This window comes from Eulemur rufifrons, chromosome 26 (assembly GCF_041146395.1).
Source record: "Eulemur rufifrons isolate Redbay chromosome 26, OSU_ERuf_1, whole genome shotgun sequence".
NCBI lineage: Eukaryota > Metazoa > Chordata > Mammalia > Primates > Lemuridae > Eulemur > Eulemur rufifrons.
Window position 1 is genome coordinate 1,970,437 of NC_091008.1, and position 270,930 is coordinate 2,241,366.

General features: G+C 37.3%; 1 protein-coding gene across 2 annotated transcripts; it reads left to right on the forward strand.

Moving 5' to 3' along the window:
* Nucleotides 1-26,839: 26,839 nt before the first annotated feature.
* NDST4 (N-deacetylase and N-sulfotransferase 4) lies at nucleotides 26,840-187,757 on the forward strand. 2 transcript variants are annotated; one of them, XM_069459071.1, is made up of 14 exons: nucleotides 26,840-27,024; nucleotides 56,530-57,754; nucleotides 96,161-96,248; nucleotides 103,159-103,313; nucleotides 126,769-126,954; nucleotides 128,780-128,908; nucleotides 162,140-162,322; nucleotides 172,270-172,366; nucleotides 174,082-174,205; nucleotides 176,111-176,285; nucleotides 180,259-180,429; nucleotides 181,854-181,963; nucleotides 185,402-185,504; nucleotides 187,596-187,757. In XM_069459071.1, exons 2-14 carry the CDS (start codon nucleotides 56,777-56,779, stop codon nucleotides 187,713-187,715), a joined length of 2,619 nt encoding a protein of 872 aa, XP_069315172.1. In that variant the 5' UTR covers nucleotides 26,840-27,024; nucleotides 56,530-56,776; the 3' UTR covers nucleotides 187,716-187,757. The 2 variants fall into 2 exon arrangements, with proteins under 2 accessions (XP_069315172.1, XP_069315174.1); XM_069459073.1 differs by lacking the exons at nucleotides 26,840-27,024; nucleotides 180,259-180,429 and having other exon boundaries at nucleotides 56,777-57,754; nucleotides 187,596-187,715.
* The last annotated feature ends 83,173 nt before the right edge of the window (nucleotides 187,758-270,930 follow it).

A 270,930-nucleotide genomic window follows, 5' to 3' on the forward strand; every position in this document is an offset into this window, starting at 1 on the left:
AGTTGAGGACCTTGTCAATAAAAAAAAATACAAATGAATCAAATACTGGTTTACAGATGCTAATTTAATTCTGAAATACAGCACTCCGATCGAGGTTTGGGGACTCTGATTTACTAGAAAGAAATGCTGAGATGCACAATAATTTGAGTCATTTTTAGTTCGATTCCACTTGCCCCTCTATCCCTTGTCTCATAACACTCCTCTCTGTAGCCAGAGTCCTTCACCTTCTCAGTCCTCTCTTTCCAGTATGTCTTCTTTGACACATTCAGTATGACTTTTGTCATCCGAATCCCTGAGAAGGTAATTAACTACTTCCACTCTGCCAGATCCAAATGGCAGTTTTTGAGTCTCCTTCTCTTTGATCCATCAGCAATTCTGAAGCCTTGTCTGCTTGGGTTCCAAACCCACATTGCTCTGCTCTTCTTCTTCCCTTCCCCACCTACCTGCACCTTTTCATTCTCTTTCAATGGTCTCCCTCATCTCCAACACTGGAATGCTCCAGCAGTCAGTCTTTAGCTTCTTGCCTTTTCCGTCTTTCTTCAATCCCTTGGTGACATCATCTAGTCTTATTTTAAATAGCATTTTATCCTAATGACGTCTACATTTATGCCCCCGCTCCAGAATTCTCTCCCGAACTCTAGATTCATGTTCAACTGCCTAATCAGTGTTTCTGCTTTCATCTCTTACAAACATTTCAAACTTAAATTTCTTAAAACTGGATTTTCAGTCGCTAAATATTTGCCCCTCTGCACACACCTCCCAAACCAAAACTGTTTCTTCCCATAATCTCGCCATTTCGTTCACAGCAATCACAACCTCTCACTTGCTCAAGCTAAGAGGTTGGGTGGCTCTTACTGTCTCTTTTTCTTTCCACCTCATTTTCAACATCCAGCAAACTCGTTCATGTGTTCTTCAAAATATAGTCCAAATTCTACCAATATTTACCACCTCCACTGCTATTTCCCGGGCCCAAACCACCAATATCTCTTCTATAGATTATTGTAAATGTTTTGTAACTAGTCTGTCTCTGCCCTGGCCACACTTTAAGCTGCTCTCCCACACTGGAGTAAGATAATCCTGTTTAAATTTAAGTTACAAAACATAAAACCCTTTAGAGGGTCTCTATTTCACTCAGAATAAATTTCAAAGACTTTAGAGTAGTTTATAAGAGAATACAAGATGACCACTTTACCTACCACGGTCAAGCAACACCCATCTGACTTAATCACCTGTTTTTATTTATTTATTTATTTATTTTGAGGCAGAGTCTCACTCTGTCGCCCGGGCTAGAGTGTCGTGGCATCAGCCTCGCTCACAGCAACCTCAAACGCCTGGGCTCAAGCGATCCTCCTGCCTCAGCCTCCCGAGTAGCTGGGACTACAGGCATGCGCCACCATGCCCGGCTAATTTTTCTATATATATATTTTTAGCTGTCCATATAATCTCTTTCTATTTTTAGTAGAGATGGGGTCTCACTCTTGCTCAGGCTGGTCTCAAACTCCTGACCTCAAACAATCCGCCCGCCTCGGCCTCCCAGAGTGCTAGGATTACAGGCGTGAGCCACCGCGCCCAGCCTTTAATATTCTGTTAAAAGGTACTTGGGCAAACTCATCTCCCTGTTTTTTTCAGGTTACACCAGGTATGCTTCTGACTCATTCTTCCTGTTTCTGGAATTCTCCTGCCCTGGGTACTATATGGCTTGACACTTAACCTTCTCCAGATCTTTACTCAAATGACATTTGAGTTCACGAATCCTTTCTTTGCTACCCTCTTTAAACAGCAGTTTGCTCTTTCCTTTGTTTTATTTTTTCTTCGTAGCACATAGCATCTGACACATGATTTCTTTTATTTAAATATTTTGTTTAAAATATTCTCCATATCATTCCACCAAACTATAAGCCCACAAAAAGACATCTATGTCTGCAAAATTGTGATTTTTAAACATTTCAAGTGCAGCTTTTTTTTTTTTGGTTGTTATTTCTACATTATTTGATTTCAGTAAGTAACAAAGCAAACTTCTTCACCTTGTTACTGGATAGTGATTAATTTTTTTCTTTTATACTTTTATACTTCTTAAAATTAAGAAAAATTAAAGTCTTCATATGGAAATGGAATATATTATTTTATAAATTTGAAACTACTAGGCTTCATAATTTCTTTTCTTAAAATACATAGAAAAGATATATTGGAAATGAAAATTATTTTGTCTGTAAAATACTTTGTTTATATAGTTTACATTTTTTCATAAAATCATAGAACCGTCCTTGCTCCTCAAGAACCTGTATGTACTATATCTTCTGCCACATACTGTTGACACAGTGTAAGGAAAAGAAAATAACTTCTAAGTTAGCCTGGATATATTTTTAAAGAAGCCTTTTCCAGATTCAAATTACTTATTCTAAATCAGCCCATTCCCTGCTCTTAAAAACTATTTCAATTAATGATTTGAAAGTACAACTATGACATAGTAGAAGCGAAAAGCACCTAACAGCATAATTATTTGTAAAAGGCACTGTGAGGATAATGTAGGTTAAATGACTTGCTGGTCTCGCTGTTCCTCCTGTCCAGCGTGTCACCGGCATGTCACCGGCATGTCACATTTCTCCTCGTTTGTGAAAGGTCAGACAGTTGGGCTTTCCATTGTATGGAACAGACTCTGATGTTGGAAGCTGCGTCCACTTTTGCACAGATGATGTGTTTAATGGTGCACAACATAACACGGTTGCTTGGAATCAGCATGGATAACACAGAAAATCACAACAGCAAAGCAATCGGAAACAAAGATTGAAGCATTAGAAATTTTAGTGCCTTAGTTGTTGACAAAGAACTGAAAGTATTATTGCCAGAATAATATGTGACTCAGGTGACACGCAAAAGCAGAGAAAGAACAATATCAAGGTATGAATGAAACCTGCCTAACATAAATGTAGAAGATATTTGAGTGAAAATCCCAAACATTTAAGCAAATGTGATATAGATGAAGAGGGAGTAAGACCTGAGACCTGTCCATTGTTACATTCTTTTACTCACTTGCATGCTTCCACAGGGAGAGAATACAATATTTTTAAATATTATAAGAATAAAATCAATTATAGGAAAAAAAGTATCATTTAGGGACATAAATAATGAATGTTGCTTTGGGGACATTTTTGTCTCCCTATAGGAAGTTAGAGGGTGATATTAATATTTATTTTTATATTAACATTTATTATATTAATATTCATTTCTCTCTATTCTTGTGTCTAATTAGATCTGATCAACTGTGCATGATTGATTGTCTTTGATTAAGAGTGTCTCAGTTTCCTTAACTATAAATACTTATAATAACCTTCTGCTATAAAGGAATATTATGCTATTGACTAACAGCCAAAAAGTATCCGAAGAAAATTGCTCTACCAAAGTAGAAGTCAAAATACTAGGTTAACATATGTATTTGAATAATTCTGTATGAATGTTGCTGATACAATATGATATGATACAATAAAAAAAAAAAACCTCCCTTGATAGGTTCAGTAAGAGAGTTGAGAAGACCGAGAATACAGTCACTGAACTCGTAGGACAGATGGATAGAATTTAGCCAATCTAAACAGATAGAAAACAGGTTGAGGAAATAAATCAGCAGATCTTTAGAAACCTGTGGGATAACAATAAAAGATCTGACTTTCCTATAATTAAAGTCCGAAAATGTATGGAGAAGAAGAGTGGGTCTAAAAGAGTGTTTAAAGAAATAATGGCTGAAAACTTCCCAAATTTGGCTACAAAGAAATAAACTTCTAGTCTTAAGAAGACGAGCAAACTCCAAATAGGAAACACTCAAATCCAGGAAAGGATGTAGTATAAGGAAACTTTCAAAAACGTAAAGAAAAAGAAAAAAAATCTTGAAAGCGGCCATCGAGAAATGTCACATTGCTATAGGAGAAAACAATTAAAATGACAGATTTCTCAAATGAAAACGTGAGGGCCAGAAAGAATTGGTCCGACATTTTTCAAATATTGAATTTAAAGAACTATCAACTGGAAATTCTATATTCAATGACACTTTCCTTCAGGAGAAAAGAAGAAATAAAGATATTCTCAGTTGCAAGAGTGATTTTAAAATTCTTTGCATTTTTATGATGGAAAAATTAAACTCTCTCCTTGTTTCTCTTCCAGATTCCAAACTATGACAAGGAAACTTTGTCTTTTACATAATGATCAAAAAAGATGTGTGAAGTTCTTTTCCTAAACAAAAGTTTTACCGATACATGAAATTTCTCATGCCTCATCCGCGCAATGAGTTTTTGGGTAATTTTTCTGCTATTTATGGTAACGGGCAACTCAGAATCTCGGTGGCTTAGAACAATAGCCACTTACGTCCCATTCGAGATAGATATTCATGGTTGTGGAGAGATGTCGGCATTGCTGAAAGGAATTCTCATTCCAGAATCCAGGCAGAGGGGCAGTAACTATCTAGGACATGTTGTTCTTCTGACAGCTGATGGCAGAACCATGCGATAATTCTTAAAGATTTTCTTCAGAAAATGCTATGACACGTGTTCGTATTCCATTGGTCGAAATAGAACACATGACCAAGCTCCATGTCAGTGAGACAAGGTACTGTGCTTCTCCCATGAGAGGCACCGAAAGTCTCAGCAGTGGGTAGGAACATGAAATCTTTATATTAGAAGGGGAAGTGAGCATGTTGGAACAATAATAAATTTACCATACTCTAGTAAAAATTTTGCAGGATTCTTTCTTCCTCGGTGATTATTAATTATTTTATATAATTGACATTCTTTGGACTCAATATGTAGTCACAGAGCTCCAAAGAGCAATCTTTCTGGCATGTATTAGAGGGAATTCAATTGAACAATGATCACATATATTCTTCAGAGAACGTTAACAGAATCAAATAAATCTGAGAGCTACCAGTCCAAAAATATTTGCTGTTACATTGGGAAATCTTTGATGTATATGTTTTGGAAGTAATATCTCAAATATCCCACTTTTATTTCTACATTGACCACTTAAAATCTCTGAGCATCTTAGTCATGAAGCCTCCGTCATGTATACCACAAAGGAATACACACACACACACACACACACACACACACACACATTTAGCATTTTACAGAGTATTGGCATGAGTTCCATCAACCATTAAGTTAAACAAATGTTATGGCAATCATATGATGTAAATCAATTGATCTAGAAAGAAATAAAAACATAAGAGGTTAAAAAAAAGATCAGAAACCATTTTGCAGTTACAGTCTATTAAAAACTGTGATGAGTCCATGTGTTGCCAGTGGGTAATACATCGGAAATCAACCAGCGTTGTTGACCATCACCAGGAATTCCCTTTGGATCAATGGGAATTCTATTCAGTCATTGCTGAGCTGGTGTAACATGAGCTCCTATCATTGGGATACTCTGTAAATAGGAAAAAACACAAGAAATGACCCCAGTGAAGTTAAATGACTTCCTAAGTCACTAAACGCAAGCTAGGTGGAGAACTGAAAATAGATTCCAGGTAGCCACGGGCTTAACTGCATCACTAAACCACACACTACTTTTGACAAGAGCCTTAGAATGATTAATAAGCTTATGGGTTTAAGTGTACAAGAGAAACTTCCTCTCTAGACCAACGATAATAGACGGATTCTCATTTTATCTTAACATCTGAGCAAACCACAGATAAATATATTAAAATCACATTATCCCGGATGAGAAAAAGCTTTCAAAAATAAAAGATTTGTTTCTGACTTTTCCTTCAACAGGTTGCAACAGAACACACTTCCAGAGTTCTTAGCTTCAATACTGATATTCCTGATAGCATTTCATTTGACTATAGACAAACAGATCTCTCTGCTCAGGTACTTTAATGTTACATGGCAGGGATGCTTTTGGCACTAATTGCTGTAGAACTCTTCATGGTAATATGCAAGAAGAAAGTGTCACCCTGGTCCCGTGTTCTCTGCCGTAAAGGTTCAATTCATGCTTTGTCATGCCAAAACGAAAATACTAAACTATCACTGATCTATGAAACTGTTTAGAAAATATATTGCACTGCAAATATTAGGACACTCTTCACATGTGGACAGTAAAACACATGGGTGGTGTGTCTGGCTTGCTTGTTTAGTCTTAATGGCTCTAACTTTTCTCACATGCTGTCTCTGCTCTATAGTGCAGTCGAACAGCAACTTCAAACACTGAACCGACAGCAACTCAGGGCTAAACGTCACCTCTGAAATATAAACGCTCACTCATAATTTTCAACAGAATAGTTGATAATAGTGAATTTTATGAATTTCCTTTCAAAGTTTTTTTTTTTTAATAGGCCACTATAATAATTTTGCTTTTAACTCCTCTTTGAGTAATTATTCCATTCCTCACTAACTGAATCATTAAAAATGCTTAAATAAATATGTAAACCAAAGTTTCTATTTTGAAATGTCAAAGTCTTTTTCCACTTACTGACTTAAAAAATGTATTTTTTAAATGATGGCTACTTCTGGGTAGATCTTAACGCATTTTTCAAGTGCATTATCTCCTGTTTGTGGCTATGTGCCCTTGTATTTTAATATTTCATTTCCTTAGGAAATATGCTTTGCTCGTGACCTTTGTATTATAAGATTCTGAAACCCCAAAAATATTTTTAGCTCTCTTTTAAAACTGGTATCTATTTTCGTTTATTACTTTTTTTTTTTTGTGAGAGTAACAAAGCAGGAAAAAAAGAACATGCTTCCCCAGCTGATTATAATTAAAGTGAGAAAAATGAGATTTGGTTCAGATGTTTGTATCGGGACACTGGATTTTATTTTGAGAGACTTTTCCCTGTTGAGTCTGGTGGCTCTGTGGAAGGGAGATGGTGGAGACTCTCATACTTAGATTCCATTAGTCTTCAGATTGTAAAACTAGCATCTCCCCATGCTGATTTGAAGTTTGCTGAGCAGAATTTCAATGATAAACTGGCTTCCCACACTAAGTATCTGTGAATTCATAAAACGACACGTTATTTCTCGTGAGCTCAATAATCTGTGACCACCTTGAAAGAGGAATTCTTTCTCTGGGTGATGATCAAATCAGAATTTTGTGTTTCTCTGACAAAATCATACTTCAAGGCAAATGCTACCATGTGCGAATATTCCGTATATTATCTGTGATGGCATGTTCTTCATTTAAAGCATCTATTGATGAAATTACTACCATGGCCAGTCTAGTGAAAAGAGCTGAATGACCACCTTGTATATTATTGTTCTGCACTACATAGAATATTCTTTAAAATAATATTTTGTTTTGCAGCACCAAAATCTGCCTATGTACCTGAGATTTCTCATAATTTATCTGACTTAATTATTATGAAAATACTTCAAAGTCTGTATTAATAAAGAAACTGGAGCTCAGCAGGGTTAAATACTATGTCAACATCACGCCATGAGTGTCAGAAGTCACCATGAGTCCAAGTACCAAACTGAATCCAAAATGCCTAGCAAATGTTTTGAGTAAAGGAGGCACTGGGGTGAAAGTTCACAAGCTCCCCAGAAAACAACTGTGGGGTACAACAATCAGGAACACGTAAGAGTATTCGAGAACATCCTATTCTAGTTCTTGCTTCTGACTCCTACATATGAACGTATGAACAAAGTGAGAATCATATGTACAGGTTTTTCGGTTCTTCTTGTCATCATCTCCAATTATAATAAAATTTTTATTGTCATTCTCTGCTGTTTATTTTACTGGAATATTATTTTGGTTAACATATTCTGAAGCAATTTTATTCAAACTAGAATTGTTGAACAAATTTAACACACCACATCCATCTCACCGTAGAAATTACTTAGTTATGTTGAGGGTCCAGATGAAAAGTGGACCCAGTGTTCAAACGTCTCCCGTTTTCGAGCTTTGATTGGAATTTCCAGCTAGAAGAGGAGAGGTGACATATGCAAATTAATAAGTGTGTGTGTACACGTGTGCGTGTATAGACGTGTGACTCGAGGGCAGTGATGAATGGCTTGCTTTCACCTGGTGGTATCTGATAAAAGGCAACAGGTGGGATGAGAGAATCTTAACATCAAAAGTCAAATGACATATTTAAATCCATGTTCTCAAACTATTTGGCTTAAAAACATATCATTTCCTCTTTGATCCTCACTTTTCTCTTATGATGTAAAATGAAAATATTGAAATAATTCTATAGGCTCAAATATTTGCAATAAATACAAACTAGAAATTATTTTTAAATGAAGGATTCCTAATGCCTATTTCAGTCATTTTGGTCACATTATGACTTAACAACATTGTTCAGCGATACTAACAAAACAATGTATTAAATGCCAGGGAAATAATAGATAATGATTTATCATCTTTTAAATTAAATTCCCCAAAAGAAAATTTGGGAAAGGGGAAGAAATATAAAATTGGAAAGCAACTGTAATTATGCATTGACAATAAATAACTAAAGCTTTCCAATAAATAATGAGGAAGCATGTGGAAGAAAACTCCCCAAGAGAAAAGCAAAGATAAGCCATTGCTTGTAGCAAAGGTAAAAAGAGAATATTTCAAAACTAAAACTACTGGATGAAATTCCTATTACGGTAATTGTATCAGGATAAAGTGGAGGGGGGTGTGTGTGTGTGTGTATTTTTTAATTGTGGTGGTAACAAAGGACTGAATTTCTGCTCTTTGGGATTAACTAGTTACATTTAATCTTATTAAAAGTTAACCAGACCACTGATCTGTATATAGCAGCTGTGGGCTTAATATTCTTCTGGGCTTCATTAAGACATGAGCTGATTTGTGTAGAGAGAATTGAAATAGAACTGCTCTCCAGAAAACAAAAAACAAACTCAAGAGTGCTAAAAATGGAGACCAGTGTATTATACATTAAAGAGAAGCAATAACAAGAAAGCCAGTGAGCTTCAGAGGCAAAGGATGTTTTCTACTGCAGGAGTTAAGCTGCATGACTAAAACCCACTGTATCCTTGCTTGCAAAAACAATATAATTTAGCATAAAATAATAACAATTTTTTTTCTGAAATATATGCCAGGTTTTTTTTTTTTCTAAAGGTAAATTTTGTTTTAGTGTTGAATGTTATAGTTTTTTGTAAGCAACAGATTATGAAGCATCATGATTTTCCACTACACTAGTTTAAAAACATCTATTCAGTTAGTGTCGAATACAGTATTGAGACCCAAATTGCCTGTCCAACACATACAGCTTGGAAACCTGACTTCTCTGGGCTTCTCCTGCTGCCTACTGCTGGCTAGAACTCAGGTTTCCCTCTCGGGCCTCTCTGATTCCTAAGTAACCATCCTCAAAGTACCACCAATGGCATGGCCCCCCGGCCACTCACCTCCGTAGAAGAATGAGTCTCTGTGATTCTGTGAATCACGGCCAGTACTAAAATTCACAATTTGATGTTCTGATTCTGCCAGTATTTTCTCCTTGAATGTTATTGCATTTTCTCTCCTTTTATTTTGCTGAAACTTCCAAATGCTTGGAGTCTGTTGTTTGTGTGATCTGTGTTTGGTTGTATTTAGTGTTTTTTGGTATCATTATTTTTCTCCTTGTTATTCCGTTTTAGGTTTACTTGATATGGTCAGAGATTGTGGTCTTTGTGACTGTAATATACACATATGTGTGTGAGTAAAAGCATACATTTATTGCAGGTTTCTTTGTTCTCTGATTTTTAAGTAAAATTTTTCCTACGTGCTATTTGCAGTGCTGTGAAAAGTCTTGTAATCTCTATTTGTCAAAAAATGTTTTAAAAATCAGTTTAACTTTCATTGTTGTTCTACAGTTTCTAGCATCAAGTTGTAATATTTCTGTACCACATATAGAATGCCATGTGCTAAATTCCCATTTTTCATCCATATTTGTCAATGCCTTCTAATATATAAAAATGTTTTGGTTTTAAGCCATATTTCTTCTTGTACCAGGATTTGTTGGTTTAACTTTTTCAATATAAAATTAGCCTATTCATCCCACCAACTAGTATTTCCTCAAATTAATTTTTTCTGATATTAATTTTATCATAATAGGTACAATTACTTCCTTGGTGTCATCTTCCTCTCTTAAAGGTAAAATTTATAGTTAGCTTTATCTTTAATAGAAAAATTTAAAACTGCGATACTTATTAAAATTTCAAACATTTCTGTCCCCATGTTTTCTTCCTTTTTCATACTTTCTCAATTTTTACTTCGCTTGTTTGTGCTTGTTATAAGCAATCTGTCTGCTTGCTTTTATATTTGTGGGGCAAGATTTCTCAACCAGGAGTGATATTTCTTCCCCAGGGGATATTTGGCAGTGTCTGAAGACACTACTGGTTACACAACTTGTGTGTGTGTGTGTGTGTGTATGTGTGTTTGGGGACGGTCACTACTGATGTGTAGTGGGTACAGACTACAAATGCCATCAAGCATCCTGTAATGCACAGGAAGTCCTCTTACCACAAAGAACTCTCCAGCCCAAATGTCAGGGGTGTTAACATTTGAAAGCAGTTGAAAATTCTTACCCTTAGTTTTATGGGTTGTTGTAAATCTTTGTCTTTTAATATTCTGTGCTTATTTTAGTATGTATCTGGGAGGGGTTGTATGCAAACTCGATGCTATCTCTTTCTCAGCATCTATTACCATTGTTTTTTCCAAATTGGTCCACGTGTCTTTTATGAGAAGGCCTTCAGGGTCATCTCTGTGTATAGACAGGCCCCGGTTCTGAGCTCTTCTGACTTGTCCATTCCTTACTCTTTTTATGCTGCCAAGATGAAATGACTTTCATTTATGTCCCTGGAAGGAAGGAAGAAGTCAGTAAGAGTTATTTCTAGGCACATATGTCCTTGATATCATGGATAGCCTTTGTGTTGCTGGTTTAGCAATATACTCTGCAAAAGTAGTTTAAGCTCAAGTTGTCATTCTAGCTAATCTTCAAGCCACGACAGCCTGTGGGGTGGATCCACTGAGTTTGCACAATTCCAGACATACCATTCGTATTATATTCTGTGTTGTACAAGTGTATAATGTGTTAGGAGGGGGAAGGATAGGAGTGGATGCAAGTAGGAGCTGAATTATCACCAGAATGCCCAGGGAAGTTCTAACAGAGAAGCTCACAGAGAAAAATTGGAAGGATACTGAGGAATGGGAGCTTTCATGGCAAGATGAAACAAATCTGAACTCACACAGTAAAAGCAGCTTATAATCTTAGCAGACTCAAAAGCCCTGTTATTCATTCTCAGGTGTTAAGTTACCGCTAAATGTTTTACCCAATTTCACCAAAGGGCAAATTTAGGCTCCGGGAGTGAGGGCGTCTTGGCTAAGCTCTCAGATGATTGATTTGGATGCTGGGACTGAATCTGGGGCTCGTGCTGTCCTGTAATCCACACATTTTCCACTCTGCGCAGACGCTTTATTTTCAATTGTCAGTAGACAACAAGCTAAACACTTAAAATGAAGCAGTGAATCAGTAACAAAATGTATATTTAAGAAATACACAAAATAAGTACTTTGAAATATTGGTGAATACAGACTTATCATTTGTATCTACAAAACAGCTATTCCCTTAATACTATTAATAGCTACATTAACATGAGGCTCACTTTCACATTCTCACTGTCTAAGCTTACAAAATTACTTTTTTTTTTTCTCTCTAAAATCAACAACTCAAATTCTTTACCAAATGTTGCTTGATTCTGCCCCTTAAATGAGTCCTGTCTGCCCCTGTGGTCATTCCCAGTAATTTCCTAAAGATTCCATCTACAGTCCATGGAACAACCAACAGTGGGAGGGTTGATTAGATGAACTGTCTCTAGAAGAAATTGCAAACTAATTATTATTTAGAGGTATTTGGCTCTCATGACATTTTTAAAATTTTCAGCTCTATTAACTACTTAGTCTCCCAGATCTCTTATTAAAAAGGTGAACTGTAGCCTTCCCCCAAGCTGTCTGAAAGGTTGGCCGGCCCTGGTTTAATCCAACTTCTGCCCGGGTAGTAGAACAATCTTCCTTTAATGGTATTTTATCAAGCCAGTCTCTCCAAAGCACATATCATAACTTCATGTTTAGCATATCATAGAAAAATAGTTTGGGCTCCAAATTTTTTAGTCACCTTCCTCCCCTCCCAGCTTCACTTCACAACACTTATTTCACTATTTCTTCACCTGTACGCTACGCGCTGATCAGGTTGTTCATTGTGTCCCGGAATGGGACACAGTGATGTTCACTGTTGATAAAATGAGGATTCCTCATCTTTATAAATTATGTTTGCAGATGAGGCCTTTTCTCGTCCCTCTGCCTCACCATGGTCGTGTTGTCTTGATTCATATTCTTTATGACGTCTTCTATGAGGACATCATGCTTGAGTGTCCTCTGCACGATTTCATTTCACATACCTATTGTTTTCTACCTGTAGACTTCCTTCCTGTGACTAAATATCTCTCACCAGGAAGAGCGATCCTAAATTTGGGGATATAGTAAAGTCCAGGGTACTATACATTTGTGGATAATATGTAACGCTAATGACTTGAGTGGCGAATTGTATCATACTCAAAAGAGTAATTTTGTAAAACATATTTCCCTGATAAAGATGTTTTGGGATCGATTGTTTTTTCTCCAGGCCCTACTGGGGAGCGGGCATTTTCAGAGCAGTCCAGCACAGGTTGGGTGGTCAACATAACGATGCAATATTCCAGAAGTTCAAATGTCTTCTATGAAGAAATAAACCTACACTTATGAAAATAACTCTAACAGCTATAGGAACAGAATGTCTATGTACCCTTTAAAATAAGCTCCAATGGATAGCAGCCCATTGAAATACTTATTAAATAAAAGCAGAGGCTTCCAAAGTTTTGACCTTTTAAATCTAATAGGTTTTGCCAGGGAAATAACTAGATTAGATAATAGAAACGATTCTTTGGCAGGAAATTGATATCTGATTGAAATTCAAGTTATCACACTTATTCAACAAAGATCTAGTATTTCCCCAAGGACTACTCTCACACAGTTTGTGAAACTGTGAAAATAGCTTCTTCAGATTTGTTGTCAGTTCCTTCTTGTAAGGTAGTAAGTGTTTGCAGAACTTCACACATAGATCTTTTTAGTGTACCACATAGTTTCTGAAAAATCGTACTAAACTTAGAAATTTAGTATTTCTTTTAAAAACTAGCAGGCCTTGGCTCTTAGAAAACCCTGTGTAGTTTATATTTGCATATATATGAGAGCAGAAAACTCGATGTCCATATAAATATACAAGTTTTTATCTTATGATTTTTTTAAAAGTTATATATATAGTCACTAAAATTTGAATTTCTAAGAAAATACTATTGATAGTCCCATTTTTAAAGTTATTCAGTGCCTATGGCTTAAGAATTTGTGTCTCAGTGGGCATTTGTCATTGTTTTCTCTGTCTTACATCTAATCTCTCTTCTATATTTGCCAGATGACCAAAAATAATAACTAAATGATAAATAAAAAATTAAATTGAATAAATAATTGATATAAGCCCATCCCACACATGCTTGCTAAACTGTAAACCCTACATTAGAGGCAATTTCTGTGACTTATGACCAAGAGCTTTGGCTGATATACCATCTGCTCAATTCCAAGCCATCCTTGGAGACCTGTACTTACCTATGAGATGCTTCATTCATTGTTCCAAACAGTATTTATAGGTTTCATCTAAATGATCTTAAGCAATATTTAATAACTCCGCTAGAGTACTTGTAATAGTATAACAGGTATATGGTCTCCGTTATACTTGTTTGTTTCTACCAGTGAATTTTGGCTAACTTGGACAGCGTTCATCTTTGTGTCCTTTGGTAGCACAAGACCCAGTCCCTAATGTAGGTTCTATTAACTGAACTCAAATAGGAGATTTGATCATACTTTATGGAGTTTTGAGCAGTGGTTCTGTTAATTTATGCATATCTGGTCATATTTTTGCCAGATTCCTTTTTAATACATGGACACACACTAACTGAGAAAGCTTGTGTGATACAATGAGAAGGGAAAGGAAGGAAAAAGGCAAGGACAAAAGAGATAAAAATCGTTTTTGTAGTGAGATTGAACACATAAAGTTAATTATGTTAACATCAGAATCTACCCTCCTAAGCTACTAATCCATGGAAAATTGCAGAAGTTTAAAAGCCAATAATGAAATAAAGTCCAAGCTATTGGGCCTGTACACATAGGTGTGCCAAATATAGGCCTGTTAAAACTATGCCTCTGAGTAAAAGGCAAAGAAGATTTAAAGTCCTGTCTGCATAGCTTTAGATGCTGGTATGTAAGAAACTAAAACAAATAACATATTTCAAATGCTTATGTGTACTTCAGACATTTGGCAATGTGTTCAAGGTGGAAACAGCTTGAGACACCTACGAATACATAGTTTGGCACTTCAAACATCATTGTACACAACAAACACAATTTGGGACTCCAGTGTATACGACCTGTATAGATCCTGGTGCCAGAATTTATAAAATATTCACAGTTCACATTTGCTTGCATCCAAAATATATACCAGAGCTTCCTGTACTTGGATAATCCAAACCAAAAGCTTTTGACTTGAAGAAATTGAGGTCAGAAGAGAATTTCATAAATAATATGCATACAGTGTGCATTAGTTTGTGTTGTTTCGAAAAACAGAACCAATAGGATACAAAGAGAGAGAGATTTATTATGAGGAATTTGCTTACGTAGTTATAGAGGCTGACAGGCCCATTATCCGTAGGGGACCCACGAAAGCCAGTGGGATAGTTTCAGTCTGAGTCCAAAGGCCTGAAACTCAGGAGATCGGGTGCTGAAAGTTCCAGTCTGAGTCTGAGCCCAGAGGCAGGAGAAAGCCATCACGTATTTCCATCATCAGCCCTCTTTAAAAGGTTTTAATACTGCCCATTTAAAATAAGTTATGCTGTATGCAAATTAAATGGATAATGCATTTTAAGCTGGATTTAATATAGCTTAGAATGTTCATCCATAATTCATGAACTTCCCAAAACTAAAAAAAAAAACAAAACAATGACAATCTAGTAGGGCCCTGAGAACATTGAGCGCTGTGATATTTCATTTGACCCCACTAACTTAAAGTTTTAAGATTGCTTTTTCATTAATAGCTTCTGGCCCATTTATAAAGAAAATTCTGCGAATACTCAAGAAAGCTAAGTGTCTTTTACACATGGCAAGAGAGAAATGGGTATAGAGCCATGGAGAAATAGACACCATCGTTGTCATGCTACGAATATTATGGAATATGGATAGACCACATGGATCAGTGTATCAGAAAGAGACTAGGTAGGAACAGAAGTCCATGCAGGCCGGGCGTGGTAGCTCATGCCTGTAATCCCAGCACTCTGGGAGGCCGAGGCGGGAGGATCGCTTGAGGTCAGGAGTTTGAGACCAGCCTGAGCAAGAGCGAGACCCCGTCTCTACTAAAAATACAAAGAAATTATCTGGCCAACTAAAAATATATATAGAAAAAAAAAATGAGCCGGGCATGGTGGCACATGCCTGTAGTCCCAGCTACTTGGGAGGCTGAGGCAGGAGGATGGCTTGAGCCCAGGAGTCTAAGGTTGCTGTGAGCGAGGCTGACACCACGGCACTCTAGCCCTGGCAACAGAGGAGACTCTGTCTCAGAAAAAAAAAAAAAAAAAAAAGAAGTCCATGAAGCTTTTACTTGAGAGGACAATAGTAATTTTCTTATATGTTGAAGAACTGTTTTACAGATTCATAAAAGGATATATATATAAATATATTGCACAAATAAGTATATATAAATATAGTATATTATGGTGTATATTTATATACATTGTGTGTGTGTGTGTGTGTGTGTGCGTGTGTATGTTCAGTACTGAAGACCATACAGAGATAAATGAAATCTTTTCACATTTAGCTGGTATTTATTACATAGTAAGCTTCAAATAATACGCTATTTTACAGATATAAAGAAGCTCTAAGTCAAAGACGTTTAATGAATTTCCAACTAGTAATTGCAGGAATTGACATTTGAACCTCGTCTTTCTAATCACAATGCCAGTGAGGAAATTCTCATGAAAAACAGTGAACTAAACTGCAAGACACAGTTAAATCAGTGTCACCAACGACAGTGGCAGCAAAGGGGGTAATTAATTACTTCTGACTGGAGAGATCATGAAAGGCTTAATATAAGTTATTACAGTTGAGTTTAATCTTAGTGGGTGGGGTGGAATTTATTAGAGAAAGGAGAAATGGGTAAAGGTTGGAAGCGCTTTGAAAAAAGTATGAAAAGATCACAGTATCTAAACCAATTGTCTATTCTACTTAAGTAACAAGTTTCTAAAAACCTCACTCAATCTCACGTAGACAAAAAGGAAATTTATTGGTTCAAGTAATTAAAAGTCCAGAAATAGAGCAGAATTCACAGTTGGTTTAATTCAGTGGCTCCAAGCTTGTGGATTCACTGGAATTTTCCTTGGCTGTGGTCTGCTTCATGCAGGCTTTCGTCTTCGGCTGCTTCTCTTACAGCGTCAAAATAGGTTTACCCACTTCTCTGTGCACCAAGATTGGCCAAGAAAGACAAAATATTCTCTCCTTGTATTGTAAAAAAGAGTCCTGAGGTTCTCATTTATTGCACACATATCTCCATATCTACACTTGACACAATGACTATCTGCTATAAATGAGAGTATAAATGTAAAGAATTTAGAACACTGCATGGCACACATTTAATGTTATATAGATACTAGGGTTTATTACTAGGTGCCCATTTTTGGTGACCCAGAGAACATTATGTCTACCTCTATCATTGCATCCAATATATTATATAGAGATTTTGTTATTTCAGTGAGTATTTCCCTTACAATTCTGAATTTCTTAATAGTGGGCTATCGTATCTTACTCATATTGTACCCGCAATGACTCTCATGTTGTTTGGCATGTGCTCAACTGTTGGTTAAATGAAAAAATGCTAAGCAAATGTAAAAACTTATTGGAAGAAAATGTACAATAGGACTAGACCTTTGTATAAGTATTGAGAAATAAAATAAATTCGCTCTTTCATTCACCTTTTTAATTGCATAAATGTTATTTGTTGCTATTAAATTGAAATAGAAAATTGATACAGGTAGATTGTTTTCAATAACTCATCAACTCCGTGGAACTCCAGGAACTCTTGGTAGTGGGGTGAAATTGAATTTCTCTCTTCTCAGAGCTTCAAAAGATTAATTTCAAGGTACCAGAGATTTTCAATTCAGTTCAACAAATGTTTATCAGTCATCAATTTTATAAGGTATCAATTATACTACATGACATAGGGGGAAAAGAATCGAATGAGTCATGGTCCTAAAGATATATATTGGTAAGAAGTACCATAATTAAATAGACACACTCTTCCCACAATTTCAAAAATTTTATTTCTGTCTGGACAGAAATTCTGTCTGGCTATTTGGGGTCCTTTTTTGGTTCCATATGAATTTTAGGATTCTTTCCTAAATTCTTTCCAGCCTTCCAGGGTAGCAGTGAGATAGCACTAAGGTAGCAGTGAAATCACTATGATAACATTTTTTTTCACAAATAATCATGGAAAAGTACAGACTGCTGCCTTCTATGATTTAATGACAACTCATTTCTACTGTTTAATTGGAAGTTTTGGATTACCAAGTGTTTGTTTTAAATTTATAACTGCAAATAATTGAAGTACTAAAAGAAATTAATATATTATTTTTTCTTGTGCTATCCACATGAAGAGTCCAGTGTTATTATTTTATAACCTAAAGCTCCATTTATTTCTAGGTTTGTTGGGTAGCCTGCTCTGTCTCTTTGACTCTATGTTCTCCAATGAATAGCACTGTCAGTGGTTGCTTTGTAAAATAATAATAACATTCTGTTGAGATTATAAAATAGCTAAATGGAAAAATTAGGGAAAAGTTATAATTATCATACAATGGAAATGATCTTTTTTGTATTCAGTACTGTATGGTTACCTAATGAATCTAGATTTGTATTTTTCAAAATGCAGTTCATGGCTCATTAATGTGCATTTTATATTAATAGATTTAGGTCATCATCTCAAAGTGTGTATAAAATGAAATGGAATGGAATGGCATGGCATGGAACAAAATAGAAAACCAAATGCACTGAACATAGTTATAGTAAGAATTTTTATATGAGACTCTCTTTTTAGGTGTGTGTATGTGTGTTGTGGGTCACAAAAACCAGTGATCCAGATTGTGATATCATAGAATGAGTCTGAAAAGTTCTCTGGGCCACCTTTCTTTTAGAAACCAGAAAAAAAAAATTGTATAATTTAAGTAAAGTAAATAGAAAATAAAATATCACATTTTCTTCATTCTATTTTCGTTATTAGTGTATTTCAATGACTATTATTCCCTCCGCTGCCTGGTATTTCTAAAGCCTAATTTAAATCCTTCCTGCTATCTTGGTCTGTGGAGCCCATCTTGGTTTAAATAAGCTTTTGTGTAGAACATATTTGTGGAGCAGATACCAAGATGTAGATGCTGCCCAATGATTAACCTGCCACATAGAAAGAAGTGGCTAACCCCAAATTCGTTACTTGTGTCTCCCTGTTCCAACCTGTGCAGTGTAGATGATGCTGCACTAACTAACGATAGGATCATTGTGAGACTCAAAATAATCTATGAGACTATTCCAATAAGACGATCTATGAGAACATCTTTTGTAAACTCTGAAGTTTTTTCAAAAATGATTTGGAGATAACATTATTATTTTAAAGATTATTATTTAAAGATATCATTTTAAAGATTACCATTAGTTAATTTTAGCTACACAATCTACTATACTTTGATCTAACCTTCATGTATAAATCAATATCTAATTAAAAGGTCTAATTTTCTATTCCTTGTAACTAAAAGACCTAAAATATGACTTGTAACTTTATTCATTTTTATTAATTTACGTTAGTTTTAAAATACTTTTTATAGGATATAATAATCATAATAATCTTGGCAAGGAAATCTCATGGCAATGGAAATTAAGGAAACTCATCTCTGCAGGTAGAATAGCAGCTGAAGCAGAGCAGATAGATCATTCTAGTGTGCCTTGTAATTCCATGTATTCCATATTCTCGTGTGTATTGAAATCTGTAGATAATTGGATATTTAAAATGATATGATGATTTAATTATATTACACAATGCACAATGACCCCCCTATACCTTCAGTATATATTAATGCAAATTAGCAGTTATTACAAAGGTCATCTGAGAGCAAATGTTTCTAGTTGTAATATACTTAGCATCTATGAGAAGAAGGGACTTACAATAAAACAATAATATTTCAAGTTATAAGAGAGGAAGGTAAAATAAATCCATTTAGCTAAGGAAGGCAAATGAGTGAATGATGATTTAGTGATAAAAATAACTTTGAGATCTCTAGATAAGTACATTTTCTATGGTCCACCCTGTATTATGGTTTTATCCCTAGAGTGGGAATTGAATTATAGACCAAGGCTCTCATTTCGTCTGTAATTTACGTCATTTTATCTGTTATCTGAAGTTTACCTTTCTTTTTCAGGCATTGAAGAAGGCACTATTTTATTAATATTCCCACTAGATTAATGGCTGCGAATGTGTGTGTATGTGTGTGTATATATAGGTGTGTGTATATATTAGTTTATGACAGAAGGCAATCTAGTTGCGATTCAACAATTAAGTCTAACAACAGGTGAAACTGGAGGCCATTCACACAAGACATTTACCAGTGCGTAGCATACCAAATTAATTTTCCTTGCCTTGGATGAGACTGCACTCTGTGTTTTTGTGTGCATCATTTTATATATTTGTCAGAGTTTGATGGGGAGGGCAGCACCAAATTCATGGTAACAGCAGTTTTCTTTAAAGCGTATCAACAGAGATGAATTGGCAGATTCCTGGTTCATCATCTTTTATACAATATTGCCCTCTATGGGAACCTAAAATGTTGAAGATTTTAGCAGAGTGATGAGTAGATTCTTTGACATACTTCTCTGATCATCACGTGCTTTTTCTTTCTTTCTAATTTAAGTACTTTCCTCTTCCCCACCCTCCAGCAGGTATAAAGAGCTGAGCTGGCAAACAAATTTATCGTTCTTTTATTATTTAGTATGTTTCCACTATCAGAATTCATTTTCCTTCATTATTTATTTATTTATTTATGTAATGTTATATTCAATTATTGCTTTTGTCTTCTTTTGGTAAAACATCCCTTGTCTTCAGAGTACTGCATTTATTTTCATTTATTTTATAATCGTTTCATTTATGATAATTCCTATACAGCAAATGGAAAAAAAACAAAGTCCTAAAATAAAATGATGCTTATTAAAATACAGAAGACCGAAAAATCATTTTATATAAAGGAGTATTTATACATTACAGTGCCATTCTTCTGATTCTGTAAATACAAACCAAAGTTATGTATAAAATATTTAAATTATTTAAATAAGAAAAGCAGACTTCTTACTAAAATCTTTTCATTCACAAATATTAAGGAGATTTAAATGGCATGGATTCTATAAAGGAAAACTAATCTGGGTTTTCTTGTCCATGGAGAAAAGTACCTTAGAAGGCATCTTTGTATCCTCTCTTTGAAATGAATTGTTACTTCTATCTGTGGAATACAGAACTGCAAGAGTTGCATTGAAAATATATTTGTATATTAACATACTCCTCGCCACATTTTCTAGCTATGAGCCTTATTCTATCCCATGGCTCTGCTCCAAGAATTGAGGATATAACTCTAAAAAAATGATACGACCTCTGTCCTCAAAGACTAAAGACTTCATTGCTGGGGCTATGTGTGTGTCTATAAACCAGGCAATGGTAGCAATATAGTGTTGTATGCTCAACTGCTACCTGGTTACAGGAGGCAGCCCTGGGCTTATGGGTCTTGGAGCACAGCCTGACTCCAGCCATTAGAACCCACAGGCTTACCTGTATCGCTCTCAAGCATAAGGAGACCTTCAGCCCCTGCAGACAGCTTTAAAACATCCCATGTTCTGATACCGCTGCTCACAGCTCACCAGTTCAATATGGCCCCCCCAACACTAATACGCACACAGACCCCACGGTGCTGAAACCAAATAGGAGAAGAGTGAGAGCATCCAGTGAATTACCCAGAGTGTGATCATTTACAGGGAGGCATTCGAGCTAACAGGACAGAAGCCGATTTACTAAGGCTTGGTGAAAAATTAAGATTTCCCATGCTGATCAGAGCATTAGCTGGAGTACCTCACAAATGAGACGCCTCTCCCTGAAGGACCGGAGCAGACAGAAAACAAATGATAATGGGATGCCTAAGATAAAAAGAATTTGCTAACAGATGAAACAAAACACCCTATACCGCAGAAAGGGTTTTATCAAATTTATCACTGTGTTGCTAGGATTCTGGTCTGCAAGTAGGTTTCTCACTTGGAGCATTTAGGACTTTATAAATCAGAGAATATAAAAATGACTTGACTTTTAAGCACTGACCCAAAAGAAAATTGCCATTAAACTATAATAAAAGTTTGGCAAATGCAAATTATAAGGAAAAGAAAGAGAAACAAAGAAAGAAGCAAAGGGAAATCCCCTATGGTAGATACATCATATGAGCGCTTTGCAATAAGGATTCTCCTTGGGTAAGAAACTCCCACTGGCGTTGGGGCCTCATTAATGTACTCTATGAACTCCCATCACCTTTGAATAGCCTCAAAAGAGAAAGTCACCAAAAATCCTCATAGCAAAGATCAGACCATGGAATAATCATCAATTTAATTTCTAACTGGCCTCTCTAACCTCACCCTAGGTCTAACTTTTGTGCTGCCCTTCCAGCACGTAACAAAATTTTTTGTGATTCCATGGTACTTTGGTCAACAGTTGCTATTTATTAAAAATCATATTGCTTTAGGCAGTTGTCAGCCAGACTGGACTTGGACTCTTTGGTCTGTTTGTTCCCTCACTTGGCCTTTCAAACTTTGCATCTTCAAAGGATTTGTCTGAGGCGTTAACATGCTGGTTTCTCTCTTGCTAAAACAATGCATTCGATGCTGGCAAGAAGATTCTTTCTTCCAACCTGTTCTTCCCATCTTTCCCCTCCCTCAGTAACTTGCAAACAACACATCCAGATGTGGAATAAGATAAAATTTAAGTCCGAGACCGGGATGCTTTTTATGCAAGTAATGCTATTTCACACTAATTTTCTTACCATGTGTTTATGACACCAATGGGGTAAAACTGAGTTTATGTTCCTCCTTTCTCACATGAGTTCTTATCTGAATAACTACTAACAGAGGTCTTTTTTTCTTTAAAAAAAAAAAAAAAACATTTTGTGTTAGTTACTCACCAGTTAGAGGTTTACCCCACTCCCTGAAGGCATATACTGAACATAGTAGTTTCTTTTATTCATGCTTTTTCTTTTATAAAAGAGGTAGTAAGAGCATTTTGTGATAGTTGAGAAACAGGAAAGTTGCTCACGTTAAAAAAATCATTGCAAATAAAGGGAACAGAGAAAAAATAGTACGATGGTGCTACTAGAATCCTGTATTCATAAGCTCTAGTAGTTTAAACTATAAATTATATTAGTTGCATTCATTCACATTTATGAGAACTATAAATTTAATTATTTGTATTCATTCAAAAGTGTTATTTGTGCAGTAGAATTAAAGAAGGGAGATTAAATTTGAAAAGAATAAAAATGTGTATTAGATGTAAATATCTTCTACTTATAATATGGACATGCATGTAAAGAGTTTTTTAAAAATAGAAATTATGAGGTACTTGGAAATATTTTTTGGCATTGTTTATGCAAATTTCTATTTATTTTAGGTGCAAGCATTTAAAACTTGCTATTAGTAGCAATTAGCAAAAAAAAAAAGGTTAATGGGAAACATAATCATGACTAGAAATTTTGAAATTGTTAAATTTACTGAATTTGTTTCTGAGCTCTTCTAATATTTCTATTAGTAGCTATAACCACACTCTCATTTTTCACTATAAAAAAGAACTGACATTAAAAACAAAAAATATGGGCTTTCTTTTTCAATAAACATGTGTTTAGTTTTGTTTTCTGTTTCTTCTATTGAATATACATATAAAGAGATGTATGTATTATAAAGTATAAAGAATTAAGTATAAAATATGTAATGTTTTAATACTTTTTATAGATTTTAAGTGTATAATATAAAATGTTTTCAACATTTTTCACTTTTGCAAATTTAAAACAATACATATTACACATACACATTTTTGGAACTTCAAAGGAAACTCCTCCACTGAAAGTTTAAAAGGTAATTTTTAAGATAAATGTAGGTTAAAAAAAAAGAGTTTTGTAATGGGCAAATGCTAATTTAACATCTGCTGAAGCAACAGAACAATTGAATGAAAATATGTGGAGCTCCAAAAGTTTACTAGTTCAACAAGTTCAACTCAGTTTTATAAAAATCCATTGTGGTCTTAGTATAAGTCTGAACTATGTCTTAATAGATAAAGGAAAAATTATACTACACTTTATGAGGTGTCAAAATAAAAATAAGAGCATTCACCTTCCGGTCTATAGAATTCAAATATAAGTGGTTGGACAAATGCTTTGCATAATGTGTGTTACTAAAAACTAACTGGATAGATGCTACATTTGACGTAAGTGCAAAGTCTATAAATGTGGAACAAAGGTTTAGTGATTTAAAAAAAAACAAAAACAAAAAACCACTTTGAGCAAATAGTTCTTCCCTGTCTTCTCTCTTGCATATCACATTCTGTCCCGGAAGTGCCCAAGGTCATTTACTTCATTTCCTCAACATGACATGACAAGTTAGAAAATGATAAAAGATGTTAATTTCACAGGTAAGTTTTCTTAGTCATTGAAGACTACAATACACAAAGGAAATTATAAGAAAAATATTCAAAATACTTTTGATATTTTTTTGTTTTTATTGTTTTAGTTTAGACGTTGTGAATTTGTCCAGCTTTCCCTAGGAATGGAAAAGAACTTTTTGGTTCGTTTCCATTCATTTATACCTATTTACATGATGGGACTGTCTATCTTCAATATTTAATTTATTTCTAAATGAATAATGAGAAAAAAAGAGTAAAGTGCACTTTTTTTTCCTTACAATGAATTTTAATTCCTTATCTCTGGATTTTCTTTTCTAATAGTTTAGGTTTAACAAATATTTAAAAATATTTTAGGTTTAGTAAGAACATCTTCTATTAATATTATATGTAACACTTTTACATTGTTAAAGTAGTTTCACTTTATTATTCATTTCACTCTAGGGAATAAAACTATGTCTCTTCAACTAAAAACATTGTTTATAGACTAATACTAGAGACAAAATTGATCAACTTTCACTTGTAATCAATTAACATCAACTGTGGTTATCTCCAGTGATGAGTATGTTAATTTTGCTCTATGTTTTATTTTTTTTTATTTTTTATTTTTTTTGAGACAGAGTCTCACTTTGTTGCCCAGGCTAGAGTGAGTGCCGTGGCGTCTGCCTAGCTCACAGCAACCTCAAACTCCTGAGCTCAAGGGATCCTCCTGTCTCAGCCTCCCGAGTAGTTGGGACTACAGGCATGCACCACCACGCCCGGCTAATTTTAATTTTTTCTCTCTATATATTTTTAGCTGTCCATATAATTTCTTTCTATTTTTGGTAGAGATGGGGTCTCGCTCTTGCTCAGGCTGGTCTCGAACTCCTGAGCTCAAACGATCCGCCCACCTCGGCCTCCCAGAGTGCTAGGATTACAGGCGTGAGCCACCGCGCCCGGCCTGCTCTATGTTTTAATGTGATGGTTTTGTAATCCTATCACTGTGTTGTAATTTACTTCCAATAACTAAAATCATTCTGACAAATTGTCATTCTTTATGAAGATCTGAAATGGAATGACATCAATAGGATAAAGACCTTGAGTATTTTATAGCAATGTTTCTTTTCATTAAATCATTTTTGTAAAGGTAAGACTTAAGACTAATCACTAAACTTGAATAAAGAAGAAGTCATTACTAGTGAGCCCAACTATATACGGTGGAAAATCTTCAATTAGCTTTTAAAGTGTATCCTATTTCATTTTATTTATCAGCAGTTAGTGTTTGGCATGATGTTATCCCACCAATAATTATTATATTACAACATTGTTGAAATGTTTAATTATAACTTATTTATCCATTTTGAATTTGGATGTGTATCACTAAGAAAATTCTGACTTGACCATCAAATGCATTTTTGCATTCCAAATGTTCTTAAAAGGTAGTAAGAAGTTCCTGGACTCTTTTTTGATGAATTGTAAAATATAATTTTTTCCTTTAATATATGTTTAGCCTGTGAACCTGAAAAAATAACTGGCACATGATCTATTATATACTAGATTATATTTGTTATTTATGAATAACTGGCAAATACTCTTTCTAATTTGCTAGATGTTTTTTCCTATCCTCTATCTAGCATGAGTCTACAGCTTGCTGACCCTCAAAACCTTGTGCAGTATAACAACAATAGTAATATTGTGTGCATTAAAATTACTCATCTAAAAGACCAAATCATCAATAACTGCTGAGTTTTGAGGGACGCCCTCCCACCCCCACCTGGAAGTCATACCTAGGGTTTCTCAGAAACTATCCCAGTATTTCAAGCAGATCTATTTATAACCAAAGATACCCATGTACCAGAGGAGTACTTGGAGTTGAGAAAAGTTTGTAGCTCTGTTCTCTAGCCTGTTAGGGGTCTTGGACCAAATTCTCATCAGCACATCTTTGTTCCCCTAAATTAAATGGCAGAGATCATGTAATAAAGCAAGAAAAGCCTCCTGTAATCATATAGTCTGGAGTGAAGAAATGCAATTGAAAGTGCTTTACTTTTATTTTGTATGTATTCTAATGCAGAAGTTTAAAGAACTTTACATAAAGTATATCAAAGTACTTTATAGTATCTTTATAAAGTTTACGTGAGTTTACGTGAGTTAGTAGAGAACAAAAAGCAAGTAATCATCCTATGTTCCCAATTAAAAAAGAACCAAAACATGGAGACAATTTTTGTCAGAGCTGGGAATAGAAAAGAACTTTTCTATTATAATCCAGTAATTTTTCTCAATTAATAAAACAATGCATAAAAATAAACACGCATACACACATATTCGTTCTTTACTTATAATATTTATTCTGGTCTAAAATATTATTATTAATTTCAGGAGTACGCAGTTCACTAACACTTGTCCAGATTTCCTATTCCTCATTGTTGGCTTTCTTCGAGTTTGTAAATTGTGTGTTTGACTGGCAGATATTTACAGCAGAAAACCCTGTCTTGAATTTTCCTTCTTTTACCCAACAGAATCTTGTGGTACAGTATCAGGGCTGCACAGTGGGATTTTATTCTCAAATTTCCTAGGAAATAGTCCAACGGTACAATGAAAGATTATGCAAATCCTCGAGGAGCATCTAATCAATCACCGTGGTGTGAGAGGAAGGCAGTGGGTCGCAGAATTGGCTTTCTGTTGGAATGTATTCATGTGTGACATCCCACTGGCTAGATGACATCACAACAGCTTCAGGTCCTTGAAAGTCTCGAGCATGATTAGCTGAAAGAATTGGCTGCTTCTGCCAATCATCACCCAGCAAAGCTGCCTTTCTAGTTCTGGAGACACGAGAGAGAGGAAGGAGGGAAGACCACAGCCACACCGGCGAAGCAGCAGCAGCAGCAAAAGCCGAGCAGGAGCAGCTGGTATTCCGATGATTAAATAGTTCTCATTGCCTTTTTGCTGCACTCGGTCTGCTCCCTGGTGTAATTCTCCTGTCCAAGAAGGATGCTGCATTTTACCGGTGTGCTGAACAGAGGTTTGAATCATCCCAGCTGGCTGCCTGTTTTGCAAAGGACAATGTGTGTATAAATAAAAAAGACTGTGCTGGAAGAGTTCAGATGCTAGGACTGGAGCTAGAGAGTGCTCTCGGAATACTGTTCAGGCAGACTGCAGGCACTGACAGCTCCTTCTAATTAACCTGGAGCCAAGTGAACCTGAATACCGGATATATCTCATTTTCTAACTCGGGATACATTCAAGTTAGGAAAAGAAAAAAAAAAAAAATTGAAATGCTTCTCTAGGTAAGTTGCTGCTTAATTTGCTGAAGCCGAGGCGTGTACAATAAATGGATTTGTGTTGCTTAGCTATGTAAACAAGTTGAACACACCAAAGTTTTATTTGTGAAAGATTTATGTGGAAGCAGATGATATTTTAAAACCAGATGCAATCTCCTTTTTCAGCATGTTTGCTTAACTGTCATTATGCTTTGTAGAAGTTATATTTGCAGGATAAATGGGAAATAGAGTCCTGCCTAGAAAAGAGATGCAACTTGATATATTTTAAACAGTTGCCAGAACATTTGCATAGAAAGCATCTTACTTGATGACAATTTCAGTCTTTCCAGAATCACCGGTGTTACAAATTCAATATCCAGAACGAACTGTAGGGTTATAAATATTTCCCCGAAAAGTGCTACTGAAAACATGGCATTCAAATTACCGAAGATGGGGACTCCTCTCCTTGGGACCTGGGATTTATAGGCATGTTCTGTTCTAATGGTCTGCTTTAGAGAAACAGCTGTCACAGACGTTGGAAATTGTATGATACAGTCATAAATTGCTTACAAAGAAATGGATGTTCTCCTCCTAGCTCCTATTAGGAAAGAAAAATAAATTCTTAGAACAATATATGTCATATTCCATATATATATATATATATATATATATATATATTTATTCCCAGGAAGACTGAAACAGCTTTATGTTATACCTATAAATACTTCCAAATTCCTCGTGCAAAGAATAAGTTGGAATGCAAGAAATGGTATTTAAATATGGTCTTACTCATTCTTTTCAGTATCTCTGTTAGAGGAAGCTAAATATAAAGGAAACAAACTTTCTTTTCCTCGTACTTCATCCTGACAAAATACTATATTCCTCAGAGTTATTATCTGAGCATTTTCAAGTGCTGAGATGTTTTGTTTGTTATGGTGGGTGATCCTGTGAGTTCTCATATAGCTCTGAAAAAGTTTCAACAGTCTATACTTTATCATTTCTCTTTTAAACACACCATTGCTTGCATGCACAATGCCTTTTACCAGAATATTTTTCATTAACTCAAGATCACAGATGTTTTAAATAAATTACATACCAAGGTATGGGTGTGCTTCTGTAACTCTTAAAATGATTTTAGGTACCCACTCTCACCAAGTTCATGATTAAAATCCTGTGAGTTTCTTGCCATAAGAGGAAATTGATTAAGATAAAAGTTACTGTAATTGGTTGAATTTCCAGAAAACTAGGAGACAATAAATTTTCTCCAAAAAGATTTAGAAGATTTTTTTATAGCCAAAAATAATTTTAATCTCTTCTATTAAAAGTATGCCAATTAGCTATATCCAGATGCCAACTAGTTGCTATGTGAGTCATTTTTTTAAGAAGCAAGTATACCTAGACAGTATAAATCCACTGGCTAGAACAGCCTAAGTCTTTAGCTGGAATTTGTAAAAAATAAGTGATTAATAAGCAAAATATACTTTCCATTTACACTTATCTCAGTATATAAATGTGAATTTATACTTGCTATGATTGTCGACATTTTTAAAAATAAGCAATTTTGTGCATGTATACCTTAGTATTACACAGAATTTATATTGTTAGACATAGTAAGATAATTGGGAAGATTTTTGGAATTTGAAGACCAAGAAGAATTGTCCTTTTTAATTCTATCTGAATGGCAATTGGTTGCCACAAAGACTGATGCATCAAAAACCTTTTGAAAAATTTATAATGTGTATGACTTATTAACATGAATATCAACCTTAAAGGGAGAATATAGATGCAATTCAGAAACTCAGGCATTATTCTTAAATAAAAGTAACATCTTGTGAGAATTTTAATATTCTTTTTCTTTTAATAAATAATTACAAAATGTACATAAATTGCATTTTGTTTTCTGCAAGATGGAGTTACTAAGACATGTTCCCTTTTAAACATTTTACCCCTAAATACCAAAAAGATGTCAATGGGGACTATTTGATATATAGCTATGTATAAAAATCATAATTTGGCATTTCTGTATTTGATAATCAAGATACAAATGCATATTTATGTATATGTTCACCTCAGGGAAAGAACAATCTTGCATATTTTATTAGAGTATTAAACCTGTCATACCTATTCTTTCTTCTCTCAATAAAACATTCTGTGATTGGATTTAAAATCAATTTAGTTTCTTAATTCCATCTCTATACTAACATTAGTTCTTAAAAATGCTAAATAAATAGTTGTCCTCAGTAGGTCTAATGTTTGTACGACCCCTGGCACTTTCTGTTTGAGTAGAAAAGGGGCCTTTGAAAATAACATGCAAAGATCAAACTTTCTGTGCATCATTTAGCAGCAGCTACTAAGGGAGAACAGAAGCATTTAGCATACTGTGTTCAAACTAGAAAATTCTGGCTGGTGCTGCCTCCCCAGATTTAGAAAGCAGCTGGGGAAACATAAAATAAAACTAGAATATCAGCCCTGGCTGGAAGCCAAGGCTGTGATGCCCTGCGCCCAGAAGGCTAATTCTTTCTGGGCTGAAATTCATTGATAATGCGTTATGTTTAAAGTCTAACCCAAACTGTTACTCTTTTCTCCAGTAAAAACTGTGGGATATTGAAAGACAAATATATTTTCTAAGTGGAGCAAAATGTTAAAGTAACAAAGGTTTTTTTTTTTTTTCTTTATTAAATGTTGCATTAATGAAATAATGGAAATAAGCCTAGCAGAAACTACTATAACATGCATTATATATTCAAGAGAAGAAAAAGAAATAAAGACGATATGTACCCTCTAACCATCATCTTGGTAGGGGCAGAAAGGTAAGAAATGCCACAGCCGGATACATGCCAAAAACAAAGGCATGTGAAGGTTTTATTAAAGTCACTGGCCTACTGAAATTTGCAGTAAAAGTACACATTCTAAACACCGTGGTAGTACATATTTCGTAAAGCTAGACAACAAAAGAGAAGGTAAACTGCCATTCATTATGGAGTCCAAATAACTAGGAAAAAGAGAAACTTGTTGTCTGTTGATTTATTTTAAGTTTCTGAAGTGAGAAAAACGAGTCAGGTGTCAGACACAATGCTATCACCTTCAGCCACCAGGATAAAACATTTAGCCAGCCTTTTCTTTAGCACTTCAGGAAAATTTCAGCTATGTTACTATACAGTGTTAAAATTCACTCTTTTTAAAGTTATTTGCAGCAAACTTAAGAAGTTAGAGGTGTCATTTGCAATACACAACTTGTATACATACATACAGTCATTTCTAATAGAGACAGCCCTAGTCCCAAGCTGTCTTTATCTCAGTTTTCTAAGGAATGCTAAGTCACATTCTAGAATTGACAAGTCTAAAATTTCTTTTGGAAATAATACTAAATTGAGAACAGATTTCCTCAAATCTCAAAATAGTCTGGAAATGAATTCCAAACCCATTAATGGCTTTTGACATCTCAAGACAAAGAGAATTTTGAAATGTTAAGGTAACTTAGTCTTAATTCCTACAGGTAAATAGTTGGCCCATATAATGTAACATGTTTGTTTCCTTTGCCTTGTTATTATTTGTTTGTATTCATGACTGTTCAGATAATTCAGACCATGAAATACGTTATAATGAAGTAACCTACATGTGACAAACTAAATAATGGCTTTCAAGTGACTCTTTAATTTACATAAATAGATTACCTTACATATATTTTTTAGGATCAATACACTTCATTAATAATACAACACTAAATGAATAATCCTGAGTAATTGGTTGAAATTTAGGAAGGTTCTGAGGAAAAAAATGAAGAGTTGAAGCCATGTTTGGATGCCCAAAAATATGATTTGGCATTGGCCTTTGGGTATTTGAGAAAACAAAAGCGATAATGCTATTAAGTTGTAGAACTGGGATTTCTCTACTAAACTGAATTTTGGCTCCTTTTAGAAACTATTATTTTACGTATTTGAAGAGTTCAAAGAAGCTTTTTAGCAAGCTAAAAATCACACGCATGCCCTGCCCATGCACACACTTCTTCATTTGCTCCCAGTTGAGGACAATTTCCCTATTTTGGACATCCCACAATAAATTGAACTTATGTTGAGATTTTTTTTTTTTTTTTTTTTTTTTTTTTTTTTGAGACAGAGTCTCACTCTGTTGCCCAGGCTAGAGTGAGTGCCGTGGCGTCAGCCTAGCTCACAGCAACCTCAAACTCCTGAGCTCAAGGGATCCTCCTGTCTCAGCCTCCCAAGTAGCTGGGACTACAGGCATGTGCCACCATGCCCGGCTAATTTTTTTTTCTATATATATTTTTAGCTATCCATATAATTTCTTTCTATTTTTAGTAGAGACGGGGTCTCGCTCTTGCTCAGGCTGGTCTCGAACTCCTGAGCTCAAACAATCTGCCCACCTCGGCCTCCCAGAGTGCTAGGATTACAGGTGTGAGCCACCACGCCCGGCCTATGTTGAGATTTATTTAACATATTTAGCCTCCTCAGTAAAAGTCTTTAAGGGAATGCACCTTCAACCATAACCACATGGAAGTTGAAAGTGAGCCGGGCCAAGTTTCGTATGTTCAAGCAAAAAGTAAATGTAGAAATGCTTTCTTAATTTCTCTTCATTGGCTCCTTTCTTTTTTCTTTCACTTGTTTTCCTTCTTTCCCTTCCTTTTCTATTTCTTCCCTTTCCTATGCCCCTTTTCTCCATTCTTTTCTCTCTCCCTCACTTCTTTTCTATTTTCCTTCCTTCTTTCCTCCCTCCCTCCCTCCCTTCCTCCCTCCATCCCTCCCTCCCTTCCTCCCTCCATCCCTATCTTCCTTCTTTCCTCCTTTCCTCCCTTCCCTCCCTCTATTTATTTTTGCTACTTAAGCCTAAATGCCCTCCTGCGTAGCTGGAGAGCAAATCTCTCATGTTTAGCATGGCGGCAATTATGACTCTAATGGCCAGGTTTGAACACAGAGTAAATAGGAAAAATACCAAGAAAAAGTGGGTTAAAGTGGGTTGAACAATATTAAGCAGTAAAAGAAAAGTAAGACAGGGTGGGAAATTTATGTCAGAGAAGTAGCGACGTCAACCTTAAAATATGGGCTGTTCTCTCACCTATGAATTCCCCTTTAATTTACTAACTTCTTTGAGTAGAGTCCTTTGCTCCCTTTCCATATACGCCCCGTCCATTGCCAGTAGGATCTTTTCCATTCAGCAAATGCAGCTCAGTGGTAAGAATACAAAATGAATAAATGTAAACAATCCTTGTATTAGTATTTTAAACCACCATAAATTACTTTCATATTTAGTAGTTTAAACATGATAGCATTCATATTCATCCCAAAGGCTGACTGCCATGTTAGTGGGGGGAAAAAAAACAGAAGGAAAAGCTATTTTGCCCATGTAGATACTTTGACTTGATTCCATTCCTGGATCAGAAATTCAATGGTAGCCTGCTGACCCAGAGAATTTGTCATATTTCATCAGATATCTGAAAAGAGTTCTTCTTCTTCTGGATGTACTGAGTAGTCTTTCAAGCCTACGTAAAAAATCATTTAAACCTCAGAAATAAATATAGCATCACTAAAGATTAATACCAGGAAAGGAAACATGCAGAGATGCATGTGCTTCTGCAAATGCAATAAAAGTCCTAATTCCAGTCATTACTCTAAAATGCAAGTTAGTGATTAGAATCCGAATTTAAATTTTGTTGGTTTCTCAACCAATCTTTCACTAATAGCAATGGCAACCCAATTAAGATTTCCCATATTGCAATAAGTAAAATAAAACACAGGCATTTGTTTATAAATTATACTTATGAATTCATTTGAAGTACTACGGTTTCTGATATCGCAGTTTGTGAAGCCACTTTGGAATAGTTCATTTTCTTAATAACCACAGAAATAATGTTAAAATTGATCAATTGAGGTTGAACTCAATGGTTTAAATTATTTACCTATTCATCTGTCTGGACATATTTTTCAGTTTCAATAGAGAAATAACATTTTAAAAGTTTTGTTCAATACTGTTCCTAATGCTAATGATAATAAGTATTATTTTCCATTATTTTTAATACGTGCCAGATACCACTCAAGGTACCATGGCGAACAAAACAGCTCTCAGGAGGCTTCTGGTGGGAGAAAACAGACAGTAAACAAATAAAGACCCAATGATAGTGTCTGTGAGTGTTCTGAAGATGTGTAAGTCCAGGTGACGGGTTAAAGGTGTAACTGAGAGGTATAGGGCTGGTCAGGAAATGCCTTTCTAATAAATTGTCATTCAGAAAATCTGTTTAAAAATCACATGTCAATTGGAGCAACCTTATTATTTTACCTTATAGAAAAATATGACAAAAGAGTAACTATTTCTCGTAATATGCATCTGACAAGCAGAATTTTGACACTGCCTGTTGATCATTGCCCTCAGTTCTGTGATGTTGTTTGGGAGAGTTTAGGGTATGGCACAGTGGCGCTCTGTTTAGTGTGACTTCCTCTGGAAAGTAGAAAAACTAATCAGTTTTAGAAAATGTAATTCTCAACTTCACTTCTATTCTTTGCAGTTCTTCTAAGTATTTAAAAAGTATTATGTCTGTAAATTATCTCAAATTATTGTATGTTTTATGGGGATTTTCGCTTGTTTCATATTAGAATATCACGGGGATACAAATGTTTTGGTTACAGAGATTGCTTTTGTACCTCTTGAGACAAATTTAAGTGTGCCCATCTCCCAGATGCTGTACATTGTATCCATTCAGTATGATTTCCCCCATCCCCTCCTCAGCCCCTCCTGCCTGTTTGATTTTGTTGAGTTTTACTTCCTATTGTGCACAAGTGCTATTCAGTTAGTTCCAGTGTAATAGTGAATGCAATGTGGTGTTTGTTTTTCCATTAGGAGAATGGTCTCCACTTTCAGCCAGATTGTTACAAAAGATACTAATTCATTTTTTTAAAGGCTGAGTAGTACTCCATAGTGTACATATACCACATTTTATTAATCTACTCAAGAATTCATGGGTACTTGTGTTGATTCCACATCTTTGTGATCGTGAATTGTGCTGCAATAATATTCTAGTACAAGAGTCTTTGATAAATTTTTTTCTTTCCTTTCTGTAAGTAGTCAGTAGTGGGATTGCTGGATCTAATGGTAGGTCTACTTTTTAGTTCTCTGAGGAATCTCCATACTATTTCCCATAGAGGTTGCACTAGTCTACAGTCCCAACAGTGTATGAATGTTCCTATCTCTCCACATCCACACCAGCGTCTATTATTTTGGGACTTTTTGATAAAAGCCATTATCACTGGGGTTAGGTGATATTTCATTGTGGTCTTCATTTACATTTCCCTGATGATTAGTGATGTTGAGCATTTTTTCAAATGTTTTTTGACCATTGGTCTATCTTCTTTTGAAAAGCTTCTCTTCATCTCTTTTGCTCACTTTTTAATGCTGTTGTTTGATTTTTTTTTTTTTCTTGCTGATTTGGTTGAGTTCCTTGTAGATTCTGACTATTTACCGTTTATCAGATGAATAACATGTAAATATTTTCTCCCATTCAGAAGGTTGCCAATTCACTCTGTTGATTGTTTCCTTGGCTGTGCAGAAGCTTTTTAATTTAATAAATTGCCACTTATTTATTCTCATTGTTGTGATTGCCATTGGGGTCTTCTTCATAAATTCTTTGCCTAGGCTGATACCTAGAAAAGTTTTTCCAACATTTTCTTCTAGAATTCTTACGATTTCATGTCTTAGGTTTAAGTCTGTTATCCATCTTTAATTACTTTGAGTGAGTGGTGAGAGATATGGATCCTGTTTCAATCTTCTGCATGTGGCTACCCAATGTTCCCAGCACCGTTTACTGAATAGGGATTCTCTCCCCCAGGGTGTGTTGTCTGCTTTGTCAAAGATGAGAGATACGTTCTTCCTGCAGCATGAAATTCAATGCTAATATTGAAACTTAAGCCCAAGTGGAGCTAGTCCCCATCTCATGGGCACACATGGGTCGGGGTAAGAACCAGTATTCCAAGAGATTACTGCGTTTGCTGGAAGAATGGACCTAACACAATGAAATTCAGAGGGATCAATGTAATTCTCAGTTTCTGTGAGTTCCACTCATCGATTCAACCAACTGCAGATGGAAAATAATTTTTAAAAAATTAGTGTTTGTGTCTGTACTAAACATGCACATTTTCTTTCTTATCATCATTCCCTAAATATTACAGTATAACAACTATTTACATGGTGTTTACATTGTGTTAGCTATAAGGAACCCAGAGATGATTTAAAGTACACAGGAGGATGTGAGCAGGTTATATGCAAATACCGAGCCTTTTCATATAAGGGTCTTGAGTATCTGTGGGTTTGGGTATATCCATGGGGGCCTGGAACCAGTGCTTCCTGTATAACAAGAAATGACTGTATATATAATTCCACCAATTACAAAAGTACTTCAAATTCAGCAATAAACAAAAGTCTGGCAAAGCGAATACTATGGTCATACAAACTTAGAGTGCATCAGTAGAATCATAGTGTCAATTTCAGGGAGATAAATAGTTCCCAGTGACGCCATGTAGCACAGCTCTGCCATGATGTGGCCTGATCATCAGTCTCAGGTTCCTGGTGTCTCATTTTAAGGAACAGTCTTTTCTGACCTTCTTCTGCCCCCAGGGCGGCCCAGGTGTCCTGCGCTACCTACACCCAGCTCCGTCGCCATGAAATTGCTGTGTGTGTGTCTGTGCCCCTCATTTAACCAAAACCTTTTGGTGGCAGAAATGCTTAGAGAGCGCTTAACCAGTAATCAGCAGTCAGCCAGAGTTTGATTAACATAAAATGCAAGGAGACATCTGGGAACCATACCATATGAGTAACAGTTGAAAAAAAAACAGTGATATTTAAAGGAAAAAGACTACAGAGAAGCAATATAGTTATCTTTATATATTGAAGAGGTTTTTTTTTTTTAATTTAAAAAGGAAAAGGAATTTGTTTTATGTTATGTGGCACCAACAGACTAAAATACGAAAGATCCTGGGAAGTGGTTTCTGTGCCAAGTCAGGAAAAAAAAAAATACTTTCTAAAAATCAGTAAGTTTCCACTCAATTAAAGCAACCAACACAGGGCGGACTATTACCTGTCCAGACGACTTCTGTGGAAGGATTTTCTGCCTTGAATAAGAGATAAATGGCGGCTACCAAGGTTTTTTGATGTGTTTCGTTGTGTCACTATAAGAGATATGGATAAAGGCTGTAGTGTAAATACTCTGCCCACCTGAAACCCAGCTCTAGCAGTTGGTTAGAAGACTGGTCAACGTAATTCATGTAAATACCAACAGGGTAAAATTACATAGTGTGTATTACTCAGGATCTACCCTAGAGTCAAAAAGCCATTTTTCATAAAAAGATTTACAAGGTGCACGATCTCTTAAGGAAAAACGCAATGATAAAATTTCTTGAGTAAGTGAAAGTCTATCTTTTTCATTTAAACATATTATTCCCTTATTCTTTTGAGCCAGTCCAAGAAAGAAAATATGTACAGATTTGAGGCAGGAATAATAAAAATATTTCTGGCTTCCATAAACTTGTGAATGTTAAGGAATGTAGAGATTGATTAGCTTAACTGTGGAGCATAAGCCCTGTGAGAGAAGAACTGATGAATTACAGTCGTGTAAACAAACGCGAATTGGTTTGACGATGACATGGTATCGTGACATAGTAGAAGGCAGATGGTAATGTTGGATTCCACTAAATCTAGATTCTGAATCTATTTTAGCCTTTATTCGTGATGAAACGGTAAAGCTAACCAACCCTCCTCTGCCTCAGATTCATGATCTGTGAATGAGGTAATGACCATCCACAGAACTGCTGAGAAAGCTGTGACAATAAATGCGGGATTTCCAGTGCAAAGTTGAAACCTTGAGAGATTTTAAATTAATGGAATTAAGTTTTAATTACATATATTGGTACTCTGACTTTGGCCTGCAGTGTAACATTTTGTACTGATTTAAAGTAACCCCTGAATGATTCAGTATCCTAATCCTCATTTGGAAATAATCATCTAAACCACCTTTTTGCACAACTTCTTCTATATTTTGATTATACATTTGAAGATTCATAACGTTAGATCTAACATAAAGGATCATATATCATCAATCAACATTTTAATCTAACTCATCATGGTCATCAAAATTAACTAACATTCAAACGGCTTGAGGAAAACAGACCATACACTAGAGGAAAAAAAAAAAAACTGTCAGAAAAAGGTGCCAAATAGTTTATCTTGATTTTCTGGCATGCTGGAGTAAAAAGAAACATAGAGTTAGAAGACAAGAAGGCAAAGATTGAGAAACTGAAACCAGATAGAACAAAAACAAATACAGATGTTTCCTAGATGGTTATCTAACCAGCTGGTAGAGCAGGCAGTTGGTGAACAAAGTCTTCATTCCAAAGTCTTTATCCACATCCCTTGTAGGGACACAACGAAAACACAAGAAACCTCCTAGCCACCATTTGTCTCATACCTAGTCAAGGCAGTAATTTTTTTTTTCCACAGACGCTTTTTGGACAATACAATGAACTTTTTAAAATTACTAATCACTAATGTTGACCTAGACTGAGAATAAAGTGATACCAGTTGTATTCTGTGTTTTGCCACAAATGTGTTGGTATATTTTAAATTGATCTCATGGTTTTTCAATATAAAAAACAAGACCACTTTTATTCCTCCTTTTCTTTTTTCCCAAACATATTTTGAAAATCAACACAATATTTCACATTTCATAATCTCCCGGTATTTTCTACCAAATAGGATTGCTAAGTGAATTATTTTGGTACAGGGCCTGGTATCCTTTTAAAGCATTCATAAGTAACTTTTGTAATAATTCTAGATTCCAGTCATCAAGTATTAAAATAGGAACATCTCAAGAAATGTTGCCTCTGACAAGTAGCAGAATGCTTGAAATCACTCTAAATCTCTTCTCATGAGTTTTTGTCATACGTTTCCAAACTTTGACAATTGTGTAACCTGGTTTAGTTTTGTATGGGATAATGAAATTCTATGTAGACTATATTTACATGTTACCATCCATGTTCTTTCCAGTTGATGGCCAAGCTGGTGTTTATTTGGTAGTATCTAAAAGCTAAAATAACATAAAATATGAGGCAATCAGATTAAAAATAGCAGGCATACCGAATGAAATTGAATGGAGCATGTCTCTTAATGATGAAAAGTAATTGTTTTGTATGTTGTATAAAATTTAGAATACTCTGAAGCAAAAGAAATAAGTAAAAGGTGGAAATAGGAACTATAAGATATGTACAATTTATAGCTAGAAAAGAAATAATCAAAAGAAATTTTCAGTATTTTCTATTTCATAAAGTTTTTTATTAGTCTTGTACATGGCAATGAAAATTCTACTTCTTGATATTTAGGGTACCAGTACAGAACAGGAGCAATAGAGGAAGAGATTTAGAATTAATAAAAAAAAAAATGAGTTCATATTAGCTGTGTAACATTGGACTTGTACCTTCATTTGTCTGGACTTTAAATTCTTTATTCATTCCTCGAGTTCTTTGAATAATATTTTTGATAATTGGAATGTATAGCTGTTTGTACACAGGATAAAAAGTGTCCATTTGGAAAGAGTTCAGTTTTCATTATCAGCAGATCAAAGTCAATAGTATAGAATGTCCCACAGATAATTTCCTAATAGTGAGATAATGTAATGAAAAAAAAAAAAAACCTTGCTAAAACTTTCTATAAAGTAAATAGACTCCAGTTATACTGCCCCCAAACAGTATTTTATTTATGTATTTACTTTAAACGTCTCTTGGTAAGAAAGTCCGTGGTAGAGAAGTGATTGTTGAAATTAATTTGAAGAGATAGTAATCTTTTGTTACTTCTGATGCAGACAAATTCCATTTATATTCATAAAGTGAAAGCTTACCTAAATTCAGAAAAAAAATGATTAAAATATTAAAAATATAGCTTCTAAGAGACTCCATATGTTAATGTAACTTGTGAATATAATTATACTATTAGTAACATACTAAATTCACATAACAAAAAGCCAATTAATATAAATTTTCATTAATATTATAATTGACATTTTAATAAATTCCTTAATAATTTCTTGAAATTAAACTTCAATGTTAAATATTAGGCAAAATTTTTTTTCTCTCTCTTTTATTCATTCATTCATAAGGCGAGAAGTGAATTTCTACATCCTGGCTTCATTGATTCATCTCTACATCTTATAGTTTCCTTGCCTATGAGAATACCAGGGCCAAGTGAGCATTTTATGTTTCATGGATAACTGCTTCCATGATTGTCTACTGAGCCAATTAACAAGGATGAAAATCAATACTAAATATAATAATGGTTTTAAAGAATGATTATTGACCTAAAGCAAAGCAATTATCAGTTGATGGCAATCATTTTATTGCTGCTGGCTATACATTGATTTAACTTAAGTGTATAGAGAAAAGCACAGAAAATGAATACGCCATTGTAATTCTAAGGACAAAATTGGTCATGTCATTCCCCTGCCTTGTCCTGGATCCTGCTTCTCTCTTCTGTTTCAAATCTGTCTTTCCTCTTTCTTCTTCAAAATCCAGATCCTCCCATTCTTCAATGATTAAAACAATCTATATCCCTAAGTCATCTCCTGATGACCAGTCCATGGGAATCTTTCTGAAATTTCATAGCACTGATCCTTAGAGTTCTCAAGTGCCCGATAGGCATATATTCCTCATGACGGCGAGTGTTAGTGTTGTATTGCTATTAACTCTTTCAGTTCCTACAGAGTGGGTGAAAATATTTCCATGCTATACATCCAGTAAAGGGCTAATAACCAGATTCTACAAAGAACTTAAACAAATCAGCAAGAAAAAAATGAACAATCCCATTAAAAGGTGGGCAAAAGACATGAATAGAAACGTAAAAGAAAATAGACTAATGGCCAACAAAGACATGAAAAAATGATCAGCATCTCTAATCATCAGGGAAATGCAAATCAAAACCACAGTGAGATATCACTTAACTCCAGTGAGAACGGTTTTTCTCAAAAACTTCCTTTTTCTTTTTGTTTGCAACTATTCTCAGTTTGTTCATCACCACTTTCTCCTCAATTCATTTTAATCTTTTGCTTGACTTAGCTAAACCACTGGACTGATTTCTGCCAAGGCTACCGGTATTCTCATGATTGATAAATTCAAGGTCAATTTTCAATTGTGTTTCTTAACTCACAAATAGCATTCAATACTTGATCAGAAATGTCAGTATTCCTCACTTGCAGCTTCCATGGCTTTCTTCCATGAGCCACAGTTTATGCTGTTTGTTTTCTAAATATTTAATGGTATACCTCTATCATCTTGCTATGCACACTGTTTCTTAGCGCTTTCACTCAATATCATGGCTCCTTTTACCTTTTAATGTAACAATGCCAGCACAGGCTACTTAATTCCATTCCTATATATTCAACATCCTAGTGGACATTTCTTTTTGAATATCTCACAGACTTTTCAAAAATAATATATTACAGTCTACTCATTTTCTCTTCCCTCATCTTCTCTGCTTCTATGTAACTTTGTATCTTCCATATTATTAAACTTATCATGCCTCACTGTAATTGCCTTTTCATTTGAATGTGTTACAGAATAGACTTTCATTGGTTTCAAAGAGTGGAGATGGTGTTTGTCAGGTGGGTCGTGCATCTGGCACTTAGTAACTTTCAATCAATACTGAATGAATGACTGTGAAAGCCTGAAGTCTTTGGACGATTCATTTTTTTCCCTCTCGACATCCAATCAATCACCAAGTCATGACACTTCTATTTCTTTTGTGACAGGACAAAAATAATTCACATGAGAGTGTTCACAGCCTTGTCTCTCCAAGAAACAGTGTGAAGCATTTACCCTTTCCATTTTCCCCTAAAAAGAAGGGATAATCTTGCATTCTGAATATGAGGTTAGTTGGTCAATACCACAGGGTCTTGTAGAGAAGAAGTGAGAGGAGAGGGAGGGAGGGAAAAAATAGTGCAACATTTGGCAGAAAGGAAGCATTATAAGTATTACTATTCCAGAGTAGCTTTGGAGTGCAGGGGAATTGAAGAGTAAAGGACATTTTAGAAGTGCCATTTTGTTTTATGAATTGGAACTATTTAATGTTGTTTGGGAAATATTAGTGAAGAACACAATTCATTTTAAATAAATTATTGTGGCTCTCAAACAGAGCTTCTTAAATGTATCCTACTCTATTACGTGTAGACGGCTACAGATTTATAAGAGCTAGAAAGTTATACATAAATATCTGAAACAGCTTGCTCTTTTTTTAATAATTTTTAGAGTGGTTCTAGGTTCCTAGCAAAATTGAGCAGCAGGTACAAAGAATTCCCATAAATCCCCTCCCACTCATGCACAACCTACCCCACCACCAACATCCCTTACAATCAGTGAACCAACATTGACACATCATTATCATCCAAACTCCATAGTTTGTATTAGGGTTCACTCTTAGTGTTGTATATTCTATGGGTTTTGCCAAATGTTGACCTGTAACTGTCGTCATAGTATCATATGCAATTGTCTCAGTGCCCTAAAAAACCCCTGTACTCCACCTATTCATCCTTCCCTTCCTCCCCCAAAACCCCTGATGACCACTGATTTTTTTCACTATCTCAATAATTTTACTTTTTTCATGATTTCATATAATTAGAATCATATAGTACATAACCTTTTCTGTTTAGCTTCTTTCACTTAGTAATATGCATTTTGTGTTCCTCCACACATTTTTATGGCTTGATAGATCATTTCTTTTTAGTACTGAATAATATTTCATTGTACAGATGCACCAAAGTTTATCCATTCATCTACTGAAGGACATTTTGGTAGCTTCCAAGCTTTGGCAACCATGAATAAAGCTGATATAAAACATCTGTGTATAAATTTTTGTGTGGATGTAAGTTTTTAACTCATTGGGTAAATAACAAGGATCATTGCTGGATAATATAATAAGACTATGTTGAGCTTTGTAAGAAACTGTCACACTGTCTTCCAAAGTAGCTGAATTATTTTGCTTTCCCACCAACAATGAATAAGACTTTCTGTTGCTCTATGTCCTCTCCAACATTTGGTGCTGTCAGTGTTTAGGATTTTAGTCCTTCTAATACGTGTGCCATGGTATCTCATTGCTATTTTAATTTGTAATTACTCATAGTGACATACAAAGTGAAGCATCTTCCATATGCTTATTAGGCATCTGTGTTCTCTGTTCTGTTCCATTGGTCTATGTGTCTATTTTTGTGCCCATACCATGCTGTTTTGGTGACTGTAGCCTTGTGGTATAGTTTGAAGTCTGGTAATGTGATGCTTCTAGATTTGTTCTTTTGCTTAAGATTGCTTTTTGTCTATTCAGGCTCTTTCTGATTCCAAATGAAGTGTAGAATTATGGATCTAGAAAAATAATTCAGTGCTTCATGCAAGCTTATTTTTGAACTCACTGTTCTGTTCTGTTGATCCAGTTGTCTTTTCTTTCACCAATACCACAAGGTCTTGATGACTATAGCTTTGTAAGTCTTGGAGTTTGTTAGTCTCAGTCCCCCAACTTTGTTCTCCTTCAATATTAAATCGGCTGTCGTGGGTCTTTTGGTCTCCATATAAATTTTGCTTGCTCTTTTTAATCCTCTGGACCATTGTAACTAGTTCTTAACTGATTTACCTCATGGCTCCAATCCATCCTCTCTGCCCCTCAGAAAATAACTTTCTAATGACAACGTTTACCATGTCAGTCTTCAATTAAACTATTTCAATAGCCATCGAATTTTTAAGGCAATTTAAACTCCCTAGAATTTTAAATCAGACCTTTGTTATCTTCTAGTACCCACCTACCTTTTCAATTCAATTTCCTACTACTCCTTTATATAAATAAATGAAAAAACAAGAAGGAAGGAGGAAGTGTTGGGAGAGAAATTGTAACGTTTCACTGGGAGGCTAGAAGTAGCTGTACTGAGGATATTACATTTATGTAAAAGACTAAAAGAAATGAAGATTATGGCATGTTTATACCTGGGGGCAATTAATCTAGGCAGAAGCAGCAGCAAGTGCAGAAGCCTAGAAGTATGTGTGTAAAGAACACAACATGTTCAGAGACTATTCAGAGGTCTGGTAGGGGGATGCGGAGAATTCAATGAAAGAGAAGTATTGGATATTAGGTAGATCTGTGTAGATCACTCTATGAATTTGGCTGCTACTCTGAGTAAGATGTGGGGAGTGGGGTGGGGGGGGGAGCAGTCATTATTATTTATTTATTTTGGGGTGAGGAGTTGAACAGAGGAGAGACATAACCTGATATATATTGTTAAATGAAACCTTTGGCAACATATTGAAAAACAACTCATGTGGACCAATGGCCGAAGCAGAGATCAATTGGGAATATATTTTAATAATTCAGTGGAGAAATGATTCTAACTGGGACTAGGTTGATAGCCCTGAGGGTGTTAATATATGTTCAGATTCTAGATATATTTTACAGATAGAGCCAATGGCTTAGATGTCTAGTGGGTTTGGTGGGGAAAAAAAAAAGAGAGGTGACAATAACCAGCCACAATGGGTGAGTAGGGGTGTGTGTGTGTGTGTGTGTGTGTGTATTTCTAATAATGTAGCACCCGTTACTTATATAAGAAGACAGTGAAAGGAATCAGTTTAGTGTCAAAGAAAATATCAGGCAATCAGATTTGATCTCGTTTAAATTTGAAACAGCCATTAGATTTCCAAAGTGGTTGAATACACAAATAGAAGCTGGTAAAAGATTTAGCTGGGGATGTGAACTTTGGAGTCATCTTATCCATCGCATTTAACACTAAGCTTATCGATAGTATTTAAAACCACGACCCTGTATGAGATCCCCCCAGAAGGGAAGGTAGAGTAGAGATCAGAAAATGTGACTAGAAAGTCATAAAAAAACATAAATGTGTGATTTCCTGGAAGCTGAGGAAAGATAGTTTTTGTGCGGATGAAAGGATGATCAGTGATACAAAATGCTGCTTATGGATAAAGTAAGATAAGGAGCAAGAATTGATAATTGGATTTTACACCATGAAGGTCACTGGTGACATTTGTAAGAAAAATGAAGTGGTGAGGGTGAGCCTGATTAGAGCAGGCTCCAGAGAAAATTAGACACAGCATTAAAAACAGTTTGGCTGTAAAGGGGAAAGTAGAATGACAGATTATAGGGTAAGTGAATTTTGACAGAAATAATAGAATGTTTGCATGCTGGCATAAATACTTTAGTAGAAAATGAAAACTTTATGGCTACATGGGACAGAGAAAAGTATTATTGAAGCAATATCTCCAATGAGTAGGTGATAATGCATTGGAAATTAGTGCAGAAGTAGAGGGCTGTCCTTAGCTAGAGTAGATAACGTACCCAAAAGCGAACATACACGCATATAAGCGAGTAAGTATGGTAGTGGGTGCTTATGGAAATTCTTTTCTGCTTGCCACTGTGTTCAACTGTGAAATAGGAAACAAGATCATCAGACGAGAAGAATGAAAAGGAAGTTAAAAGTTTGAAGATGGAAAGATATGAAACATTCATCTAGAAGAAGATAATGTCAATGGATTAAAAAACATAAAAAGATTACTGGCAAGAATTAAGGGCCCATGTGAGGCTATTGATCGAGAATTAGGTCAGATTGGTGATGCTTCTTCTGTCCTCAGAGTTGCAAGCACGGATCTGGTGGAATGTGCAATTTATTCAGTGTTGTTTAGACAACTGTATGAAATAAAAGAGAGTAAAAGGATTTTAGAGTATATTATATATAACAAATATAATGATTGATTACGTAATTTGTGCTGAGTAAGGAGTGTTTTGACACCACGAGAGAGAGAGAGAGACTGCAAAGTGAAAAGATGAATGGTTTAAAGATTCTAGGAGCTTGAAATATTGTTGAACTTTGGGTAAGAGGTAGAGTGAGCTAAAGAGATAGGAGATTGTGTTTGGAAAGCCAAATGTAAGAAATCAATATTACCAATCACTTATGGTTATTAGTTATAATGGAAAGACCTAGCATGTGACCATGGGACCTGGTGGCAGTGATAAGAAGAAACACAGCAGGAGCATTAAAGAGAGAACCTAAAATCTTGAGGTATAGTGTGGGAAGAATCATCGATATGGTTATTTTTATTATCACCAATTATTACACGAGGAGTTTGTTAAAACAATGAAAGGTTTCCAAAAGACAAGATTTTTAGAACTGAAGGGCTTTAACCAGGCATGAGCTGATGACTGCTGTAAGGAGAACAGGTGGGTGCTATGGTCTGATAGGATGAAAAATTAGAGGATTTTAGGGAGTGGGAAAGAAGAATAGTCTAGAAGTGACAGTAAGAAACAAGAAGGACATCTCACCAACCTCCTGACCCAGCGGTGGAGAACTGGGAGAGAAAATAGAGCAGCAGAGAGCTCTGAGGTCCTAAGGGGAGAACAAGGTCGGTCTTAGGGCCAGGAAGATGCAGAAAACTTTTAGAGAAGAATTTCACTGAATAGGGAAAGAATTGTTCTGATGACTGACCATGTGTTCTGGTGAGCGCAGTGAAATGTTTCAAGAAATGGAGAGAATAGGAAATGGGGTCACAAACCCACTGTGTAGGGGGCTAAGGAAAGCCCATGGGGTCCTAACTGTCTTTTGATGAGTCACATGGCTGGGGACAAAGGCACCATGAGAGAAGTTGTGGGGGTCCCTGTGTGAGGACTTGGGTCCCAAAGACCCCAAGCCTATAGCAAGGTTCATGTCCTAGGAGTTGGAAGAGCTGGCGGTTTACAAGGGGGGGCAGGAACTCTAGGTAGACAGTTGTCTCCGCCATAATGTTGGGAACGTTGGTGCATTGTCTGAAATTCAACTCATCTGGCAATCCACAGCTACTATATCAGTTTCCTAGGGCTATGGGAACACAGCACCAAAATCGGAGTGGGTTAAACAATAGACATTTATTGTCTCACAGTTCTGGAGGCTAAAGGTCCAAGATCAAAGTGCCAGCAGGCACAAGGGAAGGATCTGGTCTCCTGCCTTCTCTTACTGGTTTCACTAGAAATCCCACTGTGCACACTTAACGTCCCAATACCTGCAGTCTGTTAATATCATGACCTTCGTCCCAGAAAACACAGGGTTTTTAGGACATTTTTACGCCATTTACTCCCTTCTTTACTTTTATGCTATTGTTCTTATTTATTGCAATTAGACTTTGGTTTATCTGCAATGTCTCAAGGCTTTACTATTACCATTTTCTGTGCTCAAGTTCATGTAGATTAACTCACGTTTTGCCAGTTTATTCTATCTTCACTTCTGTCCGGAAACTTGAACACTCTTCTTATGTTTAAGAAATTCATGATCTTATGAATTTCCACCTCAATACACATGTAAAGTCATTCTGTCCTCAGCCACGTCACGGACATGCCGACTGAGGGTGTCTAATCCCATATGCTCTTATCAGACTTTGAATCAGAAGCTACTGAAGTGAAGAATGGGTCCAAAGAAAGTTCCATTTAGGTTGGGGTGTCTTCGTCTAGGTCCGTGTTCCAGGGGCATCAGTAGAAGTGTCACTTGAAGTACACCCCAGGTCTCAATATCAGCAGTGACAGCTGTATCGTATCTGGTCTGTGGCCAATTTTCAAAATGGACTTTATGATATCTGTGTGTTTGTGGGTGTGGCCGTAACCATAACTGGAGTAGAACGATGAGACTAAATCTAATTAAGAACAATTTTTTTGGATTGCATGTTTTAATCACCTTGATGTTTGCATTCCAATTATAGTTTGCATCTGTATCACGGTGTTATTCAGTCCTCCTTTATGACAAATTCTGTGATAGTTATTGAAAAAGATTTCTTAGTCTCTAAAAATACTTTTCTTTAAACAAATTTTTAATGACTAATTTAGGGAAAGCAACTTCAGAGAAGAACTCAAAGCATGAACAGAGATAACGTCTATTGTTATATTTGTACATTTTACTCAGAATGATTAATTTGAGTATTTCATTGTAAGCACAACCTCCTAATTATCCATTACCCTTCAAATCATCTGCAAAACAGCTGCACATGAACAAGTATTTTTACAGATTCTCAGGTAAATGATAAATTATAATGGATGCATACAATGTTACAACTGTAAGATATAACTGTGAGCAGTAGAAAGTGGTATCAAGAAAGCCTCTTTTGCAAATAAATCATAATGCCATTCTAAATGGAAATTGCAAGCACAATTTTAAATTATTTCAAATATAGTTCTTAGGTTTTATATTTCATCCTCATAACCAAGAAACAGAGTAAATTGAGAGACAACGTAAATCATGGTGTACATATTTCTCTTTTGTATATAAGCTATCATTAATTGTATGTTAATTCTCTACTCTTAAGATATTTTAAAAGGTTCATTATTTAAGCAGATTCAAATTTTTAGAATTGTGCCATTTTTGTAAATGAAATCATTGCACAAATGTGTTTGCACAATAGAGAAATGTGAAGCTGAAAGGTAAATCTCTTGCAAAAACCAATGCATGCTATTATATTTAGTGAAGAAATAAAATAAATATATCCTAAATCAGTGGTCATTTGGAAGCAAGATGTGGCAAAACTTTTTTTACATATTTGAATTATAGGTGTTTTACCTCTTTTTGCTTCAGAAAAAAAATGTAGTTCTTAAAATTCACAAACATTAGCAAGATATTAAAAAGATCTGTTGTTTGATTTATCTATCTCTTGTGCATAATAGAAACAAAAATATGAAGGTGCATATTTAAAAAGTAGAAATAGAATTAGAGAAGCAGGGAACCATACAAACAATATAAATTGGCTCTTCATTATAAATAAGAGGAAGAGAATTGATTAAAACGTATTTGGTGTGAAACTGTTGCAAAATTGGGATTTTAACATTAAGAGTCATTGATCTTTCCCTGGTGTCAACAGCATGATGTTCACTCCAAGAGCCGTGTCACCTTCACTCTCAGGACTCATCTAGTTAGCACTCTCTTTGTTTGGTAATCTGTCAACAGATGAACAGGTGCTGTTGGTCTACTTTTGCAATAAAAGCTAGAACATATTGCCCTCTAGTGTTAAAAAGGAGACCAAAAGAATATTTAGAAATAAAGAAATATGCATTATTGAAAAGCAAATGTCTTATGTTTCCCTGTCAAATCAATGTGCTATATCAATAGACAGGCTATTATTTCTCATCGTAGAAAAACAAAGGGAAAATATGACTGATAAACCTGTTTTTATAGGCTGTGTGATAAAAAATGTTTGCTGGATGGAGGACAAGTTGTTTTAAAATTTTACCTTTTCATAATTCTAGTCACATCGTTTTTTCATTACAGTTTTGGGTATTTTACAACTTTAGAAGAGATAACTTATTTATGCTACGTTATCTCCGATCATTACTTTGGCTTTTTAAAACAAAACAGCTGTAAATATAATTTTCTTGAATTGTTAAAAAAGAACATCACTGTAGAATAGGTCACTCAGCTGGCAGAGATAACTTTATGCAGCCAGGTTCTGCGCCCAGTGAAAAACATATTCCTTTCCCTAAAACACAAGATAAAAGATTGTGGCCGGGCGCGGTGGCTCACGCCTGTAATCCTAGCACTCTGGGAGGCCGAGGCGGGTGGATCGCTCGAGGTCAGGAGTTCGAGACCAGCCTGAGCAAGAGTGAGACCCCCGTCTCTACTAAAAATAGAAAGAAATTATATGGACAACTAAAATATATATATACAAAAAATTAGCCGGGCATGGTGGCGCATGCCTGTAGTCCCAGCTACTCGGGAGGCTGAGGCAGTAGGATCGCTTAAGCCCAGGAGTTTGAGGTTGCTGTGAGCTAGGCTGACGCCATGGCACTCACTCTAGCCCGGGTGACAGAGTGAGACTCTGTCTCAAAAAAAAAAAAAAAAAAAAAGATAAAAGATTGAGGGAAAACTTCATTAGACAACATGTTCTAGAAAGTGACATAAGTAGAAAATTAATGATCGAGGTAGAAAGAACACTGTATTTGTCACTTTATGTATAAAATGATGAGCGGGCCTTACCAAATAAATTCTGGAATAATCATGCTATCTTGTACACTTAAAATCACTGAAGAGGGTAGATCTTATTTTGTGTGCTTACCAAAACAAAACATAAAATAAAAATAAATAAATAAATTCTGGGGGGAAATATGCTGATATTAACATAATCCAGATTTCTGCAGACTCCCACGTCCTGTGGGTGCAAATGGGGTCTGGTTCAGAATTACAGCCCACATAGGATTGGCTCCTCCCTTCTCTTTTACTCAGTTGTTTTAGTGCCCTTCAAGGTCTCGCCTTCAGTTGCCCATTGGGAGGTCCTGGCTTTCCTGCCCACCGCTAATCCCACTGCCCAGAAGTCACTGAATGTGTCTCAGCAAGGCCACTGCTGCCCGTACCCACCGTGGAAACACTAGTATATGCGCAGGTCTGCAGTCTTCTGTATCCCCAATGCTCGGTGTGCACAAGGGTCGTGAGCACATGTTGCGAATCAACTCAGGCAAATGGATGGACGCCTGGTTGCCAATCCGTGGAGTCAAGCTGATCAGAGATGCCAGCCCCAGGCGGATAAACTAAGATTAGTGAGGGGACAGTGGTGGAGACTAAAGCCATGAAGATATAAAAACACTGTAATTACCAAACAAATGTTAATATGTAGCTACTGTTTATGGTCAGTCACTAAGAGAGCATTATACCCAGTTTTGAACAAAGTCCCCAGAAGGGAGAGGTTGAATTTCTAGAAAATACGCGAAGGCAAAAGGAAAAGGTTGACTTTAGAAACACATGCATTTTCCACAGCATCAGGACGCAAGGGAGAATTCCTTAGATTTGGGGAACCTCAGTGGGAGGGGTCCCTGGATAATTCTGAGCCAGTTCAACCTTCCCTTCCTTTTCTCATTGTAAAGTAGAAGGTTGGGGAGTTAGGGAGTGGGGCCGCCTGACTTGGAAATGTGTTGAAATCATCAAAATGTAACAAGTTGGAGGATAGAGAAGAAACAACAGTGATGGCTATAAGGCCTCTTAATCGTGTTTCCCTTTTATTATAACTAGACAGTGTCATAGTTTTAAGTGAAAAGATAAGATCAAAGTTACATTTTTAAGCTACAGAAAAAATTACATACAGAGAAAGTACTAGCCAGAGGTTTTTGTTAAGCAATGTTGATTTGATTTGATTTTTCTGGGTTTTCAAATATTTTATAATACTTTCCACTATAAAATACACATAAATTTTGTTTTTTAAAAAGGTAGCAGTATGAGTTTTCATAAACATTTTTTCAAATCATCCTTTGTAGATAAGACAATTTACAGAAAAAGAGCTTGCTTTTGAGAGAAAATTGTTCATATGATTTTTATCCAAACAGGGAAGAATACCGTGATATTATATTTCCTCGGTCACCTTTTGTAGCTTCTATATAAATTGTTTATATAGAAAGAGAAGAAAATAGAGACAGAAAATGGAAACATTGTTACATAGATTGGCCAGTTACTGCCCACACCCCTCCCATTAAATCCATTGCCACAAGCTTTACATCAGTGACTTTAAAACCACCCACTGTCAAATAAAAGAAAGGAAATTTTCCAGAGATGAAAGGGAAATAGTAAATAAAGAGAATAAATGAAGAACAGATTAAAACAGAGGAACTGAGACGTTTTCGAAGATAACATGAGAAACAGGTGAATTGCCCTTTGCTTCTTACATAGAGGAGTAAATAGGAGCTAATCTAAGACTGAACTAAATTTTATTTTATTTTTTTATTTCAGAATATTACAGGGGTACAGAAGTTTTAGCTACATGAATTGCTTTTGTATAATTTGAGTCTAAATTATATGTGTGTCCATCACCCAGATAGTGTGAACTGTACCTGTCAGGTGTGAATTGACCCATCCCCTCCTCCTCCACTGTCTGTCCCTGTGGTCCACCCCCAAACTGCAACTGCTCTTTGTTCTCCTCGGTCCAATATTATACCTTCCAGCCAGGACAGCCTGACAGGTGGTGTCTTTAGTCAGCCTTCTTGGCTCATCGCCCCCTCCCACCCCTGAGCTACATTTTAGGTAGCCTGTCTGGTTCTAGTTCAATTTTGAATGTCCCATTGTAAATATTACCCCCAAATTTCTACAAAATGAGACAGATTCATGGATTTATCCCAGGGATTTATCCCCAATGTCATTGCAAGTTCCTAAGGAATTGTCTGGAGTTCAGGAACCCATAGAACTGATACAGTTATTCGAACATTGTTAAATTCTATTTAATTCTGGCCGATACGTTCTAAAGATACAATTATTATTTTAGGAATATTAAGGATAAAATTCAATGATGAACTCTTAGCTGTAAAAATAAACACAGAGTTCCAAGCAATGATCACTAGACTTGTCAACTTGGACACAGATCACATTTCTATTACTGTATCTAAATCTTATACGGCAAAGCAGAACAAATGTCCATATGGTGGTTTCCTACTCTTGAAGACCTCATGTTTTTCTAATAAATGAGATGGAGACATAGATATTTACAGTTTGATTTTAATAAAAAATGGGCTCTTTGCTTTAAAAAATCATGTTATTCCTCTGCTTTAGCAAGCAAAACACAAGAAAATGGTAAATAGGCACTATATATATCTGCAGGAAATGGTGATAAAAGAAATCGCCTGACATTTACTCTTCTATTTACTGAGTTGCCTTCAGAATCTTTTGAAGTATGAAGATAGCTGATAGCTCAAAGCTATGTGCCTAGTATAATATTATGTTACAATATAATATCATGGTAGTAATGTTATCATTATGTTTGAAATGACACTTTTAGGAGTTTGCAGTGGTAAGAATGCATACTTTGGAGATTAAAATAAATTTATATTGTCACAGAAATCAAGAAAATATGAAGTAAATAAAAGGTAGGTAATAATCAAATGGTTATTTACAGGGGAAGAAAGGATCATTTTTGCAGAAACTCATAAAATAAGAATACTACTTTGATTTTGATTAAATATAACAATTACTCATTACTTAGCACCTTCATTTGGGGGGAAAAAGAGTTATTTATGTAGGTATGGTTGCTGCTGAAAATAATACCACAATATTTTGTGGCTGAAGCCGAAAGGAACTCCAAGGGACCAAACCATGTGGTATCAATCAATTCCTAGTCTCAACCTCATTGAATCAATATTGGATATTTTCAGAAAGCACTCAGAATCATAAGAGACTGAATTGATCTTTAGCTAAAACCTCTGTGATATTTATCATTCTCTTAGAACCAGCTTAAATAATTTGAATTAGCTGTGCCTTCTTGAGTAGTGTTTCAACTCAAACACTTTTGACCATGACCTGGAATAAGAAACACTGTTACATTGGGAACCAAACACGCACACACACGTGTTCATGTTCATTTATGTGGTGGTGACTTGTAATTTGAAAAATACTGCAACTTTCTTAAAAGATGGTTGTCAATTTTGGAATTCACCCCAGGGGTGTGCTGGTGCAGCTTATGTATATGAAAAAATGGTTAAATTTGGTTGTTTTAACCATTTTAATTTTTAATTAAAGGTATTAATGCTGCTACATTAATATGAAATATGAGCTAATTCTTTTTAAGTTTCTTAAGAGAAAACAAGAAACTCATGAAACATGTAGAAATAAGGTACTTAAAATGTTTTCTCCTAGGTATCATGAAAAATCAAAGCTGATTAAATTACTGTAAATTCTTAAGTCCTCCCAACTTAACACACCATCTTTAAGTTGGTTGGAGTCACCGGTACAGTTTTCTCCATATTGGGTAGATATTTCTGGTTTTGAGTATGCAAACTTTTAAAATTGAAGTTAAGTTTGCTAATATGGGGTGAAATAATGTAAATATGCTTCCCGCTAAGTGTTTGGCTTCACTCAGACTAATCTTTGGCTTTTCTCAACAATGCAGTTGGTGGAACATAAAACCCTAGCATTATAAATTAATGGTCATGTGAGCTTACTTTCTTTCTTAAACCCTCTAAATCGCAATTTCCCCATTTTAAAAATAGTCTAAGAATGAGTAAACAGGATGATGAATGCAAAGAATGTAGCATAATTACTAGCAAGTAGGAGCCACTCATTAAATGCTTGGAAATATTGTTATTTTTAAATTTCAGCTGAACTTTAATGAGCCTCTTTGGTGACCTGTATAGCTTATTAGACAGTATTCAAAAAAGAAGGAATCACACATACATTCAATGTGATGTCATTGCTAGCTTTCTTCTGAATTTCTGTCTTTCCAAAAAGTAGCCATAACTATGATAGCACCTGTAATTGCTCTGTTTACTAACTCCTCTGCTGCTAAAAAATTACAATAATTTAGAACATGTGGAAAATACACTTTACAAAGTATATTTTAGAGCATCTCTAGATACATTTTGAAAATGAACGGTTTGAAAACAGATATGCAAAACAATAATGTCTTCGTGTTATCTAATCTTAAAAGACAGTAATAGATTCTGGGCGATATTTATTCCACTACTACTGAGGGGATGACCCACATTTGAAAGCATTGAAGGAAAAGATAAGAAAAGTAGTGAGAACAAGGAAGGCAGCATGTACAAAGGTCTCTCTTTTTTCTTCCTAAAGTCTGTGCAGAGGTCATGCAGCCCACATTTTGAGACAGATTGTCGTGAAAAATAATGAGTTGATCTCCCTTTCCAAATTTTTAACAGTGGCTTTATTAGGACATGTAAAAGTCAGATTTAGAAGCATTGGGACTAACACTTATTTAATTTTCTTTGTGTGGTGGTGAAGGAAATATTAATTTTTCACAGATGCGATGCCCTCAGAAATCCATTTATTTGCTCATCCTATAAAGAAAGGCTAACATTACCATGTAAGGGGAAGGGGCGGTGGGGGGGTGGAAAGAAAGCTCTTGTATGTTTTTGTTGCTGACTGGTCTCAAATTCATTCTGCAGAGGGTGTGAGATTCAGGTAAAATAAAAATGTTAGCATGTTGCCTTGGAGTCCTTAAGAACACATGTACATGTTATCATACACTTTTGGTGCATTTTAGTGCCTTCACCATTATCCTGAAATGAATCCCCTTAATTTTATATGAGTTATTTACCATATGCTTCTTTTGGAACATTAATCTTGTTTTATTTTACTTATGTTGACAATGTAAGATTGTCACATTGGTTGGTCTCCCTACTCCCATCCCCTCCCTTGCCTTTTTTTTACCCCTTTTTAAGGGACACAACGCTAGGTAAACAATTCAAACAAATCATGTACCACGTCTCTTTGACATTCCAAACAATGGCCTCATAGCAACTCCTCTCTCAGGTGTAGAACGTAAGTAAACATTGACAGTCCATCATCTTTTATGGTCCAGGCTTCCTCATCTCCACTGGCCGATTTTTGTAGAGGAAGAAGAAATGTGAGGATTGAATGAGCAGGATAACTCTTTTAGTTAAAACAGCACATGGAAACACACATATCTACCATGTGGTAATATGTACCTATCATTCTTCCAACTCTGAACATATTAATGTTAAATAAATGTCACATTTCAATTTCATTTATTCTTTGGGTTGGCAGATTCTATCCCCATATGCTTTTTTATTTCTTTTTTATTATTGCATATTAGGATGAACTATTCTAATATGCAAAACTGACATCTCATCCTTTGTACGTTCAGAAATAAAAATCCCATTTCTTATGTCAGAAGAGATAAAGATTTGACAAAATATTAACTTGTCATACATTCAGTTTCTATTCAAATCTCTTGATTAAATTTAAATTTAATTTTACTATTAAAACACTAAACAACCCCTCCAAAGTATGTGGATTATTAGATTCCTGCTCTTGTTGGGCCATTTCGGGACGGGATAGGGGTGGGATGTGTCTGATTCCAAGGTTGCTTAAATTAATTTATAAATCAATTACATGAGCTTGAAGAAGTCTAGGAATGAATATAATATAAAACTGGAAAAGATCCTTTGAGAAATTCCAAATCTCTTTCAATTGCAATGCTTTATACATATATATACACATATACATATATATGAAATATACATTTTTTAAATTTTTTAAATTTGCTTTTTATTTAGGTAAAATATAAATATATAATTTGTGATCTTTACCATTTTTAAGTGTATATTTCAGAGGTAATAAATACATTTGTATTCTTTTTTCCCCTTCATCCCCTTCACATATCTTTTAATTTGATTTTTATTTTAAAAATTTATTCATGAACATTTTCAAACATACACAAAACTAGAAGGGATAGCATAATTGGTTTATATATTTTATACCAAACCAATGCCTTTTTATTGCTGTATTTCATTTCTTTTTAATAAAATGCACTTCAATTTGTTTAAAGGGAACTGACTTCTGAAACACTTGAAAGGCTTTTGGAAAGCAAATAGTTATTTTAAACGATTTTATTTGAAAACAGAGTATCAGTAAGTCTCTAATGTGAAATTAATTTCCTTTTTAAATGAATATGAAATCACGGGGGAGATTTTTCAAATTGGTACAATGTGTTTCATGGAGGAAAATTCAAGTCCATTGATATATTTGGAACTGAAGAATTAAAATATTTGAAATGTTTGGTAGAAATTTCAAAATTTCAGATTTTCAACTTTTGAAAATGTTTTTAAAATATTTGTTCAAAATCTAAGACAAAAACAAATATTATTTCAATGTAGCATAGACTGTTTCATTTAAATTAGTGAGAAAAAGTTTATTTTAAAACAGAAATACAAAATGAAAGCAGTGGTATACTATTGTAATGTTCAATCGTTTAACCTAATAATTTTGTTATAAATAACCATTAATCATTCAGATCCTCAAATTGAAAATATAAAATACAGAAACTCATAAAATGTCTACAGAGTGATAGAATATCACTCATTTTGTATTACTCATTACAAAACATGCTAATTTAATTCTCCATGATGTAATGAGTTAACAATACACATCTTAAGTATACATATCACAAATTGCAAGCATGAACTATTTTGGATGTTTTCCTATGGACACTAGTTTGGCAAACTGGGAAATGGAAATTTTTTTTTAAGTATTCTAACCTAGTTTTGAGGGGAATGAAAAAAAAAATTGTACAGAAAGTAATAAAAATTAGAAACATCTCTACAAAGAAAAAACCACCTAAGAATAATGAAAAATGATGTCTAATTGTGATGAAGCAGTTTGTCTAATTCTATGTATATATACGGTTTGCCAGTTCTGTCGAAGTTGTTTTTATGGTAATTAATGTTCTATACTAAAGGATACTTTTTTATGACTTTTCTTCCCTAGGTGACTAGTTGAGAAATGATCTCAATATGTGTTTCTGTATATATGGATGTTTGGGTAAAATCAAATAGGATTCTGTATTCTGGAGGTCCTCACAAAGTCTACCATACTCTAAGCAGTACAATCTAGATTGTCAACATCAGGCTACTAACATTTTGGCATATTAGCACAATAAAATTATCTTTCATATCTTTGATTTTTAGATAGCAGCATATATATATATAAATACACATAAATAGTTCTAGTTCTATTTTTGTCTTAGTTATTGGATTTCTCCTCTTTTTCAGATTATGCTTAGAGGATTCTGCAGCAATTCTTGGTATTGGACATACTCAAAATCTCTTCCGCTTGTGCCCTCCTGGTCCATTGCCTTCCAGCTTTAATTTATTTGTGATCCCTTCAAACATTTTACATGATTTGCAATGGTTACATGAACTTTTGGGAAGTTATGTTTACATCATCTCATACTTTATTCACTATGGCACTTTAGAAAAAGAAATTGGAAAAAAAACTTCCAAAGCATTATTTTAAAAAATGAATCTTATTGTGAAGCTCCGGAGAAGTTTTCGAACACTGATCGTCCTCTTGGCTACCTTTTGCTTGGTGAGCATGGTTATTTCTGCCTATTTTCTCTATTCTGGCTACAAACAGGAGATGACCCTCATTGAAACCACTGCAGAAGCAGAGTGTGCTGACGTCAAAATTCTCCCCTATCGGTCCATGGAGCTGAAAACAGTCAAACCTATTGATACATCCAAAACTGATCCTACTGTCCTACTCTTTGTGGAGAGCCAATACTCTCAACTTGGTCAAGACATCGTGGCTATTTTGGAGTCCAGCCGATTTCGGTACAACATGATCATCGCCCCCGGCAAGGGAGACATGCCTCCTCTTACAGATAATGGCAAAGGGAAGTACACTTTAGTTATTTATGAAAATATTCTGAAGTACGTCAGCATGGACTCATGGAATCGAGAGCTTTTGGAAAAATACTGTGTGGAATACAGTGTTAGTATCATCGGTTTTCATAAAGCCAATGAGAACAGCTTACCAAGTACACAATTAAAAGGATTTCCATTGCACCTTTTCAATAATCTAGCTCTAAAGGACTGTTTGGTCAACCCTCAGTCGCGTTTGCTGCATATCACCAAAGCCCCCAAGGTTGAGAAAGGCCCCCTGCCTGGGGAAGACTGGACTATTTTCCAATATAATCATTCGACCTACCAGCCTGTACTTTTAACTGAATTACAGACAGAAAAATCCTTTTCATCTTTGTCTAGCAAAACACTTTTGGCGACAGTGATTCAGGATCTGGGGCTTCATGATGGAATTCAGCGAGTTCTTTTTGGGAACAACTTGAACTTCTGGTTGCACAAGCTCATCTTCATAGATGCCATCTCCTTCTTGTCAGGGAAGAGGCTGACATTGTCCTTGGACAGGTACATCCTTGTGGACATTGATGACATATTTGTTGGAAAGGAAGGAACAAGGATGAATGTCAAAGACGTGAAGGTAAGAACACTTATAAATAACATCACAATTTGTGTTTCTTTATGTGGTATTGATAAAATATAATTTTGAATATTTTAGATTCCTAATCACTAAAATTTTAAGGTGCAGTAGGTTTGAAATCAAATAGTCATTGGAAAAAACAAAATCTTGAACTAAGCCTTAATCATTCCATGCACATACACTCACCCCCCCGCCCCCCGCAAAAGCTTCAGAATGGGATACAGCCAAAATATCCCAACAAGTAATTGAACTTAGTCTTTTTGCCTCTTTTTAAGCTTTGCCCACCCCAGCTAGAGCGCCTGAGAACAGCCTCCCTTGTTCTAACATATGCTGTAGTTTGAAGCAGTGAGACTTATGTAACACAAACTCTATTTCTGGACTGATCACCCTGCCAAACTTGGGTTTGAAAATTGTGTTTCAAATACAATTAAAACACAATTGTGGTTAAAATATAAGATGGACAAGCAGCCTGAGACCTTTCTATAATCTCAAACAAGCACAGTATTTACTTATATAAAATGTTCATACACTTGTAAATATAGGTGTTAGCAAAAAATAGTTTTATAGGGAATGTACAAGGTATTGGACTTGGCTTCAGGAGGATTGAATTGTTTATCTCTATTATTTTTGCACATTATTTTGGGTAACATGGCAGTGTTACTAGTAGGACTTCTAGGTTATGACCAATTGACTGTGTAACTGTTTCATAATGCAATGGCTATTAAATAAAGACAAAACCAATTATGGTACACTAGATTAGGTAGGCAATTCTGAGCATAATTCTTTTTTAAATCTCCATTCAGCATTCTCACATAATTTTTCACTTGTGCCTCTCTCATCCTATATATCACTAAATTCATTTTGTGCATAAATAAGTTTAGCAAACAGATGTACAAAAATAATAGGAGACAACTTAGAATTACAAAGGAACCGAAGATTGTTAAGACCTTGTCATCATTTTCGATCTTCCGTTATTGAGCTGTTTACCCTGCAAAGGTGAAACTTGGATACGACTTCAAAATCAAAGCTTTTTTCCCACCCACCCTAAGACCTTATGACCATGGTAATACATGATTGAAACCAGTAAAATAAATTCACTTTTTAAAAATCTTCAAAGTACACGTGGGCCAGTGAACTCTGTTTTTAATAAGCTACTGAGTGAAGCACCTCTTGACTGTGACCCAGATACTTCGTCTGGAGACTGTCACAAAGGAATTAAGTGACCACAGTTGTGTGCTATCTAATCTTTTCTTATTTTCTCCCTTATTTTTTAGTATGTACTATTCCTTTTAATTAATATAAATATTAGTATTATTTAAATTTTAAAACCCTAAACTTAAAAAAGAGGCCATGTGCTTCAAATGGTTCTCTGAGAGGTTAGTTCCTCTCCTGAAACCCTAAAAGGACAGTGTGTTCCTAATTTCAGGCCGAAGAACAATATGAATTTAAAAATTCCTCATAACGCTAAATGAAATTGACCAGCTCAAACCCAGCTATTTACTTATTCTCAGTAGAAAAACAAATTGCTACCCCGCACTGCTCATACAATAGTCAAAGGTCACTGATGTGCTCTTAAGTGGCATAACCTCAAACAGGATAATAGAATATTGAAATTTAACCAAGGCTTCAGTGACGTCACACGTGAAGAGAGAACCACAAAGGTTGTGTGGGTGTATAGGTATATATTAGTGTGTGCATCCATATGTGTATGTGTATAGAATTATATAATGTACATTAAGTAAGACATACTATTTATTAATATATGCACATGATAATTTAACTGTTATTTTGAAGAAAATACTCTTTTATTTTCTTTTTATTTCAAAAAATGTAGGGGGTGCAAGTGTTCTTTGTTACATGGATAAATTGCATCATGCTGAACTCAGAGTTTTCAGTGTACCTGTCACCAGAATAGTTGTGATTGTCCTCAATAGGTAGATTTTTCATCCCTTGTGCCCTCCCTCTCCCCCTTCTTAGTTTCCGATGTCCATCACTGTTCTTTCCGACCATGTATGTCTTCCCTTTAGCTCCCCTTCAGCTCCCATAAGAGAAAAGATGTGGTGTTTGTTTTTTTTCCATTCCTGAGATGCCTTACTTAGGATAATGGTCTCCAGTTCCATCCAAAGTGCCGCAAAAGACATTATTTCATTCCTTTTTATGGCTGAGTAGTACTCCATGGTATGTGTGTGTGTGTGTGTGTGTGTGTGTACATACATACATACACCCCACATTTTCTGGATTTCTTAGCAGAAATCTGACAGGCCAGAAAATAGAGGGGATGATATATTCAAAGTGCTAAAGAGTAGGGTTGGGGGTTGGGGGCCGGGGTGGGGGGGGGGGGGGGGTGGGCTGTCAACCAAGAATACTTTAACCAGCAAACATGTCCTTCAGAAATGGAGAGATGAAGTCTTTTCCAGACAAATAAAAGCTGAAATAAATCCACTACTAGCCTTATTAAAATTCTCTTACATGTAATATGCTTCTTTTCTCTTGCTGTTTTCGGGATCTTTTTTCTGTCTTTGGTTTTCGACCGTTGATTTTACATAATAGGTCTTGGTGTAGTCTTGTTTAGATTGAATTTCACTGGAGACTCTTAGCCTTCATCCACCTGGATATTTGTATATTTCTTTAGATTTGAAAAGTTTACTGGTATTATTTCTTTAAATAAGCTTTCTGTCTCTCTTTTTTCTTAAACTCCTGTAATTTGAATATTTCCCTTAGAACAATTAATCAAAGCATAGGAGAAACTCAATTAGAACTGAGGGCTGTTTACCTCTTAGGTGACTTGTATGTCCATAAAAAATATTGTTTTTTAAAGTTAAACATTCAATTCACAGTTTTGGCATCTGATTTTTGTTTGACTTTATTTTTGAATAAATATGGTTTTCTGGGAAAGAATTTTCAATGATGTTCAGAAAAGTTCTGATAGTTTCATGTTCTTCATCCTCATGTTACTCTCCTGGTGGAATAACCTTTAGTAACACACTAGTAGACAAGGAGAAACCCTTCCTCCCTCCCTCAAGCTCTACCCCAGTTTTCTAGAGCAACAATGTTGCATAGGTACTGACATTTTTCTATATTATTCTGAAATAGAGGTATTCTGTCCTCCAATAGAACAAATTGGGCAGAGGAAAAGGTGCTAGACAGATAAGGAGCTTGATTTAAGGTCTTATGATATTAATGGTTTAAGGTCTAATGATTTAACATGGAACAGCCATAGTTAGGCTTTTGAAAAATTAAATCTAACTCTAGCCTGGGCAACAAAGTGAGACTCTGTCTCAAAAAAAATAAAATAAAATAAAATAAATCTAGATTTTCTGGCACTATTGGGTTGACAGTGTAGACTTTAGAAATCATCAAGCTTAATACTTGCAGTCTTAGTGGTAATCAGTAAAAAGAAATGAATCAAAGAAGAAAAACAGATTTAATAAAGCATTTGAAGTCTCCTGTAATAAAACCATGACAGTTAGTTTCATATAGAGGAAAACTGTTTCATGCGCCAAGATAGTAGCCATCCTAACAACCACTGGTGTGCCTCGGACTGGTTCAAGGAAGAAAACTTAAAAGCTTAGTAAGTCCTGGTCATCCTCAAAGAAAGAAAATTAAAGACTGAAAACAACACAGTGTTTCAGAAACAGAGAAGGCACAACATTCATCTGGAATTTGGCATTTTGAACCCATGTTTTCCCCCCTATTCATAACCCCATGATGAACAAGAATTCCACCATGACTGCCTCCTAACAGCACTGTGGAATGTACCAACTGACCCTTTGTCAGAAATATGTCTGAAATTCGGAGTGTTGTGTAGCGGTTAAGGGTCACGAGAACAAGAAAGTTAAATCCTTACTTTTATTTTGCCCCAAAATTTTGGTCTACTGAATGAATTTCATTTAGTTTTTATGTATGTATTTTCTTAATGAGTGTGTTCATTGTAAACGAGTCTATTTTTTGTTAGAAACAAGTGTTTTATAGGCGTGCTTTTATTTAAGTCTATTTCCTGGGTATCAACCAATTATTATCACTTTTTAAAAAAGCATATATTAAAATGAGGCCTGTGACCAAGTGAGAGTTTTTTGCTCGACTATTTTAATGTCTTTTATATGCAAATTAGATTTTAATGTAAAGATCAGACATTCCTTGGATTCATTTGCGCTCAAGACAGGCTGGAATAGTATTGGATCTAGCACTAACTTAAGCGCTTACATTGGTTAGTTTGCAGTATTAGATAATTACTGAACAGAGTAATTGAAACACCAGGGGAAGAATACAATTAAAGTCCATGAACTTCATTTTGCTACTCAAGCTGTAGCAACTGTCTCCGTGAGAAGGAGAAAGTATTAGAAAGTATTTTAGTAAAAGCAACCAAGCTGGCAAAGTCTCAGCAAAGTGGAGAAACAACCGCTTATTAGAGACTTTAAATCTCATGGTTAATAACTTAAAAGCCCTACTGGAATCAGTGGCGATATTTTCGGATTGGTTTTCTCCATTTTGTCATTGTCTATGAAGACATAAATAGTGATTATTAACTGGCCATTTAATTGGCCTGAATTATAATGAGCTGTCTCAGCTAACGCCGCTGTCTTTCTCTTACGATATTCATCAAACTAGGAAATGTCCTACTACACTTCTGTTCAGTGCTTTGTGTAATGGAAAGAATATGGTTCTTGGCCTCGATAAGTCTAATGTTGAGATTTTGTGTGTGTGTGTGTGTGTGTGTGTGTGTGTGCAATTTCAGAACTCTTTCCACAGTTTCAGCTATTCATGTTCTGACTCTATAAAACCATTTAATGTTTTAAATAAAAAAGCACAATTAATTTTGACTACCTGCTAAGGTTAGATAATTTAATTCTGAGCCATTCTTACTGCTCTACTTTAAAAAAATAATAAAAGTTCAGAGCTCCTGTGGAGTACAATTTCACTTTTGTACCATTAATACTGAAAGGAAAGGAAATTGAAAAAGACCTTGAAATTGAAACGCGTTCTGAAAATGCTATATTCAAATGCCGTTGCCTTTTCCTCAAAGCAGGAGAAATCAGTTCAAAGCATTGTGTTCTCCTACAGAAAAGTACGTCTTGATTTCAAATGTCTTAAAATGAGAAGGAAAGAAAAGAAAGAAAAAGAAACAAAGAAAGATGAAAGAAAGAAAGAGAGAGAGAGAGAGAAAGAAAGAAAGAGGGAGGGAGGGAGGAAGGAAGGAAGGAAAGAGAGAGGGAAAAGAGAGAGACAGAGAAAGAAAAAGAGTGGAGGGGGCAAACTTAAACTGTGTTTTAAAAACTAAGTACAAAGTAAAGAAATATAACAGAAAGCAAAAAGAATTTTTTCTTATATTGGAAAGCAGTACATAGAAGACAAAATATCTTACTGGGATATTTAACTCACCCAGACTGAAAAGGCAGTCGTATAACGATTAGCTTGAAAGCCCTTGTTGCAGCAATAAACTCATCACAGAAATTGTCAAATACACTGTATTTCCATTGGCAGTGGTATTATTGAAGTTGCTTTGCCACCCAAATCCAAATAAAAGAATAAACAGTGAGATTAGGAACATGATTGAGTATGATTAACATTATTCAGGCAGGTAAGAAAAGTCACCTTCATCCCTGACAGTAATGGCTCAGGTGGGCGGATGTAACTATGAAAAGATAAAAGTATCATTTTCCTGTGCTTAGAAAGGAGACAACGTGGCCTTTGTGAGCTCTACGTTTGTTTCATTTGGAAACATCATCATAAGTACTCTCTGGATTTGCATATGTTAGCAACTGTGCATTAATGGAACATGAAATAGAGTCAGGGCCATTTTGCATTTTCTATGTTGACTTCCTGGTGGTCTTTCATGATTTTAAAACTTAGACATACATGTTATGTATATACAAATAAACATATACATTTGCCCGCTAGTTTCATTAACCATTAGTATTCTGCTTCTTTTTTATGAGCCTTGTAACAGTGGTGTAATCAGATCACCTAGGTACCTGTAAAAGACATCACGCAGGTAGATAAATAGGACTCTCATATATGAACATTGCCCTTTCTGATGTGTGTATATGTGAACATAGCTATGTGGAAAATTTCTCTCCACAAATAACCAAGCTGTATCTGTGTCTAAAATCACTCACTCCAGTAGTATGGTTGAACTGATGTGTTTATTCTCATAGTACTCAATTGAAATATTTAAAGTTTGTGTTAAATATAAACTGGAAACCTGCATTGAACTGTTTTTGGAAACCAAAATGAGCAAGTTTTAAATTTTAGAATTTTTGTGAGACATTTTTACGCTTTAACCCTGGTTTTAGTGTACTCACTGTGCTGAATTAATTTACCAGAAAGAGAAACGAAATGACAGGAAGTTATACTGATGATTGGAAATGACTACTAAAATGAAAATTTTAACAACAAAGCAATAGGTCAAAAAGCAAGAATATTAAGAACTTGTTTAGTACCTACTCTGTGCAAAGTATTATTCTTAGTGTCCTATAAATTTTAACTCGTTCAATCCTCTAAACAATCTAAGTAGTAGCTTCTAGTACCTTAATTTTGCAGAAGAGAAACACAGATGTGATGAGGTTGAATAACTTGTCCAAGATCATATGACCAAAAAGAAGCAAAGTTATTATTTGAATTCTGGCTCCAGAGCCTTAACTCCTACTAAATATTCCATAGAGCCTCTCAGTATTGACTTTTGAATTTGAATTTTTCCACTGATCGTTATGTTTGCAGATTGTTTTTTCTCTGTGCATGCTTTTACTCAAACACATATTTTGTAATTCACTGTCCTAATTAGCAAATGTGACCCTAGTCCATGGAAACTTAAGATAGAAATCATAAGTCATAGTTTCTTTGCTAAATTCATCTAACACGTTATTTTTTTACTTTTTTATTATTTTTTTATTTCAGCGTATTACAGAGGTAGAAATGTTTAGGTTACACATGTTGCCTTTGCCCCACCCGAGTCAGCTTCAAGCGTGTCCGTCCCCCAGATGGTGCACACCGCACCCATTAGGTGTGAATATACTCATCCCCATCCTCCCCCTCAAAATCACAAATTCTCAGTAGAAACTGAGGCATATATTTTAGCCTATCAACAAAAAATTTTCATCTATAAATTGGAATATTCCTTAGAAAAGAAACGTAAAACTATTTTAACTAATAAAGAACGTGTAAGAGATGTTTGCGTGTGCCTGTAGCCTTTCAGTTGGATAGCAGCTGGAAACTGCTTCACTTCTTTTCGAATATAGACAAGGCATGCTAGTAAAACATAGCTCCAAAAGGTACATTTCTGAATGTCTTTTAAAAAGATATTAGTAACTCATATCTCTTCATTCTTACTTTTAAATTTGGATCCAATTCCAAAAATACCAAAATGCAAAGTACTATAAACTAAGGTCCAGTTGTACATATGAGAAATACTACAGAAACATACTAAAATTTTCTGATGTCTGCCAGTAATGACTTTCTGGCTGTCATTTCCTGCTGGTCCCTCATGGATTGCTGCTTTGCAGGAACTCTTCCTTCTTTCTCTCCTCCTCCCCTCTCCTCTCTCTCCTTTCCTCTCTCTCCTTTCCCTCTCCTTCCCCTCTGCCTTCTCATCTCTCTCTTCCTCCCCTCTTTTTCTCCCCCTCCTCTCTCTCTAATTTGGTTCCTCCTTCCTCTTTTCAGTTGCTTAATGTTCGTCCCAAAATGCAAGTTTGATGTCATCTGTTATCTAGAAAAATCTAAACAACTCTTTGTTTAGCTGTCTCCTCTTTCCTTCCAATCTATGTCCTGAGATTGTTTGACCTTTGTACCTCCGTTAGTATATTTGCTAACCAAGGACCATTTACTCCAGAGAAAAACAATCTTTCTTACAAGCAGAATCAGCATCAGCCTCTGGGATTACTACTGCAAAATTACTTACTTATATTAGTCACTTTGTTGCAAGTAACTACAATGCAATATTCTAATACTCTTTCCATTTGGGAATATATTAGCATAAAATATGAACGGATACATTGACAACTTCCTCATTTGGCAATATATATTAACCTACACTGAATATTCTGATGCTTTTCCTAGTAGGCAGAATATCATTTCCCATAAGGGAGTGTTTGTTGATTTGTCTCAATGCTTCTGACTTCCTATTTTTCTTGAGCTTAGATGACCAGCATGCGATGGTGCATTGTTCCCCAAACCATTGACATGATAATGTTATTTGTCCTGATCCTTATTAATAATAGCGACTTTAAGAATGACAGCCTGCCATGTCTGAGTCTAGACATTAAGCCTAAACTTGCTGTGGTCATTTTTATGATATATTCCATTCCTAGTTATTTTTAATAAACATGCTTTAGAAGCAAGTGTGTGTTTTAGGGGGGAGACCAAATACAGATAGTAAACCAGGGGAATTAAGTTAAAACTATTTAAACTAGTTGTAACTACACACATATTTTAATAGTAATATGGAAATTTAAGACGAGTTTATTTTTATTTATGTTAAAAAAAAACCTTAGGGATATAAATACTGCCTGATCTATAAGAAGTCTGAATTCGAGTTAAATTGAAATATTAATTTCTGAAGATAATTTTACCATAAAAGTGTTTGTGTGTGTGTGTGTGTGTGTGTGAGTGTGAGTGCCTGTATATATAAGAAAATATGTGAGAGTAATCGATACAGAAAAAACATAAAAAATTAGAAAAATCGGCCGGGCGCGGTGGCTCACGCCTGTAATCCTAGCACTCTGGGAGGCCGAGGTGGGTGGATCGTTTGAGCTCAGGAGTTCGAGACCAGCCTGAGCAAGAGCGAGACCCCATCTCTACTAAAAATAGAAAGATATTATATGGACAGCTAAAAATATATATATAGAAAAAATTAGCCGGGCATGGTGGTGCATGCCTGTAGTCCCAGCTACTCGGGAGGCTGAGACAGGAGGATCGCTTGAGCTCAGGAGTTTGAGGTTGCTGTGAGCTAGGCTGATGCCACGGCACTCACTCTAGCCTGGGCAACAGAGTGAGACTCTGTCTCAAAAAAAAAAAAAAAAAATTAGAAAAATCATCCAAAATGATGCTGCTTTTTCTCACTGGATTTTGTTATTGCTACTGTCATTACTAGGACTTACCACTGCGTAGCTTTCTAAATTGAAATGTCTCACTGTAACCATTCAGTTATTTCCTATTTATAGAAAAAGGATTTATTTTTCTATAATTTCAATTTCTTAAAAGATCAATTTGTCTTCGGAAAGAAGGAAACGGTATTCATGTAAGGAGTCATGGTCTTGAAATGCCACGAACTATGCTTAAATCATAGTCTAAAGTAAATATTTTTTTTTCTCACCATGACCAGAAATATAGCGAAGAGTTTGGTTTTATGGTGATCCAATAATTTCTGATAAAATTTGGATGGCCTATTGTGAAAGTGACTCTCTGTAACACACTGGGGTGAGGGAATCTGATTCCGAGTTTATTTGCTATGGACAATGAAATGGCCTTTCAGAATGCTTTATGAAACCACAAATCATTTGAGCTGCTCCCTGGTTGAGAAACTTAAATTAAATTGGAAAAATCCTCCAAGGCAAATCAACAGTCTTTTGAAACTAAGTTAGTTCTATCAGCATGACCATCACTCTTACGTGATTACAACTAATTTTAAAACCTAGAAGGGTTGCTCTCCTCTTTTAAAAAGTGTAAGCTAATACTATTATTTTAATGCAATTTAATTGCATTACTAGTCATGCCCTCATCAGTGTTTTGAAGCTTTGAATATTTTATAGATCCCTTTCAAAGAATATTTAAAGAAAAAATATTATGAACCACAGTGATAATTTAAATCATTTAAAAATATTACAAAAATATATTTAAGTATAAAACCATACATAGACTCGTGTGTAATTTTTATTCAAACAATCCATAATTTAGATAGAAACAAAGTTACCTAATGGTCAGTACCAAAATTAACAGCATTAATGTAATGTGATGAATGATGTTGCTTAAATTAAGTGTTGTCCTCAATGTAACATGAGCAATGAATATGGTACCCTCTGCTTGCAGAGATTTACTGAAGTTCATCTTGCTTATACTTCCTCTTTCTCTCTCACTTGTACATACATCCTCTTGGCCTTTAGGTGCCATCCTGCCAGTTATTTATTATCCCTCTGTTGTTTCTCATTGTGAATTCCCAAAAGTACCACCAGATCTTTTAAATATTTGGAAAAACACAGAGACACAAGTCAGACACTAATATACTATTATTATGAAGTTTAGAGAATTAAATACACAATAATGAAACTCTAGGATATTTCTTTTGCTATACCATGAAATACATCAGTAAGACACTACAATGCAATGAATGAAAAAGTTTGGGAACTTCTGATGCAAAATCTGGAGCCAGGTTCTCTGAGTTCAAATAGCAGATCTCCCAGCTCTAAAGAGGCTCAGCATATTATGGGTAGGATAGTCCCTCCGGATCCAGTGGAAGCCCGAAACCTCAGATAGTACAAAACCCTGTATATACTGTTTTTTTTCCTATACATATGTACTTATGATAAAGTTTAAATTATAAATCAGGCACAGTAAGGGATTAACAACAATCACTAAGAATAAAATAGAACAATTAGAACAATATACTGTAATGAAAGTTATGTGAATGTGGTCTCTCTCTCTAAATATTGTTTATTGTACTGTACCCACCCTTCTTCTTGTGATGACACGAGCTGATACAATGCCCACGTGATCAGATGAAGCGAGGTGGGTGACAGGCTTTGTGACCTGGCATTAGGCTACCATCTGACCTTCTGATGAAAAGGAGGATCATTTGCTTTGGGTTATCTGGATCGTGGAGCCATGACACTGTTGATGACAACGCTTGGCCGTCAGAGGCAGACGATGTTGATGACAGATGGGTGGGTCGCCTACACGGCGTGGATCTGCTGAACAAAGGGGTGATTCACACCCCATCAAGACAGAGGAGGATGGCTCAAGATTTCATCATGCTGCTCAGAACAGCGTGCAATTTAAAACTTAGGAATCGTTTATTTCTAAAATTTTTCCTTTAATATTTTTGGACAGCATTGAAAGGTAACTTAAACTCTGCAAAGTGAAACCTCAGATAAGGGCAGAAACTACTATACTATAAAATTATTTGTTAAATAAATTTCATAAGTAAATCATTATACCTGCAGCATTTAGCTTAAAAGTTGACATAGAGTGAACATTTGATAAATGTTTGATGATTGAATCATTGACTGAAGAAGCCCTTTCATAAGAAGTGATTTCTTCCTAGGAATAAAAGTACCAGTTGTTTTTTTGATTTTTCGGGTGACCTTCACAAATATTGGAGGGATCTAGTCTTTCCTGAGTGCATATTGAGAAAATTCAAACCTACACATAGGCGCTCAGACACCTGCAAGTACGCAGTGTGATATGTCAGGAAGAAATAAATGGAACACGCCAAATTCTGTTTATAATGATCAGTAACATTCTTGGAATGAAAAAAAGAAAGATTTCAAAGCTCCGTGATTAAATTAACTGCAAAACAAGACATTTAATCTTTCCTTCTTTCCATTCATATCTCAGCAATACACTTTCATTCAGAGGTGATCCTTCTCGCAGAATCTCATTAGCCAGCCTGTCAGCGCACAGCTCAGCAGAGATCACCTGGCACTGATTTGCATCCTACCCATGTTTAATATGGAAAATATGTTTAAACCTACTGGAATCTTCCATCAATGGCCTAGGAAAATTCCTCTGAAAGGCTGAGGCACTTAATAGATAATTACCTCTTGTAAAAGATTTAGGTTTAGTTAACAATAATAAAAGAGAAAAAAATATTTTGTTAAATAAATTATCTAATAATCTGTCCTTTGACATGCTCTGTATTTTCTGTAAGTTGAGAGTTGGATGTGGAGATTAGATCAGATCCAGGTTCAATATTTGAGCAAGGCTGCTTCGCAGAGGGAGTTGTCTTCTTCCATAAGGAGACGTACGGTGTGTGGCTGCCTCCTTTTGTGTGATTTTAGCAGCGGTTAATGATCAATGCCTAGGTCTGTTCATTCATTCAGGGTTGTGAAATGGTGATATTGTAATTCCTTCATTCATTAGCTAGAATACGCTATAAAGAGAAACTTCACTATTTTATTACCCAGTGGCAGCGTTCATAAAGAAAAGGTGAATAAATGCTTAGTCCTCTTTACTAGTTTTCAAAACAGAGTGTTGGATGAATGTTACTCTCCAACCGTGGACAATTATTTGCTTTTTGCTTTGTTATCCTTATGAACTAATGGATTTAAATATATACAAATATATAATGGATGGTGATGGCTACCTAAGGCTCTCATTCTCTCTGCTTTGTCAAATTGTAACAGCCTTCCAACTATTTTACCTGATTCTACTTTACTTCTTTTTAAGTTCATCTTCCGTAAAACTACCAGAAGAATCTCTTGCAATACAAATCAATCACATCCTACGTAAAGACCTACGTAAAACCCTTCAGCAGCTGGGTTTTCTGTAAGTTCCTGTATACACAGCACCCTCCACGGTGCTATAACTATACTTATCTGTCTGGCAATACAGAAGATATTTAGGTATTTGGGGTGAAAATCTGAGTCAAGGAAATAGGAATACATGGAAAATGGTGAGCAAAAACTGAAAAATCTCTGATATCTGGAATTTAACGTGGCTGGCATAAAGGAACAGGAGAGTGACCAGAGAGATGGTGAGAGTCAGTATTACAACTTCCTTCCTTAAATTGTGATTTGTGTAAAAACCAAATTTTACACCCCCCCAACCCCCCCCCACCCCCCCCCCCCGGCCACGCACACACACAAACACATGGGCATTCTGGTGAACAAACATGCAGAACTATGGTTCAATATATGGTACCACAAAATGAACTTTCTCCATCATATTCTTTTATAGAGACAATTATTCTTCCTTTTTATGACACTTTTTTCTTTGAGAGCCCTTTATTGACCCAAACAAATTTGTTTCAATAGAGCCAATGAGACAAGATGTTTGTTATACTATAGAAAATTAACTTAAGGTTAACTTAGCTGCAATCAAACGGAAAATTGGCAGCCCAAAGAGTTGAAAGGAAGTACAGTTTTATTATTCCAGAGCTAGACTGAAGAATATTTGAAGGAAAGCACTCTAAATAACATTCAATAACATGAATGGAAAATCATAAATATTAATTTTTAAAACTATAATGCCAGTCCAATGGCAATATAAGTATTAGTTTACTAACCTAAATGACAACATAATAGAAAGGAACAAGCCCCACAGATATTATTTAAGAAAATAGTTCAATCTACGGAGATTTTTATAGAGTTTACACAATTCTTATCAGCAAAGTCACATTGTGAAAATATATACCTTGAAGGAACATATATTTGTATTTCTATCCAGGACTTGTAATTTTGAAAGTAAATAAAATTAAATTCAGGCATCACTTTAAGTTATGTCTTTGTATACTAAACTCGATTCATTTAAGTCTAAATATATACATACCACAGGACCTGTGAATTCTAGAAATATAGTGTGTGCTGTTCACTTGGTAGCAAGCTAACAAAATTTTTATGAAACAAGTTTTCTTTGATTATAGCAATTATGAAAAACAAATGACAGAGATGGAAATGTACTAATAGGCTTAAATTCCTTCAATTCTGTCAGGAACTCCTAATAATATTCCTCAGTCTGAAGTTTGTATTGGAGCAGACATCCTATTTCCTCATGTTCACAAGGATATATTATCCAGAAATAATATATCCTTGTCTCATCTAAGTCAGACATTCCCTGGGTCAGGAACAGACCTAACAAACAGGATCAAATTGTCAAATCAAACGACACGAATCTCACTCACGGAGGCTCTAACCCAGTATCACACTTTACTAACTAATTGTAAGGCTGCAGGCAATCGGGAGGCTCAGAGGAAGCAGAGAATGTTCTAGACTATCAAGGGTATCTCCCACGTTGAACTTATTTATTACTCTGGTCCAACAGAATGAGGTCCAGAAGGCAGACTTGTGGGGTCCCTAGCTGTCTGAGTTTGTTTTAGGTTGCTGTAACAGAACACCACAGACCAGGGAATTTATAAGGAACAGAAATGTATTTGGGTCCCGGTAGTGAAAAGTCCAGGGACACAAAGGCACAAGTGTCTGGTGAGGGCATTCGTGCCGTGTCACCCCAGGGCAGAAGGCAGAAAGGCAACGAGTGCCGGAGACAGGGAGGAAACGGGGCCAAACCTCACCTTCTTATCAGGAATCCACTGGAGGCGTCAGGGATCTCAGTCCTGCAGCTGCATGAGATAAGGGTGTCCCTCGGGGCAGACACAGAAGTTTTCAGGTCATCAGTGCGGTGCTTGACGTGAGAACGCAAACCCTTTAGCTCATGCTCTTTTTCCTTACTAATTGCCCAGGTACGTTGGGAGCAACCCACTGATCTCATTGTGTTTGTTAGTTTGTCAGGAATGTTCAAAAGTAGCATATACACAGTCACCTGACTCTTTGCTGCTTATAAATGGTTGATTAGCAGTTTCCAATGGTGATGTTTTACGTATCTCCATGACTGGATCATACCATGGACTATCAAGGCTCTCTTTACTACTGGACAGGGTAATTAGCATCTTCGAATCTAATCAGATTAGGGAGCCAATACCAGGAACCCCAATTCACAGAACTCATCCTCCAAACTCTCTTCCTCTAGGGCCACTTTCAGTACCAAAGTCTATACTGTCAGGTCCGGAGCCCAGAGAGAGACACACGAAGCCTCGTGTGTAGACAATGCTGTTTATTTGAGCATCTGGGTGCAGATGGGTGGAGGCCGGAAAAGGCGTCCACGCCAAGGGTGGGGAGAGCCTTGGGTTTTATAGAGGGTTTTCCGGGGGGAGTGAGCAACAGGGCCAGAACAGCCGCTTTAATAAATTCTTTTCAAACAACTGGGAGGAATAAGGAAAGTAAGTTCCCCTCTTGCTTTCCATTCCTTTATCTCCCTGGGGGTCGGGCAAAGGCTACATGCCTGATACACCCCTAGGAAGGGGAGAGGGGTGGGTTTCATAGGAGGTTTGGATGGAAGTTTGGGGAGGGTGAATTCTTTAAGCCTAACATATGTGAGTCAGGGTTCTCCAGAAAAATAGACCAGCACACTCTGTCTCGTGGGGGGTGGTAGGGGGGAGAGAGAGAAGGATAGAGACAAGGAGAGAGAGGCAGAGAGGAGAGAGATTTATTATAAGGCATTGGCTCATGTGATCATGGAGGCTGAGAAGTTTCCAGATTTGCAGTTGGCAAGCTGGAGACCCAGGAGATCTGTTGGTATAAGCTGGCAAGCTCAAAACCCGAGACAGGTTGATTTTTCCAGTGTGAGTCCAAAACCAGGAAATGCCCTATGTCCCGGCTCCAGCCTCAGGCAGGAGGAATTCCCTGTCACTCAACCTTTGCTCTGTGTGGGTCTTCAGTTGGTCGGATGAGGCCCACCCACCTTGGGAAGGGCGATCTACTTTCCTAAGTCAACTGATTCAAATGGTGATCGTATCCATTTGATACATTTGATACAAATTGAAACACCCTCCCAGAATGACATTTGATCAAATGTCTGGGAAACCTGTAATGGCCCAGAGAGGTGGACACAAAAAATTAACCATCATGATGAGTTTCAGTTAATTGAGTCATTCATTCAATGAACATTTAAAGCCTTACCCTAAGCGTGGTAGGTTGGTGGCAGATACAAATACTATGAGCTATACTTAAGTCCAGTTGGAAATATAATACATCGATAATATACCAGGGGCAGAATGTATTTAAGTGCTGTTAATAATACGCTCAAAGCAGGCTGCTTATAAGTGCAGTCCAGGTAAGTAAACTATTAGTTTAAACTCACGGGTCAGCAAGCTAGGAGTGGCATCACTCAGGCTTACAGGAGAAAACAATATTTGCTCTAAGGCTTGAATTGTAAGTTCAGCTTTAACACGTAGATATGAAGGACAGGCAGAATATCATTCTCCACGGAGAAGGCCACGAAAGGATGTAGGTAGAAAAATTTATTCATGTGAATTTCATTTACTATGTCCTGGACCTGGGATGAATAAAAGGAAACTCTGGAAGGCAGGTTTGGAAAATAACCTAGGAGGCAGATTATAAAGGATTTTACATGTCAGGTAATAGTATTTGTGCAATGCCTGGTAGAGAATGCTCAGCCATTAAAGAGTTTTGCGTTTTCATTGACAACAACCTGGGATTGTGTCGCTATGAATCTAAAAGAGTCAGAGGCAAGTGAAACCGTCAAGAAGTGGATCATGGGAAGAAAAGTGGAAGAAAGAGGCCACCAAGGAGATGCTGGGGGAGTCAAGAACAACCTTGACTTTGGAAGCCTTGAGTAAACCATGACAAGTCATTGTAGCACTAGAGGAAGCCAGAATACTGGGAGGGGTGCTGATTTGGACATGGAAATAAATTAAAGCTTGAAAATATTAAACTTGAGGTTGTAGAAGATGTTGGATTTGAGAGAGTCATTAAGCAATATCAAGTTTGAACAGTGACTCAGGAAGGAGGTCCAGGTCAGATGTGCATTTAATGGCCATACATGATATAGTGATAGTTAAAATAAAACTCTTAACAAGGTGGGCAACATTTATAGGTGGGAAACAAACAAGTAGGAGGCTTGGGAAATAGTCTACATTGAAAAATAAGGAAAGCCACTGCAGTGGAAATCATAGGAGTAATTGAAGGAATCAAAATCACACAAAGATGGAGACAGAATTTTTAAAATGTGAAGACACAAAATGAGGAATGATAAAAAAAGATATTCTGTGATTAATTTTTATTAATAACAATCGTGTTGAAGTTCTGTGAGTGCTAATAGTAGCTAGATTGTTGGAGGGAAAAGAGTCAGTGCAGATTATTTTTAAAAGAAGTCTGCCAGTGAAAGAAAAATGGAAAAACACTTGGAGGGAGCAGGTAAGTTTTATTGTCATTTTCTTTTAGGGGAAAAAAGTTTTTTGTGCATTTAAATATCAACAAAAAAAGACAAAAAGCAAAAATAATGTAGGGTAGGAAATGCAGTTACTTGATAGAGATACAGTATTATAATGAAGTGCTCGATAATTTAGCAAGGCAAATTTAGTTAGCAAAATTCATTGTGAAATTGAAACGATATCTGAATCAAATCTTTGTATGAAAATTCAATGGGTAAACAAATACTCCAGTATTAACAGATTATTTTACTTCATTTGAGTGAAGAAATTCCAGTAAGAAAAGAGAGCAAGTGAGGTCACCTGAGCTGTGGTGTTGGGATGATAGTTTTACTTTGTAACCATCAAGTAGTAAAACAGCTGATTTAGAGTGACATTGAGCCATAACATCAGGTAGTGAAAATTTAAGATGCTGGTTCAATTTCCCATCAGATAACCGAGCCATTTATAAGTGAAAGCTCCCATATATCGGTGATAAATGTGAAAACAAGAAGTTTTGCTGGTTGTAAAACATGGTCTCAGAAATACCTAGCTTTAATAGGCGTAATGTCTAGGTTGTAAAATTGACAAATTATCATTTGTTTTAGGATGATATCATTGATTCTTGGAATCAATTGTTGCTTGTTTATTGGTTTGTATTTTTTTTTATCGTCGTTTTATTTTGTTTTCTGAAATTATGGATCAGCTCTGAGACTCTAGTACCCGTTCTAGGTGGTCACTGAACCCTCTCTCACTTTGTCCATTTCACTACACACACACACAGACACACACACACACTCTTTTTCTCTCTTTTATTCTTCCATTCATGTGTCTTGTTTGTAAATTCTTTTATAAATTAGTACAATTTTTGTTAAATTAACAGTATTTTTTTTCAATTATAGACATAAAAAATTAACACTGCTTCATGAATCTACATTATTTATATAGGACAGTATAACTAGTATACATTAAATACGTTCTTGTTTCTGTTCTTAATGGTTGGGTTTCATGTGAAATTGAGTTCTTTTGTCTTAGGAAGATGTGTTGGAATATAAAATAAAGTAAGTCCTGTAATTCTTCAGGGAGATAAAATATTTTTAGTTTTTTAAGTAAACGGTATGTTGTTTATTATTCTGAGATGAGCAGACCTTAAAAATAGAGTATTATTGTTTATTCCTACCTGGAACTGCTATTTCTCTAACAAATTGAATCCTTCACTTAAAAACGAGGGTGTCTAAGTCGAAGGCACTGGGGCTTACAAGAAATGTCAGTTCATAAAGCTGTCAATCATTTGAGAGCAGTAAGTATTGCAGATCGCAGCAAAAGTACAGTGATGCTATAATGTTAATCTGAATCTCTGTTGTAAAAGTAGAAAGTTTGATGATGCATGAAGGATAATGAAAGGTTAAGAAATAGACTTCAATGGAGTATCTGAAAAGATAAGTGATAAGACCTTTCTCAGACTATAGAAATGTAGATAAGTACCAGGAGGGTCTGACAGCCATGAAGTGTGGTTAAGGTAATTGTTTAGCATATCAGTAGACACGTAGCACGGAGTTGAATAGAAACCATTCATGAGACAAGGGTACTCAACTTCTGAAGATGGACTGAATATAAATAGGATGGATGTTTCTATCGTTTTCTTTTTCTTTTCCATGTATCGATTGTTCAGTATCGTAGGGATTGTGGGAAAATAAAATGCCAATTCCAATTCCAACTGTAATTGCATAAGAAAATTAACTCATCATCAATGTCAAAAAATCTAGAACAGGCTTTTATTGACTATCATTTTGTGCCATGTTTAATTTTGAATTAGCGATAAACGTCATATTTAATCAAATGATCGTAGGGTGGTTGAGAATTTTCTTGAGCAAATGATTTATTTTTTTGTTGGTAAGTGATCAAAATGCCTCTCAGCTTCACTTTTTGAGAAGTAATTTGGAAAAAATTGGATTGTATTTGAAAGAAGGGAGAGTATACATGGTGATCATCTTTCACATCGTCTGTGATTCCAGGCCTCTATTAAGTCAACCGTTTAAGATACAAAGGTGACAAGGAGTCATCTGACAAAAGCAATATGTGTGTATTCCTCACATATTTATTGCTTAACATGTATGTGCTGGTAAGTATTAGGCACCCGGGACTTTATATATTACATTCATTTCAAAAGTAAAGAACTCTTTTTACCCTCAAGAATATAATCTATAAAATAAAAAATAACCAAATTATATTACTTTAGGTAAGAAAAAAAAATACAATGTGTCCTAGGATAGTGTGTCCCAAAAGAGTGAGTTGTCACCTTGCAGGGTGAAAGGAAGAAGATACAATAGCACTGCATCTTAAAACGTTAATACTAGTTTAATATCAATGCAACCACTTTAATAAATCATTTTGCAGATAACAGTGCAGCTACCAGTCTTCCCCTCGTGGAAATTTCTCTCTTGCTTAATTGTTCTCAATGAGATAATTCCTAAAATTTTAAAGTACAGCGTGTTAAAAACACTGTCCTATAGATCAATGACTCATTTATCCAGAATAAGTGTTTTAGTGGCAAGTAAGTGCTTAATTCAGTGAGTTTTATGAGGAGTTTTTCCCCCTAGGAATCCTTCCTGCAAGGTTACTCTAGTAAATTATTTAGTAAAGCCCGGAAAGATCAAGGAAATTACTGTGACCTCATCTCAAAACGTCTGAAGCTCCGAAGTTGCTACAAGAGCTAACAGGCGAATTCTATCAGCCTCAGAAAACACAGTATATCATCTGACAGCCATATGTGTGAACAGCAGTGTATGTGATTGCTTGAGGCATGATTAATGGAAATCTACTGTGTTAATGTATGTGTGGGAGATTCGTATTGGTCCAGTATTATAATGTAAGCTGTTCGTTAACGCTACAAAGCTGTGCCCCTTGTCTTTAAAAGACAATTATAATGTAACTGTCACTTACCATTTCTAAACAAATAGAGAAAGGTAAATTCCGTAGAGGCAAATGCAACAATGGTTAGCCAAGATTACCACTTAAAATTGTAGTTGAAATCTAGATGAATTCTTGAATAAATTATGATCTACATAATTTAGACTTGATCTATGATCTACATAATTAAGACTCTACATAAAAGAAGAGTCTCCTAAGATGTTCAATTGTGGATCTAGACTGAGACAGTCAATGAATTGACTCATCAAACGACCACAAAAGCATCTCATCACAAAGGGCTTTGAGCTTTGAAAGAAGTTATTGGTAACTGGATGAAAATACTGAAAAGATGAATGGCATATTCATGATAGAATAGTTGCTGTTATTCCTCTTTAACTTGATCACATTTGATATGTGTGTGATAGAACTTCTACATTTAGGAAAATTCCTTAAAAGGGCAGGGTTTTGATTGGTCCCATCTTGTCCATCCAGAAAGATCTATCAAAGGTTATCATATCTCTGAGGCTATTCTTGTGGTCTGCTCTTCTGGGTTGCTTCTGGAAATTGTCTTCTGGGTCAGAAACCTCAGAGAGACCCACTGAATTCTATGTCATTCCACAGGTTTCTAATGTAGTTGAAAAGATTATAAAGAGATGTGGTACTCATTCTGCAGCGAGTTAAAGGTGAATTTGAGTCTAGCGTTCCCTGAACTGCTTGGATTCCAATGTCAGCTCAGGACAAGAGCCAGCTCAGGTCATTACAGGCGCAGAACAACCCAGACAGGAGCCGCGCCAGATGGTCTTTGCCACGATCACATCCGTCTCCAGAGACACAAGACGAAATTCTTGGATTCACTGAACATACACCAGACGGTCTTCCTGCGGTCTCCACCGTCTGAGCAGAAGTAAGTCAAGGAGGTCTTTTGTTTTGTTTGCGTGTTTTTGTGCAGCAAATTGGTACCTATTCTTTATATCCCATTTCTCTAGGCCTCCTCCGAGAACTTCTTGTTCTGTCAATCCTTCTTTTTCTCATTATCGTCATTTTCTCTTTCTGTTGGAATTTTCCACTGACCTTGCTTTCCTTTTGAACAAACAAACAAAAACCAACCATAGAGAAAAGCTCTCTTTCTCAGTCCACATGTATCACTAGCTCCTGTTTCATCAATTTGTGACTGTTCCTTCTCGAAAGTTCTGTCGACATTTGCTTCTCACTGAGCTTTTCAGTGGAGCATGATCTGTGTTCTTGCCATCCTCGCGCCACTGAAATGGTTCTTTTGATGGCCCAGCGACACCCGTGTTGGGAAAGGGAAAGCCCATGTTTCTGTCACTGCTTCACAAATCAAGGTCAGCGTGAAGCATTGCCCGACAGCCCACACGTTTACCGGTTCTGTAACCTGTGCCTCAATTTACCGTGTAAGTAAAATGGGCTGATAATAACAGTCTCCTCAGTGGGGTGGTGACAACTGAATTGAGTCCACGTGTAGTGCTGACAGTGTGTCGGGCTCAACAAGTTTAAGTTCACGGTCAGTTCTTCCATTTCCTGAGATATAGAATGAAAGGTTGTAATCCTTCATCCCATACAGGAATTAAGCTGTGAGGCTAAATGCCTTCACCAGTGTAAATTGTATATAGGAAATATTCAATCAAACCCAGCTATTTTCCAACTCTCACCATAGTAAGTCTTGATCATACTCAGTATTGTTAAAATTACCATTGTTCTCACCTCTTGATTTTTCAGGCTGTCTCTTGGCAATTGCCTCTGCTGCCTCTTTCCCGCTTTCCTGCCATAGCTATATGTCCCCAGGGTGCTGTCATTGTCCCTTTACTAATTCTACACATCCTCTCCATACACCTAATCCAAAGCCATGATTTCAACTTCGCCAGACAGATGGCGACTCCAGAATTCCCTACTTAGGCACCATTTATATGTGCAGACTTCAGGGCGTCTCAGCTTGAATGTCCTCAAGTCCTTCAGATTCAGAGTGTCTCAAGATAATACCATCGTCTTTCTCTACAAGCTTATTTTCCTCTGCCTGTGAGTGACATTCCTCTGCCTCCACATGTTCAAAAGAAAAACTTAGGGGTTCAAAATTACAGCCTCTTTCTGACTTCCTCGTCTATCCAGTCTCTGCCCAATACCTGTGTGTTGCACTCTGTGGATAGCCCCTGGATTGATTCTCACTCTTGCTTTCCCAGTTCATGATCTCCTGGGATTATAACCGTGGGATTCAAACGCCTGCAGGCTGGTGTAGCTTCAGTCCCTCTGCGCCAGATGCCGTCTGAACGCTCTTCTCATTCCCCCGATGAAAGACACTCAATGACACCCTAGTACTTTGAGGATGAAATCTGAAACTTTTCGTTTGTTACCCAAAAGCCATCATGATTTTTGACTCCTTTTCTAATTATCTTGTCCTCGGTCCTGTAGGACTTCCTTGCTGTTTTCTGAGTGTGTCTTGCGTCATCGCGCCGGGTCTTCCCTATGCTGATTTTCACCTCTTCCCGGACTTCCGCACACTCTCGTTTACCTAAACCGTCCTCCACCTTCAGGTCTCACTCCGCTCCTCGTCCCTCTGGGACATCCCGGTCTTATTCAAAAGTCCCATTCCTACCTAAGATGACTTGGAGTACAGAAAATCCTGTTCTGTAATTTAAATATCAGTATTATCTTTTCCCACTGGACTGTGAACAAAAGAAAGACAAAGACCTACCTCCCGCTCTCTTTACCTGCCTACCCCAGCCATCCGGGCCTCCTCGCTGCTGTTTCTTAATCACCTCAGATACGCTCTTCCCCTGGGATATTGCAATGTACAGATATTTAGTAAACAATGAGTGGAAGGAGTGATGAGTTATTCTTTGCAGGCAATACAGTGGTAAACACATAATAGGTAACCAATAAATGTTGTGTGTAGAGTTAATGATAAATTAAAAATTTTAAGCAATTCAATTTTAACAATGAAATTCAATGTAATCACTTGAAAATGAAAGAATTGAGTCCTTGTTAAAATGAGAGGGAAAATTCCCCCATTATGGCAAAGCTGAAAAACAGGCAGCCTTGTGAATTCGACTGTGTTCCAGTTTGATCACCTGAAAATTAAGCTGTAACCAGCTTAATTTCGTGATGAAAAAGGCTAAGCTATTTTCCACTTTTCCTGCTATCAAGAATTTAAGGACAACCCTAAGGGACGTTTTTGCTCAATTAGCCCCAAAAAGGATGAAATATTAAGTACTGAGAAACACCATACATATCTCATACGACTCACTGAACCAATACATCTGTTATAGTAGAATAACTTTCTATTATATGTTCAAATCACACTGTGATGTGGGGTTGATTGAGAAGGGTGGTTAGCGAGACGAGCAGGAAGATGAAGATCTATTTATACCGACCCATGCTCAGGGCCAGCTTTACGCGCAGAATGACAAATAGACGTGCTTTGTATCACCTGCAGCTCAGAAATCCTGCTGTTGCAACACTGTCCACGGCGCACCCACAGCTTAGCGGTTGGGGAATAGAGTGTAAAGCAGTCTGCAAAACCCCCTCACCCCTCCCCAGGATGGAAACCGGATTATGCTGTTTGGAACACTGTACCTTTCCTAGATCTCCACCGAAGATTCTTGCACATCTGTTGCACCTGCTTTGAGAAAGTGCACGCAGTGGATACGAAAGCAGATTAAGTTCATGTTATGAAAAGTGAGTTGGAAGCTGAAAGTCATCATTGAAAACCAGGCAGGCACTATTTTAACAGTTATGTGTTAAGCAACTAATACCGGCCAGGGCTCTTTGTTACCAAACCCACAGGGGGTTCTGGCCTAGGTCCGACCATTTCCCAGACAGCGAATTACTGAGACAACGAGGATTGTTAAGGAAGAATGGGAATTTATTATAGATGACATCGCCTGGGAGAAACTGAGGGTTTTAATAAGCAGTTCAGGAAGGTGGCTGCAGGGACCGGGGCGGGTTGTGTTGAGAGCAACACGGGCAGGAGGTTTTATCGAGAAGTCAGAGGTTGCTGATGGAGAGTGAGTCTTGGCGTTGTTATCCTAGGAAGAGTCCGCCATTTCCGGGTGACAACTCAAAAGGTAAAAAAGGTTAGTTAAACGGAAAGATGATCATGTTCTGGCCGTTGAGTCCTACTGCCCTGGGAGCCCAAAGCCTGAGAAAGATACAGGGAAATCATATATGAGGGCGGGGGGTGTTGTCATTTTGTGTTTGTTCATAGAGCTGGTTATACTTGGTTGAGGGATGCTGTAATTATAAATAAAGTACACTACTTGGTCCCAGCCCTGAAGGAGCTTAGAATATTATTATAGACACAGTATGTAATAATTATCCTGGAGCATATAATCGTTATACAGTAAAAATGACCTAATGTAGGGAGCCACTGTTCTTTGGCAATCACACAATCTTTGGGCTGTGGTTATCGGAAGCTAAATCAATTTATTGGAAGGCATTTGACAGCTTGCTTAGAGGTAGAATAACAGATGGCAGAGGAGGGAGCAGGCGAGCGCTGGCAGTCCAGGTGGGGGTGACCAATGGCTCTGTCCTCTAGAGCATCACGCTGGGGCCACCAGCTCTAAACATTCCACCTCTGGGTCACTCCATTGAATAATTAAATTCCGGGGGGAGAGTCTGGTCAGCCTCGTGTGAGGGCATGCTGCCCCGTGGGCTAAGGCAGGGCAGGCCATAAAAGTCCCCCTAAGACCCCACGCAATGAAGGAAAATCAGGGTGCTGTTCCCATTCAAAAGGGAAATCAATGATTGGCCAGAAAAAATAAAAATGATCACTCTAAGAACAAAATCAATGCTATGGTCTGAATCGTTTGTGTCTCACCAAAATGCCTATGTTAAAATCCTAAACCCCAAGGGGATGATACTAGGAAATGAAGTCTTGGGACAGATGATTAGGTCATGAGGGTGGAGCCCTCAGGAGTGGGACATATATCCTTATACAATTTTATAGGCACATTTACAAAAATCAGCAGGTGATTAAACATCTTCATGAAGCAAAAAATAAAAAAGAGACACATTAATCTACCCATTCATTAACACATAGGCGTAAAGTATAATACTTAGTACAAACCAAAAACTGTGCTCAGCATGGGTGCTAGAACAGTAAACAAAACAAACATTGAGCCTGCCTTCATGAAGCTTACTTCCTCAATCTTTCGTGATTATGATAGGAAGTAAACAAGATATATTCCCAGCTTGACCCAAAGCTTAGGCGGCACAATGGAGGGTTTAGCAAATTATGCCTGATGGGAAGCTTGGTGGATGAAGTGACTTCTCTGAGAAGGGCAAGTGGAAGTTAAATCCGAGGCCCAAAAGAGATTTCTTTTCCAGTAAGAGTCCCTCAACCAAAGCACAACACAAAATATGCCATGAGCCAATTTCCTAGGTAAATAGAGGCAAGAACACAAAATGATTGATTGATGAAGTTTGGGGTTCAGTTAAAAAAGGAAGCTCTCTGAATGCAAAACTGTAGTCAGACCACGAAAGTCCCCCTATCAGCAATGTCACTTTGATGATGTATCTGAGAGCAATGAGGCTTAAAAGCTTGAATTCTAGCACTTACGGGATGGGACTGCTTTTAATTCTTGCCCAAGGTCCACTTGCTTTTAGAAACAATGTTTCCCCAAGGCTTCCATCAAGGAGGTGAGGTATGTGCTACTCCAGAGCGTGGGCTGCCCAGGGAATAGGTAATGGGGCTGCACAGAACGGGCCGTGACCTCCACGTCTCTGCACTTTGGGGAATCCATTTTCAACTCGGATTCTAAGCTGCCGTTACTCTTTCCATTAAAACAGATTTTTAAAAGCCTCTATCATCCGCACAGCATGCAAGGAACAGCTGATCTCCAGAAGAGGCTGTAGAGAGAGAATGTTCACTTTGGGGATAGACAAAGTTACACTGTGAAGCATCCGTTCTTGCATTTAGCAAAGCAAACGCTAAGTTTGTGGACAGTTGCAAGAATTCTGAGACTAGAGGACCTGAGAGGAAAGCAGGCAAGGGATAAAAGCCACTGGAGGAAATGATTAATCCGCAGTTCCTGCAGGTACAGAAATCCAGTCCAAAGCAGCACGATTCCATTAGCCACATACGTAAAAGTTATCACCAGTGGAAGAAAACCAGAGATGACAACCGCAGCATATCATATATGTCTATGTGTCATGGACTACATACAATTTCCAATACAGTGTGTCGCTTCCAACAAATCCTTTAATCCTCTTCAAAAAGATGCAAGTTTAAAACTCCTAGAACCAGGGGGAATTATTTGTCTATTAGTACGAGGACTTTGATGGTTGGAGTGAGTGGAAAAGAACATCAGTTACATAACTCTTTTATAAAGAGTCCTATTTCTCTCTGCGTGTATTAAGCAAACTAATGGAGTGTTCACTTCAATGCATTATCCTCTGGGTCTCTCCTGTAGAGAGGGCGTCGTGCATGTTTACATAAGAAATATGAAAAGAAATTATCTGGCCAGCTAAAAATATATATAGAAAAAATTAGCTGGGCATGGTGGCACATGCCTGTAGTCCCAGCTACTCGGGAGGCTGAGGCAGGAGGATCGCTTGAGCTCAGGAGTTTGAGGTTGCTGTGAGCGAGGCTGATGCCACGGCACTCTAGCCCGGGTGACAGAGTGAGACTCTGCCTCAAAAAAAAAAAAAAGAAAGAAAGAAAGAAATATGAAGATAAGTAAAACTCAGTTCCTTCTCTTCATGGCATTGCTAGCTTGTAGGAAGTTGGGAAAAGTTTCACAAAAACCACTATACAAGACTGAATTCCTTGGCATAGCTTTACTTGGATGTAATATTTATGCTTACACATTCGGATTACTTAGACATCAACATTGTAGGTTGCTTTCTACTGTACTGAAAAAACCTGTCACAGAACAATTAAAACAGTGACATGTTTCACACTCTGCGGAGCTGGCTTTATACATTTTTGACAATATTACCACCTACTTGACAGATATATTTTTCCTTTAGGAACTTGGGGAGCATATCTGCATTTTTTTCCTTGTTCTACCTCCTTGATCTCTTCTGATGACTAAATATAGTAGAAGTGGAACAAAGAAAATAAGATGAAAAAAAAAATAAATTCTTTTCCAATGAAGAATCAGGAAAACCATCATGGAAGATTTGGGTTTGTAAGTGGATTAGGAGGAAGAATAGTGTTTTGGAACAGATAGAGCTATGGTGGAAGTGGAGATTACCCCAGAGAAGCAAAAGCTCAGAAGTTGGAAAATGAATCGTATTTGCAAAACAACTCGCAACATCAGCCTGGCTAAGGGGGGAATGGGGAGAGGTGAAAAAGGTGTACATGACTCCATCCACGGGATGAACATTTAACCAGCTACATACAGCATGGCCAGCTCAAGTAGCTGCATCGTGTTTGCATGAAGTGCCCGTTCAGTAGAACACCGTGCGGCATCATCGATTTTTAAGTATGCATCGGAGTAAAAGCAAGTAGTCATTTCTTCCAAACAGGACTATTACTTATTTTTCATTCTGGCCTGTGAGGCCACCTCTGAACACATGAAGGAGAAACCCTCCAGAGTCGTTTTCTAATTTAGCCTGAATGAAGAGAAGCACACAGGCAAGTAATTTGAGTTCTCGATTTAAACAAGAGGAGGGATGCATGCCGAATAAGAATTGCATTTTTAATATTGGTCTTGTTTCAATAACCTAAGGAGTGTGTCGTATTAAAGAGGTGGTGTTTATCTGAGTCTAGGCTGATCACCCTTCTGACAGGTACAGGGAGGGGGCTGGGCTTGAGACAGAAAGCAGGAACCGGCCGGGCGTGGTGGCTTATGCCTGTAATCCTAGCACTCTGGGAGGCCGAGGCGAGTGGATCGCTCGAGGTCAGGAGTTCGAGACCAGCCTGAGCAAGAGTGAGACCCCGTCTCTACTAAAAATAGAAAGAAATTATCTTGCCAACTAAAAATATATATAGGAAAAATTAGCCGGGCATGGTGGCTCATGCCTGTAGTCCCAGCTACTCGGGAGGCTGAGGCAGGAGGATCGCTTGAGCCCAGGAGTTGGAGGTTGCTGTGAGCGAGGCTGACGCCACGGCACTCTAGCCTGGGTGACAGAGTGAGACTCTGTCTCAAAAAAAAAAAAAAAACAAACCAGGAACCTCCAGGGCTGAGCTAGAACATGGGAAACAAAGAGCAGAGAGAACCACCTCGCCCTTAAAATTCCCCTTGCCCATTTCTATTATTTAACTATGTCCTGATCGTGAAAAGTTGTCCTCGGACACAAACATTTGGAATTAGACATGAATAATAACAGTATAACATAATAGCAACATGGCAAATCAGGAAACCCTGGTCTTGATCTCTGAGACGAGCTTCCCATGGGAATTCGAGTAATCCTATGATCATTCTAGTTTTCTGTTTCTTTCTCAATAAAAAACGTGCACACGGCGGATGATTTTCATGAGCCATTTCATTGATATCTCACATTCATTCTTCAAAGGTGGCCTTGTTGTCCCCATTCTAAGGACAGGGACACCACGTTTCAGAAAACTCATTCTGCCAGTCAGTGAACGATCCAAGTTTCTGCTTTAAATCCTTACTCAGTTATGATTTTAGTACATCCAAAAACCAAAAATCCAATGAAACCATTTTGCATAGTAAAAAGTTATAGAGAGATTTTAAAAGACATTTGTCAAAATCACATGCACGATATTGGAAATAAATAAAAATAAAGGCATTCCAATTAAAATGAATAATTGGTAAGATCATTTTGGAGAATTCAAATAAAATTCACAGAGAAATATCAGGACTGTTTAACATAATTCAGTCTCTGACCATATTTGTGGTCTGGATGGAGTGTATTGGGTGACACAAAGTGACTCCATGTGTGTCTAATTTAGATGCTTATTCAAATTAACCTTGTACTTCAACGCCAGAATGTCAGCATTTAAAGATAATAGCTATTTTATATAAAAGAGATATCAAAATACTTTCACCTTTCACCTTTTACTTCTGAGTGAAAATAGCAGAGGTAGCAGTTCATTGAAAATGAATCAGTAGGATAGATCACTAAGAATCTACTCTCTTAATTCAAATTAAAATATGTATCAACATATCATTGTGAATATTTCACTTACTAATTCCACATTCACAATTCCCACGACAATGATAAGATAGTTCTGGCTTCGTCTCATTCTATCATTAAAGGGACAAGTAATAACTCCATAACTTCCTGCCCAGTATAGGTGAAATTAGTAAAACTGAGCAACGATAACTTAAATGCTTCTTGCAGATTTTAGGGGAAGAGCTGTGTGAATTCGAGCAGCCAGTTTGACCCACATTTCAGTCTCTAAATTTATTCTTCTGGTCCCACTTCAGTGATCTGTAATAGTTACAAATCAGACAAAATTTCAGAGACTTCTGGAAGTGACCTATTCCAAGAAAAGCAGATAATATATTCAGGGATTTTTTTTTTTTTTTTCTTCTGCTGCTTTAGAAATCTATGGAGATTTTTATGGTTTTCTCCATGCAGCCTGTCATTTTCTGGTTAGTTAATCACGAGCACCTAGTTAGTTCTGGCTTGGTGATTAATTAACAGGAAAAATGAAAGCCATTAACTTTTTTTTAAATCCCTAGGGATGAATTTTTCACAAGCTCAAAGTGTTCTTCAAATTGTGGTCTTATTCTTGTTGTATCCTATGATCATCTAACACCGAAGGCTTAAATGCCCAGCTATGTACAATGGCTCCGTAACTAGGGAGTGGTCTATGTGATATGGTATGTATGATATGGTATATATCTGAGCATGTTTCCTATTCGTCTCAGTAAACTAGCAGTAATGAGAGCTGCATTGGAAATGTCTTCCCCCCTGGGGACGTGAACTTGCGCACCTAGCTCCTAGTAGTTGATTCCCGTCAGTTCCACACACTGCGGTCATCCGTTCCCTACATACTTACCCAGCACTCTGTGTTCCAGGCACTGTTTTAGCCTCGTGGAATCCATCAGGGCACGAAGAAGGAAGGATTCCCTACTTTTATTAAAGTGGCTGAGAAAAAGACCTTTAGCATATATGGTAGCTAAGTAAATTACATGGTGCATCAGAAGGTGTTAAGTCCAGTGGCAAATGAAGAAAATGTGGAGCAGGGTAAGGAGTGCTGAGTGGGATTGGAGGAGGCTGCAATGGACAGTGTTCTTAGAAAAGAAGACAAGGAATGTATCTGACCACTTACAAATTATAGATGGAAACAGAATCACCGATCTTCTTTTGCATCCTGAGTTGAAGTGGCCCAACCAAAGTTAGAAAAGCAATGTCTTTAAGGAGTTGATCCTTTAAGGACGAGGATGCAACTTTAAGTAATTAGAGATCTGCTTAGCAAAAGATAGAGGTTACAAAAGCACAGATTTCCAGAATTCATACAATGCCTATATGGACAGATGCCTCATCACTTGGTTTTTAAAACCGAAGCTAAAATATAATTTTAAAAAATATTTTAAATTTATTTCTCTGTCAAAAGCAGAATTTAAAGAACATATAAATTCTCCAACAAAAAATAGATATAAAGGCAACAGAATATATGTCCATTGGAAGGCATCGTACCAAACCCCAACTGGAGACAGTTACTTTCTAAGTCTTAGTCCTCGACTTACCCACCACCACCTCTAGAACTCGTCTTATTTAAAACATAAACAATAATTTTAAGACTAGAGGGTGACGAAACACCCAGATAACTTTGGTGTCTACCTTACTCCTCACAAATAAAGATCATAAAGGAATGTGCTATTAATTCAGCTTATTGTCCAAACAAAGGAATCCAAAACTGTTCCACTTGGGTCCAATTTAGTAGTTAACACCCACCCAGATGTAATTCTTATGTTCAATTGACCTCTAGAATCCTAGCTTATAAATAAGAATAATGAGCAAAAACATATTTTAACACCTCAGCTAAAATTGCAAATAAAATATGGCTCCTTTGCAATATGAATGTCATCTCTTTATTTGAAATTCCAAGCACGTACTATCTATAGCATAGCCTGAAACTATTATTATAAATAAATACACATATATAATTACTTAAATACTACTTAATTTTATGAGTTTTAATTCCTTCTTTTGGAATATTGAATTCTGGAACTGAAATGGCTATTTTCTTTAAGTAAAATATACAGATCTCAGATAAAATATTCACAGTTCAGCTAACCATCAGCAAGTAGATGATGCCACCTATACATAAAATATAGAGTTCCTGGAGGAATTCTGAGGAACAACAGATTTGGGAGTCATTTATACAATCCAGCAATGACACTCCTTGCTATTTACCCAAATGAGTTGGGAATTTATGTTCTCACAAAAACCTGCACGTGAACGTTTATGGCAGCTTTATTTATAATTGCCAAAACTTGGAAGTAACCAAGATGTCCTTCAATAGGTCAATGGATATAAAACAAACCATGGTACATCCATACAATGGAATATTATCCAGCAATAAAAAGAAATAAGCCTCCAAGCCACAAAAAGACACAGAGGAATCGTAAATGAATGTTGCTAAGTGAGAGAAGAAGATTGTAAAAGGCTACATATTGTATCATTCCAACTAAATGATATCCTGGAAAGGGCAAAACTATGGAGATAGTGAAAAGATCAGTGATCAGCAGTTGTTGGAGAAAGGATGCTTAAGGAGCACAGCAGAGTTTTAGGGCAGTGAAATTATTCTACATTTTACAGTCTAGACACATTCTAGTCTACATTCTAGTGTCCACATTCTGTATAATGCAACAGTAATGGATACATGACATTCTGCATTTGTCCAGACTCATGGAATGTACAATCATTCCTTGGTGTCTACAGAGAATTGCTTCCAGAATCCTGTAGGGAATTGCTTCCAGAATTCGCGCATGGCCAAGTTCCATAGTCAGACCTGCAAAACGGGGGATACAAAAAGTCTGCCCTCCCCATCCAATGTGAATATTTTATTTTCGATCTGCGTTTGGTTGCAGATATGGAACTCCCAGACACAGAGGGCTGAGTGTATTTGTTGGGAAACAATCCTCCCCTAAGCTGGACCTGTATGGTTCAAACCTGTGTTGTTCAAGGGTCAACTGCACAACACAGAGCGAACCCTAGTGTACACTGTGGACTTTAGTTAATAATAATGTGTCAATGGTCATTCATCAACTGTACAGATGTACCCTAATAATGGAAAATGGTAACAGGAGGAGAGTGGGAGGGGAAGAGGAGCACCTGGAACTCTGTACTCTCTGCTTAATTTTTCTGTAAACTTAAAACTGGTCTAAACAAAATTAAAAACACCTGTTAATCTCATAACCAAAAGTGGCCTAAAATGATAAAACAACTAAATGTAATGTGCTATTCTGATAGGATCCTGGAATAGAAAAAGGACGTTAGGGAAAAATAGAAAAAAATGAATAAAATATGGACTTTACTTAATTATAATATACCAATATTGGTTCATTAATTGTAACAAATTTACAACACTAAATGTAAGATGCAATGGATATTGGGATGTGAAAACTTTCTGTACTATCTTTACAATTTTTCTGTAAGTAAACAATTTATTGATGAAAAATTGACTTATTGATCACATACTTTAAGCCAAAAATAATGCTAGTGACATAAAAAAGCACGTACTGGATTTCACATATTAATATAAAGTTATTGAAGGCATATATTTCAATGAAAATATATTATTAAAAAGTTTACTCTTAATTAGAAAGCAATGTAGGATGCGATTCAAATAATCTACATGTAGAATGTGTATGTCATCAGGGCAAAATGAAAATGTTTTGATTTTTAATCTAACTGTATTATTCGGTAAGTATAAACACACTGTTTAATTATTATGCACAAATCTCTTGATTTCATTTGTACTGAAGTTTACATAAGTAGCTAGTTGTTCATATTATCTGTTTAAATAGCATTATATATTATTGAAATTTCACCTTTCTCCTGCAGTTAGTTGCATGCATTGCCGGCAAATGCAAGTAATAACTGATATTCCCAGAAATGTCACAGTTTAGCAACTAGTTTCATCTGAATATACAGTACATTTTCCTACAACTCACGCTGGGTCCCCTATCCTTTAAATTATTAAAAGTAGTTCCCCCAAAATATTGATTTGCCTCTGTTTTGCCTTCCGTGATAAAATATTTGAGAATGGTTTTACTTGGCTCAATTAATACGGCATCTGTTCTCTCCACCCCATAACCCATTCGTCATGCAAAATAGAAATCTTGCTCCTGCAGAGGTATTGATCCACATGGCCCTTTTGGTTAGAAGTAAAGCCTCTTTAATTACTTTGGCTGACTTTCATCTTTTACAAAGTCTTAGGCACGTTAGCTATCACGCGGTAGTGTTCTCATTTGTCTTAAATTTAGATGCACCTTGGTCACTCGAGATTGATTGACTGTCTGTATTCTTGAGAAACCAGGGCCTACCCCAGTCCACGCTAACTCTGCTTAGCTTCGAAATCTGCAAGAGCTATCTCTCAGTTCCTCCTAGGGCTGGATAACCTCTTCTCTTTCCTTCGCCAGAGGTGTTTTGACCTTTAATTAAAAGGAAAATTTGTTGTCTTCCTTTCAGAAGACAGCAAATAATGAACTCATTAAAATGAGGTTAGTGTTCAGGCCTTAGAGCAATAAGAGTTGAAGTCTCATTAGCAGCTAACAATGCAGAACACAGCACATAAATAAACCTAATATGGCAGAGCAAAACGCCCGGTGCATTCAATTTGAGCAGAATCAAATGTTTACCATCCATGATGTCTGGGGCATGAAGTTTTAATGCACTTAATAAAGAAAAGCAAATTGCTTCCTATTAGCCATGAAATGTTACCACAGAAATCGCCCCAAAAAGTGTATTATGTAAATGTGAGATATGTTAGTAATTAACAAGGATATTGTAGTAAAAAATATCTGTCTTGCTTGATATATGCAGCAATTAGGAAGAATAAAGACAGCTCAAATTTCTAATGGTAATTCTAGATACTAATGTAAAATAATGTGGAATGTAAGATTTTTTAAGAGACTTTGTATTCATTGTCCATGGCCCAAGGGGATAGATATTTGCAATATCAAACTAAATAATCAGTTAATGAAATATCCTTGTAGTTGATGAAATGTTTCTTAGGAAAGAGATTCCTTAAGAACTTATTTAACACAGCTACTAGACTTCATTTATCCAAGTACACAGAATTTTGTTGTCCCAAATTTTAATACTTTGTAAATTTTTTATCATACTAGAGGAGCTATAGTTAGTAAAGTAATAATTAGGAGTTTTATTTCAACAGTTCAGTAAATGGAATAAAAGTATACATTTAAAAATGGCTAATATCTAATGCTAATTTTAATATAAATATCACAATATTTATGTTAAAAGATCGATAATAATATGCATATCATTCTCCATTGTTTTAGGTTCCTTAAATAAGGTTAGATGTTTGTGTCAGTATGATATTTCCTGCACAATTAACTTGTATCTAATACATTTCTTAAATAAAAAATCATTAAAATAGTAATTTTACTTGATTACTCACTCATTCCATCATCTTTTCTCCAAAATATGAATATTTGAACAAGTCTGCTTTTATTCCATCCTACTTGAGCTCTCATGAAAACATAAAATATTTTTTGGGACAAAAAATGTAATAGACCAGGAACACCTACTTTATGTAGATGAAGTCAACTCACTAAATGGCACATTGGAGATTTTGAAGAGCTACTTGAGTTATATAGGAGCAAAGTTGGACTTGCTTTCTTAAATACTGAGGAGTGAATTATGAGAACGTTGAATTAATGCAATTAATGCTTATTAAAATAACAAATCATTGCCTTTAAAAAATAAGTTATATATTTATTCCCTGTAATATCCAATCAAGTTACTTAGTGTATAAATAGTGCAAGGAAAAATTCAAAGCCATTTAAATTGTTTTTTATGACTTGCATGCCATTAAAGACAGTAATTGATGTTTATTGTCCAAAATCTAAGTATATTTTATTTTACATATGTTTTTAAAAGTTAGAGTTTCCTCACAATATATTCAGCACAAAAAAGTGTATTTACACCTACATGCTTTTTTTAAGCTTTAATATTTGATTTTTAACTCAAAGTGAGACATTTTATTTCTAGCTCATTAACAAGTCTCTCCAAAATAAGAGAGTTTTTTTGAGTTTCATTATGCTTAATTGATTCTTAACTTTATATTCATTTATTCATATTATTCTTTTCCTGATATTTTTCTGGTATTTTAGATTTTTGCTGTATTTCAATTCTTTAGGTTTCTACTTTTCTTTCTTGATTTTTATGGTTTAGCACTTTTCTATTTTAAACTTATTTCCAATTTTTACTTTTAAAAATTGAGTTGATTTTGTATATATGCATTTATTATTTGCATCTCTGTTCTTTCATTATTGAAAGATATGAAAACTTCCTTTCTCTGAATTTTGAAAACCAAAGACCATTGACTTACACTGAAGTAGGGAGACTTGAAACCTCTTAAGATTTGCTTTTTGTAGATAGATTTGTTTTGTTTTTAGTTATAGAATTTGTCATTCTTACTCCCACATTAGTCAAAATTACATGGGAGGCCTTGACTAGACAACTCTATTTCTTTCAGTAAGAGAAAGGTCTGTCAAATTCTTCATACAGGTAATTAACTCCAGGGAAGAAAATCCATTTGCCTTGTCTCTGTGAGCTTGTCTTAGCAGGACATCTATAATACAACTTTATAAGACATCTGTGTCATAAAACGTGTGGTGAAATGCAAGCTCCTGTCCATGTTGCTCTTCTATTATTTTGTGGTATGGCCCACGAACCACGTTTATCATTTTACCATTGCAAAAATGTCACTAATAAAAATAAGTTAAACTGATCCAATTTATTGCTGTGCATTAATATGTACCTTTATCATACTTTTAATACTTGAATACATATATGAAGACATATTTAGCACCATGAGATACATAAAAATGAGTAAGGTTTGATGGACCTGTAGATGCTTATAGACCACAGAGAGAAATAAGAGTTGAGTCAATATTAAGTGGAAAGTGATGCAAGTCTTAACATAATTTAGAAACCTACTTTGAGAGATGAGGGAAGAAAAAGCTCTTGAGGTATCAGAGGAGGCTTTATACCAAAACACGGCATCTGGGCAGAGACTTAAAGAATGGGTGAGGTTTGAGAAATGGGATTTGGAGCTGGGGACGTTTTCTAGGCAAAAGGGAGGCCAGAGAAATGTCATGCAGAAGGGTGGGAAGTGGGGGATAGTTGGATTTAACTGGAGAACGTGGTGATTTGGGGAAAATAGCGACGCACGTGGAGGCAGCAAGGATACCTCACTGATGGGGAGAGAATGATGCTCTCAGGGCTCAGTGACAGTATTTATTCACTTCTTACTCTGCATCAGAACCTCAGCTCTGCACTTTGCATACCTTACCCAGTGTAATTCTCACAATAATGCAATGCGATAAGTACTCACCATTGTCTTATTTCACACAGAAAGGAAGAGCTTAGATATACGAAGACTGACAAAATTGAGTCGTGCACTGAAGAGCCTCCTGGACCCCAGGGTGCCATGCACGTACCACCTTTGGGCTGTTAGCATGACTGCAGAGGGTCAGACCTGCAGCTGTAGGGACAGATAAAAATGGAAGCTGGGAACACTCTTGGAGGCTATGGCATTTTAGGAGCCCAAGGAAAAGATAATGAGGGACTGCCCACGGTGGTGTCAAGTTGGTTGGGGAAAAATGGATTATTCCATCTTTATTAGTTTGTCCCTAAGAAAGCACCAAATGCGTGGCCCCACTTCCCCAGTCGAAAGTCCCCACTCATGTCAATCATGGCATGATCTAGACTTCTTCTGCAGCACTTATCACGCACTGTGATTACGTATTTGTGTGACTGTGTATTGAACATCTCTCTCCCTCTCTAGGCAGTAAGGTCCAAGCTGACAAGGGCCATGCTTGTTAAATTCAACACTGTGTTCATCTACAGCAAATATTTTTTTGAATTTAAGAATAGGTGATGGATAAATAAATGCTGGATAAAGAATGACTTCGATAACAGGGGAAGGGAGAAATCAAAATATATATACATATTTCAAAATAAGGAGGCTCAGAAATTATGCATCGAATAAAGCAAAAGAGCCAGCAAAAGGAATTCACAAAGAGAAATGTGCTTCATATTCTTATTTTAAGGCTATGTTACACAGCATTTACCAATAAGCTCACTAGTTCAATAGACATTTTAACCCCACCCTCTTTTTACTATTTGATCTTTCTAAAAATTGATTTTAATATTTTATTGAACTAAGTTAAGCTAGTGGGTCTATTCTTTCTTTGTCTGTTTAATTGATAATATTTAAATAAGATTGGCCATGATCACACCCAATATAATTGTGATCTTGGATAACCACTGACTACGTAGTTTATCAACATTTTAGTTATTCAGTCATTTCTTTCTTACTTTTTTTGTAAATTAAACTAATTTGCAGGAGACCCCCTTAATTCTAAAGGAATAAATAGGTTCACAAGACTTTGAAGCAAATGCTTAGCCACCATGACGAATGCAAAAAATTTGTCTAAATGTCTGGCCTTTATTCACCTTAACAAATGGACAGGAGTAACCCAAACTCATTCTTATTAAGATCCTAGTTTGAAATGACTTTCTCATTTTTGTCAGAACAAAGTAAGTCCTTTTAAGAAAAAAATCCACTGGAAAACAAAGAAAAACATTCTGAATCAATAAGCAGACCAATAAGCAAACTAAAAAGCCCAAGGACGTAAGAGTTCTGAATTATGTTATTAATACATATGTTGACATAGGAATATAACCATGGAAGGATTGGCAGGAAATTTACATGACTAATTCTAACTCCTCATTATCAGTGTGTTCTTATCCTGTCTACAAATAAGAAATTAACATAGTATAGCTCCAAAACTAGAAATTAGGGAAATGTTTGTCAAATTTAGAGGATTTTTAGATCAAATTATTAATTGTAATATAAAGGGTATCTATTCCTATGTGTTATTTCCTTCCTCATATCTCTAGATTTGCAAGCAATACCCTATAAAATATACATTGCTCTTTAGCTTGTGAAATAAAAACCCGAGCTTTTGACTTAATAATTATGCCTTTAAAAATGATGGGAAGGTAGCACAGTTAAATAAAATACTAAATTGCAGTTCAAACAAAAGTTCTCCTCCTATTCCTTACCAAGAAATACAAGACTTGTCTATATCCAGCAATTCTGAAAAATTTTCCCCAAGGAAAGGCAGTACAATAATCTGAAATGCAAGAAATGTCTCACGCAGAAATGAAAAACGATGTCAGTGCTGTGCAGTTATAGAATTGCCGCTCAACAGCCCATAATGTGCTTAGGACTTCCCTGGTTCATCATTGGTATCCTTCAATAAAAATAATAATAGTAGTAATTATAATACTTGAAATAGGAAAACTACATGACAATACCCATCAAAAACCTCCCAAAACAAGAAAGCTCATAGTATTTTGTTTCACCCACGATGCACATTTGCAAAAGAGGCATCCCCAAACTTCATATTTATTTTTCTAAAATCATGTTAATTTCTTATTTATTTCAGGCATTACTAGAGACTCAAAATTTACTGCGCTCTCAGGTTGCAAATTTTACCTTCAACCTTGGATTTTCAGGGAAGTTTTACCACACAGGTAAGAGGGAGCTTTGTGTTCTCAGGCAGCTACACATAAATAGGAGACAGGATTTTCAATGTTCCCTAAGTAGGAGAGAGACAGTGTCCAGATTGATTATGGGAAAAACTCGGGTGCGTTATATGAGTGGCCAAATCCAAAATCAATGGGCTTGTTTACTTTGGCAAATACTATTAAAATCAAGGGCAAAAGAGAAAGAAAATTGACTTTCTCTACTCGATAAAAGAACCATAACCGTTGTTCTGCGTATGATTATGCCTCTTGTTTTTCAGCACAGTGTAGATAAAAAGCATAGTGACGATGATGATAATGATACCACTACTGATAATAATTGACAGTATTTTAAAATGATCAAATAGTTGAGGTGTTGGATGCTTTTGTACATATTATTTATTTTCGGAAATCATCTGGCGATGGGAGAGAGATGTTATAACCTGAAAGAAATTTTATAGACCCTAAGGGTCACCTTGTTACTTTACCTTCCCTGGCAGGGTTGTTCCCTAAAAATATTATTGCTAATTTGGCCCCATTTATATGCAAAGCATCAAAATCCGGTTTGTATTTCTGTCCATCTCTATCCAGCCACAGTGGCACTTCCGGTCAGTTTCAGCCTCCCAGCAAATTCTCAAAATGTGCTTGACTCTGTTCTGACGTTTCTTTCTCCCCTCTTTACCCAACCTCCCCTCCAGATTTTGACTTTCATTTTCTGAATACTAGTGTTCTAATGTCTGTCACTACTCAAGAACTATGTTCATAAAATTGATTGTCTCACAATGATGACAAAAATAGTACAAAGCTGTGTGTTGGGTCCTGTGTTAGGGGGATAGCTACAGTCCTCCTATTTGGGTGTTCATGCTCTGAGCTAAATGCTTTGTTTAGAACTTTGCACTGTAGTTTCTTTGTAGCATCTTAGTGGAAACATTTCACAGTAGTCTCTATGCACATATGCAGTTTCCCGGCCCATTAAAAATAGCCTATGCAAAGGTAGTCTTTAATTATCATAAATACAGCTTGTTTCCTCAAAGAGGCTTTTTAATGTAAAAGCTCAGCATGGTTTATGAGAATATTGAAGTAGCAATGTCGTATTGGCTTTTCCTTGATGCTTTTTTTTTCCTCCTACGTTGAAACATGTAAATCTGCTTAAAGTAATAGAAGAAAAATTAGTATTTAGACAACGTGACAAAGCAAATGATTGCATATTTTAAAAGGACATTTTGCAGAAAGAGATTTGGGTCATCATATCCACACAGGGAAAGCAATTCCAGCTTGCAATTTGAAAATCGTCTTCAAAAGTCCCCTCAAGAAATGAGTTCAGGCCTAAGACGCTCTGACTATGAAGTTACAAAGCAGAAAACTATAAAGGCGTATCTACACATGCAGGGGGGAAAATTATGGGATTATTTGAAGTTCACACACAAATAATATAATTTTGTCTTAAATAGCTATACAGTAAAGTAAAGCCATTCTTTTGGCTGAAATATATCCGGATAACTGCCTTCGTTTTTATTTACTTTTCATACTCAGACCTATTCAACCCGCCAGGCATTGGCAAAGTTAATGCTGGTAGAGGTTATAACACTTCCTATTTCTGCTTTAAAATTTTGAACACGTGCACGGTACACATGCACTAGGAAATGAGCAGCACACGCGTCAATGTCACAGGAGGAGTTATTGAAGGAAGACAGAAAAAATAAAAGAGATACATTTTGAACTGTATCTCTTACGCAGACCTTATTGACGCTCTATGTTGAAACTAACCTAACACGATAATGGCAGAGGCACTGTGCTATTACGCTGTGGGGATCCTACACGTTACAGAACAAGCAAAATAGGTATATCTGTAAATTCTGGAAGTTTAGAGTCCTTCACATACATCTGTAACTTTTTTTTAATTGATACACTTACTTTGTGTGTAGGATCATTGAAGCGCATCTGTAACGCATTTCAAGGGTGTGACCATATCATGTTGAGTACTTACTAATGCACTCAGGGCTGTCCAGGTTTCTTGCAGAGCTGGGTGACACATTAGTGACACTCGCTATCAGAAAGACACGCCTCACCCCTATTCAGTCGCATTTCTGTATGGAGATTTGACATTATGGAAAAAAAAAAAAAAGATTGCAAATCAAGGAAATGACTTCCATGCTAGTTCACTTGCTGTGACGTGCAACGGAGAGGAGGTGGCCTTGTCGCGGTGGCTGTCTCAGTTCTCCCAGGATGATCTGATTTTCCAATGCACGAGGATGCTGATTGATGAGGCTCATTGTTTTGAAGACATTTAATCACGTATGCCCAGTGTAATAGTGATTGATTCTGCATTTCTTAGACCGCTTCACTTATTTATTTATATGTCTCATGTATTCTTTCCTGCTCAGCTTCTCTGCCCTTCCCGCGCTAAAACCAGTCTCACCCCAGAAGGGCGTATCTCTCAGCCTTCCCTAAAAGTCATTCGCCCAATTGGAAGGGGAAGGACGCAGTGCTGATTAAAAAGCAAAAAATAAATGCATGCAGCTTAGAGTGGAATATTTCAGTCTGGAAATACTTACAGCTTGATTGGAATTGCACAATGAAAGCTCAATTGAAAAATGGAGACAGTGTACTATCAAGATGCTTTCTAAGGAAGGGGAGCTACACGTTTTATTTTTCACGGGACATGATTTCTGGTGACAGTCATTGCCACTCTTTGTAAGTGAATACGACCCAATCAATAATTAATTCAGCAATAATGTTTGCAAACTGAATTAACATTGGTCTTTTCCATGAGAGTTTGTTTTACCAAAAATAGCATTTTCTATAGTCATTTACTTTCAAACGCGACTTTTTGAGAAAAGTGGTACATTCTTCCTTCTTTGGTTACTTTTTATTTATTTTGCTTTTCTGTACAAAGTATTAATTAAAAGACGAGAAACTGGAAACAAACTGCTTGTGTTCAATTGCAGACTAATATTTTACTAGCTCTGGGAACACAGACAGATTACTTAAACTTTCTGTGCCTCAGTTTTTCCATCTACAAAATGGGAGTAACAATAAGAATCTCTGGCCGGGCGTGGTGGCTCACGCCTGTAATCCTAGCACTCTGGGAGGCCGAGGCGGGTGGATGGCTCGAGGTCAGGAGTTCGAGACCAGCCTGAGCAAGAGTGAGACCCCGTCTCTACTAAAAAATAGAAAAGAAATTATATAGACAACTAAAATATATATATATAAAAAATTAGCCGGGCATGGTGGCGCATGCCTGTAATCCCAGCTACTCGGGAGGCTGAGGCAGGAGGATCGCTTAAGCCCAGGAGTTTGAGGTTGCTGTGAGCTAGACTGACGCCACGGCACTCACTCTAGCCCGGGCAACAGAGTGAGACTCTGTCTCAAAAAAAAAAAAAAAAAAAACAATAAGAATCTCTTTCATCTGGAGCAATGCCTAGCATGTTGTCAGGGCTATGTAAGTGTTTATTATTAATATTAATTTTAAAAGTGTTTTTGTATAACAATCAAATGTTATCAAAAAAGTAAACAGTAGACAATTTACCTGGCTCTATTTTCTAATTTATCATTGCACAGTTCTTTTTATTTAGTATAATATTTAAAATTAGTTTATTCTGTACCCACCCCTATGGAACAATGCCAGGTTCCATATACAAAGAAAATTAGGTAACATCTTACTATTTAGGAAGTGCAATATTTCACACATCTGAGCAAATATGAGATGGAAATTTATACAAAACAGATAATGCAGACACTGAAATTTTATGTACATTATTTTGATGTTATAACTATGTCTTTAAGGAAATTAACCCATAGTCCAGGTTTTGCTAAAATTATTCTTATTCTGGTAGACTTACAGAACTTTTAGAAGCACGCTATTATCTCAAAAGACAGACCTCCAAAAGTTTACCAAAAGAATGTACTCTTCATATATTTTATTTCTGCATTAAAATGCCTTTTATTCAGTGGAAATCAGAAAAAGTAAAAGAACATCATTTGTCAATAGGCACAAAATGTACTTGTTTTTCATTAATAATTCTCTAGAGTCTAGATCAGGTTGGAAGTGAAAGGATCAATTTGAACACAGATATTTTAATGGTCTAAAACTTGTGTTAACAAGGTGACTTATGAACTGCAAATTCTATTTCCACACATAATTTAAGCATATATGAGGTACAGAAAAATATATGCAGTATATTATGTTCTATTGCAGTGCCAAAAATTTAATATTTTCATTTAGTTGGATTTAGAAACATTTGTAATTCTGCTGTTGTCCCCTCAGCATGACTCAGTATCATATTTTTTATTAAGCTATTTCCAGTGTCGAGGGTCTGCCTCCTGTGGCTTTGAATTCTATGGCCAGCATAAAATAAGAGAAAGGCTGACAGAAATTAATCCATGATGTTAAAAAAAGAGAGAGAGAGAGATTTTTAAATGTCACTCTCGACCTCATGGAGAGTGTTTATAAATTAACACAATCTCTGGCATAAAAATTACTGAAATTTTATGATCAGTCATGCATCTGTTTATATCAATAGTCTGCAAATTTTTCTTTAAATTGAGTCATTGACCTCCTTCCTGGTCAAGTGTGCATTACGTGTTTCCTGCCACTTGCAGTTAGGATCTGCAGAGTTTAAAGTGAGTGGAGGCATTTCTAGAACATTCCGTATACGAAGCACAACGGGATAATTCCAGGGGGGTGGGAGAACTATGTTCGTCCATCATCTGTAACATATAGTAACTCTTTCCAATCTCTGTCTCCATTTGCTAAATTAGGGCCCTCAGAAACTTCTGCAGCATAGATACTTCATTTCAGAAAGTGATTAACTCTTCCTCATCTGGATCTCAATATTTGGTATTCTTAATATAGTAACAAAAGTCAGTGAGCGATGAGTCTATAATACTAACAATCTGAGCTAACCTCAGCAAAAATTAAGAATTCTGTCTACTCATTTTATTCATAGAACTTTAGCACTTTCAAAACTTCTATTTCTTTGCTCCGTGTAGTAGCATTCATGGTGCCCAAACCCTAATTTAACTTGGTGGTCCTTATACCTTTTGAGGACTATGGTGATGGACTGTATCCCAGCAACAAAAAAATGTACATAAAAAGAAACGCAAGTCGGCATACGCTTCAGTGGCCATATTGAACTGCTGAAGTTCACTGACTTCGTTAATAAAGATGGAATTAAATTATTCATCTATTCACTGCTCTGGGAAAACAGCATGTTGTAGCACAAGGTGAAGGGATTCGGTCCCTGACTGTAAGAAATTTATAACCTAGGCAGGCAAAGTTACTAAGAATGTGTGAAAACATATCAATTCCGAATGCAGCAAGTATAAACCAGTAGATATTATTTTTAAGAAGAGAGAGAGCCTAAATAGTCATAAAGTACTTACTATTTACAAGTGACAATATCAAGTGCTCTAATAAATTAATCTCATTGCATCTTCACTGAGACCTTATGAGAATAAGTGTTTATATTCCCATTTTAAACCATAAAACTGATACTCAAGAGAAGTTAACTCGTCCAAGATCACATAGTTAATTGTAAGTGGCAAAACTGGGGGCTGTGCTCAAGATATTGGGTGACAGCCAATATATGCTTTGATCATTTCATGGCTCTACTTTCATGACCAAGGAAAGCTTTAGTATAGGACACATAACTGGAACATTCTGAGAAAACCCTTAAAAAGATCTTTAATATTTATTCCCTTAATTTCAGGAAAAAATATAAAATCAAGCACCACCTTTAAAGCATACTCTATTATGGAAAAATAAACCAAATAAATATACCCCACACTATAATCCAGGGCTTGTTGTTTTATTCTACTTATATAGTTAAGTATTTAGAGACCAGATAGGAGTTAATTCTTATATTATTGATGCAGAACATTTTTAAATTGAACTGACTATTGTAAATTGGTATAAAAACTGTGTGATTTCATACAGGGAAAATATTCTTGGATAACTGCAACATAATGAATTCTCTTAGAAGTAAGTTATTGGTTTTTTCTTTTCTTGTTTTTTTTTTCTTACTTTTGGCATCATGATGGTTTTTCCTATGCATTGGGCACTGTTAAAAATTTTTTCCCAATAGAAGAAGAGAAAGGAATATTAGTTTCAAACTCTCAAGCCAGGTTTATATTATAAACAGTTATATGATTCATTGTTTAACTGTTATGAAATATTTGTATTAAAATGGGAAATGTTTAGGTATACAATGTTAAGTTAAAACATGAGGATGCAAAAGTATTTACACAATAAGAGCTCAACTTTTTAAAAAAAAAATAAGTAGAAAAAGATTTTAAAGAAAGATACAAACATGTTGCTACTGTTTATCTCTGGAAGATGGCCTTGCAGGTGGTTTTTGCTTTTGTTTTAGGTTTTTTGGCTTTCTATATTACATGGCTGTGATTTCTATGTTTCTTTAAAAACCATGTGTTATTTCAGTAATTAGAAAAAAATTAACAATTTGTATCAGTAAGTTTTAAGCTCAATTTTAGATTTCTATAAAGCAAAACTTTTAAGAGTAAAAAGATATATGCTCTCTGATCAGGTTTCCCCTCGTGTGCAATAAAGAAAATAATTTGATAAGTTGTCTGTTGATGATTTTAAAACCACAAATAAATCGTCTAAAAGTAGTTCTGCCTTTTATTAGCACCACGTGTTAACAATTCTAAACCATACCCCTAAGTTCTAAATGATACAGTTGTCTGACCTGGGGCCAAGCATGGCCTGGCCCACCCCATCCCAGCCCCCAGCCCCTCACCTCTGCTGTAATTTGTGGTCTTTTATTTCTGATTAAGAAAACACAGAATTGGACCTATGTATCAGGAACATGAAGAATAACATAAACCTGACAAAAAAAAATCACCTGTAACCTGCTACAAAAATCTTCACTAAAGCCGTTTTTGACTTTATTCCTTACAGGGACTGAAGAGGAAGATGAGGGAGATGACCTTTTGCTCCGGTCCGTGGAGGAGTTCTGGTGGTTTCCGCACATGTGGAGCCACATGCAGCCTCACCTCTTCCACAACGAGTCGTCCCTGGTGGAGCAGATGATTCTCAACAAGGAATTTGCACTGGTGAGCATATTTCATAGTGGTATTTTTCCAACTGCGTGTTGTGATCTAGTAGTGGATTATAAAATCAGTTTATTGGGTTGGCTCCAATAGAAATAGAATAGAACAGGCCGGGCACGGTGGCTCACACCTGTAATTCTTGCACTCTGGGAGGCCGAGGCGAGAGGATCGCTTGAGGTCAGGAGTTCGAGACCAGCCTGAGCAAGAGTGAGACCCCCGTCTCTACTAAAAATAGAAAAATGATCCGGGCGTGGTGGTGTGCGCCTGTAGTCCCAGCTACTCAGGAGGCTGAGGCAGGAGGATGGCTTGAGCTCAGGAGTTTTTGAGGTTGCTGTGAGTTATGATGACACCACTACACTCCAGCCAGGGCAACAGAGGAAGACTCTTGTCTCAAAAAAAAAACCAAGAAAGAAAAAAGAATAGAATGGAATATTGGGATGCATCATATGTATTAAGGGTACATATTGCTTTGTGATATTTTGTTTCAGGCATGTGTGTATATATGTATGAGGTCATGATGTGAAATTATGTGTATGCATATAATACATAATACATATAAAATATATTTCCAAAAGTAAGTCATTTTCAGAAAGTTGCCATCTCCTATTTTAGAAAAAAAGATTATTCTTATATTTATAAAGATAAAAAATAGTACTTTGTTCATTGCATTCCTGGTGCAATATAATTAAGCTCTCAAAAATCATTTGTTGCGAGCATGAAGGAATGGGTGGATGAACTGGCTGTTTAGAACAACGACTCTGGGCCAGGGGCTCTCAGACTTCAGTGTGTACCCATTTCACCTAGAAGACTGTCACCCCCCTCCCTGAGTGTCCCACTCAGTGGATCTGCAGAGAGGCCTGAGAATCAGCATTTTCAAACCATTCCCAGATGGCGCCCATGGTGCTGGGCGATAATCGTTTGCTCTAAACGAGGGGTTCGCTTCCTGGGACCTCTGGACCAAATCTGGGCTGCTGATTGTTGTTTTATGATCCCTGAGCTAAGAAAGTTTGTTTAAACTTTTTTTTTTTTTTAATAATTGAAAAGCAAAGGAACAACAGTATTTTGTGACACATGAAAATCCTATGCAATTCAAATTGCAAAGTCCATCAATAAAGTTTTATTGGGACGTGGCCACACGCATCCCTTCACGCATTGCCTGCAGCTGGTGTCACTCGGCAGCAGCTGAGTCGAGCAGCTGCAGAACAGACCAGATGGCCCGAAAAACCCAGGATATTTCTATCTGGACCTTTGCTGACAAAGTTTGCCCCGCCCTGCTGCGGACAGTAGTTTAAGCCTCCTGTTCCTTAAAGAATCTAACCAAAGACAGAAAACTTTCCCCCAGAGAAATGGTCAGGTGCACATTGTCCCATCGTCACTCAGTGGGGTGTGTAATCGCAAAGGGTTTATGACTCCCCCGAAGACCCTGCGCCCCAGTTAGGATCCCCCGTCGTAAACTAAACAGTTATGATTCGTTAATACCGTGTGATTGCCGATCGCTTCATTTCTGCAAAGGTACCTTTGGAACCAGAGCCTCCGGGCCAAAGGAACCCTAGGCTATTTTATAAAGTCATGCCCAGTCATGATGCCAGTGGTCGCCCTTTCCTTCTCTAAACCCCCCAACCCGTGTCAGACCTGAACACAGGACTCATAGCAGCCAGTGTAGACAGCAGAAAGGGTAGTTAGATCCTGGACTCAGGCACTGAAATACCTGTGTTCGAATCCTCCCCTTCCATCCATGGCTTGATCGTAAACAAATCGCTTAGATTCCCTGTCTCGGTTTCCCCATCTGTAAAAAGGCAGATAATAGTAAACGGCTACCTTGTAGGATTGGCGTGAGGCTACATTTAACGCGCTTAGAGCAATGGCTGGCACGCAGGAAGCATTGATCAGGCGTGAATTCATCGATTATGACCTTTCTAAATACAAACAAATACGCGGTGACATCTTGCTTTTTAATAAGTCAACGTTTTCAAAAACATGAATTTACAAGAGGTTGTTTTTACTTAAGCGTTAAGGAATATCTAATCAATGTTGTACTGCCTCATAGCATCATAAAATTAAATAAATATTTCCCTTTTCAAAGATAAACTTACCTTGCGTAAGCATGCTAAATTCTTTCAGCGCAGTTAACCCGAAAATAAAACTCGTTGATCACCTGGCTTAAACCTCCTCCTCCACTTCACTTCCACTATGAAGCCTTGCTTTGTAGGTACGTGGGTTATATTTCATAAGGGTTGATTTCACCTGTTTGTATAATTTCCCTTTTAAAAGCCATGCTGAGAGCTCTGGGAAAGACCCAGATGTAATTGCTTTGTAACGAAATGTTGAAAGCTATTTAGGGTCCATTCAGACCAATTACATCTGTTTAGTCAGTGTGGCTAGCTAGAAGCTAGCCTTATGCTTATAAATATATTTTGTAAAAGAAAAAAAAAGGTCTTATTATCTTTTGCATGGTCAAAATATCACAACTCAAATGAATTCCGTTAAGCACACGTACGGAAATGACACTGTCCTTTTCCTTCTGGGAGTTCAGCTCAATAAAACTCAAGACTCCTCCAGCGATGACATTCAGAACAGCACCTTCCCTGTCAACATGACATGCCAATATGTGTGCTGTCCAGAGAGCCAGGAAATATGTCTCTTTCTTATTAAATTATTATCTTTTCACATCCAGGTGACACTTTGAGACCATCAACAGTATCAAGATAGGAGAGGATGGTGCAAGGCACTAAATGAGATATTGGCAGGCTAAATCCTAGTCCTAACCGCTAGTAACAAGTTCTGATAAAGTTGGCAACTTTATTTAAGGTCTTTATGCCTTGCTTTTCTCCCTCAAAATGGTAATGACTCCCTTTTTCATTTTCTGAAACTGCAAACTTTTCAGATAATTAATTTACATCAACTCATCTGCCAGGCAAAAGCGCTGGGCCAGATAATGCCGCTGATCAATTCCGGCTTTGACATTCTCTGGTCAGTGGTGGACAACAGCAGCCCACAGATTTGGAAGGAACATCTTGAAACACTCATCTAGCTGCAATTGAAGCAATTATGGAGAGAAATTTTCAAACCAAATGAGCAATTTGTACAGATAAAACTCAAGTGTTTAAACCTTTCTTAAAATTCTATACCGACATTCCTCATTATTCCTTGGTGTGACCCTGGCTGGTAGAGAGATTGTCGGTCTCATAACGACAGTTCTCATAGCATTTCCGAAAAATGATTCAAACATATTCAGACGTATAAATACCGTGTTATTGATTATTTCAAAAGTAGTTCACAAAAACGCCAATCAATCAGAATGGTTTCATTTGTGGAATGCCTCTGAATTCCGTCTAGGTAGAGTTCATTTTCTTCTATAATTTGTTTAAAAATCATGTGAGAAATATTGCAAAACTGATTCTTTACCCTTTCGTAATGTTAGAGGAGGCTTTTAAAATCTAAAACACTGCTATCACTTAATCCATGCTCACACATATATGTCGTATGAAAAAATATATATATGGGGGTTATGTGTACATACATGTTACTCCATGGGCACAAATGTAAGCAGTGTGTGTGGGTATGGGTGTATATATGCTTAATCCATGAATGTGTATGTAGTGTGTGTACTACGAGGATGCTAGTCTAATAATAAACACAGTCAACCAAGATACAGTAGTCGCAAGATACTCTACTTAGTATGGGACCAATCTGGAGAAAAATATTTTTTTATTCTTTTTCCTTTAGTAAACCGTAGATCTTTGCTGCCATTCAGTTGCTTGAACTTGTCAATAAATAGAAGCATTCAAATGAAAACCCACTGTGGTTTTGGAAATAATTTGTTTATTGAATCTTGTTATACCTGTTTTTTTTTTTTTCTATCAGTATTTTAAAATCCTAAAGCAGGGTAGGAAAAAGGTATTTTTAAGTGTGAAAACAGAGTAAATAGTGAGATAAAAATGTTAATGGAATTTTCCTGCAAGACAGAGCAGTGAAAATTTGCTAAATGATAAGAAAATGGAATATATGCATGATCTTGAATATAGTTGATTCAATTTATTGGAAACCTATGATGAGTAAAATGGTCTCAGGAAGGAATAAAATAATAAAATCACAGTGGAAGATTACAAAACACCAGCCAGTAAACTTGAAGCTCATTTCTATGAGCACTTAAGTGGTTTTGTTACTGCATATAGAATACGTATTTGCAGATGGTATTTTATTACAGTTTAAAAGTATTCTTATATATCCATGTAGTCAGTAGAAATATCTCTTCATTGTATCATCTGTTAGTTTTGCTTTTTATGTTAAATATGCGTACATTTCTCATATATTGTCCAAAAGTGTTGTTCACAGATACAATCCATCCATAATTATATTTCATATTTAAGACAATATTGTCAATGTGCTTCGCACTTTCATGTCAATACTTCATGTTTTAAAGATAGCCAAGATTAAACACCTATAGATTCAACTCTTATTAATACTAAATCAACATGGAATATTTTATTACAATGAATAAGCTACGCATTTGCCACTGAAGAGCTTCAGCATTTGAGTGATTTATTGTTTTATCCATTTCCGTGAACAACTTCCTAAAATATATAATTTATTGCTTTTAAGTTAATATCTGTATACTGAGCATCTCATCACATTTTCAAAAAGACTAAAGGTTTTCATTGTTAATATGAATAATTTTAGTCCCCTGGGTTCTTGCTCTGGCCTCAGAGTCTGCAGAGATTGTGAGGACTATTTGCTCTTAAACCATGTTCCTAAAATTTCTGAATTCCTATGTCTACTTTTCCTAGTTTCCCAGTCTCCTATTTCCAGTTGGTACGATTTTGACAGCTTTCTCTTCTAGCCATCGTCATGTTTTCTGGGTCTGGTGGCCAGATTCCCACCCACTTCAGGGAAATGAAATGAGCAAACTAGACCATCAAGGTCCCAGATATCTCTAAAATAACAGAAGTCTAAGTTGCTCTGAGTTTGGAAGTCAGATGGATCAAGCTTCTTAGGCCTGTTTCTAAAGTAATTTTGAAAGGTTCCAATTTCGCAGATGAGAAAACTGAGGTCCAGAACTTGTTCATGCGACTTGTGCATGGTCACACAAAAAACTCACAAGCTGCCATGTGGTTCCAGTGGCACCACTCAGGACTCCAAAGAGCTGCTGATCTCTGGGAGAAACAGAGGACATCTCCCCATAGTGAAAGGAGCCAAATTGTGTGCCTGGTTTTCTTAATGGGCTTTTCAGCCATAGCCTAGGTAATTAATATAACATATAAATGACCTCAGCAAAAATGAGTAATTGTTGAGGAATTTACAGATCTTTCTGTATTGAGAGAAGGAGATGCTATTATATAAAACTTAGAAGATTAGTAGGGAAAATTGAGGGGTATAAATGGCATGATTGGTACATTGAATAGCAAGGAAAATATTCTTCTTTCTCTCCTTTCATCTACTCATTGACATTAGATAAGATTTTTACTCGTTTTACAAGTGGGATAATATTGTTTAATAAAGTTCTAAGCTGGCATATTCAAGCAGTCTCTAAGGTTCTCATCAATTCCTATTTTCAAACTTACAACATGAAGGATAGCATGAATTTTTGCCTGCAAATTAGAATTGGTATTTCATTAGCTATTAATATTCATACTGCTTAGTAATGGATTTAGAGAAAAATAGCTTTTCTTGTCATGTGTTTTATCATGGTAAGCCCTTGACTTACTGGTCTGGTATTGGCAGGTACGTGAAAGAATTTTCCTTAGACAGAAAATCTCTACAATACATATTTATCTATCTGATTTCCCTAGCTGAGGGCATTAGCAGATCTCCATTCTCCAAATTCCTGTTTTAACTACGGCATCTTTTTCCTTTGTCAAGCAGCTATTTTATTTTCGAACATGTTTAAAATCAAAGGAATAAATTCCACCAACAAAATGCACTTTAAATTGGACAGCAATAATTGAAGGAAATGAACTAGTTATATCACCCAAAATGCATTAATATAAATCTATTAAGGTTTGCATCTGTCTGTTCTGGATACCCTGTTATTATTATTCTGGGGAAGTATAAAGCCCTGGGTATCATTCTTTGTGCTTTCCTTGATCTCTCGGTGTTATGCTTTTAAATAATCTTTTAAGATTAACTAGAGGCATTCCAATTTTGTTTGCAAGTGCTAATACATGAAAATTGCACCAGAGGTTTCCCCCCAGGAGATAAGCTAATAACTGGTTAATGTAGGTGATATTTACTGTACTTGCTTTTAAGCAAATTAATATTTTATCTATTAAGTTTTATTTGTATTACACAAAACAACAGACTGCGTGCAAATTACAAAAGAAAAAATTCATGTTCTTTGGAAGACAACAAAATCTTAGCTATTTTTATACATAAGAATCCTTCCCTGTGTGACAGTTTACAATGTGTGACAGTTCACAATGCCCCTGTCATTACCTAATTGCTCAGTGTGCGTGTCGAGCCCCTGTGTTTGGCTTCAGATTCATCCTGGTTTAAATTCCATCTTTTGCCAATTACTACATGGGTAACCTTGGCAAATTAAAATTCCTGTGCTTTAATTTTCAATTACGTAGAAGAAAGATGACAGTGTTTTCTGCCTCGTAAGTTTTTACGAGGATTAGATGCCGTGTGCATAGGTTTATATGTGTGTGATGCTTAGCAGAGTAACTGGGAACTCAGCATTTCGGTGTGTGCTTGTCATCATCGTCGTTCTCACCATGGCTATCATTATTTTCAGCATATTTCTTTAAGAAGCATATATCATTCCTTTTGAAATAAGAGGTGGATGATGCCTAAAGTGACTTTTTCAAGATGACATAATGGCCAAGTTAGAAGCAGAAACAAGACATTCCAGTTGGCTTTGCAATCCTCTGTGTACCCATAATTCCATACGAGTACACAAAGGGCATCACAAATACTTAGTAATTGAAAGAGTCTAATATCTTACCAAATATTGCAAGAGAAAAAAGCATGCATGACAAAAGTGATATTTTTAAATACATAAGTGAAAAAATTAGAAAGAGTTAGATCCACGTGCATGAGAACACTTGAACCTTTGAAATTGTTTTTCAATTGTGTCCAAAAATTAACACTTCCAGTGTAAAAACCAACACCCTTCTTTCCTGCGTCAGTCCTTCGTTTGCTCATTCCCTTCTTCCCTCCTTCTCTCCCTTTCTTCCTTCCGTTCTTCCTTTCCTGGACAGTCAATGAACGTGCATTATTGCTAAGCACTTTAGTTGACACCAGAGGTGCAAAGCTGAATTGGAGTTACTTATAGAGCAGGGTAGGCAGGGGGGCGCTGGAGGGGCGCACAGGAAATGTAACAAAGTGGCATTTTAGGTTTTTGAGACAAACATACAGAACACGGTACAGCCACAGAGAGACGCTCGTTAGTTATAAGGGGAAGAAAAAATGAAAAGCAGGACAATCGAGATGGACACCACTTGTGAAAAATGGGTGGGGCGGGGGGCATGAGGCGGAAAGCAGGAAGAGAGCTCCCCGAAAGAGAGACAGTGTGAGAAAGAGCACCAGACTATGCCTCCAAGAACATTCTGTTCCGATGAAATATGCATCAGTTCTGCAACGTCCTATAGATTGGGAAACTAGAGCCCGTGGGATTTGGCCTGCAGTCTGTTTTTGCATGGTTGGTGTGCTAAGCGTGGGTTTTACATGTGTTAAAGGGTTGTAAAAATCAAAGAAAGAAAGAAAATGTGGGACAGAGGCAGTTTGTTGCTGTCAAAGGTTTACCAAATCTTAACTCACATGATCCAGAAGAAGATATATCAAAATGGAATCACGATAAACAGTATTTCATGAATCCCTAATTGATGCACATCTATTCATCAGTGATTATTAGTGACCAACTATGGCCTCAGAAATGTGATATTTCTGGGGCATAAAATACCATTTATAATAATTCTTGCCTTAACAAATCTCCAAAAGGAGCATAAAATGTTGGAGAAATGAAAAAGAAATTGATTTGGTTTCAGAGGAGGCTTTGAGTTGGGAATGAGAAGCTGATGAGAATCAAGTAGCTCATGTGGGCCAGAATATGGAGAAACTCTTTATCCTACGTGTTAGAAACTCAGGTACCCTAAATCCAACTTTACTGATCACCTTTGCTTAGAGATCTATCATTTGAAATACCAATTCTCCAAATTCTCATATCACCTCCCCATGTTCCTAATGAATGTATTACAATTTATTGCTCTCCTATAATCTCCTAGATCAGTATTCTTATTGGTCATTGATAGATAAGATGAGAAAGTGGGCGCTTAGCAATAGGACATAAGAAGTCCTTATTTCAATATTCTCCTTTCAGGGCACAGATGTCTTTAGTCCTTGGTAATCACTTCTAAATGCATCCTCAGTGCCCACGTTTATATTCTTCCTTACCAAATAAAGCCAAAATTTGCTTGTGAAGCCAAAGTATCTAGCTCAAGGACTGAATTTCTCACCTCTTATTTCAGGTAGTGGGCATTTAACATAGTTCTAGCCAATCAGATGTAAGCATATATCATGGGATGGGGCCCCCAGGAAAGATCCAGGAAGGAGGCAGATGTTGCCCTTCAGCCCTTTGCTTTTGTTCCTTTTTCTTACCTACTATGTGGTCCAAGTGGCTGGAGCTAAGGTATCCATCCAAGTATGATGGAAATGCCAAGAGAATCAGAGACCTCACTTTTGGCAATCTTGAACTGATGAACCAACACTGGCAATCATTTATCTACAGATTTCCCATTACTCAAGAAACAAAGACTCCTCTATTTTTGAATCCATTGTTTTTTTGTTTTGTTTGGTTTTTATTTTTTGGTATAAAGGTTGAACTCACTCCCTATTCAATAGCATGCTTGAATGCTTTCCCATTGTATTTTTTTCTCTTAAATTATTTTGACATTTGTGTAAATTCAAGTTGCCCCATTATTTAGAATTGTTAGTCACTTTAAAAGTGTTTCTGTAGAAAAATACCCTAAAACATAATGGCCTAACACTTTCAAGAGAGTATTGATAGAGAGATTTTGTGCCTATTTATCAATTAATTATTAGATTACAATTTTGTGAGTAGATCCTTGAAATGGTCAATAATAGCATAATTAGCTTTCACTGACAAATTTTAATTTCATTGCGTCAATGATTATACTTTATTAAATGACTGTGAAACATTCAAGAGCCAAAGTTTTTAATTTTTTAGCATTATTATTTAACTCTAATTTTATATCACCATTATATAACTGTTTTACTGACTATAGCCCATTCAAATTGAATAATCCCTCAAAACCAGTAGTTAGAACATCTTTTTCTTTCTCTCCTTTTTTTTTTTCCTCTTTTGCTTTTTTGAGTTTGAAAAATTCTCTCAGCTTGATAGTGTCCTTTATGCTTTATCTATAGTGGCTGAACATTTTTATCATTTCATGATTTTTTTAGAGTTGACACTTTAGTTCCCTGCGGTCATTTTTGCAGTAACTTGAGCAATATGTGAATATGAGAAATTGTTTTCAAACATGTTCACAGTGGAGAGAGTTAAAGCTGGTCAGTTATATAGGAGAATTGGGGTGCTGAGGTAAACTTTTTTTAAGGTGAACATTGTATTGATGCTTTATATTTCCAAGTATGATACCAATGCAACATGATAATGGAAATGATATAATGGAAATGTAATAATTCAGCATGATTTTAGTTTGAAACAAGTGAACATGTCTATAGAAAAGTATCATTATTTAATAGTTTCTATAGCCAGTAACTTGAGTAAACATATTTACTTAATTCTTTTGAATATTTCGGTACCATTTATTAACATAAGCTTAGTTTTTTGTCTGATAACATTCAACCTGCTTCACATAATAGTAAAAGTTTCACAAAATTGCAAATAATCACACGTAGGAATTACTTTAAGAGAAGGCACAGGATGTCATAGAAGGACAAAATGTAATAACACCTTGTATTTGGGGGCGGGGGAGGGAAGTGACAATCAGAGGATGGCTCATGCATATACCAAATGTTTAAAACATTTTTTCATAAATGTGTTAAGCTGACATTAAGGGAGGAAAAATGCCTCCTAAGGGAAATCTCAGCTTGACTCAAAAATAATATTAGAAAAATATTCCATTGCTAAGAGAAAGTAATAGTTTCTATAAATCTCCTATTTCTGCAAAGTGATGCTTTGCATTAATGATCTCAACCCATCAGCTCCTGTATATAATTGTGGAAGGATCCACAAAGTTTGGAAATGTGTTCAAAATCAGAAAATAAGGCCCATTGTATCCAGCTTCCAAAAGGGCAGTTACCCATCTTCAACTTGTCCGTTTCACACAAACCCATCCCTAGCTAGTCCGTCTTAACCAGCGAGTGCTTTACTCCATGAAGATAGGCAACGAGGTAGAAGATTTTAAAAAAGAAAGAAAAGAATGTGCACTGCATATAAATACTTGAGAATAAAGAGAAGATATATCAAGATATCGATGTATATTAGTTACTTAAGGCAAAATTACAAATGAATATATTATGAAAATAGTGTGATTTGTATTAAGTAAAATCACTTTGAATATCTTCTCTCTGCATATTTCTGCTTCCAGTCCTATAGAAATGAAGTAATCATGTGGTGGATGATACCATTCTTGTTTCCATCTGCCCAGACGTTGCATTACAAGTCTTTATTGTATTCATAATCCCACTGTTCTGGACCACTGTTTGGTTACCGAACCCAAAAGGAGTCTGGCCGAGGTTTGGTTGCTCACTGCACAGAAAGCCAATTACTGAGACCATGAGTATCGCCAGGGACGAAAGGGCACTTTTGGGATTGGGGCGAGGTCTTCTATGGCAGGTTGTGGAAGATGGGTCAGGCTGCATGGGGTTTACGATCATGGAGTCTGCCCTTGTTCTGATTCAAGAATCAGCTGTCGGTGATGGTTGGTGCGCCATCAGGAAGGCCTGGGGAAAAGTTAGTTAGGCAATTACAATGTTCTTCTCGTTGGGTTTGACAGGTCTGAAAACCTGAGGTGCTGGGGAGAGATCAAAACTGATTTAGGGAAGAGGTCATTTTGCAAGGCCAATGGCAGTCCCCCCAACTGCTTGCAGGTGGTGGGACTGATACTCGGTTTACGGCCTCTTCCTGGTCTGGGGGGAGGTTCTGGGTTTCCTGAGACGATTCAAACCCCAAGTATTTGACAGTGGGAAGTGAGATCTGAGCTTTTCTCTGAGATAACTTTATTGATACGATCTTCGCCAGCCTGGAAATCTACGACAGTTACGCATGCTGCCTTGATCGAGCTTCAGTCTCGCTGGCTACCAGGATACCATCTACATACTGTAAAATCATTTCCTTGTCCAAAACTATTTCCATCAAATCTCTGGCCAGGATATCTCCAAAGACTCCCAGGGAGTTTTTAAACCCCCGAGGAAGGGTAGTCCCACAATACTGGCATTTGGCTTTAGATTTTAACTCTTCCCACTCAACAGCAAATAGTTCTTGAGATTCAGGGGCAAGGGGAATGTAAAAGAAAGCATCTTTTAAGTGTATCACGGAAAGACCAGGCAAAATTTCCACATAAAGTGGTGAGGAGGGTGTAGTGATTAGGTACCACAGGGTGAATATCCTCCACTATTTGGTTCATTGCTCTGAGATCTTGAACACACCGGTATTCCTGGGTTCCAGGTCTTTGAACTGGCAGAATGAGGGTGTTGTAATGAGAACAACAAGGTTGAAGAAGTTCATACTCCAGAAAGGCTGAAACTAGGGGCGGAAGACCCTCCTTAGCTTGAAGTTTTAACGGGTACTGCCTGAGTCAGCAGGGAGACGCTCCCAGGTCTACCATGATACCGGTGGGGTCCACATGCGCCCGTCCGGGTTGTCCCATAGCCGGGAGCTCAGGGCTGACTTGATCCAGAATCAGGGAGCAGAGCTTGAAAAATGGCCAAAGGAGCGAGCAGAGCCACTTGCGAGGCTCAGGCATGTTCTGGAGGAACTTCGATATGTGCTTGCTTGCTCTGAAAGGTCACTGAGCCTGCAACTTAGAAGATCTCAACCCAGCAATAGAAGAGGGCACTCTGGCATGGAAAGGAAGCTGTGTGTGAGGACAGAATTTCTGATAGCGCAATTTAATGGCTGGAGAAAATATTTGAGAGGGTTCTCTGGACACCCTCATGATCAACAGTGAGTCTTTCTGAACCTACCTAACCTGACCTTTAGAACTGAGTATGTTGCACCAATGTCAAGCAAAAAATGCATATCTTAGGCTTCTGGTGGGAGATGTTAATTATGGGCTGTAATCTCCTGAGGCTTTGGGGAGCCCTGGGACCCCATCAGTCTCTATCTTCCCCAGCCGGCCCCCAGCCAGGGGCAGGGCAGGCTCCAGGCCACCCTCCCACTTCAGCTTGGGGCAGTCCTGGCAATGACCTTCCCCTTTACAATAAGCATATTGATTGTTCCCTAGGGAGGGGAGGGTTGGCCAGTTCTTTTCCCCTCTCTTTGGGGATGAAAGCCTCTTTTGCTGGAACGCTTGAAGGTCCTCATGAGGGCCGCTGCCAAAAATTTAACCTGCTGCTTTATTTCATGCATTGTTTTTGTCGTCGTTGTTCTTTAGTCTGTTCTTGATTTATAAAAGCCTCATCAACCACTTCAGCCAGGTGAGATATTAGCAAGGTTAAGGTATCTTCCAATTTTTGTAACTTTTGCTGAATATCAGGCATGCTTTGCCCAATAAAGGTCATGTGAATCAGGCTCAAGTTTTCAGTGTTCTCCAGGTCTGCATCTGCATACTTTCTGTATGCTTCTACAATTCTGAAAAGGCTGATGGATTCTCATCTACCTCCTGTCTTATCTCCTGAACTTTTGATCTTAGGGACTCCTTCTCTGAGCCCATCTGAAATGCAGCCCTAAGAGTGTTGAATCTTACCTTCACCTCCGTCACTGGGATTCCAGTTGGGGCCACGAAGAGGGACTGCCACGCTAGGTCCTGTCCTCACTTGGTTACTTAGGTCTTTGCACATAGCTGAGCACCCTCCTCGCTGGCTTTTTGTAAGACAATGCAGCATTCAGAGGGCAACAAAATGTTGAGCAGGCTTTGTACATTCGCCCAGGTGGGATGATGTACGGTAAAAATAGACTCAAAGAGATCAGTTCTCTGCTGTGGGTTGTCCCTGCAGGCAGGGTTATATAAATCAGAAGTGGTGAATGGGCTATAAACCCCCATTAGTCTGGCGGGCTGTCTATTTCCGTTGAAGCCCCCTATGGGGACCTGCCTCAAAGGAAATTGCCCCGCTGGGCATGAAGGAGGACCTTGGCCTAATTGGGTACCCAGGCAGGGAGAGGAGGGAGGCGCCACACACCCAGGCTTTTCAGAGAAGCCCTCTGAGAAAGAGGAGCTAGGAAGGGCCAAAGGGAGCAAGGTAGGGGTCCCAGATTCACAGGAGGAGCAGGGGAACTAAGAAAGGAATTTCAAGAAGGCTGGGGGTGAGGGTGGAGGCCCAGTGCAACCGCACATGAAGTTGGAGCCTGGGTCGTAGGTAAGATCATGGCAGAGCTGCAGCGGGGACTGGAGCTGGGGCAAAGCCACCCGAAGTTATTCCAGGAAAGAATTTCCTTCCCACTGCAGGGTGGGGTTTTCAGGGTTAGATTCTCTTTCCCCAACCTTCTTAGAGGCCCCTGTCCGTTGTACTAAAATTTTACATTTAATCTGATTTGGCTTGCTTTGACAAAGGAACATAAAAGATAGGGGCTTTTATCCCATTTTCTGGTACCATGACAAAACAAATCTAATCAAAGGCTGTATTATAATTTAATGACCCAGTGAGGGGCCAAGTTTCTCCATACCCAAGAGAGTACTAGGGTCAAACAGCATTACAAAAAAATATCATTTTCGTTTTCTTCATAGGTTCATAGCTCTACTCAGACCAGTTTTGGAGAGTGCATCCCAAAGCTCTGCATTCTGGGATCAAATTCTGGTTTCCCATGGGCGCATACGAACATAAGCAAAAATTCAAAAGATTTTAAACAAAAAAACCCCAAAAAACTGCAGTTTCAACAAATAATCCTGGGGAGTGGCAAATCAAAACGATTAGGAGAGTTCCTACTCTCACAAATGATCAGGGCTTCTCCAACCAAAAACAAATGGAATTTGTTGGAATTTGTTTGGAATTCCTCAAACTGAGAGGCGTGTTCCCCACTGTATGGTCCCTTTAAATGACACTCACCTGTCCGGAGGCAAAGCCAGAATCCAGAGATCTGTTCTTTCATGGCAATCAGGGATGCGTCTGTGGCCAGTGAGCCCCTAGCCAGCAGGGGGTCCAAACCAATGTAGCCCAAAATATAGCTGGGCGGCTGCCAGGGGGGCATTCAGTCTCCCCCCACTCTGCGACCACCAAGCCATGAGCAACACAATCTGAGTCTCAGCCCCAAATTCTCTTACTGAACCCAAAGGGGTCCGGCCTCGGTTGAGTTGCTCCCCACGGAAAGCCAATGACTGAGATGAGTTTTGCCAGAGAAGAGAGTGGTGTCTTGCTATTCATTCGCTGGGCAGTGAAACACGTTTCTCAAATTCATCTCCTAGACCAGCTAAGGGCGAGGGCTTTCATGGTGGGTTCTGGAAGGCAGGTCAGGCTGTGTGGGTCTGAGGTTGTGGGGTCTGTGCGTGTTCTGACTGGAGAGTGGGCTGTGGGTGATCAACGCTGAGTCCTCAGGAAGTCCTGCGGAGACGAGAGCTAAGAGAGACGATTACAATGTTCTGCTCATTAGGTTGGACTGGTCTGGAAGTCTCAGGTGTTGGGGAAAGAATAAGAAATCACTCAGGGAGGGCATCCTTTTGCAAGGCTGATGGCAATTGCACACCTTTTCCTCTGTCCTCGTGCAAATTGTCCCAGCCACACTCTCGGCTGATGATCTTGCTTCTCACCTCCCTGGAAAAAATATCAAGCAGAAGAGAACTCCCGCGTGCTCCTATTACAACTGCTGCTTCCACATGATAATAACAAAATAAAAATAGAACGGTAGGCATGCTTTTAATTTGAAACGTGAACGTATGTATAGAAAACATATGATAATTATAATAATCTTTATGCATAAGCACCTAAAGGATCTGTGCCCATCCCTGCTTTTCAGTGACGCTGACTTGTGCAATTTCTGAGATGAGAAAGCAAGGTCAATGCCAACGGTGCCCGCAGACTTGCGCATTAGAAAACTTACAACGCTGTTTGCAGCAACCCCGTCCCTGGACGTCATCTCTTGCTAACCTCACCCTTTGCTAACTCTGCTCCAGAAACAATAGAACCCTCGCTCTTCCTCAGCAATGCCCGGGCTGCACATGGGCCCCAAATAATCATTCTCAAATTATCTGGATAGCCCATTCCCTCACAACTTTAGAGTTTAAATCAAGATATTATCTTCTAGAGAAAGTAGGTGAGACCCTTGCTGAATAATCCATTTAATATTGCAACCCATGCCCCTTCATTTCTCTCTCCGCCTGTGCTTTATTTTTCTCCATAGTTCTTATCACCTTCTAATACACTATCCGATTTACTGACTTGTTTTGTGTAATCTCAGTTGCACCTCGCTACAATGTAAGTTTCCCTGATCGCAGGGATTATTTTTGTTTTCTTCACTACTATATCGTCAACACCTGGAATGATTCCTGGTAAATCATAGGTGCATAATAAATATGTGTGGAGTAAAGGGAATTAATAAGCCAAAATGTGGTGGACATTTTGATTGTCAATAAAGTAAGACTTCTGAACACAAAAAGTTAGTAGTGCAATTGCCAACTCAGCTGAAATGGCACATTTTATACAATGCGGGTGAAGGCTTTGCTTAGTTCTGTTCGTTCCCTTTAAGTAGCAAAGTAGACCTTCAGCAGGGTCAAGAATATTAAAGGAATGTGTCTCAATGGCCCAGAATAGCTCTGCTTAGGCTTGGAAAGTTCAACTCTGCAGAAGCAATGCCATTGCTGTGCTAGTTCTTTTTCAAAAGAAAGAAATCCATTTGTAACACAGAGCCCTCCAGAGATTTGTCACCATTTACTAAGCTTCAGTCCGAAAAGTGGCAAGACTGACCCAGCCAATTTCCAGGGTCACATAGTCATTGCTTTTATCACTTATGAAAACAGAAGACAATTTCGGTCCCCATAACACAGTGGAAAAATCAATGATTCTAGCACCATTTTCAAAGTTGACAGTATAGTCCCAAATCCTTATTGAAAGGAAAAATAGATAATGAGCTCTATTCTCTTTAGCATCAGTGTCACTCCCTAGAAGTTGTGCATTTAGGGGGACAAATCAACATTTCAAGTTCAACAGGGCACTGTTTCATGCATTCCCTCTTTGCTCTAAGCACATTGATTTACGCAGTCATTATTTCATGTGTTTTTCCATCTACATAAATTTATTAAACACCTATGTTATATCTATTTAATAGCATTTTTATTTATCTCCTTTAAAATATTTGTTAAATACCAAAAATGTGCTAGACCTTCTGCTAAGCCCTGGGGACATAAAAACATCCCAAGCATATTATGGTTTCGTAAGCCCCATCTCCCAAAGTACAAATGCAAGTTCACAGCAACAGAGAAAATGGCATCTGTCTGGCTCTTTCCCGTGTCGTGTTGACTCCTCCAGCCATTCTTCAAGGTTCCACCCAATGACAGAGAAAATGGCATCTGTCTGGCTCTTTCCCCTGTCGTGTTGACTCCTCCAGCCATTCTTCAAGGTTCCACCCAATGACAGAGAAAATGGCATCTGTCTGGCTCTTTCCCCTGTCGTGTTGACCCTTCCATCCATTTTCCACTTCCATTGGCGTGAAGTCCAGGAATGAGTCCTGTGTGTCCGTGAGCCAGCCCTCTGCACCCGCCTTGCTCTTCTCTAAGTCTCTGGCTCTCCATGCTATTGCAGGTCTTCTGAAAAATATCTGCCAGTGACTGTCCAAAAAATGCAGCACCAGGGTGCTGCTTTTGCTCACCTGTGGTTCTTTCTGCCTCTCCGTGTGGTGCCTACGGATCCCTCTGCTCAATGTTAGGATGTGGTTATCTTCACATGCAAAGGAGAGCTGCAATGCATGCTGACACCAAGATGTGGTCACCAGAATCAACAACTGGAGCACTGTTCTTTCCAGAGCATCTGCTCCCCTTCCCATACCTTTCCTACATTGCACCTTCCTTACCTAACCTACGTTGCACCTTCCTTACCTAACCTACGTTGCACCTTCCTTACCTTACCTACGTTGCACCTTCCTTACCTAACCTACGTTGCACCTTCCTTACCTTACCTACGTTGCAGGGTTTCACCATAGAGTGAATCTATGTCCCCAGGATCTAAGAGAGATTTTGTGATGACTATTTGGAGCATCTCAGGTGCCACAAGATGAGAGATGACGATGGTATTTGCAGAGGACTTAATCAAAATACTATTTACAAAGGAATAGACAGGGTATAGAGAAATACCTGAGCAATACCTAGCCTCAGTGCAGGGAAGGGAGTTACGAAATCCCAAGCTTGAAGGGGCAATGGACAAAAGAGGCCACCAGTAACGAGATGGAGAGAATTGCGTATTTTGTGGGTGCTGGGGGACACTTTGACCATTGTTTTAAGCTTTGGTTAAAGGGGTCTGACAGCACAAGAGGACTTTGCATGGAGGGAGCTAAGAGAATAAATAGCCCACTTACTGTTTCTGCCTTCTGATCTCTTACCTAGAGTCTCCATTTGTCAAATTCAACAGAAAGCAAGGGAACCCATTGAAATAGTCCCTACTATAGTATATCCTAGAGTCCCTCCTGGCCTCTGGGTAGAGAGCAGGCTGGAAAGAGGAGATAGCTGTGCTGGACGGGCCACTATTATTTCTGATTTTACCCTCTGCGCCGTCTCTGTGGGACTTAGGAATTGGCATGTATTTTGCTGTTATTCTAAATCTCTCCTCTGCTTCGATCTTTAGTCATTGTCCTTGGCTACAGCTTGCAGTCCTTGTGTTTGCATTTGCCAAAGTTGATAGAACTTTGTCCAGAATGATCTATGTATCTTTTCTGAACACTTAAATAGAGCTTATGACTTCATAGGCACTATTTTAAGCATGGTAAATATTAACGCATTTATTCGTTTCGTTATTTAATCTCCTAATATTATTAACCTCATTGTATAGACGAGAAATCAGAGGCACAGAAAAGGGAATCTCTCAAGGTTATATAATTAATAAGTGGCAAATCCACACCGTCTGTCCCCAGAGTCCAGGTTGTAGGATACTGTTTGGAATAATACATATTTTGTTATGGACTCCCTATATTCCATGTAGTGTGATAGATCCAGTGACAGTTATGTGAAAAAGAAAGAATCTGTACACACAAAGGGGTCAGGCTCTGTTGGTAGGGACGTTCAAATGCAGGAGAGAAAGTGTTAATATAGAGAGATTCATGGAAGACTGTGAGGACCCAAACTTAGCTGAACAAACTCAGTCTAGGATGGGTGAGCATCACCAGAGAATGTGCCCCGGAGGAAATGTCTACTGATACTTGGAGAGTGAAGTTAAGTAGTTTAGACTTTAACCTGAATGCAACAAGGAACCATTGGATGAGTTCATCCTGGTGAATTATAGATGAGGTTATTATTTTTGAAAGAAGACTGATGGTAAAAATGCAAACAGAGATTGGAGTGGAAATACACCATTTAAAATTATTTGTATATGTCGATGTATATTTAGATATATGAATATATACTCATTTGTCCTATTTTTAAGATTTTAAGTTATTATTAAATATCCAATCTTATCTTTAAGATGAATTCCGTGGGAAATACATAGGATCTAATAATGCTATCTTTTTCTAGCTTATCCTTAACAGAGTCATATATATATAAATTCTGCTCATTAAAACTAAAACAAATTGATTCAAGATACTCTTTTTTTTTTTTTTTTTTTTTACAACAGCCATTGATCTGGAGTAGTTTATTCCTTTCAGTATTTTTATGAGATTATTATCCTTTTAATTCTAAAGTTCATACTTATTAACTGTTATCTAAAAACCATAAAGAAATCATTCTTGGAAGTACCAGTACTTTATCTCTGAATCTAAGTTCCATTTGATTATTTTTGGGTGCAGAAAAAATTCAACAACGAAACTTCATTGTTCATTCAACTACATCACTAGAGCTATCACCACAACACTAGTAATTATCCATATTCTACTCTTATCAAATGCTTCTTAGTCATGATTTATTATATTGAATTGCATTTACCCAATTGCTAATAAAATCCTAAGGAAAATTAAAATTGCGAGCCTCTAGATCATAATTTTTTATTTTAACTTAAATATCTATTAAGACAATGTTAAAGGATGATTTGCACAGATGTGCATATCAGAAACGTCATTTTTTCCCATTAGAAAAATGTCTAGACGTTAAAAATTATAATAATTTTTCAGAATTAAACACTCTTAGGTCAAAACTCAGTAAGAATTAAGATGACTCTATCTGATTGATTTCCACAGTTGTCTCCAGATTTCAAACTTCACGGAGGCAGAGGTCATGTCTTATACGTGGTCTACCCCAGTACTTGGCAAAGTGCTTGATATATAAGTCATGAACTCAATTCTTTGGAGCAGATTCTAGGCTGTGTTCGTGCAGGGACTCCCAGGGCCATACTCAACTGGTTCCCTAGGGGAGCTACCATTTCTGAGGCCGCCAGGAAGCTCTGACCAAAACAATAAACCTTTGCCACTGCCTCGCACATGGACACCAAATACCGCTGCGGAAGAGCCTCTTGTTTTCTTTCAAGTTCTTACAAGCCAACAACAGGAGCTAGGAGCTGCCAGAATTTAGCCTCTGCCTCCCTAGCACACTCTAAAATTTGTCTTGAGTACTTCTAATTGGCTGAACCTCATTTGCATTAACAATGATAGCCGCACAGCCTGAGCAAAAGCAAGACTCCATCTCTACAAAAAAATAGAAAAATTAGCCAGGTGTGGTGGCATGTGCCTGTAGTCTCAGCTACTCGGGAGGCTGAGGCAGGAGGATCACTTGAGCCCAGGAGTTTGAGGCTGCAGTGAGCTATGATGATGCCACTGCACTCTAGCCCCAGCGACAGAGTGACCCTATGTCAGAATAAAAAAAAAAAAAAAAAAGGTTAGCTGCAGAGGATTTTGAGAAATGTAGATTTTTGCTTTATAACCTCTCCAAATTAAAAAAATAAAAGAGAGTGGATAGGAATTCCAGTTCAGAAATATATATATATATAAATTCCCATGTTTTAAGTAAAGTACTTTCAGCTATTAACTTTGGGGAGGGGAGGGATCACAGTAGAATCGACTTAGTGGAAAAGCAAAAGCAAAGGCTATGAATGTAGAGGCCTTGGGTGCAAGTCTAGCTCTGGCACTTGTGAACATGACCAACTCGTGCTGTCTCTGAGCCTCTGTTTCCATATTTTATGAACAACATCCAGTCCTCACAGGACTCTCATGAGGATCACATTAGACATGAATGTAAAAACACTTCATAAATATCAGGTACTAAGAAATTGTAAGGAGATATATGATTAGTAGGAATGAAAATCAAAATCAAAGAAAAATTAAATGACATTCAATTTCTATTAGAGCTTTAGTGCTAAATGCATTTTATTTTATTCTAATTTTTGAAAAATGTTGACCCTTTTTTTATATAGTTTATAAATTGCCACAATAGCTCATTTCCCAACCGTCTGGGATTTAATGTAACTGGAGATATTAGATCCAGTCAAACTGCCCTGTAAATATTTGCAGTGGCATGTTATAATAGTGTAGAATTTCTAGATCCTCTAAGAGACATGGTTCTCAAAATAATAAAAGCCATGTTTGAATTTATTTGTTTTCTGTCATTTATGTGGATTTTTATAGAATGTCAAGTGCTTCCTATACTTACATCGGAAAGCCTTGCAAATTTTGTAATTTTTGTGATCTTGTGTAAATACGATGTTTAGTTCGTGTTTTAGTTGACCAAGTCTCTGTGAAGTGAGTTTTAAACCCTGGACAGTAAAGAATGGAGGTTTCTAGTCCAGTAAGCTCCTTGATACCAGGAAAAGAGTTACTAGGGAATTACTTTTCACTTTGTGTTATCATTTAGGTTGAAAAAGCATAAACTCATAATTATCTAGTGTGATTTACTATTTTGATTGAGCTCCAGTTGCCAGTGTAATATGAGAACCTTATAAAACAGTGGAACATCAAGCCCCCAGAAATCAATAAATATAATAAAATCTTTTTACTGCCCCTTCCTTCCTACTCACCAAATCAATTGCTTTTTACCTTCTGGTTTTTTATGAAAGTTCTACAATTCATTTTACTCTGTCAAAAGTGAACTTTTTTTTTTTCCTGGCGAGATATAGTTGTTTGATTTTTCAATTTTTTTTCATTGATTTTATTTTTCATCTCTTTGTGTCTAGGATACTTACTTATCTAGCATTTTAGGCCCCAAATTTGGAATAAAATATTCTGCAATGATTGAAAATAAGGACTAACACAGTGATTAGTAAAGATGATTCACATTTGTATGCTGTTGATTTTGTTATTTTCACATTATGGAACAAGGCTTATAAACCTCAGTATGAATCCCTTGAGAGAGAAAATAGAGGATAACAGATTTTTTTTTTTTTCCCTGTTCCTGTGAAACCTCTCTAGGCAATAGTCAGAGTCAGACAGATTCTGTTTACCAGACAGAGGAGTTCGAGCATCCTTGACCCTGAATTTGTCCCATGAGGAAGTCCGCCTGTACTCACACCCAGAGCACCCACCTACTGGCAATGTCCTGGCTTCTGGGTGACTGTTCGTCCTCAGAGAACTTCCAGACCATTCCTTAGGCAGCATGGAACAAACCAGAGAGAAGTTAGGGCCTTTCCCAGTAGACGTACCCTCGTGATGTGTCACGGTTAACAGCTGTTGTCTGCTCCTCTCTGGTATTTTCCAAGTACTTTTATGACTGGAATTCTCCAACATTGCCTTGTATTGAAAATATAAGCTTTTGGGAAAAGTATTTTTCTCCCGCACACACCGAGAATCGAGTTCTCCCTGGTGCCTGGCAAAAGACTCCGGCTCATTTTGCAGCATTGATTTCATAATTCAGGCTTTCTACAGAGCCATTTATTGTAATAGATGTTAGAGAATGCAAGTAGTCTTGGTGAAAGGGAGGTGAATTTGGCTACACAATGAGGGTCATTACATAAAAGGAAGAATGATGGAGGCTTGTGAAATATTTAGGGTCCGTCGTCTGAGCTGAACGTGGGGTATGACTTAGACATTGCAGATATGTGATCCATTTATTGCCTGCTTATGATACCAGACTGAATTCTTTTTCTACGTACGCTGCACACCATGTAATAGAAAATATAAATGGCAATTGTCAAGTCAACACTTTTGTGTTCTGTTTATTGATTCAATCAGCTTCATATATGACTGCGCGTTGTCATTTATAACCTCAATTGATGAGATTCAATCCTGCAAGGAGTCTTTATAAAGCAGATAAGCATTTAAAGGGAGAGATATAAAGAAGCAGAAATTAGAACACCGCCGATCTATTTCATGTACCTAGCAGCGTAATACCATCCTTTGACAACCTTTTTATATTCCTGTTTTAAATTTATACCTGTTTTCCTCTTTAGAGTTGACGGTTTACCCAAGGTAAGCATCTCTTAGGAAAGTGTAGGTTTTATAAAAATAAATTGAGTTGCTAAGGTTCAAAACCAAGGGGGAATCTTAACCTTTGTCTTTCCTCCACCCTCCGTATCCCACACCTCCCTGGATCTTGTATGGCATTAATCTCCTCTTAACTTGACTACCAATAATCTGATTTAGTTACCCATCTCTACCTAATCTGTACTATATAAATAGTTTTCTAATACACAGCCTTGATTAACTTTCTCCCCACTTACAGTTAGTTCATCTTGACATGTTGTCACTAGATCCTTCTTAAAATCTGGAAAGATCTTGGCCCTCCGTGCTGAGAGAGCTTCCTTATCTAAAGTATTCAGATAGAATTAATTCTACCTCCTTCAGTTTAACTGTAAAAGCTCATCACTTCATGCTTCATACTTACCTTTCTGGTTTTCTTCAACACCACACACACACACACACACACACTCTCACCCCCTCCCACACCACGCACACACACACACAATGCTCTTTCATCGTCTGTCTTTGGGCACTTGCTGAAATGACACCTTTTTAATTTCCCCTATTTCTATCTGATGAAAGGCCAAGTTCACTTCCTATCTTCTCCCAAAACTTTCTGTATGCAAAATTCAGAATTAATCTCTCCCACACACCACATGCTCGAAGTAATTACTATATCGATTATACCATCAGAGCCCTATAAGATTATGAGCTGCTGAAAGATAAAAACTCCACTTGCTAGTGTTTTTTTTCCCCCCCTCCTACTTAACATAGAATTCAATGTATTCTAAATAGGTGTTTGTGGAAACAATTTGAATTAATTGGCCACACGCCCGCCATCATGGTGTTGCTCTTGCTTTCTTTCAGGAACACGGAATACCTATCAACATGGGCTATGCTGTGGCCCCACACCACTCAGGGGTCTACCCGGTTCATATCCAGCTGTACGCAGCCTGGAAGAAGGTCTGGGGTATTCAGGTCACCAGCACCGAAGAGTATCCACATTTGAAACCGGCACGGTACAGAAAGGGCTTCATTCACAATGGCATCATGGTGAGCGCATGTGGCTGTTTGTGGGATGTTTGAAGACAGAGTGCCATTACCTCCAAGGATGTATCAGATCCTTGTTTTACACACCTATCAGAAATTCCCAACCTACCATGGTGGTGCCTGGCCACATCCAACACATTGTCTGGCTATAGGCTTCTTCCCTAAGCTGTGGGGTGGCTTTGGCAAGTCCAAGACAAGCTGGAACTAATGGGAATGAGTTTTGTATAGATTATCCATTGCAGTTTCAGAATTGAAATTTTACCTGGGGGTTCTGTAATTCTCCTGGGGAATTTCTCAGTATATATTTGGTTGGGTGGTGTTACTGAGAGTTTTACAGGCAGAGTAAGGTTCCATGGATCAAGGAAACATCTCTTAAATTTCTACACTATCAACAAACAGAATGAAATAATAGCATCCAAGAGCTAAATTTATCCATTCAGTTTCTTTTGGCTTTTAGATATTCGAGTGTCTAAGGATACTGCTCTTTTTATCTTTTCCTTACCTACCCCAAAAAGGAAGTTCTATTTTTTTCTTTTCAGATATATTAATTGAAAAAATAATTACTTGATATAAGAATGTCATATTATTTCCTATAAATAAGAATAAACCCAAGTGGATTTTAGATGGGAATTTATAATCACTCACTGAAATAAAAAAATTATACACTTTGAGATACAGTAAGTTTATTTTTAAGTGTCCAACTCTACTTCCAGGGACTTAAATCATGATGAGAGCAATAGTTTACAAACTGTTTTCTCTCCTTTAAATATTTATACCTTACCAATCCATTATTCATATTGCTGTTAGAATTGTCTACCTGTCTGTCTAATCACTATTTCAAATGAAAATGCATGAATGCCTAACCAGAGCTGGTACTCAATGTTCATTAATCATAAAACTTTATTTTACTGTAAATTGGTACCAGAAAACATAAAGAAGCCTCGGATTTCAATGAAGCCATTGACAATGCAAATAGTAGTATTGCTGGCCATAGAAATCTAGGTGGTATAAACACCATTACTTATGTAATTTCAAATCAGAGTGAAAAGACCAAAATTTCTATTTAATAAGTTGCATGACCATTTGACATATTAGGAAATAACAATATTGCATGCATTCATTTACCTCAAATTTGATATAAACTATAATCATAATTAGGCAAAGAATTTAAAAAATTATAGCTACTCTGGACAATTAGATGCATTTTTCCATTAGGTTATAAGTAGCTTATTATTCAAAATAAGGTTCTGGAAGAAAATTACTAAATTGCTTTCCCTGTTAAACATTCAGATTTACAAAAGAAATAACCACAGAATATACCAGAATCAGTCATTAGATAATTTACTACTACTGTGATAAAATTTAAATTCAGAGTGTAGTAGAAACAAAATTAGTGACGACAACCAATGGTGTTGAATCCCAAAAGCTCTGCACAGCACAAGATGGGATTGCAGAAGGCCAGAGAGAAATGCCCTAATAGCGTGAAAAATAACCTTGAAGAATCTCCATTCTTGAAGGAAATTCATCCTAAGAAGGCTTTCTTTATTTATTCATTTTTGCTAATCCTTTAACATAACTCACGTGTTGGGTTAGATTTACAGAACTCAGTGAAAATTCTTTAACCTATATGTCCTATAGCTTTGATTTGGCAACTTCCTTAATATTTATATAATTACACCCACATCAGCTCTTGATTTCAGTAAGATTTTAACCCTAACAACCAAGGAACTCCAACAGGAAATGAGCATTTGCAGACTCTGAAGTCATGAGACAGTGGTGAAGTTATTAATGAAATCATGTCAACGTGCCGTTTTTCCCTTTTCTTCAGGTCCTCCCTCGACAGACCTGTGGGCTGTTCACACACACTATTTTCTACAAAGAGTATCCTGGTGGACCCCAAGAATTGGATAAAAGTATCAGAGGAGGTGAACTTTTCCTCACAATCCTTCTAAACCCAGTATGTATTCTATTTCTGCATCCAAGAACATCAGTTTTTTTCAAATGTGTTTCTTTAAAAAAAAAACTAAATCATCTTTATTTTCTTTATTAATAGCACATCTCTACTGCAGGCATATTTAAATCTACATTTCAAATCTTTTCCTTGATAAAATTTGATTTTGGGGGAGCTGATTTTGTGATAGATCTGTTTAGAAAGTTGTGGTTTTACTTTGCAATGAGGCTGACGAAAGTTCATTTCTAGCAGCAAAAGAGATGTTACGTCTTCCATTGTTATTTCCTTCAAGTTAGTTCTTTTCTTTCCCTCAGCTTTATTAAGGTATAATTGACACATAAAAATTGCTTATATTTATGGTATAAACTTGATGTTTTGCTCTATGTATACATTGTGAAATAATTAAGTTAATTAACATTTATCACCTTACATCCTTATCATTTTTGTGGTAAGAATATTTAAGATGTACTCTCTTAGCAATTTTCAAGTCTACAACACTGTATTGTTGCCTGTAGTTACCATGCTGTGCAATACACCTCCAAGCATATTCAAACATCCAACTGAAACTTTGTGCCCTGTGGCCAATTTGTCCCGCAGCCCCTGGTAACTACCATTCCACTCCCCGCTCTATGAGTTCAGCCTCTTTAGATTCCATATATAAGTAAGGTCATGAAGCATTTGTCTATTTGTGCCTGGCTTGTTTCACTTGGCATAGTGTCCTCCAGGTTCATCCATGTTGTCACAGACGAAACAATTTCCTTCTGTTTAAAGGCTGAGTAGTATTCCACTGAGTGTATATACCACATTTTATTGACCCATTCATTCGGCAGTGGGCGCTTAGGCTACGTATCTTGGCTGTTTTGAAAATGCTACAATGAGCGTGGGAGTGCAAATAAATATCTCTTGGACTCCTTTAGTTATGTACCCAGTAGAGGGATTGGTGGGTCATATGGTAGTTCTATTTTTAATTTTTTTGAGAAACCTCCATAGTGTTTTCCGTAATGGCTATAGTAATCTACATTCCCACCCACACCTGTTATCTTTAGTCTTTTTGATAATGGCCATTTAAACAGGTGTGAGGTAATATTGTGATTTTAATTTTGCATTTTCCTGCTGATTAGTGATGTTAGTATCTTTTCATATACTGTTGCTCACTTGTATGTCTTGCTTTGAGAAATGTCTTTTCAGGTCCTCTGCCCATTTTTTAATTGGGTAATTTGTTTTATTACTATTGATTTGCTTGAATCCTTATATATTTTGGATATTAAGCCCTTTGCAAAGATATGGTTTGCAAATATTTTCTCCGATACCATAGGTTGTCTCCTCACTCTATTGATTGTCTTCTTTTATATGCAGAAGCTTTTTAGCTGGATGAAATCCCATTTGTCTAATTTTTGCTTTTGTTGCCTGTGTTTTTAGGTTTATATACAAAAAACTCAATGCCCAAACCAATATCAAAAAGTTTTTCACCTATGTTTCCTTCCAGTGGTTTTATAGTTTCAGATCTTATATTTAGGCCTTTAATTCATTCTGACTTGATTTTTTAATATGATTTGAAATAAAAGTCCAATTTTGTTTTTCTGTTGTATGTATATCTAGCTTTCCCAACACATGTTTATTGAAAAGGCTGTCCTTTCCTCATTTTGTGTCCTTGCAACCTTTGTCAAAGATCAATTGACTGAAAATGTACAGATTTATTTCTGGGAAATCTATTCCGTTTCATTGGTCTGTATGTCACTTTTTATGTTAGTACCATGCTATTTCAATTAATATAACTTTGTAGTATAGTTTGATGTCAGGTAGTGTGATACCTCCAGCTTTGTTCTTGTTGCCCAAGATTCTTTGGACTATTGTGGATCTTTTGTGGTTCCACAAAAGATGGGTTTTTGTATTTCCATGAAAAATTTCATTGAAATTTTGATAGGCATTGCATTGAATTTATAGATCACTTTGGGTAATATGGATAGTTTAACAATATTAATTATTCCAACCCATAAACACAGAATATCTTTTCATTTATTTGTGTCTTCTCCAAGTTCACACATCAATGTTTTATACTTTTCAGTGTACAGGTCTTTTAACTCCTAGGTTAAATTTATTCCTAGGTATTTTTTATGCCATTGAAAATGGGATTGTTTTCTTGATTTCTGTTTCAGATAGATTGTTGTTAGTACACAGAAACACTACTGATTTTTGTATGTTGATTTTGGATCCTGCAACTTTACCGTATTTGTTTGTTAGTTCTATCAATTTTTTCATGGAATCGTTAGAGTTGTCTATAGAAAAGATCATGTCATCTGCAAACAAGGACAATGAACTTGTTCCCTTCTAAATTTGGAAGCCTTTTCTTTCTTTCTCTTGCCTAATTGCTCTGGCTAGAACTTTTAGTATCATATTGAATAGAAGTGATGAGGGTGGGCATCATTGTCTTGCTCCTGATCTTAGGGGAAAAGATTTCAGCTTTATACCACTGAGTATGATGTTAGCTGTGGGGTTGTCATATATGGACTTTGTTGTGTTGAGGTACCTTCCTATTATGCCTAATTTGTTGAGTTTTTGTCATAAAGAGATGTTGAATTTTGTGAAATGCTATTTTTGCATCTATTGAGATGAGCAGATTATCATTTATTCATTCTGTTAGTGCATTGTGTCACATTTATTGATTTGCATATGTTGAACCATTCTTGCATCCCAGGGATAAATCCCACTTAATAATGGTATATGATCCTTGTCATTTGCCGTTGAATTCAGTTTGCTAGTATTTTTTGTTGAGGATTTTGCATGTTCCTAAGAGATATTGTCCTGTAATTTTTTTTATGCAGCCTTTATCTAGCTTTGGTATCAGGGTAATGCTACATAAAATGAGCTTGGAAGTTCTCCCACCTCTTCAATTTTTTGGAAGAGTTTGAGAAGAATTAGTGTTAATTCTTCATTAACTGTTTGCTAAAATACACCAGTGAAGCTTTTCTTTGTTGCAAGACATTTTCCTACTGATTCAATCTCCTTACTCATTATTGGTCTGTTCAGATTTTCTATTTCTTCATGGTTCAGTCTTAGTAGGGTGTCTGTTTCCAGGAATTTTTCCATTTTTTCTAGGTTAACCAATTTGTTGGTGTATGATTGTTAGTGTAGTCTCTGATGATCCTTTGTACTTCTGTGGTAATGATTGTAATGTTTCCTCATTCATTTCTTTCTTTGCCGCCTTTGTCTAACTACAGGCTTGTTAATTTTCTTTATCTTTTCATAAGCCAACTTAGTTTAATTGATCTTTTCAATTATTGTTCTAATCTCTATTTCATTTATTTCTGCTATACTCTTTTTTTCCTTCTGCAGACTTTAGGCTTGATTAGTTCTTCTTTTTCTATTTGCTTGAGTTATAAAGTTAGGTTGTTTATTTGAGATCTTTCTTTTTTCTTAATGTAGGCATTTAGTGCTATAAACTTTCCTCTTAAAACTGCTTCACAACCCCTTCACAAGATTAGTTGGCAAATTCTACCCCCACCAGAGAGAAATTAGACTATATCTCCAAATTATTCAATTCCCTTATGAGAATAAGTCAAGAAAAACACAGATTTGTTAAGAAGTATGTGTTGAATATAACAATTAAATGTAATATAACATCTCAATGTTGGTTTCCATTCTTGAATTGTAGTAAAGACATAATAATATGTGGTCCTCCAGCCAAAAGTTAAAATTCTTAATTTCATCAGCAGTGCATATTTTGACCATACGCTGAGTTTGCTTCTGGCTTAATATATCAGTAGGCACACCTACTTCAGTCTTTAAAAATGATCAAAATGTAAAGCTGCACTGAAAATATGTAGCTATGTATTATCTTTGTACACTTGGGTGATCTGAGTCCTATTTTTGAAATCGCCACTAATTTTATTTGGAATCAAAGATAGAGAATTTGGCCCTTTTGAAAAATTGTGTCTTTTCATCTTTCAAAGTTTGTAATTTTAGTTCCTGTTATAAATGTACGCATAAAAGTTATAACAGTATGGGAATACACTGTCATTAGATAATGTCGGGATTATTTCAGCTTTCTGATTTTTCTCCCATAATGATTTCATTTCTGAAGTCTTAGGGAAGCATATCTTCGTTTATGTTCCAGTGCACACAGAAAATATGAAATAGTGGGTCTATTCTACGTCAACCTTGTCTAATGTAAGGAATTTTCATACTTTAGAAAAGAGATGTATGCTTTAAATAAAACTATAGTTAAATTGTCTGCAGTGAAGCTCCAGGTATGTTTAAAATGAATTATGTTAGATAATTTATATATACTACTTTAAATTCCTGAAGAAATTAAGTAAAACCTACACTATATGAAAATGAAAACTTGTAAATTGGATTGGAAAGCAGGGAAGTGAGGACAAAATGTGCTTTATCGGAGTATGAGTGATTTAAAAATCTTCCCCTTAAACTGCATGGTTATTAAAAATCAAAAAGAACCAACAAGATCTCTTGGGCACTAACTTGGCACTAACCTTGGAAATGGGAGCTTAGATGCTCTATGATCTTTAGCAAGAAATTTCATTTTTCAGAGATGTTTGGGCTGTGTCATGATATATTAAGTTCCTTGCCATTGAAGCTGTCCAAACACAAATTTTGTAGGAATGTACCTTCTACTATCTCACCTGGCACTAAGAATCTGTGATTTCTATGTTCTCATGCAATTAGACATTGGATACATCTCTCTCATTGTTAAACATAAAAAAATATAAAGCAAGTTAAATTTTAAACATTACCAACCAGCATTATAAATTTGCATCTACTCTATAATTGTAAGATCAGAAGAAAGGAGAAAAGGATAACTTGCTATCAACATATAAAAGAATAAAAGGATGAGATGAAATGGAAAGCTTTCCAGTGGTAGATACGTGGAGGGAAGTAGAAGAGGAGACATAATCTTCCCATCGCTGGTAGACTGAAATATTACTTGCAGGTTTAGCAGAATAATTTTGAATTTTGATTGGTAGATTCTGAGTTCATTTGTATGTAAGCATCCTATGAGGCTAATAAAAGCTGGAAAAAGTATATGAAGGTATGTCCTGGAATCTCCCCCTCTAGAGTACTTTAAAATAGAATCAACAACTATATAGATCTTTCTTACCGCCTTGGGAATGCATCTGCCTAAAAGACAGGGACTGGATTAAATAACCTTGCAAAGTTCCACATTTTTTTTTTCTCGTTTATAACTTCTACAGCTTGTGCTCTGCAGTCTCGAAGGCATATGCCAACCTGAGACCCAGGCCCTCTCCTTGTCCACCTTTCCATTTAAGGGTTCACATTATTTGGGGTTGTCCCTCCCCAGAGTAGACCTGTATCTTTTCTGTGCTTCCAAAGTCTCTAATTATTTTAGTGCATTTTCAACAGTTTTTAAAATTTTAATTTTGACTCTATCTGGCATTCAGAGATGTATCCTGTTTTCATATTTTTTCCCATTTCAAAATATGTCATTATTTTCTAATCTACCATGAAAGAGAAAATGCAAATTGGAATGTATTTTTACATCTTGACTCACATATGAACTCCTGTTACTATTGTGTATTAGATCTATCTAATTCAGCAAATGTCAAGAAATAGGATTTCTTGATTTCCTTGGATACCAACTTGCTTTGCCCAAATGAGTCTAACAATCGAAAATTAAGTGATATGAGGGCTACATGAATGGCATTTCAAAAGAGTATCTAGGCATTTGTCCATTTAACATTCAGATAACTCCCTCTTACTTTTTTGTAGATTCTTATCATGACTTCATCGCATTTTGATGTTTTCCTGTGCTGTTCCTCACTTATCAAACACTAACATGTATTTCCCTGGTGCCGAATCCTTCCTGTATTTTCAATATAATCTTTGTTCAGACAGGAAGAAATATAATTTAATCATGTATGTGAAACAGCTGACTCCAGGTAGCCTACCATCATTCAAGTTGAGACAACACCCTATAAAATATGCAGCAACTGACAATAGTAAAAAAAAAAAAAGTCTGGAGTCTTATCAAATGGTGTCACCAGTAAGTACAAAAGCTTGAAATGAATATGTCCTACTGGATTTAATTTTTTTCCTAACTCATTTTAATTTGGTGCTACCCAAAGAGCGGTATGAATAGAGAATTTTCTACGTTTTCTTAATAGATATGTTTAAAGAGACTCAAACTCTAGAATGTTCCAAAATGGCAGTACTGGAACCAGAAATTCTCCTACGTGTTCCAAAGTTCAGAGCAGTGCGTAGACTCACTAACGCTGGCATGTTGTATTGGCCACTTGCAAATTCAAGTCAACAAAAAATATGGGCCTGAAAGAGTGTTGTACTTGAAATTGACAGTAGAGTATAATGGAGCTGCAGTGATAGACTTCTGCATGTCCTGTGCGCTGAACTTTCATATACCCAGGCTGGTTAATGAGCTTTCCTTCCTCGTGTATATCAATCTCCAAGCTCATGGAATCTAATAGCAGGTGCACTGCATTATGGATTAGTGCTCGCTCTTCAGACAGATTAGAGAAAAGACAGCTGTAAGGCACAGGAAAACATCAACACAAAATAACCTGAACCCAACTTTGAGCTCTTCTTAATGCTGAAATAATATAGAACCAGATATATAAGGTAAACCCCAGAAATCTATTTTATACCCAATGCAACAAAACAAAATGCAAGCAATATCCCAAGTCGGTAGCAGATGATAAAGAATTAGTGGTGACTATTGATATCAAGGTAGTCAAGTATTCTTGACTTTGATTTCCTGTTGTGCTTTTAAGAAAATTATAGCAATTAGCTAATATTTCATGTAGACCAAAGCAATTATATATTCCATTAAAATACACTTCTTTATAAAATAATATTTTAATATTTCTAACTTAGACTCATAGGAGATTTTCTTACATGTGTTTCAGGAGTCATTTTTCTTTCCTTTTTTTATGGATACATAATAGATGTTCATATTCCAGTGTTCATATGCTGATTTATTACATTCCTATAATTTGTAAAGATCAAAGCAGTGCAATTGGCATATCCATCACCTTAAGTATGTGTCTTTTCTTTATGCTAGAAACATTTGAATTATTCTCTTTTAGCTATTTTAAAATATATGATAGACTATTGTAAGCTATAGTCACCCTACTGATCTAGCAAACACTAGATCTTATTTCTTCTATCAAATTGTATATTTATACCCATTAATCAACCTCTCTTCACCCTCCTCTCCCACCCACCCTTCCAGGCTTCAGAAGTATTTATTTGTATAGAAATTAACTTCTAACTTTTCTACCATAGTGAAATCTCCTTCGTCTCTAGATAGGGACTTTGAAGCAATTAGTGTTATTGGGAGCTCCGGGCTCAGAGCCTGGGAGAAGAGACACCAACTGTGAGCGGAATGGACCCCTGTAGAGTATATAGATTGTGGAAAATTCTATTTCCACTCAGTGAAAGACCTACAGTCACCTCTTTTATTCCTTTATCTGCTTTTTTTTCTTTCCTTAAAGATTTGCAGGTCTAACCTTTACAAAAGGACATGAATCACCACTTCTGCAGTGATTCACACTCACAGCAGGGATTTTGTAAAACCTGGAGTCAGCTAAGATGCATGGCCTCACAATGTAGGATATTATTCTTTCTGTTCACACTGAAAATCAGGATCAGAGTTAGTAGAAGGCTGCAGAGAATGTGGGGAAATTGTTTTTCCTAGTTTTTTAGTAGTGCATATTTTGTTCAGTTTCCATGATAGGGTTTACTTAAAACTTAGTAGTTCAGAATACAAAGTGTGCCATAGCAAAAATACAGAATATTTTGCCTCCTAAACCTGAACTCTGTCTTCTCATGAAATAAGAGAGAGATTGCTATTATTGCGTAGACATACATCTTTCTAATGCAATTGTTGCTACAGGTCCTGATGGAATACAATTTGCATTCCATATATTTCCACACCATGAACAAATCCATAAGATTACATTGTTGGGGTTTTTTTTTTTTTTTCAATTTTGTTTCCATAGAAAAATAAATGAAAGCAGCAATATTTTATTGGGAAGTCTTTTTCATCTAGTATAACTGGATAATTTAGTTTTCCCAAAGCATGGAATGAAAGGTAGAATAGCTCTTTAGCATAAATAAATTTTCAAGAGCAAAAACACCACCTCCTGTTTATGTGGATGTTAGTCAACAGATAAAACCTTTTTCTTCCTCTCTGTTTTGGGGCCTGTAATATATAAATATTAAGTGCATAATGCTCTTCACATTTAGGGATAGTTTACAAGCATAATCAGTGAATTCATGATAATAAGAAAAAAAACGTAAGGAAAACCTCCCTATATCAGTGCTTATATGACCAATGGATTGGTAGATAGTAGGATGGATGGGTTAGTCCACAAAATTAAATTTGGAGATGTGTGCTTTGTTTGTTTATGAGTTTTCACTGTACTATAGAATTCAAAATTCTTTACTTTATTATCTCTTCTGCAAATTTTCTAACACCTAAATATTTCAATATGTCTTGTTCCTGTTTTTTTATTGAATATGTCTTATTTCTTTTCCTTAATATTTATTTAAAACTTGTTTAAATCGCCATAAATGAGAAAGACCATTTTTGATCAATTTCTCTTATTTCACTTTGTTTATTCCTACTTCATTTTCCTCTAGTTAGTCCTCAGAGTCAAAGATAGTGAAAATAAAAATAAGAACTCTTTTCTAAAACATGTTGCTATTTTCATATTTGGGGAAGCCAAATACTTCTGTCTTAGTTTTTCCATTAATGGCTTATATGCAGATATGATATGGAATATTTGTGTGCATACTCAACGTTAATAGTTGCCATCCAGAGTACAGAAGGCCGTAGTAGGAAGAGCTGCTTATGCAGACAGTACTTTTCTCTCACCTTAACCTCACTGTCTGTCCATAATAGTTCCCCTCTGCTTTCTCTTTGTTGCCCCCCGGCCTGCTCACAGGCTTGAGTCTGATGTCACCGCTACATGCACACATGCAACCACGTGCATGACGTAGCTCACAGTGCAGTGTGCATGTTTAGTGCGTTTCTGCCTCACTCAAACTCTGTGTGTCCTGGGGCAAACAGCATGGGCTCCCCGGGTGGAATAATTAACGCCATCGTGACCGAATGTGTCTACCGCAGGCTCTTTGCCACCGTTGTCAAAGGAAAAGGAAACGAAAGGAAAAGGAGAAAACAGAAAGGAGAGGGGAGAGGACAAGGGGAGAGGAGGAGAGATAAGGAAGGAAGGGAAAGGAGGAGGGGGGGAAGTGGAGGCAGGGACAGGGAACGGAAGGAAGGTGGAAAAAAGGAAACGGAAGTGGGAAAAAAGGAAACGGAAGTAGAAAAAAGAAGTTATTCTTTCTTCTTTCATTACATCAGACAGACAGTAGGAATGTTGTGGCAGAATCTAATAACCCAAGCTCAGAAAAATCTTTGTTTATTTTGTTTTTCCTAGTTTACTAAATACAGAAAAATAAGACGTATCATTTCCATACGCTTCAGAATTTCTCTGTAAAATGGAGGAAATGTTGGTTCTTTTACTGTTTTACACAGACAGTCTAAGATGTGATAAAAAGCAAGTGTTTTGAGGTATGTGAGAAGCCCACGAGCTCGGGGGTTTATTTACAGTGTGGATGTTGTCTGGTTGTGTCTCCCTGCCCAAACACATAAATCGTGATAAAGACATCCTCTATTATGAAGGTTTTTAGTTCATTATACGCTTTGCTTCTGAAAATGTTCTTGGCAGTGTCAGGGTATTGTGCTTTCTGAGCTATTTTTAAGTAATAAAATTTCTGTCATTATTTTTTATTCCAGTGAAACAAATTGAGTTATCAAATGCAATGCTTGCTTGCCTGGTCATGACTATTTTTTTCCTTTGATTTTTTCATCTACCAAAGTACCTCGGCTGTTTTTGGCAAACGTTTCTGTCTGGGTTGTTAGTGTTGCTGGTTTTAAGGTCTTTTAATTTTTGTATTAATAGAGAAGTTTTTGGTAAACACTAAATCCATCTTTGTTTATAGTCAACACTGATTGTTGTGGGAGCTTTGCTCCAATGAAGAATAAATAGAAGTATAGCAAACTCCATGTTTGGTACATACAAATTAACGATATGAAAAATGAAGCCTTACCGGTTATAATATATTAACAGATAATTTAAATGACTGAGTTGGATTAAATAGAAATAAGCAAACTCAACCGCACAAACCAAATAGAAAGCTCCAGGCTGGGTCTCATCACCTATTGTTAGGAGAAAGAATACTCCTCATGTCTACAGTCATTGATTCTATAGACCTGTCTCCATTGAACTTCACACCTAACAGAACAGTCAGTGTTCAATTACCTCTCCGTGAGAACATTAACCAAACCAGAGAAGCAGCTAAGAGATTTAGAAGTAAAGAAAAGGTCGTGTTCTTGTAAACGGAAAGTTCATGATGACAGCCAGCCTCTTCCAGCACTGTATGAAAATTGCTACTTTAAACAAAGTAAAAGATAAGATTCTAAGCATGAAGTGTTTCCTTGATTTATGGCTGTCGCTTTTAACACAATTTAAGGTATTCAATAATACCATTCAAAGTATAAAATGTAAGTAACGGAATCTTGCTCTTTTTTGAAGCTGTTATTATGCCCACTTAAACTCTCTTTCACACACAGGTACACATTTAAATCAAATGTGAATAAAAGATGGGACTTGAAAATTGCTATCCTCCTGCAATTTCTTTTCGGAAGTCCATTCTGCAGTTCACTTAAACAACTTGCTGGAGCAATCAAATCTATATAGATGGAGCTTTTGACATGGGTTGAGATGTTACGCTCATAAACACAAAGAATTTAAGAATTATGTGCTATTTAGAAAACTAAAGCAGGAACTTATACACATCATATTGTCCCAAATTTGAAGCAGCTTTTACCCTATCTTTTGCTGAATGCAATATATATATATATATATATATAAAATAGTTTATAATGACTTTTGCATTTTTTAATTTTGAAAAGGAAGCCCATCTATAAGCAAGCACTGTGACAGTATCTTACAGTGTGATGAGTTATTGGCTCAATTATTATGATTTTGGTAATAACTTTCTAGAAAGTAGGCAACCTCCCCGTAATATCAGAAGGCATTCCTTTTCCAAGTTTGTGCCCATAGTAGGTCTCTTACATATCTGTTGACCGAATAAATCCATCAGTGGTACTGTCACCTCTCTTTCCGAAACGTAGGCCAGTTAGTGCTTTTCTCTCCATCTGTGCAGCGACTCTCCCAGGCAATGCTTGCATTATGTTTCCCCCAGAAAAATTCATTATCCCTAAAGCAGTCAAAATAATATTGTTAAATGCAAGACAGAGCCTGCCACGGCCATTCTTCAAGTCTTCCAATGGCTTCTCATTTAATCTCAGAATTAAATTCAAACTCTGGAAGTGGCCTGGCCCTCTGCTGTCCTTTCTGCATTTATCAAGTTCCACCCTGACCTTCACTTACTGCACTCTACCCACACCATCCTTTTGTCCATAGGGTCCTTCAAACGTGCAGAGGTTGCTTGTTCCTTGGGGCTTTTGTATGGTGTCCCTTTGCTTGCAATGAGCTGCTTCCAGGCATGTGCAAGTCTGGTTTCTTTTGCTTTTCCTGTCTCAAGTTCTCAGGTCAAAAGTCATTTCCAGAGAGGAGTGGCCTGACTTTTCTACAGTCACTGTCCATCATTTACCTGTCTTATTTTGCATAGCATTTATTCCTCTCCAAAACCACTAACGTGTTCACATCTGTCTCCCTTCCCCAATTTCATTCCCCAACCTTGTATCACCAGTGCTCCACTCCACCTTAGCTCCATGAGCTTGGCAACATTTCTGTTGCGGTGAGGAGTCCAGCGAAGATACCAATGACGCAGAAATTGATCTGATTGTTAACTATGGTATATTGCCGGAGAACTATCTTTGTGAACGTTAGAAGTGATCTTTAGCCAAGAGTTTAAAATTTTAATGTGTAAATGAGATCAATTCTGTATTGATAATTGTACAAATTTGACTGAAATTAATATTTAATTTTACCTTTTCAAGTTGGTTATATTCATGTCTGCCTTAAATGAGAAAAAGAGATACCTCACAATTATTTCCTAAGAAACATATATCTAAATCCAGAATATGAGGGTAAAATCTGCAAAACTCCCATGGTAGCCAAGCCATCTTTAATGCCCACTAAGTATTGACACCCAGTATTTTTTTTTTTTTTTTTTGAGACAGAGTCTCGCTCTGTTGCCCGGGCTAGAGTGCCGTGGCGTCAGCCTCACTCACAGCAACCTCCAACTCCTGGGCTCAAGCGATCCTCCTGCCTCAGCCTCCCAAGTAGCTGGGACTACAGGCATGCGCCACCATGCCCGGCTAATTTTTTCTATATAGATTTTTAGTTGTCCATATAATGTCTTTCTATTTTTAGTAGAGACGGGGTCTCGCTCTTGCTCAGGCTGGTCTCGAACTCCTGACCTCGAGCGATCCACCCTCCTCGGCCTCCCAGAGTGCTAGGATTACAGGCGTGAGCCACCGCGCCCGGCCGACACCCAGTATTTTTAATGCGATAAATGTCTCTTTGTTCTGAGTATTTATAAATAGTATTTATAGTTTACTATATTTAATCTTCCAAATGCTCACTATGGATTAACTCATTTGAGCCTCCAAGCAACCATATAAAGTTGATACTTCTTTTCTGGATGAGAAGGCACGCCAGGGAAGTTAACTAATCAATCCAGTATTATGTAGCCAGAGAATAGCAAAACTACAGTTGGAACTCAAGAAGTCAACTTTCAAAGTCTCTCCTCTTTCATCAGTACCTGATACTGTCTGTCTAAGGCAAACTGCTGTCAGAGTAGTAACATCACTTGGGGAAATCTTCATTTTTGAGGGATAGTGACTTTAGCAGCAGTAACTGGACTCTACTGACTTTCAAAGTTGAGCACATTGATGTCCTTGCAGAAGTATACAGTTGGCCCTCTCATCTGTGGGTGCCACATTCGTGGAGTCAACCAACCACAGGTCAGATATATTCAGGAAAAAGAAAGCATCTGTACTAAACATACACAGACGTTTTTCCTTTGTCGTTATTCCATAAACAATAGAGTATAACAACTATTTATGGTGGATTTATATTAACAATAATTTGTTAGTGCTCATAAATAACACGTACTGTAATATTATTGAGAAAATTAGAATCAGTTGTCACGCTTTCTCGATAAAACATCAAAAATCTCTAAGTAAGGTGTGAATGTATTGCATCCATCCTTATTTTGGACCCTGATTCATAAAAATATATCACTTTTAAATGGTCTGGATATAATACATAACTATTTTCACCCACATTTCCCGTTTTGGCTATGGAAAATAGCAATACATACAAATTATTTTATAGGATAAAGAGTTATTTTATTGCTTTGATAACCATGACCTCAACAGTGAAGCAGACAGGTTAATGTTTGCCTCCTCCAAATTGGATTCAGAGACACTATGTTGTCTGCGATTCAGTGCGAGTGCAAACTATTAATAGTTTTACGAGAGAATTAGTGACCCCTTCTGAAGGAACATGCAGCAGTCATCTTTGAGATAAGGTGGCCTGCCAGGCATTCTTGCTAAACTTCTGAACTGGTATTTAAGGATTAATCCTACCACTCCCCCTTTTATCCTTCATACCTGTTCAGGCACCTGAGTTTGGTTTATCTGCCAACATGAAAAAGGCGCCCAGCAAGAACTTCAGAAAGCATCATTGCAGATTCATCCTGACCCGGTGTCTATCAAATATTTATACCTGGGTGAAAGATCTGAAGGTTGTGGAGTCTGTCTGTGACTCCAGATGCTCTAACGCAGATAAGAAGAGAGCTGGGCCCCCAGGTCAGCTTGTCCTCACCGCCACCCTGCCTGCGGTGCCTGTTTGTAACCTGGATTGTGTGTGTGTGTTGTCGTGGGCTTTATAAGACATGGCTTCGTTGGTCACATCTCTTATCATGTTGTTAGTACCATCTCTATGTGGATCGCAAGAGAAATTGTAAAAAAAAAAAAAAAAAAAAAACTTAGGAATAGCTACACTTCTGAGCTACTGGCCTCTTTTATTCTCACATGGGAATTTACACAACTAACTAATTCATTCCACTTTTTTATTTTGGCTGTTAGAAGCTTTCCACTAAATTTATGTTCCACTGATAGCAGGTTATTATTCCCAAAATATTTTATTAGAATACACCTCGCTACATCTAATGCCTGTGAATTTTTTCCCTTCTCTCCTACTTAAAGTTTATATTGTATATTGTTCTAACCTCTCTTCATACCTTTTCTCAAACTAGGTAAATGATAGCACTAGACAGTTACAATCATGAAGGTAAAACAGGGAATGTAAAAATAATTTTTAATACAATCTTTAAAATGCTGCCTATAACTATTACGTATTACTATAAACTTGATCATAAAAATATGTCAGGAGACGGTGGAAAGTTGGTGTAAAACTCTCATTTATTATTGTTTTAGGAGAGACCATTGTGAGGTTGCAAAGGAAAAAACAGGCAATACCCACAACATTTTCTTGAATTTTCCTCTACTTTTCTTTTTCTTTCTTTCTTTTTTTTTTATTTCAGCTCATTATGGGGGTACAAAAGTTCAGGTTATATATATTGCCCATGCCTCTCCATCCCCCCGAGTCTGAGTAGTACTTAAGAGGTATTAAAAATTTGATCTTTCAGCTTTCTCTGCAATAGTCTTCAGTCATTCCACGCATTTCTGTTGTGTCTATTGTCTTCCAAGTGGTATTCTAGGCCCCAGCTATAGAGGAATGGGGAGGCAAAACTCAACATCCCAGCTTGTATGAGATTATAGTACAGTGGAGAGAGAGAGAAAATAAGCAAACCCACAAAACACACATAAAAATAAGGACAGAGAGTGGCTTTGGGTGTCTGACTGGGTGTGTTTGGGTTGGTGAGGCTGGTGTCTGGGAGGAGGTGGTGTTTGGCAGACGGCTGAGTCAAATGAGGCCGTCATCAATGTGGCACCTGTTGGAAGGGGGAGAGCGTCGATGGCTCTGGCCCTGGGACAGAACTTGCTTGGCATGTTTCATAAACCTCGAGGCCTGGTTGGCTGAGTCACATTTAGCAAAAGCAGTGGCTTGGATGTAACATCAGCAAGGGATCAGGGCGAAATCATACAACGCCGTGTAGGCCACCAACTGTGAATTTTACTCTTTGTATTTTTATGTGTATTTGTATAGAGCCTTTGAATTTATATGTGTGATGTGGGCCGTGCTAAGGTTTGAATAAGGATCTGAAACAATCAGATTATGTTTTCAAATAATCCGGCTGCTGAAGGGAGCCAGATGATTAGTCTATAGTCAGCAAGTATGAAACAAAGATACCAATTAGGAAGCTATTGCAAAGCAGAGATTAATGCTTGGAGTCCACGGCAATAGTAGAGATGATGAGGAGTGGTTGACTATGGGATGCATTTGACTTACTGGTGGATTCGATGTGAAGTGAGGAGTCAATGATGTGCCACCTATTTTACCCTGAAAAAGCAGATGAATGAAAGCACATTTACGAAGATACGTACTATTTCGAAAGCACCAGTCTGGGGAAGGAGGGATCAAGGGTACATTTATCGATATGTTGATTTTGAAATAAATTTTATATAGCCAATACGTTAGCTATTTAGCTAGGTGAGTCTTCAGTTGAGGAGCTATGTAACAATGAGATATATCGGCATCTAGACAGCGTGAAAGTCACAGGACTGAATGATCCATCTACCGAGTAAAGAACACATTTCAGTAACACACATCTCTTTTGCATATTTGAGAATATTCGTCAGACATTGCTATTTCTTGTTAGTAATTTCAAGGAAATTTTTCTCATTTTCTCTGGGACGGAGAACAAGTCACTATAAGCGCGCGCGCGCGCACACACACACACACACACACACACAACTCACTCTCTTAAATGACTGCCATAATATTGAAATATGATGATGTTTTAGGACCTTTTCTTTATTCTAATAGAGATGTCCGTTTCCGGAAGTGGTAACTCTGAGAAATTAAGGACGTGAATGAATGAGATGAGCTTTTCATTTCTGCTCACATTCTGTGGTTTATGACTCATTGGTTACCTTCAATTTCCCCCATTTCTCCATCGAGCTTTTGAGTGGATCTTACGAGAACGAGTTCTGACATATTTAAGACATCCTGAGATAGAATCTGCACCTGTGATTATATCTCTTCAGTGCCCAAAAGATCTCACAGTATCTTTTTTCCCAGCTCATCTTTCTTTTTCCCTTGCCATTTTGGACTATAAAGAACCAGCTCATAAATGTTTAACAGACAAGATAAGCTAATAAATACAGCTCTAAATATCAGCCCCTCACAATAGCCAAAGAATGATCTGTTCTGGAATAATTCCTTATGCCACCCAAGAAGAGCTCTCTACAAGTCGAAATTAAAAATAAAATCTACATTTCAAATGAGATACTAGCAACTTTCTGGCATTTAAATGACATTTATATTTCTATTTATATCAATAAACTTTTAATTTCATACCAATCCATGACATTGTCTTTACTAATGAGTAGAGATTTGCCCAAGGAAATTGATGATATCCTCATTTATAAATTCTTGAGTGGTCATTGAATTAATCTAAAATAGTAATTTAGCTTTCTAATAAGTCTTAGTAGTTGAGATTTTCTAAGCCTCTAAACCCTGATACAAAGTCAGCAGAGATGCAGTGAATCAACTAACAACTCCCCCATCCTCAGTATGATTTATTCATCATTATTACAGTGATTCAGAGGAAACACTAAATTTTTTATTTTCCTGGTCATTGTTTACATTTTATTGAAGGATATCTCTGAATATAAGGGAGTAATTTTTTGGTAAATGAATTTTGAAAGTAATAAATATATAAATATTCTTCAATTTACAGAGCTTGGGTCAAATCACCATCCTGTGAATATTTTGATTAGAATGTGGGTGGAGAGCATGATATTTAAGTAATAGGAAAGGATTGTGTGTGTGTGTGTGTGTGTGTGTGTGTGTATTAGATGTTTTTTTTTTCATCTGCAAAGAATCCAATGACAATCACGAGATATAACTTTAAAGCAAAACAACTAATGCAAACAGTAAGGATATGTACTCACTGCCTCTACGTTAGTTCCTAGAGTTCCAAAACACTTGGGAGTCAGCAGGGATAAATGATTTACCAGTGTTTTTTAGCGAGTTAGGGTTATATTAGAGAACAATTCATTCCCCTTTCCCTTATTCTAATACTCTTTCTCACTAGATGAAGCTGATTTATGAATAGTACATCTTTTTTTGTTAAATTAAGACATAGATTCAAAGAAAATAGAATCATAAATCACTAAAAAAAACATAAAGAGTTACTGCTTTTATTAATTAAAAGCCAAATTTTTATAAAATATGTAAAAGACCCTAGTCTTGACAAACAGGCTCAATTATGAAAAATAAATGCACCATGATCCCTTCAGAAGAGCTGGCGTCCTAGATCTCAAGTTCAAGTTGATTAGAAGCTTGTCTCTAGTCTATAAAAGGTCACATACAAACACACACACATCTTTCACACTTAAAACCAAAAGACCTAAAATAAGGGAGATAAAGAAAATGATTGTATTATGCTTCAACAATGAATATAAAAAACTTAACAATGAAGTATTTCAGCTATCTTGTGTTCGTGTTATGCCTGCGAAATTAACTTACCCAGAAGGACAGAACGGGTTAACCACAAGAGAGTGTTTACAGTATGAAAGTTTGAAGATTACATTCTTAGTGAAAGGTACGCTACTAAAGAATGCTTATCTGTAGAATAATCTCCCCCAGATATCTCCTTTCATAACCAGAAATGCTGCTGGAGATGATAACATGATAGAAAAATTACAGTGCAAACATAAAAGTCGAAGGGACTTTTATCACCCAACTCCAGATACATGATTAAATCTGCTTTGTCCTAACTCAAGCTCTTCTGCACAATTTTTCTTCCTAAATATGACTGTAAGTCTATCTTTCTTTTCAATCTTCCTTCCTTGTTTTCCTTCTTCATACGGAGCTCCTAAATGAAGCAAAGTATCAGAGTCTACCGAGAATAATACTTCTCAGCTTCATATTTTATAATTATGTTATGACTCATAGAAAAATTGATCCCAGGGTTCATAATTTTTCTTTTTCTAATTTCTCCTGTTCCAAAGCTGCCTTTCCAACATTTCCTCGTTAATGTAAACCAATAGTGGTCCTTGTTTGAAAGCACTTCATCAGAATTAGCCTCAAGTGAGTCAGCTGATGGAAGAAACAGTAATAAATGAACATGTGTCAAAGAAGGGGGCCGTTGAGGACCAAAAATCAGTCACCTTCCAGCATAGGCTATAGGATAATTCATTAAAGTGTCAGAAGCATACCTTAAAGGTAAAAAAACAGCTGATACAAAATTCTCTGATTACCCAAAATGAATCTTTAATGAAAGCAAATGAAAAAGAACAGAACTGCCCCTGTGCTGTTTGCCATTCAAAATTAATTGGAAAATGGTTGATTTGAAAATATAATTGTCTCTGATGCACTGACTGTACTATAGTGAATAAAATTAATTCCAAGGTTTGTTTACACATAGTAGGCCTCCAAAATGGATGTCAATTATCATTTGCAAGCACATTAAGTCATAAGAATTATCATTTTTTAAAACCACATGAAATCAGCTTGACAAAGGAAAACAAAGAGAAAGTCATGAAAGCAGATAACATCTTTTTCTATCTCAGTTTCACTAGTTTTTTGCAGGTTTTTATAACTTCAATTAAAATAAAAAACCCAGCATCTAAAGCAGCATCAAATAAAACCTTTGTCTATACTTATAAGGACATTCTGATTAAAAAATAAGGTTAGTTCTTCCCTGTAAGTAGCTGATAAATTGATAAGAACTCTCTATTAACGTGTTACAGAGAGGTTCAAATTATGTGTGCTTCACAATGACTTTAAGAAGCTGAATATTATTTGTACAATTCTATCCAGGATGAATATGCCATTTAATAAGCTTTATTCACACCAATTAGCAATGAAGTCGTCCAGGGAATTCATAATGTAGGCATTTTATAGGGTGGTATATTAATTAGGTTGATATCATACATGTATCACAGACTGATTTGTTGGAGGAAGAAAAAAAAGAAAGAAAGAAGTTTCATCTTGCAACTATGTTTTTAGGCAGGGTAGATGAAGAAAGAAACCAAGTTCAAACAAACCATTACAGATTGGTTTTGTTTGTTAATTTGTTTTCCTTTTTCAGCCCGGTTTGATGCTATTGGCAGTATAGCTTTAAGAGTATTTAAAAATTTTTAACTCCACAATCTATTACCAAAGATGGAAAGTATTCCTTTTGGGGTCTGCTCCAGTCCATAATGAACTGTGAATTGTATGGACAGGCAGGAATAACAATGTCTCAGAATTGTTGGATAATCTGAAAAGTTTCTATAGCCCAGGTGTGGCCTATAGCAATTAGTGAAGGGAATATAAACGTATCTATCAAACTACTTGGAATTGTGTATATTAAATAGTATTAATATTCATATTTTAAATCTCTTATTCCTTGTTAAAAAAAAAAACCTCTCTACAAATTACATAACACCCTTTTTGTCAAATATCTCAGAAAGTACTGACAAAAATATTCATTTAACATTCAGCTATTTCTAGCATCTGTGTGACCAAGCAGGTGGATAAATACTGTCAAAAGTAAGTTTCAGGTACACAAACACACGTTTCTGTTTTCTGCATGTTTGTAGGACCTTTCTGCCACTTGATATCATGAGCACATAAAGTGAATATGTGTCCATACTAAAATTATTGTGTTAGATTAGGTTGTTAATGACAATAATAGCGATAAACATTACTAATAATAACCGGTGTAATTCTAGATATTCTCTGCAGTTTTCTGTTCCGATGCTTTGGTTATCATCCTGGTGTTTCAAATTCCTTCACATTTTTTATTATTATCGTGTTGATCAGGAGAGGCCAAATGAATAAGAAATACACGGTATGTGTTTTAGTAAAAATTCATACTGCTTGAGTGGAAGTGACATAAAGATTCCGAACTGGTGAAATGCTGGAGGGGTCGGTGTGGAGAGAAAAGCAAGCGGAGAAGAAGGTGAAATGCTCGAAGGACATTTATGCAGGAAAGAGCAACATTTCAGATTGCAAATAGGGCACTAAAATTTTCAGCCTTGAAGGTAGTTGTGAGTCCTCTAATGTAAGACAATAATAGAAGCCAAGACCTTTAGTAATATGAGGGGAGGATATTGCATAGAAAGAAAAAAGAAAACTGTTATGTGCAGAACTCAGAGATGTCTTCAAGTAAAGGGAAGAAGAACCAAAAAAGGGGGAAAACACAGTGTGAAATGAGAGTTTATTATCACTGTGACCGATGAACACTTTGTCCTCTGCAAGGACAAGGCAAGAGTCAGCATTGTCAAGTAGGGTTGAAGGTCAAGGAGGATGAAGGTCTCAGGATTTGGCAACTAGGAAGTCATTAGTGACTTTCAAAAGAGGAGTGAGTTTCAGAATAGAGGTCAAAACCAAAGCCAAATACAAAGGGACTAATGAGTAGTCAGTGCCTGGGGAAAAAATGACGGAATTTGAAGAATTTGGTCAGGGGGCGGTAGGAGAATATTTGCATAACGGCTCCTGGGCATAGTGAATTTTCGCCTATTTCAGGATAAAGAGGGTAGATGACTGTAGGCAAAGTGACAGTGAAGAGGAGGAAAATAAAACTGCAGGAGTAGGTGTCTTTAGGAGAGTCAGAGGAAGTGGGTAATTAATAGGAAAGTTTCTTAAGGACAAATGAGAGTATCACTAAGGACACAGAGGATTAACCTTGGGCAGACCAGCCTGGTCTATTCTACCCTGAAGAAGTAGGAGAAGAGAGAGAGGATAAAAGAGTTTGGAGAGAGTGGGAAAGAAGTTGCAGAAATCTCTAACCACCTCCTAGCACAAGATTGGAATAACAGCTGTTATTTCTGTGGGGGGTGGAAATTTTCTGCGTTGTAGTCAACATCCGTATATTTAGTGAAAATGTTAGTGACGAAGACTCTTGAGGAGGCATGGCAGTCTCTCAGGTGAGGGCTAGGGTGGGGCAGGACCAAGATGGGGCCGCCCTTGTCCTTCTTCCCAGGTGCGGCAGTCGCGTGAAGGCAAGAGCACCCAGGTTTGTCCCTGGGAGACCCGGAATCCCTCACCACCCACCTAACAAAAAGACTCTGTAAAACAGAGCTTTCCGTGAACTATTTAAAATGTGTACACAGGCATTAAAACAATGAAAAGACCCTTCCATGAATAAAGTAGCAAAGAATTTGGGGTCACGTAAGTATTGGGGCTTACAAAAGAGCTTAAGGCAGACACCAGCATTTCTTCAGGCCCAACTCGGTTCCGTCATATGAATACATTTTATATTCGAAAGCACAGTTTTCGTATTCACTGTAAGCCCAGTACTTTCCTTCTCACAGCGAGGCCTTGTGATGGTAGTTTCCTCATCCCCAGTCGGAGTCATTGAGGCTTAGTCAACAGCTGGAAAATGATGAAGCCACAAGTTACACAACAGGTTCATCTAATAGTGAGTTCAGAGCTTTTTCCCCCCTCCAACATTATCTTTCTAGAAGGTACAGCTGTTCCATTTGGAAACAGTACATATCATTTTTGAAAGAAGCTTATGATTGATGTCTGCTTTGACATTTTCTTAAAGTCTTTGTAAACCTCCATGAGGATTATCAATTTTACCATGCCTCTCTTAAGTTTTGTGCTTTGTTACCAGTATGGCTTAACTTCAGACACTTTACTACCCAATGTGAACACAAGTTTTATTATCCCTGCCAGAGTCTTCAAGTTGAGAATAGACTTTATGATCATGGGCTTCATATTACTCGACTTAATATAGTCTTCAAGGTCAACTTCAGTCTACTCCTCATCTCTTTGACTTCCCCTTAATATTTGATAAGCAATAACCAGTTATGTAATTTGTATATTCATCATCTGTCTAGAGTAAATGGGACCAAAATACATTTAATATAAGATGTACTAAAATGAGGAATTCGAAACTATTTTGGGAAGGAAGTCTGAAAGAATACCCTACCCCCCTTTTCCAAAGAAAGGATTATGAATTGAAGTATCCCATTTAGTGGCCAAGTGGGTAGCTTTTCTTTTGCTCAAGCATGTGTGCTTTTTTAAGATATAAAAAAGTCGGCTTGGAGATGTAGACGTGCATGTTTTACACCATCGAAGGAATCCTTTAAGAAAGTGTGATAATATCTAATATGTCTAAATGTATAACAGGTATGTGGAACCAACAGTTAAGCAGAGATGTGTGGATGAGAGGCTGGAGATGGAAAAAACATTAACAACAAGAACAAAACCACTAAGGGACAGTAAAGCTGAAACAGGGATATATTGGTGATTCAGATCCCCAAAGTTTCAAACATGTGGGATGAGGAAAAAAAAAAAGCAGACTGGGCAGAGGATGTAAGATTCAGTGGCTGTCACAGACCCCCATGATCTCTACAGAAGAAGTAGTGAGACTGTATTTCTTAGGCCACGGTCAAGTGTCCACATTGAGCTGATCAGAGAAACAATAACAAGACCAACAAAATTAAAGAAGTTAAAGGAGGAAATATGGATCGAATGTAACAACTAATTTGTGGATTAACAAGGAGCAATTAAAAAGCGATACAGTATACATAGAACTATGTTTTTAAGAGCCTGGACTTTGGAATCACAAACTTTGTTGTGTTAAGCCCGAGACTGTGCTATTGTGAGTGGCTTACGCAATCCCTCTGAGTTTTAGCTTCTTCATCAGTTTGTCACTTAAATGAACATTATAAGGCAATTGCAAAGACTCGCGTATAGGGGCTGCTTTGTGAGTGCTAGGGATTGGACATTTTTAATTTCAATTTGCCTCTTCATCAGTAACTAGGTAAATAAGTGCTTTTAAGCTTGAACCATACTGAATAAATAAGCAGGCTTATTTGGTTTAGTTTAGTCTAAACTCTTCATATTTCTCAAGTATATTGTTTCTCCCTTGATTTCTATCACTTGCAGTAAAGTTTTGTTACAGTCTAAGATGAGCGCGAGAAGGAATGCACCAGGGAGAGGTATCAATATTTAAACCTCAAAATCAGAAGGCTTAGTAGGACACCCAATTAGATGAGAAGAATCTACCTCCTTTTTACCATCATAAAGTCAGTCAAGGAAAACTAGAGATCCCCTGGTGATGGGAAAGTGGAAAATCCACAAGTGTCCTCTTCTCCGGCTCACCAGTCGTCCAAAGGGTGAACAAGTTAAGTTGCACGGGTAAAACAAACTCATTATTTTAATAAATACATTGAACGTGTTCCAGGCGAGCAGATGTATTACCATTGGAAGGATTTTAAATGCCAAATTATTTTAAGCTAGATAGTTTGGGATTTCGTAGAATAATTAAGTGGATCCACGCATGGATGCATGTTTGTTTTTGTGCCAACAAGCAGACAGGCGGTGCTTGTAAGTTTTAATCACATCGCCTCTTCTGCAGAGCTGCAGCTGAATATTTATCCTGGCTAATCAAAAACTGGGCACTAAACCTTAAGGCTGTAGGACCAAGCAGGCATCCTCCTAAACGGCTCTGACGCTTAATCCCTGAACTCTAGTTCAGCATGGAAATCTTCTCCTCCCTGATCCTTAATACGATCCAAGTTCAGTTGCTACAGGTTTTCTAATTCTGTTTATCTGATTTCCTTCTGGACAATAAAAAAAAACATGTTTCATTTTTGAAGCATGTTAATTTTTAAAATAAACAAACATACAAAAAATAGAGTTTGCTGCTGCTCTCCAATTTATCTCACATTAGACCAGGTATTCTTAAACACCTTTCTTTATAAATCACCTGATTTCTCATATAAAACTTGATTCTGAATTCAGATTCTTTGAGACTGAAACTTGAGCTAATTTTGGAATACTGGGTTTTACATTGGCCTCTTTTGTTGCTGCGTTGTTGTTTTCACAGTGTGAAAACGGAAATGTAATTCACAATAGATAAGTTGCTATTATACACTCCTCAAAAGGAACCACGTAAGCCTGTCTGATAGATAATGCCACGTATTCACTAAAAGGCATAACTATTTCTTATCTTTCTCAGTTTTCTCAGTCAGTTCTCCTGTGAGTTCCTTTGTTTGCAAGTAATTCATAAAGCTAAGACCTTTGCACTCACACAAAAATACTCAACAATTCAGTTTATTATTTGCGAACAAGCAGGATGAGAAGTAAGGAGACAGGAAAACTTAGCATCATGTACCTGCTGAAATTGTTTCTCTCCATCACTCATTCCTTATGGCTTCCTTATTTTCTTATTGAATGAAGCAACATAGGGTATCTAAGAATAAGAGAAATGAGTTTTCCTATCAGTAATCGTTAGTTCTACCGAAAACTATATGGTGATGAGCAAAACCATAAACTGTGAACAGAAAAAAATGAAAGGTTTACAGGACTTCACAAATTAGACAATACTCCACGGTGGACAATGTTTTCTTGTCATTTCAGGTTTACAACCTGATTGTTTATGCCGCAAATACTTATTTCTCTTCCCTATGACTTGGCAGCTGACATCTCCACACAGGTGAACACCAAGCAGCCGCCAGAAAGTGTCTTCTGCCTCCGTCTAAAGAGTTCCTTGGTGAATCCAGGAATTGTCTCTATATGTGAAGTGTATTGTTCACCATTTTTAAAAACATGTAAACATACTAACAATATTTACTTGAAATCTTTTGAAAAATAGTAAGGTCGTCTATTAGAGATGCTCTCTAGTTCAATAGTGATATCACCATTCTCTATTCTCTTAAACACGAATATGATCTTTCTATTATTGTGTACCTCGTTTTTTTGTTTGTTTGTTTGTTTGTTTCCTCATTTACAAACGTAACCTGCTCATTTTTAACATGATTGCCGGCCCCTGCGTGCACGTGAGTTCGTGGTTCTTGCCCTGACTTGTGCCAGGAACCATGTAGAGTCCAAAACAAAGAAATGTATAAAATGTATCCCTGCTACAGATATGCTCACAGTCTAGCGGAAGAAATAATTCATTTAAAAAGTACAATAAATAATAGCGTAAAGCCATGTTCAAAGTGCTATGGGAATAAAGAAGAGAAAGCAAAAACCCATTCACGTGTTGCCTCTTCGACTTCTTATGGAAGAAATAGTACTAGGAAAACATTTAACTCTTTTGTCAGTCGTGCTGAAATAAAAACACAAGATATCTATAAGGTTACCAAATTAAAGCACAGGAACAATTTTCGGGCACAGAAATGACTTTGTTTCCGGAGCAGAAGGGGCATGAATATGACAAGCCTTAAGCCTTGTATTCCGAGACAATTGGTCATTATTAAAATTAGTGCTCTGTCAACACAAAACCTAGTTTCAGTAACCCTTTCGTGTTCCTGCTGCTGTTTGTTGCGTTACCAGGTCCCAATATTCTAAGAGCCCCAACAGCAGGGAATGGACTACACTTTTTAATCTAGGAGGCGCTCTGGTAAAGGACTGCCTTCCGTGTGTGCAGTTCTGTCTAATATAAAACCTCAGCCCCACGCCGCTCTAACCCATGGTCTCACCTGGTGATCCTTCAGACCAGGAAGGCTTCTGCAAATCTTAGATCCGTGCCCTGTCCCTCGCTCCTGTGTGGTGTCATGGACCCATGGAATTTCCATGTCACATTGTATTACAATGGGCTCTCTTCTTTTCTATAGCCCCACGTGATCCTAAGCTCCTTTGGACAAAAACCAAACATAAGTTATTCACTATTACACCTCCAGTTGCTGATAGACTTCCAGGCACTTAGTACCCATTTAATAAATATTCGTCAATTTTTTTTTTTTTTGATCGTTGAAATAACTAAAAATGACAGTTTGTTTCACTGAAAAGAGTTGGGCTCTATTTGAGGCTGTTGGTGAAGCTCACACTGATTGATTAGTAATAGACCTTTTTCTCCACCCAGTGGCTGAACTGCCCATGATTATTCCCGGGGTTATGAATTTGCACTTCACTGACTTTTACGTGGCATCTTTGCAACAGGGTTGGCAAGGAGATTTGATCTCTTAAAAAGAGAGTCGTGTTAAGTAGCTCAGAGGGAAAGCAGGTTTGATTGGCTCCCGTCCTCTAAAAATGGGAGATCTTTGTTGAAAAATCAGGATATTTGAAAAGGCAATTGCTGTGACATCTAAAATCCCAGTTCCGACTTGCCTACCAAAGGAAAACAAAACGCAAATATATGCAATAACTGTACGGTTGTGAGCATGTGTAGTCTTTTAATGACTTAAGCCTCTATTAATGCACAAGAAAAATGAGAGTGAAGCCTCCTGCTCGCTGAAATATAGCAGGAGCCTTCTGTCCCCTGTTAGAACAGCTGCCCCATGTACTGCTGCTTTGACGAAGTCACTGCCCAACTTCCCTATTCAGGAAAATCAGTGTTTACCCTCTCTAGTTGGTCTTGAATCAAAACAGTGCTGATTTGTTAATAATGCACTAACCAAATATTATGCCTGAAAAACTGGGACACTGGTGAGCCATCAGAGGCAGAATGGAACTTTGGTTGCATTTAGTCTGATCATGGAAATGGAAAACACAAATAAAAAATGTCATTTAGCAATTCATTGTGTCCTGTTAAATGCCAGCTGCTTTCTGGGTTTCAGCGTAGAGTGTTTTTGTTTTTCCCGTCACGTCTTTAGACTTTGGGGGGGAATAACTGGAAAGCAAATAAGTTACTCCCTATTTTCTATAGGCAAGAAAGTGTGTATCTATCAAGGATTCGTTGGTTTATTCAACAAATATTTGTTGCACATGTATTATGAGCCAGACGTTTTACTAAAGACTGAGGATGCAACAGTGAACAATGGAAGCAGAGTCCTTGTATTCAAGGAGCTTACAGTCTAACACGGGAGTGAGGAAATGGACAACAAATAGCAAAACAAATACGTGACCCGCCAGGTGCGGAGTGCCCTGACTGGCCAGGGCATGGGGGAGAGGGCTGAGGGTGCTCTTTACTGTGGGGACATAGGGGTGAGGCGCTACCCTTGCGTAGCAGTGTCTTGCTTTCAAAATCTACTCATTGCACTTTTCAAAATGAAACAAAGGATTCCATTTAACAATCTCCTCCTGTATCGATTTTTAACTGCAGCCGTCAGAGGTGATTCTGATGGATACAACTTGCATTTATTAGGATTAAGTTTTAGCGTTTCATTGCACAGCACAGTGACTATAGTTAATAATAATTTATTGTGTATTTCAAAATAGCTAAAGGAGGATCGCCAATGTTCCCATTACAATGCAACTATAAATATCTGAGGTGATGGATATGCTAATTAAACTGATTTGATCATTCACAAGGTATGCATGTATCAAAACATGGCATTCTACCCCATAAATACGTGCAATTATTATTTGTCAATTCAGAATAAATTAAAGCTTAGGAAAAGAAATAACTGGAAGGCTACAAAATAGCTTCATGTATTAGGAATCAAATGTAGTCATTTTCAGTCTGGCGTACGTGTATCCAACATTTTCTGGCTTAACTAGAAATGACATTGTCATAAGCCGTGATATATATAGATGATTTCAGCAGAAGAAACAACGACTTTGTCTACAAAAGGTATTATCTCTGAGATATACATCAAATCACTTAATTATATTTGATATGTTAATTATTCTAAACTTATTTTAGTTGAATATGCAGAATGATAATTTTCATGCAATGATTTCATCTTACAAAATGTTTTGGCATTTCCCAACTCATGTAAGCATCACAGCAAACCTGTAAACTAAGTTATTGTTTTCACTGAATGGAAGAGAAGTCTGAGATTCAGAGACGTTACTTGATAAAGTATCGAAGAGCTAGTCCTCAAATCCAGGCATTCTGATTCCGAATTTCACGTACTGTCCCATTGCGTGCAAATCAAAACCATATGAATTACTACAGCGACCCAAAGTTATTTTTCTATATTTTCAGACTTCTGGAATAAAGATTTCTGGGATATTTTAATCACTATCTCTTGATTTTTTAACTCTTTCATTACCATGATTTTCTTCATTAAACCTGCTCCAAATTATAAACCAAAGGTTTAGTTTTTTTTCACACACCCAAGGAAAAAAAGCCTTCTTTTTAATAGTCAAGGATATGAGATGTTCAAACATCAACTAGGAATAGTGAGAAATTATAAATGCTTTTGGTGATACACATCTTCTACGAAACCACATTGAAAGTCACATAGAGCAAAAGAGTCCCTCTTCTCAGGGAAGTAGCCTGAGCAGAAAGATCAATAACTGGAGTTTATACTGAGTGGAGATTTAAAGGCACAAACTAGTTCTTCGCAGCTACATTTTTTTCAGAAAAAAAGAATCTGTAGGTTCTTCTAACCTACCGATGGTGAGACATGTTTGAATCTGGAGTTTTCTTTGCTTCTCTTCCTTCCTTCCTTCCCTTCTCTCTTTGTTTCTCTCTTTCCTCCTTTTCTTTTTTTTTCTTTTTTCCTTCCTTTTCCTCTCCTCTTTCTCTTTCTCTTCTTTTCCTTCTCCTAAGAGTAGTTCTCAGAGGAATACGTCTTGAAAAGTCTGTCTAAATCAATGAAATGTGTTTCTTTGAGATTAGAAGACCATAGTTATTTTCTATTTCTGTGACACATTTCTTAGTAGAACTTGTATTTCATGATGGAAAACTTTAGTGTCTGTTTTCAGTGCTGCAAGAGAAGTAAAATATTTCTGAATGAAATCATCATTTCTTTCGTCAGTATTATCATGAAATGTCTAGAGCCACTAATCACCTACAATGTACGTGTGCATATAAATATAAATATTGAAATATCAACTTTTATTTTTCTTATTCCCCCTGCCAAATTAAAAAACTATAACTGAAATTTTACATTGAATCAGTTCTAGGAAAAGTTTATAAAGAAACGTTAGTTGCAATATAAGATTGTTACAAATAAAATTTACCAGATAATTAAAATGATAGAAGAAGCAGCAGAAAGTAGAAGAAAGTTTGACAAATTTGTTTCTGAAGTTCTGCCAGAACCACAGTGTACGAAAGAACGCTGATTCCGGATTCACGTGCCCAGTTTTTCTTTTTTTATATTGTGGTAAGAGCACTTAACATAAGATCTACCATTTCAACAAATGTTTAAGTGTTGACTCAACACTAAACTTTGATTCAAAGTCGTTGACTACTTGGAATGTCAGATTTGCTGAGATTCCCGGCACAGCCCAGCCAGGTCGTTGGAACTTGTTGATCCTCATTTTCTTTTCTCTAAAACAAGGTAGTTTCTTTGTCCCTAATCAAGCAACACAACAAAAGTGAACAGAAAACCATTTTCTGAAGTTAACATTATGATTCAGCAGCGTACTATGTTAAGATAAGATCAACCGTGAAGCAGCCATTCCAAAATACGTTTGTCTACTGAAAAATAAAATGGTCTACAAATAGTGGATTCCAAAGTAATGCCAGTCTTTAGATTGAGTGAAATCATAATATAATTATGGTAGGTTTGGACAAAATTTTCTTACTTTTGATATCTAAGAACACAGAACACAGACGTCAGCATTTACCAGGTTATTCGCTGCCTGGGACTAAAGAGTTGCCCAAGACAGGGTCACCTAAAATTATCACCAACATTATTATGTCATGTGTGTTTAAATCAAGAAGTGCTATTTGCATTCCGATTTGTAATGTGAAGCGAAGTCTGACTCTTGATATCTCTTGGGTGGTACCAGCCTGTATTGAGAATAAAATAAAGATACAAAATTACCTTTTATAAGGAAAATATGAGGACGATGCCAAAGGCCATCAGACGGGCCACCAGGGACGCCTTCCCCCATGGTCCATCTATCTTCACGTTTTATGAGAGCTAAAAGCATAATCAATAATTTAACAAGCTAATGGACATATTTTTAAACACAATAGACTCCTCCTGAAAAGGAGCACCCTGTCAGAGCCACAGAGGGCAAAAAATAGAAATTCACTGCCATTGTTTATGGCGAAAACTGCTGTCCTGTGCCAAGAGCACAATACAAGCTGCCTCCAAATGGGGAACCTCTTTTCTTGCTCTGCAAAACCGTTGTTTCTTTCTGCTTTTATTATTGTAGCTTTTTCCCCTATGAACTGAATATCTGACTACTCTGGAAAGGATTTGATTTTTAAAGGCACTATTAGGCACAGAACTAGTTATTCAAATATTTAATGTGTATTTATTTTAACTAAAAATATGCCCTAAACCATGATTTTTAAATTCCAATTTAAGATACTGTATTGATATTAATGACCATACAATTTGCAATTAAATTGCATTTGTCGTACAAGTAGGAAAAGCAAGGAAACTCTTCTGGCCTTGGCAATGAAAATTAACCTAGAGAGTATTGATGCTTCATTTTATGGATAAAATTAGTCCGTTAATTTTAATTTCGTTCTTTCCTTTTTTTCTTCTCTACTTCCTCTATTTTGGATACTAGTGGCTTCATAAGCAAGGCAAAAATAAAATGTTATAAAAGATAAGTGATTGTATAACTTGTAATTTTAAATATTTGGGGAACAGCCTCTTGCCTACATTTATTTATTGCCTTTTCATCTGTCACTGTGACAGTGATTCTTCACACAGTTAAGGATTGTCTGTAAAATTCAAGTATATTTACACAATTACCTATTATCCAGATTTATACAGTACTATATTTAAAACCTCCTTTTCCCTTGGACTATCCATGCAACACTAAATGGATTTATTCCTTATGTAATACCTTCCCATGTTTTGTGTGCACATACTGTGTTTAGCAATTGGGTTAATGCAAAACTTTCTATTTCTAATGAATAATCAGACTATGAGAGTGCCTACGAGCTTGCTTGTATATTTTTGCAACAGATAAAAGGGAGAATTTAGACGGGTTTTATGTTTGATGGTAACAGAGTTGAGAGTCTTGAGGGTTGAGGGAGGAACGTATGTAGACAAGATAAAGCCATGCAAGGACACCCAGCCCTCGGCGACCGCTCGGGAAGGCCAGCTGCGGTTTGGCCTAGTGATATTAGCACTTCCTGAATATCTTATTCGTCATCTGTTGAACAAGATCTCCCTGCCTGCCTTTGTCATATGAAAGATGAAGTTCAGCTTGTCTGATTCAACGCGTATCTCTGAGCCTCATATTTCAGGGATCAGAGAATCATCTATACAAACAATTTCCACCCATGTAGCAATCATACTTTCCCCAGATGGTACATCGGGGACTAAAGTACTGAGCAAGACTATTCTTAGCAGACAGCAAGAAAATAACAATCCAAGTAAATAAATAAAAGACCGGGATAAACAGAGGAACGTATACTGGCGTGTAAGAAATAGTAGCAACACGTTGTAAGGACGAAAATGACTTGCTCCTCTCTCCTACCACAGATTCTTTGAATCCCCTCATTTCTGCCTCAACCATGTCCATTCTTAATTTGCCTCTCCGAAAGAGGTTTTGTTTTGTTTTGTTTTGTTTTTAAATGAAACCACTTGTCCAGAAATACTAAAAATAAAATGCTCTGGTCCGCACAGTAGGTGCATTTATTTAGCAAGGCAGATATGCAGTGAAGCTGCGCTTGCGGAATTGTTTTGCTTAAAGTGCAATTGACCATATCCCAGCACTAATCTGTTTCCGACCACAAGCCATGTGCACGTCCCGCCCCTACAGCATCGGCTGCAGCCAGCAGGGCCAGGGTGCCTGTGTTTTTCTCAGTCCAGGAAACTTGAAATGCAGCGACATGCCTGGCTGAGAACCGCACGTCTCCGCACTCTGCTTTCTTCCAGACACAGATTCTCATTTGTCCTGCGTTCAGCTTCATACTTTTTTTCCCACAAAACAAGACTTCTCCTCCTAAGGAAATTCTGGAAAAATGACTTGGAACGAGTCAGCTGCAAAAACCTTTTAAAAGCACACGTTAATACCTTAATAAAATGATACTATGCATCTGCCCAGGATATAAAAATAATCTTTACCATGCTCTTAAGGAAATATTTTTTTTTTACTCATAATTTTGGCAGCCTTTTGAAACTCTCAGGTGTCCTAGAATTCCACCCTGAAATAACAGCGCTAGAGGGCAGGTGGGGGATTTCTAGGACGTTGTTATATTCTTCAGGCGCTCTGCCGACAGCCTGATTTTTAATCATTTCAGTCCTGGGAAACTATAATTACCCTGAAACACAGTACTTACCACCATCTTAGTTCTTAATTACAGTAGTGACGTGAGATAAATGTATACTTATTGGGATCAAAGGCATGTTATTTGGGGGTGATTATTAAGAAGTTCTCTTGACAATTGCAATTTTATGGTCACCGACTACCAATACCATGTTGTGTTCTAAAAACTCTGTAATGAAGTCCTGCCAAGAGAGTACTTCCTATTTGAAATAAAGACCTTGAGTGAGAGATTGGCCACTGTAATATTTAGCCGGTCACATATGCACCTGAATTTGTCCAAATGATTCCATATGTATCTCGGGTAAGACCATTATATCAACTAACATTTAGGGATTTAGTTTAAATTTCTACCTGAACAAGCTATATAAAGAATATTTTTTTTTTAAATAGACTTTCTCTTTTTTGGCCTTTAGAATAAAAAGATTTGAATATACCCCAAGGTGGAAAAAAAAAGGATTAGAAATATGACAGGAATGATACTATCTTCCAAGATAAATTTGCATTCCATCATTAATATTTTTTTCAAACACCATAATTCTTTTTCTTAAAAGTTTTCATTTAAAATGACAAAAATATTTGGTCTTTTGCCATTCCAATTTAAAAGAAAACTTTAAGTTGCCAAGATAATACTAACATAGTTTTTTCCACTGTCTTCTATAGAAATATGTTCTTTGTCTTTTTCTATTTTAATGCGAAAGGGAAAAAAATGATGGATGTCAAACTTTATAAAAATGTTTAGATGAAGGTTTCAGGTATATCGTGCGTCGGAAATGGGACTGTGACTGCCTGGGTTTGCATTACTGCCATGTGACTGACGAGCTGTGGAACTTGGACAAGTTACTTAATTGCTCTGTTCCACAGTTTTTCATCCGTAAAACAAAAAGACGTTATTTTGATATGGAAATAAAATGTGTGGCTTTCCACCTGAAAAGATAAATTATACTTCTCGTGAAATTCCAAGTCTAGGTGAGGTGCTACCCGGAGCTGGTACGGCTACTTTTGAGCTTTAGCACATGATATTTTGTGGTTATTTTTATTTATCTTTCAGATCAGCATTTTCATGACCCATTTATCAAACTATGGGAATGACCGCCTAGGGTTATATACCTTTGTGAACTTGGCCAACTTTGTGCAGAGCTGGACCAACCTGAAGTTGCAAACTTTGCCTCCGGTGCAGCTGGCCCACAAGTACTTTGAGCTCTTCCCTGAGCAGAAAGACCCTCTCTGGCAGGTAACATTTAACATTCTTTCCTGGGATGGAAGGGAAGAAACGAGCAGTTTGTGAGTGTCTAATTTGTGTCAGGCACTTCGCTGGGAATATTCAAACTGGTATTTAACCCCAACTACTCTTTTACCCAATAATTTCATTCTTTTCCTCAACAATACTTCTATTTGTTTTATAGATTGTTTGCACTTTTTGCTTGTTTTTCTGGGTTTTTGTTTGTGTGGTTGGTTTGGAAATTTTGCACTGAGGGTGTTGTTTTATCGTTGGTGTCTTCTCCAAGCTAGTCATTTTGGCTTGCATGTAGTATGAGCACTAACTAGCAGTAAAATGGTGAGACGTTGGATACCTAGAGAAAGAAAAAACAAGAGCCTCTGTAATCTAAGACCCTATAACTAGACCCTAATATGCACATGCACAACACAGTGTATAGAAGAAAGGAGAAGCAATTTTTACCTTCTGCTCATATGGATTTAGTTTCTCTTAATGTATCTTCACTTTTTTTTAAATCTAATCTTTCACAAAGATGAGACCTAGATGTACTGATAAAAGAGAGAATCGTCAGTTTTAGAATTGCTTTTACTAATAATTCAGCTTCGTGAGGGGCCACTTAGCCTGGATGTATCAAATGCAAACTATCTGCCTCTTAGCAGTTATCTAGGAAAATGCGGCCTCCCATTCTCTTGGTTCTTTATGCATCAGATGACATCGACCGGCACAATCAATAAGCTGGCTGCAGAGAGCAGATCAGATGGTCCCCCGCTGAGCAGTCGGTAGGGAAAGTAGCATCATCGTTAATGAGAAATCGCCATGAAACAGACTTTTTACCCTCCTCCCTCCCTCTCCTCAAGACCATTTATTTCTCTTTATTCCATAGATAATGTTACATCCCAGTCCGTGTCTATGCAGTCATAAATTCATCCAACACATGTTTATTGACCATCTGTTATATGTAAAGTAAGGCAACTTGCTCTAGGGCATGCAAAAGAGAATAAAATACATTTTTTTTTCCTCAAAGCTAGTGGAGGATTCTTCCTTATTCTTGTTTATTATCACGTGTCTCAAAATGTGTTCTAAAACTGACTGCCACAGTAAGTCATACCATACCCTGATGATGTATTCAGTAGCCCTTCACCATTCGTGTTTACATCAAGCTACACATTCTACTTATTTACCCTTCCAATAGATTGCTCCACCATTTGCATATTTGGCATATAAGTTAACTATCCAGATAGACAGATAGGAGCTTCATTATTATGAATGTTAGCGTCACGCCAAATAGATGTTTCATTTCATAAAGGCAAAGCATTGTGCCCCATAATGGTGGTTACTCGAAAGAGCTCACACACTTTCATAAAACGGACAAATTATTGATGGTAAATCAATTCTTTTCTCACACGTTTGTATATGAGATATCTATAATGTATGGTACAGTAGCAGTAGAAAGTAGCCAAATTAACAGGGGTTTCAGAAAGCTGACATAGAAATAATCAGTCAACAGTCCCAAGTTCTACTCCTCTTTTTTTTCCTTTAGAGAAAAAAAGGATATTTTCTTAATGGTGAATTGTATTTCTTGACATTGTTCGAACTTTCTAAAATAAAGAATCATATTTATTGGTATTATTTGGATAACAGTGATGCTGTTTTCTTAAAGAGTGAATATACCAACTCTAGTATGATTTGATAAACATGATTCTAAATATTGATTGAATATTTATTAAATGTAAAATATTGGTCTGGTTAATTATGGGTACAAGTGAAAATCAGAAATACAAAATGAGATATTCTTTAGAAAATGATATACTGTTTGGAAGACACAAGAAATGTTAATATATAATTTGCAATTGCTGACACATTTTAATTTTGAACAGTATCATAGTTATAAATGCCTAGGAAGTTCTTGATAAAAGAGAATAAATCAGAAAAAGTTTCCTAGATTTCACAGATTTTTATTATTGCTGTTGTTTACAACAATGGTAAATTTAGGACTTTTACATATATTATCAAATATAGCTTTTTGTACAAGTTTTTAAATGGCACTCAAAAGTAAATGCTTTTACTGAAAGACTTCCTTTGCTATCACATGAATTATATTAATATATCTAAGAAGGAAAACAAGGAATAGAAACACAGAAGAATAATTAAGTTCAAGAGGGAATTATTCAGGTACATGAGATTTTGAGAACAGTTAACTTACTGCAGCAAATCTAGCGAACTTTGTCAATCATAAATGATGTCTAAAAAACTACAAGTTGCAAAGCTATGATAAAGTGCATAATACTTTCTGAGTTCTCTTCCTTGGTGTTATCTGTTATTTTCATATCTATATCTATAACAGCACCCAAAAAACTGTGTTGTCATCATTTCCTTTACACAATATGAATTTAGTTGTATTAAAAAAGTAAGCAAACCCAGCATTAATTGGTAAATGTTTTATAGCCCATTCATCACAATCCTAGAGAATTAGAATAGACAAATATGTTTTTCTGTCATTGTTACAAATTGTCAAAATGAAATGTTAAGGCACCTTTTTTGTATTTGGGAACATGACGTATTTAGTGTGTTTAAATTTAAAAGTAAGTTAACTGTTATTTTTCTTTAGATTTTCAGTTCACACTTTTTCATTACCACAAATAGAAAGAAAAAGTGCAAAATGATAATCTTAGCATCCATTTGATTTCCTTTGGTTCCTCATGTAAATTTTCATTAGCGCCAGCTACCATATATGTGAAGCTGCTTTGTCACCTAATTAAAAAGTGCCAGATGAATATCTGCCAGTGAGTAGCCTAATAAGTGCAGCCCTAAACGCCTTTGTGCTCCTCTCTCATTGGAAGTTGATTCTTCCAAAGCTGATTAATACGATTACTATGGGAGTGTGTTGAGGATACACATGCAGGGTGATCTTTCGACTGTATCCTTTTTAGTTGAGTCCCTAGTGTGTAAGACTCTCAAAATTACACTCACAGGCACCTACTGGTTCATGTCCCTTATTGTTTTGGTAGAATGATCAGTACCAAGTGTCAAATAATAGAGCTTCTTTCTTTTGCTTTGTAACTCTCACGATGGGAACCCAAAGCACAACATGGCGGCAGCTGGAAGTTCAAATTCTTGCACATTTACTAATCGATGCTTTTAAGCTCTCAAACTGTCAGGTTAGTTCAGTCTCAGTCTTCACTCAGTCACTGCAGATCACACTGTCTACAAACATGCCAAGCGTGGTGTGGATTCCTGCTTGCCTGTGTGATCAGGAGGATGCTCAGAGAGCTCCAGTTTCTCTCTTTCTACGCCAGTGTCTGCAGGGAGAAAGTAGTGGGAAAGTGGATCCCAGCGTGGTTAGCATGTTTGTGGATTCCAGCTGTCAATGAGGCATCCAGCCCCGGTTTAGAAAGGATGAGACTTGAATGTCTGTGACATAAACAAATCGTAAGACCCAGTGGCGTGCACACTGGAGGTTCTGTTATGTGTCTGTTGCAGCAATGAAGTCATGCTGACGCAGAGAATTATAGATTGTAAGAGCAGAATAAGAAGTTAGGGACATCTGGCCCAACCTCTGCATTTTAGAGAGCTCATGGGTGACACCAGTGAAGTGAAATGTCATATGGATGTTTACAAAAAATTAGGGACACTTTGTGCTTAAAACATCACCCCAGACCCACACAGGACCACGGGCCCCTTCCCACCCAGTCCTGACCTCAGAGACTGGCATCTAGACTCCTCTGTAATTCAGGGTACCCTGAAAAATTGGAGGAGTAACCAGTGTAGAAAGTGCTACAAGCATTCTGTGGAGACAGAGGATTCGTTATGGATCAGAGCACTCAGATTTTCCGGGAAATCGAGGGACCAGCAGGGTTAAATGGAGCAGAAGCAGAGTCAGAGTGTTGGTAAGGAAGGTGTCGCTTTTAGAGTTTTTCCCTAAGGATTTGCTGATGGAAGCACTGAGAATGCGCATCCTGGCTTATTAAAATTCCTCATCAGTACACAGGAATCGTATGAGGCTTAAGTGACATTGAAAGACAAAAAAAAAATTGAAAGTCACCAGTCTGTACAATACAGAACTGGAAAGGATTTGCATAGACATGCATAAGGCAAAACTTAATAAGCAGAAGAAATTTTCAAACAACACATCCCGATAAGGAGGAAAAAAATAAGTCTTTAAAAACGTCCTGCCTGGCATTCTTCCTTACACAGTGAGGAAGGCGAGCAGAGGGGACACAAAAAGGAAACCAATGATCGCTGAAATGTCTGCAATTTACAAAATACCCCTTCTACCATGAGCACTGGGCACTTTTAAAGTTTTAACTGTTAAAGCCTGTGTGTGTCCTAGTTATCTAGAGGAAGCAGGTGACGTGGACGGGAACAATCTCGAACTGATAACTTCTCGCTGTCCTTGTCAGGGAAGGGTGTCGGGGAGCGATGAGCAAAGCAAGTTTCTTTAGTAGCAAAAGGACAGTGTAGGCTTGGAATAACTAGACCTCGTAAGGACAAAAGTAATTTTCACGTATTCTATAAAAATATGGACTTCAAAATAAGGTAGGTGGTATGATTTTTTTTTTTAGAATCCATGTTTTTTTTTAGCTTGATTGCAAATTTACAATTTTTGCTTATTTGAAGGGGAAAAAAAAATCCCAGTGCTCCTACCCTTCTAAGTAGCATAGTTTCATCAGAATTCACTGCCCTTTCCAAATCTTGCTCATTGCTTCAGGAAACTCTGCCCGCCTCATTGGTGTATACTTAAGAGTCAATTGGTACCAGCCTGAGCAAGAGCGAGACCCTGTCTATAGAAAAAAATTAGCCGGGCATGGTGGCACATGCCTGTAGTCCCAGCTACTTGGGAGACCGAGGCAGGAGGATCGCTTGAGCCCAGGAGTTGGAGGTTGCTGTGAGCGAAGCTGATGCCATGGCACTCTAGCCCGGGCGACAGAGTGAGACTCTGTCTCAAAAAAAAAAAAAAAAAAGTCAATTGGTCCCATATATTCCTTGTACAGAAACCACCTGCCTCTCCTGTAGCCGTGTGAGAATTCAGACACACGCCTTTTCTCTAGGCTCATGCTGTAATCTCAAGCCGCCTAAAGCAACATTAACTGAATTCCTTGTTCAAAGTTTAGATATGTCTATAGTGCCGGGTGCTTAACACAGCACATTACTGTTTATTGCAGTTTCAGTTGTGCAGGGAACAATCGGATTCGAGAACGAAAAGGGATATAATTGCTTTGTAATCTTCTGACTTTTAAAATTAAAACAAGAGCAATAGAACAAAGCATGAAAGTGCAATGAAATGCTCAGATTTTCTTTGGGAGATCCTTTAGACTTCATAATCATTGCCAAAAGCTTCATGCACACACACAGAAACACACACAGACGCATGTACACACACACACACATATACAACTTCACTGCAGGAACGGTCTCGGATTTGGATTCCAAATCTGAAATTAACTTGCTGTGTGACCTTCCGCAAGACGTAAATAAAACACCTTGCATCTCAGCTTCCGCAGCTATAAAGGAGGGGTAATAATATCTGTCTTGCCAGGTTGCTTTGGGGATTAGAAGTAATCTACGTCAAGCAAGTGCCTGGAATATATAAGGTGGTCAATAAAAGCTATTATGTTCACCAGTATTCAAGCATTCAGACAATATACGAAAAGTCAAGTAGGAAGAGTCTAAACAAACATTTCCAGAATATAAAACACGAAAAGTCAACACTCTGTTAATAAAGTTGTGATTAACAGACCAAGGGGAAGTAGGAAAAGAGAGGAAAGCAGAAATGGGCATTTGGAAAGTCCTAAAGTAGCACAACGTAGAAGGAAAGCAGTTACGAAGAAAGACAATCTGCCCAGACTGGAGAATCCAAAATGCCACCGACTGTCAGATACCTACGGGAAAAATTGAAGTGATCCAAGTTGAATTGTTAGTAAAGAAAATTGGAACGTCACGTACGGTAACATCTTAGCATACAGATTATTTTATTTGGTAGTTTACTTCTATCAGTACTGTTTCCTGGGAAAATACAAGTGGATATGACTAGTGTCATCATCTACCAAAAAGGGCAGGTTTATCCATGATCTGTGTCTTAGAGACAAAGCCAGCTCTTTTCAGCTCTTATGTGAAATCTTCCTATGCCTGTGAACATTTTATTCCACCCGTTTTGCACACAGAAATGGGAATGGAGAGAAGTGTGCACTCCAATAGAGAACACAAGTGGCTGAGTTGAACACACATTCTCCTCTTTTAACAAGACTTTCTCGCCAAAGCAAGTACTACTGCATCGACTCACATTCCGGCGCAAGCTCTTTGCCTTCTCGTAGGTCAGTATCAGAAACGATGGAGTTAGAGCGCTGGGAACATGGCTGTCACAAGGATGTTCAAAAGTGCATTGAGTAAGTAAGATGGAAATGTATTTCTCCATCGTGTCACGGTACAGAAATGGGCAGGAAGTCCAGGAGATACAGATAGCTCTGCTCCACGGGGTCGTCTAGAGCCTCAGGAAGGCAGGCTCTTCAAGACGTGGCTTTTGCTTCTGAGTGCAACACACACGCTGTCATTGCAGAAGTTTGACAGCTAGAGATAAGCTGGAAACAGGAAATCTAGGGAGGGTGGCTTTATCCCTAAGAGTACACTACCCATCATTTCGGCTCACTCTCCACCGGACTGAAATTATTAACATGGAGAAAGCTAGATTCAAGAGAGACTGTAAAAAGTGGCTTCTACCTGAGAATCCATATCCTGAGCAAAATAGAGGCTGTTCCATTGCTAACTGAAAAAGAATACAGAATAGATAGTTAAGCTTTCTGCACCACCGTGATAAATATGGTTAGAGAGTTAAGCTAAAACCAGGCTGTGGAGGATTTGGGATTTAATACTAAAGAAAAAGATTGCAGAAAATAGAGACACCAGCTAAAATGAAATGGCAGTCATGTAAAATAAATCAGGAATGTCGAGTTGACTGGCTTATAATTAACTCCTTTTTGTCACCTTTTCTGTAGATGAATTCATCTAAAAATTCAAGATATAGAACTTAATCTGCTTTCCCAGGCAAATTCCGATATAACGCAGTTGTCTTTGTACAATGGTGGTTATACAATGGTGGTTATACAGTTGTCTTTATACAACGGTGGGCACTTATATTGCACTTTGCTCTCGTTCCAGCGGGATCTGGGATAGAAAAGGCATTTGGATCGAGGGCATCTTTTAATTTCATAGAGTATGAATGATCGGTGACATCGACCGTGTTTTCTAGAAACAGAGTCTGGGAGAGGGATTCTGTTGCAAATGATTTATTGAAGACATGTTTTCAGGAAAAAAACCTATCACGGGAAACATGGAGCTGGATGTGGTTTCTGGAAAAGTCTAGCCTTGATCTGACGGGCAGGGAGAGGGTTAGCGACAGGGACACATTGTTTCACCTTGAGGCAAGCAGGCAGGTGTTTTGCAACCCTGTATCAGCCAGCCACTGGGGATGGGCCGCCCCTGAGAGAGAGGAGGGGATTTGGAAGTGTAACGTGCCAGTCAGGTGACTCCGACAGCCAGGGGCAATGCTCATTGTCCCCAGCTGGGGACCATTGGCAGCTGGCACGGCTGGGGCTGGGCGAGGGATTGCACTGACTTGGAAAGAGGATGTTTTCAGTGGAGGAAAGAGCTTCCACTTCAGTCCACTCTGCGTCTACTCAGCTTCGCTTGTTTCTTGTGTTACGTTCATTCCATCTAGACACAGCTTCTCCAGGATTCTGTGAATGTAATTCCTGGAGAAACTTGTAGCAGGAGGGATGCTGTGAGAAACAGTAACGCAATTGCTGTGTTTGGTCCTAAGGCTTAAACCGATGTTTATTTTTCTCCCACCCTCTCTCCTGTTCTGTTTCCCTCACCTGTGGCCAGCACTTCTTCTACTCTGCGGGGCTGACCTGGTAGATCAGGTACAGCCTCAAGATCAAGTGCAGTAGCAGCAGCTATAGTTTCCTCCTATGTATTTCTCCAGGAATTATGGCAGAGAAAGGCTGTGCTTAAATAAGAAAAGTTATTAAGGTAATTTGTGAAGCAAAACGAACACTGTGGTAGAATGTTCTGGCACTGCCATCCAGCACTCACCAAGCAGTGGTCGCTGTCCTTTCCCATTTACAGTTAAAACTGGATATGGAAGTACCAACAAGTAACTTAATGGGTTTTTTTTTTTTTTGAATGCCAAAGGGATTTTTCCCTGTTGTCACTATGTAGTAGCTATTCTACTTCCTCATGACTAATTTAAAAAAATAATTTTTTCACAAATATATTTAAAAATATGTTAAAATAATATTTTGAGGAAAGTTTATTTAAATAAAATTTTTCTCTTCTGTTAGTGTCTTTCACCCTCTTTTTCTTAAAAAAAAAATCCTCAAAGCAGTAACAGAAGAGACTAAACAAATTACATAATGAGAGTTCAAATGAAACAGAGGGTTTAATTTTGGCATTCTGTAATTGAATTTTGGGAGTTCAACTGTGGTAAGCATTTCTTGATGGATATCCTATTTTTTTTAATTGGATAAACATATTCTGTGTTAGGATGGAATGATATTAAGAAGTTTATGATTTTGCGGCACCTATATTTGGCAAATTGGTCAAAAGAATCATAATTAAAGACAACTGATTTGACAAGTGTTACCTTAAAATATTTGTCAAAGACAGATACTCTGAATGGAAAATAACTGTGAAAGTATTTAGTCTCTAATATTCAGACATTTCATATGGAAAAAAGTTAGAATTGAAAATAAGCTTATCTCAACCCAGGAGAGAAAATATTTCAGCAGTTAAAAATATAATGGCCTACACAGAAGAGTTATTTGAAAGTGCCAACATTTTCAAATTTATTAACCACAAAATGCAAGTTTGAGAATGATTGCAGACAATTTTATGGAAAAGTAAAACTTAATAAAGTCATATTGAAAACAATCATTCTTTAGAGGAACTTTGGTGACATCGTATTAGAGAATAAAGTGTCTAAAGAACTAATAAAAGTACATAAATACGAACCATAAATGATTTTTCATCTTTTTTCATTTTTAATATTGGAATAATAAATATAAAAATAGAATTGTTTCAATGCCCAGGTATATGTTTTTTTCAAAAAGAATTTTGTTTTTGAATATAATTATTGCATAGATCAGTAATATAAGAAAACCAATTTGGCAGTTAATAAATATTTTAAAAATTACCTCATTTTCATTTTAAAGGCCTTTTTAATTCTCAAAAGTGTCATGATAATACATTTGAGTCTGTCAAATGGAATAAATGGAACAGAGAATGGAATAGGGGGTGAAGGTTAGATGGGATAAAACTGGATCAACGGATACATTGGGTATGTTGCGTTAGAAGTTTTCTCGTTGTCATTGTACAGAAATGACACATGCATAACATAGAATACAGGTCGAGAGCTTAGGTGGGAGGTAGAGGCTAGAAACATGGATGTGGGTGCTGTCAGCTTGCAGGGTGTAGCAGAACTCTGGGAGTAGCTGGCTAAGGAGAGAACAGCACACAGAATGAAACGGAAAGGAAAAACGGGCAAAGTCTAAAGTTTGAGGATGGCATTTCAGCCTCTGAAGAAAACAATAGGAACTATTAGAGCAGAGCACAGATATATAGGAAAGTGTGGTCAAACCAGGTTAAATCCAGTTAAAGCCTCTGATATGCAGACGTGAAATATAAACCCACAAGTAGAGTGGCATCTCAGGGACACTGCTCGGAGAACATAGCCAAACATCCAACGATGGTTACAGCAGTATGACTTGCTGCTGAGCTCCAGGCATGCGGTAAGAAAGGTGCTAATCACTTAATAAGGGACTGATTTGGAAATCAGGAAACCAGAGCAAGGTCTAACTCCTAGCTCTAGGATATCAGACAAAAATTTGGCGCCATTTTTTGAACAATTGTTAAGGAGCAGAGCCAGCCATTCACTACACAGTAAGATTCCTTGTTCTTCCTTCTTGCAGAATCCATGTGATGACAAACGACACAAGGACATCTGGTCCAGAGACAAAACTTGTGACCACTTACCAAAATTCCTGGTCATTGGGCCACAAAAAACAGGTAAGAATAGCCAATTGTGCTATTTAGACTCTTTGTAAAAATGATTTTATGAAATACATTGCTATGTGGCATTATCGGATTAGGTTTTGCTTTGTGAAATATTTAGATATTTAGTTCATTCCTTGAACTATCATTCATCCCCATGGTCACCGTGACGCCATGGACCCCAAGGGGACCCAACGGTGCCCATTAATTAGACTTAGGCACTAAATTCCTGAACTATAGATTTCAAAACTGTAAAACATACATGTCAGATTATTGAAAACTTGGAATTTATATGTCACAAAAAGCCACTTTTTGTGGCTTTACCTAACTAATTCTGAATAAAGGTACTAAAACAGGTTTTGTACTGATTCAAACATAGGGCGTCAGCCTGGAATTGATTTTTTTTTTTCAGAGCCAATGTCATTATTCCTTTCGAATATTTTACATGCGTGGTTTACTCTTTAAAATTAATCATTAGACATTAATATGATTGGAACTTATTTTCTGAATCCCTTGAAGTTCATCAGGCATTTTTTTGCCTTGGTATTTTCGTTTGCACTGAAGGACAACTATGTAAGAATGTGGGAAAACAGTGAAAGTATTTCACCAATGAGATGACACTTTCAATTAGAATATTTTATACTTTCTTCAGTAGGTGACAGTTTTATACACTTTGAGAATGTCCTGATTAATTAAAGTTTTTATTGAGTTGCTGTGTTTTGAATTCACTACTTTGACAAGAAGCATTTTCATCAGTTGAGCGCACGAACCATAACACAAAACAAACAGTCTCAATAAACAAGCCTGGCCCAGATGAAGATATTTGTAATACGAGTAAGTAGATCATTTTAAAGGTTGTGGGCAAGATTTCCGGACTATTAGATATTGGTTGTTTTAATCTTTTCTTCATCTAGGAATATAAATTATATTGCAACACTAAGTTAACACACGTACAGAGAAGAGAAAAAAAAGCAGCACATATCTGTGGATATATCACTTTGGTTGTTGGTGTTTAAAATGTACATTAATTTTCCACCAACTCCCTTGCAGCAGGGCTAACTCTGGAATGACTGCTAAAGAAATAAAACATCCCTGTGTTATAAAATCATGCTAAAAATTTAATTTAAAGACATATCCTCTATCATTTGTCATTGAATAGTATTACTTTTTAGTTCAGCTAGAAAATTACAGGTTAGTAACTATAAATCTATTTTTTTTCTCCTTGTTCGAATTTATAAAGACAATAAGTTAGACCTTTAGATTTTAATATTTGACCTGCCATTGGAGGAATGATAAAGCTTTTAGCCGGTTCTGGCTCTCCCAAGACAAACAAATAAGAAGTTAAAACAAAGAAAGTGGATGACGATAATATTTTATAGGCTGTGAAAACCTTATTCTAATGTAAAAACGGTTATAATAATGCTTAAAATCCAATCATAGAAGTCTGAGGTCATATTTTGTTCTTTTTATTGCTTCAGTTGGCAAAACTCCCACCGCTGTCAGGGACTTAAACTAGCTGGAGCAAGGTCCCAGATAAATGCTAAAAATCTGCAGTTATATGACAAGTGGCTTTTCAACAATGTAAATGTGCCTAAGCGACTTTAAGGAAATCATTTTGACACTGGAAAGAGTGGGTTATTTGAATATTACTGTTGGAGTAAAGATTATGCTCAAATAATATTTTGTCTCTTCTTTTGTTGCCATATAACCTTTTGTCTTTTCTGTACTAGGGACAACTGCACTTTATTTATTTCTTCTCATGCACCCTTCCATCATCAGCAATGTCCCCAGCCCCAAAACATTTGAAGAAGTTCAATTCTTTAATGGCAACAACTATCACAAAGGAATTGACTGGTAAGGAAAATAACAAAAAATAAATTCCGTTATTAACACGTGCTCAATCACCGCAGAGCAATTATAGATGTATGCATGGCATCTGCATAATTACAGAATAAATTTGTTATGCTCAATTCTACCACAGTGAATTAGAAATTAATTTATAACGATGATATGTTTAATCAGTGTTGCCTATAATTTGATTTGGACAGTGCAATAATGATAATATTTTTCTGCTAAATTAATATGATTGAATAAAGAACCTTATGGGATATATTTCATCAGAATTATTCATAAGGATATTTAAAAGTCTCTGAAAGTATTGTTTTACTGTGCCTGCGTCTTTTTTTAACTGTACACATAATTTGTCTTCACAATGATGCTCGAGGAAACAAATAAATCAGCAGCTTGTTTCATTTGGTACTCCGTGACAAGTGTCTTCATTAACCACATAAACTATATATGTTGTAGGACAATACAGGCTGATATTTGTCATGCAAATAATAACAGAGCATTTCCAACACCGCATCAATTCTAGTAACACACGTGCATAAAATAAATATTAATTAGCACTTGATAAATGATGGAAAAAATTTAAATCACGATATTTCCCTTAAACTAAAATAGAATAAACCTGATCCTGGAAATGATCTTCGATGCAGGTGATGTTTTTCTAGCTCTATCCTAATTTTCCAACAAAATATGGTTCTGAAGTTAATTGCCACTTCCTGGGTATATAAAGCAAATCTCAGCCGAGGAAAATTCCCTTCAATGCGCACACCTGTAGCAGGTAACTTTGTGTGTCATCGTCACAGAGAAACCTGTGCTCAGAGAGATTCTCCTTCGTTTTAGAAGCAGCGAGGATTACAGCTGGGCGTGGGCGACGCAGTGAGCAGAACAGGCTTCTCATCATGAGCAGAGATGGGTCCACTCTGCGTCTAGAATATTACTACCCAACCGCCCTTTAAAAAGGCTGAATACGATTTGGAATTGCATGCAGATTACTAAAAGCAGAACAGTCATTTTCTCTGATCCACAAGCTCAACGGGAACACACATTGTTAAGCAGGAATATAGACGAGACTCTTCCCCACTCCACATTTGGGAAACATAATAACAAGTGTCAAAAGAGGAAAATAAGAGTCTTATATGAATTCTTAATTGCTCTCATTATTTATTTCTAGAACATTTGAGGGTTAGAGGAGTGATGAGCTGTAAGGAGGGTTACACACATAATTAAAGCCTTGCACCGAATTAACCTCAGAACATATTGATTCCACGATCCGCACGCAGAGGAACATCCCCGCAGCATATGGAGAAATGAACCCACCGGGGCACCGCGGGAAATATCCGCTTAATTACTCGAGATAGACGATAATGTGTTCACACTGCTACACATTCCACACGTCACGCAGAAGGAGGAGGAGAACGGCTATGCCCTGAAATGTCTGGTGTTTTGTCGCTATTCCGATTTATACATCTTTCTGTCTTGCGAACTCTAATCTCACCTTAAAGAATTTCTGCTTTCAAATCTGTAAACATAAATTTACTATTTTAACACAGCTAAGGAAGATGGTGTAATTCGCTGTTGGCCAGGGGGCAAACTTAGTGTTTCTGGATTTGGCTTTTGATAGCACAGACCATCAGTCCAAACCCGCTGTATTTTCTTTTTGTTCTTTATCACTCTACCTATTTAATCTCACTTCCTCCCCTGTCCAACATGGATCGTTAGAAAAGTAATAATTCGGGGTTGTTTTCGTATTCAAAGTGTATAGAATATCCACTATTTAGACCATTATAGCACAATAACTAGAAATTGATATAAATGAATATAAACTTATTCATTTTCAACTTATTTCATGTTCAGAGTATGGCAAGAAAAAAAAAAATCTCACATTAATGAGTTGTCTTTCTCTGCCTTCAGGTACATGGACTTTTTCCCTACCCCAGCCAACCTTACAAGTGACTTCCTGTTTGAAAAGAGCGCTAATTACTTCCATTCGGAAGAAGCTCCCAAGAGAGCCGCATCTCTCGTTCCCAAAGCCAAGATCATCACCATCCTCATTGACCCCTCAGACAGGGCATACTCTTGGTACCAGGTACGAGCAGGAAAAAGTACTGCTAAAAGCATTGGGTTGTAGCTTGAATGTAGGCAATGATGAACCACCAAACTAGAGCCCAGCAACACGGAAGAGTCAAATGTAAAAGTATCTAACCCCTCCCACACCCAAAATTATCAGAAATAAAGAGCTGAATATTTAACTCATATCAAGTCGGGCAAAGACTTTCAAGCATAAAATAATAGAAAAAAAAGTCAAAGAACTAGTAGATTGCCTACATCACATAAACATGTGAAATATTGGTCTGTCAAAAATTAACGAAATTGTAAGTCAGCATCTAGGGCACCTTTAACAAGTACACAATAAACGGCTTACTTAGTTCCCTTATTTTATAAAATGTTCCTCTGAATTGGTAATAAATAAATAAATAAATAAATAAACAGTTAAAGTATCATAGTAGAAAAATGAGCAAAAGGCACAGCTAAACAATCACACACACACAAAGTGCAATTGTTCAATAATTGATGTGAAAAATGATCGACCCATTTAAGGGTCAACAAAATACAAATTCAAGCAACTCTCCTCTTGAATATCTTGACAAAGATTGTGATGTTTTTCTATGCTGGCAAGAGGGTGGTGACAAAGGCTGGCGAGCATTCCAATAGAAGGACACGTGGGGGATATTTTCTGGAAGCTCGTTTGGCGATATCTACCAAGAGGTACAGAAAGATCCTTTGGTGCTGTGATTCTGCCTCTGGACTTGATCCTAAGGAGAACTTCCAAGAGGTAGACATATATTTGAGAACATTGCGGCACTATCTATAAAAGTCATAACAAAAGGAAAAGCAAATACCCAACAGTACAGATTTGTGTCACCCTGAAATGAAATATTCTGCAGCAACGTTAAATTGTGGTTTTACTCAATAAAAGAATAATTAAAACATTGTGTTTATTCTAATGTGTAGATAAATTTTTGTTTTTTTTTTTTTTTTTTTTGAGACAGAGTCTCACTCCGTCACCTGGGCTAGAGTGCCGTGGCGTCAGCCTAGCTCACAGCAACCTCCAACTCCTGGGCTCAAGCAATTAATCAAATTATCATAAAGATATATAATTAGACATTGTGAATGTGCTATGAGGAAGTATGTAAAGGTGCTCTGAAAGCATTCTCTAGGGAAATAAACTTTTAAAACTGAAGGCAGAGTAGATGTTAATTGAATGAGCGTAGAAGGAGAGTCGTGGAAAGGAGATAGTAGCATATATAAATTATATTAGGTATAAAGAACCATAGCACATTTTAAAAGGCCGAAAGGAATTCCATGTGGCTGTCTGGAAAAGTCCAGGTGGAAACTTGCAGGAGACTGAGGCTGGGAGATACACGGGGGTTAGAACCATGTGGCTGCCATTTTTTGAGCAAACTGAAAGCCTTCGAAAAATGGTAGACAGTGTGGGACTACCAGATTTTCTACTGGAAAATATTATATTATCCACAGTATGAAGAATAGATTGGGGCAAAGGCAATATATGTAAACCAAACATTTGTGCCCCTGTAATATGCTGAAGTAAATAATAAGAACAATAAATAAAAGGGAATTTTTAAAGGATATAGTAAGATAACAAGTAATTTTTATATTTTTCTTCCTTTTTTTCCTTGACTTTTCAAACTTTCTTCAATAAATATGTACTACTGAAAACAAATACTGGTGGACAGAAAAATACAACTTTGCAAATTGGATTGCAGTTGGATTGCAAATTGGTCAGGGATCCAAATGGAACTAGTAGATTGGAAGCAAGATCCATAAATTACCATCAGAATCCATGAGTCAGTATTTCCCACCAGACACAAGAATGTATCGTTCTCACTTCACAAAACTCATACTGTAAAGCAAAATAAAATTATTTTTTTAAAAGTGTGCCCAAAGCCTTAAGATGTTAAGCCTTCATTAAAAGTTTTGAATTCAAATACTTGAGGGACATGCATATTTTTCTGGCAGAAAGCATAGGCACTCCTTCGAGCGGATTTAAATGAATCATTTTCTTTCGCATAGATTAAACCATTTAAATAAATGAGAATCTTTATGATGTGGGTGTTGCTGCTTTGTGCCTGCTTCCTCCAAGAAATTCATTGAACATACATACAAGTTTGAAAGGGAATTATTTTTTCTGATAATACTTTTTACGGCTGCATTGCTGAGAGTAGGGCCCCAAACTGCTCCACATTTCAAAATAATGTAGCCCATTACTTAGCTAGTTCTGTCTGCTCCGTAAATACCATAAATCCAAAACTCAGCAGGTGTAATTCAGAAACTCCTGCCAATGTCACCTGCCACTGTAATTTCTGCGCCACATTTTTATAATGGACCTCACAGAGGAACTAGAGTGCTATTTTTTCCATAAAATATGTGCCTTTGTGACTTCCTGGTCATATTTTTATGCTAATCTATTTAGTTGCAGGAATATAAAGAAAAGTTGGTTCTCAACTGGCGTAACTCGGTATAGAACAGATGAAGTGAAATTTCACGTTATCACTGCTTAAAATAGAAATTTTAGCATGACTATATTAAGTATACAGATAGTATGTTTATCGTTATTTATTCAAGTTTATCATTTCTACACATTTTGCTAATTAAGTGAATTATAGAACCTCTATCTAGAAAGCATAATGCATACATAAGGATGTCAATAAATTTACCATAATAAGAAGACTTCAAAAGTTTCGGCCACTTACTAATTACTCTTTTAACCATTCACCACTGCCTAATCATCTTTCCTTTTCTGGTTATTTTTATTTCTGACTCACACATGGTGCCTGCTTCTGTCCTCACCGTGTACTAGATTTTCTTCAAGTTCACGTTCGGATTTCTCACAACACTTAACTTCATTACACATCATCCGCCTTCACTCAGACTTCCCTAAGGTGGTACAGTTCTCTTAGTTTCCATATGCGTTTGGTGTTTTCTTCCCCAGTTATCAAAATCTTTCTTACTCCTACCTTTTAGCTTGAAAGCGTCAGCTTTTAAAAAAGATCCTTCATCTTTTGAGTCCGAATGAATCACTTATTGGTCTTGCTGTCACAGCAAGTCACTTCTAGGCAAATACACACCTTTATTACAATCTATTAGTCCATTGTGTCCCACACTGGATTTGATTTCTTTGAAGACAGTGATCCTGTCTTACTTCTGTCTTTTTATCACCAGAATCTATCGCAGTTCTTTGTTCTAGAGAGAAGCTTAATGAAATGCTTGTGAAATCGTATTGACTATTAAATTCATTCGTCGCTGAGCTGGGCTCTGTCCTGCTTGACCCATGCTGGGTTGGTGGGAAGAACCCTGAGGATTTGGAACTGAAAAGTAGGAGAGAACCAGTGTTTGGGAACTGGCAGGTTTAGGTAGAACCCGTAAGAGAGTAAAAGGGAAGTACCTTGAGTCACATCAACGTGAATATGACACGTAAACAAGCACGAAGACTAGACATCTGCTTTCTCTATGGCCGTGACATCTGCCACGCAGGGTGTCGGGGAAATGTCAGAATCTGCAGGAGGGAGTATTTGGCACCAAGAGGCCGAGTACCATGGAAGCCCATGCTTTCCATTGAAATCTCTCTTCCTCAGGCTTGATTCGTCGGCTCCCTGACATCTTTTCCTTTCTAATCAGACCCTCGAAGAAAATGCTTGTGCTCTCTGCTTTGCACCGAAACATTTTAGACGTTTTATACATGAAGATAACCACAAGCTTATCTGCACACCACTTGATATATATTGAAGGCTTGTCCTTTAAAATACTTTAAAATAAACGATGCACCAGTGCCTATTTCAATATACGCAGTTTTCGCCCTATTTTTATTCTAAAAGCAAATAATTAACTTTTCATATTTTGTGAAAGGAAGTCACACACACCCATGTGTACATACACATCAAACACACACATGCATACTGGCACACATACAAGCATGCCTACACAGATATTAAAAAAAAAAAAAACAAAACTAACTTTGCAATTGCCTTTTCTTGTTAAAGCACCAACGATCACACGAAGATCCGGCTGCCCTGAGGTTTAATTTCTATGAAGTCATCACGACAGGACACTGGGCGCCATCTGACTTAAGAACTCTGCAGAGAAGATGCCTCGTGCCTGGATGGTACGCGGTCCACATAGAAAGATGGCTAACTCACTTCGCCACTTCTCAGGTAATTGTCCTGAAATTAATTTTTTCTGTTCATTACATCATAATTATGTTGTGCTGACAAACAGAAAGTGCGAATTAGCATTGCCACCAATGACAATTTATAATCAGAGACACTAAGTAATGAAGAAGTGTGCATTCTTACAGTTTTAATTTCATTAATACTATGAAAGTTTTGTTAAAGGGCTCGGAAACACATTTTGGGGATCTTCGTTAGAATAGCAGCCGGTCTTGAAGTGATGAGTCCTCACTCGAGAGACATCATGTGATTTACAGGCAGCAACTGCCAACCACTAGCAGAGCAGCCAGTTATACGAGACCTTATGGGTCACCACGCACAAACACCTGCTTGTGGTCTGCTCTTTGGGACCCTTACAGGGAAAGAAGGAGGTCATGCACCAGAATGCCAAAATGGGAAGTGTTATAACACCCCCGAAACACGAGATAGAAATAAGAATTTGGAAAAAAGCATCCTTTGTAATAACCCTCACAGTCTACATTCCAGCTCAGGGCAGAATTGAAGCCCCAGCAGATGGGCTTCAGCTTCAGCATGGACCTTTTTTTCAGCATTCCTCAAACGATTCTGATATTCTGGGGCAGGGAACCAAGAAACAGAAAGGCGGGAACAAATATTTCCCCCTCCCCAGGTCTTGGTTTGTAAGAATAGATGGGTAGGCCGGGCGCGGTGGCTCACGCCTGTAATCCTAGCACTCTGGGAGGCCGAGGCGGGTGGATCGCTCAAGGTCAGGAGTTCGAGACCAGCCTGAGCAAGAGCGAGACCCCGTCTCTACTAAAAATAGAAAGAAATTATATGGACAACTAAAAATATATATATAGAAAAATTAGCCGGGCATAGTGGCGCATGCCTGTAGTCCCAGCTACTCGGGAGGCTGAGGCAGGAGGATCGCTTGAGCCCAGGAGTTTGAGGTTGCTGTGAGCTAGGCTGACGCCACGGCACTCACTCTAGCCTGGGCAACAAAGTGAGACTCTGTCTCAAAAAAAAAAAAAAAAAAAGAATAGATGGGTGATTTGGGGGCTGCCCACCCATTCTAAGCCCTCAGTTGGCTCCACCGTTAGCTCATGGGAATTTGGTAGGTTGAGTAATCACCTGATTACACCACACATGGAAAACTGGGTTTCCACTGAAGTAATAAATCAAGAAAGTGTCTATGTTTATTTCTGATGTACAATAAAGTAAGTTAAGGGCTATAACTAAACAACTCATAAGAAATTACACCTATGGCAAACTTTATTATGTATTTGGAAGGACACGAGAGGAATAAACATTTACACGTATTCTGAGCAGTGTGTATTTGCTTCCTATTCACACTGACCTAATTTATTAACGCCATACCAGGTCAAGGCAGGCAGCTCAGGCCCTTCAATTTTGTTTTCTTCTTCATAAAGTGGCTGTTTTTGACTTTACAGTTGCTAATTATTGATGGACAGCAGCTGAGATCTGACCCAGCTACTGTGATGGATGAAGTCCAGAAGTTTCTAGGAGTTACACCTCATTATAATTACTCCGAAGCACTAACGTGAGTCTGTTCTCATGCTCCAATTCACTCCCATTATTTACCGTCATAAATGATCACTGATAGGTGTGTCTACAACATCATTAACACCCGCTATGGATTTATACATCATGTTGTTACTCGAAGCAGTCAGATAAATATCCTCATTACTCATGCAGTCTCTCTTTTGAATACCAGGAATACTTTATCTTACAACGTGTATCTCATATTATGACACATTCTTCTTTTTGTGAACTTTATCCAATACCATTTTGATTAAGGGAACATTTTACATGCCTACTCTGTGCAGAAAATGTCCTAGAATTTTAGGTTACAAAAGTGAACACAGTATAGTCTCCTCCTCCAGATGATTTACAGGTTAGAAATGAAATGCTGATGGCCATCACGCCCTCGGTGAAAGTGAGCAATATTTAGAGCGGAGTTGGGAAAGGCGGACATTCATGTTTTGTTCTGTATTTATTAAATTATTTATAACCAAATATAATCTTATATATTGTTCCAGTTATCCATTGTTGCATAAGCCACCTCAAAAGTTGCTACCATCCCAAAACTTGCTAGCATATAGTGACAGTGATTTGATTATGCTCATGGAATCTGTGGGCTGGGAATTAGATAAGACATAGCTGGGATGGCTTGTTTTTGCTCATGGTAACTGGGGCTGCAGCTGGGAAGACTTGAATATTTGGGTAGGACCCAGATAACTGGGGACTGAAATCATCTGGAAGCTTCTTCACTCACATCTCTGGCTCTTGGACTGAGATGGCTCAAAGGCAGAGATCAGTGGGTTGAAGACATCCCTTCCCGGGTGGCTTGGCTTTCTCACAGGGGAGTGGCTGTGTTCCAGTTAGAGGTGATGAGTCCAGGGAGCATGTGGTCCAAGAGACCCACTGCCTTCTCTGACCCAGACCTGCAAGTCACACAGCATTGCTGTGCTACATTCTATTGGTTACAATAGTCACAACAGCCTGCCCAAGTCCAAGCAGAGAGAAATAAGACTCCACCTCTTGATGGGGGATGGGGGGAAGTCAAATCATCAGTAGAAGAGAATGTAGGATAGGAGGTCCTGTTGCAGTCATCTCGGGAAAATAAAATCATACATTTGGATAATTAAAAATGGAGGAAAAATGTAAAGAGACAAAATAACAAACAAAAACAAAACCTCCAAGCAGCCAAAACATACCCTAAAAGGTCATGCACCTTATTCACAAAAGACTCCCTCACAAGGTCTGATACACAGCCTGTTGAATTTTAGATAAAATTCTAAGAAGCCTGGTTATATAATTTCCCAGTTCATAGCAGATTACAATCAGCAATTAGCCAATTAGTGAGTCAAACTGAGGAACAGGAAGAGCAGTAACAAGATTGGGTTGTTCCTCATCCACTGAAACAACCCTAATGAAGTTTTTACCTACATGCAAATAACGATAAAGTAGACAAAGCTTCCTATAATATGCTTCTTATTAATAGTTATTGATATTGGCGTATCTTCCCCTGCCTCTCAGAATAGTTTAGGTAATGTTTCCATCCTGTTCACTAAAAATAATTGTTTATAGTTCCATAAACGTGTGAAATCATACTTTTGAAGGAGAGATTAGAGCCAAGGCCAAAATACATGGTTTTTAATATGTCTCACACATCACAAAAATTAATAACTATAGCGATGTTCAGTAGAATAAAAAACTCGAATGGCAATCAACTCATGTCCTAAAAGTTGTCTAACAGTTCTATTGAGAAAGACTTTGAATCTTAATATCACAATTTCATGCATACTAAAACAAAATCATAAAACAATAAATTGATATAACTTAGAGAGGATAAAGGCCTTTTGTTAGACTTAGGTATATAAAGTTGCCAATGCAATAAATGAAACTAGGACGGCAAAATAATGTGGATTCAGGGTTATGACAACCCTATCTTAAAAAAAAAAAAAACAAAAAAAAAAAACGGCTTTTATTATTCTAGATGGCTCTCCTTTCTCAGACCGTATTAAGCTCTGTCTCACAACAGCTGCTGTGGAGAGCAGGGAGAGACCACAGCCCATCCTGAGACCTCTGCATTACCTGAGAACAGAGATCTCTCAGTGTGTGTATAAATAAATATCTTGGCTTTGTTACCAGGGCTGTATTTTACCTTAATGCCATTAAATATTCTCATCCCGAGGCAGAAAATGATGTTTTGGGGCACCGTTATGTTGACTTCCTCCTCTCATTTTATGAAGCACTCGGAATTGTTTGTCCTCTTGGGAAATTAATGGAAACCAGAGAAAGGACTCAGATAGGCCAGGAACAGATTAAAAAGTCCAGGCTGGAAACGACTCTGTCTTCCTTTTATCTATTTAACTACTGATGTATTTAATTTTAATAGATAACATGGACCAGGGCAACTTGGATTGCAACAAGAATCAGGTCTCTAATAATAGGTTGGGCAGGGAACTGTGAAGAAAACCTCCTTCTCCCCCTAAACAAATTCACATAGGTGCAGAGGCGAATTGCAGGAGCTCTGGTGTGATAGGAATGGGCCCAGGGCAACAAAATATTCTGCAGCTAATTAACTTTACATCCCAGTCAATTATGCTTCATCCTTCGAAAACATCTGCTGAGCGACAAAAATGCAAACCTTTTCGATGTTTTATGCATGCAGCAAGCCCCATAGCCATAAATTGAAACTTTCCCTTCTTAGTTGGATCATTCTTTTCATTTTTTCCTATCTTGTTAGTCCTAAACAAAAATTCTTATATATTTGATTTTAAACAAAATAATTAGGACACACTTCCTTTCATTTGTAATTCAGTACAGCCATGGGAACAAAACAACATTAGAATTTTCTTCAAGGGTATGGCAACCTGTTGGATTATCTGCCTGAACAAAAGAAATAAGAAATTGTCTAATCTTCCACTTTATTTTTACATTATTCCTTTTCTTTTTGAAAAGTGTAAACATTTTAACTATAAAAATACAGTGGTTTTCCAGATTGGAAGGTTCAATTCATGTTTATATTCAGAGAAGTATACCTATATTACATTTCGCCCCTTTAATGTAGACCATTGAATGATTTCGAAGAAATCTATTAACATATTTTTCCTGGGAAATCGAGTTCATAAATAAATAAAAGATCCTAAAGGTCCTTTATATCTGAGCTGTAATTTTGATGATTGGTCCTTGATCTTTTATGGCTCCATAGGTAAAATAATTTCAACATAAAATTGGACTAAAGATCTATATACATTTTTTCATTAGAGTAAAACTGTTTAAAACACATCACGTATGGTTTACTTCCTCTCAATGAGCGTCTCTCAATCAGGTGAATAAATACTTGTAGAAATGAATTGAATGAAATCAAATCAATGGGCATACCAAAGCACATTTCCTTTGTCCAGTTGGTGAGGCTCTCACTGAAAATTCCGCACACAATGCATAATCATTGAATGCTCATCTGTTGTAGGTTCGATCCCCAAAAGGGTTTTTGGTGTCAACTGCTGGAAGGAGGAAAGACCAAATGCCTTGGAAAAAGCAAAGGCCGAAAATATCCCCCCATGGATCCAGAGGTAATACGTTCTTAATCCTTGAAATATTTTGGCAAAAATCTGTGCATACAGCTGTTTCAGAACTAGTCACAAGAAATTTGCTTCCTCTTTCTTTGCAATTAATAGTTTATATATTTAGAAGATGGTAGAGATTGATAAAGGATTTATATATATATATATATTCCTATATAGTTGCTATTTGAATGCAATTCAAACATAAATACTTAACTGAAAAATAGCTCCTTTCCAAATATGTAAAGCACTTAAATAAGTTTTACTTTTTAATATTTCTTACATTTCTAGTCCAGCTAGAGATTGGCCCTTATTAGATAAAGAGTTAAAAATTATAAAATATACCCATGGTTTTAATGTAATGTTTTTCTGGTATTTACACAGATTTTTGGGCAAACAAAATTGATAATTGGGCTTTCTCCCTGGATGCCACTTACCTCCTATTATAACCTAATTAGCATAGTTTTGTCTCTTGCATAAAATCAGAGATGAACACTTTCCCTGGTTAGACAAACAAGTGACACACGTGTTTACTAAACAAGGAATTTTGGATAAAATGTTAAAGTGTTATTATCTTACGTTGCATCCCTATGTCGAATGGCTCACCTTGCAGGCATGGAATTGAGCTGAGCAAGGGAGAGGCTGTACGAATAAAACACTTAGGAGCCCAGATTTCTTGCAGGATGGACAAATTAGCTGTGGTTGCTGATTTATAATAGGATGTCTGAAGAGGTGACCAAGGCAGGCACAAAGGCAGGACAGTCTCTCGCTAGAAGCGAGGCTGTGAGGAGCAATGCCTTCGGTGGCCGACTAAGCCGGGAAACCGGCCAGCCACCTGCTCGAGCAGGTATCATAAGCATTACTTTCACGGCAGGGTGGGCAAAGGGACGACGCAAGTGACTCACGTGTTACTATGGAAATAGAAGTGCTAGAAGGTCCTTCAACTACACCTTTGAACTCAGTGATTTCGAAAGGGTTTCAGAAATCACTTTAAGCTGCCAAGAAATCAACGTAATGTTCCCACCGCTACTATAAACATCTTATACCCAATCTGAAGTGTTTACAATCTGGTTTAAGGGGAAAAAAAAAAACATCATGAAATACCCGGTGAATGGTCTGCGAGGAGATGTCGTTGTCTTAATTCCGTTTCCACGGGAGACACCAAAGGTGCTAAGGGAGTTTGTTGAAGAAACAGACCTGTCTGTGTTAAAATGCTGGGAGGGCTTAAGCGAGACGGGGGAACTCTGGCCAGATGGGAACAACGTAGGAGCCACTGCTACCTGTGTGCACAAGGGAAGCTTCCCCTCTGATGTTACCAGGGAGACACAACTATGTCAACCGGGGTGCAATATGAGGTCAGTGACATCCAGTGAGAAAGCCCAGTGATAAGTTTTCTGTTTTCCCAAAATCAGTGTAAGTAAAACATAAACAGTAGACTGAAACCATCGATGTATGTTATAATTTTTTAAGCACTTGTCTACTAAGGGCCAATCTCTCCAGCTTGGCTAGAAGGATAAGAAGTATCAAAGAGATCAAGCTTCAGGGACCTCATAATATTTTGGAAGCAGAAAGCTCTTAATGATTAAAAAAAAAAAAAAAAACAAAACTGTTTGGGTCCTAAATAAATATAGAACGTTTTTATGTCATGTTGTAAGTTATTTTTTGCAATCATGAATTTCAGTTGTTATGATTGTTTACATTTGCTTTTAATTTTTATCCTATGGACCAATTTTAAAGGAAATGTGTGTGTGCGTGTTTATCGCTGGCTTCTATAAATCCGGTTCCCCATGAGGTGTTATACTCCTGCCATCATTTCGTCTTTCTGTGTAGACTTCATAAACCCCACGGTAAATATGTGCTGGAATGGTAGATAAGCCACATGGGATATACCTGGACCTCTTTTTCTTTTACGGCGACACTTTCGACAAATCTCTTTAAAAGATAAAAATAAGTGATACTTCAGGAAAAGTACAAAAAAAAAAAAAAACACTTCCTAGGTACACATAGTGCAATGGAATTCCCTAAGGAATGTAGATTACAGAATCGTATCTGATGAACGAAAGACTTCTTTCAAGTATTCTTTCTCTTTTTGCTTTCCAGTCTAGAACGTTCCTCTCTAATTACTACCGCGATCATAACGTGGAACTGTCCAAACTGCTGCACAGACTGGGGCAGCCCCTGCCGTCCTGGTTGAGGCAGGAGCTGCAAAAAGTGAGATAGCACCAGGAACAGGAACCACGGCTCTCAAGAAACCTGCTTTTACTATCAAATAGAAAGAAAAAAAAAAAAAAAAACCCACGACTCTTATTCCCTTAATGCCCTTGTGATTGTCAACAGACAACTGTATGAATAAATTTCCTTCGATCTTTTTCATAAGATGAAAATTGTTATATATGCACGTATTGACAATGCGTAGCCTCAATCCCTGTGTAAGCTTTTGGGGAAATCATTGGGGTTTTGTGGCATTATCCAGTTTCCAGTGTGGAGATTATAACACGGCCTAGCTCCTCTGTTAACCATAAGGTTTTGGAAAACTCTATGTATGACCGGTAACCCAGATTACATGCAAGCAACCAATGAAAATTTTGAGGAAAATATGAACACTGAGGAATCTGTGAACAAGGTTAGTAGTAATCCAATATCTGAATTCAGGGCTAACATTTTCCCCTTGCAAATTTAAAGACGATTTTGCTTTTATTATGAAAAGAAATTGTATAATCCCATACTCTTCTTTTGAACAATTATCCTTTATTATGTTGAGCCCACATACATTTTCTTCTATAGTTACTCCTCTTTATGAATTTCCTTAACTTGCTAAAGAAGTTGTAACATTATAACCTCCTGTGTTTTTGTCTGTCTTCCTCTCATAAGAGGAGACTGTCTGAAAGTTTCCATCTTCACTGATATTGCCATTTTATCTGGCAGGCTAGGCCATTCTCGCTGAATTTGGTGTTGTGGTTCCAACAAAATCTATCAGAGTTTTGGGAAAAGGGAAGAAGAGCGTGTATCTGCATAATGTCACTCTACGTGTAAAGCCATTTTTAAGTGGGTCCAGAATCTTACCATCCTATTAATCTAGGTATTTCCACCTTGACAATAATGTAGCATTTATATATTTTTCACCAAGGTAGAAAAAAAGACTTTATTGATAAAATACAGAATGAAAACACCATGATGTGTTTGCAAATATAGGGAGGCGCTGTACCTTCTATGTAGTATATGCCAATCTTTTTATAGCATGGATTTTTCATATATGCCAATACATCTAGTATTGTAGAAGATTAGGGTTTTCATGCCTATTTAAAAAAAAATAAATATAATCTAAAACTTACACTAAGTCTCTAAACTAAACCCAATCTCTCAACCATGCCACCCAATATTAATTTCTAGAGAAGTGATGTTCTTTCTGTTTTCTTTGGTAGTTAGTATCATGCTAGTTGGATTTTTATCTTATTTGTCAATGATGCTAAAGTAAGACTTCGTTAAACCTTTTGAGTGACACCTGAAGGTAAAATTTCAACGGAACTGTAAATCTAACTGACTTTGGTAACAGCACCCATCAATCCATTCTTCCTCTAGAATAATTTTTTTACAGGCTGTAGATAATACTACTTTTTCCTGTAATTTGACAAATTATGCTTGCAATAATTCAATAACAAACTAAAGATTTTTGCTTTTTTTTTTTTGTTGTTGGTAGTGGTGGTTGTTTTAAGCAAGCAAATCAAATTTGGGTATTCTAGAAGAGAATGAATATTTTCTCATATTTTATTTCAGAATACAACGTTGCATTTATACTTCATTAAGATTTTGTTTGTTTTCATGTTGTTTTCTCAGTATACCAAGAGGCTCTTGATTCTTTTCAAAAAGTGTAAGATTTTTCTTGGACATAAGTTAATGTAAATCACAATTACTTTTATTGTTTCTCTGTAAACTGTGAGACTCAAATTCTTCACCTTGTTGTGACTTAGGTGAGCATGTGCTTCCTGGCATTTCATGAAGCACACTCAACTCACAGTAATTGTGCATTTGGAGCTCTAACATTTGATTGATTTGTTCACTAGTCTCTCTCAGTTTATATTCTAATTCTTTCTTTTTTAAAATATAGATTAACTTTTTTTAATTGGGAAAAAAGTAATATTTATAAAATGAAGGGAAACTAGTTTTTATATCAAGTAAAATTTAAGTAACTCAAGGTTCTCCAATTAATCGCCAGATGTTTAAAACTGTACTCATTTTCTCCATTTTCTCAATTTTTTCTAACTAATGTATACAGTAATAATTACCTGTCTACAGATATCTGTCTACAGGTAGATCAGTTACCTGTCTACAGTTATTTTCCCAAACTTGACTAGTCTTTTCTCTTTGGTTATTTCAATCCGTGCGTATATTTTTCTTATTAAGTTTGATAATGAAGACAACAAAATAAATTTTTATTTTATAATTCATTTTTATCTTACAATACACTACTTAGAGGGACTCTCAGCTTCGAGAAGATTATAATAAGTCAGAAAAAAAATTAAATTCTAAGCATATGTCGCTTTTCCCAATTTTTGCCCAGTAAATACTTCAGAAATACTGACTCAAGATTTAGCATATGTAGTTCTTTAAAATTTTAAAGAAATTATATCTCCTGGTCTTGAATGATACACTTTTTTAACAGTCATGAATTTTATTTAAACTACACATGTATAAAAGTGATTACAATGCAGTTAGAGAAATGGAAAATTTTACTTCGTAAGCTAAATGTAGGCAGTTTTCTTAGAATTTAAAACATTTTTTTTTCCAATGAATCTGAGGCATCACAACCTGTAGGTAAAGTAATTCAATAGAGTAGTAAATGAATCCCCCAAACAATATGCCAAATGAACTTTCAGTGGCATCCAGCCAATAGTCAGTATGAACAAGGGCCAATGTCGAGACAACAGCCACAGTAAAAGCAGCCTGGTGGGTCATAGAGCAAAGAAAGATTCTTAATAACTATTTCTGAAAAGAAAACCTCATTGTCATAAAATAACAACTACCTTAGAATCCTCTATGCCCACCTCGCCATCTTGAGTGACATATACTTTTTAAATTTTAAAGAACTTCCTAAAACCTTTAAGCAAGCTAGTTTCTTCTCTTTTTTTCCTCCTTTTCTTTACTCTAGTTGCCTAACTCACAAATGTAATTACTGATCACCACACACTGATAAAGGCAGAAACAATATTGGATCGTAAATCTTTATCGGAATATGTGTGTTTTTCCAAGAATAGTCTCTAAAAATTATTTTACAAAACTCATCTGAAACCACATTTCGCTTGTATTTAACAATGGCCCAATGAGAATTAAATAAGCAACAAGGAAAAATGCCAGTGAGAAAAAATTATACCCTTTTTATTACTATAATCTAAAAAAAAAAAAAATAGATTTTAGTCCAAGAGGAGACTTTATTTCCTTCCCTTTTAACAAAACCATCTGACATTTACCCTATGTAATCTTTTTTGTTCTATCTCACTGTTTTAATATGGTATCATGTGACACCTTTATCACGAGGACTGATTTATTTTTAACCACAGACAACACAAAGAATTTATAGTGGAATAGTATCTTAAAAGCTCTGTTTCTGGTGGCTAGAAAACATATTAATTATTTATTTGCTGGAGGTACCTCGAAAATAATGCTGGTCGATGATTTCAGAAAGAAATCTAGTGGTCCTACAAATAAGATTTTCTCTCAACTATAGGAACACAGCTTAACCGTGGCTCTATATTATGTGTATATATACACACACACTCAATATATGTGTATAGATGCAAATGATATGCATTTATGTGGTATCTGAGAATCTTCAACTAGTTTTTGACCATACAAATTATATTTTGTGTCAGCCAGTAAGGTGGGTGGGAAACGCAGAGAGAGAGAGAGCTCCATATTTACTGAAATTGTTAAAATAACATGTAGCATATGTATAACATATCACTCATTGGTTCTCACTTCTTCAGAATAAATACTGCTGCTGGTATGGCCACTAGAGTCTTGTTGTTTCTCCTCTCAAATCCGAAGTTTGACTCCGTAGTTGATTCTTTTTCCTTTTCTTTATCTTTGTTCACTGTATACTTATTCCCTAAATGTCAAACGTATCAGTACAATCATAAGGTTATGAGAATGGGCTTTGGATATCCAAGTTCTCTTCCTAGTTCTACCTCTCACTAGCTGTGTGCCTTGCACAATTTATGGAACCACAGTTTCCTTTTCTGTAAATTAGAGACAATGAAATAATCACTCATGGAGATTTTGTAGGCATTAAGGGAGAATATACTTAAATAATTTAGCACAATGCCTGGTGTACTTGTGCTGGATATGTTAATTACAGAAATACTGTATCATATTCAAACCACTCTCTAAAAACCTCAGAGTCATCTATGATTCCTTTCTTTCTTATCACAACCTCCGTCTATCAACAAAGCCTATCAGCTTTACCTTCAAAACTGCTCACACTCCAAGAACTTCCTGTGGTCTCCAACCCTGGCATTCTAATTCAAGCCTCTACCACCTCTTGCAAAAGAAGCTAATAAATAGCTTTTCTGGCTTCCAAACGTGAGCTGCTATAGAATAGTTTCTGTATCAACCTGAGCAATTCTTTAACCGACTTCCCTATCACTTCCCTCCTCAACTCACTGTCTTCAGTCCACACTGGCCTCCTTAGTAATATGTCTGTTCATATAACTGAGTTATATGTCTGTTCATTCCTCTGCATCTCCTAAATAGATTATAAGCTCTATCAGAGAAAGGCTCTCTTTCATTCCCTGCAGTTTTTCCTGTGTCTGGAACTCTCCGCGACATCGTATTAGTCTCTCAATAAATATTACTAAAAAGATGAATTTGAGAAAATAAACTGGGATGGTTAAGAAACATAGAACCAAGACACAGGAAGAGCACGTGGACAAACTGGGAATGTTTTTAACAGAAGCGTGGGTGTAGACGAGGTCAATGAAGACTTAGCAAGAGCAAGAATGAGTTTTGAGAACTCCTTGGTCTCAAGAACCTGTCACAAAAGAGAATAGAAGTTATAGAAAGGTAAATTTCTTTTTAACAGGAAAAAATATTTTCTTGTAAATAGGATCATTGGAATGCGATGCTTGTAGGAAAAGTAACTTTCACATGTTTCTAAGTGAACAAAATAGACTGAATTGGGATTTTCCAGAAAATTCATAAAGAAAACCTAAAATCCCAGCTTAGTCCTTGCCAATTCTGAACAATATGATGTTTAACAGTAAAAGAAAAGACGGAAAGAGAGAGAGAATATAACACTCGCTGGGGAATGACAACTAACGTTTGGTTCATTTGTTGTTCATTTGCGTAGGGAATTTTCTATTAGTTCATTTATTTACTCATTCGCTTGTCATTCAGATAGATTAGTTTTAATCTATAGGCTAAGGAAGAAGCATGAAAGCAGGAGATTTATAGCCACCCCAAACTTTTATAAAAGAGGGAACAAGTTCCTCATTTCCAAATTATCTTCTGTATTAATTTGTCTTCTATAGGTATTAAATTGTGTATTAAATATACATAATGTCTGTATATATGTACGCATACATACAAAATGCATACACACAGATAATGTATATCCGCACATATATGCATGTCTATATATTTGTGTGTGTGTGTGTGTGTGTGTGTGTGTGTTATAGTGGTACAGATACTGTAATCATGTGCCCAATACAGCGAGCATGCCACTTTGCCAAACCATTGTAAAGTTTGCAAAACAGAAATATATCATCCCTGGGAATACAGTCTTACTGTCTTTTCCAAGCTGTTTCACTTCCCAAAGCAGTGAATAAATACTTTTATTTTGTCTGTAGCATTTTATTCTTCACATTATGACACTTACACCACTTATCTCTAAATCCTTCCTTTCTGGTTGACTTTATGATTCCACTTCTGCAATAAAAGTTTTATGGCAGGAGTCTAATGAATTAGACCCTCCAGAAAGGAGAGCAAATTGGCCTGTTTCAAAGCTTCCAAGCTACAGCAATAAGTTCTGCAGATTTACTGCAGACCTCTTCGCTGCTCCAACAAGGGTGCCGACTGCATTGCTTCCGATCTTCCTTTATGACTTTTTTTAAAGGCAGAAACTTCCAGAATCTATCCCACCAGAATAGCAGAAAGTCAAAGATTCACAGGGAAACCAAACAAGCCAAGCTGTATTGGATTCAATAACACGAACACCGTGGGAAACCAGTGACCATGTCCGGCATGTTAAAACACTGCATTTAGGTACTGGTTTTCGGAAGCCTGTGTCATGATTAAGCCAAGAAAAGTCACAGAAATCAGCCTAATCCTTCGTAATAACAGTCAGATCAGGCCCTGGGACATGCCCAGCCAGGGCAGGCCGAGCTGAGCATCCTTAAGGCTCAGGAACCCTGGACGAGAAGCAGCATCCAGGAAGACAGGATGCTCCTCACCTCTCAAAGAGCCCAAGAGAAGAAACAGAATAGGGTTATAAAATAAAACGCTTTATTTTTTCAGTTATTAAATTCTGGAAGGGGGTTATTTTGTAGTTGTTGTTTTGATTTACCTTGTTAGGAGGAAACCAGAGAGGACTGATTGGTGGCCCAGTACTCACTCTCAGTCACACTGATCACCATCAATTTCCCAAAGCCTAGAGAGTTCTACATGGTTCTTGATTTCAGAGTCCGATAAGGAAGAAACAAGAACCAAATCATTGAATTTAATGGCAAAACAAGTAAAAAAAAAAAAGATAAAACTTTAAACATAGCATTTACTTAGCAAATGACATGTATTTTAGTATAGGTGATTTATTTCCCATACATGATTTATCAAGTAATAATTTAGCAACCAATAATTTAATTTAAAATAATTTTGAATATGAGCAAAACAAGTGAAAATCTGCCAAAAAAAAAAAAAATCTGTCTTTCTTCTTAGTATCTTAAAATCATTTTTAAACAAATAAGTAAAGTTAGTTTGAGCAAATGGCATAATATTTTTGATCACAATAATTGTTGGAGAGCTCTAGGAATGAATAAGAAATTTGGAGATAGCAAATAATAAGGAAACTTTAACACAATATATTAGTAATATTATGCTAAGTGCCACTTTTCCTAGCACTAAAGAAGCTAAAATATACAATAAAGAGGCTACAGCTGGCACATTAACTAATCTGGTTTTATACAATTAAACTTAAGAAATTGGCTACTGCATGCATTCTTAGCTATGTAAGTGTCAAATGTTTTATACTTTGAAACCACAGTGTTTAAAATTTTAAGCCATCAAACTTAACCAGATATAGCATGCATTTAGTGACATAATAGTATGTACCAAGAGCCACATGGAAGTTAGCTACAGGAAGGAAAATTTTGAGTTGATATGTGCTTTTAAGAACCATCAAATTATTGGAATGGAAACTTCCCTGTAAGTTTTCTCAAAATGTACTTTTTATATGTTAAAATCCCTTTAATCAAAATTTTCAAGTCAGCTTTATTTTTCGCTATCAATATAGCAATCATGCTTTTAATTAAGTGAACCCCAAGTAAAGAACCCTAGGAATAAGGTGAAATTGCTATTTTAACTCATTATGGTTATGAAAACTATAGAAATCCAAGACTACTTACTGGCAGCATAGAAATGATCTGAGACCTTCAATGGGGTGTTTGCATGTTAATCTAATGTGCTGTATCTGCTTATTTGAAAAAAATCAATTTTTTAAAAAAATGACCATAAGCAAATAAGTTACCTTGAAGAGACATTAAGAAACATGAACACAATGTCATACACAGTATTTGGAAAAAATGCCCTCTTTCATGATCACCTATACATTATTGGGTGTGGTTTTTCTCTAAGCTAAGGGCACTTTTAAGATTTAGATTTACAATTGATTTACATAAGTAACAGTGCATTTTAGATTGACACATTTGTAATAAGTCTAAACAATAAAAATCTGCAGTTTTTACAAACTCAGTTGCCTTCCAGATGCTTATATGCTCAGGGATGATATTATATTTTTAAGATTTCTTTGTTGCATCTAAAGACTAAAACACATATCCAAAGGGGAGATTAAAATGCGCTGGTATTTACTGAATTCCAGGTGCATAATTTAAAGGAATATACTAAAATGACTAAAACTTAGGCCTCCAGATGAAAAATGCTAAAAAATAAAAGTTTATTACATATTGCAGAATATTCATAAACTAAGCATGCATCATTTTAACTGTTTCAATTACCATAAATATATTATAGGCACTTCTAAATTTATTGAGGATAATTCAATTACTGTGTCTAAACACTGAGTTGGGTAAATTAGTGGGAGCAATATGTTCCCTATTTAGCTGATCTGATGAAAAAGTGAAAGTATGGCTTAGAATACTAAACTTTGCATTTGAAAACTTAAAATGTTACTGAATGTTTGAAAAAATTTAAAACACAAGTTAAAGTCTTTCTTTTGCGGTAAAAGACTAGATTTAAGTAAATATCACAAATGTCTATGATATTTGATGAGGGGTTAAGGATTTAAATGAACAGCCCACTCTTTACTACCAAAATGTACATACTTTTTATTATTTTGGTATACTTATTTGGAAGTAACTTACTAGAGAATTAGCAAATTTTAGTGTAGTGCATATACAAAGTAACAAATGTGTATGTATATTAGTTACTTGGTAGCTAATATCCTAAACATCTTAACATTAATGCATTAGACCAAGGAAGCAAAATATATTCCTCCACATCAATATTCAAGCTGAGCAGAATAACAAAATGTAAACAGCAAGGACAATGAATGACAAATGTAATATTACTTTATAATGGTTCTTTGTTATAATAGTGTATCTAGCAAAGTCATTAAATTAAAACAAAGTGTATTCTGTAATTGTTTCCACTGAACAGACAATGGAGAACAGAATTGCATAACGAGATTCATGTTACGTTGCATTCATTTCCTAGTTTTAGGAAACTGACAAGACTCCAAAATTACTCAATACATTTCACACTCACTTATGGATGTATATACACACATAATGCTGTATCTAATGTAATAACATCACATATAATTTCAGATGGTGTGTTTGGGCCTTGTTAGAGTCAATTCTACTTCCAGGCTTTTTCTCTTTTGGCTAGTAGCAAAAGTCCTGAAACCTATAATTCTTTCCCTTCTCTTTGATTAAAAATAATGATAACCAGTCTGAGCAAGAGCGAGACCCCATCTCTACTAAAAATAGAAGGAAATTAGCTGGCCAACTAAAAATATATAGAAAAAATTAGCCAGGCATGGTGGCACATGCCTGTAGTCCCAGCTACTTGGGAGGCTGAGGCAGGAGGATCGCTTGAGCCCAGGAGTCTGAGGTTGCTGTGAGCGAGGCTGACGCCACAGCACTCTAGCCCAGGCAACAGAGTGAGACTCTGTCTCAAAAAAAAAATTAATAATAATAATAATTGCATATTCATATGTATGTGTATATATCTACATATATGTGCATGTAGATAGATGACTAATATATAGATACATATAACAATGTAATAGAGAGAGAGAGGGAGTCTCCTCGCCGTGAGAGGGTGACTCCAATGTCACCTACTGTCTCTGAGAAGGCCTTATGTGTTGTTAGTGCTTATAGTTCTGTGAATGTCTACTTTCCAAAATTTAACAAAAGACAAAAACCTGCGGTGGGGAGGAAGTAGAGATTTTAAAGGGGTGAGGGATTGAAATGATCAAGGTCATTGTCACCGTTCTGCTGAAGTCCGCCCAGCGCCAGTTGTTCGAGCCAGAATAATTCTAACTTTTCTGAAAATAGTCCATGGATTGTTTAAGCCAGGGATTTCCCTGGTAAAAGGACGGAGAAGTAGAGGGTGACGAGCTAATTAGAGAGTGAGAAAGATCTTCATAAATTTAAAGTGAAGTTTTCCCAAAGATGGTTGGATGCTCACACGAAAGGAATAAATAAATACGCGGCTCATTCTGAGAAATATGGATGTAGCCTCAGGGACACACGGCCAGGAGCAATAATGTGCTCATTAAAGGATTTATACCTACTGTAAAGGATATAAACTATATTTCTCCTCCCTGGTCTAAGAACAGATATATTTAACATCTAGCTTGATTCTTTTCCTTGTGATACATTTTTTTTTTTTTCAGATGACCCTCAAATCTTCCAAATCAGAAACACATAATTGCTTCCTGAAGTTAATGAACTTCAGGAAACATTGTAGTGCTGAGTCCTAGAGCTATCCGTGGGCTTAGAATCAACCTGGGCTGGAAGAGGGTTGAGTGCCAGGGTTTGCTGGTTCCAGGGAAAATAACGCGTATCCAAGGATTGGCTCAGGACAGCAGACCGGGGCCAGGGAAGAGCAGAGAATTGGCTATAACCAAGGCTGACTCAGTCATGGACGGGAAATAGCACCTTCTACCATTTTACACAGAGCTCCTAGGGGATGGAGCTTAAGGCCAAAGGGAGGAGATAGAGCTTCGGGTTTCTCGACTGCTTCTGCAATTTTTCAAGGTGTTGGTGTTGAGTCTTAAAGATTTTGGGAGGGTGCTGCCATGACTCAGGGGTGAGTGTTTAAGAGAAAGTTGACCTGCAAATCCATTACATCCTCTTCACCAAAGTTTTCTAGATGGGCTTCATCCAAGAATTCGTTTGTTAAAAGATTTCTATGACACAGAAAAGGAGTGAATACAGATTTTTTTTTTAACTAAGTGAGAACGTATAAATAATATAAGTGAAAAATAAATAAAATGTGTTTTTGGGCAATAGCAAGATAGGAAGGTAAAGCAGTCAACGTATTTGTCACGGCAGACTAACCGACGTCGTAAAGATTGCTACAATACGATGGAATAGGTTACTTTTTCTTTTGCTTTAAGTTTTCTGTCTTTGTAGGATTAAGATAATCAATTCCTTAATGCTTATAAGTAGGGGTTTTAAAGGAATGAAAGGAACAAAGCAGTTTTGTGTTGTACAGAATTTAAATGTCTTTGTACATTAATTCCCCGTTGAAGAATCCATTAAGATAGAGGTCATTTGTGTCCTATCAAATGCCTGCTTAGCAAGTAGCTAATAATAGGTCAGTTGTTCCAAATCAGAAGCAAGAGGAAAGGGAGTACCCTGGTCTTCTCCATAGCTTTCGGCGAATGCCTGGTGTTTCTGTGCCATCTTTCCAAAACGTAATGTTTTCTCCTTTCCCCTGACAGTCCAGATACCCCAGAAAGGCCTTGAAAAGATTTTCATATGCTGGAACTTACTGAATCCTCTTACTAATTACAAATATATGCATAGGTATATCATCTGTAACCCATTTCTCTGGTATCCCTGCTCACTTCCCTGAGATAAGACATGTGCAGTGTGGAATAAGAGAAATGAACTACGAGCACGACCTTTTCTTCCTCCTAACTCTGCCCTAACTGTATCTATAATCAATAAGCCTCTATAAGATTGTGTTTCCTCACTTGTTAAAATGAGACGGCTCATTCCATAGAATACTATTTTCTTCAGATTTTAGTAGGCTTTAAGAAAAACTTTAACCCACATAAAACACTGATGTTTATGGCGTGACTTCTCCGGATTTTTACCGTGCAAATATTCACTGTAAATCTTCAGAATGGGGGCTTGAGATGCAATGTTTCACAGCTTATACGATCATGAAATCCTGTGCTATTAGAGCAGCTTATAGAAATAGTGTTAAATGGAGCAGATGTTGGGAACAAGGGTCTTGATATTGTACAGAGGTTCTACCTTACATCTCACTGAATATCAGAGAGCGAAGATATAAGTGTCCTTTAATCACAAGGTCAGTGTTGATGAGATTTCTCAGGCACACTTAATCAGAACATGCAACATAAGAGGGCTGGGAATCTTGAGAGCATCATAGATGAAGGCAATAGAACAAACCAGCAATCAAAGCTCCAATGAGTGCTTGCACTTAATGTGCAAGTAAATTCTCCTAAAGCCTAAAATACCGCAGGACTGTGAATCCAGAGGAATGTTCTAGTGATGGGACCAGCTTTTGCCAGGGAACCATTGCCCAAGTTTCAAAAACCACAGAATCTAAAGATTTGAGATAACCTAGAGGCAGACACAGGGTGATGCTTCTTATGAGTAAGCATGAAAAAAGATCTATCCAAAGAGGGAAAATTAATGAAATTTATGTTAACAGGTCGAAGGAAAGTAAACATATGATTATATTAATAGAGGCAGAACAAAGCACTTAATGAAAGTCAGTATCCATTGATGACAAAACTTCTTACACCAAGCACAGAGTAATAAACACCCCAGATAAACACGTATCTGAGTGACATAGACTCTTCTGAATGTATATTTGAAATAGTTCATGATTAAAATGCTTCATTGTTAGCATCTTATGGGATTGTAATTCATAGTCCTGTTTGCAATCTTTGCTCTAAATGGCTCATTTTGGCAGGAGTAAATGTAAATTATTAAGCAAAAATCGTCTAAAAAATACTTTTTCCATACATTTTAGGTTTTAAAATTGGCCTGTATTAAAGCATAGCATTCCTCATATCAGTTCCAGCTAATCTTAGTGTGTTATAAAAATAATTAATACAGGTATAAGTTCTTACAGTTTTTATATGTTTTTCTGGTCTTTTAAGAACAGGTTTGTTGAGATTCATCACATTCCATAAAATTTTGCCTTTTTAAGGTGCAGAATTTGATGTCATTTAATATATTCACAGGAACATGCAACCATCACCACTCTAATTTTAGAACATTTCCATCACCCCAGTGAGAAATTCTGTGCCCAATAGCATTCGCCGCCCATTCCTCCCTCCCCCTGCCCCTGGCAACCACTGACCCACTTTCCATCTTTATGGATTTGCCTCTTCCAAATGGCTTATGTAAAAGTCATCATTCAATATGTAACCTCTGTGTCTGGCTTCTTTCACTTAGCATACGATATCTTTAAGGATCTTCCATATTGTAGCAAGTACCAATACTTCATTCCTTTCTATGGCTGAAAAATATTCCATTATATTACTACATCACATTTTATCTATTTACCAGTTGATGAGTGTTTGGGTGGTTTCCACTTTTTGGCTACTATAAGTAAAATCTGTATAAACACGAGTGTACAAATGTGGACGTATGTTTTCAATTCTCTCGAGAATATGCCTAGGATTGGAATTACCAGGACTTATGGCAACTCTGTGTTTAACATTTTGAGGACCTGCCAAAATGTTTTCCTAGGTGGCTCGTTTTGCAATTCCACCAGCAGTGTTTGAGGGGTCCAATTTCTCCACATCCTCACCAACACCTGTTATTGTCTGTCTTTTATATTTTGATCATCTGTGAGTACAGGGGAATATCTCATTGTGTACCTGCTTTTGATGTCCCTAATGAATCATGATATTGAACATGTTTTCATTTGCTTATGAACCATTGTATACGTCCTCTGGGGAAATGTTGATTCAAATCCCTCATCTATTTTTAATTGGGAAATTTGCCTTTTCATTGTCGAATGATAAGGGTAATCAATATATTCTGGATGCAAATCTCTTACATGTGATTTGCAAAGATTTCCTTCCATTACGTGGCGATTAAAATTGCTTAATTTTGATGAAGTCTGATTTATCTATTTTTTTCTTTTGCTTCATATGCTTTTGAAGTTATATCTAAGAAACTATCGACTGATCTAACATCACTAAGATTTAAGATTTACTCTTCTATGTTCTAAGAGTTTATAGCTTTAGCTCTTATCCATAAGCCTCTGATCCATTTTGAGTTAATTCTGTACGTGGTATAAGATAAGGAGTCCAGCTTCATTTTTGCATGTGGACATCTTGGTGTCACTGTGCCATTTGTTGAAGGCGTCCTTAAGTTTTCATAAATTAGAGTGTGTAAGAGAACTCTAGCGCTCATCTCTTCCCACCATGATGTAAAGTCTTGGCGGAAAACTGGATCATTTTACGTGTAAATCTCTCACAAAACTAATCAATTTTCCACTGGCCGGTAAACTTGTTAACATTTTCAGAATTTTAAACATAGTAAACAGCCATATTTACTTCCCAACTTAGGAAACATTTACCCATTCAATTGCTACCCTGCAAGCCTGGTGACAAGTGACCTGAACAGCCAGGTGCCCGAGATTCAGAAGGGAGTGTGGCAGGTGAAAGAGTAATGCAATGGTTTGTAAAAACAGATAGTGTCCTGGTTTCATGGGACTGGAAACCTAGTGATAAAAATCCAGATTTATCCAATAAACTGAACAGCAAATACTCAACTGCAACCGTGATAGAGGCTATAAAAGAGATTCACGATGTTCTGAAAGTCTACAATGGAGGGATGAATTTGACCTTGCTGAAAACAGGGAAGATATTCCTGAGGAAATGCCACTGGCTCTAAGATCTGAGGGTTGATAGGTATGAACCAACAGAAGAGGAGTGAGATCAACTTTGTGCACCAAATCCCATGTAGAAGGAAGCTCGCAACTCTGAACGTCAGGAAGGATGAGGCCACGTTGAGGAATTGTGTTTTTATCCTTTTGAAAGTAGGATAATAGTGAAGAAATTCCAAAGGCAATGAGGACAAGAGGAGACACTTTGCAGGCAACAAAGCACTGTCCAGACATCAAGTGTATTTGCTTGTTTACCTTCTTGCTTCTAAGTCGGTGCAAGATTCTCCGGCCTGAATTTGGAGTGTGATCCTCAGGTCTTCTGCTTTCATCATCCTCTTCTCTGTCAGCTTCGATGCTCTTCTGGCTACTGGCTTCACCCTCATGACGCCATGTTTGTTCTTAGCAACATGCCATTTGCAGCTGGTTTAACCACTAGACGGTAGCATGACGTTGCCAATGGCCCTTAGCAACCCAGTCCAAGCCACATCCCTAATCCAACGTCACCTACTGTTGCAATGTACCTGTGATTTTCAAAGCCCTCAGAGGACTGTTCTGTGGCAGTCACTGGCACGGAGCCAGGGATTCTGTCCTCTTGTCCCAACTCTGGCACAAACAAATCCTTGTATAAAGGTCTTTACCTTACTTGGCCTTAGTTTGCTTATTAGATACCCTCTAATGTCTTTTCCAGCTACAGAATTAGAAGATTCTATTTCCAACAACTGTCTACATTTCTTTGGCATTTGATCTGGCCACACTTCTTGCCATTCCAAAGGTGCTTCAGTTTAGCCTAACTAAATCTTTTTTAAAATAAAGTAGTTCGTGCAAAGAGGATGCTATGTATTCCATGCATTGGAATACCGTGCTATCGTTGACTGCATGGTTCCAAGTCTGTGCCTTCCAGGAATTTATGAATGCCAGAGAGAGTGGGCTACAGAAAGCAGAAGCGAGGAATGCTCCAATGAATCAGGAGAGTTGATTCTCCTCACTCAGTGTACATTGTTATTCACCTCTTGTGAGTGGGCAAATGACTATTTACAAAGCTATTACAGGTCTCATTAATTGTCATTATTATTCATGGATATCACCGCAATTACCAAAGTGCCTCTGTGCACTTTGCCTGGGAGTTCTTTTTTAATTAGTCCTATGGAGTGTTACCAGCTGACCTCCTTGCATAATGGATCAGGCAAAGGAAGAACACAGCAAGGTGGTTAAAGACAGGAGCTTTGTTGCAAGGAGGGCAAAGGAGTGAGTCTGGGAGGATCAGTGAGTGACACTTCATCGCCAAGTGCCAACTGAAGCTTTACCTGTACAGAAACCAAGAGAAATGACACTGCTACCCATGTAGAATAATGACATTTTGATGGACTTCCCCTCCTTCGGGGAAGGAGAGGAGAGACTCTGTCTTCCAGAGCCTGGAAAGCAGGAATTAAATTGCCAGCAGGGCTCTTATCAGCCTGTTACTTAAACGTTTAACCCAATGCCCTGGTGAGGCGTGATTAATAAGAAATCTGCCCACGGTATCAATTTATGCTGATGAGAGTCATTGTCGAGTGGCACAAGCACATTGCAGACTTCTAATTTATTATTTAGGCTGATTCGGCCTTGAGATTCACTTGAATAGAAGGATTAGGACATTGGTCTATATCTAGCAATTTCAGACCCATAGTGTAATGATTTTGTTTGTTCTGAAAATATAATGCAATTTTTTTTGCATCAGCCCTTGTGCTAAAAATATTGGAATAGGAATATAGTAGGGTTTCTCAAAATTGGGTAGGTTATGGAGCTTATTATAAGGGAAGAGACTTCTGAAAATTTTGTCTTCAAGTTTCCTCAAAGTTGGAGTCTGTTTATATCAATTTAGAACATTGACTTCAGAATTAAAAATGCTTTGCAACTGTGATTGAGCTCTTAAAATCCAATTTAGTCTTTATAGTTCCTTTTTGATCATTTATAAATGAAAACTCAGAAGTAAAGTACGATTATAGAACTAATACATCCCTCAAACATATCCAAAGATTTTAGCGGCACCTAAATGCTAGCATGAAAAACACTCCATATTTAGATATTTCCATCTTGGTAAGGTTGAGGCATGAGGCTTTCAAGGACTGATGATCCTAATGATTAAAATCATCCAACTTATTTTTATTTGCCTAATTTCACAATTTTAGGTTGCAATTTGACATTTTATGTATATTTGCAGAAAGAGAATAAGCTCATCATTTAATGCAAGTATCTACATGTCCTAGTTGACATAGGTCTATGAGTGTGAATTTAGAAATTGTCATTCTGGTTTTTACACTTTATTTTGCTATGCCCTTAGCTAGTTTTGCAGCGAGGCTAGTGACTCTGCATACATTAACAATTATATTTCCAAGGCAGAAAATCCAAGAATAAAATCCTGAAATGTGATCATCAATCCCTTCCTTTGAAGGATGCCTGGCGTTTCTCCGGTAGCACTATTCTTTCTCTTTGCAAAAATGAAACAAGGAGAAAGAAACTATGTTATATTAGTTTATCATAACTGAGAAGATGAAGACATGTATCCTCGAAGGCAGAAATCCAAAGATTTAGGAAAGAGATGGTATTGATTTCATGATATGACATTCTGTCATAGATGGTGACTTAGGGATTCTCAGAAAGACAATTTTTATGTTTTCCATCATAAATGATCTTATTGAGAAAGACAGAAGAAAATAACTAAAGAATGCCAGATAAACTATATACAGTATGCTTTGTTGAGCTTACACTTTAAAATTCATATACAGATGGCGGGGGAAATGCACTTAAAGATCAACAAGAAGGTGACACATGTCAGTAAGACCAATGTCATTGCAGCTAAAGCCCCTAATGAATTTAGGCTTTAAAAATTGCTCTGAACAACAACGTCCACTCTTTTGGTGAGGTTCAAATCGAGAAAGATGATGAAATACAAAGGCTGGTTTTCAGCAGCCGATGATATATTGTTGATGGACAATATGGGGAACATTTTCTCTGTCATCGTGTTTCTGTCTTCCCTGTCAAGGTAAATGATATTCAGCATGGTAAGAAGGAAATAAAACCTAATATGAAAGAAGAGATCGTAAGAGAATACCTGGGCTGCTGTAAATGAATTAAATTCTCATGGTGAGAGGATAATTATGTCTCGGGATATAGGGAAAAGTGTAAATGAGATCAGGGAACCACTGTTAGAAACCTTTGAAGAGTTGGAAGAATATGAATGACGCCAAAGGCCCGTGGAGAAATAAATGCCACTGCTAATTTAAAAAGGGGAAAGAAGTGGAATCCTTGATCTATTTATTACTTATACATTTATTTATTTTTGTTCTACTGATCTCATAGAGGCTTTGAGGGGCTTTAGACAGTAGCACTGTAGAAATAATAATAATAGGAATAATTGAAATATAACCGGCAAATTAAATGGAGTGGGCAAGGGAGAGCTCTGAGTGGTGGCATTTGAAATACACCTAAGGAGATGTCCTGTGTCTTCTCCCAGGTGGACTCTTCCATGGACCACAGCTAACTAATGAATCCAGAGTTGGACAGCTGATCAACCATGGACCATCCAGATTTTTGTTTCCGGTAAACAGAAGCTGAACATGAAGCACCATGGAAGCTGGTGTCTATGAAAGCTCAGTGACAGGTATGGCTCGAGGTACCAGGTCAGTCAACTGCTGCTGCTGGGAAGCTCACAGCAAGCCCAGATCCTTTTCTTCCTGAGACCTGACTATTGCACTCATTTTCTGGTACTTTCTTCTGTGTATGACTGCAGATGGGCGAACCCTTAAAATAAGAATCTGCTGAATTTCAGTGGCTTACCACAGTACATATTTACATGCTGGTCACAAAACAGCCTATTGTGGGTGTTTTTGATAAGATGGCTCTCCTGGAAGGTGTCTTCCATGCGAAAATTTGCAGACTTAGGTGACTTACACCTTATGACTCTCCTCTCCTCTAAGTTTCCAGAGTATTCTCGATGGAAGTAAGTGAGTAGGCAAAGAAAAGATTTTTATGTTAAGATTGGAAAGTAGGCCGGGCGAGATGGCTCACGCCTGTCATCCTGGCACTCTGGGAGGCCGAGGTGGGAGGATCGCTCAAGGTCAGGAGTTCAAGACCAGCCTGAGCAAGAGCGAGACCCCGTCTCTACTAAAAATAGAAAGAAATGATCTGGACAACTAAAAATATATAGAAAAAAAATTAGCCGGGCATGGTGGCGCATGCCTGTAGTCCCAGCTACTCGGGAGGCTGAGGCAGGAGGATCGCTTGAGCCCAGGAGTTGGAGGTTGCTGTGAGCTAGACTGACGCCACGGCACTCTAGCCTGGGCAACAGAGTGAGACTCTGTCTTGAAAAAAAAAAAAAAAAAAGAGATTGGAAAGTGTCAGAAACACTGTGCTCACCAGGCACTGGCAGGAACTCCGTCCTACGGCCAGGCACAACTGCACGACATCTATCTGTGTGCCCCAGAGAGACGGGAACAGTTTGGTGACTGGCCAGTGCTTGCCATGGTCAACCCTTCTGGTCACCAGATGGCTCTTTTATTCTCAGTCTCATGCTCACCATTCTAAAATCATGCAGATCACTGAATCTGGCTCACACTCCCGGAAAAGGCCAAAAGCTTGGTGCCAAGCTTCTATCACACCCAAAATCTTTTGTCTAAGCTCATAAGAATAAATTTATGGTCCTTGCAAGCAAAAATCTTACCTAATAAACAACAACTGAAAACAGACTTTTAGGACGGTATTTTCTTTACATTTCTTTTAATACTAGCTGGATCTCAGAATTACTTAGAGAGGTGTGGAGATATATATATATATGGGCTCTACCTTCAAAAATTTCTTATTTAATTCATCGGGACTGGGCCCCTGACACTAATATTTTTAAAACACGCCTCAGGTGAGTAGAATGTGCATTCAGGACTGAGAACCACCTCTCTAAGGAGAGAAGAGAGCAATAGCACATACAAGCTCCACTCTTTGCAAGACAAACAGAACCCACAGGCTAAGAAGAAAATGGCCATATGGGAGCAATCTACTAATTATCCGACCCCGTTGATCATCAGTTGACTAAGGAGCTTTCTCTATATCCAATGTGCATGTTTTAATCCTTTATTGCCAGGGTTCCATATCACAGTAAAGATTTTGAAAATGTTTTCTGGAATAACTTTATTCTGGCTTGAGTTAAAGACATCACAGAGTCTGGAGACAACAAACAATAGCTTGAGCTAGAAAGAAAAAAATAATCTGACTGAAAAATGCTGTTCACTGTTTTTTCTAAAGAATGACACCTGTGTCTTATAGGATAGGTAACCTCCAGATGACATTGTGGTTTCCCCTTTTTAAAAAATTCTTCTTTTTGACTCCTTTTTTTATGAACAGCTTCAGATGAAGGGAAATTTTAAAGGAACATTCGCCAAATAGGTTGTTGGATATTTACAGACATTGGCTTTCACGTCCCTTCCCCCGACGAGAGGAGAGTCTTCATCTTGCTAGACTTGTTCTCTCCTTCGCCCTCCCCGCATCCAGTCGGGGGCAGGTGAAACTGAAATCCTACCTGCAGTGAAAGTGGGAGGGGCTTTTGGCAGCTGTCTGGGCTGTGGGTTCAACACTCTAAGTTAGGGAGCTCAGGCTAATGAGCCATCTACCTTCAAGTTTAGTCCTAAACATTATTATAGGATATAAATAGAATTGATAGGCAGAGCTTTTAAATCACCTTAGGATTCAAGCAGACTGTCACAGGTTATTGAATCAAGACTGTCAAAAATGCAAATGATGGGAACAAACAAACAGGAAAAACGCGTCCTCTTAAACGATGACTCCGACTTGGAAGAGTTTGACGAGGGTAAGATTTCACTGATGCATCGAACTCAAAAAGGGTAAGTTTTATGAAATAAGAATAGAATAATTTTATTTCGAATGGGCTTCCCAATTTATAACGGTGGGCATATAAGTGAACATAGTATAAATAAACACATAGAAATTCTATGTATAGATATGCAAAGGTATTAAATGCAACACAATAAAATATTTTATCAAAGCATTGGATTATGTGGCAATGGGGTAGTTTTATTACCACATCCAGGTGTGGGCGGTTTCAGTGATTTTTGAAGACATGCTGTAAATGTACAGAAATTTATCAGACTCCCTATCTCTAGGCAGACAGGCATCAATGTGACAAAGACACGTTTGTTATTGATCTGTCAACTCAGACTCGATCTGTGGCCATTCTATATCTGTACATTTAGAGCCAAGCGTAACAGAAAAAGTAAAAAGCCATGTGGTTGTTCAATATTGATTAGCTGTAAATAAGGTCATTTTGGAATGTTTGTCTCCAGGTGTTTTCTATTTATTTTTCTAAACCTCAAGCATATGGCTAGGTTAAAATTGAACCACTTTTGATACATCTATAGATTTGACATTTCTAAGAAATGGATTTAGAGCTTGTTTCAGACTAATCGGCCAAATATGATAAGACAATTTTCAAACTACGTTGTGTATTTTCATTTTATAATAATTTTCGTCTTAATTTTCTGCCTGTCATTCTCTTTCAAACATCACATAGTCTTGAAAAGCAAACTGATTGCGATCTTTTGGGGAAACAGCTCTAAGTGGCAAAAAAAAAAAAAAAAAAATGAGAGACAGCTCCAGTCTTCAACTTGACTCCAAAAAGACCAATCCTACATGGGGAAATACATTTAGATTAAAAAATTGCAGACAGTGAAAACGAGACACTGGCTAGTAGAATATAACACCTTCCTAAATTCTTTGTTTTGCTTTTACTAACTTTGTGTAATGCAATTGCTTTACATATGTGTGTGTTTATGAAAAATAGTTATATATGCTTTTGGGATATTGCCTACCTCCACCGTATGATGATGTTATTAACTTTCAATGTCTATATTATCTCCATTATCAACAGGGATTGGAGGTAAATACAATGCTGATCCTAAGGATTTCTCAAGATGTGCTTGGATAATTAATTCTGGATGAATACTGTTGATTAAAAAAACTATATTTTATTTGGAAATGATAACATGCTTTATGTACCCTAAGTAAAGATTAGTTTTTAATGCAGATTTCCAATGCTTTGTTGTTATGACATATAAACATTAAAACAACAGGAATGTTTAATGTTAGGACAGCCAGTGATTTATAAACATGGTAATTAATCTAGATTGCAGATGGTGGAAAAAGATAACCTACATGATGTGAAAAGTTAATACAGGGCTTTTGTTGTTGTCCAAGGAGATATATGGAAAGGTTAAAAGGAGTCCTTTCATTTTTTGTGTCCCAATTGAGGAAATGTGTTTTTCACATCATATAAAGTGACACTTTCTTATAAAACACATTAAAATTGAACCCACTAAACTCAATGTCTGTAACTCACACAGAACTCTAACAATCGAAAGTGTCATTTAATAATCCCTCTTCTCCTGGTGACGTACCCAAATCCCTTCCTACTGGGCACAGAAAATTGAGAAAGAATTTACAGGTGAAAGTTTTTTTTTTTTAAAGACCTGTGAAGTGCTATGATGTATATTTATCTAATGATTACATTAAAGAGAAGAAAAATACAAAGAACAGAGAAAAATTAAAATAATATATTCTATCTCTTGAAAAACAATAGTCTCTTTTAAAAGTACAGAAATTTTTTAAAAGGAATTGCTCATATTAGTGGCACTTTAAGCCCTTTTTGCTTAAAATTAACATATTCATTCTTTAAATAAACATGTTCACTGAAAACTGAATCAGGGTAATAAGTCACTTATGTGAAAATAATGTAAATATATAGCTTCCTGATTAAAAGTTTTGCTTCTACCAATAGACCAGTTCATTCAGCAGTGCTTGGTAATTTAGTACATATTACCAAAAGCATAAAGAAAATCTGTGCTAGGGCTTTGTTTGGTTTTCTCCAGTTTCAGTTTATCTGGTTTTGTTGTTTGGATTGGTTTGGTTTGGTTTGGGTTGGTTTGGTTTGGTTTGGTTTGATACTGTTTCTGCTCATGCCTTGACTCTCTAAATGCCCTGACTACTAGAAAAGTTGTTATTTGACACACTCAGAGTTAAATCTTCTCAGATTGCGGAATAGATAAGCACAAACTAGGTTCCTTTTGAACTTGAAAACCCCTTTTCTTCAGTGAGCTTTCTTCCTATTTCCCCTTCACCCAAGGAAGACTGCAGATGATAATTCCCTCAATAGATACAAATAAAATGCCCTCCAAGTGCTGGAAAAGGAGAGGGGAATGGGGGAGAGAGAGAGAGAGACAAGACAGAGAGAGAACAGAAGGAGGGAGGGAGGGAGAGAGGGAGAAAGGCCACCATGATCAATATTCGTCTTCAGACTGTCCTCAGCTTTCTATGCATTAGTATCAGAGATTTTTCCAAACATGGATTCTAAATTTAGAAGCTATATTGAACCAAATCCAAGTAGGAAAGAGCTAGACTAAAATCTGTTTAGAAAATTCTACATTTTTCCTTTAATGTTGCATTTATGTAAAGTTCACGTACAATGTTCCTAAAGTCAACAGCCATCATTTATTGAGCACCATGTACAAAATAGAGGCTTAGGAGGTGCTGTTTATTCTAAGTATTGAAACTAGGAAATTAACCTTCAGTCTTTCCAACTCTTCGCTGTGTGTAGGTATTGAAACCTTTGTGCCTTTTACTGACCGCCGTGGGTAGCTTAGAACCTTGAGTGCTTAGACTCATGTTGATAATGTCAAGGGCAGACATTGGACATTTGCTTGGCCCTCCCAGTTGTGACCCTCAGTAGATCACTCTAACTGGCCTTCATTAGCTCTCCGAAGGTCTCCTTAATGGTGGTCATCGCACCTGTATAAATTTGTTTGCTGCCCATGATCCACTCTAGAGTGTAAGCTGCCCAAGGGCCTTGTGTACTGTATTCACTGCTGTAACCTCCGCAGACCACGATAGTGCTGGGCATTTAGCTGGACTTCTGCAACTTCCCATGATACCCATGTACTCAGGGAAATGACAAAATTCTGTGCACGTGGTAACTTTCTACCAGAAGTGGCTTAAAATGCAGATACGGTGCCTCCTGGTTGGGTATTTGCCTCTCAGGTTGAAGACACCCAGAGGTGGTGAATTCAGCTTGGTGGCAATTTTGTGGTTATGTCATATGCAAATGCTTGACCCAAATTCCATTGCTAAGCAAGGCCCTTTCTATCCACAATCAGAAGGTGCAGGACTTGGTTTCCTTTTGACTTCTATGTAGATGAAAGCGTAACTTCTCTCAGAGAAATGGATTTCACTCAATTTCACTTGCAAGAATAAAACCGAACACATTATTTGAAATAGAAGGGGATGAAAAATGGTTCCTTTCATCTCTTCTGCCTGGTAGTATATAAAATTTATTTTCTCCAAGATGCAAAAAAAAAAAAAAAAAAGACAATCATATCACTTATGTGTGCCAAATACACCCTCCATTCACATCCGTTATCCCCCTTGGCCAACTAACCCAGGTCATTTAATTATTCTGGCACAATAACCTGCCATCTGAGAAATAAAATCGTCACAGCAGAGCAAACTGTTGAATCTTACAGTGTGCTTGGTCGAAGCAAAAACACAGCAAGTTTATAATTAAAGCGAATTAAACAATTTTGCTAGAATGAATGAAGGCAAGTAATATCCACAGATACATATATATTTAGACAAACATAAGAAGCAAATTGAGCATGTCATTATTTCAAATGGCAAATTAGAAAAATCATAGATTGCTCATAAAGCCATCCAGGAACACAGAAAAATTGGTCATGCTAGAAATTTTAACCGTGAAAAGTGATGCCGTTAAACATAATTGGACGCTCACTCCGAACAGCAAGATGATATTCAGGGTAATCAAGAGTAGATTCAGCATCAGAAAGAAAAAAATGGAAGAAAGCATCATCAACAGTCATATTTTTTAAAATGTAGTCAGGCAGCGAACATCATGACTTTCAAGCAAAATGACTTTAACAGTTTCATTTGGCCCATAAATGAAATCTTTTTGTTCCCCAAATCTCGGTGGGTGCCTCAGGACTTCCAGAAGTCACCGGTGCTCTTTAGAACAAAAGGCTTTTAAACTCGGGCTTGAAAAGCTCACAATAGTATATGGAAATATCTCCATTTTTCATTCATTCATCATCCCAACTCCAAGACATTCCTACTATGAGCCACGATGACCTATAGGGAATATACAAGTGTATGATCCTGGCCCAAGATACGACTGCTTAAAGTCACATGTTTTCAGAGGTTCACAGAGAGCGCTAGGTAATCTCAGAAAGAAAGCCACTAACTCCATGAAATTATTAGGGAATCTAGACTGACCCAACTCTTGTCAAATAAGTAGAAATTTGCTATGTACAAAACGGTCAAAGCAATTCATGTTGGAAGGATCAAGCGAGGGGGGAAAAATAGTGGAAAAACTCTAAACTCTTTTTGTTAAATCATCCAACAAGGAATATTACGTGGCATGAGTGCATATTTCAAGAGAAATACTGCTTATTTAAATGCTTACGTGGCAGCTTTGATGCTTTCAGATTATATGCTCTTAGATAAAGGAGGGGAAATTGTGTCACGTTTTACCTGAGAAACCCAAGCTATACACACATTCTCTCTGGAACTATTAAAGAAATTGTCACATGCTACTGTCCACATGATGTGAAAAAAAATTGAAGATAAAATAAATCCGTTGTCTGAAATTTTTGCAAGAAGTTACATGCTGTTTCTCAAAGCCAACATAAGCTCGGAGAGTCAAGTATATTTGCTAAGAATGAAGACTCTGGAGCCAGACTGTCTAGATTTGAATCCAGGCTCTGACATTTATGAGCTTTGGGAAGCTGAGCAGATTTCTTTAATCCCCCGAGCCTCAGTGTGCTCATCTGCAGGATGGGCATAGTAATGCTACCACGTTTAAAGGTTGCTGTGAAGAATCAATGCGATAATGCTTATTAGTAATTTGCATAGCTCCTAGCATCGAGTAAGCATCCGGTGGTTTAGTTACAATTGCAATGTATGTAATTGAAGCATAATCAAGAGTCACACACAGACACACCTACACACCCACTCTCAGAGGAAGAGGGAAAAAAAAATCTCTTATTTTGCCTTGAAAAAAAAATAACCAGAATTGGCTATGATACAACCAGGTCTTAACCCTTCTCAAACCAACCTTTTCCCTTCCTTAATATTATCAGATCTTATAAATTCTGATTGAAACAAACCAAAATGGCCTAGGATAGTGTGCGTCCCCAGTCTGGATACCGCAACGTCCCCAATCGTCACTGAGACCTCTCGTCCTGTGAACAGCTCAGAGAAATAGTAACGTGGACCCGTGCAGAGCAATAGTGCATGTTTCTTCTTTTGATGTATTTTCTTCTTTTTCTTTCTCTCAAATTACAACCACTGCCACTCCTTTCTTTAATATTTGACTCTTTCTTTTCTATTGTATTTATTCCTAGAATGTATTGCTCACATGGGGACATCTGAATCCTTAGCAACAGCTGTAGCTCTCACCCCCCATCAGCCACGTGACAAAGGCTCTTTGATTCCTCCTTTTCAAAACTATCTCTTTCTTCCATTTCCATTTCTCCCACCTAACCCAAGCCTCAATCTCTCATGTGTGGCCTCCTGTGTCCCAGCCTCTGACCCCACCAATCCACCCGACAGCTGATGGCCAGAATGCTCCCTTTTTCAATAACATCTAATGATACCATTAGCTATAGGATCAAGTTAAAATTGCTTAGTATAGCGTTCATAATGAAAAATTCAATAAAGAAAAAAAATCCCACTAAGATGTTTTTTCTTTAGGCAATAGCGTAAAAATATAGGTAAGAAGGAAAGAAAGGAGGGAAGGACGGAGGAAGGGAGGAAAGAATGGAACTCCTGGACTGGGTAAATCAAGGTCATGCTCAGAACAGCAGCCTTGAATTTCCACTTCTGTGCAAGAGTAGTAAAGCTACACGTCATCGTTGACTTGTGACCATTGCAAGATCCAATGTCAGACATACTAACTTAAAATACTGATTTCTCTTAAACATTGTCATTATTTTCCAAATGTATAAAAACAATATCATTACACTGTCTCGTGTACATATTATTTCAAATCATAGCTCTGTTTTAGATAAATCCAATGTCTAAATCCAAGGTTGCAATTTTTTCTGTCATATCTCAAATATTTTTTGTAGTTTCGCTGATTGCTAAAGAAAAATAAAGCTCTCCTCGAATGTAATTCACTTTATTTAAAACAACTTATTGTCTATATTTTGGCAAGAAACTTTTCTTACGAAGTCCTAAAACTGGGAAGTTTTTAGCCTGTGATCAACCCCCAAGGCTCTGTCACGCTGTCTTTGTGCTGCTGATAGTAATTTCCCAGATATTTTGAAGTTTCTCTGTCCTAGAAACTCACCGAGATGTGAGCACACTTAAACAAACAGGAGCCTCAGCGGAAACGAAAGGTAAGCTAAGGACGAGTTTATTATAATGTTTGTTTTTTTAATCACAATTTCAATTTTAAGCTAGACAAGCCCTAGATAAAATCTAGGCTCACAGAGCTCAATTGATTCTGTTCATTTTTTAAAGGTTATATATAAGTTTTTTCCAATTCTAGTTTCTTTTCTCCAAGAGGAAAACAAAAACACTTCTCATAAGTTTCAACGGAGGCTCAGAAACCACGGCTGCACTTGTTCCCTCATTCAAATTCGATCTGAATAAATTTTATCCAAAATCTGTTGCAATCGTATATGTATTGCATATGTAATATATAGCTTTTTTGAATGTATTCATGGCCATCCGCAAACATTCTGTAAATCATCAAAGCCACCCATTCCCAGAGACCAGGACAATGTATATAGATCCCTGTATTTTCTTTAAAATGGTACACACATTCTGGAAATAAAATAAAAACCGAAGCTTATCACCTTTATGTGAGTATTTTGGCAAAATTTCCTTAAGAATGAAAATATATTTTTCTTATCATAAAACTTCCTCAGACCTGCATGCTTGCTCCACTGGAAATGAGTCCCACTTGCTTTCAGTATTATTGAGATATATTTTTAGGAAAATTTCTTAATATTTCTTAAAGCTGGGTTTGTGCTTTAAAATGAAAGTACTTAGTCACAAACTTGAGAGATTATTGTGACAGCAAAAATAAGATAATAAATATATATATATGATCAGTTAGGAGAGGCCTCTGCCATGTCAGTTTTAGACGACTTGGCAAAAGTGATAGCAGATTTGTCATTTGTTCATTAGTTAAAAAAAAAAAAAAAAAAAAAATTGTGATCAAACAAAACCCCAGCATGAAAGTCACTTTTTACTTACTCAGATTTCTAATGTGATTATAAATATTTTTTTAATTAAGCTTCAATAAAAAAAGTTATATACTTTTTAAAAAAGCTCAGAACAGAAAAAAAAAATGGAGGTAAAAATGGATACTTATATAACAAGCAATCATGACTACAGAATTTTACCAAAGCGTCAATTTTGTGATTTTTTTCCCTCTGGGACTGAAATCGATTTGCATGTTGAAAATACAACAGTTGATAAGTTTAGAATCCAAAGAAACCAGAGCAGCTGGCTCTTAACTCGTCCCCTACGGTGATGACTAACTAGTCTTCCTGCCGCCACCCTGAAGTCATTTCCTCCCTCACACCCAGGTGTCATAAAACGTCCTTGCTCAGAGCTCTTCAGAGGTCCCACCTGCCTTCTCAGTAAAAACCAAACCTCCTCGCAAAGCACGGTGTGATGTCACCCTGCTTACTGGGCGCTGATGTCAACTTCAGCTTGTCATGGTTCGGAATGAGCCCCTGACTAATAAAGCGAAAGCCCATTCAAAGGACCTGAGTTGTTTTAATAGATCATTTTTATACCCAAAGCATCCTAGTGGTCCTAATGGAGCTGTCAGAAACAACTGAAGCAGCTGGTGAGCGCTGATGACCACAAGGTGTCACCTGAAAGCCTTTACAAGGGTTCATCCCCACGACTGTTCCTAATTTTAAAAATACTGCTATAATGTTACAGATGGAAGAACCTGAGGCTTTAGAGAGGTGAAAGGCTTGCCCGAGGTCAAGCAGCTGATAAAGATTAAAAGGGGAGGATTTGAACCCGGAGACACAGACGCCAGCGTCCGTGGGATTCCTCACTCTACCGCAGCCTGCGTCCCAGTTCAGTCCCACGCCAGGGCTACCTGCACTGCCAGCACGTAGTGACAGTGACAACGGTGAGTGACGCGTCAACCTCTTTCATCGCCTTAACTCACGTAAGAAATAATGCTCAACAATATCACCTTTCGGGCTACAATGTAGCCTAGAGCTTAGAGGAAGGTAATTTGGAGGGCGTGAGAATTTGCAACAAACGTGCTTCTTTGCTGCTTTTGTGCACATATATTTTGTTTTTCCTAATGTAAAAAAAAAATAATTCCACGTGTGTATGAGCCTCTTACAATCATTTTTCAAATTTTGCATGTTTTTCGAGTAAAATAGTATCTCACACTGTAGCCTTTATATATCAGTGCTGAAGAAGAAACTGGTGGATCTTTTTGTTATTTAAACTGTTCTCTGTTGATAGATGCTTTACCCACACTATACGGAATTTCATTTTCTAAAAGAACACACATTGCACTGTTTAAAATTTATAATGAAGAGAAGCTTTTACAGGCCTTTAAAATTTATTTGAAAACAGTGTTTTTCCTCTCGGCGCTAAAGACTTAAAATCCACTAATTGCAAAACACTACTATGCAAACAATATTTTGTTATTTGTTATTTGGGAATTTTTTTTTTTTTTTTTTTTTTTTTTTTTTGTTATTTGGGAAAGTTCGTGGGCACAGAGCACAAAGTAGTAAAAAATAACTTTGCTTTGGGTTTGAGCAAACTTGAGCTCTTTTTTTTGCCAGGTAACTTAGAGAAGTTACTGTCCTCCTTTGAAATTCATTATCCTCATGCCCTGATAAAGAAATTAGTGCTGATACCTTCCTTGCAGGATAGTTAAAAATTTACTAACTTTGGAACTGCTGAGATGCCGATAAGAGTTCCGGGAAGAAGCACAGTTTGCAGCAGGTATTTTGTTCAACTATGGCCGGTTAGTCCTCCAGTTACAAAGCCGTTTTCTTATAACGGGAGCTGTTATATAAAAAGAAAAACAAAAATGATCACATTGCAGAGCTGAAATACTGGCCAGGTGAAAGGCAAATGAGCAGCAGGGTACTTTTTATGTATGTCAGAGAGTTTAATCGTGTGCTGCAGGGTGGACATTTGGCCCAGGAAGTTTGCACGGGGGTCTCTTAAATGCCACCATGAAGGGGCCCAGAGACGGGGAAGCTGACAAGTCCATGAAGCTTCCCAGCTGGGGCGGTCATTTCAGCCAATCCCCATCCTGTGGGCCTCTTCGATCACGTGACTTCTTCCCCTTCCCTGTGTCTGCTAATTGGGAACACGAAATATCACTTGGGAAAAACGGTTCCTTCAATCGCCTTTCTCCCCTGGGTGCAGCTGAAGGCAATGCTGTGACAAGCTCCTGGTTCTTCAAGGGACCTAAAATTCCAGCGGCTTTCTGGATGTCGCCTCCCCCACAAAGCATTTGATTCTATAAATGTTGAAAAGGAATAAAATTTCATTGTTCTCAACCGTCTTGAAACCATCTGTTTTTTTTCTCTCTGATTTTTGGGATTTGCCAAATATGCAACATCCAGAAAACTCCTTTGCTCTCCCAGTGCGGCACGTGGATGATGACACTTCGCCCTTTAAGACGTCCTCCAGGGGGATGTTGGTGACAGTGACATGATCCTGGTGCACCAGCGAACGCTAGATAATACTCTGGAAAAACCAACGTTAAGCCGAGAGGGGCAGCCTGGTGGCAAAGATCATTCTGAGATTTTTATCACGTTCGTTTGTGGTCTGCCTGTGACTAAGCAGAAATTCAAGACGGTCCCTGAGAATAGTGAGCTTTGTGGCATTTGTCAGCAAAGCCGTGTAACTGTGTTGATCCAGATGGCTCTCTAGGTGAAATAGAGACGCCCATAAATCATAGAGTAGATGTCATTTAAGACATGGGGAGCAAAAATGGCCCTGAGCGGCAACGGGCACTGTGATTCTTTTTTTGTCTTTTTAGTTCCCCCAGATTATTTGTGTCACTTCCTTCACAGTTCTCCACTATTAATTCTATCCTCCAGGGAAACATCTGTGTCACTGAGAAGGGAAAGGAAAATCACGTTTGGTAGCACCAGGGTTCCACTAAGGACAGTGATAATCATTGCAAATCTGACTCTCTGAGACCTCATACGACCTTTCAGTCCAATTTTATAAAATTACCAGACCTTATTTAGTAATGAAGAAAATGCATTTACAGTCAGAATTTTCATCTCAAAAAATTTAGGACGTTTTCTTTTTAATGAGAAAGAAATAGGTTCTATGACGAGGGCAGTTCCCAGCAGTCTTATTTTTCCCTTAGGTTGCATATTGATGACTTATTTTTTTTATTAACCTCATCCTTACCCTGAGAATCTCTTCTATTGTTCTGCTCTTCCTGTGATCAAGAACTTAAGTTGACGTCCACAAGTGATGTATGCTGAAAGGTACTGGCAGTTTAGATTCAAACGTCAACCGTTGTGAATTTGAGCAAATGTTACTAGTAAAATGAGAATAAAGAGATGCCTCTGGTTAGATATTGTTATATGATTATTTCTACCCTGCGTAATTTATTTGGAGATTAGACTTTGGCTTACAAATGTGCTGCTTTTCTGCACATATATTTTATTTTTCCTAATGTAAAAAAAATTCCAAATGTGTACGAACCTCTCATAATTTTTCAAATTTTGCATTTTTTTCAAGTAAAATATCTCACTCTGTAGCCTTTGTATATTAGTCAGTGCTGAAGAAGAAACTGGTGGATCTTTTTGTTATTTAACCTGTTCTCTGTTGATATGTGCTTTACCCACACTATATGAAATTCCATTTTCCAAAAGAACACACATTGCACTGTTTAAAATTTATAATGAAAAGAAGCTTTTATAGGCCTTTAAAATTTATTTGAAAACAGTGTTTTTCTTCTCAGTGCTAAAGACTTAAAAATCCATTCATTGTAAAACAGTATTACATTAACCAATATTTTGTTATTTGGGAAAGTTCATAGGCACAGAGCACAAAGTAGTAAAAATAACTTTGCTTTGGAGTTGAGCAAACTTGAGCTCTCATTTGCCATGTAACTTAGAGAAGTTACTGTCCTTCTTTGAACTTCATTATCCTCATGTCCTGATAAAGAAATTAGTGCTAATACCTTCCTTGCAGGATAGTTAAAAAATGCAAAATACTTATTGGAAAGTGACTCTCCTATTGTACGGTCTAATAAACCCAAAGACAAAGCAGAGATTACTATTTTTAACAATATTGAAATCACTAGTTACTTGTTTTCTATTTCAACAAATCTCTTTTTACTTTCGCTCTGCCACTTACTACTAGCATTTTGCTTTTGGTTTTCCCCTTGGTCAGAGCATTAATACATCTAACAGGCCTCTCTTGAAGCTTTTATACACGACACCTTCCTGCCCATCAGCACAGACTGACTGAGAGCTTTAGAAATAGTAGTCTCTCGGTTTCCTCCTTCTCCCTCCAAATCTTACCCTACTCCTTAGCGACTTCGATGTGCAAAATAAATTAACTCTTTGTGGCTTCCATTCTTCTTTAAATAAACATCTGTCATGCTAAACACCATGCCGGACAATCGAGAGATTATGGTGAGAAAAACGAGACACTTTTTCTGTCTTCACAGACCTCACATCCTAATTGTGGAAACAGCCATTAATCAAATCCTACTGATACACAAAAAAAGATATTAATAATAAACTATAACTATAATAAATATATACAAAAGCAACATGGTGTTTTGCGATTATATGGAGGAAGCATTTGGTGCAAGCTGAGGACCGGAAAAGGCTTTCCTGAACAAAAATGAAAATCGACATGAAAGTTGAAGGAAAAGTAAGACCCACCTGGGTAGCAGCAGTTGTGGGTTAAGAACCAGAGAGAGCAAAGTGGAGGAAACTTCAGGTGCAAAGGCCCTGTGGGGAGCGGAGTGAGGCTTGCTCAAGCACCTGAGAAGGTGGCAGTGGCCGCTAGCTGCTTCACAGTGACAGGGATGTAGGTGGGAAAGGAGGGCAGGGAGGTTGGAAGGAGGAAGACTAGACTGAAATAACTATGTTCGTCTCTATCCCAAAGGCAACAGAAGCCAATGAAATATGTTTAAGGAAAGGATGGGCCGGGCGCGGTGGCTCACGCCTGTCATCCCAGCACTCTGGGAGGCCGAGGCGGGAGGATCACTTGAGGTCAGGAGTTCGAGACCAGCCTGAGCAAGAGCGAGACCCCGTCTCTACTAAAAATAGAAAGAAATTAGCTGGACAACTAAAAATATATATAGAAAAAATGAGCCGGGCATGGTGGCGCATGCCTGTAGTCCCAGCTACTCGGGAGGCTGAGGCAGGAGGATCGCTTAAGCCCAGGAGTTTGAGGTTGCTGTGAGCTAGGCTGACACCACGGCACTCACTCTAGCCCAGGTGACAGAGCAAGACTCTGTCTCAAAAAAAAAAGAGAAAAGAAAAAAAAAAAAGATGGGTGACATCATATTTGCATTTGGAAAGAAAGATCTCTCTGGATGCTCTTCAGAGCAGTGTTGTTCAAATTCGAAAGTGCTTCCAAACCCCCTGGGGGTCTTGTTAAAATGAAGGTTCTGATCCAGTAAGTCTGGAGGTGGGGCCTGAGAGTCTGCATTTCTAGCAAATTCCCCGGGGCACGAGGTGACTGCAGGCTCACAAAGCACGCTTTGAGTGCCAGGGTTTAGGGAAAGAAAACATGGATAGAGTAAGATGCGAGGCCAAGACACCAGTTGGGAAGCCAATCTTGCACCCACTTGATCACTATGTACATACTACTTACTAAGTGCCAGCCCTAGTCCCTCTTCCAGACGGTGGGAATAAAGTGGTTACCCAGAGAGTGTCTCGGTTTAGGAGCAGTTTACATGCTAGTAGCTGCTTCATCTTATGGGCACTAGGTGACCGCAGCTTTGGCTACGCTGGCGTCCATGGAGACAGCGCCCAATGAACAGACTGCGGTGATATTTACATGGTGAAATAGACAAGACAGACACTGGCATTTGGAGAATGAGAGAGAGATTTGACAAGGGAGAGTTCTAGGATTCAGGCTGTCTTTGAGATTCCACAGAATCTATGGGACTTAGATTCAAACTGAAATCTATGGATATAGAGCTAAAAATGGAAGTCAAAGCTGGTAGAACAGAAGGTAGGACAGGGAGATCCTGAGTCAGATTTTCTGCGGGTTGAGTATGTGGCGCCTTAGGTACATTCAAGTGGTGTCAGGTGACAACTCTCTCCTTCAGCCACCTGCCCTGTTGCCCCGCCCCTGGGCTCCTACTTTTCTGAGAAGAAATACACTTAAGGCTATAATGATATAGTTGGGGCTGTATAATGTTTCCTGTTCCCGCACCCACATTTAGCTGTATCTGACCTCATCATCACTTCTTTCTCCTGGTCTCTCTCTTTTTGAAAACTAATCTCAGTCGCATTCTTTAAAATAATAATCCATGTTCTTTGTGTCTATTGCATTCTCTCTCCACTCACTGCCATGTGATTTCTACTCCTACAACTCATTCAAGCAATCCATCCAATCTACAATTTTTAAGTCCTCGACTTGTTTTGACTTTGCTACGATGGACTCTATCGTATGCTCTGTTCTTCCAGAAACTGTTATTCGTTGGCTTCCTTCTGCTACACACGTCACAGACGTTTGCATTTGAACTCTCCAGCCATTCTTTCCAATCACCAGGCCTGGCTCTTTGTCTTCTGGGAACCTATTTAATGTTGATATAACCTAAAATATTAGACGTTCCTTTTCTTCTTTACAAATTAACAACTTCTCATTACGTGCCTAAACCGTACCTTCCCAATGATTCATTGTCTACTTATATGCTTGAAATTTAAATCACGAATTCACTATTTTCTGAGCTTCAGATTTACATAGCCGACTGGCCACAGGACATTGTCACTTGCTAACCACAGACACCTTAAGTCAACATGTATAAAACTGAACTCACCTATCTTCATGTGTTGAAATGACTCTTGTATTACTGTTCTTGATAAATGTTCTTGCAGGAACCTGAGATCTCACCAAGATTCATCCTTCTTCCAATCCCCAAACCAGAAAAGGACCAAAATTTATTAATTCTACTTCCCCTCCACCATTACCTCCAGCACTGGTTTCCTTCAGGAATCTATCAGTTCTTCCTGAGATCACTGATCCAGCCTCAAAAAAATCTCTACATGTCTTTGCTCTTTCCTCTTTCCAATTCACCTTCAAACTTTTTCCAGTGTGATTTTTCACTTTTTGGCTTAAAAATTTTCACTGGTTTCCTCCCTCCATAAGAAAATGGCAGAAAATACTAATATCCTGTTAAGGCTCTCCATGATCTAGGACCTGTATATCGTTATAACTTCTGTCTCTCATGGTAATCTCCCTTACAGTCCAACAGTACTGAATTTCTGGCATTTTGAGTTTGTCAGTCTATTTCATATTAATATTCCCTTCTTGTACTGAACATTATGAGTTTCTCCTGTCTGAGAGCCCCTTTTGTAATTAATTTGTAGAAAAATATATTCATCTTTGTAAACTCAATTCAAGCATCTCCTTTTCTTGAAAATCTTTCCTGATTCTCCTCTCTTTTGTGCTTGAATGCAGGACATCTTTTTTTTTTTTTTTTTTTTTTCATGCCAGGGCAATTTATTTCTGCATTTGTTGACACATCTATATTTACTAAACTGTAAATTACTTGAGGATAAGATTTTATCTTTGTTCTGAATTTCCCAACCCAACTCACTGCATCATAATATAGAGTCAACACACGACCTCCTATGTGTGACAATTCAATTCTCACCTCGTATTTGCATAGTATCACATGCCATTCTGAAACCCGTTGTCATAGTTAGACCCTAATTTTACATGGGTTTATTTCTCCTCCATTTCTTTTCCCTTGTCCATTTAGGCAGTATTCCAAAATAATCTCCCTTCTTAACAACCTACAGTGGGAAACCCACTCTTCCTGGCTTCCCCGTAGCAAACTGGGATGCTTAAGTATTTTGCTTAGTTCTTTCCTTATTCACCATAAACCACAGATTGCCAGTCTTTTCTGGGAGTGACAGCGCTGCTCCCTACACCCACATTCACTTTATAGACAGTAGTTGTACAGTTGAGCCAGCTGGGACAATATTACTATTCCTATTCTTGGGGCAAGAACTATACTCATTATCTTGAACGGTTTCTTTGGGGTAGACCCTAGTTTATCAAGTTTCATCTTAAACTGACTATAATTTTCCATGTGTGGTCTAGGTACTATGTTATTAAAAAAAAAAAAAAAAAGGATTTCTGTTCATAAAAACTGTCATGTATTGGCATTTATTGAGCACTTACAAAGTTCCGGGCACTGTTCAAAATGTTTCTTATTAAATAAGGACGGGCAGAATGCAACAGTATCAGATCAGATAAGTGAGAGAGAGGGGAGATTCTTTCATATTTAACAAAATTAAATTTCTCTGTGAGGTTCTAGTCCTGTTGGCAGTGACTGCCACATGCAGTCCTAGTCATTTATGGATCAAAACATACTCACGTGTAAGTGACTATCTGATGCAATTAACATATTAATTTTTCAGTTGGTGATTACAACTCCCTCTCTGATCTTTCTCAAATTCTCAAGACTCTTTTCCTCTTACTTCGCCTGATCCCATTTTTGAATTTCCCGTGCTCAGGTAGGCCAGCAGCTGGGAGCAGCAAGGACAGAATGGAAGCGTCACTCATGGCTGGGTGCACCTTGGCATCCTAGTGGGTAGCGCGGCATCTCTTCGCTTTCATCTGCTCCTCCAGCTGGTGCAGTACCTGACAGCCTCTCTCGGCATGGATGGCTTCTGAGGTTGGCTTCGCTGTGTGGCCATGAGAATGACCTTCATGTGCCCATCTGGGTCGTCTTGTAGCTTATGGGCCTAGATCATCCTCCAAAAGCATGGCTAAGACCTCCCTTTCCTTCCCCATTGGGTGACCTACTCCCCACCTTCAGCTGGTGCGGTCCTTGTGCATGCTGGGTTGACACAGCAGTTTATGTTCCCATTCCAGCCTGCTGAGACTCTTTAAAAGAAAGAATCTAAAAATAAATCTGTTATTCTTCACAGCTCCGTGTGACGTACAAATTTGATCAGCATGCTTTAATAATTGAAATAGTTATTAATTGAAAACGTTGGGAATCACTATAAAGGGAATGGAGCTCTGAGACTTGAGAATATGTTTTATGTTAACAACTCATTAAATTTTTAACCTGCACATCCAGTTAATCAACCGCTTACAATGTTGCCCAATTATGCCTCCATTCATCTCCCATTCTTCTGCCTCATCCACAAGAAGGTTATCAAAAGTGACTGTCAGTGTCTTGCAGGGAAATTATTTTCTACATGTCTAGAAAACTCTTTGGTAATCTTAAAAAGCAAGGAAGAGAAAAAAGAAGGAAAGATGGTAAAGAAGAAAGAAACAAGGGAAGGAGGGAACAAGGGAGAGAGGAGGGAAAGGGAGAGGAATAAAAAGATAAGAACCAAAAGAAAAAGGAAAGGAAAATCCCATTACCAATCCTGCCTGAACTAACTGTGGACAATGAAGCTCACTGCGATCCTCCCCAGGTGTTCACAAACCAAGGGTTTAGTAATTCATTGTACTGTGAGGTTTTTTCCATGATTTTTTAAAAAATTCATAGACCCCTTCTGCCTAACCATAATCCTACCTGAAAAAAGAAAAGGACCGATGTTTTGATTGGAATCCCCATGCAAGGGGGTCAGCCTCTCCCTGTACTTCTTCCTCCTACCTCCCTCCTCTCCCTCTTGCTCTGCCGTCATGATTTCTGCTAAGAACCCCAGGGTATCTAGCACCATAAGACATGCATGACCAAAGACTGTCAAAAATCCTCCATGTAGATCTTTTTTCTCGAATTCATTCAAGCTCCCTGCTCTGTAGTACAGATAATCTATTCTGCCCTCTATTTGTTGGAAACCAATATGTTACTTCCTACCCCCAATTTTCTAACCCTCCTTCCATTTCCCACACGTCCTCCAAATGTGTTAGAAGCAGAGATACAGATGTCTCTTCCCCAAGTTCCCTGGAAACCTGTGATACATTTTGTCTGGATCACTGAGAGCAACAGGTACACTCTGTAAATTATCTCACCTCAGCCAGGCATTAGTGACTCGTTCTTGGAATCCCAGCACTTTGGGAGGCCAAGGAGGGAGGATTGCTTGAGAGCAGAAGTTCGAGATCAGCCTGGGCAACATAGTGAGATTCTCATCTCTACCAAAAATTTTAAAAAATAGCCCTGCATGGTGGTACATGCCTGTAGTCCCAGCTACCTGGGAGTCTCAGTCTGAGCTGGAAGGATCGCTTGAGCCCAGGAGTTTGAGGTTGCAGTGAGCTATGTTCGTGCCACTGTACCCCAGCCTGGGTGGCAGACCAAGACCCTGTCTCAAAAGAAAAAAAATAATTATCTCACCTCTCTTGAAGACCAATTGCCTCTATAACAAAGTAGATAAAATCCAATAGCAGTGAAGGAGTTCTGATTTCTCCCTGTTATCTGCTGACATTATGCCATCTGTCCCAAAGCAGCAGGCTTCTCCTTGTATACTGTGTCTTCTCCTTGCTCTTAACGTTCCTGAAAAACCCTTTTGATACCTCAGACATTTTTCTGAAGCCACATTTTATTCAGAGTTATAGATGTTCTCACATATTTTATACAAGTTGATAGAACTTTTAATATTAGTTCTTGGTCATGTCATCTAATCTCCATGTTTTGTGCGTGACAAATTTCACTCTGAAATCAACAAAACCTAAATGTTAGTGGAAGCTCTATATTGTAAACGTGAGCTCTTCAGAATGCTCTTTTTTCTAGAAAGATCAACGTGACTATTTCTTCCCCTACCCATCATCTACCTTGCAATGTGGGTATCCTTCATGATTGGGAATTTTTTGTTTTTGAGCTATCAATCTCTGCTGAGCCACTGTTTCTCTTACGGCCCCAGGACATGAGACTCCATATATATCTTTACTCTTACCAGTTACAATCTACCTTCTTGAACTTTCTACTACTCTTGTAGCATTGTGTGCCTGGCATTCTCTTCTTTAGTTATAACCACCTGCAGTCAACATCTCCATGTATTCAATCACCACTGTTTGGTCACAATCAAGTTTAGAGTCGTCGTCCCGATTATAACTTGTTTTGCCATCTGAGAAATAAAAATATTATTCGAAACCATTTTTATTGGTTAAATTATGTCCCAACAAAAATTCATGTGTTGAAGTCCTATCGTCTAGTACCTCAGATGTGACCTTAATTGGGAAATAGGGTCATTGTAGTGTAATTAACCGAAATGAAGTCATGCAGGAATAGAGTGGGCCCCTTATCCGTTATGATTAGTGTCCTTCTAGGAAGAAGAAGTTTGAACACAGACACAAACACAGGACACTGTCATGTGAAGACGAAGGTAGAAATTTGGGTGGTGCCTCTCCAAGCCAAGGAATGCCAAAGATTGCCAGCAAACTACCAGAAGTTAGGGGACAAAATGGAACAGATGTTCCCATGCAGCCCTGGAAAGGAGCCGACCATGGGTGAAAGCACCTTGATCTTGGACTTCCGGCTTCCAGAACTGTGAGATAATAAATTTCTGCTGTTTAAGCCAACCTATGTGGCTTTGTTATGGTAGCCCCAGCAAACAAGCACAACTAGTTATAAGCAGTTCAGATAGTCGATGGCCATACCTCCCTGAACATGCCCAGTCTTGTCTGGATCTTGGAAGCTAAGAAGGGTCAGTCCTGGTTAGAACTTGGATAGGAGATGTTCGAATGGTATGCTTCCAGAAAAATTCATCTTCTGCATGAATCCACATAAATGGAAAGTCTCATCACTATAAGAACTTGTATTTTTGGGATCAGATGTTTTTTCATTTTTTTCCCCTAAAGTTCATCATCCATTTTCTCCATCTGGCTGGAAAGTCTTACCTTTAAGTAAAATTCACCTTCATTTTATTTATTGCATGACCACCTTTGGATGATAATTATGTCTCCTGACATAATTATCTGAATTTTCTGAAGAAATTTCTTCAGACCCCAGTTTCCTCGTGTATTTGTAAAGATTTTACCTTTGATCTTAGCCAAAGTGCAGAGAAGCAATGTGTGAAGATTTAAAAAAAAAAAAAAAACCTATTCAATAAAAGTATAAAAGATAAAAAAAAATTCAATAAGTTAGTAAAGATGATTGTGCAATCTAATGCATGAAAGAGGCTTAGAACAGTTATAGCATATAGTAAGTACCAAAGAAAATTTATTTTTCATAACCTATGTATGCTGGCTTTTTGTCTTTCATTGAATGAAAGAATTTCTCTCTCCCTCTCCCCTCTCCACTTTTTGGTTAAAATCCTACTGATCATGTTGGCAAGTGTCTGGCTCACTGTCCTCTACTCTTTGCAAATAATTCAGTCCAAATCAAGGACACATTCTCGATGGTTAAATTACGTCTAGGAAAATAAGCCGTGTTCTTCCACACAGGAGCTGTTGGTTTACTCCCTATTTTCTTTCTTTTGCGAAGTTGTAATCTTCTGTTACAAGGGAGATAAAATGAGCAATATCTTTAAGCCTTTCCGTTTTCTACCTGTAGGCTCATAGTTCCTTTGAGATTGTTTGCTGGTGTATTCTAGCAGTGGAATTTGTCCCAATATAAACCGAAAGGAAGATAATTCAATAATTTCATCAGACACTCTGTCACATAAACAATAATTAATATGGGAAGACAATGCCCCATCCATCCTTCAATAGCCTGTCCACAAACAGCTTCGCTGAACACTTCCTTCCCCAGGCACACGCTGCCTCCGCTTGCCTTCTTAGGAGCCAGCAGATTTCCACAAATCTGCTAATGACCGAAAATCCCCTTTCCTGAGCAGAGAAACAGAGACTGCATTTCCTCTGACATATCTCAGTTCCATTCAAGTGCAAATGAATTTATTGTTTGCAGTAAATTGTTTGAGGTTCAAACTTCTCTCCTTTCCCATCTCCACCAGCTCCTCCAGGCACCAACGTGGTTTTACTGATATTGATTCGCCTTTACCTTCTTCACAATCTTTATTCTTCTTGAGTTTTTTTTGTTTTGTTTTGTTTTGGTTTTGGGGTTGGGTTCTGTTTTTTTTTGTTTGTTTGTTTTTGTTTTTCAGTTTATTTCTCCTGCGCTATCTGGGAATATCTCAACCGCCTATAAAGAAGTTTTCCTCAAACGCTCACATGTTCTTTCCATTTCTTTTGTCGTCTTTTTTTGCTTTCAAATACAAAATTTCACAATAATTTTCCCATTGACAAGCACGAGTCCTCTAGTTTAACTATTTTTCAAATCACAAAATGCACACACAGATGCAATCAATCCTATTCCAGATAGCTCTGATAAAACGTTTTTGCATAAATGTTGTGTTCCCCAACCTTTTTCTTTTTATCTGCTTCTCTCCCCTCTTTGGCAGACCTTTAACCATCTTTAAAATTTTTTTGAATGAGTCAGATAACAATGAACTACATCGAGAAAAAACTTCACTAAATTTGTCATTCGTCATTGTCGATTGAGGACAGCCCTGCCCTGAAACCCCCATCTGGCACTTTCCTTTGGGCAAAGACTGCCAAACGGCTGACGAGTTAATAGTCCTGCTCCTGGCTGTGGAGTTGTACAAATGGACATTTGGATGAGACTAGCACACTCATTATTCACAGTGACCTAAAAAGCCATCCTTTGAATTCTAGCAGAGAAAGGTTAATGGTGTAATTCCCTAGAATCCTTTGAATTTTAATTAAAATTACAAAAAAAGATTTTGAATTTACGTACAAACTGCTTCTTTCTATATGGACTATCAGATACGTCATCAAAGCTAAATCTCCTCTGTGCAATAAATGAAGAACTCTGACAATACTCTTCATTTTTATTGATGAATTTTATTCTACAAACACTTTGGCAATGCATTTCAAAGCATCTTCATACTTCTTTAACTGAACAGCGCCACTCGATATTTGCAAATGAACTATAATAATGCACCACATTCCAAAAGCCAAACTCTCTGGATGATTTTTTTTTAATTCAAACTCTATTTATTTTTTTTTAATTTTTATTTCAAAATATCAAGGGGGGTACAAGTGTTTTTGTTGCATAGATGAATTACATAATACTGGAGTCAGGGCATTTAGTGTGCCCATCACCAGAATAGTGTGCATTGTACCAGATGGGTAAGTTTTTATCCCTCACCCCCTTCCCATTGCCCTCCTTTTTAGTGTGCACCCATCATTTAGCTCCCACTTATTAGTGAGAACATGAGGTGCTTGTTTTTCCATTCCTCAGATATTTCAGTTAGGATAATGTTCTTCAGTTCCAACCAAGTTGCTGTGAAGGACATAACGTCATTCATTTTTATGGCTGAGTAGTACTCCACAGTGCCACTGTGTGTGTCTGTGTGTACCTCACATATATGATATATACGATATAATATATCACATATGTATCATATATCACATTTTCGTTATCCATTCATGAGTTGATGGGCACTTATGTTGATTCCACATCTTTGCAATTGTGAATCGTGCTACAAAAAACATTTGGGAGTTGGTGGGGTTTTTTTGTTTGTTTGTTTGTTTGTTTTTTAATGACGTTTTTCCCCTTGGGTAGATATCAATAGTGATATTTCTGGATTGAGTGGTAACTCTACTTTTAGTTCTTTGAGGAATCAACATACTATTTTCCATAAAAATTGCACTAATTTGCAGTCCCGCCAACAAAGTATAAGCATTTCTTTTTCATTACATCCACACCAACATCTATTGTTTTTTTGATTTTTTTAAATAATGGCCATTATGATAGAGATAAGGTGGTTAGGGTTGCACTGAATCTGTAAATCACTTTGGGCAATGGTTTTCATTTGCATTTCCCTGATGGTTAGTGATGTTAAGCATGTTTTCATGTGTTTGTTGGCCATTTGTCTATCTTCTTTTTAAAAAACTGTGCTCATGTATTTTGCCCACTTTTTAATGGGGTTATTTGTTTTTTTCTTATTTGTTTGAGTTCTTTGTAAATTCTGGGTATTAGTCCTTTGTCAGACATAGAATTTGCAAATACTTCCTCCTATTCTGTAGATTGTCTATTTACTCTGCTGATTACTTCCCCTACTGTGCAGAAGCCTTTTAATTTAATTAAGTCCCATTTATTTATTTTTGTTGTTGCGAGTATTTGCCTTTAGGGTCATAGTCACAAATTCTTTGCCTAGGCTGATGTCCAGAAGTGTTTTTTTCTATGTTTTATTCTAGAATTTTTATGGTTTCAGGTCTTACATTTAAGTATTTAATCCAATTTTAGATAATTTTGGTCTATGATAAGACACAGGGATCTTATTCTTCTGCATGTGGCTATCCATATTTTCCCAGCACCATTGATTGAGTAGGGTGTAATTCCCCTAGTCTATGTTTTTGTCTACTTTGTCAAAAATCAGTTAGTCCTAGCTATATGGTTTTATTTCTGGGTTCTCTATTCTGTTCCATTGGTCTATGTCTCTACCTTTACACCAGTATCATGCTGTTTGGTTACTACAGCCTTGTAGTACAACCTGAAGTCAGGTAATGTAGTGCCTCTCTATGTGTTGTTTTTCTTAATATTGCTTTGGCTATTCAGGTTCTTTTTTGGTTCCATATGAAGTTTAGAATTATTTTATCATCTGTGAAAAATGATACAAGTGTTTTGATGGGAATTGCATTGAATCTATAAATCACTTGGGGCAGTATGGACAGTTAAATAATGTTGATTCTTCCAATCCATGAGCCATTGGGATGTTTTACCTTTTATTTGTGTCATCTATGATTTCTTTCATCAGTGTTTTATAGTTCTTCTTGCAGAGATCTTTCACCTCCTTACCTCCTTACTTAAGCATATTCTTAGGTTTTTTTTTTCTTTGTTGCTATTGTAAATGGTGTTGAGTTTTTATTTGATTCTCCATGTGACTGTTATTTAGTATATAGAAATGCTACTGATTTGTGTACGTTGATTTTGTTAACCTGAGACTTTACTGAATTTGTTTATCAACTCTGGGAGTCTTTTGGTGGATTTTTTGGGTTTTCTAGTTACAAGATCATATCTTCTGGAAATAGGGATAGTTTGACTTCCTCTTTCCCCATTAGAATGCGCTTTATTTCTTTCTCTTACCTGATTGTTCTGGCTAGGACTTCCAGTACTATGTTGAATAAAAATAGTGACAGTGGGCGCACTTGTCTTGTTCCCATTCTTTGGGGAAATGCTTTCAACATTTCCCCATTCAGTATGATGTTGGCTATGGGTTTGTCATCCATGGCTTTCATTATTTTGAACTATGTTCCTTCTATGCCTAGTTTGTTGAAAGTTTTTGTCATGAATGGGTGCTGGATTCTATCAAATACTTTTCTGTGTCTATTGAGATGATCATATGGTATTGATTGTTACTTCTATTTATGTGGTAAATTATGTTTATTTAATAGTGTATATTGAACTATATTTGCATCCCTGAGATAAAACCCACTTGGTCATGGTGAATTATCTTTTTGATGTGCTGTTGGATTCAGTTTGCTAATATTTTGTCGAGAATTTTTGCATCTATGTTCATGAGGGATATTAGTCTATCATTTTCTTGTTTTGTTCTGTCCTTTACTGGCTTTGATATCAAGGTGATACTGGCTGGTAGAGTGAGTTAGGGAAGGATTCCCTTATTCTCCATGTTATGGAAAAGTTTCAGTAGTAGAATGAGTGCCAGTTCTTATATGTAGGTCTGGTAGAATTTGGCTGTGAATCTGTCTAGCCCAGAAATTTTTTTTTTTTTTTTTTTGGCGGGAGATATTACTATTTCACTCTCACTACTCATTATTCATCTGTTCAGGATTTCTATTTCTTCCTGATTCAGGCTTGGTATGTTGTGTGTTTTAAAAAATTTATCCATTTCCTTGAGGTTTTCATAGTATTCATAAATATTTTGTATTTCTGTGGTATCAGTTGTAATATCTCCTTTTCATTTCTGGTTGAGTGTATTTGAGTCCTTTCTCTATTTTTGATCTAGCTAATGGTCTATCAATTTTATCTTTTCAAAGAACCAATTTTTTTGTTTCATTAATCCTTTGTATTTTTTTTTGTGGGGTTTTTTTTTTTTTTGGTTGTTATTGTTCCCATTTCTTTTGATCTGGGCTTTGTTATTTCTTTTCTTCTGCTAGCTTTGGGTTTGGTTTGTTCTTCATTTTCTATTAATAATTCTTTGAGGTGTGACATTAGGATGTTAATTTGTGTTCATTCTGTCTTTTTGATGTAGGCATTCGAGGATATGAATTTCCACCTTAGCACTGCTTTTTCTGTATCCCATAAATTTTCGAAGCTTGTACACTCTTTGTCATTCTGTTTGAAAAAAATCTTTTGATCTCCATCTTAATTTCATCATTGACCCAAGGATTATTCATCAGATTGTTTGACTTCCATGACTTTGTATAGATTTGAGAGTTCCTCCCTCAAAATTGATTTCTAGTTTTATTCCACTGTGATCTGAATAGATACATGGTATTGTTTCAATTTTTATGAGTTTTCTGAGACTTGTGGCCTAATATATGATCTATCTTGGAAGGTATCTCATGTGCTGATGAGAAGAATGTATATTCTGTAGTTTTGGGGTAGAATATTCTGTACATACCTATTAGGTCCATTCATTCTAGAGTCTTGTTTAAGTCCTGTGTTTCTTTGTTGACTTTCTGCAATGATCTGTCCAGTTCTGTCAGTGGAGTGTTAAAGTTTCCAGTTATTATGATGCTGCTATTTATTTCTTTCCTTAGATCTAGTAGAATCTATTTTATGAATCTGAGAGCTCCTGTATTAGATGCATAGATATTTAGGATTGTTATATATTATTGCTAAATTGCTCCCTCTATCATTTATAATGACTGTCTATGTATGTTTTAACCATTGTTGATTTAAAGTCTATTTTATATCATATGAGAATAGCTACTCCTGTTTGCTTTTTGTTTACATATTTGTGGAGTATTTTCTTCCATACCTTTACCTTGACTCTATGGGAGTCCTTGCTGGTTAGAAGGGTCTTGTTCTTTTGTTTCTCCTGTGTGCCACCATTTTATAAGAGCTAAGAGCTTCAACTTTTGGGTTTTTTAACACTGTTTGGGTATCGATTGTTCTATTCCATTTATAGAGTACTTTTGAGCATTTCCTGTAGGGCAGGTCTAGTGGTGACAAACTGTTAGTATTTGCTTGTTTTAGGAACAACTTTATTTCTCCTTCATTTATGAAACTTAGTTTTCCAGGATACAAAATTCTTGGATAGCAGTTATTCTGTTTAAAATACTAAAAATAAGATCCCAGTCCTTTCTGGCTTCCTCGGCTGAGAATTCTGTTGTTTGTCTGATGGGTTTTCCTTTGTAAGTTGGTTGTTGCTTTCACCTTGCAGCTTGTAGGATTTTCTCCTTCACTTTGATGGGCCAGACTAATCACTATGTGTCTTGGTGATGTCTTATTTTGCTATGTTATATGGAGTATTATTAGATACCATGCTCTGACGTTAAACATTGCAATTTTATTCTCTTTCTATTTATATATAAGAAAGCAAGGCAAAGGGAAGCAGAATTTTTAAAAAGCGGTTTATTGTGTGCTCAGGGACACAAGGAATACAGTAAAAGGAGTGGCCTAGAACAGATCGGAAGTCTCAATTGCTGAAAGTGTTATGTCTTCCATCTCACGTATTATTGTTTATAGTCTCCAATATCCTACCTACCTGTGTCAGAACTAAATGCCATGTAAGATCCTTCTATGATTAAAGTTTTCAGATAAGCCAGTGTGTTATTGTGTGTCAGTACATATTTACATTATGGATGTCTATGAAGTCATCCTGATTCTTTTTTTCCTCAAAGATAGTAATATGTTATGGTTCTTTTTACAACAATGTTCTTATAACCACCTCTGCTAGAAAACATTGATTCCAGAGGTTTGCTTATATTCATAATTATAAACTCAAAATTCTCAGTATGATTTTGCATGATCAAGCCTAATCACCCTGTTTATACTACAGATTTAACTTATTTTTATAAGTATGTTTTTAAAGCATATATTCCTATACTGTAGTGAAGAAAATGCATCATGTTTCAAAAGTATTTCAAAAATGATTTTAGTGTCTGTTTTTCTTTTAACAAAATCTTTGAACATTGCCAGTGAGCAGACGGATGTAGAAACAATTAACAGCAGAAAAGAACAGACGGGCTCTGAATTCAAAGACTTAAACCCGCAGGTAAGGACAGACTCACGATTTACCAAGCCTAGACCCGTATTCTAGAACAGCAGGTAGAAAGATGACATGATTCAGAAAAAGAAGCAGAAGGGGACATTTTTGTTTTAAATAAATGGTAACTTTACAAAGGTGGTATCTTCAAATTAGTGATGGACATGTACTAAATTAACTTATTTAAGAGAATTGGCTGGCATATTTTTAGTCTCTAATTTGCTTCTATTTTCCTCCTTAGGAGCATGAAAATCGAATCCTATTTTACCCTGCTGATTTTTTGACATTTTCCATTTGGCAAAAAGGAATTTCTCTGCCTCTCTGGTGTTTCTAATGGACCTGAAACCCATGTGATTAACATGGCTTCCTTCCTCACACTAGGCTTGGCATCAATATCACTTTCAGAATTAATGTGTACATCTCCGGAGAGCGAGTGCTAATTTCAGGGTGCTCCAGCTAAAAAGCTATTATAAATGGCTACCCTTATTGGGCATGAGAGCTAAGAGAAAAAGAAAATATTTTTGGTGCTTGGATTTTTGCCTTTAAATTATTCCAATTAAAATTATGTTATTGGGATATCAAGATCAAGTTATGAACTTCTTTAGGGGGCACTACATCCCCCAACTTAGCACAGATAGGCAATATTTCAAGCTTTCTAACCATGCTGCATATTAGAATCACCTGGGGGACTTTTCAACCCAAAAATATCAGTACCCAGACACCACCTTCAGAGAGTCTCATCAATTGTTTGGGAGTAATACCTGGCAGCTAGTTTTTTAAAAGTTCTCCAAAGTTAAGACTAATGTATGATACAACCAACCAGGATTTAAATCCTAGGCTTACTCTATTTAACCTCATTTTAGTTTTAAACACAAAAATGTTTTTAAAAATCAACGTAAAAATAAATTATTTGGGATGATTAAGCCATATAAAATATTTCCATTTCACTAAAAATCCTTTGCCAAGCAAGGCAAGGCAGTTGTCCTAGTCCATTTTATGCTATTATAACAGAGTCCTGAGACTGGGAAATTTATACTGAACAGAAATTTATTGGCTCTCAGCTCTGGAAGTTGGGAAGTCCAAGACTTGAGGGGCTGGCGTCTGGCAAATGCCTTCTCACTGCATCGTCTCATGGTGGAAGGGCAAAGAGAAGGCAAGAAAGAGCAAAAGATTAAACTTGCAGCCTCAAGCCCTTTTATTAACCAGCCTTCATCTATTCATGATGATGGAGCCCTGATCACATAAACACCTTCCATTAGGCCCCGCCTCCCAACGCTCTTGCCTTGTGGATTAAGTTTCCAACCCATGCTTCTTAGAGGTCATATCCAAACCACAGCAGTGGTCTTGCTGGTTTAACATTTCGTGCTTACCAAAATTCAATGTAAACAGAGAAGCTTAAAATCAGTTCTCTTAAAGTAATCTTTCTTGCTGTTAATTCTCACAACCAATCTATTAGTAAATGAAAATATGCTCGGACCCTGATCACTTCACAGCTCATCCACCACAACTGCCCTTGTTCAAGCCACCATGCTCTCTTGCCTTGGAAACTCCAAGTTGTCTCACTGGTCTCCTTTTTCCACTACTGCACTCCTAAAGAGTGATTGTTTAAAAACATAGGCCAGCCCATGCCATCACTCTGTGCAAGACTTTCAGATGTCTGCTACCAAATAAAAGCCTAAGGTCTTGCTCATGGTCCTGATTAATCTCAAACGTTTCAGACATGCTCCTGCCTTAAGATCCTTGCATTGTCTGTTCCCCCTGCCTGGAATGGTCTTCCCAGATACCTGCACGGCTGACCCTCTCACTGCCTGTTTCTTTTCTTGAATGTCACCTTCTCAACAAGGTCTACTTAAATTGTCACTCTCCCCCCACTTCTAATACTCCTTAGTCCACTTTCGTTTTTCTTTTTCTGTAACACATATTGAATATTTTAATGTCTGTATAATTTTCTTATTTATTATTTTTATTGTATATTGTCTCCCCCTTTTAGAATATGAGTTCCACAATAAGATCAGAGACCTTTGTTCATCGTGTTTATTGATCTCCTTCAAGGGAGTGAATCACTGTGTGGCACATGGTAGGTGTCACAAAATAGGAATTATTGAATGAGTCAGTGACTGAATAAACACAGGCAAAATCCGCAAGATCATGCTTTCTAATAGTAATTGATAATTTCTTTTAAAATATGGTAATGTCTTTTTTATAGGACTATTGGTATGTTTTTAATTAGTTTTACGTGCTAGATACACTGGTCTGGGTGCTTCAATACTCCTGGCAGCCTCCTCAGGCTCCAAAAGTTTTCATAGAGAGAAAGAGATATACAAAATAATCCACTTCAGTATGGAGAGGGTATTCCCATAAAACTGTCTCTTCATCTCTAAAATTGTCATTTTTTCCATGTAGACACAACTTTCCACTCCATCTTCATATTTACTTTATAAAATAAACTTATTCCACTATATATGAAACAACTTTCTTGTCTTCCCATTATTCCTCATCAAGAAAGTGACAAATCAGAAGTTTTTATCATGGCTTTATATAATTTCTAAATCTGTAATTTCATCAATTAAAGTAGTCTGATAATGTATCTTAGTTAACCCAAAAGAATTTTAGAAAAGTTAACAACTTCCAATACAAATAAGTGCTACAGCTTTTCTCCTCATCAATGATGTTATTTTTTTGTTTTGAGTTAATTTTTTTCACGTCATTTAATTAATTTAACAAATAATTTCTGATGCTTCTAATTCAGTGACCAACTCAACCATTGTTTTCACCTAAGTACCATGATTAGATGCATAATTAAGGAGGAGAAGTAGACACATTTTAAAAAAATAGGAAGATGGAAATGGCAGCCCTCTGCTAATAGAGACACTTGCTGTGACTAGTTCTAAATGCTACTGTGCTGAGCTACAAAGCTTGTCAATGTTGGAAATACCAGACATGGGAACACATCTTGGATCCATCACGTTCTATGTATGTGACACTGGAAACATTAATTCTGTACCTATCATAGTCTCCTATATCTACAAAATGAGACTAATACTTCACAAATCACATTAAAATCCTGTAAAGCACCTACCACATCGTTAGCCAATAGTGAGTGATTACCAAATCATAGTTATGAGTAAGTTCTGTATAGCAAGGAAAAATAAAAGAGAACTCAATATTTTCTACCTATAACATTGGTGACTTGAGAAAAAGTAATTCTTGATGATAAAGGTTCAGCAACAATACTAGTGAAGAAAGCAACCTATCTCTAATGTAGCTGGTCTCTTAATAAAGTTGAAATCATGTATTCTCTACTCCAGAGAGAATGTATGATCGAGTAAGATGAGGGTAAATTCCCTTGCTGTGTCCCCATATCACCTGGTCCTAGTCTTTCCTCTTCTCCACACTCATCACATTCATAATTACATGATTCATACTTACCCCAGCTCACAATACAGAGCCTGGGACATAGTGAGAATCCATCAGATTTCTTCTTAATCACAGTGCAATCGTAAAAAATTTGCAATTTGTCACCACCTTTGTTAAATATATTCCTAAATATTTAATTTTCTTTGATGCTATTATGAAAGGTGTTGCATCTTTGATTTGATTTTCAGCTTGACTGTTACTGGTGTATATGAATGCCACTGATTTGTGTGCATTGATTTTTGTATCCTGAAACTTTACAGAATTCATTTATAAATTCCGGGAGTCTCTTGGTTGAATCCTTGGGATTTTCTAGATATAATATCTTATCGTCAGGAAAGAGTGAGAGTTTGATCTCTTCTGCCCCATTTGGACACACTTAGTTCCCCTCTCTTGTCTGATTGCTCTGGCAAGGACTTCCAGTACTATGTTGAATAGAAGTGGAGATAGTGAGCAACCTTGTCTGGTTCCAGTTCTAAGCAGGAATGCTTTCAATTTTTCCCCATTCTATATGATATTGGCTGTGGGTTTATCATATATGGCTTTAATAATTTTAAGGTATGTCCCATCTATGCCTATTTTGTTAAGAGTTTTTATCATAAAATTCTGATGTATTTTGTCAAATCCTTTTTCTGCATCTACTGAGAGAATCTTATATTTAATGAAGGAGGTGAGAGACCTATATAGGGAAAACTATGAAACACTGAGAAAAGAAATTGTAGAAGATGTAAATAGATGGAAAACCCTACCATGCTCATGGATTGTTGGACTAAATATTGTTAAAATGTCCATATTATCTAAAGTGATCTACAGAATTAATGCAATGCCTATCAAAATACCATCATCATGCTTCACAGATCTAGAAAAAATAATTCTGTGCTTTGTATGGAACCAGAAAAGACCTCATGCAGCCAAAGCAATCTTCAGCTGGAAAAACAAGCACCACATGTACTCACCATCAAGTTGGTATTAACTGATCAACACTAAGGTGCCCACATGGTAGTAATGTTTAATGGGTGCTGGTCAGGTGGGAGGGGGTGGTGGGGGTGGGTAAACTCACAACTAATGGATGCGGAGCGCACTGTATGGGGGAAGGGCACGCTTGCAGCCCTGGCTTGGGTGAGGCAAAGGCATTATATGTAACCGAAATGTTTGCACCCCCATAATATTCTGAAATAAAAAAAAAATTTTGTAATTTGACTTGGGAAGGTCTATATATGTTTTATAGTATAGCCTAAGGCATCTTTAATCTTTTACAGGAATTAAAAAAGAAGCTAAAAAGTACATTTAGGGAAATTTGTTCAGAAAAAACCATTTTGGTGCGAATTTCCCGGAAAACAAAGCAGACCATTTGTTACAGCTTTAAATTTTTCAGTAAATTTGTTATATCTCTTGGGATATTTTTTTAAATTTAAATTTATTTGCTTTCATTTTGTTTCTCAGGAAATGGCCTCCATAGAAACAATTATTTCCAGAAATACTAAAGAAAATTATTCTTTTAATTAATTAAAATAAAATTCTTTTAACTAATTAAAAGAAAATTATTCTTTAAAAAATAGTGTCACCATCATTTTTCAGAGTAACAGTTTCCATTTTCTTAAACTCTTTGGACTGTCCTATGGTTTCCTTAACCCTCAACATGAGGATTACTAACGCCTAACATATTGCTATAAGTAAACGTTGAAAATGAGTTCCTTTTAGACGCAGTGGCAAGGACAGTAAAGACAAAAGATTCTCTATGCTTTTGCTCAGCTCATTGCTCACCTCTGATATAGTACTGTTGACTTTAATCTTCCTTCCTCACAGAACATTTTGTACATCAACAGAGTATATTCTGAAGGAGCGCGTGTGTGTGTGTGTGTGTGTGTGTGTGTGTTGTGTGTATGTGTGTTCCAGAGCGACCCAATGCTAACCTTGGCTACCCTAATGCTCTTTCACTGGGGTGGACTTTCGATTAAAACCATTGCCAAGCACAAACGTGCATTGCCAGCAAATGTGACCTTTCTTATATATTAGATTACAACCTTGTATCTATAAAAAGTGAAAGTTGCCTTTGAGCATTACTGTCCTAAACCTACATTAAAAGAACCAGATGCTTCTCCGCCATATTGCTGGGTGAGACTTAAGATTTAATTAGGCATTTACAGGGATGGATTCAGGGGTCTCTCGGTTGGTGCAAATTGTCCTTATGCTGCTACTTACTGGTTGTAGTTTCCATGGTTAAAAAAAAAAAAAAAAACACCAAAATACCAACAAAATAACCAGTATTCATGGTGAAGAAGGTCGTTTGACACGGACGTGAAATATTTTGTTTTGCCAGTGCATGTGGCCTGACTATTTTTGGAATCTGGTGGTATCAACCTTTGGTTTCTCAGGGAGCTCTAGGCAGGGTGGATGCCTGGCTGGGACGGCTGACAGCCAGCAGCTCCAGCCAGGTCACCGTGTCACAGTGTCCCCTGCCAGCTGCAAGGCTGTCTTCCTGCCAACCACACGTTCATGGCGGTGCCTCCTGGTGCTCCCAGCTGCCTCGAGACAGCCCCTGCCAGTCACACCTTGGGGCCTCTGCCAGCCCCGCAGCGGTCCCTACCTGCCACCTGGCAGCCCCTGCACCCTGAGCTGCCGTGTGGCTGTCACATGCAGAAAGCTTATCCTGCAGGTCGCCTGAAATTAACTTTCCTGCGGAGTCTCTGTCCTTTGAGCCCAGGGTTTGCAAGAAGTGCGGTTTAATTTCCTTCTTTTAGACAGTTTGCTTGTTTTATGTGAAAGGATTCTTTCATGGTGGGCTGAGATGCTCTCTCACAATCACAGGTTTTCTTCTCACGCTTTTGCCCGCAATTCCCTGGCATTTAAGATCATTGAACCAAAAACAACTAAATCTGAACAAGGCATAGGAACTTTAAATAGTCCTCTCCTAAGGTACGTGAAAAGGCATCCATCAGCCTGAGAAACATCAGAATCATAACTTCCTCATTTTCAAATCACCAGAGTATAACAATTCGGGCAGGGTTCTCTAAATTTTAATCAACTGCTACAAAAAAATCAGAAAAAAAAAAAAAAACCAACCAAATTGTAATTAAATACCTATTGTGCTATAAGGGATTAGTATATTGGAGAGAGAGATACAAAAATGCTTAAGACATGGTTCTTTCCATAAGTGGTTTGCAATTTAATTTGTGATTGAAGTAGAAGCATTTGAGATAACATGTCCCAGGGTATTACAGCATGGAAAGACAAGCACATGGTTCACTGTGTATTGTAGACCACGGTGCCTGTGGATACACAACGCTAGGTGTTCCGTGGTGGGAAAGAATTGGTTTCTACACTGAGCTGTGGAGCCTTCTAAATGAAGTGGATCTTAAACTGGGCAGACTTAACCAGATTAGAGAATTTGTGGTAGAAAAGGGCTGTGCCCAGTTGGCGAAACCTCTTAAATGTCCAGGCTACTGGATACATCCAAGCATCATTTCTTAGCACGCCTGTTACTAGATCTCTGAGTAGCACTTTGACATGGATTATCTCTCCTTCTTGAAAAATGTTCTACATTTTGTCTCCAGGATAAGACTTTCTTTTATATCTACGTCTGCTCCTTCACTAGCTCCTTCTTCTCTGTCTCACTCTCATTTTATCCCGTATTTTCAACCTCTAGATCTTAAAAAGTTCCTGTGCTCGGCCCTTAAACTTCTGTCTCTTTACTCACTTCAAAGTGATCTCATCCATACCAAGGGATTTAAAGACCATCTAGATGCTGATGAGGATTCCCCAGTTTATACTCTAGCACTAAACTCTGCTCTGCACTCTAAACCAACATTTCCAACTCACCTTTTGACTTGGATGTCTCATTATAACTTCAAACACATCTGAAGCCAAACTCATGATATCTCTTACAGATGCAAACACACACACACACACACACACACACACACACCCTCCAGGAGTATCCATCCTAATGAATGAGAACTTGATTTTATCAGTTATTAATATTTAACATTAACCTTAACCCTCACTCTTATTGCCCAAAGCTCACCTCTCTATCAATCTTGTCAGCACTACCTTTGACATGCAGAATTTAAATACTTCTTGCCATGTGTCATTTCTACCCAATACAAGCCCTGCCATCTCTCACATTAGTCCTGAAGCATTCAGGTAGCTTCAGGACTAATGTCCTGGTTTTCAACTTTGTCCTTCCTGTGACTTATATTTCACACAACAGCTGGTATGATCCTCTGAGAAGGAATCAGACAGTGCCACTTTTCTGCTGTAAATGCTCAATGGCTTTGTGTCTCACCCAATAAAGTACAAAAGCCTTAACATGGCCTAGAAGGCCGTCCACAGTCTGCTCCTGCCAACATCTCTAAGTTCATTCCTAACACTCTCCTTATCATTCATGGAGCTCTAACTCCACTTACCATACTTTGAAAATACCAACCACACTCCTGCCTTGGGGCCTTTGCCATTGGTGTTTTCTTTATCTGGAATTTTCTTTCCTCACTTACATTCAGCACCTTTATTTCCCCATGTCTCTGCACAGATAACACCTTACCAGAGTGGTTTTTGTTTCTCTCTACAAAGCATAGTAACCCCAAGCATATTTTAGCCTCCTTATTCTGCTTCAGTTTTCTATAGAACATTTACCATTATTTGACATATTATATCATATATTCAGTACATTGTGAGAAGGAATTTTACTCCTCTTTTGATTGCTTCGTTTCCAACATTTTCAATGATGTTTGGCACATTGTAGGCACTCAATAAGTGTTTTAGAATGAATTTCTCTTATTAATCTGAATTTCATGGATACTTACAAATATTTCCTACAGTTTATTTTTGTGCAATTCTATGATTCTGAGATGTGGCATTTCTAGAAACGCTAGATCCCCATCTACAATGGATTGTTAAGTTGAATCCAGAGAGCATATAAGACATATCAAGACCAAAAACCTGTATTTTTCAAACAATATTCAGTTTATGTGGCAACTATAGGGTAAAATCAGAATCTAGTTAAGTATGTCAAGGCAAAGTAACGTGATGCAAAGGTACTGAATTGTAGTCTAGACATAGGATCCAGGGTTTAGGGCTTGGAAAACCAGAAAAAAAAAATAAGAAAAAATAATACACATACAAAGATCAGGAGACTCTGTCAATGCTGGTAACATGGGCAGGGTTTTTCTTTCATGAAGCTGTTCTCCATGGCTGGGCAGGTATAGTCATACTTCATTGCACCTACAATTACTGACCAGTACCTTCTGAGAAGGAGCTCGATGAACTTTTGTAATCTCTGTGCTTAGTATTCTATACCTAATGAGAATCCAGTACAGCTGGTGATTATAAAGAAATACATCGGAAATGTACAACCTCAACTTATTAAAATACCTGTGAGATTCTCAGCAGGTGAACACTGTAAGGAATGCATCCCATTAGAGAAACTACTTTCTTTGCATTTTTTCCCCCGTTGAAGTGAAGAGTAGTGAATGACAGGTGAGCAAACAGGAAAAACAATCTTTGTGCCACCTTTCTTGGAAAAAATTGTGAAAGACGTTAGAAACTAGACGTCAAAGAGGAAATAAAAATGATTTTTCTTTGAGTTCTCCCCAGTAGTGACAGCAATCTTAACACTATGCTTATTTAGCATTTTCCTATTTATCATTTCATTTCTCTCAAAGAACACTCAATAACATCTTTACTCTGACATGTGTCTTCACACAAATATTCAAGATAATCCTGAAATTTCTCTATTGTCTCAGAAAGCCAAAGAACTTAGTGGCAGCTGGGTGTGCGGGAACTTAATATATGAGTGACTTTGTCCTGATCACATCTTAAAAATTATCCATACTACTCTTCTACCTCACCATAATTAAATTTGCAATGAATAAATATTGGATAGTTATAGTTTTAATGGTTTGTTGACATGTGTCATACAGATCATAAAATCTAGCAAAGGTAAATTTAGCCTATGTGAAGGACAGTGGCTGAATTTGTTGTTTATTTTAGTACGAGGCCCTTCTATATTTAATGTTTTGCAGCCCAAGCCTTTGCATCTCACTCAAAATAAAATCCATTGAACTGGCCGGGCATGGTGGCTCACGCCTGTAATCTCAGCCCTCTGGGAGGCCGAGGCAGGAGGATCGATCGAGGTCAGGAGGTGGAGACCAGCCTGAGCAAGGGCGAGACTCTGTCTCTACTAAAAAAAAAAAAAAAAAAAAAAAATAGAAATTAGCTGGACAACTAAAAATATATAGAAAAAATTAGCCAGGCATGGTGGCGCATGCCTGTAGTCCCAGCTACTCAGGAGGCTGAGGCAGGAGGATCGCTTGAGCCCAGGAGTTTGAGGTTGCTGTGAGCTAGGCTGATGCCATGGCACTCTAGCCTGGGCAACAGAGCGAGACTCTGTCTTAAAAAAAATAAATAAATAAAACAATTAAATTAAAAAAAAATCCATTGAACTGACTTGTGGGGGGGGGGTGGCATTTTTCCAGGGACTGGCCTCATTTACTCCTATTATCTCAGCTTAATTATTAATAATTCTCTTTCATTCTGAAAAGCATTTGAGTAATTACTGTTCATCCTAACCATTCAACTACATCAAAATGTTGTTTCTCTAAATACATTTTAACTCATCTGTCGAAATGGTTTCTAAAACTAATCATCCAACCTGGGATATTAGAATATTATTTTATAATCAAATCTCATCTTAGTTCAGAATAGTATTGTACATCTTGATCAACCATTTTAAAAGAATTCAACTAAATTTTCAATTGTTTGTAATGATCAAGTATACTTCCAGGAAAACATCTGTCACTGAGATTTTCAAAAAATGCAGCAACTAAAGGCAAGCGGACCTAGAGTAGTAGGAGAAATAGTAGTAGCTGTAATCAGTCATTACAGCAGTAGAATAATAAGTGCTATTTACTATTTTCTGGTCATTGTGTTAATCTCTTTGTAGGTAAGGGTATATAATCTTCATGTCAACCCCAAAAAAGAGTGATATTACCCTCATTTTATAGACGACAGACTGGGGCTTGGGGCTTACTTTTGGGTAACTTGACTGGGTCTCCCTGCTAGCAAATTGCAAAGCAGAGATTCAAGGCCTGTTTTGATTCATTCCAAAACCCAAGGCCCTCAGTGATGAGCCTATATTCCCTTTTCAGTCTCTCATTCCAGGGAGATCATCGAGTGTATGAGTAAACTTGGTAATTTCTGGGAATACTGGTGGTCTAGTGTGGCTGGAATATAAGGTGATGGAAGGGGGTGTATCCTATAGACTGAAGGTTGTATCTGCCCAAACTTCATATGTTGAAATCTAATCCCCAGTGTGATGGTATTTGGAGGGTGGGGCCTTTGGAAGGTGATTGGGTCATGAGGATAGAGAGGTCATGAATGAGATTAATGTCCTCATAAAAGAGACCCCAGAGTACTCCTTTGTCCCTTCCCACCATGTGAGGTTAGAGTGAGAAGATTATCTTCCATGGAACAAAGAAACGGGCCCTCGCCAGACACCGAGTTATCCAGAGCCTTAATCTTGGACTTCCCAGTATCCAGAGCTGTAGGAATAAATAAATTTCTGTTGTTTGTAAGCGACAGTGTGGTAATTTTATAGCAGCCTGAATGCACTAAGAAAGGGAAGTATAAGAAAGGTAATCTGGATCTTTCTGATGAAGGATCTCATAAACCAAGTTAAGAAATTTTGATACTACTCTGCATGTGATAAGGACTGAATGGAGTTTTCCAATCAGAATAGTGACAAGATCAAGTTTGTTTCAGAAACATGAGTTTTGGGATGGGGGAAAATGTAAAAAGAGAGAGAGAGACTAGATATAGCAAGCCCGGTTAGGAGGCTAGTTCTCGCAAAAAGATAACAGGACCCTGAATAAAATAATGGATGGTGAGAATGTGATGATGGAAACTTACTGGAGAGATATTTGGGAGATACACGAGGCTTTGGGATTGACTGGCTGAGGTAAAGGAAGATGAAGCAGGAGGAAGGATGATTCAGGCATGGCTTGGGTTCCTGAGCAGGAGATATTATCATTGACCAAGAGAATAGGGATGAAGTGGCAGCTGGTTATAAAGAGTTGGGTTTAATAATTGTTAGGTTTGTGGTTTCTAGTTTCCATATCATAATGACAAGGCAAGATTTGAGAAGGGGAAGCCTAGGACCACTGCGACAGAAAAGACCACGAGTCAAAATAGTTGGAAAACTTAAGCACCACAAGTAATTAAGGTATAAAAGAGAATGTGAGAGTCAGGCTATGAAATTGAATACCAACCTTTCCCCATCTGGACTCCTACCTTGTGTTAGAGCCTTTATAACAATTCTTTGCTCTTCCTCTTAGAAGTAGAAAAATGATCTCTTTCCTATTTTACCTGGTATAAAGGATGTTATTCAAATCCAGGAGAGTTGGTGCATCAACCCCTGTGAGCCAGAAATAGTGTACTTTATGCTGAATACTAAGTATTACTGTGATTTCTGCCCTGTCTGTTTTTAAAGCCACTTTAACGTTTCAAATAACAATAACAACCTCATGACTCAACCATTGCCATCTTTGTCTTTCTATACATTTGTGTGCTCGGGTGTAGCTTGCCCAGAGCAGCAATATTTAAATAGCAACAAACACAGAACAACCTAGGTTGGTTCATTCTTTCCAATCGTTTATAACCTTAAAAAGAGGAGTGGGGGAACAAAGTAAAGACTTCCTATTTATTAGCATCGAATGGCTTTAGTACCAAGTGTTATACTCTTTTGTACCCCAGCGCTGTTGAAATTCTCTACATACTCAATTGCTGACCACAGGCCATCGTATCCACTGGGGAACTGTAATTCTGAGTGTGTGTTTTATGGTTTTACTGTGGTGAGTGTATGGCTTCGCTGAGCTAATCTCTCCGATTTGAGTTTATTTTTGCAGAAAATGGTGGCCTTTCAAAATACCATGTAAAATTCAGTAGTCACATCTCGTACGAAGTGGATCATAGGTACCAAGGATAGACGCAACCCGGTTGAAGTATTGTCAGACATTTATTAGCTTTCTGACCTTCACAAGTATATATACAATTGAGAGCTGTCACTTAAAAGTAACCTAAAATACAGCACTTAATAAGAGCTCCGTCCCATGTATTAAGAAAATATATAAGGCAGAGCATGGTGGCTCACGCCTGTAATCCCAGCACTCTGGGAGGCCGAGGTAGGAGGATCGCTCGAGGTCAGGAGTTTGAGACCGGCCTGAGCAAGAGTGAAACCCCTGTCTCTACTAAAAACATAGAAAGTAATTAGCTGGACAGCTAAAATACATATAGAAAAAATTAGCCAGGCGTGGTGGCGCATGCCTGTAGTCCCAGCTACTCGGGAGGCTGAGGCAGGAGGATCGCTTGAGCCCAGGAATTTGAGGTTGCTGTGAGCGAGGCTGACGCCACGACACTCTAGCCCAGGCAACAGAGTGAGACTCTGTCTAATAAAAAAAAAAAAAAAAAAAAAAGATATACAGAAAAAACTGAGAACAGTAACATACGAAGGCCCTAAGTGATAAACTCATGGCGTTGTGGCACAGCCTAGTAGCCTTTTGGTGCTCAACCCTGATCATATTATCCAGAAATAGATTCTGATGTACAAACAGAGTTGGTCGGATGACAACATTTTCTTTAAGGTATTTTCAATCAAGAGAAAATGAACTATTTACTTTAAATCTACGTCCCTGTCCCTATGTCCACATGCTATGTTATAATTAAAGCAAAACTTCTCGAGAATTCAGTCACTACAAGGACATCTGATTCATATCATTGATGCTCAGTTTTGTTCGTTATTATGGTAGATTTTAAAAATAGAAGACTCTTAGAAATCACGTAAGTGAGCCACACATAAACGAACCCAATGGAAATAGAGTTTGGTCCATAAGTTGTGTTCTTTTGTTGAAAATATAATTATACCTTTTCCTAAAACGGCTTTGTCTCACATTTGGAATTTATTTGATGAAACAAAGATTTCTATTGGGTCATACAAGGCCTTGAAAAAGATGGAGAGAAACCTCTGGAAAAGACGAAACTGGCTGCATTTTAACAACCGCCACCAAGCAAGAGCCCGGGCAGCCCTGAAATCTGAGTCTGATGGGTGGAGATGGAGCATTCAGATCATCGGGCTTGTGAATAATTAATAGATTAGTGTAGGAATAATTAACATCCCTTCTTAACCCGAGGTGAGTGGGGGAAGAAAAATCTCCATTATCGCGTTCTTTATTCTCTTCCATCAGGGGTCGTGACATTATTAGAATTTCAATACCCTGAAATGGACACAGACGGGTCATTTGTTCTGTTGGTTCCAAAGCTGAATCTGTTTTAATGAGGTTTGCTTTTAGACGATATTTTTTTTTGTTTGATATTTATTCAATATATATTTGGTACTCATAAAACATTTCAGCAACTTTGATCAATGAGCATATATCTCCATGCAAATGGTTTTGTGCATTTGGAAACCATGTATTGTCTACTTTGTGTGAGGCATGGTAGAAAATAGAGAAACATAAAATAAATTGCATGGTAGAAATAGGGAAACATAAAATAAATTCCTGCCTTCTGTGAGTTAACTATCAAGAAGGGAAAACTGATGCACAAATTAATCATTGTAATTGGATACTATAAAGACAATAATAGGAAATACATGAAATTCCCAGTTATCCTGGAGAAAAGAAAAAAAATAACTGCTAGGAATTAAGAAAAGCTCAGAGTAGTTGACATTTGAGATGAATTTTAGAGGTTACGTAGGAGTTTTCAGGTAAGGAAGTCAGAAAAGGATGTTCCAAACTGACTGAATAACACAGAGACGATAGAGATATAAAGGAACAAGGCCCATTTACTATTTAGGGTAAATGCTAAGTGCTATTACAGAAAGACTTAGAAATGTATGTAAAAACATCCAAAAGTTTACCTCTTAATCAATACAACGAATGTTCCTGGCTGAAAGGTGGCTTTTTGCCACGCGATGATTCAGAGACTTTAGACTCCTTCCTGTGTGGGCTCTGCTGCCTCCTAGGGCGAGCTTGCTTTGCACATCCACACAGCAGAAAGGGGCAAGAGGTCTTGGAGGGTCAGATCTGCTAGCCCAGAATTGGCATTCCAGCCACAGTCACCTGCACGGAACTTAGTCATACCCCCCACCTGTGAAAAGGTTGGAAGGAGATGTCTAGCTGTTTGCCAGATAAAATGGATATTAATGAATATTATTATTATTACTATTTTTTGAGAGAGTCTCACTCTGTTGGCCAGGCTAGAGTGCCCGTGGCGTCAGCCTCGCTCACAGCAACCTCAAACTCCTGGGCTCAAGCGATCCTCCTACCTCAGCCTCCCAAGTAGCTGGGACTACAGGCATGCGCCACCATGCCCAGCTAATTTTTTCCATATATATTTTTAGTTGGCCAGATCATTTCTTTCTATTTTTAGTAGAGACGGGGTCTCGCTCTTGCTCAGGCTGGTCTCAAGCTCTTGACCTCGAGCGATCCTCCCGCCTCGGCCTCCCAGAGTGCTGGGATGACAGGCATGAGCCACCGCACGCCCGGCTGACAGGCTTCTATTTTGAATATCCCTTTTACTCTCCACACGTAGAATACCTTTGTCACTTCCCCAAAGGAGACAGCCAAAGTCCCATCCGGCCTCTGCTTCTGCCTCAAAGCTTGAACCTCCAGGCCACGTGCAGTCCTCATGCACAAATGCTGCTCCTGGTGGAGTCATGGAATCGGAGAAGACAAGTCAATGCGGATGTTCCTTCTCCCCATCAACAATACATCCACACTACGGAGCAGGAGTACATAGGAAATGTGCCCATTTGAAGCACGGAAGTGGCCTCTTGGCTGTTCTCACTCTGACAGTCTCCTGGGCCACGTGGTGAATGGAGATGGTTTGCCTGGCGCTTGGTTAGACGTCCCAAATTAGACCCTGATTCTGCTTCCTGGGAGAAACTTTTTATTTGCCATTATTCTCCCTGGAGGAGGATGCCATCCTTTGGGGCTGTCCAGGTTTCACAGCTCCTCTCCTTCTGGAATAAGCGTGGTGGTCTTCAGCGTGTCTCCTAGCTTGAACGTTCAAAGGACTCTTTTCCTTAGCATAGTTTCCTGGGCAACACAAGTAGGCTTCTGACCTTTTTGCTTCTGGTCGCTGTCATATGCTTCTTGACCTGGTGTTATCTCTGCTTTCCCATCCTCAAACCTCCTCCCCCAAGCTGTTGGGACACCATGATGCCAGCTGCAATGACAGGCCTTCGAGGGAAGGTCCCCTTGATTTGATTTCTCTGTGCAGCGGAGTAACTCACTTCCACCGAAGGTCTTCCTGGGTCTTTAGTGCTCAAAGCCCTTTTATAACCTCATCGTTTGTGTCTCTTACTCTTTGGAGTTCAGAATTAGCTGGCTTTCCCACCTTAGAAAGGCCCCCAAATCTCTCCTGTTACACTTTTGCTAACAGATACACCAACTATTCCTGGAGCTCTTCTCTTTCTTGCAATACTCATCCGATAGCAACCTCTGCTTACGAATAATGTTCTGTTTTCCAGCCTATCTTCATAGTTGCAGTATTTGTAGGCTTGTGGTCTGCCTGCCTTTCTAATTATCACATTTTTGTAGTTACTACCTTTTTTACCAACTATTTTGCCATAGTAAAGGAAAGATTTCAACCGTCAGCCTGTTACAACCGTTTCTTGGTATAAAAGCTCACTGCGTAACCATGGAACCAATGACACATTCTATAGGTTTTGTTACATCAGCAATGCCTATCCCTTGATTTTTTTGTGTTAATCTGGTCAGGCTAGCAGTTATTAGAATCAATAAAAAAAATCTCAATGAATTATCACACAAAAAAATTTCTTATTGACGTTATAGTTCCATGTAAGTTGGAGGGTGGGAGCACTCTTCATGCATGTAATCATTGAGGGATTCGAACTCCTGTCATCTCACGGCTCCACCATCCCCTGGAGGCTCAGATTCCTTCATTGTACTGCCCGCATCTGGCCTGCGGGCAAGGAAAGAGAACGTGAGCACGTAGAAGTAAGTCAGACTTTGGGGCCAGGCATGGGATTGGCATATGTCCCTTGTTTGTGCGTTCTGCTACCCAGCACTCGGAGCATGGCGCCATCTTGATGCGGAGGATTGGAACATACAGTCTAAATGGGTGTATGGAAAAAGACAACGCAGATATTGCTTACAGCTGGTAAATTTCTACCACAACAAAAAAGAAAATGGAATTTTGGGAAGCAGCTGGTAAAGTAAGCCTTAGAGCCTGGTTTTAGGATACTGCATGTCTTAGAAATTGAGCCCTGGGAGTTCAGGCACCAGTGGAGTTACTAGAACCCAGACCATCAGCTATGCCCAAGTGTAGGAGGAGATAAGTAAGAAGAGAGCTAGATCATTGAAGGCCTTTTGTGCCATAGTAGAGAATTTGCTTTCTAGTCTACAGTCAGGGAGAATATATTTGAATTTTTTTTTTCCACAACAGAATAACACAATCAAATTTCCATTATATAATAGAAAGATTACTCTAGAAATACAAGAGGAAGAAGGAAACTCACATTCATTGGGCATGATTTAATGCCGTAAATTACCTAAGTGCTATTTCATTTAACTCTATCAGCAACCTTATAAATTAGGTAATTACATTGTGTCCCATTTTGACAGGTGAGGAAAGCGTAAGTTCACAAAGCTTTCATTATCTTTTCTCTTGTCCTGCAGTAGGTCCGAGAGCCAATGTGCCAACTGAGAAATATCTGATTCCAGAATCCGTGTTCTTTTTGCTACATAAACAGATTAATTGGAGGTAACATTAGAGTCATAAAAGCCTTTTAGCAAATTGTTTCAATATCTCTTGCAAGTAGGGAAGAGAATATATATGAGGTCAGCAATCTGAGGGATGGGTAAGTAGTAACCCGTTTGGGAAATATCTTGAAAGTATAATAAACAAAACCACGGCGTCCATTGCATGAGAGAGAGAAAGGGGAGGGAAGAATGAAGGATTTGTGGCCAGGTGCCGGGGTGGCGCGTGCCTGTAATTCCAGCTACTCGGGAGGCTGAGGCAAGAGGAGCTCTTGAGCCAGGAGTTCGAGGCTGCAGTGAGCTTTGATCGCCTCACTGCACTCCAGCCTGGGTGACAGGGCGAGTCCTCCTTGTCTCTAAAAAAACAAGAACGGAGGATGTCTCTAGTCTCTCACTTAGGAGAAATGAAAGCCTGAACTTGGCAGCCATCAACTGGTTTCTCATCCCAGTCAGTCAACGTCAAAGTCAATACAATGACGTCGAACTGCTTCCCAAAAGCCAACGTTAGCCCATTCGAGCCTTTGTGCAAAACATTGCAAACTTCCCTCTCCCCTGGTCAATACAGCCCCATAAAAGGGCACCTGGTACAATAAACTCTTTCCCATCTACTCAATTTATAATTGTGACTCCTCCCTCCACTCCCGCCTCACCAGGACTCCCTCTCTGCCTTCCTGACTTTATTTTTCTCCGTAGCGTATTATATACGTCACTTGTTTATCTTGGTTATTTTTTTCCTCCTCTTCCCACTAGAATGCAACACCATGAGGACAGATGTGCTGTGTGTCTTGTTTGATACCGTATTCCTAGTACCTAAAATAAAATGGCTGACCTATAGTAGGTGCTCAATTATATTTCTGGAATTAATTACTTGAATTCATTGTATTTCTTGGATAAGAAAACCTAACGTTGGCACACAATAAATAAGATCACTCAGAAGGAATGTTTAGACTATGAAAATATCTACCATTTGAGATAAGGACACTGAGAAAGAATATTTAAAATATGTGACTTGATTCTAGCTTCTCAGACTCAAACCGATTGCTTCTTGCGAGAGCATAAGTCGTGCCAATGATTCTTACCCCTTTTCGTGTCATTTTCTAACAAAAGATCAAAATTGAACTTCATCGACCTCACTAGAATTTTATTCTTTTGCATTCTCGGATCTTTCAGGAGCTTAATTATTTAGTTTAAGTGTCATGCAGTCGTTCCAAAGAAAATACTAGTAAACTAGCTTTTGTAAAAGTAACAACTTTGCCTTCTGTGCTTTGCTATTTTCCGCCTCCTGGGAAGTATCCTGTCTACTTGAATGTGTTTATAAACTGAGTATGTCCACTTCATTGGAACTCCATGAAATGAAAGGCAAAACCAGCCAGTTGCATAATTGTATGCATAATTCATCAGACCAGTTTCTTTCTAGAGAGATAATCATGCATTCTCTGTTCTATACTGCCAATTTCCAGGTTCGTGTTATTGTCCGTTGCCTTATGACTTGCTGAAATGAATTCTAAAAGCATGACTCCCAATCTTGTGACATTAGAGTCCAACTGCAAAAACACCAGTTGCCATGAACAGTTCCAACGCGACAGCTTGCTCCAGCCAGGTCTTTTCCTTGCCCTTTCCATTTGTCCTGCTCTGCTAGCCAACGTGTCTAAAATTAATTGCTTAGAAATGGCTAAATAATGTTCAGATTATATAGAAAGCAACCCAGTAATTGTTTTCCCACTTAAAATGCTTTATTAGACAAACAAATTAGAAAAGACATTCTGGAGATAATTGGCAAAAATATAGGCATGATGGAGGATGACATTAAAGAATTATTATTTTCAGAGGTGGTTGTGTTATTTTAGATGTATGTGCTCTTATTTTTGTAAAGAGGCACATTGGAAGTAAGTAGAGATGAAATGTAATGATGTATGTAATTTATTCCACAATAGTTCAGCAAATGAAGAGAGGAGTTATAAAGTGAAAAAGACAGCTACCAATTCCTAAAACATAATTGAGGATTTTTTTTTTAACTCTTCTGCTGGCTTATAGTATTCTAGTTACAAAGTAAACATTACTATGTAACAGTTTTTAAAAGCTTATTACCTGCCCGGCACTCTGCTAAGTATTTCATAAGCATTATCTCATTTAATTATGCAACAAACTTATTTGTTGGGTGATAATATTGTCCTTTAAAAATGGGAATGGTGTGTCCCAAAGATTAAATATTTTGCTTAGGTTACACAGTTAGTTACTGTCCAATGTGACAGCATTTAAAATATCTTACGAAGAACCAAAAATATATCAAGATAAGGTAAAATTAAAATAATTGAAGAAAAATAAATGAAGGAAATTTAGAAATGAAAAGCACAGTGGAGTCAGGAGTGGGTTTGGCAGGCTCATTCAAGGCCCTGAAGTGAAATGAAAACCATAAATTTGATTCTAAATTTATCAGCAACCTACACACAGAAGAAAATACTACCAGTTACAAGATTCCCAGCATTCTGGGAAAGTCTAAACTAAAAATGTTGTTCAGTAACAGCATAACTATTACTATTTCCAAGACCAAGCTCAGAAAACAGTTTCTATTGATTCTATAGGACACAGATTAATTTTTTTTAAATCCCTTAGACTAGTGATATTCAAACTTTATCGCTTATAATAATTATCTATTTTTAATTAATAAACTTTATTTTTAGAGCAGTGTTAGGTTCACAGTAAAATTGAGCAGAATGCACAGAGATTTTCCATATAGCCCTGTTCCCCCACGAACCCAAAGATCCTCCCACTGTTGACTTCTGCATCCCACATTTGGTGCATTTGTTACAATTGATGAACCCAAATTAACACATTTTACCTAAAGTTCATAATTTGTATTAGGGTTCACTCTTGGTCTTATACATTCATTGGATTGTAACGAACGTGTTATGTGACTTGTATAAAAGTATCATACGGAGTAGCGCCCCTGCTCTAAAACCCACTGTGTCTGCCTGGCCATCCTCCCCTCTGACCCCTGGCAACCACTGATGTTTTTATTGTCTCCATGGATGGTTTTTTTTTCCCCCAGAATGTCATAAAGTTGGAATCATACAGTATGTAGCCTTTTCGGATTGGCTTCTTTCATTTAGTAACACGCATTTACGTTTCCTCCACGTTAATCATCTAATTTTAAGTATAGAATCCTGGGCTTCACTCCCAGAAATTATGTTTTAGTAAGGCTGGGCTAGGGCCAAAGGATGTGCGTTCCAGAGGATTCTGATACAAAGGTCTATTTACCGGCTTTTGAGAAATGACTGTTCTAGAGATCCTAATACTAAACCCAGGGTGCTCTTTCCTATAAAACAAGTCACGCTGATGATGATACGTCAAATACAATTAGGCGAAGTAAATTATATATGTTACTGATATGGTACAGTTCCAGGACTCAGTTTGCTGGTAATGTGGCTATTTAAAGATAGATTTTAGAGTACTTAGGTTGCAAACTAGAGGCCCAAAGGATAAAATGAGAAGGGCATGTGTGCTTTGTTTGATCAGCACAATATTTTACAAACAAACAAACCAATCACATTTGAATGTAATGCCTTTGGGAGGTATGCATGTTATATATAAAAAATGAGGCCGGGCGCGGTGGCTCACGCCTGTAATCCTAGCACTCTGGGAGGCCGAGGCAGGAGGATCGCTCGAGGTCAGGAGTTTGAGACCAGCCTGAGCAAGAGCGAGACCCCGTCTCTACTAAAAATAGAAAGAAATGATTTGGACAGCTAAAAATCTGTAAAGAAAAAATTAGCCGGGCATGGTGGCGCATGCCTGTAGTCCCAGCTACTCAGGAGGCTGAGGCAGGAGGATCGCTTGAGCCCAGGAGTTTGAGGTTGCTGTGAGCTGAGCTGACGCCACGGCACTCTAGCCTGGGTGACAGAGTGAGACTCTGTCTCAAAAACAAAAAAAAAGAGTCTGTGTGTGTGTGTGTGTGTGTGTGTGTGTATACTGAGTCTGTGTGTGTGTCTATACACACAAACTCATTGACCTTTACCTGAGAGATCCCCTAAAGGCATCTGGGTTTTCAACCCCAATTGCAGCAGTGGTTTCCAGATTGTTCATTGCACAGCTTTGCGTTCCACTGGTGACATCGGGGCTCCCATCTCAGTTAAATGGGAGTCCCCAGGTTCGACTCCTCTTTTAATTCATGTTATTTACTGGGTCATGTGGAAAAATCCCATTTTATAAAAGGGTTCTGCTATGTAAAAAGAAGTTTGAAAAATCCAGATCCAGTCGAATGGATGGATGATATAATCTTCACGCAGTCCTCTGCTATTGTCTCCGCCAAGCTTTGGAAGCTGTTGAAAACCAGTGAGGTCAGGGGGATGCTCTTGGGAAAGGCCTTGAGTGTGGTTGCTTTTGCTGCAGGAGTGAAGTGCTGGCAGTTTCTAGGGGCAGTTGCGCTGGGAGCGGGCGGACATCTCTTATCAAAATTAAGAATCCCACTGGGCATGGTGGCTCACGCCTGTCATCCTAGCACTCTGGGAGGCCGAGGTGGGAGGATCGCTTAAGGTCAGGAGTTTGAGACCAGCCTGAGCAAGAGTGAGACCCCGTCTCTACTAAAAACAGAAAAATTAGCCAGGCATGGTACGTGTCCCTGTAGTCCCAGCTACTCGGGAGGCTGAGGCAGGAGGATCACTCGAGCCCAGGCGTTTGAGGTTGCTGTGAGCTATGATGATACCACTGCACTCTAGCCCGGGCAACAGAGCAAGACTCCATCTGAAAAAATAATAATGATCCTGAAAAGGGCATATGCCGGGCTACAGGGGCTGCTCGCCTGTGTTACAAGGAGACCTAGGTGACACCCAGGGGTAAGAATAAGATTATCATCAGGCAGCCATTGAGAATGTGCTCTTATAGAGCAAGCAAGCCTTCGCATCCAAGCTATGATGCAAAACTACAGCTTAAATCATATAAAAATGCTCAAATAACCACGCACAACACAAGATAAGCCTGCCTATAGTAACTGCCACATGGTTACAGTTATAAATAAAAGTTCTGTCTGATATGATAACTTCCATTTTAGACTATTTTATTTGTAGCTCCTCTTTCTGCCAGGAAATAGATTGTTGGAGCTATTTTCTATTAAGACCCCGTTAGATCCTCATGATAAAACGAATTCATTTTCATACAAGAGAATACTTACCCTCCAATTGTCTGTCGCAGGGGAACATTCATCTAAAGACATAAAATATGTATGGAGTGCATTAAAATGGGAGAAGGGAGAGAGGCCAGAGCACAGCCTGATTTTTCTTCCTTTGGAACGCATCATCTGACACATCAGTAGTCTTTCCTACTGACTTTGATTCCATCAGTAGTGCTGTGTTACAACGTAAATCTTTATACATTGGTAACCAGTGGGTGTTAATCAGTGCCGTGTCATCCTTAATAATCTTGGCCCATGGATTTAAAGACTGAGAAAACCTCAGGGAAGGCTGCACTCTTGGATTTCGATGGAAATGTTTGGCAGGAAAGGGTACCGAATGCAGCAGTGGTTGGTCCTAGAACAGCAGTGTAGACGTAAATACAGCCTGCAGTTCCTAGACTACTGGCTTGAGATCCGTAGTTGTACTAAGCAAGAGAACAGCATACATTTTAGATTGAAATCTTAATGAATTCATAATTGGGGTGAAAGAAAGAGTTATCTTTTAAAAATTCAGTTGAACTGACTACATTCAGAGTTACACCTAATAAGAAAATAGCGATAAAAGCAAGGCAATTATGATAAAAGCAAGGCAATCATTTAACAGTCTATACAAGCCAGAAGCACTACCATCACCACCACACAAAATCCACTGCACAAAACCCAAAACATTGTTTGAAAAGCAAAAGGCAAAACTAAGAAAAAATGAGTAAACTCTTTGGTTTAGTTGTTTATGTAAAGGAAAACAAAAATTTAAACAGATTCCGTATGGGTATTAAAGTCTCAGATGTATATTTTGTTCTCGGTTTTGTTTGTTAGTGTTTTATTTTTTGTTTGTTTTTGTTTTTGTGGTTTGTTTTTTTTTTTTTCCTGATTGGCTTTGTGCGGGAGACTGGCGTTAGGCATCCAATATGACTGAGATTTATGTTATGAAATTTAACTTCATCAAACCCATAGGAAAACAAAAACGTAAGATAATTGATGAATAAGAAAATTATCAATAGATTCCACCTTCTCAAGAGTTTAATGCTTTTTCCTGCTCTTTTACTTTTTATTAGTACTATTTTCTTTTCTGCGTGGATTTAGTGCTTGTCCTTTTCGTGCTTTCTAACTTTTTATTACTGCTTTTCAGCTTTTATGAATACTGTCTTTTTTCTGCATGGATAATAGAGAACGAGTTTCACTTTGGTTTCAACAAGAACTCTTTGTAAAATAGATGTTCCAGGAGAATAAATCTATTGTTTTAAAGAAGTCTATATACATGATTCATTGCAAAATTCTTATGCCAGGCACCAGTGTATGGTTTACTACATTGTTTAGGTTTCTTTCTATTATAAGCAATAACAACAACAATGATAATAATAATCCTATATTTAACTTAGATATATGACTTAATGGATTAACTCACACAACTAATAAACCCAATACTGGTTTCAGGTATAGCTGAATCCAGGAATCCAGCGCTCCTGAGTCTAAAGCTCCTGTCCTGTGGGTTTAGCTCCTGCTGGGTGTGTGTTTTGACACCTGCACTTGTCACCGTGGGCAGGAGATGAATTCCTCACACTGGCTAGCTTGGGTCACACCCAATCCCTCCCACGGGGAGAAAGGATTTTCCTTACCCAGACTACATGGAACCCCCCAGGAAGGAGAGAGATGCCATTATCCAAAGAATGAGGAGGCACGCTGGATAGGAAAACACACAACAATGCCCATCGCCCACCGTTTTCAAATTTGTTTTCATTGTGGCTCTTGACATCTTGGTCTAAATTATCAAATTTGTCTGAGTTTTGAATAAGAATCCAGCAGTCTTGTTGGGCAGCGTCCACACTGCTTTCCACTTACAGGAAATCCACAGGCCCGAGGTTCTGATTGTCCCTGACATCAGTGGGTTTTAGAAACGTTCATTGCCGTTGGCTGTGGTTTACTACACCAGCACCGATGGCTTTTTCGTATTCTTTTAGTTGTTAAAACACATCTAATTTTGCAGTATTAGAAAATCAACCAAACATTGACTCAGCTCAACCCTACCAAATTATGGGGAGAAATAATCCACAATACCTGGTTCTTTTTTGCTATGAACAACATATCTTTTAGGTCCTCTTTTTTTTTTTTTTTTTTTTTTTTTCTGTCTTTCTCTCTACATTGCCCAGGCTGGATTTGAACTCCTGGGCTCAAGGAATCCTCCTACCTCAGCCTCCCGAGTAGCTGGAATTACAGGTGTGGTGGTTCTGTATTACAAGCAAATGATATCTATTTATTTAATGATTATAGCCTGATGAACTAAGAAACAAGTATTAGTATTTGCTTGTAGCTAGTTTCCAATACTCAAGGAGAGCAAAATGTTACAACTGAAAACTTCTGACATATTTATACAGCTATGTTGAAAACTGCAATGCTTTTTGAAGGAAACAATATAGAGAGATATGAATTTACATGGCTTAAAATTGAATGAATTCTTCAGTGTGGAAGATTTCTTAGAAACAGCCTAAATAACTTGTCTCTTCGAAGGAAGTAAATGAGGTTTAATTTGTCTCTCCATTGGATGTCAGTATTGTACCACAAAAAATATCACCGGCATCTTTACCTTGCAAAAAAATAATTTGATACTTTCCTGAGAAACTCAAAAGTCAAACTGTTTCACGTAATTTTACCCACAACCTAACTATTGATAGCATTGTTGTTGCCTGGTGTAAATGCCTTTGTGATATTTCTCTTTCGACAGCAACAGAAGTCTGTTGGCTCAAAAATGCATGCATTTGAAAAACGATTTGAAAATGTCACTAGCACTTTGAATAACCTTCAAAACCATTTATAAGAGGTCAGTCCTCTGTCTGGGTTGGTGCACAAGTGAGGATGATTAATTTTTTAAGAGGATAATAATTCAATTTTAAAAGATACACAGTTACTCACCTTGTGAGCAATAGCCTATTTGTTCATTTTGGAGGTGGCTGGCAGGAAGCTACGCAATGATTTCTGAAGCTGCAAGCGGAGGTATATATTAAATAGCATATCATAATATATTTATTAAGGACTAATGCAAACCACATTGAGTTATAGGAAGGAAAATGTACTCTCCAGTGCTTAGAATTTACTGAACACGAAGAATTCAAATGAGATTGTTTTAGTGAGAAGGAGGAGGAATTTCCATGCCTACCTCCCCAAACAAATAAATCACTGCTTATGTCCTGGGAATGTTTGCAAATACACTAGGTTTAATGATACGAGTAGTATTTATAACTGAGTTTATATTCATATGTCTTTTCTGCTTTGCTTTTCGAATGTGTACTTCAGACTAGGACTGTGAATACCAAATATATGTTCAAGATATAACACTAGGTGACCAAGGTCAGTTGTCCTTGAATTGTTCTTTTGAGTTTTAAGGCAACTACAGAATTGTTCCCCTGAATGGCTTGTTTCTATCCATCCATAAACAACACAAAATAATCCCATGGGAGAGCATCTTTGAAACCAACCCCATTCCAGTCCAGAAAAAAAAAAAAAAAAGAGTCACCAGACTAAATAGAAAAAGGAAGACTTTCTTTCCCAGATTTGCCATCTGCTCAGGCCATTTTATTGAAATCTTTGTTGTTGTTGTTGTTGTTGTTGTTGTTTCTGAATCAGTGGCTCGTTGCTACTTGATGAGATGTGAAGAGACTCACAAAACACGCAACCACGTAGGTTTCCTTGGAAAATAGTGCTACACTGAAAAAGTAAAACTGGGTTTTCAGAAGTCCCTTCGTGATGTATTTGAGATCGAACATATTTAGGGGAGATGTGAACATAACTACATTGAAATGAGCAAAGGAGCATGGAAAACGGAAAAGATAAGATACCTAGACTTGATATATGAATATCTGGGTATCAGTTTATCAGATGACAAAAACATAGTAAAAGTTATAGCCATTCATTCGACTAATATTCATCAAGGTCAGCGAGGGTCAAAGCATGGGGCAGTATAAACCTGAGCAAGATGAAAAAGAAAGCTCTTGTCAAACATAAAACTTTCATGTGACAAAGTATCACCACATCGGAGTGAAGAAAGTATTATATAATAAATAGTGCTGGAATAATTATTAAAAATTTGGGAGCAAATTAGTTCAGGCAAATATTTCACATCAAACATGAAAATTAATTTTTATGGCTTAAAAATGTTCAAAATGAAACAGCACACTAAGAAATTAAAGCTAAATATTTATCAACATTCTAGAGAGTGCAGAGGTGACTTTGTAAGTCTGAAAACAAGGGCAGAACTCACAAATGAAAAGATAGATGAGAAAGAATTAAATTATTATGCAAAACCATTGAAAGGCAAATAATATAGTAGGAGAGATATATTTGCCAAAAATATCAAAGTGTTATGTACAAACTTAAGAAAAAATTTGAATACTAATAGACAAGGAAATACATATAAGTATCTTTTATCAAGGAAATAAAAATTCAAATCAAAATGAGATGCAAATTTCACTTAGCAAACAAGCAAAACAAGAGAAAACAAGTTTAATTTCTAACAATGATGTGTTGTAGAAAAACAGGTACTAGTGATAGTGTAAACTATTGAGGTCTTTTTGGAAAGCAGTTTAACGATACCTAGCAAGAATCGTAAAATGTTCTTATCCATTGATCAATTGAATGTCAGTTCTAGGGCACTCTCTTAATAAAATAATGTAAATATTGCAGAAATAGAAAACACAAAGATATTCCTGAAAGCATTTTTCGAAATAGTAAACAATGGGGAAAATATACAACAACAAAAAAATTGATGCAATTAACTTGGCATTGCGGCCCTGAATATTTTTTGAATGAATAAAAATGAGAACTGGTCATAAAATTTTGACCACATAATTCAAATATTTCATTGCTCATTTATGGTGTAATTAATGCAATGGAGCTAACCTAGTGTAAAGAAAACATATTTCCCTTGGAAAACTATAGTAGTTTGTATTATTAGGTTCTCTGTTATTTCTCTGTCGGTTCACAGGGCTAAGTCAGCGTAGCAAAGTGCAGGCTAAACATTTAATTTGATCAACATAGACACATTAATGTAGGTAAATGAGGCTAAGAAAAATGAGTCTGGATTTCAAACACCTAGAGTAATTAAATTAACTGGATAATTAACTAAATCCCAATTTCGCTTGCACTATGTGGACACAGCCTTTAGAAATATAATTGTAACTTTTTTCTACTCCTTAGTAGAAGTTTATTCCAAAGAGTAAATAAAGCATATAGATGGTCATATAAAAATCAAAGAAGGTTTGGATTCAAAGGGAGCTTGGAGTTCATCTAATCGAATATTTTTATTTTAAAAATAAGTTTGAGGCTTAATGATATTAAATAATTTTCCCCAATATCTGTTAGCATGTATCTGTCTGATGACAGATTCTGACGGTTTCTGACGCAGTGTTTCTACACTGCAAGAAACATGCTGACTCAAGGTATAAGTGAGTTGATTTGTTAAAAGTATAGATAATTTTGTTCCTTACAACCTAGTAAAACTCAGACTTCATTGTTTGCTAAGTTATTTTGCTTAAAACACATATAAATTGGGAACTTAGATCAACAAAATTCGCTGCCACTAATTATAAAGGCATATTTACTCAGTAATTCCAAAACTATGGATAAAAGGTAGTACTGAAAATTGAAAATATATACACAGATTATCTCTTGGTTTTCATTTATATTCTCTTCTTAGTCCACATTCAACTTGCTTACCTCTGTAAAGAAAAAAAAAAAAAAAAAAGTCCACATTACTGAAATTCAGCTACAACATGTGAGTATGGTATTTGCACTCAGAACTGGAGCGAGACGTAATTGCAGAAGGAAATATATTTACAATATAAGCTACCCAACAAATTGTTTTAAATTTTACTCTCTGCACACATTTGTCATAAAATGTAAAAATCTTTGGTAAAATTTGCTGCTTTGCTTTTCTGTCTTCCCGTTTGATCTGAACCAGTTTTAAGGTATTTTTTTCTGGAGAAAATAACTGTACTAGATTTCTCCATTTTGTCCCAATCTCTAATTTATATCACCATCTCTCAAGATTATATACAATATTGACATCTTAGAAACTTCGAAAACAATGAATAAATAAATCTACATTTCACCACTAGATGTCACCAAAGACCGGCTCATCAAGAGTCATCAACAGACATTTGACCTCTGGCTTCTGCCAGAAACACTACTCATTTCCAGCATCATCAGGAAATGATAATTTCGGATAAATATTCTTCACAACATCTAATTACTCAATCTTGTGATAATGTGTTTCCATATGCAAAAATGTCTCAGACGTATGTAGAAATAACTCAAATATATGTTAATAGAGAAGTCACTTTACCAGTTCAAAATTCCTAATAGATGTCGTCGACAGGCATTGACAACTTCAGTTATTTTATAATTAATGTATACATATATTTTCAATACATATTTATGCATATAATTTCTCTGCAGTTTTCATTAGAAAATAAGCATAGGTTGGCCTCTGATGTGGGGAATTATAGCACTATTTGCAGTTGAAAGTGTTCGTGTCATTATAAATATTATGAGCCCCAAGATGGAGAATTTGATAATCAATTTACATGTTTAATTAAATGAAATAATTTGAATATATACTTTTCATTCATTGTGTTTATTCCCACAAGAAATAATGGAATAATTTGCCTTATAAGGTTTTATGAGCAAACTTCCATGGCTTTGAATAATTTTGTTTGATCATGAGATTAGATTTAGGTATTTTGTTAATGTTTGCTATTGCATTTTTTGTTATCGTATTGTTATTTGTTCTGTTTTTTGGGTTTTTTTTTTTTTTTTTCTGAAACCACAGAAAAGAAAAAGATAAGTGTGGATACAAATAGGTTAGAAGTGGCAGGAATATGAAGGAACACCTCCTTATGGGGATTATATTTTTCAGTAAGTAAAAGATCATTTGCTGAAACCAATGAAGGTAAATTGGCAAATTAAAAAAAAAATACTAGGAGGAAAATGGTGATGGTTTGAGATCGCTAAGGAGAATAACAGAACGAATAAAATGAGGCATCCATCTAAGATGCAGACGTTGATTTTTCAGGACCTCCAATCCATGTGGCTGTCTGATTTCTGCAGTGTTGTTTATCCTTCTAGGCACAGGAGTGGAGAGTGGAGAGTGGAGAATGGAGGTGGTTGGCTTGATCCAGGATTGTACTTTTGCTATGTGGGTGTAGCAGGAAAGTAGAGGCAATTTTGTGAGTCTAGACAATAGAATTGTTCAGTTAGAAATCAAAGGCCCGGATGGATTAGCAAAGAAAATATATCCAGGAGGAACCTTCTAGATTAGGAGCGGTTATGAAACTCAATACCAACAGGATGCAGAGGGAATGGGTAATGGGATGATATTAGGAGGCGGAGGACAGAGAGTGGGATCCTAGGGTGGGGCACTTGAGAAGTGGGGACACTCTGGGTGATAAAAAGCCGCAGGTTTGGTGACGACTGAAGAAGGAAGGAAGGAAAAAGTTTGGCAAAACCGAGGATATTTGCTACTAATTTGTCAGATTCCCCACCTGGTCTTGGAAGAACTTTAAAGACCACAAGTTTAACCTCCATAAATAGAAAATTATCTTAAGCTATAACTTTCAATAAATCTTGGCCAAGTAGCTGTAATCCTAAGTGTAAAATAGTAACCCATAATAGAACATTGTCTGTGAATGATTTGCTTACCTACTCTAAAGCAAGTATAAAAGAAGTCAGCAATACTTTTTGTTTTTTATTTAATAATTATTTACATATCTTTTTTTTTTTCTTTTTTTTTTTTTGACAGAGTCTCACTCTGTTGCCCGGGCTAGACTGCCGTGGTGTCAGCCTAGCTCACAGGAACCTCAAACTCCTGGGCTCAAGCGATCCTCCTGCCTCAGCCTCCCGAGTAGCTAGGACTACAGGCATGCGCCACCATGCCTGGCTAATTTTTTCTATATATATTTTAGCTGTCCAGATAATTTCTTTCTATTTTTAGTAGAGACGGGGTCTCACTCTTGCTCAGGCTGGTCTCGAACTCCTGACCTTGAGCGATCCTCTCACCTTGGCCTCTCAGAGTGCTAGGATTACAGGCGTGAGCCACCGCGCCCGGCCTCTTTTTTTATTTTTATTTTTTTCAGAAGAAGAAAATGGTTGACATGATTTAGGGAGAAGGAACTTTTGATTCCCTCTTGGACAAAAGAACTTGAGCAAAACTCCTAGAAGGAGGAACAATAGAGGATGTAACAAACGTTCCCTTGGAGTTGACATCTCAGCTACTTTTCACTGTGGAACCGTGGGACCAATTTAAATTCACCCGCCTCATCTTGTGTTGCTCAGCCGGCTCTACAATCGTAAACTTCCAGATCTGGCAGCCAATCCTGGTTTTTAAATCCCCATATAGGACACACTTATAACTTTGACTCAAACTGTACAAAAGTAATTCATGTAACCAAAACGTTTGTTACCCCTATAATATTCTGAAATTAAAAAACAAAAACATGCAAATGTAGCTCTGGGCTTAATAGGGAACCAAAATAATTCAAAAATTCAGTATCTGCGCTTGGAATTTGGAATCTGTTAGGTTACACCACCATCATCAGCCTTTGGTGGAAGAAAACCCACGGCTGTTTGGTTCCCCAGCCCGGTTTTCTCACTTGCTCTCCAAAATGAACAAGGATAAAGAGACAAAACAGTTTCATTTTCCTTTATCCCCAAAGAGTAGGAGTGTTGCTTACTGCCAGGCCGGTTTGTAGCTAATCAAATCTGAGTAAAAGGAGTTATAGAAGGTTCTGTATCTTCAGGGGCTCCACACACAAACCTGAAACTTCCCCTAATTTTATTACTTTGCGGCCTGTGTTCTTTGCCCGTTGGCGGAGAAAAGATATTCAATCTGAGACTAGAGATAACCAAGAAATTAGTAGTCACACACCGTGAGTGCTTCCTCAGTGTGCTCGGTCCTTCAGCCATGCCGAGGTGTGGTTTGCCTGTCTCTTGCTTTCCACACACCTGGGAATCTTTAGAAGCACATTTGATTCGAATCTCTGGGGCCTGGGTTTTGTGTTTGGAATGTGTGCTTTTGCGAAATGGAGATTAATAACAACAGAGTAATAACTGCTAAAGGAAAACCAAAAATTATGGGAAGAAGCAAGTACTGACTGGGTACTGTGTGTATGGCTAGATTTTAACTTACTAAAAAATATATAACATTGTTACTATATTTCCTATATATTAACTCATCACTATAGTAATTTCCCTTTTTGTACCAAAGACAACATTATGTCGTAACCCATCACTTCCTTTTAATTCGTGACCACCTCGATAATCATAATCCTTACTCTGCCACTGTTGTTCTTGAACACTCTGTCGATACTTCTAGGTATTTATTTTTCTTTACCATAAGTAAAAAAAAAAAATTGTTTATGATTTTTTGCTTTTGCTGAATCCTTTTATTACCAGGATGTACTTTCATATTTTAAGGGAAAAACATTCTCTTTTCTTTCCCTCAAACTAGCTAGGAAGCTGTGCATATTACAATATTTTGTAGCTTTCCTAAGCCAAGAACCAAGCAAACGTAAGAGCGGTATTATTCTTTTGTCTACCTGCAGTGTAGCTTGAATGAAAGCCTTTACGTTATCTCAAATGAACTGTAATACAAGAAGCTCAACAGCAACCATTTTGAAAGTTGTACCATGTAACCAGGTGTTGAGCACTCAGGCACGTAACAGGCATCTCGGGGAAAGTTACTGAGTAGCTAATGCAAAGCTAATCATGTTTCTCCATGATAAACTGAAGACCCACAGGCAGAATGACGTCAGCTAGAAAGCAGGTGTTTTGCTTAGTACAGTGGCCACCTCTCCTTGGCCAGGTACACTCCCATCAGGGCAAACTGCTTGCAGTTTCCTAATGTGCCACACTCTTACCTAACTCAATGCCTTTGACCCCAGGGTCATGCCTTCCAAAAATTACCTCCGTGTACTTCTCTGCCTAGTGAACTTCTATTTATTCTTTAAGATTCTGCTAAAACAATCTCCAGGTAGAAACTTCCCTCCTTCTTCTCTGTGTTTCGATGGCACATTGTCTAGACCCGTATCACAACACGTATGTATCTCATTGCTTACTGGAACTGCTTGCTTGGTGGCTTTGTCCCCTGGAAGTCGAGGACGATGGCTTCTCCATCCTTGCATCCCCAGTAACACATACAGTGCCTGGCACTTTAGAAACACAGAAAACAATGTTTGTTTGTGTTTTAATAAAGGCAGTACTTAGAGCAGTGAGATCAAGAGCATGACAAGAATCCTGACAAAGGAATATTATTTGGTGGTGTGCTGTAGATGAAAAAAAACAACATATAATTTTGTGTAAACTAATACATTTTACAGACGACACCCAACTTAGGAGCATAAGAGATGTCAGTATGTTCGGAATTGATAGCAAAGTGACTTAGGCATCTTTTGATATAAAATTAAGAAATCTTAGAAAGAAGGTAGGAAGTGAATGTAAGCAAAGTCAGTCAAGGTCTTGAGATGAAAAGACCATCAGCCAGATGGATGTTTTTTTTTTTTTTTTTTTTTTTTTTTTAAAAAAAACAGTTTTAGGAGAGAAAGAAGATCCAATGAATCTATTGAAAACTGCAGTATGAGCAAAGGAGACTATTCCATTAAAATGCTTACATTAACAACTGAGGCAAATAGAAAACAATGAAACACTGAGTTTATGGTTTAACATAAAACGTCATGAGAATACAGATTACAAAACGATCGTTGTTCAAGTAAATGATCAGGTAATTCAGAGTAGAATAAAGAGAGGAGATAAACCGGGTGTTGAAAGAAAGGTACAACTGAGTTGGTGAAGAGAGGTGCAGCAGCCGCCAAGGTGGGAGCTAAAACGACCTAGGTGTGTTCGAAGAACAGAAAGGTCAGCCCAAGGACAGCATGCTGTTCTGAAGGGTGTAGATGCTTTGGTTGATATTGAAATTTGAGTTGAATTATACAAAGCTTTTTATTTCCATAGATCTCCAAAACTTTTTCTATGGTGCCGACAACCACGCCAATGGCTATTTAACTTGCCATGAAACAGGCGTCTAGGAAAAGAGGCATCGGAGCAAGAGCAACTGGAGCGGTACGATGCTGGCAACACGACGATGTACTCCGACCTGGAACTAGCAAGAGCATCTGGGCTGACTGGTAAGGGGATCCCGGGCTGGAACATCAGTAATGGCCAGGGGACAAGTGGCCCTGAACGATGTTCTGTATGACAGCCCAAAACAAGCAACTCACAGTTTTCAGTTTATAACTGGAAACCAAAAGGAAAGACTATAGGACCATCTGAAAGGTAACAATAAACATGGCAACCCATGCTACACACAATGATAATTGGAACAATAAAATTGACAAGCAGTTTAATTGCATGAATAGATGAGTTACGTATTTGGAGGCTATGGAAAGGCATGTTATTTAGTCTCCTTTTGTACCTGCTAAAAGGACTTTAGGATAACACTCTTAATACTATTACATTTGAAAGCTTGAATAGTAGTAATGATGTAAGCAGGAAACTACAGGCCACTATTCACTTAATAGAAATAAGAGATTAAAGCAAGATAAATTGCATGAAATCTTTAAGAATCTAAAATATCTTTAAAAACTGTATCATTTCCCTCATCTGCTGCTTTTCTACTAAGTTTAGCTCTCTTGTGTAATTTGAAAACATTTACCATAAATATTTAGAGGCAGTTTCTGAACCAGTGATGAGAGGAACAGCCGACATACTAGATCTGGCATCTGAAAGCCGATAGATTCATGGAACACACAGCCATGAAATAAAATTCCATGCAACAAATTCTAAATGTATTGACTTTTAGAATTACAGAGTGGAAAATAATTAAATTGCTGTCATCTCCCTCTGATTTAAGAAAATACATGACAGCCAGCAGAGAGATGTTCTTCGCCTTCTGTTGTGGCACAGACTTGAGAGCCGATTTTACCTCCTCCTCCAGTGGTACGGCTCCATTCTCACGGAGCTCCATTATCTGGAAAGCAGCATCACTAGAATATCTATGACATAATAGACTCCATATGCCCATAGATGCCTGCATATTGCCAAAGTGTCACATTTGCCAAATCCCATGAACTTCTCTGGGTCCTGCTTTCAAGACCCTTAAAAGTCTTTGCTTGAATTTGCCCTTGCCCACCTTCTCTCTGGTGAAAATAAATAAGTAAGCAAGTATTGCTGGAGGACACACCTATCCAGTTCAGATAAGCCTCCCTGGAACATCGCTGAACTCTATCAGGTTGAATAAAAATACATTGTGAAAAGCATGAGAGCCTTTCTGAGCTGGTTTTTGATCTGACCCTCTTACTGCTGCTTCCTTCCCAGGTGGTCCTTGGCTTTGCTGCCCCCACACTTTTCTGTTTGTTGCTGCGTGAAAGACAGTACTGCCGCGATCTGAGGTCCCAGGTAAGTTTTTGAATACCTGCCCCCCATCTGTCCTGGGCTTCTCTGGTTCTAGCAGATAGCTGACTGCAGTTCCAGCATCTTCTGTTAACACTTTGGGTATGAGCGATACCAAATGAGTTGAGCGTCAGAGAATCAGAACCAGCGCACGTTTCCTGATGCAGAAAGATTCTGGGGGCACACGAATGATGGATGTATGAGGCGGGCTTCCACCAGAGAAAGGAGAAGTGTCTATTTTACGAGCTGGTTGCGTAAGAATTTTAACTGACCAAGTGGAGGGTAAGAAGGGGTCTACGTGGCTGGACAGTTTGGAGATGACTGAGCTATGGCCAAATTGCTCAGGCAGTGCCACATCCACAGGGTCACACGTAGGAAATGCCATCTGTACACTCATTGCTTCTGATGGACCTTACACCCTAAATGGCATTCAGCTAAGCACACGTAAAAAGAGTTTTTAAAACAGCTGGGTATTTTCTCAATTTGGCCTCTGTGATTTGAAATAGTTGAACTTCCAATTGTGTTTACACATTCCGTTAAAACCCCAAAGTGTCATTAGACACACAGGCACAATCTACGCACCATAAACTTGAAAATATCTAACAAAGGTAATAGAAAATCCAAGAGGGGAAACCAAAAGCTTGGACGCAAGGAGATGGCAGAGAACAGGCAAGGAAGGAAAACAGGCGGTGTTATCTCAGTAGCACGAAATCTGGAACTGGACGGTGACATGTTCAAGCTCAAAATTAATTGTGCTTTTACATATAGTGTAATTGGTGTATCCATTCCCTTGGATTCACGAAATTTACTCAGAGGTACCACGTAAATTTCTTCCTTGCCTTCATTTTCTTTGAGATCCCAAATGAGAAACTGTTACGTATGAGCTGTAAGAAAAAAAGTTATTTATACCTACAATTTAAGTAGTTTCAAGGACTATAAGGACTCATGTTTAGTAGAAATTACCTTTTAAAAGTGTAGATATTAATACTATATTGACTCCATGGAACTCAAGTCAATTCTGCTCGTAATAGGGAATGATCACTTACTGCACAAAAAGGGTTACTGAAAAAGCTAAAACTATTATAATTGTAGATAGAAATTAACATTAAAAACGTTTTTTTATTATGTCAAAATCTTATGGGGGTACAAATGTTTTTGGTTGCATGATCACTTTTGTTATACTTGAGACAGGGTTATAAGTGTGCCTATCACCCTCATGGTGTTTATTGTACCCCTTAGGTAGGTTTGCACCCATCCTCTCCTCCCCCCTCCCCGCTCCTTGATTTCCACCGAGTTTTACTTCCCTCTGTGCACATGTGCCTTCATTGGTTAGTTCCAGTTTAACAGATGAGTACATGTAGTGTTTGTTTTCACATTCTTTAGATACCTCACTTAGGAGAATGGTCTCCAGTTCCATCCAAATTGCTGCCAAAGGCCTTAATTCATCTTTCTTCACGGCTGAGTAAGTACTCCATAGTACACATATACTACATTTTGTTAATCCACTGATTAATTGATGGGCACTTGGGTTGATTCTGTATCTTTGCAATTGTGAATTGTGCTGCAGTAAACATTCGAGTGCAGGTGTCTTTTGATAACATAACTTCTTTTCTTTTGGGTAAATACCCAGTGGTGGGGTTGCTGATCAAATGGTAGGTCTACTTTTAGTTCTTTGAGGAATCTCCATAGTGTTTTCCATAGAGGTTGTACTAATTTGCAGTCCTACCAACAGTGTATAAGTGTTCCTTTCTCTCTGTATCCATCCCAGCATCTATTGTTTCTGGACTTTTTAATAAAAACCATTCTAACTGGGGTAAGGTGATAGCTCATTGTGTTTGTATTTCCCTGAGGATTAGTGATGTTGAGCATTTTTCATATGTTTATCAGCCATTTGTCTATCTTCCTTTGAAAATCTTCTATTCGTGTCTTTTGCCCACTTTTTAGTG

What these genes read in the sequence shown, in the direction of transcription:
- NDST4 (XM_069459071.1), top strand. Translation starts at nt 56,777, where the DNA reads ATGAATCTTATTGTGAAGCTCCGGAGAAGTTTTCGAACACTGATCGTC. An exon ending in TGAATGTCAAAGACGTGAAG is followed by an intron (nt 57,755 to 96,160) that starts GTAAGAACACTT and finishes TATTTATTTCAG; the next exon opens with GCATTACTAGAGACTCAAAA. An exon ending in AATTACTCCGAAGCACTAAC is followed by an intron (nt 181,964 to 185,401) that starts GTGAGTCTGTTC and finishes CATCTGTTGTAG; the next exon opens with GTTCGATCCCCAAAAGGGTT.